We start from the raw sequence: 288,358 nt of genomic DNA, 5'->3' as shown, positions 1-288,358 counted from the left end.
AGTCGAAACAAGGCCCCGGGAGTAGACAACATTCCATTAGAACTACTGACGGCCTTGGGAGAGCCAGTCCTGACAAAACTCTACCATCTAGTGAGCAAGATGTATGAGACAGGCGAAATACCCTGAGACTTCAAGAAGAATATAATAATTCCAATCCCAAAGAAAGCAGGTGTTGACGATGTGAAAATTACCGAACTATCAGTTTAATAAGTCACAGCTGCAAAATACTAACACGAATTCCTTACAGACGAATGGAAAAACTGGTAGAAGCCGACCTCGGTGAAGATTAGTTTGGATTCCGTAAAAATATAGGAACAAGTGAGGCAATACTGACCTTAAGACTTATCTTAGAAGCTAGATTAAGGAAAGGCAAACCGACATTTCTAGCATTTGTAGACTTACAGAAAGCTTTTGACAATGTTGACTGGAATACTCTATTTCAAATTCTAAAGGTGGCACGGGTAAAATACAAGGAGAGAAAGGCTATTTACAATTTGTACAGAAACCAGTTGACAGTTATAACAGTCGAGAAGCATGAAAGGGAAGCAGTGGTTGGGAAGGGAGTGAGACAGGACTGTAGCCTCTCCCCGATGTTATTCAAACTGTATATTAAACAAGCAGTAAAGAAAACAAAAGAAAAATTCGGAGTAGGTATTAAAATCCATGGAGAAGAAATAAAAACTTTGAGGTTCGCCGATGACATTGTAATTCTGTCAGAAACAACAAAGGACTTGGAAGAGCAGTTGAACGGAATGGACAGTGTCTTGAAAGAAGGATATAAGATGAACATCAACAGAAGCAAAACGAGGGTAGTGGAATGTAGTCGAATTAAGTCAGGTGATGTTGAGGGAATTAGATTAGGAAATGAGACACTTAAAGTAGTAAAGGAGTTTTGCTATTTGGGGAGCAAAATAACTGATGATGGTCGAAGTAGAGAAGACATAAATGTAGACTGGCAATGGCAAGGAAAGCGTTTCTGAAGAAGAGAAATTTCTTAACATCGAGTATAGATTTAAGTGTCAGGAAGTCGTTTCTGAAAGTATTTATATGGAGTGTGGCCATGTACGGAAGTGAAACATGGACGATAAATAGTTTGGACAAGAAGAGAATAGAAGCTTTCGAAATGTGGTGCTACAGAAGAACGCTGAAAATTAGATGGGTAGATCACATAGCTAATGAGGAGGTATTGAATAGAATTGGGGAGAAGAGGAGTTTGTGGCACAACTTGACAAGAAGAGGGGACCGGTTGGTAGGACATGTCCTGAGGCATCAAGGGATCACGAATTTAGCATTGGAGGGCAGCGTGGAGGGAAAAATCGTAGAGGGAGACCAAGAGATGAATACACTAAGCAGATTCAGAAGCTTGAAGGCTGCAGTCAGTACTGGGAGATGAAGAAACTAGCACAGGATAGGGTAGCATGGAGAGCTGCATCAAACCAGTCTCAGGACTGAAGACTACAACAATAATATATGTTTCTGTGCGTAAGTCGAGTTATTATCATTCGAGCTTCCTAAGACGGACGCATATGAGGTGACGGCTCGACTCCCATTCTAACTTAATTATTAATCTATTTTTCACCACTGGTAATATTACTTAATTTATATGACACTTCAGAGGTAATATAATTAATAGACCTACTTGTATTTGCATGAAATTTTAATGAATTTCGCGTTCTTTGACTGCTTTCCATTTTTGATTAAATTTTTTACTGGAAGCTCTAACGCTAATAACTCGATCTACGCACAAATACACAAGTCACATTATAGACGCGTAAAACTTCTCTAGCGATTTGCTCGGAATTGCCAGAGTACTGCATCTTACTACTTGCTCATTATGTTGTTTCAATGGCCTACTAAAGGTCTACAAAGTTTGAAGTGAATCCGTTATCCCGACGTCGTGGCCCCCCTTTCTGAGTAGCATGATACTGAATTCACATTGGCCGGCCGTTGTGGCCGAGCGGTTCTAGGCGCTTCAGTCCGGAACCGCGATGCTGCTACGGTCGTGGGTTCGAATCCTGCTTCGGGCATGGATGTGTGTAATGTCCTTAGGTTAGTTAGGTTTAAGTAGTTCTAAGTCTAGGGGACTGATGACCTCAGATGTTAAGTCCCATAGTGCTCAGAGCCATTTGAACCATTTTTTTGAATTCACATTGAATCTCGGCCATCAAGTTTCTCCACTTGGGACGTTATCTGGCGCCAGTTTGTGTGTAGACCTCTTGTACCACAAATCTCCAAAAGACCACCACGCCACACCACGCGACGCGGAATCGCTGCTGTGTCGCGTTGCAAAGGTGAACCAATACACTATTAAACACGTGGTCGTTGTATTTTAATTCATCCCTATAAATATATATATATCATATAAACAAGTAATTACAAGATGAGCCAAATTTTGGTGCTTACAAAATCTGACATCGAATCAACACTGCATCTGTGATGTCCTGTCCTGTGTTGATGAACGATCATATCGGGCCTTGACGACTTAGTTTGCGCAATAGTCCCAAAATCCTCAGTCGTGGTAGTGGTACATAAAGTTACTTGCCCTATTTATAGTGGAATATAGAACTGAGGGTGAAATTTCGCCTGCTAAGCAGATTAAACTGAACGTACTTCTACAGAGTACACATTAAAAACGGGTACTCTAATAAGAAGGCCATTGTCACGAAAGTGGCTGCTGAAACTGTGTCGAGAAAACTCAGTATTCTAGAACACACCACCACGGGAACTGCTTAATCTTAAAATCATAAGAGCTGCAACTGTCAAACCTCATACAAAACCGGAGAAAGCAACGAAGAGATTTATGACTATGGAAGGACTGGCTGGCTCTGAGCACTATGGGACTCAACTGCTGAGGTCATTAGTCCCCTAGAACTTAGAACTAGTTAAACCTAACTAACCTAAGGACATCACAGACATCCATGCCCGAGGCAGGATTCGAACCTGCGACCGTAGCGGTCTTGCGGTTCCAGACTGCAGCGCCTTTAACCGCACGGCCACTTCGGCCGGCTATGGAAGGACTGTCGACCAATGAAAACATATAGTGATCGCCCTATTAAACAAATTCGCATTTCCTTAATGTAACCTAAATTAGAACGGGATGTTGCATTCTGAAGCATAGTCCTCCCACCCTCTCTTTCTTTCTCTTCTTGAATACAAATCTAGTTTTATTCATTGAGTCACGCTGGTCTGTCACTCACACGGCTTCGTTTAAAAATATTTTGTGGAGTATCATTGCAACACATCATTGACCCAGTCTCGAAGGTCAATGCAATTATTTACCTTGAGGAGAGACTTCTGCCGGTGGAAAGTGGTAAAGCCACTCATGTACTTTGGAGATCTCCAGGTGCGGTGGCTCAACTCACCTGAAAAAAATAAGATAATGTTAAAATTGATACTGGACGGAAAGGGAATGGAAGAACTGGGTTGATGGCGTGCAATACAGTTCATAGTAATATTTCCGACATCAAATATTACAAAATATTGTTTGCTCACAATCAAAACAAATCAAAATACGTAACCCAACATAATCACAGATTTATTTTAACAATAATAAACTCTATGACAAACTAATTTGGAAATAAATAACAGAGAGAGAGACTGTATACAAGTTCCTTCAGATATTCAATATCCAGCTGAAGCTACTCATATCCAATACAGTTAACAGTGCGTGGGGATGTTCACCTCCTACGTTTCACCCGCATTTCTTATGGAATTAAGGAACTGCAGGGCAGTCAAGGGGTACTCCAGTGTTCGTGAAACGAAGAACGTATGATTGCAGCCATGTTACATGACTCGTACATCATTCCTTTTAGACAAATTCGACAGTCGGCGTAGATACACCGTCAAGTACCGAAGTTTGGTTCACTATCTAGTCACGGGCAAGCGCAAACACGATAGGTCTTTTCTCCAATTCTGAGTTTCACGTGGCACCATGGTACTATGCTACACTGCCCGATAAAAAATTCAAACATCAAGTACCCATGTAACTTCATAGCCGTACACACTTCGTCGGGTGTGATTAGAGCTGCGATAAACAGAACGGCCCCAGAGTGCATTAGTGTTGTTCGTGTTTAATGTTATTAACAGGCATGGTAGGGTATATAAGCGACGTGGACAGAGTCAGATGTTGGATGGTCACTGTGAAGGACATGGAGGTGTCACGTATTCGTGTGAGACAGCTTTACCAGCACCTGACAGAGTTTGAAAGGGACCTCACTGTGGATTTCCCTTTAGGCGGCTGCTCGAATCGTGCAATATCCACAATTTTGGAGCATTCGGATGTGACAGTGGGTCGATGGTGGACTGCACGGGAGCGTGGGGGCAGGCATATTCGTCGTTGAGGTTCCGTGTAACCACGTCTGACAACCACAAGGGAGGGTCGCCGTATTGTTCAGAGAATCTTTTTAGAGTTATAATTCTCAGGATTTATAATTATAAAATATTTCAGGTGAAGGTGCAGCTTATAGCTAAGAGGAGGTGTGTTACAATAGATTTTTATTTATAACGGATTAGATGGTGAAATACTGTTGATGAAGGTGGATTTGATTGTAATTTGATTTATTTAATTTAACTGATATTGACTCAGGTGTACTCATCTCCCGTCGCTCTTATTATTGATTATTCTATCTGAATTATTTTAAGGTAACTTCAATTTAGATAAGTCGTAACATAGTAAACCACATCGTAACTCCTTCATATCTGCACCTGCCATTCGACGACAAATAATCCATTCTCTCGAACTTTCTATGTCATCCCGCTCCACTGGTCGAAGACTAACGACATTCGGGGGTGCACAAACTGCTGCATTTGGACTGGTGCCATCATCACCGAGCATTGTGTTCAGCGATGAATTGCAGTTCTGCACTACCCAGGAAGACCATCGTTAGCGAATATGGAGGTGATCTGAGTGAATCCCTAAGGGACCAAACTGCTGAGGTCATCGGTCCTGAGGCGATCTGGTTAAGGTTCCATTCTTCCCGTGTTGTGGAGAGACAAAGCGCTGTTACTCCTGGCAGCACGGTGTGGAGACCCATCGAGTATGACTTCAGGTACTGACTGTGGGAACTCTGGCTGCAAAACGGTACGTCACGGACATACTGCGCCCTCATGAGTTAGGTCTCATGCGACAGCATAGTGGTGCCGTTTTCCAATAGTTCAATGCTCTTACACACATGGAACGTGTCTCTATGAACTGTGTGCGTCATGTTGAGGTAGGATAGATGTGTCACCGAAACAACATGCTAGTACCCGTTCGTCAACTCCATCCCAGTGTCAGTATCCACGATATCCAGGACTAGGTACGTCAGTTGTACGCCAGCTTCCCACAGCAGAGGATATATGTGCCTTATGACAACCTTCCCTGTCGAATCACGGCATGTATGTAGGCCAGAGGGGGTGCAAAGTCGTGTTGGTAAGTGGGTTCGTATTACCAAGATCTTTGTAATTTTGACTCGATTTTGCGATCATCGAAATAAAATCACTAACCCTCTCGACCCGTGAAATTTCATTTCGTTTTCTCTTCTCTCTCTCAGTGCTTCACTTTTTTTGTCCATATACACTACTCCACTGCCATGACTTAGGTCAGTTGTGAAGGGACAGATGGCCGTCTGGTATTAATTCTACAAGCTCTGCAGCTGTCCACAGCAGCCAATGCGCACTTTTAAGGGAGTGGCCATTTTTTGTCCGGTAAATCGATCTACTGTCGCAGACATCTGACTTTTGTGCGCTTTTGTCAACATTTCTTCAGACGTATATCGTGACTTCACCTGTTTCGATTGTATGGTCCCATAGAATAGGAGTAGAGTAAATATGTGAGTGCAGAAGCAGAGGTTATACATCTTGGTTATCAGTATATGTTCCCATCTCAAATACAGTGTGCCGATACTGCAGAGCCATATATGAGATAACACTGAAGGCCTTCCATATTAGGTTCTTAAACGAGACACACATAATAGGCTACCAGCCAAAAGCTAATCCACTGACCAGTCGTCCAGGGAATCAAAGACTTTATTTCGCCAATTAACATACACCCTGGACTGGAGGAACGTTCTCTTCGTGGTGAACCCCCAGTTTTTACAGACTAACAGCAGATAGAAGCTACTTTCCAGGGAGAGCAACCACTGCTCAGAGATATTGCGAGTAGTAATACAAAGCACTTAACACTCAATAATTGTATAAATTATCATAAAAATTATAAAAATTAAAAATGTCAAGAGTGATGAGGTGTTTCCAAAAGCCACACAGCTGTATGAAGGTGCCTCATTCGGAACTACCGATATGACGTCAGCATAGACGCCTCTTCAGGTTTATAATGGTTATGTTCCCATAATATGTATGGACAGTTCGGAGTCCCAGCATTCGGGAAGTTACCCACGATAACAGTCAAACCACAATGTTGAGTTGTCGTAATATAGTTTTATAATGACAATAATAAAATAACAATAATAAACCACGTTAACAGCCATATCCTCTTTTTTCATTTTGTTAAGGTGTTTTATTATTTACATGGTTTCTCTGATCTTGAGTTTCGTCAAGACCAGCTGCTTAGCCAGTAAGCGGGCCTCATGGTGAAACAAAGCTACAGAGCGTTCACGAGTATATGAATAGAATGCACGGGAAGATACAGGTCACTATCGAGGCTGAGAAGAATGGCGCAATTCTATTCCTGGACGTGAAAGTGTACGGGATAACGGACGACACACTGGGACACAGAGATATCGGAAGCCTACACATACGGACAGGTATCTGCACGCTCAATGCAACCACCACCCGGTGCAGAAGAACTCATTTATCCGTTCTTTGGCTGTCCGTGCGCAGGCGCTAGGCGATGCTGAAAACATTACACAAGAGCTCAAAAGGCTGCGTATATAGTTACAGCCCAGTCGCTACACTCATAAATCTATCCCAACAACCATGGTAACAAAGAAAAAGAAGCGAAATTGGAATGACATCGACAAACAGGAGCCAGCAGCGTGCTTACCTTAAGTGAAAAACGTCAGTGACCGAATTGGTAAACTCCTTAGCCGGATCGGTGTCCAGCCCGTCTACCACTGCAGCGAAAAATGCAGGGTGTGCTAGGCTCCACAAAATGCAAGATGCGTTACACAACTGCAGGTGTTTACAAAGTGGAATGTCAGTGTGAAGAAGTATGCATCGGAGAGACCGGCAGGCCGATAGAAAAGCGCATACGAGAACTTGACCGCTACATTCGTCCGGGGCAGCACAGATAATCTGCAGTGGCCGAACGCCGCCGAGACTGCGACAAGGAAATCAAATTTAACGGAACCTGCGGACTGGCTAAGCGGATGGCATTGACGAAACACAAGAGCACAGAAGCCACAGAAGTAATAAAACGCCTTAACAACATGAACAGTGAAGATAGATACATGGTTGCCTCATCCTGACTGTCAGCCCTCAGAGTTCAACCAGGCCACACCGACAACACGTGACGCGAGCGCTACCGGCGAGAAAGTGGCGCCGCGCGGCTTGCGTCCAGTAGGCCGAAAATAAGAGTCCACGTCTCATTCGCCGAAGAGCACCAATCGTAGCAAACAATGGAAGAAACACTATGGTGGATTCCCACACTCACTACCGTAACAGTCGATTTTGATAAAGTACTGTTGATCCGTCATGGACAGTGGACATGCGCTAGTTATGTAATTGTCAATATCAATGAAATTCTCCAAAAGCTGTGTAACTAAGATTTTATTTCATTTTGTTTTGACGACGACAGCCAGTTTCGACATTCCACTATGCCATCTTCAGGATCCATATGCATCTCAGAAAATGAATGAGAATGCCGTACAACGCCATATATCCCTGTATTTCGTGAATTCAAACCGTTTCACAAAATTCTGCCCTATTTGGCATTATCGTTTATTTTGTGGATATGGGGCCTGAGATGGCATAGTGGAACGCCGAAACTGGTTATCGTCGACAAAGTAAAATAAAATAACATCTTAGTTACACGGCTGTTGGAGAATTTCATTGATATTGACAATTATTATAATAAAATTCCCTCTCCCTCCGCCTCAGGTGACCAATCATAACAAGGAAATATTAAGATTATGACGTAACGTCATGCTGAGTGAGCAGCAGTGTCAAAATCTAAGTGACTCTACACAGCTGAAATACATAAATAGACCCAGAAGAAAGCCACTGTAACCATGGCCGAAACATTGGTTTCTCCAGCATAGATTCTTACATTACGACACGGTACGTCGGATTGCCTATCATCTAGAGAGAAGAGAAATGGGTTGGAAATTCTAAAGCTTGAAAAACTTCGACCGAACTTTATATACATACAAACCTTATATACATATCCAAACAGAATTCTAGGGATGAGGGGGCGATGAAACAGCCCAATCAGTGTTGAGCAGGATCGGTAACCATAACACGTAAAAGTAATCACAAAACGATATTAACGTGCACTCAACAGTTTTAGTGCTTGGTTACATTATTTGTGTCAGTTAGGTCGACATTTAGAGAAACAAATGGCTCTGAGCACTATGGGACTTAACTTCTATGGTCATCAGTCCCCTATAACTTAGAACTACTTAAACCTAACTAACCTAAGGACATTACACAACACCCAGTCATCACGAGGCAGTGAAAATCCCTGACCCCGCCGGGAATCGAACCCGGGAATCCGGGCGAGGGAAGCGAGAACGCTACCGCACGATCACGAGCTGCGGACTTTAGAGAAACAGAAGCAACAGACTTTGTGGTGTATTCTGGAAATGTTTATTGAAACGAACAGAACCTTGTTGAAAACTCTACTAACTATATGTGCAAAAAATCGTTTCTCTATGAGTTGTATGCTATAAAAGATCATCCACTTTCCTTTACACCTACAGCTACTAGCATCTGTTCACTGAGTGTCACGGAAGGGCAAAGCGGCATGTGTCGGTTACTGGTTTTTGTAGCCTATATAATGCTTTTGACTCCGTCCACTCATGACAGAAATGAGTTCCGTACCTCCCACATTCAAACAGGCCGCTTTCTGACTCACAGTCCCTATGCGGAGGCGACATGGTCTCCGTCCCTCACACACGTGTGGGTCGTCTTGTACGTATTATAACATCCTGTCTGCACCACTAAAAATTCATTGCGTTAACCTCTGAAACTCGAATTCTTGTGTAATCAACGATACTTTGCGGCGCACGTGTCTTTCAGCGATTATCAACCCACATTCAAAGTGGTTAGCTTGCGTCGCACTACCATGTTCGCTAGACAGTTTGAAACGCACCTACGCTGACTTATGTGATAACATTCTGCGCCACTCTAGCAACAGGAGTAAATATGGATTTCAAGACACATCAGGGACAACTGCCCTAATCTAGTAGAACTACCCCTCCCATCCTCTTGTTGTTGGGGTAACCTAGCTGTCTCTTTTGATAGAGGCATCGTATGGGCAGTTACTAATAAGGAAATCAACAACTACAAAAACAATAGATTTTGCTTTGGTTTGCGCCGAGCAGCAAGACGGGCCCGGAATATGTTCCTCCCACACAGAGACTCTGAAAAGACTACGGCCGGCGGGACTGGCGGGACTGGCGGCGGTGTCGCCGAGTGGGGGTATCTCTCACAATAGGTGTTATTTCGTTTGCAATGTAGATGGAGGAAGGTGCTCGGAAACAAACACTGTGATTCTGGGAGACAGCCGCCAGTCGCCGCTCCGTCTTGCGCCACATCGAAGAACACTCACTTCCTCTGCGAGTACGAAAGCATTCGCCAGTGACAAACATTGGCAAGATGACCTGGGGGAGGGTGTGAACTTACCGCCGGCCGAAGTGGCCGTGCGGTTAAAGGCGCTGCAGTCTGGAACCACAAGACCGCTACGGTCGCAGGTTCGAATCCTGCCTCGGGCATGGATGTTTGTGATGTCCTTAGGTTAGTTAGGTTTAACTAGTTCTAAGTTCTAGGGGACTAATGACCTCAGCAGTTGAGTCCCATAGTGCTCAGAGGCATTTGAACCATTTTTTTGTGAACTTACCCAAATTAGACACCGCACACTAATTATGACCCTAGTAGTTAAAATTCATTGGTAGAATGTAGTTTTTTCGATAATTTTGAAAGACCTGCAGCGATTCCCAGTTAAGGCCAGCCCAATGCCAGGGTCACGCCCTCTGGGATTAGCTCTGTGGGCACGGCCAGGAGAGAGTAGGTTGGTATTTTGCTGGCGCACTTGTAACGCTGCAAAGTGTAGCTTGGTAGAGTAGTAAGTATAATAGGTTGAATAGTAGGCTTGCCCATAGAGTAGCTAGCTTTCCAACCTGTAGTTAATATTAATATTATGTAGTTAAAAGAATAGTAAATGCTGCTTGATAATCAGTCCATTGTATGTAACTAGGACCCACTAATGTTTTAGGTGGTGGGTTATTATAAAAATTATTGTTTTGATTAAAAAAAAAAAAAGATGACCTGGAGCCATGGCGCCCATTATCACCTACTTCCTCCATCATTGCAAAGACTCACACGGAAACGGCTTAGAATAGCCTGGCGTGGGGACGCAGCTCGTGGCTAGTCGAAGACGATCTCTCACATCAAAGACAGGGCGTTTCCTTGTGGGGAAGTCGAGACCGAGTCGATAAAAACAGGCAATTTTCGAAATACCGGCATGCCGCACCATGCTGACGCTGGAACATATGTTGAACAAACAAGTTATCTCTCTCTATCTCCCTCCCTTCTCCCCTCCTCTCTCTCTCTCTCTCTCTCTCTCTCTCTCTCTCTCTCTCTCTCTTTCTGTCTTGGGTGGAAAATTCCATTGGGGTGTTTTTAAGCCTTGCCCCATTCGCCAGTCTCGAAATTTCGTGAAGAAGAGACTCTAGCAGTTGATTCTCTGTCTGGTGAACGAATAGTTACTAGAATCTGACTGGCTAAGAGCAGCTTACAGGTTTTTTTTCCTAGGAGAGCCTAATGAAAGAATAGAGGAGTCTTTTCGAGAGTTCTCTGGTTTCAGTCACCTACAAAAACACTCTAGTTCAGTCTCCAAAAAGAATAATTGGGCTTCGGTCTCTGACAGGAGCACTATGGAAGTAGTCTGTGGGTGAGAGAAGACTTCCAACTATTGGCTGCTACATTCTGGCGAACGGATATGTTTGCTCACTCGTGCCAGACTTCAACAGAGGCGGACTTCGCCCCAGCATGAGGCTTGATGGACGAGACTCGCCTTCAAGTCCCTGAAGGTGTTTTTCGTTGGTGAGTCCTGCTTTTGGTCCCTTCAATAAATCTAGGAAATAGGATCGAAATCGTAGTTCATGATAGAAATGAGCTGAGGGATCTAATAGGACGCAGTATTGTTTGCAGAACTATTTCTACCTGCCGCGGTGGCCAAGGGGTTCTAGGCGCTTCAGCATGGAACCGCGCGAATGCTACGGTCGCAGGTTCGAATCCTTCCTCGGGCATGGATGTGTGTGATGTCTTTAGGTTAGTTAGGTTTCAGTAGTTCTAGGGGACTGATGACCTCCGATGTTAAGTCCCATAGTGCTCAGAGCCCTTTGAACCATTTTGAGAACTGTTTCTCATTTACTTTTAACTTCCGACTGAAGTTATCTCAGTGGATCATTCCCCACGCATTTCTTGGCGAAGATTCCCATTCATTGCCTACTCCAGTTAATCCGCTCCTTGCATGGTTCAGAGAACCAACATACAGCATGACCGGTGCTATTGTCTCTGTCTCAGCGAAGGAAGGTGGCTTGAGCAATGCCATTAGGAATGACGATTTTCTCTGCCCTCCCAGTTCCAGCCGGGTCACCCAGCGACATCTTTAATGTAATTTAACAATTTCCCTCTTGCTTCTCAGTGGCTTCTTATTACTGTTTTATTTCATATTTAAATTCCTTTGTGTGAATCTCACATGTGTGTGCTCATTAGATAAAAAAAATTGAACATCTTGAAATTATTCTGTCTTATCGTAGCTTAGACATTTTTTTACTTGAATGATTGTTCAAGACCGACATTCATGTGGTCCTTATGTTATTCGTTGCGAAACAGTCTCTTACATTATACATCTGAATTCATAGAGGACGCTCTGATTTCGAGGAAAGTCCAAGCGGAATCCGGTACCAAATTGGCTTCCGTAATTCAAGGCTGCACGACGGCTACTTTCAAGATAACTTCAGCATACTACTCGGATACCTGGCCTCAAGTAATATATATGGTGATCCATTGATAGTGACCGGGCCAAATATTTCACGAAATAAGCGTCAGACAAAAAAACTACAAAGACAGAAACTGGTCTAGCTCGAAGGGAGAAACGAGATGGCGCTATGGTTGGTCCGCTAGATGGCACTGCCATAGGTCAAACGGATATCAACTATGTTTTTTAAAATAGGAACCCCTATTTTTTATTACATATTCGTGTAGTACGTAAAGAAATATGATGTTTTAGTTGGACCACTTTTTTCGCTTTGTGATAGATGGTGCTCTAATAGTCACAAACGTGTAAGTACGTGGTATCACGTACCATTCCACCACTGATACATTACCCGTTTACCAATTGCGGAAAAGGACGATATCGTGTTGATGTATGGCAATTGTGATCAAAATTCCCAACGAGCGTGTGCTATGTATGCTACTCGGTATCCTAGACGACATCATTTAAGTGTCCGGACCGTTCAACGGATAGTTACGTTATTTAAGGAAACAGGAAATGTTCAGCCACATGTGAAACGTCAACCACGACCTGCAACAAATGATGATGCCCAAGTAGGTGTTTTAGCTGCTGTCACGGCTAATCCACACATCATTAGCAGACAAATTGCGCGAGAATCGGGAATCTCAAAAACGTCTGTGTCTAGATTGCTACATCTACATCGATTGCACCCGTACCATATTTCTATACACCAGGAATTGCATGGCGATGATTTTAAAAGCCGTGTACACTTCTGCTACTGAGCACAAGGGAAATTACGGGATGATGACAGATTTTTTGCACGCGTTCTATTTAGCGACGATGCGTCATTCACCAACAGCGGTAACGTAAACCGGCATAATGTGCACTGTTGGGCAAAGGAAAATCCACGATGGCTGCGACAAGTGGAATATCAGCAACCTTGGCGGGTTAATATACGGTGCGGCATTATGGGAGGAAGGATAATTGGCCCCCATTTTATCGATGGCAATCTAAATGGTGCAATGTATGCTGATTTCCTACTTAATGTTCTACCGATGTTACTACAAGTATGTTTAACTGCATGACAGAATGGCGATGTACTTCCAACATGATGGATGTCCGGCACATAGCTCGCGTGCGGTTGAAGTGGCGTTGAATAGCATATTTCATGACAGGTGGATTAGTCGTCGAAGCACCAAATGGTTCAAATGGCTCTGAGAACTATGGGACTCAACTGCTGAGGTCATTAGTCCCCTAGAACTTAGAACTAGTTAAACCTAACTAACCTAAGAACATCACAAACATCCATGCCCGAGGCAGGATTCGAACCTGCGACCGTAGCGGTCTTGCGGTTCCAGACTGCAGCGCCTTTAACCGCACGGCCACTTCGGCCGGCTCGAAGCACCATACCACGGCCCGCACGTTCATCGGATCTGACGTCCCCGGATTTCTTTCTGTGGGGAAAGTTGAAGGATATTTGCTATCGTGATCCATCGACAACACCTGACATCATACGCCAGTGCAATTTCAATGCATGTGCGAACATTACGGAAGGCGAACTACTCGCTGTTGAGAGGAATGTCGTTACACGTATTGCCAAATGCATTGAGGTTGACGGACAGCATATTGAGCATGATGTGGTATTTACAGGTAATCACGCTGTAACAGCATGTGTTCTCAGAAATGATAAGTTCACGAAGGTACATGTATCACATTGGAACAACCGAAATAAAATGTTCAAACGTACCTACGTTCTGTATTTTAATTTAAGAAACCTACCTGCTACCAACTGTTCGTCTAAAATGGTGAGCCACATGTTTGTGAGTAATGCAGCGCCATCTATCAGAAAGCGAAAAAAGTGGTCCAACTAAAACATTCATATTTCTTTACGTACTACACGAATATGTAATAAAAAATAGGGGTTCCTATTTTAAAAAACGCAGTTGATATCCGTTTGACCTATGGCAGCGCCATCTAGCGAGCCAACCATAGCGCCATCTGGTTTCCCCCTTCAAGCTAGACAAGTTTCGTTCTTTGTAGTTTTCTCGTTTGACGCTTATTTCGTGAGATATTTGGCCCGGTGTCGATCAATGGGACCACGCTGTATTTCATTTCTACTCCTATCCAATAAGTAACAGGGTACATATATCAAGCTCGTGGCCTCTTACACAACTGGCGTTTTAATCAGGCGAGGTGATGCCCGCTATCCACAGAGGATATCAGTTGATTCATTATTTCTAGATTTCCAGAAGGCTTTTCACACTGTTCATTGCAAAACGTTTCTAGGGAAATTACGGGCCGACCTAAACAAATTAAAAAATGGTTTCCACATAGCATTGGCATGGTGCGAAAAACGGTAACTGACTCAGAACAACAAGAAATGTGAGACCTTCCATGTAAGTACCAAACAGTTCGTGTTAAATTTCGGTTACACAATCAATTATACAAATTGAAAATTTAGCTATTACAGTTACCAACAAATTAAATGGAAAAATTACACAGAAAATAAAGTAGTAAGGCGCACCAGAGGCTGTGTTTTATTGCAAGAACATTTAGAGGATGCAAGAAAGAGACTTCACAAATTGCTTACACCAAGCTTGTCTAGGACTGACGAAAGACTTCGAAGTAGGGCATGTCGTGCTGTATTATCGCGAAAAATAGGGGAGAGAGTATCAAGCACATGAACAAGAGATTTGGGGTGGAGAATATTAAAAGCCTTTTTAATTTATGGATGTCCATCCTATTGCATGAACGAGGGACTTCAGCTGATGATATACATGAGGGAAAGTACCACCACAACTGTATCTTGAGGATGTCTGTGTTGTCTTACACGACTAGTTTCGGCAGCACATTACCGCCATCCTCAGACCCCACCACTGTCAAAAGAGAATTAGATTTCCTTCGCGCTTTGATTGTGGAGTCCTCGTTACTAGTACACGTAGGCTAACTTTCCTCAGGAGTCTCTACTCGACACTGTGTTTTCTGCTGTGCCCAATGTCCAAGCGTTTTTCGTTGCAGTGAGCTGTTTCCACGAAACTTCACTTACCTAGTTTGTCCTCTGAATGCCTAAGTAGTATCAAGAATAAAGAGACACAGGTGGTCCCCATTACATGTACATCTACGCTCCGCGAGCCACCTTACGGTGTGTGGGATAGGGTACTTTATGTACCAGTGGCAGTTCCCTATTTTCCTGTTCCAGTCTCATATGTGTCACGGGAAAAACGATTGCAATTAGTCCACAGTGTGGACTCGAATCTCTTCAATTTTGTCTTCATAGTACAGTATATTGGTTGACTCCTCTATGAATACATGCTCTCGGAACTTTAACAATAGACCAAATAAGTTGTTTTTATGAGCTCTCTGACAACCTCGTAAGTGTTTAATTGTAGAATAGTAGTGTAAAAGTGGATGTATGTAGTAACAGTGGCCGAACTAGGTGTCACATTAGTAAAAATAGAGCATAGCGTTTCAAATCTTCGTCAGAGCGTCCAGATCTAGGTTTGCGCTGGTTTCCCTTACTTGCTTGAGGTAAGTGCCGGTACAGTTCATTGCAAAAGGACAAGGCCTATTTCCTTCCGCATCCTTCTCCAGTCAGAGCTGTGCCTCGGCTCTAATGATCTCATTGTCGAGGGGTCGTTAAATTCAGATTTTTTTGTCACTACTGTGAAACCCCCAATACTAGAAATAGGTAAATAAAAAAGCTTTCTTTATGTTTATCATATCTGGGATGAGTGGAGTCCTAGCCAGTATCCACTGGCTCGACCGCACACTGAGGAAGCGTAGCATGTCAAGGCCCCGGCACTTCCTCCTACAGGCAGCCGCCGCCCGCCGTGAGCGGCCCGGGCGTCGCCCACGCGGCCGGAAACCGCCGCCCCCGCAACACGGCACAAGGCGGCTCACGCGACACTCCGTTCATTCAGAGACGTCTTTAGCAGCTGTACTAAGCGGCCGATAATCCTTCCTCCGTGTCCCAGCACTTACTACTTACATGCATTCCGAAACTTCCTCATACCCGCATGTCTTATTACGCAGCGCGCGACGTGTAACACGGAACACCCCTCTGCTTTCCTCATCGTCTGACGCCAACATTTCATCTCAGTCGTAATTTTTACCTTTTGACAAATAATGTTTTATTTATATTTTGTGCACACTCTGTGAATAGGGGAGGGCCGGTCAAAGTGGCCAAGCTGGGGTATTCCTATGCTTAAGCTGAGACGGAAATGCATAGATATACGTATCATCTGCAACTATTGATGTACGACATCGAATAGTTCAATTAGCTTCGGATCAAATTAAGTTTTTAAACAATTCAGGTTTCGCGAAGTGGCAAAGTCGCCACTTAATTGTAAACTCAAAAATAAGGGATAAAAATCTGTTTCAACAAGGACCTAAATATTTTCTGTTGTAAAAAATTGACTCGAATTAAACTATTTAGACTTTTCCACAACGTCTGCACAGACTTCCTGGGCCCAGAGGTAACGCAATAGGCACTAAATTCACTGCGCTTTTGGCCTTAAATCTAATTTTTTTTTATTCTCAGTATACCCATTTTATGTTTTCATCGATGTGGTCGTAAAGCTGTCTTCTAGAGTTGGGTTTCCTGTTCTTTGTAAATTATACCTTTCTACTCTTCGGCTGCTTTCCATTTTCCACTTTTTCATTTTCTGTTTCTTCTCTTTCTTTATTTGCCGCCTTTAGGTCACTGTTATAAAGCCTTCTTGTTAGTATCGCCCCAGAACCCTTCTTTCGATCACTGCTTTTACATTTTACCCTATTTTAACGTTTTCCGCTACACACAGTGGCCAGAAGCTATCACCGAGATGGTCACTTTGCCCGTACTGGCGCGATTACACAAAGCTTTATATCCTCTACTAGCACAACCGAAAGTACAAGTATGAAGATATCATACTTTCAACACATCAAACAGATTAGTCTTCTTGAGTTGACTGGACATTCCAGGTGGATAAAGTTAAAGCATTTCCCTCGCTGTGCCAGCACTTAATAGCCCCCAGGACCCCAATGGCCACTTTGCCCGCTATGGCCATCCTGTTCATTTGTAATTTTGCACTGAATATGGAATGGCGTCGATAGTCGTAACTGTAAAAGGAAAACTCAGTCGTTTTTGGGAAGAAAAAGGGGTGTCGATGGAAAAGGTGGAGGGAGCCAAAAGAGTTCGTCAACACATAGCAAGGTAGCAGTCGATAAAAATGTAAATTGTATGACGTTGTTGGTTGGCGTCTCACTCGGAGTGGGTTCAGCCCCCTCTAGATAAGGATGTCCTTCCTCAGCACAAATTGACCTTTTCCCGGCGGATATGTGAGATTTGTGTAGCGCGTGTATTTGTAGAGAGAAATGGTTACATGTATAATGTTTTCGTTCAATAGGCCCAAAAAATGAGATGATTCTCGTCGATGTGAAACATGTCAGAAAGTATAACGTAAAACGTTTGAATATAATACTTACTACCTTGAATATTTGTCAGTAGATTGTAAATCTAGGTGAATACAATACAAAAAACTTGAACAGCTAATATTTACAGAATTATTGCGCTATCGGAATGAAACACTGTTATGCACTATTATTAAATTTATCAAAAATGTTCAGATGTGTGTAAAATCTTATGGGACTTAACTGCTAAGGTTGTCAGTCCCTAACCTTACACACAACTTAACCTAAACTATCCTAAGGACAAACACACACACCCATGCCCGAGGGAGGACTCGAACCTCCGCCGGGAGTAGCCGCACAGTCCATGACTGCAGCACCCTAAACCGCTCGGCTAATCCCGCGCGAACAAAATACCTAATCTTGACTGTTGTAACAAAGTGCTGTCAAAACTCTAAATGTAACAGACATTTTTACTGCAGCTGGCCTAACAGGCTCTGTAAGACATTCACCTTTAGAGTAGAAGGAGTTGCCTATCAAAAAGTCTTTCAGACTCTGTCCAAGCCGTGCTTTATCTGAAACAAATTTTGTAACGGTTGCTGGCAATTTATTGAAAACGCGTGTTCCTGAATAATGGGCCCATTTTTGGACCAAGGGAAGTGATTTTAGTCTTTATGTAGATTGTCCTTTTTTCCTAGTATTGATACTATGTATTGAGCCCAAAGACTGTAAGACCTCTGTAATTCCTTGAGAAATAACTGAACGATTGAGCAAAGGTAAATTGTTTCAAATTGGGCAATTTCTTCAATGAAAGATATAGCACATTAGTGTGAATATAACTTTATTTTGACAGTACTATCCTACAAATTCAATGTGTTCTTTAAAATTACATTATTTTGATGAGTGACAGCTATACGTTCACCCATGTGTACTTGTCATGCTGGAATAACTATGTAAAGAAAGTAGGTCTTTCATGATTTTAATAGCTGATGCATTCGGAGTTACCCGCATTATCTTCGTGATCGTTAATGGGTAGAAGTGATTTTCTAATCATCCCATAGCAAATAACAATACTGCGCTGAAGAACGAAAAAGCTCTCTCAGGAAACTCTTCGAGTTCAAATTTAACTTGCTGAAATTTTGTATTTAAAGATTGCAGTTGCCTTGTTTACTAAAATATATGTCTGATTTGGACTGATGACCGTAATATTACCTACAACTAGTAACAACTGCTTTTTGTGACAAAAAAAGGTTCAAAATTCGCATTTTTCTGTATATTGATTATGGGGTCTTCCGGAAAAAAAGTAAATAATTTTGAGACCGACTGCCTAAGCAAACGATTAGCAACATGATCACGGTCGAAATTTAGTAAAGTAATAGCATGCAAGTTAGAGAGGGTGTTATAAGAGATTCAGGGTATCGAGATTTCTGACAAATTATTGTATGCAGACGGACACGTAGTTTTATTGCGCTTTTAATACTGCTAACTCTCGCACCAACACAGAGGCAAGTACGGGTCTTTCTAAACGACGTGCCTTTTATGACCATTCTAAATCTCTTGAAAATGCATCTTCGGCGATATAACACTTGTTAATATTGGTATCGTTTTGAAACAAGAGTGTGGAGGATTAAATATGCAACAAATTTACTGGCCCCTCTGCACACTACAAGCTACATTTAATAAAGACGGCAGGTGTGGCCGAGAGGTTCTAGGCGCTTCAGCTTGGAACCGTGCGACCGCTACGGTCGCAGGTTCGAATCCTGCCTCGGGCATGGATGTGTGTGATGTGCTTAGGTTAGTTAGGTTTAAGTAGTTCTAGGGGACTGATGACCTCAGATGTCAAGTCCCATAGTGCACAGAGCCATTTGAACCATTCTATAAAAAAAGTCCCACAATATTTTTCTCAGAGCATGTTTATTCATAAGAGTCAGACTTTACTGACACTGTTACTCATAAATTCTGTGTCGTGTTTTTCTATGTAGCTTCCACCATGATCTGCGGCCTTACATTGTGTAACAGCATGTATTTCCTGTTGGTGAAAGCGCTTGTTCAGTGCTCGCAGCCATGTTTTCATTGCGTGAGTTCACGAATTACGATCTCATCATCTTCAAAGTGTGTCTCACGCCGAGAATGATTAAGTATACACGGATGATGGCATTCGCCCAAGCCACTACGTCGAGAGTAGAGGCTGTGGCAGGTGAATGAGCTCCGGTTTTATATTTCCTGGCGCTTCAACTCTCTTTATCCACCGCTCAATAGTACTACTAGGAACTACATCGCTACCACATATTTCACACAAACCTTTATGTTCACCACGATTTCTTTTTCTGCAACCAAGAATTAGATTACAGAGCGTTGCTTGTAACGAGCGTCTTGAGTAGACGTCATTTTTATGGTTTCTACGACTCCGCAATTTATCGGAAGTGTTCGAAACTTCGCATACGTGCAGAAGAAATATGAAATTTGAAGTGCGTAAATGTACATTTCCCTATATATATTAACGGCTGGAGAACACATTTGGGGCTTTGTTAATTGAACGTCTGGCGTGTAATTTGCCTAAATGTTGCAAGAGTGTACTGATTAAGTTCGCAAAAATAAAGGGGTATTATGCCTCACGTGGCCCATGCGGTATATTTCTAGAGTCGCAGAATATTTTTGGCGTCAAAGTATCACATGCGTGTTATTAGTACCCCACAGGTTCACAAACTGTTGTAAGAACTTAGGTACTTTCATAAAATTCTTATTATATAATGTCTGCCGCACAAGCGATACTGTCTCTATTGAACGCAGATAATTCTGCACAAACTACCGAACTGATGTACGGTGTAACACAGAGTGAAAATGGTTATCTTCATTGTACTGTCAACGATTTAAGTCTTTGGAAAGCTTTGCTGCAACAAATAATTACTAAAAACGGCTTTAGATCAGGCAGGTCTCATGTTCATTCGTGACTGCACACAGAATAAAGTAGATTTGCACATCAGCCAACATATGCGACATTTTATCACGTTGGTTGTAATAACCAGTAAATTGCTATAACGAGCAATGTGTTTGATAAATCACATGTGACTTTCGACAGATTTTGTATTTATAATACCATTGGATGTATGACATTTTCTTATGTATTGCTACGTCTTTGTTTCGATATGCTTGCATTTTTTATTTGTTTTGCCCCTGTGATACGAATAAACTGACAGAAATCGGTTGTGTAATGTAGACAAAGTACATGTCTGTAAACTTACCATGAAGCTTCTCAAGTACCGTAAAGTTGCCAATAACTGCCCAAACAAAATATTAATTACGAAAATATATGACAAACCTTAAAATGCGAAGACGATATAGAACGTACTTTTAATCCTTCCCATCATGAACACAAGACAGTTATTACCGTGGACGGACTAGCAACCACATACTGTGAAGAAATCGTTATCCCCAGAACAACCGAGTAGACTGTGGGAAACTGGAAAACGAGAGAATCAAAACATTCGAGATGCCGTCTTACAAAAGAATGTTGAAAATTCAGAGGATTGACAACATAAAGAAAGGAGATCCTTCGCATAATTCGCGAGAGAAAGAAATATGTGATAAACACTAACAAGGATATAAGACAGGATGATAGAATCCCAGGAAATAACTTGTATAGTGGGCGGGAGTGTTGAACATTGGAACGCTTTTAGAGCTTCGCCTATAATAGAAATTTCATATATTTTCTTATTCAGTGTGAAATGACAGCATTCATTTTATGTGCGCTCATATCTTTTATCTCAAACTACAATTATTACTCAGAAAATGTGTTTTCCAGTTGTGAAAATGTGTGGTCTTGTACCTAGGAACAGGTCGTATTTCCTTCCCTTCCAGCCAACTGTAGTGTCAAGGTTATATAAATATTTCTAAAAAAAAAAAAACTGTAAACCCTGATTCGTCGTTGGTAATACTCTAGTTGTTTGGCAGTAGCGTTGTTAGCAATAAGTAGCTAGTAGGAGAAGTGGATAGTGGATGCAGTATTTAGTGTCCTGTAAATTTATGAATGCCCAATTGTAAAGTCTGCGGAGTGGTATTCTGATTTATGGTGTGCATTAAGATGGTGCTAATTGAAGGCTGCTTTACGCATTGTGCTTATTGCCTCTCGTTCCAAGAGGTCGAATAGTGTGAACTGTTTGCGTGCTTGTTACTGATCTCAATTCTATTGGTATTGGGCGATGTTAATTTCAAATTATATTTTTTTCTGAAGAAATTTTAATTTACTTATTGTGTTGTTCTAATGCTCAACGCATCAAGGACTATAATTGGGATGTCTATTTAAATTAAAATTGCTAAATTATTATGTTATTTATTGTAGAGGAAGATATGTATGTTTAACAATTATTGTTTGCCACAGTAAGCCCAGGCCTGCACAACCCCCATTTCGAACCTCACTCTACCCAAATCCTCTACAGCTTGAATTTTGAAGTACCAACTGAACTGGCGCAAATCTGGATTCCTAGGGATGTAAAGGTACACGGAGTAATCAGTAATTATTTAGGTAACGTTTGTAAGTAACGTATGATAGATAAATCGTGTAAGATCGTAAAAGACCGTACCCCTTCCTCTGCTTGTTGCTAATCTATTGGTCTTTTGTTTTTATAGACAATCTAATTACGCTCCGAAAGGGTATAACGCGTCAGTGGGATCAAATAATTTCTTAACCAAGACTGTTCTTATTCTGAAATAATTAGAAACTGATTAGTGTAGCACCATGCCACAACAGAATGGAATAATTTTTAACTAATGAAAGTATGTAATATCTCTTGACACTATAACAAAGTAATGTGCAGCAAATTAGCAACTAAGCGTGTGAAACGTTTACAAATATTAAAAATAACAATCTGAGTGGCTGTATACCCTTGATTTACGGAGCCGAACAACTACAGGAAAGCTGTACGTGACTTCGGAAAGGGTGGGTGGGAGCCGATTATATCCCTGAAGTTATTTGCAGTAAATAAGATTCCACCTATGTAAAACTGAACTTCATTAACGTCGCTATCAGTTTCGAAAGACTGTTCACGTTCAGCATTTAACGTAGCTAATGTTATTCTGCAAGCACGGTGTGTAGAATCTTGAAGACTACATATTTTGGTGCCATGTCCGAAATAAAATTAAATGCTGTTACCTTGTTCTTTGGTTAGAATTGCTCATGTTGAAATACCTGAAGCTAAAAGATTTATCGTCTGAAACTGCTAGCGTTGTGAATAAAGTAAATATATTCGTAGTTGGACTTCTTTAGTACGTTTCGAGAAGTAAAGTAAATTTCGGTCAGACGGCGTTACCAAGATGGACAGTCTGTCTAATAACTGGTGGGCGTGAGGGGTCTGCTGTATGTCCAATGTATGTGCACATGCCAATAACCTGTTTGCGCATGCTGTCAAAATATTGATTTACACTTGGACTGTCGCATCACAAGAACAACGTTTGCTGAAGCACAACGGGGCGGCAGCACAAACTGGAACCGATGCTGTTCATAGTATGGCAGCAAGGACCATCAAGAGTCATTTTCTGTAAACTATCGAGGAGCAAAGGTGGTGCTTGTCTGTTACGAGTCTCATTCCTGTGCCTTATCGAAACTGAGGTACAGAAATGGAAGAAGCGATGTCGTGTACAGTAGAGGTCTCAGTAATAGTCGCTATTGGATGTAGCGTCAACCAAAACACAGCTAAGCAGTGGAGTGTAATCCTGCAGCTACGCAACCGACTATTGAGTGTAACAACCACACTCTACTACAACGGCAATTCACTGGTGCTTCGTGAGGGAACTCCGATCAGTGCAAGCTACGGCCAAAATATTAGCTCCTCCGTTACTGCAACGTCTCACGTGGACTATTTACATTCTTCTTGCAAGACACAAGGTGCTCCTTAAGAGATTAGTTTGCTCCCGCCATCAGCACGATAATTACACCTGTCTTCCATTGAGTATGTGTAGAAGGTAAGGAGCTGACATATGGTTTGGTGTGCATTGACGGGAACAACCATTGATCACTTCTCTGACCGGCGGTCAGCACCGAGGACATACATCATCTGTTTGCTGGAAGCATGAGAATATATTCATGTGTGAATGTTCATATGATTGATTCAAAGTGTGTGACCTATTTAATTTATGTAGGTCATTTATGAGAGATCTTCACTCTGAAATGCTCATTTCTCATTCTCCATTCATTGATGTGTGCATTCCCGGCGGGGTCAGAGATTTTCTCTGCCTCGTGATGACTGGGTGTTGTGTGATGTCCTTAGGTTAGTTAGGTTTAAGTAGTTCTAAGTTCTAGGGGACTGATGACCATAGATGTTAAGTCCCATAGTGCTCAGATCCATTTGAACCATTTTTTGATGTGTGAAATAAATATGCCGGCTGCAGCGGCCGTGCGGCTCTAGGCGCTTCAGTCTGGTACCGCGTGACCGCTACGGTCGCAGGTTCGAATCCTGCCTCGGACATGGATGTGTGTGATGTCGTTAGGTTAGTTAGGTTTAAGTAGTTCTAAGTTCTAGGGGACTGATGACCTCAGCTGTTAAGTCCCATAGTGCTCAGAGCCATTTGAACCAATTTTTGAAATAAATGTGGTGGCATCAACCCTATTCCAATTCCATAACACATGACTTTTTTCCTTGAACGATACGTGTTGTTTCTTCCACTGCTTTCTTGAATAATTTTTAACAGTCTTGCTGTTTCTTATCAGTGTAACATTTGGTCCTTTCAGCGTAATATTACCCATTTGATAGATGTGAGGTAGCGATTGTTTTACTTTGTCACTATTATTCGTCCCAGGGGTGTCCAAACTTTCAGCTTACCTGGACCACACTGCTCATTTTTGGTCTACACGTAAATACTTAACACTAACAATAACCGCTAACGATGGAGGGGCTGCATATGAGAAAAAAAGATCAGGATGGACCAGTGAGAGAACAGCATCGTGTGGCGACAGTTTCGGATTAAACTTATTTAATTTACCACAAGTTTTACACTCCTGGAAATTGAAATAAGAACACTGTGAATTCATTGTCCCAGGAAGGGGAAACTTTATTGACACATTCCTGGGGTCAGATACATCACATGATCACACTGACAGAACCACAGGCACATAGACACAGGCAACAGAGCATGCACAATGTCGGCACTAGTACAGTGTATATCCACCTTTCGCAGCAATGCAGGCTGCTATTCTCCCATGGAGACGATCGTAGAGATGCTGGATGTAGTCCTGTGGAACGGCTTGCCATGCCATTTCCACCTGGCGCCTCAGTTGGACCAGCGTTCGTGCTGGACGTGCAGACCTCGTGAGACAACGCTTCATCCAGTCCCAAACATGCTCAATGGGGGACAGATCCGGAGATCTTGCTGGCCAGGGTAGTTGACTTACACCTTCTAGAGCACGTTGGGTGGCACGGGATACATGCGGACGTGCATTGTCCTGTTGGAACAGCAGGTTCCCTTGCCGGTCTAGGAATGGTAGAACGATGGGTTCGATGACGGTTTGGATGTACCGTGCACTATTCAGTGTCCCCTCGACGATCACCAGTGGTGTACGGCCAGTGTAGGAGATCGCTCCCGACACCATGATGCCGGGTGTTGGCCCTGTGTGCCTCGGTCGTATGCAGTCCTGATTGTGGCGCTCACCTGCACGGCGCCAAACACGCATACGACCATCATTGGCACCAAGGCAGAAGCGACTCTCATCGCTGAAGACGACACGTCTCCATTCGTCCCTCCATTCACGCCTGTCGCGACACCACTGGAGGCGGGCTGCACGATGTTGGGACGTGAGCGGAAGACGGCCTAACGGTGTGCGGGACCGTAGCCCAGCTTGATGGAGACGGTTGCGAATGGTCCTCGCCGATACCCCAGGAGCAACAGTGTCCCTAATTTGCTGGGAAGTGGCGGTGCGGTCCCCTACGGCACTGCGTAGGATCCTACGGTCTTGAGGTGCATCCGTGCGTCGGTGCGGTCCGGTCCCAGGTCGACGGGCACGTGCACCTTCCGCCGACCACTGGCGACAACATCGATGTACTGTGGAGACCTCACGCCCCACGTGTTGAGCAATTCGGCGGTACGTCCACCCGGCCTCCCGCATGCCCACTATACGCCCTCGCTCAAAGTCCGTCAACTGCACATACGGTTCACGTCCACGCTGTCGCGGCATGCTACCAGTGTTAAAGACTGCGATGGAGCTCCGTATGCCACGGCAAACTGGCTGACACTGACGGCGGCGGTGCACAAATGCTGCGCAGCTAGCGCCATTCGACGGCCAACACCGCGGTTCCTGGTGTGTCCGCTGTGCCGTGCGTGTGATCATTGCTTGTACAGCCCTCTCGCAGTGTCCGGAGCAAGTATGGTGGGTCTGACACACCGGTGTCAATGTGTTCTTTTTTCCATTTCCAGGAGTGTATATATAAAATTCTTGGTTTAGTCGCCTGTGGCCCTTAGGCCACGGGTTGGACAGCCCTTATTTATACCATTAAACCACCTTAACTGTACTTCAAGCAACACAGCAACAATATTCGAGGGGGAATGTCCTCGATTTCAGGTTACAGACGCTCAGCTAATACACTTAGTCCTCTTAAAATCCATCAACATAAACCATTATGGGTGCTTATCCAACATGACTTATAGTGTGTGAAGTGCTTCCAACTATTACTAAGTCTAGTTGGTTTTTTCACTGTACAAGTTTATTTAAACAATTTTCCATGCTGTCAGTAATAGAGACATGGTGACTTTGGACACAGTTTCACCTGCGACCTTGATATCTGGTGACCTTGACCTTGACTGTCTATTCCTTTTTTTCTTGCACCACAATCAGAAGCATACAGAGCGAACGAATGTTAACTGTTGTAAGAGGACGCGGCCTAATGTGTGGCACATAACACAAAAATGTGTACTCATGGTTTCTTGGTAAATGGCGCCATATTTACTTCAGTATTCAATATTCTTATTCGTACAAGTGACCAAATAATGTCCTCATATTTATGACAGTAAATTATTGATGACACATTAAATGCTCACGTCATGGAATGTAAGAATTACGTAGCGTATATTAATTGTATAGCCTTGTGGAATGAAATGGAATGTTCCACATGCCTGCATGCGTACTTGTCAGTTGATTATTTTTGCAGGAATAGTTAAGGATGCGGGCTGCATCTATCTCAAGACAGGGACGCATCGGTCTTTAGAATCACAAGTATTCAAACACAATTATATGTATCTCATGATACTGCTACTATCATCCTTAAGCTCGGCTTCGTTTATTAACTATATACTATGGAAGTTTAATTATTCACTTTTTTTTATAATACAACTGCATCTCTGATGTTGCTGTTCTTGTTGTGGTCTTCAGTCCTAAGATTGGTTTGATACAGCTCTCCATGAAAATCTATCCTGTGCAGGCTTCTTCATCTCCGAATAACTACTGCTACTACCATCCTTTTAATTCTGCCTACTGTATTCATCTCTTGGTCTCCCTCTACGATTTTTACCCCTCACACTTCCCTCTAATCGTAAAGCGATGATCCCTTGATGTCTCAGAATGTGTCCTGTCAACTGATCCCTTCTTCTAGTCAAGTTGTGCCACAAATTTCTTTGCTCCTCAGTTCTGTTCAGTACGTCCTCGTAAAATACGCGATCTACCCATATAATCTTCAGCATTCTTCTGTAATACTACATTTTAAAAGCTTCTATTCTCTTCTTGGCTCAACTGTAAATCGTCAACGTTTCACTTCTGTGCGTGGCTATACTCCATGCAAGTACTTTCAGAAAAGATTTCCTAACACTTAAATCTCTTCTTCAGAAACGCTTTTCTCGCCGTTGTCATTCTACATTTTGTGTCATCTCCACTTTCGTCATCACCAGTGTCTCGTTTCGTAATTCCCTCAGTATTATCTGATTTAATTCCACCTCATTCCATTTTCCTTGTCTTGCTTTTATTGATGTTCATCGTATATCCACCTTTGAAGACACTGTCCAATTTCAACTGCTCTTCTTAGTCCTTTACTGTCTCTGATAGAATTACGATGTCACAGGTAAATCTCAAAGGTTTCATTTCTTCTTCCTGGACTTTTATTCCTACTCTAAATTTTTCTTTCCTTTCCTTTACTGCTTGCTCAATGTACAGATTGAATAACATCAGGGATAGGTTACAATTCCGTTTCACTCCCTTCTTAACCACTGGCGTAACGAATTCGTGTTAGTATTTTGCACCCGTGACTTATTAAACCGATAGTTCGGTAAAACTCACACTTGTAAACATGGCTGGCTCTCCAGAGGCTATCAGTAGTTCTGACGGAAATTGGTCTTTTCCCGGGGCCTTCTTTCGACTTAGATGTTTCACAGCTCTTTCTTCTCGTAGAATCATATCTCCCATCTTATCTTCATCTACGTCCTCTTCCATTACCGCAATGTTGCCTAAAAGTTCATCTCCCTTGTATAAGACCTCTACGTGTTACCAAGAATTTCTACTAGGCCTTGTCTGTTTACCTATTTGGTCCTCAGGTGCCTTCGGTAGTCCTTTTCCCCATTCTAGGCCTTCGTTACCTGATGTCACATCTGAAACCCTCTCTGCATGCATACATTTCCACAATTCATGTAACGCGGTCTCCCAAATCTTCCTTACCAGAAGCCAAAACGACCACTAGCGCCAGAGCACAGAAGACCATCACGCCAAGAAACCATGGCTGTTTTATCGTATCAGTTTTATTTTTATTATTTCATTTTTGTAAAGTAAGGCTGAAGTGTGGAAAAGTGTCTTTTGCCATATATGAAGGGAATGTAAAGAACAGGTGATTAAAAAATACACCAGCACAAGTTTAATACACTGGCCGTTCATGAACTGGCGGACCTCGAGCGCTGCACTGCTGAAAAAACCTACAGACGGAATCAGACAAAAAAATGTGACAAGTGGAAATTAGTCGTGACACGAATCAGATGAAGTAAGAGTCAAATCAGTATTTGCTCTAGAATGTAGGAAACACAACAGAAACCCCATAATTGTTATGAACAGATCTCGCTATGATGACTGAGAGGAAGTCACTCTCTGTACGGGATTGCTTTGCTGTGTTCCATGTGAACTGTATGAAGATCTGTAACGGACGAAAGCCGTACAAAAGTGGTTGGAAATGATTATTGACAGACTAGGGGATCCAAAGGTAACCACCACAGGACGCACATAAGCACCAATCAGTACTCCAACACCGAAGTATGACACTGAAATTTATGAATATCAGTGGCGACTTAGAATTTCCCGAGAACCGCGATGTACAAAGAGCTGAAATCTCAGTGAGAGGAAAACGGCTACTTGTAGCCGATAAAGGCCTTTTCCAAATATGGTACAAATCATGAATACAATTTAAAAATGTAGTGGATAGTACCAGAATATAGCTATGAAACCATATATACAGTACGCTAAGGAAAATTTCAGATTTTCATTTTGTGCAAAATAGGGGAATCATGACAGTGAAATGTTCTTATCATTAAGAATAGTGTAATTGTATTACCTGTAAGGAGATTTTAGGAACAGGAGTGACCTTCAAGAAGCCTCACAAATTGTAACTAACTTACAGTTGAACTCGATATACATTAGCCAATACTGTCAAACTAATCACTGAAACTGTCATATAATCTTACTAAAATTTAAGATAATTTTTTTTTCTTTGAGCTGTTCATTTAGCAAATTGTCACTCATCGCTTTTACTCACTATTTCTTCTGATGTGTTCATCTTTGACCTTACCATAAAATATTTAAGACAAGGAGACTGTCGTGTACATCAGTGATAGTATGTTTACCTTGCTTCTGGTTCCTTGGAAGTGGAAAAGTTACTGTTGTTCAGATCGTCGCATTCTCTGAAGCCACTAAAAAAATATCCACCAGTTTGTCGTATGTACATTTCTTCACAGTTTTAGCGTGGATTAATACCTGATTGTAAAAGAGTCGTCAATTTCTGCATGCTGTAGATGAATCTACCAGCCAGGGTCTTCTTCATATCACAATCTATTCGAATGTTAAACTGTGTGAATCATCAAAACGGAGAGACTACTCACATTTGGAAAACTGTGTTAACTTCCCTATCTTTGCTCTCCTACTCCTATGTGGTTTTTCCCTGATCCTATTTCTGTACTTCAGTTTCGTACATATCTTATTAACGATTTCCGCCTTGTAATCGTTACCGTGTTTACGTCATTAAGGATCTGGAACTCACCTACAATCCTATACTCACATGATGAAAGCTATCTCGTAGCATTCTATAATGATTGGATCGATGATGGTTGGTTTCCAGTATAAATACGTCCAGGACTCTTCACAAGGAACAGGAAAATTCTCTACAACTTCTCACATGCTGTCGTTCCATACACATTAGAAACAGCGTAAAAAAATACTTCATTTTATAAAGGTTCATCTCTACAATCGCAAGAAATGATACAGATTTAATATTTCAGGACAATGAAAGGCAATAGCGAAACATTTAAAGTAAGAATGAAATGATCCTGACGTTCATACTCGACGGTAGTTCTCCATATGGAATTGTTACTGCCATTCAAGTTCGTCTTCTTTGCTTGTACCCGATTATTTTCGGGGTCACCATTGTTATAAGCGTTGAGGCAATGTTGCTGACAGCTGATGGCCGAAGCCACCAATCACCCCGGGGCGAAATTTGTGTGCTCCATCCGTCTGCATGTAGAATGAAACCCGTGTTTGAGTGCGGGAACATTTTCCGCGAGACGTGTATCTGGGGTTGAACGTAGATATCAGCTCGGTATTAACCTAGCTGACCTTGCGAATCCTACAAGACACCCAAATCCAGGGATCAGTTCAACATCCCTCGTTGTTAATCAAATGGTTCAAATGGCTTTAAGCACTATGGGACTTAACATCTGAGGTCATCAGTCCCCTAGACTTAGAACTACTTAAACCTAACTAACCTAAGGACATCACACACATCCATGCCCTAGGCAGGATTCGAACCTGCGACCGTAACAGCGGCGCGGTTCCGGACAGAAGTGCTTAGAACCGCTCGGCCACACCGGCCAACTCGTTGCTAATCCGTGAGGCGGATTTCATCCAGGGAGGGCTCACCTTTCTGAATTCTGGAAACAGTGCTTTAACGCACTTTGATATCCAGTGGGTCGAAATTGTTACTTCAGTTCGTAAATAATTAGACACTTCTGAACGTTTACCCTGTAGTCTAAGAACTATATGTTAATAATTATACCCGGTAAACATTTTTTTGTGCTTTATTTCTGGAACGGTTTAATTTTTGCACAGTGTTAGTGAGAAAATCTGCGACGTACAATGTTTATTCTTGAGCACTGAACCCCAGCGTTAAAAAGCGAGTCGTGATCCTTCTTGTATGTCAGTGCATCGCACATTTCATGGTGATATTCTAAGGGAAGACTAATATATTAAAGAACACACAGTTAGTCTTTCTGAGCTGTCAATTATTATTTTTGCTAATATACGAAACCAGTACCGATTATCCTGCCTTGATTAATCACGTTAGACATTATATCTGACAATGACATCAATTGTTTATTTGTTTCACTATTTTACTTTCAGTACTCATGGTTTTCTTTCTACTACTTATGTTAATCTTTATCTGTACTTTCTACGCACTCTCGTGTCATCCATCGTCGCTACATTCAATGCAGCCATGTGACTCACACTGAGCGTGCCTTCTACTGGGTGCACCTAACTACATCAGACACATCGATCTTGTCGACAGCACACGGGGGTTGACAGCAACGTAACATGCGCCTTTCACGTCATCGGCAGATAAGTGCAATGCACTTCTGGACAGTCACTTTTTTACAGTACTTTTTAATAATCAGCTAAGGGGCTTAGTTATGATAACTGTATTCGGTTTGTTCGTATTTCCTTTGCTACCCATCCACTTTGTTGTCTTCAAAGCGCCAAAATTGAAAACGCCATCGTCCATTTCTATGACTGGATTGTCAGTTTGTTTTTTTCATTTATATGTGTTTATTATACATTATTTGAATGCTATTAAAACTAAATTTCATGCATATTACCAACTTTCTTCAATAAGTTATTCCATTCGTTGGACGTTTATCTACACTAGGCACAAACAAAGAATTTCACCCTCTGCGCGGCTTTGGTTTAAAATGGCTCTGAGCACTATGGGACTTAACATATATGGTCATCAGTCCCCTAGAACTTCGAACTACTTAAGCCTAACTAACCTAAGGACATCACACAACACCCAGCCATCACGAGGCAGAGAAAATCCCTGACCCCGCCGGGAATCGAACCCGGGAACCCGGGCGTGGGAAGCGAGAACGCTACCGCACGACCACGAGATGCGGGCCGGCTTTGGTTTATTCTGATCCATTAATAAGTAATTTTTTCTCCGATTTACGAGTTCAAGAATCTTAAAAAGTCATTGTGTCCCTGATTCACATCCTAAACTACTGCATCATTGTTCCATGAGTAATGCTCGGCTATTTGCATTCTGCATTAAAAGTCATTGCCCGGAAGGCATAAATAAAAACCGGTAATGAAGACAAATTGCAAGATATTGGTTTCAGACGCATAGCAAATTTGGTTTTAGATCTCTATCTTTCCAAACCCGCCCCAGACCATTTGGGGTGTTTTGTTATGTTTCCCAAACTTGTGAGGTCACTGCCAAGTTTTCTACACGGATTATCTGTGACAGTAAGCCCGAAAATGTTGTGAAGGTGTAAGATATGCCCTCTCGCATACAATGTTTAGACCCATGAATAAAACAAGTAAAGCGATCTGACTGCAAAGTGTTTGTAGAAAAATACGTAGCTACTTATATTTTGGGCAAAGATTTACAATAAGGCATAGTAAAAGGAAGCTAAATTTACGTGAACCAAAATAAGTGTAACAAGCATCTCACCATGCGGGAAAAATGTGTAAAGCAACGTGGCTTACAGCCGCATGCGGTGCTGTGGGCTTGTGCACCACGTCTTTTATAATAGCTCACAAATACCAGATATCAGATGTCCATACATTCTGTACAATGAAGGACTGCAGCTCTGCGTGCTGCGTCCAAACCACCACCTATCTTTTCTACTAATTACGCAGAGTAAGATATTCACAGTAATGGATGCTAGTTTTGATATTTATGGCAGTAAGATGTTGCTGGCACGTAGTAAGATTTGCATCGAATGATCGTATGCTAACTGCTGAGTGCATCCGACATAAACTCGTGTAAACAGGATAATAACTGACAAGCAAAAATTAGTTCGCAAGAATATTTCAACGCAAATCCATGTAACTGACTCTCAAAAGCAATTAAAGCACAGCAGCCCGTGTAATATTAAAGCTCTGAAAAGCTGCCACGCACCATTACAATGCGTAAGAAAATTGAACAAGGTAAGATGTATACAAGTCGGAAAACGTTGACAGATATTCAATAATAGTGAGACGGATTAACTGTTCTGCCATTCGGATGCGTTAATAGCGAACAGATTCTCTATTGAGCCTCGAAACACCTCTTAAACCTCACAAGGACACAAGGACCGGACCTCCAAATGAGAGACCCGCGTCTAAATCTTCAAAGTTTCTATAGCTTCGGGTTGCGAATCAAGAAAGTAATTTCACATCAAACGTACACTCACTATGACTGATTAACAAAATCGTATTGCAAGTGTGTTCCTCCCGCCCATAGAAAAATTACAAAAATGATTCAAATGGCTCTGAGCACTATGCGACGTAACTTCTGAGGTCATCAGTCGCTAGACCTTAGGACTAATTAAACATAACTAACCTAAGGACATCACACACATCCATGCCCGAGGCAGGATTCGAACCTGCGACCGTAGCGGTCGCTCGGCTCCAGACTGTAACGCCTAGAACCGCACGGCCACTCTGGACGGCGAAAAATTACATATTAAGACCACACCGTACGGTAAACGGCAACTAGCGCCATCAAATTCTGAAATAAGTTTGAGTCCAAGCAGGCCAGAATACAAAGTGCTCATTGAAACTAGTGATCCAGCATTCACAGGAAGGCTGACAGTGACCTAGTCGATCGACTCAACTGGAACTCAAAGAATAGTTCCTGGACACATCAGCAACAGAACCTAACGTCAAGTATACTGTTAGCAATCAATAAATAGGTACAGAACGGCACCTTTGCAAAATACGCGAAATAATTGAATAAATATTGAAAGTTGCAAATGTAACAAACAACTTTCAAACTGTCCATCCAGTCACTATCATCAACTGAGCTGTGCTACGCTTTAACTGTTTCTACTATTTAATTGGTATTTTGAACTATTTCCTTTTTGATGCGTTTATTATAAGCACACAAGCCATAAATTAATCTCCTCCGGGAGAACTGTAGGTATTTTCTACGGGATTCAGATCGGGTGATTTAGCTAGCCAGTCGAGGAACTATAGGGTACCTGGGTGTTGGTCAAAGCAGAAAAGTATGCATGCAGCGCTCGGTCAGTGAGAGCGTCCAAATAATCATCTGATTCATGTCAACAATAACCTGAAAAAGTGGGCCCAAGCTGCTACGGACAACACATTTAATGCATTCGCAGTTGCGAATATGGACAACCATCAGCTGTAGAAAAGGAATGATGACAATGAAAATTTGCGCCGGACCGTGACTCGAACCCAGATTTCAACCTTATCGCGAGCGGTCGCCTTACTATTACGCTGTCCGTACACACTCAGGGTCAGACCCAAACTTCCACATCTCGTCAACCATGCATCTACAAACTGTACTCGAACATCCATGTATTCCCGTGCAGGTGAGACATTTTGCTCGAAAATCGTTTGCCTTCTGTCGGCGGATAAATGCGACATCGCAGTGCCTGTGTCAGTCTGAATTAAGATGCAGAGTTCCTTTGGGCATGCATACAAGGAGCCGGCCACTGAAGCCGAGCGGTTCTACGTGCTTCAGTCCGGTACCGCGCTGCTGCTACGGTCGCAGGTTCGAATCCTGCCTCGGGCATGGATGTGTGTGATGTCCTTAGGTTAGCTAGGTTTAAGTAGTTCTAGGGGACTGATGGTCACAGATGTTACGTCCCATAGTGGTCAGAGCCATTCGAACCAGCCATACAAGGAATTTTTCCAACCGAGATGGCACAGCGGTCAGCACAATGGACTCTCATTTTGGAACATGACGGTCAGATTCGCTTCCAGCCATCCTGATTTAGGTTTTCCGTGGTTTCCCCAAATCGCTTCAGGTAAATGCCGGGAAGGTTCTTGTGAAAGGGCACGGCCAACTTCGTTCCCCATCATTCCTCTATTCGATGGGACCGATGACCTCGCTGTTTGCCCCCTCCCCCCCTCGTATCAACCAAACAACCAATGGAACTTCGCATTTTAATTCAGAATAATACAGGCACTGCACTATCGCGTGTTACCAAAAGCGAGTGTAAGGGCTAGGCTAAGGTGAATATGATACTGTTCTTTAAAATATATTTATTTCCATAACTCCCATTAAAAGAAAATAATCTTAAGACATTCATTCAAGTTAAAATAAAACGCAGAATGAAATTTTCACCACGTCTCGGAGTGTGCGCTGATACGAAACTTGGCAGATTACCGAGGAGCGAACTCGGGACCTTTGCCTTTCTTGGGCAAGTGCTCTACCACCGACATACCTAAGCACAACTCATTACCCATGCTTACAATTTTACTTCCGCCAGTAGCTGACCTCCTACCTTCCAACCTTCACAGAAGCCCTGCTTGAAAGACTATCACTTCTGAAAGGAAGGATATTGTGCAGACGTGGTTTAGCCACAGCCTGGGGAATGGTGCCGGAGTGAAATTTTCACTCTGCAGCGGAGTGTGCCCTGATATGAAACCAACTCACTGGCAGATTAAAACTGTATGCTGGACCGAGACTTGAACTCAGGATATTAGCCTTCTCCAGGAAAGTGCTCTACCATTTTTTTTCTTTGCTTATCTTCATTTTGTTCGGTATTGTTAGTTGCGTTTGGCCTGTGTGCGGGCGTCACATGACATCCGTTCAAGCCCTCTGAGCGAAGACGCTGTGCTACTGTACCGGCGACTAGCTCAGCTACCCAAGCAAGGCTCACGAACCATCCTCACAGCTTTACTTTCGCCAGTGACTCATCTCTTACCTTCCACTTGCACTTGCACGTAAAACGCAAAGGTCACGATTTCGAGTCTCGGTCTGGCACACAACTTTAATATGCCAGGAATTTTTAAAAATAATATGATTTTAAAACAATCAAATGAATATACTTCAACTTCCTCAGCAAATTACAAAATGGAGCGACGATAATTTGTGAAAGATACGGTAATAAACAAATTCAGTAAAATAAAAAATAATAAATCTCTGATCATTCATGCATGGAAAAATATTGCTGTGACATTAATGACATTAAGCCGGAATAAGATAAAAAATAAATTAACCATTTTACTTTACGTAAACTAGCATCTACCTTTGTGAATATAATAAAATGTATTTTATCAAACTGATCTCCGATTAAATACAGCAACAGCAATATACTTAACAAAGCCACTTGTTCTTGGGTGCACAAATAAATAAAATGTGCAGCACGCAAAATGCGTTTTTCTTTTGAACATCTATAATTTATCTACAGCTGCTGCAAGAATGGCCAGCACAAGAAACTTGTTAAGAAAGCCAACTTGCCTTTGGCCAGTCGCACAAACGATTTCCTGAATCACGACCAGAGCGTTTACGGATCACAAATAAGTAGCTCAGTTTCAGCGCATGCAGCGAGGTACACCAGGGTTCGCAACCGCGAGCAGGCGACCATTAGCTCCCTGGATCAGCCTGTGGTAGGCGCGATGCTGAGCCCGCAAAAACAATCATATCCAAATAGGTCTCCATCAGGGAGGCTTCCGGCGATGGGCACTACAGATTTCCAGTTGGTTGGAAGAGAACTCGAGTTGTCATTCCAACAAAGTCAGACGGCAGGCAGCTTCGTTTAGGAAGCGCCACAGTCGCGATGTCCACAGTGGCGTCCAGTAGTGCCAGCGGAACAGAGGCGCGCGAGGGAGTTTTAGTGCAACGGAACAGTGGCGACATTTGTGTCCGCACATTCCGGCTTGTATTACTCCCTCCACACACTTCTGGTTAATAGCCTCCTTTAGTTTTCGTTATTCTAGACACCTTGCATCATGGTAGCTCTGGTAATCCATCGAGGACAGTGGGACAGCAGTTGGACATGTAGCACTTTAACAATGATAATTGAAACCAACAGCCGCAATTACAATTCAGTTATTCAAAACACGCTATCAGTGTCGACGCCAAAAAGCGTAACTTGCTTAATAAGTTGTTCTCTTTCCAACTGAAGACTTCATAGGTCTTTATCACTGCGGTTCATACGTTGATGGCAGATTACGCTTTTGGTCCGAAGATGACGCTTTTTGGCGACGTTAGATTACAATACAGCTCCTGGTTCAGTTATCCTTATTGTCTCCAGAATGTTACCGTCCACTCTCCGCGTTATTTACACCACTGGAGGCAAGTGGTTTTATATGTTACTGCGAGCGATAACGTTTTGCAAGGTACCCAATCCCAAATGCCAAATGCATGCAGTTTCCTCCTCAGTGTCCATTGGGAACTTGTTGCGATGAACCTTCGTTTACTGACAGCAACACTTCCTGTCGAGTTTGAACCCCTAATTAATGGAGAAATTTCATTCACGACGTGCTCATGGGCTTGTCCAAACATGGTTACTGTCATTCTGTCACGTCGACCAGTCTTATGCACTAAATCGATACGACCAAAACACGCCACTTCATTGCCTGATCGCCTGGTACCGCGCTCGAAACCTACCCCGAGTGCTCTATTTTAGTCCTATGATGCAGTTAAGATATAAAATCGTAATTACGTGCATGGAAAGTTTGTCAAACTCTGTAGAACTACTGTGTGTATGATTGAGATGTTTAAGGGCTCTTTCAGCTGCGGAGTTATCAGTACTGTAACTCTGTAACAAGAGCGTAATCAATAACGTAGGTCAAAGGGAGGGCTTGAGAATAAGGAGAACGGGCGGTGGCTGATGAGGCAAGAGAGAAATACGAGGGAATGCCTGCGAGATGCTGCGTGAGGACGTGGCTTCATTACTTAAAGGGGACGCGCGGTGGCGCCGCTGGCCTCCAGCTACACGGAGCTTCCAGGAGCAGCAGGCACGGTGTGCGTCAACGTATAGCGACAGACGAAGCTAACGGCTCGCTACCTGAGTATACTACCAAAAAGAATTATTTTCCAATTAAAAACTGCTTTTGAAAAAGTGGTTCCATATTACATTGACGGAAAAAGAAATCGCAACACCAAGATGAACTTACGGGACATAAACGAAAGTTGGTATGCGTATTTCTACATATGGAAAATGACACCTGTTCAGATTTCGAGGCGGTCGTATAAGAGTGGTTCTAGTAGCGCCACTATGAGAATCCAAATCAGGTTTGCTTTAAATACACGATGTAACGCTCGTGAGCTTTAGTTACCTTTAAGATTGGACGTGGTGAGTTGATGTTAGTGAAGATGGCCTTTAAGGTGACAAAGACGCCCTTATCAACACCTCACTGAGTTTGAAAGCGGTTGTATAATAGGTATACGAGAAGTTGGATGTTCCTTCTGCCATACTGCAAAAAGACTTGTCAGGAATGTAGCCATTGTACATGAGTGCTGGCAGCGGTGGTCACGAGAATGTACGGTCGCAAGAAGACCAGCTCTGGACGGTCACGTGGCGCTATCTAGAGGGAAGGCCATCGTGTTCCGCGTATGGCTCTGGCGCTTCGTACTGCATCTGCAGCAGCAATTTCAGCAGCAGTTAGGACCATAGCCACAAAACAAACTGTTACAAATTGGTTACTTCAAGGATAGCTCCGAGCCAGACGGCCTGTAGCGTGCACTGCATTTATTTCAAACCATCGCCATCCCCCCCCCCCCCCCCCCCAATGAACACCACGGACCTTGCCGTTGGTGGGGAGGCTTGGGTGCCTCAGGGATGTAGATGGCCATACCGTAGGTGCAAACACAACGGAGGGGTATCTGTTGAGAGGACAGACAAACGTGTGGTTCCTAAAGAGGTGCAGCAGCCTTTTCAGTAGTTGCAGGGGCAACAGTCTGGATGTTTGACTGATCTGACCTTGTAACACTAACCAAAACGGCCTTGCTGTGGTGCTACTGCGAACGGCTGAAAGCAAGGGCAAACTACAGCCGTAATTTTTCCCGAGGGCATGCAGCTTTACTGTACGGTTAAATGATGATGGCGTCCTCTTGGGTAAAATATTCCAGAGGTAAAATAGTCCCCCATTCGGATCTCCGGGCGGGGCCTACTCAAGAGAACGTCGTTATCAGGAGAAAGAAAACTGGGGTTCTACGGATCGGAGTGTGGAATGTCAGATCCCTTAATCGAGCAGGTAGGTTAGAAAGTTTAAAAAGGGAAATGGGTAGGTTAAAGTTAGATATAGTAGGAATTACTGAAGTTCGCTGGCAGGAGGAACAAAACTTTTGGTCAGACTACAAACAGCATAGTGAACGCATCATCGTGGCCAAGATAGACACGAAGCCCATGCCTACTACAGTAGTACAAGTTTATATGCCAACTAGCTATGCAGATGATGAAGAAATTGATGAAATGTTTGATGAAATGTATGATGAGATAAAAGAAATTATTCAGGTAGTGAAAGGAGACGAAAATTTAATTGTCATGGATGACTGGAATTCGAGAGTAGGAATAGGGAGAGAAGTAAGCATAGTAGGTGAATATGGATTGGGGGTAAGAAATGAAAGAGGAAGCCGTCTGGTAGAATTTTGCACAGAGCATAACTTAATTGTAGATAACACTTGGTTCAAGAATCATAAAAGAAGGTTGTATACATGGAAGAATCCTGGAGATACTAGAAGGTATCAGATAGATTATATAATGGTAAGACAGAGATTTAGGAACCAGGTTTTAAATTGTAAGACATTTCCAAAGGCAGATGTGGACTCTGACCACAATCTATTGGTTATGAACTGTAAAAACAGAAGAAATTGCAAATAGGTGGGAATTTAAGGAGATGGGACCTGGATAAACTGACTAAACCAGAGGTTATACAGAGTTTCAGGGAGATCATAAGGGAACAATTGACAGGAATGGGGGAAAGAAATACAGTAGAAGAAGAATGGGTAGCTCTGAGAGATGAAATAGTGAACGCAGCAGAGGATCAAGTAGGTAAAAATGCGACGGCTAGTCGAAATCCTCGGGTAACAGAAGGAATATTGAATTTAATTGATGAAAGGAGAAAATATAAAAATGCAGTAAATGAAGCAGGCAAAAAGGAATACAAACGTCTCAAAAATGAGATCGACAGGAAGTGCAAAATGGCTAAACATGGATGGCTAGAGGACAAATGTAAGGATGTAGAGGCTTATCTCACTAGGGACAAGATAGATACTGCCTACAGGAAAATTAAAGAGACCTTTGGAGAAAAGAGAACCACTTGTATGAATATCAAGAGCTCAGATGGAAACCCAGTTCTAAGCAAAGAAGGGAAAGCAGAAAGGTGGAAGGAGTATATACAGGATCTACACAAGGGCGATGTACTTGAAGACGATATTATGGAAATGGAAGAGGATGTAGATGAAGATGAAATGGGAGATACGATACGGCGTGAAGAGTTTGACAGAGCACTGAAACAACTGAGTCGAAACAAGGCCCCAGGAGTAGACAATATTCCATTAGACCTACTGACGGCCTTGGGAGAGGCAGTCCTGACAGAACTCTACCATATGGTGAGCAAGATGTATGAGACAGGCAAAATACGCTCAAACTTCAAGAAGAAAATAATAATTCCAGCAGGTGTTGACAGTTGTGAAAATTACCGAACTATCAGTTTAATAAGTCACAGCTGCAAAATACTAAAGCGAATTCTTTACGGACGAATGGAAAAACTGGTAGAAGCCGACCTCGAGGAAGATCAGTTTGGATTCCGTAGAAATGTTGGAACACGTGAGGCAATACTGTCCTTACGACTTATCTTAGAAGAGAGATTATGGAAAGGGGAACCTTCGTTTCTAGCGTTTGTAGACTTAGAGAAAACTTTTGGCATTGTTGACTGGAATACTCTCTTTCAAATTCTAAAGGGGGCAGGGGTAAAATACAAGGAGAGAAAGGCTATTTACAATTTGTACAGAAACCAGATGGCAGTTATAAGAGTCGAGGTACATGAAAGGGAAGCAGTGGATAGGAAGGGAGTGAGACAGGGTTGTAGCCTCTTCCCGATCTTATTCAATCTGTATATTGAGCGAGCAGTAAAGGAAACAAAAGAAAAATTCGTTGTAGGTATTAAAATCCATGGAGAAGAAATAAAAACTTTGAGGTTCGCCGATGACATTGTAATTCTGTCAGAGACAGCAAAGGACTTGGAAGAGCAGTTGAACGGAATGGACAGTGTCTTGAAGGGAGGATATAAGATGAACATCAACAAAATCAAAACGAGGATAATGGAATGTATTCGAATTAAGTCGGCTGATGCCGAGGGAATTAGATTATGAAATGAGACACTTAAACTAGTAAAGGAGCTTTGCTATTTGGGGAGCTAAATAACTGATGATGGTCGAAGTAGAGAGGATATAAAATGTAGATTGGCAATGGGGAGGAAAGCGTTTCTGAAGAAGAGAAATTTGTTAACATCGAGTGTAGATTTAAGTGTCAGGAAGTCGTTTCTGAAAGTATTTGTATGGAGTGTAGCCATGTATGGAAGTGAAACATGGACAATAAATAGTTTGGACAAGAAGAGAATAGAAGCTTTCGAAATGTGGTGCTACAGAAGAATGCTGAAGATTAGATGGGGAGATCACATAACTAATGAGGAGGTATTGAATAGAATTGGGGAGGAGTTTGTGGCACAACGTGACAAGAAGAAGGGACCGGTTGATAGGACATGTTCTGAGGCATCAGGGGATCACAAATTTAGCATTGGAGGGCAGCGTGGAGGGTAAAAATTGTAGAGGGAGACCAAGAGATGAATACACTAAGCAGATTCAAAAGGATGTAGGTTGCAGCAAGTACTGCGAGATGAAGAAGCTTGCACAGGATAGAGTAGCATGGAGATCTGCATCAAACCAGTCTCAGGACTTAAGAGCACAACAACAACAACAACATCGCCATTTGCGACTTCAGTAGTATCAACCGAGAGCTCATCGGAATGCAGAGTGGAGATCTGTCTTGTTTTCTGATGAAATCTGGTTCTGCCTCGGTGCCACTGACGGCTTTGTGTTGTTAGAGGACCTGCAACAGACCTGTCTGCGTGCTAGAAAAACTGGAACTAAATCTGGAGATATGATCAGGGGTGCGATTTCGTGAGACATCAGGAGCACCCTGACTGGAAATTTGGCGATTCGATCTGTTGTGCTACCATAAGCATTTGAGGGGGTGTTTTTCAGTGGGATAACGCTCGCCCACATGCCGCAATTGTAACCCAGGATGCTTCCTCGGCCTACTCGATAGCCAGATCTGTCTCCAGTCGAGGATATATGGGACATCATCGGACAACTCCGGCGCCATCCACAAACAGCATTAAGCGTCTCTGTATTGCCCGACCACAGGCATGGAACTCCATTCCACAAACTGATATCTATCATCTGTGGAACACAACGTATGCACGTCTGCATGCTTGTGTTCTAAATTCTGCCAGTTGCTATGGTTATTAATGTACCAGCATTTCACGTTTGCAACAGCTTATCTCGCGGTTGCATTAACCCGTGATGATACAATGTTAATCACTTAAATACTTTACGTAGACAAATGTACTTGTGACGTATCACTGCTCTGCATTAATTATTTTTTGGTGTTGAAATTTTTTCCGTCAGTGAACATAAAATCCAAATACAGCCTGAAGGGAACGCAGTGACCGTCTTGTTACAATATTCTACTATTCCATTAGAGAGATATGTGTCGAGCCAATTAGTGAGGGATAAGAAACGTAGTAATTCAACGACCATGTTAAAAAGTTCCTCCGAAACGAAAAAAATTTCACCGCAGATCTAAATGTTACTAAAGCCTTGTTCACAAACCGAAACTGAACGAAGCCAAAAGAGCGCAAAGAGAACCACGTTTAAAGCTTCCAGCGAATTCGAAAGAAAAATTATCTCTCCCGATAAGTCAAAAAAATCTTAAGACAATTTCGTCCAACATAAAGTCAGTAAACGGTTGAATGCGATCTATCCAGTCACTTAGTGACAGGGCTGGCAATGAAGAACGGTTAACAGAGAGAAAACCGATATTTTAAATTCTGTTTTCTACGATTCTTTCACAAGCTGGTTGATCGGATTACAATTGTTCATTTTTTTTTTTTTTTTTAGTTCGTTTCACTTTCTACCACTGACGGTTCGGGTCCCGCACCATTCTTACCTGAGGACCAGAAAAGTTAGTAGTGATTCTGACGAGCTCACAAGTGAGAACATTTGGCATCGGATTTCCAGTTCCGGGATGCGTCTTACAAGCAATGAAAACTTTTCAGAAGAACTTGGTTGGAACCGCGGAACTATTTTTAATTTGTTTCAGTCATAAGATTTCCAAGACAAAAATATAAAGGGCTAGTTCGTGTTAGGTCTTTCAATGTGCAAGCGTGGAAAGTTGCCATTCAGTCGGCCTTGAATACCAACATATCGAGGTAAGTGGGTGCAAGATAGAAAATAACGGTAATCACTCAACAAGGAAAAATTATCTGGGCCTGATGAGATATCCTTAAGATTGTACACAGATTTTGCCAAAAAATCTTACTCATTGCTCTTATAGATAAATTTATCGTATATCATTTGGTAGCAAGCCACTGGGAAGAGTACAGGTCTTTCCTTTTTCCAAGAAGGGTCGTCCAGCAGTTGATCGTAATTATAAGCTTTTATAGCAGTCAATCTGTTTTAGAGTTCTGAAAGACTTTTCAATGACGAATTGTTATTCTTCTGAAGATCGAAAACGCGTTTCACAAATAACAGTGTTGCCAAATCCAGTTAGCTCTAACCGCCCAATAAACCTGGAAGGCAGTACATACCGGTGCCCAGCTTGATGTCTTGACTTTCGGAAGGTGTTTGTTATGGATTCGCGTTATTACTTGTACAAAACACAGATGTACGGTATGTGAAACAAGCTTTGTGACTGAAGAGCTGCACTCGGAAGGGACTGTTACTGGACCAATAATGTTCGCAATATCTATAAATCAGCTACTGAAAAAGTCATAAACTCAATGAGCTGTTGTACATAGAGCAACCGGAACGCTAGAAAATTATAGTGAATTACAGGGAGGCCAGCAGAGAATCAACGCTTGGAGCAGGAATTTGCAGATCAATCACAACAAAACAAATGTAACATTTTGTGTGTAAATACGTTACTGTTTGTATACATGATTTCTGCCAAATCACTGGAAACAGCGACATCCTTTAAATACGTAGGATTGGACATGCAATGTCTTAAAGCGGAACCACAAAGAAAAATCTGTCGTAGAAAAAGGCAATAGGGCAGATTGAGGCAAAATGTAAATTCTCTAAAGCAGTTAAAATGACTTAAGTAGAATAATCCACCGAAGAAGAGTAGAGTATAGTAAGGAAGGAGAGGCAGGAGAGGACACATGGGAATTAAGACAGTAGAGGCCAAAAAGCTGTAGATTCTAAGTAAATAGTCGAGCTTCTGGATGAAACAAGAAAGCATAAGAATCTAAAGAAGAGTTACGAACGCAGATACGTCATTTAAGCGTAAAATTAACGGGAAGGGCAAAAAGGCTTATCGTAATTTCTGAGATAAATGTGTTAAGATATCGAGAAAGGAAATTCGACACTGTATACATTACGATTAAATAAAACTTGGGATGAGTTAAAAGTAAAGGTGTCAATGTATGAAGCGCAGATGAGAAACCTGTATTAAATTCAGAAGAAATTGCCAGCACATGACAAGAGTACATCAAAGTAACTGTCCAAAAGCGTGTTAGAAGAAGAGGAGCAGGCCAAAGTAGGAAAGGCAGGTGATCCAGAAACAAGTGCAGAATTTTAAAGGTCTCTGAATTATAGGAGCTCAAGCCATCAGCAGGAGTAGATGATGTATTTCGGAGTTTCTGAAATGTTTGGATGGTGTACGAACTACACTATTTAAATTACTGTGAAAAATCTATGAAGTGGCTAACTTAGATTTTTGGAAAATTATCATCATCACAATATGAAAATCATCAAATGGTTAGTTTTACAAGAAACGCACGTAAACGGAAGACCAGACTAACATACACATGCTTAGAAGTAGAATTTAGAGCCACACTTGAGGCACGTTGGTTTCAGGAAGAGAAAAGGTACTGGTAAATTTACATTGAGCTTGGTAGTATGTTTGTCTGAAGACAACTCTGGATCCTTTCTTTGTGGGCCTATAGAAAGCCTTTGACGATATTGCGTGGAATAAAACGTTCGCAGTCCTTAGAAGACTGGCGTAAACTACAGAAACGGAAGAATCTACAGAACCCATGTGGCAGGAATAAAATGGATGGTTAAGTGAGACAAGTTCGCGTTAAGAAGAATGTAAGGGAGGATTTCACGTGTTGTTCGGCATGTACGGGGCTAAGTAATGAAGTAAGTCGACTGTAATTAGATAGGAAAGTAATAAATACATCTGACTCGATATAGAAATAAAAATGAAATAAATACCACACATTTTGCTACATAAAAATGTTAGAAGCTGATCTCTCCACCTGTTCCACTAAAGAAGCTTGTTTATTACCTCGCCTTATAAGTAGTACACATTTTGCTACAAAAAAAAAAAGTTAGCAGCTGATTTCTCCACCTGTTCCATCACTGTGAAAGCTGATTTATTAGCTCACCTTAGTCCTCAGAGTTCCACCAACACGATAAAAATTATAATTTTAAAATTTTAGTCAACCTACATTATTGTAATACGCTACGAATACGAGAAGAAATTGGCAAAAAGTAAATAGTCAATTTTTAAAGAGGTGGTTCCACTTTGGAATATAATCTTAAAATTTTCCACGCAATTAATCTTTATTATCACAAAAACCAACGGACATAAAAAAAACTGACGAGAAGTAAACAATCAATTGTTTTAAGGATGTGGCTTCACTTTGGAACCCTTAGGATAAATAGTTTCCAGTCAACCATCATTTCATGTGATAAATCTGAAAGCAAACCGTATTTTCCTAGACACAATCGTACACCTCAAAACTCAGATGAACACATAACACCTAAGGCATAGTCTTAAATAACAAGCAAAAATGAGTCCAAAATTTAACAAATTTCATATCAAAACTATATACTGCCAGAGTAGTTTCATTTCGAAACCACTCATAGATACAGTAGTACAAACTTAAATTTATGTTACAATAAAATGAGATATACTTACTTTCACTGTCAGTGATATCCCCTATATGGCCACTATGAAAAAAAAGAAAAAAAGCTGCGTGTTACAATCGCCTAATCACGTTGCACCATCTCTGCAACGACTGTTGGCTTGAACGCTGTAACTGACTGCAACGCACCACATCCGTAGTACCTCAATATACCATTAGAAGCCTCTCACTACCAACAGCATTGGTGAACGCATGCTAAATGCACTGATTCTTCAAAAAGAAAAAAGTTAAGAAAATGCTGGTTTCGTGCAGAAATCAATGGTACTCAGAAGGTTAAGGGAGTACAATGGTCTCACTAGAGTTCTGTAGAAGATGTATAACTGCTACCAGGCGGTAATGACACCCTCCACCAATAACGTAACGACATGAGAACGAAATTGTATGCATCTGCCAGCAGGTGTATCTGTCGAAATAGTCTACAGAAAAGATTGTAACGAAAAAGGACTAGAGACGAGTGTAACACCTTGTCGGCGGCAGTTCTATTCAGAAACGATAGAAATTGTTGCTGTCAATGAATGCAGATCCATCTGAGTTTCAGAGCGAACATTGTAAAAGGAATCTCATGCAATTGATATTTCGCAAAAGGCTGTTGTTCACAAGGGCACCTGACAGTCCAAACAATACAAAATTGTACAGCCAATTTTATTGTTCGAGCAAACACAGCTTAGATTGTACACTACTGGCCATTAAAATTGATACACCAAGAAGAAATGCAGATGATAAACGAGTATTCATTGGACAAATATATTACATTAGAACTGACATGTGAATACATTTTCACGCAATTTGGGTGCATAGATCCTGAGAAATCAGTACATAGAACCTCTGGCCGTAATAACGGCCTTGATACGCCTGGGTATTGAGTCAAATAGAGCTTGGACGGTGAGTACAGGGTACAGCTGCCCATGTAGCTTCAACACGATAACACAGTTCATCAAGAGTAGTGACTGGCGTATTGTGACGAGCCAGTTGCTCGGCCACCATTGAGCAGACGCTTTCAATTGGTGAGAGATCTGGAGAATGTGCTGGCCAGGGCAGCAGTCGAACATTTTCTGTATCCAGAAAGGCCCGTACAGGACCTGCAACATGCGGTCGTGCATTATCCTTCTGAAATGTACGGTTTCGCAGGGATCAAATGAAGGGTAGAGCCGCGGGTCGTAACACATCTGAAATGTAACGTTCACTGTACAAAGTTCCGTCAATGCGAACAAGAGGTGACCGAGACGTGTAACCAATGGCACCCCATACCATTACGCCGGGTGATACGCCAGTATGGCGATGACGAATACACGCTTCCAATGTGCGTTCGCCGCGATGTCACCAAACACGGATGATACCATCATGATGCTGTAAACAGAAACTGGATTCATCCGATAAAATGACGTTTTGCCATTTGTGCACCCAGGTTCGTCGTTGAGTACACCATCGCAGGCGCTCCTGTCTGTGATGCAGCGTCAAGGGTAACCGCAGCCATGGTCTCCGAGCTGATAGTCCATGCTGCTGCAAATGTCGTCGAACTGTTCGTGCAGATGGTTGTTGTCTTGCAAACGTCCCCATCTGTTGACTCAGGGATCGAGACGTGGCTGCACGATCCGTTACAGCCATGCGGACAAGATGCCTGTCATTTCGACTGCTAGTGATACGAGGCCGTTGAGATCCAGCACGGCGTTCCGTATTACCCTCCTGAACCCACCAATTCCATATTCTGCTAACAGTCATTGGATCTCGACCAACGGGAGCAGCGATGTCGAGATACGATAAACCGCAATCGCGATAGGCTACAATCCGACATTTATCAAAGTCGGAAACGTAATGGAACGCATTTCTCCTCCTTACACAAGGCATCACAACAACGTTTCACCAGGCAACGCCGGTCAACTGCTGTTTGTGTATGAGAAATCGGTTGGAAACTTTCCTCATGTCATCGGAGCGTGCAATGTCAGATCACTTAATAGGATAAGTAGGTTAGAAAATTTAAAAAAGCAAATGGATAGGTTAAGACTGGAGACAGTGCGAATTAGTGAAGTTCAGTAGCACGAGGAACAGAACTTCTGGTCAGGTGGATAAAGGGTAATAACTACAAAATCAAATAGGGGTAATGCAATAGTAAGTTTAATAATGGATAGAAATATGGGAGCATGGGTAACCTACTACGAACAGCATAGTGAACGCATTATTTTAGCCAAGATAGACACTAAGCCCGCGCCTAACACGATAGCACAAGTTTATATGGCCATTAGCTCCGCAGATGACGAAACAATTGAAGAAATGTGTGATGAGATAAAACATATTATTCATACAGTGAAAGGAGACGAAAATTTAATAGTCATGGGGGACTGGAATTCGACAGTAGGAAAAGGAAGAGAAGGAAAAGTAGTAGGTGAATATGGAATGGTGGTAAGGAATAAAAGAGGAAACCGCCTGGTAGAATTTTGGACAGAGCATAACCTAATCATAGCTAACGCTTGGTTTAAGAATCATGAAAGAAGGTTGTATACGTGCAAGAGCCATGGAGGAGGAGGAGGACATTAGTGTTTAACGTCCCGTCGACAACGAGGTCATTAGAGACGGAGCGCAAGCTCGGGTGAGGGAAGGATTGGGAAGGAAATCGGCCGTGCCCTTTGAAACGTCCCCTCTTTAACAAATTATACACGACTGTGCTTAAACTGACACACAATATTTTTTTTAGCGCAACGCAGTCTGACTTTCAAAATTCCCTACAAAAGAATGGCACTGACTAACATTAAACTATACCTTTCACAAATCACTTACCTCACAAAAATCTTCGTTGCTCAAGCTACTGCACTACAACGAGCGCCACTACTGCCAGCTAAATAAAAGATTCAAACTACTGAAGGCACTAACTACTGATAGGGATAGTTAGCAAATGAAAGATATTAATAGAGAACAAACAATGTATTTACCTTGATATCATCATCATATATATATATATATATATATATATATAGCAGTTCACGACATCCAGTCTTACAAATTTCAAAACTCCGCCATTTCTCTCCCCACATCCACCACTGCTGGCGGCTCACCTCTAACTGCGCAACGCTACGCGCTGTTCACATCCAGCTGCCGCTGCCCAACACTACAATGGCGAGTATTACAACAATGCAAAGCAGCCACAGACTGCACACAGCACAGCCAGTGATTTTCATACAGAGGTGACGTTGCCAATAAGAAAACCTAAACAGCCTACTTACACCTCTCAAAGGAACCATCCCGGCATTTGCCTGAAGCGATTTAGGGAAATCACGGAAAACCTAAATCAGGATGGCCGGAGACGGGATTAAACCGTCGTCCTCCCGAATGCGAGTCCAGTGTGCTAACCACTGCGCCACCTCGCTACGTTTCATGTAGATTATACGAGTATAATGGTAAGGCAGAGATTTAGGAACCAGGTTTTAAATTTTAAGACATTTCCAGGGGCAGATGTGGACTCTGACCACGATTTATTGGTTATGAACTGAAGAAAATGTAAAAAGGCGGGAATGTAAGGACATGAGACCAGGATAAACTGAAAGAACCAGAGGTTGTAGAGAGTTTCAGAGAGAGATTGTCAAGAACGGCGGAAAGAAATACTTTATAAGAAGAATTGTAGGTCAAATAGTGAAAGCAGCATCAAGTAGGTAAAAAGACGAGGGCTGGTAGAAATCCTTGGGTAACAGAACAGAATTTGAATTTAACTAATGAAAGGACGTCTGAAAAATGAGATCGATAGGAAATGCAAAATGGCTAACCAGGAATGGCTAGAGGACAAATTTAAGGATGTAGAGGCATATATCACTAGGGGTAAGATAGATACTGCCTACAGGAAAATTAAAGAGATCCTTGGAGAAAAGAGAACCACTTGTATGAATATCAAGAGCTCAGATGAAAAACCAGTTCTAAGCAAAGAAGGGAAAGCAGAAAGGTGGAAGGAGTATATCATGGAAATGGAGGAGGACGTAGATGAAGATGAAATGGGAGATATGATACAACGTGAACAATTTAACAGAGCTCTGAAAGACCTAAGTCGAAACAAGGCCCAGGGAGTATACAACATTCCATTGATGTATATCTTGATATTTTCGCGGCGCAAATACTGATCGATAAAATTTCGGGCGTGCAGCCTCAAAAATTTGACTTCTTCTTCTAATATTTCGACTAAATACTGTCCAGCCATCTTCGGAGTGAACCGAGGTGGCTGACGCTCCAGCACTTGCTCCGTCCTTTTAAAGCCGTGGACCGCACCACTGCCCATGCGGCCACAGATACACAAGGCGCCAGAAACGTTAGTCAGCGGCAAGGACGTATGGCATATGAATGGAAATAGATCTATGGCAGTGCAGTCGATCCACACGGTGATATCAGTGTATCACTGCGAGCTGCACTGTCGCAACGTCTTTGTGATTTTATTACAGAAATTGCCGGATTCAAAGATTTGTCCAAACTGAAGCCGCTATCTCTATTAACTAAATTCGTCGCCAAGCGAATTTCAATTGCTTCCTTCACTACTGAGTCCCAGAAGGATGAAGTCTAGGCTAGAATTTCGACGTTATCGTTCACCATAGGGTGCCCAGAGTCAATACAGTGCTCAGCCACCGCAGATTTATTAGGTTGTAAGTCCCGGGTGTACCTCCTGGATAGTACATGCCGTCAGTCTATGTATCATCTTTAACGGAACCCAGGAGTGCTGCTGTATTTGGTGGATGGCGAAAAATCACTTTCACTTCATCCTTACTGAGGAACCGTCCTATTTTTGACGATAGGCTTCCCACGTCTGGCAGAAAAGCCATCGATTTAAAACCTTCCTTGTCTTCTTCTGATTTTCTTATACCTACAGTTGGTTTCATTTGTAGCGCCTTATGTACCTGCTGTTGTGAGTACCCGTTGGCTTCAAAAACTCTTCTCAGGTGTAAAAGCTCGTCCTCCAGACTGCTCTCGTCAGCAGTGGTGACATGTGCTCTGTGTACTAGAGTTCTGAGTACACTCACCGCCTGTAAAGGATGGTGGCAGCTATTTGCACGTAAATATAAATCCCTATGAGTCGGTTTTCGGTAAACCGCGTATCCCAAGGTGCCATAATCTTTACGCCGTACCAGCACATCCAAAAATGGAAGGCATCCATCTTTTTCGATTTCCATGGTGAACTGAATTTGTCTGTGGATGGAGTTCAGATGATCTAAAAATCTTTTTAACTTGTCTTCACCATGGGGCCACACTACAAACGTGTCGTCAACATACCTCCAAAACACTGTGGGCTTCAGGCTTGAAGATTCCAGCGCCTTCTCCACGAAGTTCTCCATAAAAAAGTTGACCACCAAAGGTGACAAAGGACTACCCATGGCGACACCGTCAGTCTGTTCATAAAATTCGTTATTGAATAAAAAATATGTCGACGTCAAAACATGTTCAAACAAAGCTAAAATCTCTTTATCGAAACTTTTCCCAATGAGAAACAGTGATTCCCAAAGAGGAACCTTTGTGAACAACGACACTGCATCGAAACTAACATATCAGAATTGGTCGGTTTGAGTGATTTCAGTTTGCCAATGAAGTCCACAGAGTTACGTGTATGATGAGCTCATTTTCCACCCAGAGGCCTTAATAACGATGCCAAGTGTTTGGCGCAGTCATAGGTTGGAGACCCGATGTTGCTCACTATCGGACGCAGAGGACCACCATTATTGTGGATCTTTGGAAGTCCATAAAGCCTTGGAGGCACCACGCCACTTGGTTTCAGTCTTCCCAAAACTTACGGTAGAAGTGGGGGGGGGGGGGGCGTTCAGAAGCAAAGCAGTCTTGCCAACCACTGATCTTCCGGTATGTGCTGTCACTCAGTATTTATGGATCAACATTCCATTCGAACTAATGATAGCCTTGGGGGAGCCACCCCTGACACAACTCTACCACCTGGTGAGCAAGATGTATGAGATAGGCGATATATCCTCAGACTTCAAGAAGAACATAATAAATCCAATCCCAATGAAAACAGGTGTGAAAATTACCGAACTATCAGTGTAATAAGTCACGGCTACAAAATGTTAAAGCGAATTCTTTACAGACGAATGGAAAACTGGCAGAAGCTGACCTCTGGGAAGATGAGTTTGGATTCCGTAGAAATGTTGTAAAACGTGAGGCAATACTGACTCTACGATTTATCTTACAAGATAGGTTAAGGAAAGCCAAACCTACGTTTCTAGCATTTGTAGACTTCAGAAAGTTTTTGAAATGTTGACTGGGACACTCTCTCTCAAATTCTGAAGATGGCAGGGATCAAATGCAGGGAGCGAAAGACTATTTACAATTTGTACAGAAACTAGATTGCAGTTGCAGGAATCGAGGGGCATAAAAAGAAGCTGTTGTTGGGAAGGAAGTGAGGCAGGGTTGTAGCCTAGACCCAATGTTTTTCAGTCTGTATATTGAGTAAGCAGTAAACGAAACGAAAGAAAATTTGGAGTAGGAATTAAAGTCCATGGAGAAGAAATAAAAACTTTCAGGTTTTCCGGTGACACTGTAATTCTGTTAGAGGCAGCAAAGGACTTGGAAGAGAAGTTGAACGGAATGGACGGTGCCTTGAAAGGAGGATACAAGATGAACATCAATCAAAGCAAAACGCGAGGATAGTGGAATGTAGTCGAATTAAATAAAGTGATGCTGAAGGAATTAGATTAGGAAATGAGGCACTTGAAGTAGTAGATGATATTTGCTATTTGGGGAGCAAAATAACTGATGATGGTCGAAACACATGATATAAAATGTAGACTGGCAATGGCAAGGAAAGTGTGTCTGAAGAAGAGTAATTTGTTAACATCGAGTATAGATTTAAGTGTCAGGAAGTCGTTTCTGAAAGTATTTGTATGGAGTATAGCCATGTATGGAAGTGAAACATGGACAATAAATAGTTTGGACAAGAAGAGAATAGAAGCTTTCGAAATGTGGTGATACAGAAGAATGCTGAAGATTAGATGGGGAGATCACATAGCGAATGAGGAGGTATTGAATAGAATTGGGGAGGAGTTTGTGGCACAACGTGACAAGAAGAAGGGACCGGTTGATAGGACACGTTCTGAGGCATCAGGGGATCGCAAATTTAGCATTGGAGGCCAGCGTGGAGGGCAAAAATTGTAGAGGGAGACCAAGAGATGAATACACTAAGCAGATTCAAAAGGATGTAGGTTGCAGCAAGTACTGCGAGATGAAGAAGCTTGCACAGGATAGAGTAGCATGGAGATCTGCATCAAACCAGTCTCAGGACTTAAGAGCACAACAACAACAACAACATCGCCATTTGCGACTTCAGTAGTATCAACCGAGAGCTCATCGGAATGCAGAGTGGAGATCTGTCTTGTTTTCTGATGAAATCTGGTTCTGCCTCGGTGCCACTGAAGGCTTTGTGTTGTTAGAGGACCTGCAACAGACCTGTCTGCGTGCTAGAAAAACTGGAACTAAATCTGGAGATATGATCAGGGGTGCGATTTCGTATGACATCAGGAGCACCCTGACTGCAAATTTGGCGATTCGATCTGTTGTGCTACCATAAGCATTTCAGGGGGTGTTTTTCAATGGGATAACGCTCGCCCACATGCCGCTATTGTAACCCAGGATGCTGCCTCGGCCTACTCGATAGCCAGATCTGTCTCCATTCGAGGATATATGGGACATCATCGGAGAACTCCGGCGCCATCCACAAACAGCATTAAGCGTCTCTGTATTGCCCGACCACAGGCATGGAACTCCATTCCACAAACTGATATCTATCATCTGTAGAACACAACGTATGCACGTCTGCATGCTTGTGTTCTAAATTCTGGCGGTTACAATGGTTATTAATGTACCAGCATTTCACGTTTGCAACAGCTTATCTCGCGGTTGCATTAACCCGTGATGATGCAATGTTAATCACTTAAATACGGAAGTCTTTTCTGAAAGTATTTGTGAAGAGTGTGGTCATATATGGAAGTGAAACATGGACGATAAATAGTTTAGACAAGAAGAGAATAGCAGCTTTCAAAATGTGGTGTTACGGAAGAATGCTGAAGATTAGATGGGTAGATAACGTAACTAATGAAGAGGTACTGAAGAGAATTGGGGAGAAGAGGAATTTGTGGGACAACTTGACTGGAAGACGGGATCTGTTGGTAGAACATATTCTGAGGCATCAACGGATCACCAATTTAGTATTGGAGGGCAGCGTGGAGAGTAAAAATCGCAGAGGGAGACCAAGAGATAAATACACTAAGCGGATTCAGAAGGATGTAGGTTGCAGTAGTTACTTGGAGATTAAGAACCTTGCACAGGATAGAGTAGAATGGAGAGCTGCATCAAACCAGTCTTTGAACTGAAGACCACAACAACAACAAGGGTCATACTAATACCTCTCAGTGACCTCTTCTATTGTCACAACAGCCCACTCTAAAGGATACCATATGAGATGAGCTCTCAATAGCCTGGTGCAAGAACCTATCACCAGATTATCACCTTGTTCTTCTTTGGAATATAAAAGGGTATAATATACTCTCCAAGCCGCAAGGCTCTGGTTTCTTCTTCTTTCCCGAAATAAACTTTCACCTTCCAGCTGTAGCATGATGCAATGTCACAAGTTGCCCATAATGTTATTCCCTATCTACCGGGTTTTGATAGCGGTAACCTCAATATGTGACCAACTGTGAATCCTCAGTCATGCACCATTCTAGAATGTAGACATCTTTCAGGATACTTTCAGACACATCAAAAACTTCTCTGACTGGTTACACTTTGTCACGTCCTTTATTTACGTCGGGTTGCTACATTGTGAAAGCGCAACAGACTTAGAATAGCACGAAAGCAGCTGCTATACATAATTTCAGTGAATTGTGGCAGCCACTCTCGACACTCCAAAGTTAGCCGATCTCTTTATTTCTTGACTTGTAGACAACAAATCAGAACACTAGGAAACTTTTCCATTTCGTGTACATTTGTGCCCACCCATTCGACCTTCCTTCTTGGTTCACATACGCACTTTATCAATGAGATGTACACGAAAGGACAACATAAAACAAGGCTCTTCAATATCACAGTTCCTAATAGAATACCTTGTAGGTCCCTGGTCTTCTTTCGGTACAATCTTTTTCCTCCGCCTACCAGAAATTCCAATCCGAGGGGTTGTAGCCCATACTTCATTTCTATTACCAGAAAGCAGTAAGTCATACTCACCAGCTTTTGCACTAAATTATTCTTCTCCTTCTTCGTAAAGGGCTTCATCATCATCACCATGATCATCATCATGTTATTCTTTCACCGACGTCTACGCCGTTATTATCATCACAGAAAAATTCACACGGTGGGTTTTCAGAATCAGAAGACTGATCCAGGAATTCCCTTATGTCCTCGTCCGTAGGCGTCTTCTTGGTAACGTTTTCAGTTTGTACAAATGAAAGCAGCGGAACAAAACATGTGCTTGTCACAACGAGGACTGTTGAACTCACACAGTGAAACGTCCCCATTTGGAAAATTATGAATTACCGTGCTGATAAACTTGTACTTTATTTGATACAAAGACAGCTGAGTAAAACTGAACGTACTCAGACAGTTCTCTCTTTACTTATTCTGATCATCAATAAACTGACACACAATATTTTTTGTCCTTTAGCGCAACGAAATCTGACATTCCATAATCCCTACAAAAGAATGGCCCTGACTGACGATAACCTATACCTTTCATGAATCACTTACCTCACAAAAATCTTCGTTACTCGAACTACAGCAATACAGCGAGCGCCAATAGTGCCAGCTAAATTAAAGATTCTAACTACTAAAGGCACTAACTGCTGATAGGCATAGTTAGCAAATGAAAAATTTTGATAAAGAACAAACATGATATTTACCTTAATAATGTTCAAAAGTCGTCATATACACAGGGTGAGTCACCTAACGTTACCGCTGGATGTATTTCGTAAACCACATCAAATACTGACGAATCGATTCCACAGACCGAACTTGAGGAGAGGGGCTAGTGCAACTGGTTAATACAAACCATAAAAAAATGCGCGGAAGTATGTTTTTTAACACAAACCCACGTTTTTTTAAATGGAACCCCGTTAGTTTTGTTAGCACATCTGAACATATAAACAAATACGTAATCAGTGCCGTTTGTTGCATTGTAAAATGTTAATTACATTCGGAGATATTGTAACCTAAAGTTGACGCTTGAGTACCACTCCTCCGCTGTTCGATCGTGTGTATCGGAGAGCACCGAATTACTTAGGGATCCAAAGGGAACGGTGATGGACTTTAGGTACAGAAGAGACTGGAACAGCTCATTACGTCCACATGCTAACACCTTTTTGTTGGTCTTTTTCACTGACGCACATGTACATTACCATGAGGGGTGAGGTACACGTACACACGTGGTTTCCGTTTTCAATTACGGAGTGGAATAGAGTGTGTCCCGACATGTCAGGCCAATAGATGTTCAATGTGGTGGCCATCATTTGCTGCACACAATTGCAATCTCTGGCGTAATGAATGTCGTACACGCCGCAGTACATCTGGTGTAATGTCGCCGCAGGCTGCCACAATACGTTGTTTCATATCCTCTGGGGTTGTAGGCACATCACGGTACACATTCTCCTTTAACGTACCCCACAGAAAGAAGTCCAGAGGTGTAAGATCAGGAGAACGGGCTGGCCTATACGTCCTACGAAACGCCCGTCGAACGTGTACATTTTACAATGCAACAAACGGCACTGATTACGTATTTGTTTATATGTTCAGATGTGCTAACAAAACTAACGGGGTTCCATTTTAAAAAAACGTGGGTTTGTGTTAAAAAACATACTTCCGTGCATTTTTTTATGGTTTGTATTAACCAATTACACTAGCCCCTTTCCTCACGTTAGGTCTGTGGAATCGATTCGTCAGTATTTGATGTGGTTTACGAAATATATCCAGCGGTAACGTTAGGTGACTCACCCTGTATATGTATCAATTCATGACATCCATCAAATTTCCTTTTTCTGCCGGACACACGTCCAGATGGTCCGCTTATAGTAACCTCTCAAAACGCTGGCATCTCTCTCTCCACATCCACCAGTGCTGGCGGCTCACCTCCAACTGCCCAACGCTACGTGCTGTTCACATCCCACTGCCCAACACTACACAAGCGAATATTCCAACAGTGAGTCCAGTCAGCCACAGACTGCACACAGCACAGTCAGTGACTTTCATACAGAGCGCTACGTGGCGTTACCAACAGAAAAACCTAAACAGCGTACTTACAACAGAACAAAAACTCGAGTCAACTATAGCAAATGACGTGAGAGACATACGTGTTTTGAAAAATTATTGCGTCCAACCTCACGTGGTTGTGAGGCTCGTACGGGAGGAAACATGCAGCAACGCTTTAACACAAAGCCGTAGTTCGATTTTTATAATTATTTTCCAAAATTATAAATAACAAGACAAATAAGGGAGAGTCCTAAAATTTGATTGAAATAAAATGTACAGTTACTAACAGAGAACATAATAAATAACAGACGGATCTCTAAGGCCAGATGGTAGTTAAAGGGTTACTGTGATCTGTCCTACTTGACTAATTTTCGGTCCAGTGTGATTAGAAACCGACGAGGCAAAACACGTTAACCCGCCCGCCGCCAACATTTATCGGAAGCGGCTCGTGGCCGTGACCTCGCCCGCCTACGAGCGGGCCTCCATCTTCCCTGCGTTCGCAAAATTCGTTAAGGGCCGGCTCCGGCGCCATAACTCAATATCGGCCCAAAACGACGCAGCGGGGGCAGCGAGAGAGAGAGAGAGAGAGAGAGAGATCGTGTTCGTCGGCTTATCTGCCGTCCGCAGGTGCCTCGTCTGCTCACGGCGCCGCTCCTCTAAATTTGTAATCGGCGGCTGCACCCGCAGCCAGATCGCGCCGGATACCGCCGGCTCCACTCCGTTAAGCGCCAGCGACCTAGAGCTGCTGAGGTTACGGCGCTGCTGGCCAAGAGGCGCACCAGCTCCACCAAGGCTACGCGTCTCTCTTCTAGTCTGAGCGACCTCTGTCACTTTAGTAGTAGCCAGTTCATTGTACCGGTAACAAATCAAGCAGCTCACCTCTGAATTGCTTCGATATTTTCCTTTAATCCGACCTGGTGCGGATCACAAACACTCGAGCAATACTCAAGAATAGGTCGCACTAGCGCCCTGCATGCGGTCTCTTTTACAGATGAGCCACACTTTTTCAAAATTCTCTTAATAAATCGAAGTCGACTATTCGCTTCCCCATCATAATCCTCACACGCTCATTGCACGCCATATCGCTTTGCGACGTTACACCCAGATATTTAAACGACGTGACTGCGTCAAGCAGGACACTAATAATGGTGCATTAGAACATTACGGGTTTAAGTTTTCTACTCATCCTGAATAACTTATATTTTTCCACAGTTGGAGCTACCTGCCGATCATCAACCAAGCAGAAATTTTATCTAAGTCATCTTGTATTCCTCTACAGTCACTCAAGAGGAACACCTCCCCGTACACAACAGCGTCATCACAAAGAGCCGCAGACTGCTGCTCACCCTGTCCGCCAGATCTTTTATGTATACTGAAAATAATAGAGGCCCTATCACACTTACCTTGAGTATTCCTGAGCATACCCTTGTCTCGAACACTTGCCGCCGAGGACAACGTACTGGGCTCTATTAAGAAGTCTGCGATCCGTTCCATTTCACATACTCGTACCTTCGTCAACAGTCTGCATTGGGGCACCGCGTCAAATGCTTTACGGGAATCTAGAAATATGGAATCTGGCTGTTGCCCCTTATCCATAGTTCGCAGAATATCATATGGGAAAATCGCGAGCTATTTTTGCACTCAGCCGGCCGCGGTGGCCGTGCGGTTCTGGCGCTGCAGTCCGGAACCGCGAGCCTGCTGCGGTCGCAGGTTCGAATCCTGCCTCGGGCATGGGTGTGTGTGATGTCCTTAGGTTAGTTAGGTTTAAGTAGTTCTAAGTTCTAGGGGACTTATGACCTAAGCTGTTGAGTCCCATAGTCCTCAGAGCCATTTGAAACATTTTTTTTACATTCAGATTGCTTTCTAAAAACGTACTGATCCATGGACGTAAGCTTTTCGCAGAGAACTGGTAGGCAGTGTGGTGCTTGATATGCAAACTACATCAGCAGCGGTGTTGCAGAAACGGTTGCTCTATGACAACGTCGGGAGATCTTTCAATTTCTGACTTTAGCCCATGAATGCGAGAATACTCTGTGACTCCCATTCACATAGGGAACGACGGACAATCATATTCGTAAATTACTCACTATGATCGAAGTGTCAGAAATATGTAGATAACCTAACTGCATCCTATAGGACACTTACTGGTACACTTCGATGTATATATCTTAGAATTAATACAGTACATCGTCCTATGTCGACAGCGTCTTTTACATCCCATCTGTCCACTAGTACACTGCTGATTAGACAAAAGGACTGACTGACACCACTTGTTTCAGATGGAGAGAGCCTTGTTGGGGGAGGACGACCAAAATTGTAACAGTGATCATGTACATTGCCACAGTCTGAGGAACTTTGCTCTAGGACTCTTTAAAATGGAAGACTGATCACTTGGAACTTGTCACTATGGAACACGAGACCTTCAGTCAGGCCGAGCGGTTCTAGGCGATGCAGACTGGAACCGCGCAACCGCTACGATCGCAGGTTCGAATCGTGCCTCGGGCATGGGCGTGTGTGATGTCCTTAGGTTAGTTAGGCTTAAGTAGTTCTAACAAGGGAACCTCCCAATCGCACCCCCCTCAGATTTACTTATAAGTTGGCACAGGGATAGGCCTTGAAAAACTGAACACAGATCAATCGAGAAAACAGGAAGAAGTTGTGTGGCACTATGAAAAAAATAAGCAAAATATACAAACTGAGTAGCCCATGTGCAAGGTAGGCAACATGAAGGAGAATATGAGCTTACGAGCGCCGTGGTCCCGTGGTTAGCGTGAACAGCTCCGGAACGAGAGGTCCTTGGTTCAAGTCTTCTCTCGAGTGAAAAGTTTAATTTTTTGTTTTCAGACAATTATCAAAGTTCAGGCACACACACATAATCAACTTCGCTCTCCAAAATTCCAGGACATGTTCAGATTTGCTTGTACACATGCAGGATTTGACGGTCTACACGCGGAAACATTTGAAAACGTAAAAAACAGAGGTTTTGACAGCACAGAGAAAACTGTGCGACTGTGGAACTGTTGCACTCATTTGTTGCAGTTTATGTGACAAACTCTTATGTTTTCATCACTTTTTTGGCGTGATTATCACATTCACAAGATAACCTAAATCGGGCAAGGTAGAAGAATCTTTTTACCCATTCGCCAGGTGTGCAAGTTAGGTGGGTCGACACCATATTCCTGTCATGTGACGCACATGCCGTCACCAGTGTCGTATAGAATATATCAGACGTGTTTTCCTGTGGAGGAACCGGTTGATCTATGAACTTGCGATCAAATGTTTTCGGTTCCCATTGGACAGGCACGTCCTTTCGCGTACTAATCGCACGGTTTTGCGGTGCGGTCGCAAAACACAGACACTAAACTTATTACAGTGAACAGAGACGTCAATGAATGAACGGACAGATCGTAACTTTGCGAAAATAAAATTTTCACTCGAGGGAAGATTCGAACCATGGACCTCTCGTTCCGCAGCTGCTCACTCTAACCACGGGACCACGGCACTTCTCAGCTCACAGTGTCCTTGATGTTGCCTATCTTGCAGATGGACTACTCAGTTTGTATATTTTACTTATTTTTTCATAGTTCCTCACAACTTCTTCCTGTTTTCTCGATTGATCTGTGTTCAGTTTTTCAACGCCTATCCACTGTGTCAATTTATAACTAAATCTGAGGACGGTGCGATGGGGTGGTTCCCTTGTAAGTTCTAGGGGACTGATGACCTCAGAAGTTAAGTCCCATAGTGCTCAGAGCCATTTGAACCATTTGAACCTTCAGTCAGCTTTTTGGAGATGTTCCTTAATGCTGCAGACTCGTCTTGTTTTCATATGCTGCGATGTCCACTACTTTTTTTTTTACCAACTCTCTTTTTACTTCTGCTGCCCCATGCATGTTATGAGCAGCACCTTCTGTGCATGGTCAACACCGGAACAGTGATCATGTACACGTTTGTAATATCAGGATGTAAGGTTCGTGTCTGATCAAAAACTGTGTAAGCTGTAAATAACTTCGGTTAAATGTTGCAATCTTACACAGAAATACATGCATTTACACAGTTTACAACGTGACAGTGTTAGGACAGTTGTCAAACGAACGCATGTCGTCCTCTGAAAGTGAAATAATCCTAAACACAACAATGGTAAATTGTAACTAGAAGTTTTCTTACAAAAATATTCTAACGACTATGTCATGATGTTGGCCAGTATTACGATAAATCATCCGATTCCAGATCAAAGTTCGGTACATTTAGGATGACAATCTAATCTTTGGAGGATGGTTAGGTTTGTGACAAGTTGAGCAAAAGATTATCCAAGCTCGCTCGAGTTTAAAGTGGACGCAAACTGGTGAACCGACAAGTTTGCGCCTCTGTACGTGGTATTTACCTTAGCAGCGATGAGCTGTCATCTGCCTGGCCCACTGAAATTCCTACAAAATCTAATTAAGCCTTTGCTGATCTTTTTCAGCAGAATTCCTGTGTTTTTCGTAATGGAAGAAAACATGTACTCATCCCTAGTCTTGCAATATGGCGATATGCACGAGCATGGCTGGAGCAGCATGCATATTGAAAAGCCCTCTCAATCCTCACAAGAACAATTAACTAACTGGATGGTTCGTTTCTCCACCGTTGGAGCTCAACGATGCTACAGCTAATATCTACCTAAAGGTCAGCCGCAGTGAACGCAGTGTTCGATCGAATTTCTCCTCTGAACAGTACAGAGCGTTATGCGCTCCGTTCTGCACTTGACGCCAGTTCAGAGAAGAGCCACCGAAAATTTCGCTCTCGTCCTTCTCGTAGCCAAACTCTCTCCCCACCTAGGTTCTTTTGTTCTCCACATAACGGCTTTCTTCGACCAATAGGAGCATTCCTCTTACTTTGTGGTAACTCTCTCTACCAATCGCAAGGGCCCTACCATTGAACAGCATCTAGATCCCAGCACTTTACTCTTTCCTAGTTCGTTTCTGCCAATCGGACGTTTCGTGCCCGCTCACATGTGTACCATTCGCTGTTCACATGTTGAATGGCGTCACTGGTTTTCCCTCTATCCATTTGTAATTCCGAAACGCAGTTTTCTAAAGCTTCTTTCTGTCCTACTTCTGGCGGCCCGTTATTCGCTCTGCAGTATGCATCACCTGTCCGGTCACTGATCCCCGCAGGACACCCTCCCCCCCCCTTTTAAGAGCTTTCCATAGTGTCTCCTGGGCTTGGCCTCTACATCTGCCAGCATTGGCTACCACACAAAACGTTTCCTCTCGCTGCTTGTTTCACCTTCTGCTCATTGACATGCATTATATAGCAGTGGTGTGTTAATACCGTCGATTGACTGTCATCCCTTTTGTATTACATACTTATAGGCAAATCTGCTCATTACCGCTGATGTTAAGTTAGGTGTCATAGCCGGCCGGAGTGGCCGAGAGGTTAAAGGCGCTACAGTCTGGAACCGCACGACCGCTACCGTCGCAGGTTCGAATCCTGCCTCGGGCATGGATGTGTGTGATGTCCTTAGGTTAGTTAGGTTTAAGTAGTTCTAAGTTCTAGGGGACTTATGACCACAGCAGTTGAGTCCCATGTGCTCAGAGCCATTTGAACCATTTTTTTTTAGGTGTCATATTCACCTTTCTGTTACGATGTATAAAACTTTTACGTAAAGAGCGAAAGTGACCTTCATTTATTCTGACACCTTACAAGGAGTTAGTCCTCTCGGCCTCTTCGAGACGGGACACCTGGATATTTGTTAGCTGTCGCAGTAACACAACAGTCATATATTGCGAATGATAGCCTGCTAGAAATGGTCTTCTTTCCTTTAAAGGTGACAAAATGTTACAGAAAGTAGGTCTATGAAAGCGAATTATGCAGCAAGTATGGCCAACGTCACCAGGCTGACGGCATTTGTCGTTCGATATATCTGAAGAGAGATGTGGTAAAATATTAGAGGATAACGTTATGAGTTTCTATTACAAGTAGTGTTTTTATAGCAAGTTAAAGTTCTAATGCAGATAGTTTATAGCGTTTTTCACCTTCTCTGGATGTTACAAAACAAAGATGGGGAATGGTCTTGAACGTAATACATGACTGTATAGTTGCTGATCTGTATTGGCATTGCATACATCTGAAGTGAATATAATACGCTCATGCAAGACAATTTATAATTTGAAGAAGAGGAATGCTTTCAATTTACATCGGTTTTGCACATAAAACTGAAAGAAATCGACTGCATCTATTCTCATGGAATGATGACCATGTCATTCTTATCACGACTGCGTGTTTGAAAATATATAGTACCACAAGTCTTCCATTATTTCATACCTCATAACCTCTGATCATAAAGTAACCATCACTTGACTATATCTTGTTGTGGAATCTAAAAATTTTAGCGGTTTTTCGGACATATGAGTATATTTGTGAAATAAGCTGTTCTGTGATGACGAAATTGCTTACGATGATGATAGACTAAGTATGGTCCTCTTCTTCAAGTATGGATGACAAAAACTTTACACACACACAGGTCCACAGAGACAAGTTATTGTGAGACAAATATGTTCAATATCGGCACACTTATGGTATTTGTTTTCATAACATATCAGGAGAGAGATGTGGCAACATCATAAAGGGCTCTCTACTACATGATTTTAAGAGAAGTACCTGTTACAAGGAATGGTATGGTAGCTTAAAGTGTTGGATGCAAACAGTTTGTATTTTTTTTTTTTACCGACTCCAGGTGTTAGCAAGGAAGAATGCTCTCAAAAATAAGAAAATGACTGCATGGATACCGTCTTTATTGATAGTTCAGTCGTCTCAAAAGAATGTGCACGGCAATTTATAATACCGATTTTGCTCATAAATCTAATAGAAAGTGGACTGCACCTGTCTTCTTGGAAAATTATTATTGTCGAAATTGTGTTTCTTTCAATAGATGGGCGCCAGCGGAAACAGTCTGTTACGGCAGAGGAAGTGCGGCCGCAACTGCAGATTTTGATAAACAACAAATCGTCTTTGCTCGGGAGAGCAGTCATTTGTGTTAGTTTGTTCTCTAGCCTACTGGAACGGCGGCCTATTGTGTGTATTTGTGTGTGTGCGTGTGTGTGTGTGTGTGTGTGTGTGTGTGTGTGTGTGTGTGTGTGTGTGTGTAGCTATTGTCTGCACGGATAGCACTGGCCGCTCAAGCCACGAGCTCCACCGGGGCGCAGAGCCTCCGAGCCTTCGGCTACTGCTGCAGGTGGTTGCAGCAGCTATTGCAGTCGGCAGCTGCTGCACTGTCACCGGCCCATTCTCCCAACCAGCGCATAATAGAAAAAGCGTCTGCAGAGTTCTCTGGAATTTCGTTATTGTTCCATTCACTGAACAAAGCATTCCAATTGTCTGGTGTGAAATTCTTTGTGTGCCATCGGTGACAGATTCTAAGAACAGACCAGAAAACTGCTTCTAACTCTTCGAAGGTTCTAGGAGGGGAACGATGGACGAGAGATGGTGGGAGGAGGGGGGTCGGGGTGGTTTTCATGGTCTTAGTGTAGAAGCATGCGTCGGGGACGACTCATCATTATGGTGGTGAGGAAAATTCTTTCGATAGCTGTGTGACTTAATTACAATGCGCTTTCGTTAATTTCCGATGTACAAGGCATTACGGTTCGTTGTTTACGACTGCAAGAGGGCAGGTTGTGGTTTTTCACGTTAATTTCGATGATTTTTCTTGCGAGAGCAATGGATCGTTTACCATTATCTGTGTGTGTGCTCCTATTTGTGTATATCTGAAACATGGAAGCTGTTTAGCTTCAAGCAGTGTTTGGGTGTTGGGTCATAAACTTTGTTTCCGAGAGTACTGAAGCATTTACCACGTGATCTGTGTGTGCTTTTGTACCATCAGGGCTCTCTGGTTTCGAGCGGTGCTTAGTTGTTATGGCGGTTTCCATTCAACTGCCATTCATTCCTTCCATGCCAAGTTCTCTGAGCGATGTATGAGTGCGTTGGTACATGTGAAACTATGAATATGTCCCATCCTCAGCAGCTATGCATATGTAGACTGACAGGAGGCAACTCCTCCTTCTGTCATAATTTTCCTGCCCCATCCTTTCAAAATGGTTCAAATGGCTCTGAGCACTATGGGACTTAACTTCTGAGGCCATCAGTCCCCTAGAACTTAGAACTACTTAAACCTAACTAACCTAAGAACATCACACAACACCCAGTCATCACCCATCCTTTCATACTAAGTGCCTTGAACGATATGAGTGCAAGAGGAGTGACAGAAATGGGCGCGAAAATTTTCGAGCTGAACCTCAGGCACTGTAATTACCTAACGAGGACACGTAGTAGTACTTGCACCAACCGCTCAGGCTTCTTCTTCAGCGGGGCGGCTATAGAACAGTTTCGAGTGGCATTGCTGCCTAAGTCACACACAGCTGTGGGAAAAGGGAGGGTAGTTCAGTAGAAAGTGGAAGAGGGTGGCGGCGGTGCGTGGAGGTAGCTGTAGGACAATCCAGCAATAGGGTAACACCACCAACAAATTTCCCACCAAAATAAAAAATAAATAAAGACTGTAAAAATGGTTCAAATGGCTCTGAGCACTATGGGACTTATTATCTATGGTCATCAGTCCCCTATAACTTAGAACTACTTAAACCTAACTAACCTAAGGACATCACACAACACCCAGTCATCACGAGGCAGAGAAAATCCCTAACCCCGCCGGGAATCGAACCCGGGAACCCGGGCGTGGGAAGCGAGAACGCTACCACACGACCACGAGCTGCGGACTAAAGACTGTAGCTTCCTTTCCAGCACTTCAGATTGAGTCTTTTTCCCGCCAATTCACCAGTGAGGAACTGGAGGGAAGTAGAGGGGTGGAGGCCAATAGCGCCCTCTGGTGGTGACGTTGTGAACTAGAGCACCAAAATTTGAAATTCCCCCAATTTTTGAATTTCTCGTCATTTTTTAAAATTCAGACCATTCTTCAATGTCCCCATTTTGAATTTAATTAATTTGCATAATCATTTTACTCAATTTTAAAATCAATTTAATCGCACCCCTCGGAGTGGAGGTTGGGGGGGACCATCCAAGAACACTCACCATCTTGGATAAATTCGACAACATAGCAGACTGTGGCAGCTTGAAGTTTGATACTCTAGCGATGGTCTTCCCTCTCGATAGTGTCCGGAGCCTTGTCTCCTTGCGACCGCACATTCCCGTGACCATCGTTGCCAGCAGTCATGTACAGTGGCTATATTTCTTCCACATCTTTCTGCAGTATCGCAGAAGAAACAACCAGTTTCTCATAACCCTATTACACTACCTCATTCAAACTGAGTGAAGTGTTGATAATGGCGTTTTTCTTGCCTCGAGGCACTCTTGGTAACATCAGCTCACCACGCCCAATCTCGAATGAATGTTCAAGACTATTACTACGCGTATTTAAAGCAAATCTGGTTTCCTCGTAGTGGTCTTACTAGCATCACACTTACGTGATTGGCTTGAACTTTCCATAGATATCACCTTTCAGGGGTAGAAACATGTTGATATTTTTAAAAATACCGTGGCTCCGATACATCGATATTTAAAATTATTTCATTTTCAGCTCACGGTATGATTAAACAGGTATTGATATACCGACGGAAAAAATGTCGACTTGAAAATATCGGCTGCGCATTGTTAATATATTGCCGATCCTAGAGGTACATATTTAAGTATTGATTGTTATTAGATACTCTGTACATCAACAAGCTAGGAGCATGACTATCCCCCTTAGAGAAATAATTGAAAGGAAAACGATGCGGCCGGCTGCTGTGACCGAGCGGTTCTAGGCGCTTCAGTCCGGAACCGCGCGGCTGCTACGGTCGCAGGTTCGAAGCCTGCCTCGGGCATGGTTGTGTGTGATGTCTCTAGGTTAGTTACGTTTACGTAGTTCTAAGTCTAGGGGACTGATGACCTCACAAGGGAACTACCCCATCACACCCCCCTCAGATTTAGTTATAAATTGACACAGTGCATAGGCCTTGAAAACCTGAACACACATCAATCGAGAAAACAGGAAGAAGTTGAGTGGAACTATGAAAAAATAAGCAAAATATACTAACTGAGTAGTCGATGCACAGGATAGGCAACATTAAGGACACTGTGAGCCGAGGAGTGCTGTCGTCCCGTGGTTAGAGTGAGCAGCTGCGGAACGAGAGGTCCTTGGATCGAATCTTCCCTCGAGTGAAAATTTTAGTTTCTTTATTTTCGCGAAGTTACGATCTGTCCGTTCATTCACTGACGTCTCTGTTCACTGTAATAAGTTTAGTGTCTGTGTTTTGCGACCGCACCGCAAAACCGTGCGATTAGTAGACGAAAGGACGTCCCTCTCCAATAGGAACCGAAAACATTTGATCGCAAGGTCATAGATCAACCGGTTCCTCCACAGGAAAACACGTCTGATATATTCTATACGACACTGGTGACGGCATGTGCGTCACATGACAGGAATATGTTGTCGACCCACCTAACTTGCACACCTGGCGAATGGGTAAAAAGATTCTTCTACCTTGCCCGATTTAGGTTTTCTTGTGGATGTGATAATCACTCCAAAAAAGTGATGAAAACATAATAGTTTGTCACATAAACTGCAGCAAATGAGTGCAACAGTTCCACAGTCGCACAGTTTTCCCTGTGCTCTGTCAAAACATATGTTTTTTTACATTTTAAAATGTTTCCGTGTGTAGACCGTCAAATCCAGCATATGTCCAAGCAAATCTGAACATGTCCTGGAATTTTGGAGTGCGAAGTTGATTGTGTGTGAGTGCCTGAATTTTGATAGTTGTCTGAAAACAAAAAATTAAACTTTTCATCCGAGAGAAGACTTGAACCAAGGACCTCTCGTTCCGGAGCTGTTCACGCTAACCACGGGACCACGGCACTTCTCAGCTCACAGTGTTCTTGATGTTGCCTATCTTGCAGATGGACTACTCAGTTTGTATATTTTGCTTATTTTTTTCATAGTTCCACACAACTTCTTCCTGTTTTCTCGATTGATCGGTGTTCAGTTCTTCAAGGCCTATCCCTGTGCCAATTTATAACTAAATCTGACGGGGGTGCGATGGGGAGGTTCCCTTGTCAAATGTTAAGTCCCATAGTGCTTAGAGCCATTTTTGAAAACGGTGCACGTTCACGCATGGCGATAATCACTTTGCTAGCCATGTTCACTGCATGCAGGTACCACGATGAAAGGTGTCCAGTGCGTCCGTCGTTCAGTTTCATCACATATCGGACTTTTCCGCAACATTTCTTTTCCACTTCCCCGTCTTTTTTTAATTTCTGCCAACGCCAGCGACCTAGCAATTGTAGTGACAAAAGCGCTTGGTAAACCTGAACGCTGCAGTTTCTGTTGGGAACGCATAGCGCCGACCGCGTCACCATTTCCACTCACACGTCTCCCCACCGCACAAACCTATCTTGTCATTTAGATTTCTGTTCATTTTCAGCAACTCTTTTTTTTTGAAGAGTGACAATGTGAAGAAAAACCACACTAGCTGCGTTAAAATGGTTTTTTTAATGCAACTTATGTGCTATACTGGAAGGTCTCAGATAGATTATATATTGGTAAGACAGAGATGCAGGAACCAGGTTTTAAGTTGTAAAACATTTCCAAGGGCAGATGTGGACTCTGACCACAATCTATTGGTTATGAACTGTAGATTAAAACTGAAGAAACTGCAAAAATTTGGGTATTTGAGGAGATGGGACCTGGATAAACTGGCTAAACCAGACGTTGTAGAGAGCTTCAGGGAGAGCATTAGGGAACGATTAACAAGAATGGGGGAAAGCGACACAATAGAAGAAGAATGGGTAGCTTTGAGAGATGAAATAGTGAAGGCAGCAGGGGATCAAGAAGGTAAAAAGACGAGGGCTAGTGGAAATCCTTGGGTAACAGAAGATATATTGAATTTAATTGATGAAAGTAGAAAATACAAAAATGCAGTAGATGAAGCAGGCAAAATGGAATACAAACGTCTCAAAAATGAGATCGACAGGAAGTGCAAAATGGCTAAACATGGATGGCTAGAGGACAAATATAAGGAAGTGGAGGCGCATATGACTAGGGGTGGAATAGATACCGTCTACAGGAAAATTAAAGAGACCTTTGGAGAAGAGAGAGCCATTTTCACTTGCATGAATATCAGGAGGTCAGATGGAAACCCAGTTCTAAGCAAAGAAGGGAAAGCAGAAAGGTGGAAGGAGTATATAGAGGGTCTCTACACGGGCGATGTACTTGAAGACAATATTATAGAAATAGAAGAGAATGTAGATGAAAATGAAATAGGAGATATGATATTGCGTGAAGAGTTTGAGAGAGCACTGAAAGACCTAAGTCGAAACAAGACCCGGGAGTAGACAACACTCCATTAGAACTGTTGACAGCCTTGGGAGAGCCAGGCCTAACAAAACTCTACCATCTGGTGACCAACATGTATGAGACAGGCGAAATACCCTCAGACTTCAAGAAAAATATAGTAATTCCAATCCCAAAGCAAGCAGGTGTTGACAGATGTGAAAATTACCGAACTATCAGTTTAATAAGCCACGGCTGCAAAATACTAACACGATTTCTTTACAGACGAATTGAAAAACTGGTAGAAGCCGACCTCGGGGAAGATCAGTTAGGGTTCCGTAGAAATGTTGGAACACGTGAGGCAATAATGACCCTGCGACTTATATTAGAAGATAGATTAAGGAAAGGCAAACCTACGTTTCTAGATTTTGTAGACTTAGCCAAAGCTTTTGACAATGTTGACTGGAATACTCTCTTTGAAAGGGGTAAAATACAGGGAGCTAAAGGATATTTACAATTTGTACAGAAACCAGGTGGTAGTTATAAGAGTCGAGGGACATGAAAGGGAAGCAGTGGTTGGGAAGGGAGTAAGACAGGGTTGTAGCCTCTCCCCGATGTTGTTCAATCTGTATATTGAGCAAGCAGTAAAGGAAACAAAAGAAAAATTCGAGTAAGTATTAAAATCCGTGGAGAAGAAATAAAAACTTTGTGGTTCGCCGATGACATTGTAATTCTGTCAGAGATAGCAAAGGACCTGGACGAGCAGCTGAACGGAATGGACAGTGTCTTGAAAAGAGGATATAAGATGAACGTCGACAAAAGCAAAACGAGGATAATGGAATGAAGTCGAATTAAATCGGATGATGCTGCGGGAATTAGATTAGGAAATGAGACGCTTAAATTAGTAAATGAGTTTTGCTATTTGGGGAGCAAAGTAATTGATGATGGTCGAAGTAGAGAGGAAATATAATGTAGACTGGCAATGGCAAGGAAAGCGTTTCTGAAGAAGAGAAATTTGTTAACATCGAGTATAGATTTAAGAGTCAGGAAGTTGTTCTGAAAGTATTTGTATGGAGTGTAGCCATGTATGGAAGTGAAAAGTGGCCGATAAGTGGTTTAGACAAGAAGAGAATATAAGCTTTCGAAATGTGGTGCTACAGAATAATGCTGAAGATCAGATGGGTTGATCACATAACTAATGAGGAGGTATTGAATAGAAATGGAGAGAAGAGGAATTTGTGGCACAACTTGACTAGAAGAAGGGATCGGTTGGTAGGACATGTTCTGAGGCATCAAGGGATCACAAATTTAGCATTGGAGGGCAGCGCGAAGGGTAAAAACAGTAGAGGGAGACCGAGAGATGAATACAGTAAGCAGATTCAGAAGGATGTAGGTTGCAGTAGGTACTGGGAGATGAAGAACCTTGCACAGGATAGAGTAGCATGGAGAGCTGCATCAAACCATTCTCTGGACTGAAGACCATAACAACAAGATGAGCATTTCTTCACATCGGGAATCTTGTTATTCCATTCTGACCGCTACCCCCCCCCCCCCCCCCCCACCCCCCCACCACAACCCTCCAGTGCAATCGAACTTCTTCTTTTGTGCCATATTTACTTGTTTCACACAAAGAGAAAGATTGGACTTTATGAAAGCTCCTTCGCACTGTGAAAGTAAAATTATATTCTACAGCAGTTTAAAAAGACTGACTTCAAATATTTACAGAAAATTGTAAAAAAAATCGTAAGATAGCAATATCGGCAGTCAATATTGCCCTCTTGATGTATATGTATATTAATGTATCGGAGGAAAAAAATATCGCCGATCTCTACCGTTATTTCTTAGTAAAATTCTGAGATATATAGTGCCTAGTAAGAGTCATGAGGCGCATTTTCTCTGGTGTTTCGGTAGATTTTTATATTTATGTTTTTACGTAGCCGGAATCAGCGGAAACAATTGTAGCTGCTTATCACGTCTTTCAAGCTTTACCTAGTGTCGATGGAAGGTGTCGGTTTGTTTGCCATTACGAACGTAGTTATTTTAAAATTGGAATCTTAAGTGTCTTTTCGATAGAGTGGTCCCAAATTACTCTTAATGCATATTCGTTTTGGAGGTAAGTATTAACATGAATGAAGAATAACCAGTACGTCAGGAGCGACAAGACCGTGCTGGTGAGAGTTGCTACCGGCAAGCAGGAGCGGTTCTCGGTCGCTGCTGGGGTCCTCCTTATTCGTAGTGTTTTAGTGTCTCTGTTAATACGTACCGACAGATCGAATATACACTAGTCTAATTTGAGACCGTTCTATAGACACGTAAAATTGTGCCTCCAAAATAGTTGTACTTTTAACAGAAAACAAACCGATGGTTTTGCAGGCCGCTGTGGCCGAGCGGTTCTAGGCCCTTCAGTCCGGAACCACGCTGCTGCTACGGTCGCAGGTTCGAATCCTGCCTGGGGCATGGATGTGTGTGATGTCCTTAGCTTTAAGCAGTTCTAAGTCTATGGGACTGATGACCTCAGACGTTAAGCCCCATTGTGCTTAGAGCCATTTGAACCACAAAAAAAAAAAAAAAAAAAAAAAAAAAAAAAAAGGTGATGGTTTCAATCGACACTGGTCGTCGTATGCAAGACGTGATGAACTGTATTTGCTTTGGCTCACATAGCTACTCATTGCAAAAACGAAACTGGAAATATCTGCCGAAATACTAGAGAAAAATATCTGCCAAACAACTAGAGAAAATGCGCGTGATGACTCTTAGGAGGGCCAACCTAAATACATACCTGCAGGGCCACGTCATGGAACTGGTATAAACTCATTAATGTCCATTTGCATTGCCGATAGAACTCCTTTTTTTAACAGATAATAGTGCAATACACCAGTACATGGTTATTAAACCAAGACAAAGATAGAATATCTACAGTTGTCTGAAGGGTTAGATCTTACTGTAGGTACATTACTACAGCTGTAAATGCATTCGTTCTGGAATCTACCAGACCTGTAAGGTGTAATGTTGGAAATGTAGAGTAGTGTAGGCTAATAATGAACTGTATGAGTGGTTATCTATGTAAGTGTTATCATCACAAGGAGTCTGACGACAAACATTGTTACACGAGAGCGTTCTTTATCTACTAGTTCAACACAAATCACCATTTCCTTCATAGCGTAACGATTACTTTTTATTTAATGTCGAAATAGTTGCAAATGTGTGCTTAAAAATAATCACACATTTAAATACATTACGACATTCCGTCAACTGCAACCAGATAATCTTTAGGAATGAAGTCTTTTACAAAGAGTACTGGAAAGTAACATAATAGTCATAATAATAATAATTATTATTATTATTATTATTTATTATTGTATTAATATTAGATTGATGTAAAATGTCATAGTGTTTCTGAAGAAGCAGTTAGGGACGGAATATGGCTATACAGCTTAATCTGTATCAAATCGTATGACATAAACATGCCTTTTGTAGTATGCATTCGTTCCTTGATCCACTTTGATTTTTCTGCGCTTTTAGTTTACAGCTTTTAACTTCCAGAGCTGGTCCATCCACGTAGTGTGCACCTTCCAATTTTTCTTAATGTCCTAATTTCTTAAACTGTAACTACTTCTTCACCAGATGTAGTACATTTTTAGCTAGATTGGAAATAAACTTGGGAATTGATGTTTACAGCGGATATAAGGAGAATTCCTTGCAAAGTACTGAAAAGAAATGATGTTTTAATGTTAATCAAACTTCATTACATAATAACGTACAATATTATATAACATTATAATGTGCTAATTTTAAAAAGCTAAAATAATCTAACATCTGTATTATGTACATATAGATCTGCTGTATATATTACAATAAATCTATCACAATGTTACAAGTATTGCCCTCTGGAACAAGTGAATTCTTTCTCTCTTTTCAAAAAATTATACTACTAAGAAACTCACTGCGAAAGGCCGACAATAGTGAATACGAAAAAGAATTAAATACTTTTTTCTAAAAACTTCCACGAGGCCTTTCGTAACTCTCGACAAAACTATATGGAAGAATTAGTTACGGCATTCTTTTACCTTTGACTAATCGGCAATTTAGTTATAGCTAACAGGAGAGCTATATTTTAAAATTTGATTTCTTCAAGTTATTTAATTAGAGTGATATTAGTGCCTTATAGGCAAATAGTTTAGTGTCTCTCTCTCTATGAACTGAACTATGAGAGAGTATACCGTTTTAATCGCAGCCTGTTCAAGCTAATGTCCTATGAATACTTATTTGTCAATAATCTCCAGTGTCTCTCGGAGTGTAATCCGAGAGCAGTACAATGTTGAAAGGCAGAACTGTGTCGGTAACAAAGGATGAAAGTGGACTGGACTTCCCGGACTACAGTACGTTTCCGTCTAGCCAGCGGCGATATTCGCGACGCTGGCGAGGAGAGAAAGTAGGAAGAGTGGCTAGTTAGCTGAGGGGGGCGCGGAGCTGACAGGTTGCCCTGAGACTGTGGCGGCTGCGGTGGCTGACTGCTGACTGCTGAGGAGTCAGCAGCCGTTGTGAAGCAGCGCGTCGGCCAGCCTCCAGACGCGCCACCAGCTGCCGCTGACAGCGCCGCCACGCGCATGCGCCCCCGGATTCCGCGCATGCGTGGAACGCCGCCACCAGCTGCGCGCCGTTTGCGCGTGCGCCTTCAGTTGCGACTGCGCGTCCAACATGTTGCTGGAGTCTGCCTGCAAGAACAACAAACAGGCCGGTGAACTATTTAGGTCTGCTCTGCTGCTCACAAGGGGACCGTACGAACTTCCCATCACGGATTTGATTCATACGGACAAGGTGCGCAGGGCGCGACTAGGACTTCAACAAATGCAAACAAGATGATGTAACTCTCAACTGTTTCCGAGAAAGTCGCGTTTGAGTATTTTAGGCGTGCTTATATACTTGGTATGATGGTAACTACTATTAAAGTTAATATGAAACTTCCTGGCAGATTAAAACTGTGTGCCGGACCAAGACTCGAACTCGGGACCTCTGCTTTTCGCGGGCAAAGGTCCCGAGTTGGAGTCTCGGTCCGGTACACAGTTTTCATCTGCCAGGAAGTTTCATATCAGCGCACACTCCGCTGTAGAGTGAAAATTCATTCTACTATTAAAGTTGTCCGCAGCCGAACGAGTAAGCAGTTAGTGTCATAATCGTCAGGTCTCTGGATCGAATCTAGTTCCCAGTATTCCTTTTCTTTTTTCAGTTCCACCTAAATCCAGCAATAGATAGGCATACTACACGACGATACTAAGAGATAATGGATAACCGTTCATGAATGTAATTCAAGTTTGTTTTGCAATGGACACAATGAAAAAAAAAACATTCACATGCAAAAATTCTGCTTTCATTACATGTGCTGTCGTAATAGTTATTGTTTTCCATGTTTCTACGATCATTATCATCCTGATTCGTGCAGTGTTCCACAAATACAGATACTAGAATATAAATAAAATGACTACATTGATTTGACTAAAAGTTCTTGTGTATCGGATTTATATCCAATCTCCTCACGACGCATTTCTAATAACAGATTTATTATGACTGTGTAAATCATCAGTATATAATGATTCATTTATTATTTTCGTAATATTTACCTTGAAAAAAAAGGATAATTTGTTTCCGTGAGGAGATTGCATATAAATCGGATACACAAGAACTTTTAGCCGAATCAGTGTAGTCATTTTATTTATATTCTAGTATCTGTATTTGTGAAGCACTGCACGAATCAGGATGATAGTGATTATAGAAACACGGAAAACAATAACTATTACGACAGCACATGTAATGCATGCAGAATTTTTGCATGTGAATTTTTTTTTTTTCATTGTGTCTATTGCAAAACAAACTTGGTTTACATTCATGCACGGTTCTCTATTATCACATAGTTTCGTCGTCTAGCATGACTCTCTATTGCTGGAATTAGGTGGAACTGAAAAAAGAAAAAGAATACCGGGAACTATATTTGATCCAGAGACCTGACGATTATGACACTAACTGCTTACTCGGTCGGCTGCGGAAAACTTTAATACTAGCTACCGTCACACCAAGTATATAAGCACGCCTAAAATATTCAAAAGCGATTTTCTCGGAAACAGTTGAGAGTTGAATTTTCGTGTTTAATATGATGAAATATGATCGAGTTTTAGTCGTGCCCTACACACTCTATTAACATGAATAAAATCGGTGAGGGAAAGTTTGTTCGGTCCCCTTGTCAGAGGTACAGCGGCCGCACATTCAGGAGCAACTATAAGAAAGGAAATTATGGATGCACCACAGAAGAAGGAAAACAAATGCCTGTTTAAATGAGCTCTCATTTGCTGACGATTAAATTAAACCCTTTATTGACTGCCAGTGAACAGATCATCATGAGGTATCAAAAATTTTCAAGCAGTCATCTTAACATAAATAATAAGATGTCAATATCAAAATTGAACCTGCGAGGTTCTATTATAGTCATAACCACTGACAAAAGAAGGTAGGGCGTCACAGCTGTGTTGTCACATGGAGTCAGTCACAAACCGTGAACAGTGAGACTCAATATTAACCACATCCATCAATAAAAGATCAAAGTGACACAACAACATTAATTATGACATAAAGATGTATTCCTTCCGTGATGACATACTCTCTAAAGGTAGGAAATTATTATCAGCAAATCAGAATTACGGTAATTATAGATTCACAAACCAAGTACAGCATTGATGATAATTTTAATTCCAATTCGATAAGCGAAGGCGAGCGAGAGACACCAAATAGTGGGGATGTCCAAGTACAGTACTTTTTGCTATTCGCAATTGTGATTAATTAAGAAATTATTATTTCTTGGTGAACAGTTAAGAAATTTATTATTTCGAGGTAAGGGAGACTTTGTGCCTCTCACCCCCTCCCCCTTTCTCTCTCTCTCTCTCTCTCTCTCTCTCTCTCTCTCTCTCTCTCTCTCTCTAACACACACACACACACACACACACACACACACACACACACACACACACACTTCTTCGAAACAATGTGTTGTTTACTAGTACTGGACAGTTACGACCGAGTGCACCAACTTCGTTAAGTTTTACTGTGGCTCAAGCCCGCTTTTCGCGAGATATCCACGGTTCTAACTGCAAGATTGCGGTGTTGAGATGGGGGCGATTTTCGACGTACTGAGATAGACTCAAGGCATCGTATGCCGTACCCTACACCCAAAAGAAAACGAGAAAGTTTGAGAGGTGGCATGAGCCCCCTCTCATATTTCTATCTTACGATTTTCGTCTCTAATTGCATGCGGTGAAAAGTTGCTATTCCTTCACACGCGGATTTCCCACGCAGCGACTCTCGTCACCCGTGTGGTCCGGTGACAGGCGGGCTCTCCTGTTGTGGAAAGGGTTAAGCCGACGGGTGTGAGGAAGTCGAGTGAATGCTTTGCAGACGCCGACATTGTCAAAAGACACGCCGGGAGGGGTCTGAAGTAGCGGCTCGGCTAGAGGTTCCGTTACTTCGCAGAATCTTAGCGAAAACACTTTCTGGCGGGCTACCAGCGAGGCGTGGGAATGACTTGTGTACCCAGGCAGTTGTGGCGGGAAAATTCCCGCGCTTTCTGCAAAATAGTAACGGTGATTGGCTGGCTCAGGGCATAGCTCCGTGACGTAGCAAAATCAGCGCAGAAATTGGCGCCAAGAATCTCCATTGGTGGAATGGTAGTGCTCCGGCAATGGAGTGGAATTTTCCGCCGGTTTTCGAGTTGCTGATTGGAACGTTTAACCACGGCCACTGTCCTGGGGGCGGGAATGTTGTGTGTTCGGCCTGTACGGGTGCTCTAGGTAGTCGGCTCTCGCCTTTCGGTCGAGGACGTCGAAGCAACCAGCCATCGCCTCCGGTACGCCAGATCGTGTTCTGGCAGTTAAGAAGACAGTTTGGTAATGTATGTCCGCAGCACCGGCAGATAGGGATTTTCCTAGGTGATAATCAGAGCTCAGCAGAGCGCGCCTGTTCGTCTTTTTCTAACTTTGTTGCGTCTTGAGTAGCAGCAATTAATGTTGGGTTAGCTGTGTGTCTCTCTTCAGATTTGAGTGGCAAGGAATTGGCTCCACATACCACTTCATCATAAACCTCACAATCTAGTTTAGGGACAACTTCACCTTCACAGCGTTTGTTTGAGTATTCAATTTGAGCCAATTTGATGTATTATAAATGTTTCATGTGTTTTAGTTTATTATTTTGTGTTTAGTCTTAATAAATCATATTGTTATTTTGGACAGAACGTTCATTCTGTTAATCGGTAGAGCAACCCATCATTTCTCACTACGTTAATGAAACCTTCCTTTATTTAACTTATTTATCAAATTAAATTATTGCAGGTGCCAAACTCTTTTCTACTCCACTTGCAGGGTTGATTACAGTCAGTTCGCGTATTTTTTTTTTTTTATCCTTGTGCAACAGCAAAAGTCGGAGTTAGAATAGGGGGGGGCTTAGAGCATCATTTACATATGTAGATTCTAGAATTTAGTGTTAAATACACTGCTAGCCCCGGCACCTCGCAAGTTTATTAACTTATGAATCAAACTTACTAGGTGTAGGATTAAATTTTGCCTCCACACGTGAACACATTGTTTGTTTTTCTCTAACGAGTGTACTACACGACACTTGTATTTTTGTATTTTTTTATATTTATGGTACGTGAAGTTTAAAACTCAAATCTACCTCTTCCAAAGTACTGTAGTTCGATGCAACCCTTGAAAATGGTCGAGAAAATCTTCTAAGTTTTCCTACCATGTTTAACATGCTAAAGTTAGCGAGACTTCTTTTCGACAACCGATGTGGCTCTTTGGTGGCGTTCTTGCTCACTACGAGGGTGGCCTGGCTTCCATTCCAGGTGGATTCGAGTTTTTAAACAAAGGTGAATGTTCTTCGAGCATTTTTGTGAAGTGTGAATTATAAAAAGATAAATAAAATTTGATTTGTAGTATTTTAACTTTACGATCTTCTTTAACAATCTTTTATAAAAGTTGGCTAGATAAGAATTTATGTTTTCAATGAAAACTGGATTTTTGTGCCGGCCGGAGAGTGGCTGAGCGGTTCTATGCGCTACAGTCTGGAGCCGCGCCACCGCTACGGTCGCAGGTTCGAATCCTGCATCGGGCATGGATGTGTGTGATGTCCTTAGGTTAGTTAGGTTTAAGTAGTTCTAAGATCTAGGGGAGTGATGACCTCAGACGTTAAGTCCCATAGTGCTCAGAGCCACTTGAAGCGTTTTTTGGATTTTTGTGTGCAATAAAGTTAGAAATGAGAAGTGCATTTTCATAAAAATAACATGTGTTAATTAGCAGATATTTTATGATTTTCTATTCAAATGACGCAGGCATTTGAATTTACAGTGAATATATCAGATCATTATCAGGTAGCATAAAATATCATGCCGACATCTTAATATAGATAATGCGACGTCAATAATAAAGTACAAAATATAACCTGTGAGGTTCTTTTGGATCATAGCCACTGACAAAGCAATGGAAGGCATCATGGTTGTGGTAGTCATATAAAGTCAACTAAAGCTCGGCATTGTCATCCAGTTTGGCTGTGGTTGCACAAAGAGGGCACCACTGCGTACAGACTGTTCAGGCATAGGGATTGAGAGCAAGTTCCATCATGAAAAAAGGCAATCACCAAAACAAGAAACTGTAAATTTCTCCTTTTGTACTGCAGCAGTCAGTTTTTCAAGAACTGATGCATTCGTGAAGCATATACATCTCGTACTCCGAAAAACTTTGTTTTATTCTTTTGCCTCCCACTTCGCGAGAAACAAACGACAGGCCTAGCAGTGCGGTATAAACACACTTCTGCTCGTTGAGGAAAGGGAAAGCATGTGACAATGACGTCACTCACCAGCGACTGTCTAACAATGACGTCACTCACTAGCGACTGTCTAGAAGACTTACGTGTATAGGCAACCGTACACAAATTCCTGTCACTGTTAACATTTTTGCGTCTTCAGTGCGTCTTCCATTGCAATACACGGAGTTAACAGCTGTGAAATGCAAAGTTGGTCGACGAATGTTTGCTGACCGGCGTATAATGCTGGTGCACCACATGTGGAAGCATCAGCAATGGTCAACGGCATGATGATACAGAAGGCAATACAAACCATTGCATTAAAGACACCTAGTGTGTACCCGCAAGACATTTCCTGTAATTGAAAAAGTGTCGTGGTGATCTCTCCACTCGCAAAAGGTTACTGATTAGTGGCCCATTCGGGAGGGGACTGCCAAGCGGGAGGTGCCGTGAGAAAAAGAGTGAATAACCAACGGAAGCATACCGAGTCGGGAAGTAGAATGTCAGAAGTCTGAACGTGGTAGGGACGCAACAAAATTTGAAAAGGGAAATGCTAAGGATCAACCTAGATATAGTGGGAGTCAGTGGAGTGAAATAGAAAGAAGACAAGGATTTCTGGTCAGATGAGTATAGGATAATATCAACATCCGCAGAAAATGTTACCTCGAGTAGGATTTGGTAAGAGTAGGAAGGTAAAGCACAGGGTGAGTTGCTGTGAACAGCTCAGTAATAAAGTTCTTCTCATCAGAATCGACAGCCAACCAACACCGACAACGGTACTTTAGGTATACATAGCTACGTCGCAAGCAGAAGATTAAAGAAAAATATATGATGATACTGAACAGATAATTCAGTACGTAAAGGTAAATGTAAATCTATTACTCTTGGGGGACTTGAACGTGATTGTAGAGGAAGGAGTAGAAGAAAGCGTTAAGGGAATATGGGCTTACTACTAGGAGTGAGAGAGGAGAAAGACTGAGTTCTGCGATAAATTTCAGCTAGTAACAACGAATATTCTGTTCAAGAATCACAAAAGGAGGTGGTATACCTGGAAAATTCCTGGAGATACAGGAAGATTTCAGTTAAATTACCTCATGGTCGGCTAGAGATTCCGACATCGGATACTGGGTAGTAAGGCGTACCCAGGAACAGATACAGACTCAGATCACAATTTAGTAGGCTGAGGTTTAAGAGATTAGTCAGGAAGAATCAGTACGCAAAGAAGTGGACATGGAAGTACTAAGGAAGAAAAGACACGCTTGAAGTCCTCGAAGGCTATAGATACTGCGTTAAGCTATAGCTCACCTGAAGAGGAACGAACAACCCTAAAATGGGTAATCATAGTTGTTGGAAAGATTATCATAGGTACAAAGAAGATAACTGCCAAGAAACCATACTCAGGAAAATTCAGGAATACAGAAATACAAGTTGATTAGGAATGAAATAAACAGGAAGTGCAGGGAAGCTAAGGAGAAATGGCTGCATGAAAAATGTGAAGAAATCGAGAAAGAAATGATTGTCGGATGGACTGACTCAGTACACGGAAAAGTCAAAACAACCTTCGGTGAAGTTAAAAGCAAGGATGCTAACATTAAGGGTGCAATGGCCATTCCACAGCGGAGACAGCGGATAGGTGGAAAGAGTATATTGAAGGCTTCTATGAGGGGGAAGGGGGAAGACATGTCCGATGACGTGACAAAGGAGACAGGGGATTCAGTATTAGAATCACAATTTTAGAGAGCTTGGGAAGATTTAGCAGCGAATAAGGCAGTAGGTACAGATAAATTCCATCAGAATTTCTAATATCATTAGCGGAAGAGGCAATAAAACGACTATTCACGTAGATTTTTAGAATGTATGAGTCTGGCGATGTACTATCTTCGTTTTGGAAAAACATCATACATTCAATCCCCAAGATTGCAAGAGCCGACAAGTGCGAGAATTATCGCACAATCTGCTTAACAGCTCATGCAACCAAGTTGCTCACATGCATGTTGGATGTCAAATAAAATTAAAGATGTAATAGATGAACATTAGTTTGGCCTTAGGGAAGGTAAAGGCACGAGAGTGGCAGTTCTGACGTTGCGTCTGAGGATGGAATCAAGAAAACGCGTTTGACAATTTCAAATTTTGCAATATATTCAACATTCTGAAGAAAATAGGGGTAAGCTATAAGGAAAGACGGGTAATTTACAACATGTTCAAGAGCCAGGAGGGCACAATAAGAGTAGAAGACCAACAACGAATTGCTCAGATTAAAAGGGTGTAAGACAGGAATGTAGTCTTTCGCTCCTGCTGTTCAATGTATGTATCGAAGAAGTAATGACGAAAATAAAAGAAAGTTTCAAGAACGCAATTAAAATTGAAGGTGGAAGGATACCAATGATAAGATTCGCTGACGACAATGCTATCCTCAGTGAAACTAAAGAAGAATTACATGATCTTCTCAATGGAATGAACAGTCTGATGAGTACAGAATATGGATTGAGAGTAAAGAGAAGACAGACGAAGCAATGAGAGGTAGCAGAAATGAGAACAGTGAGACATTTAACTTCAGAATTGATGGTCACGACGTAGATGAAGTTAAGAAATTCTGTTACGTAGGAAGTAAAATAACTAATGACGAACGGAGTAAGGATGACATCAAAAGCAGACTAGCACCGGCAAAAATGGCATTCCATGCCAAGAGAAGTCAACTAGTATCAAACATGGGCCTTAATTTGAGGAAAAAATTTCTGAGAATGTACGTTTGGAGTGAAACATGGACTGTGGGAAAACCAGAAGAGAATCGAAATATCTGAGCTGTGGTGCTACAGACGAATGATGAAAATTAGGTGGACTCATAAGGTAAGGAATGAGGAGGCCATGCACAGAATCGGAGAAGGAAAGGAATATGTGGAAAACACTGACAAGGAGGAGGGACAGGATGATAGGACATGTGTTAAGACATCAGGGAATAACTTCCGTGGTACTAGATGGAGCTGTACAGGGTAAAAACTGCAGGGGAAGACATACACTGGAATACATCCAGCAAATAATTGAGAAAGTAGGGTGCAAGTGCTACTCTGGGATGAAGAGGTTGGCTCAGGGGTGGAATTCGTGGTGGCCCGCATCAAACTAGTCAGGGGACGGATGACTGAAAAAAAAAAACAGTAGTATTATACTTCTACTGTGTATCACGTAAAGTAATGGTAGCGTGAAGCAGTTACAATGCATTTACAAACATGGTTTGTGGACACGCCAAATTTATGAATCATAAATCGCCGGTTCACTATCTATTCGCGCATTTTGCGACGTCCGCACGCGATTTAACAGTAACGGTCGTACTTCTTCAGAGTGGGACCAATATGCGTCGCAACTGCTATTCTGGGTCGTTTAATTTAAGTTCGAAATTACAGAAGCTGTCGCTCGTGACTCACCACGAACGACATCAATTCTCCAGAGCCGTTTCGACACCAAAAACTGTAGGTTCCAGCACCGTGACAACAGCCACGAGGATTGTAAAATTTTGGCTGTTGGTACAAGTGAAGCAGGAGGGAGTGGCAGCACTTGTGGACGGCGGCGTGCTCACGAATAGCCCTCGCCTGTAGGCAAAACTGAGCCAGCCGTGGCTCGTGTTTCTGGCGCCAGTGTTTTCGCAGCTGTGCGCCACGCCGCGCATAGACACACGCCTGTGGTAGCCGTCGGCACTTCTGGCGCCGAAGCGCAGAAAAGAGCGCCTTTCTGCGGTTACCGGTACCGACACCAGCCGCAGGCATTCCACTGAAGGCGCGCTTCCGCGTACCGTCACGACTGCTTACTGTTCTCTGTCGTCACGCGGATGTTGCTCTAGAGCCCATTCTACTGCGGGAATTCTCCTGTGGTCCCAGAACTATGCCACACCTTTCTCCCTTCGAATTTGTTCTCGTTCTTAGGAGGACGCTATACATGTTGTTACTGTGTTAGTTAAGCAGATATACACGACGGACGAAGTTCTGGAATTCGACGTCCTTGCAAGAAAAATTACGCATGATGGGCAAAACAAGGAGGATGTAAGAAGAAGCATAGCACAGGGGAAGAGAGCCTTCCTGACAAAGAGGAAGTGTACTTGTGTCAAACACAGGCCTTAATTTGGAGTACAGCAATCTATGGAAGGCCGGCTGGAGTGGCCGAGCGGTTCTAGGCGCTTCAGTCTGGAACCGCGCGACCGCTGCGGTCGCAGGTTCGATTCCTGCCTCGGGCATGGACGTGTGTGATGTCCTTAGGTTAGTTAGGTTTAAGTAGTTCTAAGTTCTAGGGGACTGATGACCTCAGATGTTAACTCACATAGTGCTCAGAGCCATTTGGACCATTTTTTTATGAATCTATGGAAGTGATTCATTGCCTGTGGGAAAGCCGAAAAACAAAATAATCGAAAGGTTTGAGATGGGGTGCTATAGAAGGATGTTGAAAATTAGGTGGAGCAATGGGATAAAAAAAATGTTCAAATGTGTGTGAAATCTTGCGGGACTTAACTGCTAAGGTCATCAGTCCCTAAGCATACACACTACTTAACCTAAATTATCCTAAGGACAAACACACACATCCATGCCCGAGGGAGGACTCGAACCTCCACCAGGACCAGCCGCACAATGGGATACGAAAGGTGGAGGTTCTCTGTAGAATCGGCAAGGGAAGGAATACCGGACAGCACAGACAAGAAGAAAGGACAGAATGATAGAGCATGTGTTAAGTATCAGGGTACTGGTCCATGGTACAAGGGATCTGTTGAGATTAAAAACTGTAGAAAGTCACAAGTTGAAATACATCCAAGAAATAGTTGAGGACGTTGAGTGCAAGTGCAGTTCGTGGTGGGCCGCATCAAACTGCTCAGAAAACTGAAGGCCCAAGGAAACCGATGCATTATGCACATCTCTTTGATTGTGGGTTCTCTGATTAAGTACAATTTAGAATTTTAGTACTTACAACCTTTATGAACAGCTTGAAATCTACAACCACAGAAACAAATGTTGTCATAATTATCTAAATGATAACAGAGAAACTATCTCTTTCAAACATTTTGGTTCTGTTACATGAACAAGTATACCATACAATCACTGTTCTCAAATTCATTTCGCCCTTTCTCTCACCTTCAGTATTTCTTTTTTGGGATAATCTTCATATTCTTCGCTGTATCTGCCTCATTACAGGCATCATAAGAGCACTCTCTACCTTTCTTCGCCCTGTGCCTTACTTAATATCCTGTTAACTTCGTCTACTTTTAATGTCATTCAGCATTCCAAACCTTTCTCTACTCTTCCCTCCAATCTTTCCTTCGATGATTCTTCGTTACAGGCGGTTTATTCGCCATAAATGTTTCAGTGAATATGTTTACACATTCTTATCGTTTCCACCAATTTCCTTCTCACTCGTAGTTTTCGAAAACTTCTTCATTCGTTATTCTGTCAATCCACTTCACTTTACGAGTTTTACTCCACAATAAATTTCAAAACTAATCGACAGTATTTGCTCTTTCTTTTTAACGGTCCATGATTTGCCCTCGTGTAATATTACAGTCCAGACAAAACATCTACGGCACTTCTCTCTTATTCGAAGGATCCTTTTTGCCGCTAAGACAGTCTTTCATGTTTTCTAATGTTCTTTTACGAGCTTATATTCTACTTCTCATTTCCTCGACCTAGATTCTTTTCTCTGTCATTAAACTTCCATAGTGATTCATAATACAGTTATAGGTTGACTGGATCAGGGAGAAGGAACCAAACAGCGAGGTCATCGGTCCCATCGGATAAGGGAGGGATGGGGAAGGAAGTGGGCCGTGCCCTTTCAGAGGAAACATCCCGGCATTTGCCTGAAGCGATTTTAGGGAAATCACGAGAAATCTAAATAAGGATGGCCGGACATGGGTTTGAACCGTCGTCCTCCCGAATGCGAGTCCAGTGCATCAACCACTGAGCCGCCTAGTTCGGTAATACAGTTATAGTTACCATCAGCATACGTAGGTCGAGTGTCGTGTCTACTGCCTCCACGGATCGAAGCCTGCGGTTGGGTGAGGTTGGGGCCATATTTTGTTCAAAAGAACCATCCTGTGATTCACGTTAAGTGATTTAAGTAAACCACACAAAAACTAAACCAGAGCGGCTAGATCACTTCTCTCCAGTGGCCTAGTGACCTAGATCAGTCAAAGTATCTGTACCGTCTAGATCACTTGAAATGTATTAATGTATTCCCAGACGCATAACTGTCTTGATGAGGTGGTGTTCACTATAGTGGAGGTGTCAATAGGGAGTGGGCAGAATCAAGGGACGCGAGGACTTTTATTTTTATTTTATTCATTAGTCTCAGCTACTTTGATGCTATCCCCTACATTACCCAAACTTTAACTAATATATCTCCGTATAACTACTAAACAACATCTTCTAAACACTTTTCTGTATAATCTAGTTTGTCTCAGACCCTATTATTTTATGCCTGTACTGCTCCTTCCAACCTCAGTTTCATTACTTCTGTGTGCTGCGCCATGTCCTATTTACTTGTCCCTTTTCCTTGTAAGGGTCTTCACAAGTACCTTCATTTCGAACTCTATCTGCCCACTTAGTCTTTAACATTCTTACATAGCTTCTTCTGTCCTTGCGCTGTGTGCGCAGTCGATAGCTCCAGAGTGAAACCACCAGAGGACGCCACCAACACTAAGCACACACACTTAATGCTAGGCGCCACTCAGTTGCGATCTGTCGCCAACCAGATGACGCTCGTAAACTGGAACCTATTTATGTTTCTGGCACGAGACCTTCAGATAGTTGGCCCCATACGCCGCTAGTCATGTTAGTTGCTACAAAGGGCGCTAAATACCTGGAACTACCTTCCTCTTCCTCAAAATGGAGCGCACACGACCATCATTCCACCGGTCGCGGATAAATGGAGACACACCGCACACAGTCTATATCTACGTCTATATAGATACTTCGCGAGTGGAGAGCACCATTTACCATTACTAGTCAGTTCCTTTCCTATTTACTAGTCAGTTCCTTTCCTATTCCACTAAACTGTCTATATGCCTCCGTGTGAGCCCTGATTTCTCGTATATTATCTTCGCCGTCCTCAAGCGCAATGTATGTAATTCGGTAGACAGTTTCGAATGTCGGTACTCGAAATTTTCTCAGTAGTGTTCCTCGAAAAGCACGTCTCCTTCCCTCCAGGGTTTCCCAATTGAGCTCCCCATGCATCTCCGTAAGACCTGCGTTGTTCGAACCTATCGGTAACAAATCTAGCAGCCCGCCTCTGAACTGCTTCGATGTACTCTTTCAATCCGGCCTGGTACGGATCGCAAACACTCGAATGGATCGAGAATAGGTCGCACCAGCGTTCTATATGCGATTCCCTTTACAAGTGAAACACACTTTTCTACAATTCTCCCAATAAACCGACGACTACCATTCACCTTCCCTACCACAGTCATCACATGCTCATTCCATGTCATATCGCTTTGTAGCTTTACGCCTAGATATCTAAACAACATTACTGTGTCAAGCAGTACACTACTAATGCTACATCCCAAATTTACAGGCTTGTTATTCTTACGCTTCCGCATTAACTTATATTTTACCACATTTAGAGCTAGCTGCCATTCATCACACCAACTATAAATTGTTCTAAGTCACCTTGTATCTTCTTACATTCACTCAACTTCGTCAAATTATCGTACATAACGGCACCATCAGCAAACACAGCGGATAGCTGCCCAACTCGTCCGCCAATCCATTTATGTTTGTAGACAACAACAGCGATCCTATCACACTTCACTGGGGCACTCCTGACGATATCCTTGTTTCTGATGAACACTCACCGTCGAGGATAACGATGCTTCATCTGCAAATAACCTAAGACGTTTCCACAGATTGTCTCCTAAATCGTTTATATAGATGAAGGAACAGCAAACGGCCTATAAAACTATCTTGGGGAACGTCAGAAATCACTTCTGTTTTACCCGATAATTTTCCGTCAATTACCACGAAGTGTGACCTCTCTGACACGGAATCACGAATCCAGTTACATAACAGACGATATTCCGTAAGCACGCAATTTCACTACAAGCCACTTGTATGGTACAGTGTCAAAAACCTTCTGGAAATCTAGAAATACGGCATCGATTTGAAATCCCTTGTCAATCGCACTCAACACTTCGTGTGTGTAAAGAGCTAGTTGTGTTTCACAAGAACGATGTTTTCTAAATCCGTGTTGACTGTGTGTCAATAGACCGTTCTCTTCGATGTAATTCGAAATGCTGGAACACAATATATGCTCAAAAGTCCTGCTGCCTATCTACGGTAATGATATGTGCCTGTAATTTAGTGGATTACTTCAAGTACCTTTGCCGCGCGGGATTAGTCTAGCGGTCTGGGGCGCTGCAGTCATGGCGGCTGGTCCTGGCGGAGGTTCGAGTCCTCCCTTGAGCATTGGCGTGTGTGTTTGTCCTTAGGATAATTTAGGTTACGCAGTGTGTAAGCTTAGGGACTAGTGACCTTAGCAGTCAAGTCCCATAAGATCTCACACACATTTGAACATTTTTTTTTCAAGTACCTTTCTTGAATATTGGTGTGACTTATGCAACTTTCCAATCTTTGGGTAACGATCTTTCGTCGAGCGAGCGGTTGTGTACCGTCATGTAGAAGAAGGTGTAAATAGATGAATGGCGAACACTAACATCACTTAACGAAGGTTGTTCAACACTTGCACCTACAAGAGCGCGGAGCGAACTGACCCTGGCCAGAACACATACAGTATATATACAGCTACAGAACATTGCAGTACAATGATTCTTAACATTTCTGGATACTTCTAGAATGTACTCGAACCGAATATAGAATTTAAAATTGTGCAGTACAGGTGAGTGCTTAACTCATGCAACAATTTAGTGTCGTAACCACTACACCACGGTGCTACTCAACTTCCACTGTGACAATATGATTGTTAAGTATTGAAGACAACCGGTTTCAGCAGCCTATGCTGTCATCTTCGGGTCTTAAAATCTTTTGATGTAAAGCATGTTCATTTTACCAACTGTGACATAATCCCGTGAATAAGCAGTGATCCAATACTGCAAAATGCTTTTTTATTCCAGTCTCTGATCACAAATGAATTCTTTAGACGATGACTGGTTTCAGTCTGTAACGACCATCTACAGATCTTTTTTACGCCATGTCCTAAAGTGATACAGCCATAATGTCATCGTCAAAACACATAAATATAATCAGCATAGCATCGTCACATAGATTTAAAATATGGTGTAGAATAGGCCACATGGTCTACATAGAGATTATTGCCAAATGGCTGTGTCACTTTAGGACATGGTGTAAAAACGATCTGAAGATGGTCATCGTCTAAAGAATTCATTTGTGATCAGAGACTGGAATAAAAAAGCATGTTCATTTTACGCTAACCTCAAGCACAAGACGTCAAGGGGATGAAAATAGCACATTATAAAAGGTTTTTCATCGCCAGATTTTATCTCCACCGAGTCGTTAATATGTTACGTTACTTTACCTAGCTCGTCCGTAGATTTTTTGCACAGCAGTGTAATGTGAGATGAATGCGAGGGTGGAGGGGGGGAGGGAGGAGGGGGAGGGGAGTTCCTTCCGCCTTCTTCATCCAAAGGACGCCGCCACTCCGACTTTAATGCTGTCACTCTTCGAGACGGCAAAGCCTAAAGCGGAGCCTTGTCGTGTGCTGATGATGACGGAGACGGCGAGCAGAAAGGCGCAGGCGGGATGACGTGGGGCAGAGTGCGGCGGGCCTGCATAAAACAGAAGCCCTGGGCGCCGCCTGATGGGGCCATTCGTCACGGATGGCGCGGCCACGCCCTCCGCGTAAAGCGAACTCCATTACGGCGAGTGGCTGGCCTGTCGCGGACGCTAATGATAATTTCTGCGCAGCGCTGAGCGGCGACCGGCCCGGTGCGGAATATCGGGGCTAGGCGTGCCCCTCCCGCGTGCCGCTCACCACGTCGCCACCCGAGCCATTTTGGGACTGGTTTCCCTATTTAAACCTTATCTTACTCTCATACGTCTAGGCCCGGAGTAATGCACAAATTTTAAGTAAAAAAAGAAAAAAAGACCTTATTGCCAATAGAAAATATACTGTTCAAAAGAATAAGCAAGCAATTTCACTACAAGTCACTTCTATGGTACAGTGTCATACTCTCAAAAGTCTAGGCCCGGAGTATTGCACAAATTTTAAGTAAAAAAAAAAAAAAAAAAAAAAAAGACCTTATTGCCAACAGAAAATACACCGTTCAAAAGAATAAGCACGCAATTTAACTACAAGCTACTTCTATGGTACAGTGTCGAAAACCTTCTGGAAATCTAGAAATACGGCATCAATTCGAAATCCCTTGTAAATAGCACTCAACAAAATGGTTCAAATGGCCCTGAGCACTATGGGACCTAACATCTATGGTCATCAGTCCCCTATAACTTAGAACTACTTAAACCTAACTAACCTAAGGACATCACACAACACCCAGACATCACGAGGCAGAGAAAACCCCTGACCCCGCCGGGAATCGAACCCGGGAATCCGGGCGTGGGAAGCGAGAACGCTACCGCACGACCACGAGCTGCGGACAGCACTCAACACTTCGCTGTTCCACGGGACTGGAAGAAGGCCCAGATCATAGCAATCTATAAAAAGGGTAAAAAATCGGATGCACATAATTACGGCCAATTTCACTGACATCGATTTGTTGTAGGACCATGGAAACATATTTTGTGTTCAGACATAACCAATTTTTTAGACTCTGAGAAGGAAATAGCTTACAATACGTTAGTTCGTCCAGTCTGAGAGTACTGTTCGTCTGTATGGGACCTTTCCCAGTTGAGTCTGATTCAAGAGAAGGTCCAAAGAAGAGCGGCAAGATTCGTGACTGGTACATTTAGCCATCGCGAGAGCGTTACAAATCCCACAGAAAGTGGGACACACTTCCAGATAGACGGCGTGCCAAGCGGAAGGGGCTGCTCACTAAATACCGAAATCCGATCTTCGCCGAGGATTTGAGCATATATTATTGCCACCAACTTTCAGCTCGTGCAATGATCTCCTTTCTAAGATAAGCTCGTGCTGAGGCGTTCAGACAGTCGTTTTTCCCTCACGCGATCCACGAGTGAAACAGACAGGGGGAAATATGACTTTGGCGCGAATTGTGCCCTCCGCCAGACACCGCTTGCTGGTTGGAGGAGTATATATGTAGAGTTAGAAAATCCGGTATGTTTATTTTGATACAGACGGTACCTGGTCTGACTGCATAGTTTGAGATCTTCGCTTTCAGTTTAGTCAACATTAAAATCATCCGCTATTTATTGACTGCGTTATGCGTTACAAAGTCAGATGGTCCCTCAGAATGAAGTAAGTGCCGACGTCCCAGTGTTTTGCCGAGCGAGGTGGTACAATGGTTAGCAAACTGGACTCGCATTCGAGAGGACGACGGTTCAATTCCGCGTCCGGCATCCTTATTTAGGTTTTCTGTGATTTCCCTAACTGCCTTCAGGCAAATGCCGGGATGGTTCCCTTGAAAGGGCACGACCAACTTCCTTCCCCATCCTACTCTAATCCGATAAGACCGATGACGTCGCTGTTCGGCCTCCACCTAACCCAACCCAGTGTTTTCCAGTGAGGTACACCGGTGGCAGTTGTCATTTGTGGACGTTGTATACAATCGAACGCTTGCAATGCGTTGCGGCGCCGTACGGTTACCGCCAGAGCATTGTAAGAAGATCTCAGAAGAGACGCTGGAGAAGCTGTGTCGGATCAGAGTGTAATTAAGAGGTTAGAGGTTATGAAAAAGGCACTTAGGACCGAGACTTCCTGTTCAAGTACCCCATTGAGAAACGACGTCTTGCAGCTCGCCCTCAGATCTGCAGTTCTCATAACAACTGCCAACTTCATTACTGGCGAAACGTGTTATTCACAGACGAGTCCAGATATTCTCTCGAATGTGACGGCCCTGTTCGTGAGGGAACCCATGACTAGCAGTACATGTCAAATGTTGTCCAGGAAATCGACAGATTTGGCCAAGATGTGGGGAGGCTTCAGTGTTGACAGTCATGGCCATCTTGTCGTTGTCAGTGGTCGCCTTATGGCCGGGCAGTACGTCCAACAGATCATGTTGCTCCATGTGGTAGCTGCCGCATTCGGTGGTGGCCTGAATTCCTTCCAATGCCAGGGCCCATGTGGCGGGCGTCAGCACGAGGGTCTTGCGAAGTCTGAATATTGAAGTGATGGAATGGCCGGCGGTAAATCCCGACCTAAACCCCATTGTGCCTATGGGATAAGCTTGACAGATGTGTTCGTGGTCGTCCTGTTCCACTACAGACTCTCCAAGAACTCTCATTGAGGAAAGAGGTAGACTTCCGTGGAACAATACAAAGCATGCAACTAGGTGTAAACGCTCACGGAGGGCACATATATTATTGAAGCCTTTAAAGTTGAATGGAAAACACCCACGACGACAAGATGAATGATTTTTTCCATCTTGTTTTCAAGGACTGTCGGACATATCAGCTTCTTTATGTAAATGATCGAGGATGACATGATCTTCTGTTGTGAACAAATGCTTAATATAATTTGGTAACATAACCTGTCCTTAATTATTGCTCCATGGAGAATGACAGACGTCCGAATTCATGTTCCCTAATTCTTTTGAGCAGTGTACGTAACTGACCATCGTCTTTCGTCTGCGTACATCAGTGATCACCAAAGCATTTCAAAAATGCCGTAACCGGTTTCGAAAAGCCAGTGGTTATAATCAGGCTTAAGGTACATGCAGCAAACAGTGACGTAACGTTCTCGTTGCGCTGTCAACACAGGTGTATTCGATAACACAACGGGAGACATTACGTCACTGTTACGCCACCGCTTGCAGCACGTGCTTTTTGGCCTGGTGATGACCAATGAATCATCCACTCTTCCAAACCGGTTACTACATACAATAACGGATGAAGTAAAAGATTTCACCTATATAGGAAGCGAGATTACACAGGCTTGCTGAAGCAAGAGTAATAAGTAGATTGGCTTTGCCTTGGAAATAATTCTTCCACAAAACATTGAAGAATTTCCTGGAAGTGCAGATCTGGAGCACAGTGTTTGTGGAACAGAGGAGTGGAACATCGAAAAGCCGGAGAAGAAGAAGCTTGAAACGATGGAAACATGAGGCTGCCGAAGTCATTGGAGGAAAGATTACAGTTAATACAGATGAAGGATGCGGAAAATGACCAGCAAATGGCTTGGCTGTGTGTTACTGTTTCTACACAACCACATATTTTATAAAAATAAGCATACTGTTAACTGGAAGTGTGTGACCTAATAATTTAACACGTCAACGATCGCTTAGATGTGTAGAAAATGAAATCACATTACCGATTTCGGCAAGTATTTTCCATTTTTATATGTGCTTAAACCACAAAAAACTTCATGTAAATAAACAAACATAGTTAGGTACTTCGAAAATCGTAGTGATTTACAAAAAGACTGGTATAGGCATGCGTATTCAAGTTAAGACACATTTAAACAGGCGGATAACGGCACTGCGGTCGGCACGCCTATATAAGACAAGTGTCCGGCGCACTTGTTAGATCGCATACTGCTGCTACAATGGCAGGTTATCAAGATTTAAATAAGTTTCAACTTAGTGTTGTAGTCGGCGCAATACCGATGGGACATAGCATCTCCTAGGTAGCGATGAAGTGGGGATTTTCCCGTTCGACCAGTTCACGATTGTGCTGTGATCAGGAATCTAGTAAAACATCAAATCTCCGACATTACTCCGGCCGGAAAAAGATCCTGCACGAACAGAACCAAAGACGACTGAAGAGAATCGTTCGACGTGACATAAGTGTATCCCTTCCCCAAATTATTGCAGGTTTCAACGCTCGGCCATCAACAAGTGTTAGCGTGCGAACCATTCAACGAAACATCATCGATATGGGCTTTCGCAGCCGAAGGCTGCACGATACAGAGCATTACGCCTCGCCTGGGCCCGACAACACAGAGATTGGACTATTAATTACGGAAAACATGTTGCCTGTACGGACGAGCCTCGATTTAGATTGTATCAAGGGGATGGACGTGTACGGGTAGGGAGACAACCTCATGGATCCATGGAACCTACATGTCTGCAGGAGACTGTTCAAGCTGGTGGAGGCTCTGTAATGGTGTGGGGCGTGTGCAGTTGGAGTGATATGGGACCCCTGATTGTCTAGATACTATTCTAACAGGCGACAAGTACGTAAGCATCCTGTCTTATCACCTGCACCCATTCTAGTCAATTGTGCATTCCGACTTGGGCAATTCCAGTAGGACAATGCTACACTCCACACGTTCAGAATTGCTACATAGTGGCTCCAGGAACACCCCTCTGAATTTAAAAACTTCCTCTGGAGGGAGAGGAGGGGACCAAACAGCGAGATTCAAAATGGTTCAAATGGCTCTAAGCACAATGGGACTTAACATCTGAGATCATTAGTCCCCTAGACTTAGAACTACTTAAACCTAACTAACCTAAGGACATCACACACATCCATGCCCGAGGCAGGATTCGAATCTAGAACCGCTCGGTCACAGTGGCCGGCAAACAGCGAGGTCATCGGTCCCATCGGGTTAGAGAAGGAAGTCGGCCGTACTCTTTCAAAGTAACCATCCTGGCGTTTACCTTCAGTGATTTAGGGAAATCAAAGAAAACATAAAGCAGGATGCCCGGACGCGGGTTTGAAATTTCGTCGCCAGATATGTGAAAAGCACACGGTAAAAGAGTCGGGCTGTACCGAAGATGTTGCAGTATTTCACAACCAAATCGCATGAACCGTAGCCTTCTTGTGATTGGCAATGGTGGGTGGTTGGCATTATCGTGCAGCAGGATGAATCCATACGACAGCGTTCCTGGGCATTTTGACTTTAGGGCACGTCGCAGTTTCTGCAAAGTGTCTTCACAGCTCTGCGCGCTGACTGTGGTTCCGCGCTCGAGGAGTGTGTGCTTTTCATATCACTGGCGACCTGAAGGAAGACGTGTGTCGATGTCGCTTTCAGTCGAATGAGGAAGTGTAAGCGTGGGTGAGGTTGCAGACCCGTCAGAGGCGTTATAAGAAACAGGGACTGATCGTCTCGTTTCCCAGTCGGATAAATATCTTACGGCGTGTGGTGATTGCTATTGAATGAAACTAATCAATGGTCTACTTGTGGACTGTGTTCGGTTTCTTTGATTGCCCATTTTACGAAGGTGGAAACTATGGACTTCCTTGATATGGTACTGCGTGTCTTGTTTAGCTTTACGTTTGACCTAATAATGAATCAATAGTCTCGAAGTGGGCGGCTAAATTTAATTGTGACAGCTGATTTTTGTTTGCACCAAAAATCATTTTCTGTTTTTATGTCCGAGGGGTACGAGATAAGGTAATGCACCACATTACCGTTAAAACAAGCCTGCATATTGCTAATTAAAATTCTCACATGATTCAACGGATAGGTATGGAGACAATGAGTGGGGCCGTTCGAACATTTTCCGTCTGTTGGCTTGCGGGCCTAATAAATATTTGTTGTATACTTGGCAACAATAATAAAAACAACTGAAACAGGGAATTCTCAATCTAGCGAAACTTTAAGAGCAATCTGCTCGTATTCAGCGAGGTGGCAGGAATGAAAATACGTCGACGGCCGAGGACTCCTGCCGTCGCGTTTTGCTATCCATTCCCCGCGGGGTCAGGCCAATCTAATATTGCTCTGCCGTGTTAACTGCGGCAGTGCGACTGTTCAATAACTGGATGCGGTCGCTTTTAATTTTTAACCGTCCAATTTACAGGTCGCGCTGACGAACTAACTGCAGCGACCCCATGCTTCTCATTAACAGTTGAGTTCGTTCTACCGCAATGCCGGGCTACGTGTAAACGTTCACTCCTATCGCAGTGTTCCGAGGGCCGACTCAAAATCCAAACGCTGCCCAGCTACGGAATTGTGAACAGAAATGAGTGACACACATTAGTCGTCCTGGCAAAGTTTTAATAAACCTTTCATTCCCTATGCACGTCAACTAGAGCTCGTACCGAGGTACGAATCCATCGCCACATTTTTCATTCATTTGACACTGGAAACATGCAAGTATAGCTTACCACGGCACAAGCAGTGACAACCCCAGACAGTTCGTGCTAGCTTACAATTCTTGTGTACAATGCGCGTGTAACATTCGGCTATTTGATGGCATTAGTCCGTGCTGTGGTATCGCGAGAACTTCGCTCTAACAGAGGAAAAATAACTGTCCATACTGATGTTACACACTCGTGACAAAACACGATTGCTCTGCAACACTCCACTCTATAGCTGCACTGGCTTCATCCCGACACCTCATGGAAAATATATGTTTGTCTCTGATCTGCAGGGCAGTGTGCTCGTGACCTGCATTGGAATAAGACGTAGCTTCAAATTTTTTGTTACTTGTTGCGTCTGAATACTGCAAGGTCGTTCGCTGTATTATGATGAAACAACACAGAGCAAAGTTTTATCCTAGAGGAATTCGACAGAAATCTCCCTAGTCAAAAAGATCTATAATCACACAAAACGAACGAGTGCAATGCTCGTTACCCTCACAGAATAATAAGTAACTGATCGTAACTGTGCATAACGATAACACCGTCACCGTGGCGTAGAACAGTTTATATTTATTATCAATGGGACGACTAACCATGGGAAAGACGTAGGACAGTTAAAGGATCTCAAAATTTAAATAAGGTCTGAGTGTAAAAGACATTAATTTCCTGTAATTGTTGGCTGTAGTTCACAAAAAGTCAACAGAGAGCGAAGTTTTCTAAAATCTCGATTGAATTTACACAAAATGACGCTAACGCTGTGGGCAGGTACCAAACTTTATGGAAGATTGCGCGGAGAAAACGCCACGAGATATCCTCGTTTCAACAGCTAACGAATTCAATGTTACTGAGAGAAAATCACAAATTAAAAGTCAAAAGGGCAACTCAGGCCAGCATCAGACAGCGGCGAGGGGCCGAAAAGCCGCCAATCTTAGTACTCTGTCTTCCGCTCCCTACTTTCAAAAAAAATAAAAAATAAGAAACATATGTTGAGGGGACGACTCTATGCTGTAGCCAATGTGACGGATCAGAATATTTCTTCAGAATATTGCTTACTTCATGGACAAATGAAGAACGCAGCAGAAACTTCACACTCTTGTAGCGCAAAACGCACAAAAATAGAATTAGTACCAACCAGGATCAGCGCCTCTTATTGGTTGGCTTCTTCGTGTGAAGTACAGTCGCTTGGGTGACATTTAATTGTTTGAAGCAAAAGCGAACGAATTTCTCATGCTGCCTGGGTGCTGCTGTAGTATCTCATCCTTTAGTGTTCGTACAGAAAGGGCAAACATTTATAAGGATGTCGGTGGCAGCACAGTGTCCTCTGCTCTCAGTGAGGACGGGCGCTGGCTCTACCCACAAGAACACAGAGCCGGGAGAAGCCCCTGCTGCCAGTCTTCCTGGGGCCTAATGATATTCACTGGCTGCCTTCTGCCAACAAACAGGAACCTGATATCACACCGTGAGCCCTCCTTCCTTATGAGTTAAACGCAGCGCTTTCCTTCCCGGTGTATCTGCCCAGTCCTCACATAAAATAACGACTATATAGTGGCAGAAAAATGAAAGAATATTGCTTAGCGTTACGTGACAGTAAATTCACAATCAACCAGATTAGAATATGTGCGCTACACTTAGGTCTAATTTTTTTTTAAGTCACTCGATTGCTGGAGTCCTTACTTCTGAAATGACAGTGACTTTCTCACAGGAGATGTTCAACATGCCTTTCGTGGACAGTGATACATACATCAATCCGCCGGCGTAGTTAATCTCAGATCCCTGGAGTATTGGGTATGGTTCCGCATCCTTTCGTAATAAGAGCACATGTTGTACTTGAGTTCCATACGCAAGAGCTTTCAGATGCCCCTGCAAATGAAAGTCCAGCCTCTTAGGTCCAGAGAACGTGGAGACTAGCCAAGTGGTCCATCTTTACCTATTCCTCACCTTATCTGTTATTTAGAAACCGACGGACATTAACACTAAAATGAGGAGGTGCTCCATCTTGGGTGAGGTACATGTGTTGTCGCTAAACTCACATCTCCTAAAAGATCACGTATAACATTCTCTACAAAATTATTATAACTTTGTCCTTTGAGCCTGGGTGGGGGAAAGTGAGGCCTACCAAACAATCACCAACTATGCCGGCCCAAACATTGACAGTGTTTGATGATGACTTGCTTCAACAGCTGCGTCAGGATTGAGGCTGCTCACATACGCCGATTGTGAACATTTACAATCTGATCTCGTCGAAACGACGCCTCATCTGTGAACAGCACCGTTGTACTAAAATTAGGGTTAACACTCTTTTGAATAGAGCATTCGCGGGAGAGTACCCGTGCAGGAGAATCAGCCGCTGATGGCGTCTACACGCGCTGTAAATGTTACGGATGCAGCTGGTCCTAGTGTAACACTCGCCAGACACTCATGCGGTCAACGTTCAGTGTTGTAGCTAAATGTATTGTACTGACTATGGTCGACGTCAACTGCATGAAGAATTACCGCCTCCCGTTGCTGTGTCTTCATCCTTCTAGGCCGCCCAAGGGCGCGAGTATCAGTCTCACATGCCCCATGTTCCCTAAGACGACGATCGATGGCTCCAGACATTTTCCTGTCGGTCACATTCGTCCTACAAATCTCTCCCGATACAAACGTTGAGCGCGAGCACCATTGCTGTGAGCTAATCCATATATGAAATGGGCATCTGCCGTCTCTTCATTTGTGTACACTGCCGTTGCACGAGCCAAGTCTGTGACTAACTATACATAGTAAGGCGGTGCTTCCAACCGTCGTATCGATCGCTGGAACAGTTAAAGTTACTAGTAAACAAGCAATGACGTAAGTCGCATAGCAACAGACACATGTAAAACGAAACATTAGCGGTGCACAACGTAACCAGACGCCATAAAGCGTGCATGTTTCGCATGATTCTAACGTTCGATTCTTGTGTGTTTCCTATAATTAATGAGTTGGAGAAGATGAGTATTAACATGGAAAGAGAGCGTTTCCAAACCTATGTTCATACAATATAATTTATTCGTCTATGTGTGGGGGAAGTATCCTGCAATTTTTGCCGTATACTTTTGTGACACCTATATGATGGATACGTCTCAGTTGTACTGTCATAGATGCACGGAAGAAGTGCAAAGTATGTATGTAGTGGGTGGACTATATGAGAAATGGAATGATGTCGAGAATTATAAAACGTCCGTCCCCGGTAGCTGAGTGGTCGCCGGCACGGTAGCTCAGCGTGTTCGGTTAGAGGGTTAGCTGCCCTCTGTAATAAAAAAAAAACTGAGTTAATGGGTCAACGACGAACTGAAAAGGGTGTCTTACGACGTCCGCTCCGAGCAGTTGCGACGAACAAAAGCGAACAAAATGAGATTTTTTTTTAAAAAAAAGTGGTCAGCGTGACAGAATGTCACTCTTAAGGGCCTCGGTTCGATTCCCGGCTGGGTCGGAGATTTTCTCCCCTCAGGGACTGGGTGTTGTGTTATCCTAATCATCATCATTTCATCCGCATCGATCCGCAAATCGCCGATGTGGCGAAAAATCGACAGACTTGCACCCAGCGAACGGTCTAACCCAGGGCCGGCCAGAAATTCTGCACGCGTGCGGTGCTCCTGCACATGTGCAACTTCCGGGTCACAGCGTGCACGCCGCAGCCGTCAGCGTTCATGTAGTGCTTGTTTCTACGCACAGATGTCGCTTTATCCACTTGCTGAGATACTCTGTACCGGCGAATTCTAGTGCTCTTTCCACAGCTTGCAAGCCAACCATGGGAAGGTATTTCGCGTATTAAACATTACTGTCACTGCTGATTGAGACGTCTACTTTTATGTTAACAATTTAACCCAGTAAGACAAGCAATACAGTTAACAACCGTGGGTTTTTATTAAGGCAGCTTGACTGACGGCACGTAAATACGTGTAATGTTTTTGAGCTAGTATTTAAGAAAGAGCAGCACTTCTGCACGTCTGCACACTGTGCAGCGTTTGGCCAGCCCTGGTCTAACCGAAGAAGCCCTAGTCACACGGCAATTATTTTAATAATAAAAATCTTTTTTATAACCTCAGAAAATTACATTTTATCCCCCAGGGGGTAATAACCCCAGATTGGGAATCACCTACTGACAGTGACTTAAGTAAGAATCGGATCATCAAAAAAATATCTAAGTAGAGTAATGAAATTTCGGGTATACATTTGTCTAGATAATATATTTAAGTGATCAACAGTGCAAGATCACAGGTTAGTTCAGCTTGAGATAAGCCAGCACATAATTTGAAATGCTGGTGCGTTAATAACATGTGTAGCCGCTAGAATCTTGAATGAAAGCATGCAAACAAGAATGCATTGTCTTGTACAGGAGCCGGATGTCAGTTTGTGGGATGCAGTTCACTGCCTGCTGCACTTGGTTAGTCAATACTCGGGTGGCTAATGCTGATGATGTCTCATATGTGATCGACTGGAGACAGTAGGTGGTGACCTACCAGGTCAAGGCAATCTGTAGAACTCTGCAGAGCATGTCGGGTTACAACAGCAGTATGTGGGCTGTATTCTGCTGCTAGGCAACCCCTGGAATGCTGTTCATAAATGGCAGCACAACAGGTCCAATCACCATACTTACGTACAAATTTGCAGTTAGGGTTCGCGGGATAACCACGCGAGTGCTCCTGCTCCCATACGAAATCACGCCCCAGACCGTAACCACAGGTGTAGGTCCAGTGTGCTAAGCACACAGACAGGATGGTTGCAGGCCCTCAGCTGGCTTCGTTCTAACCAACGCATGACTATCACCGGCACCGAAGCAGAAGCAGCTTCATCCAGAAAACGTAACAGACCTCCAACCTGCACTAGAATGAGCTCTCGCTTACCACCATTGTATTCGCAGATGGCGGTGGTTTGGGGTCAGTTGCATGCGCGCTACAGTCCATCTGGCTCGGAGCTCTCCTTGAAGTAACCGATATGCGCCGGCCGCTGTGACCGAGCTGTTCTAGGCGCTTTAGTCTGTAACCGCGCGACTTCTACGGTCGGAGGTTCAAATCCGGCCTCGGGCATGGATGTGTGTGACGTCCTTAGGTTAGTTAGGTTTACGTAGTTCTAAGTTCTAGGGAACTATTAACCTCAGATGTTAAGTCGCATAGTGCTCAGAGCCATTTGAACCATAACCGATCTGCAGCAGTTCGTTGAGTCACTGTGGTGCGAACTGCTGCTCAAATTGCTGCCGCAGATGCAGTACGATGCAACAGATACATACGCATTCGGGAGGACGACGGTTCAATCCCGCGTCCGGCCATCCTGTTTTAGGTTTTCCGTGATTTCCCTAAATCGCTCCAGGCAAATGCCGGGATGGTTCCTTTCAAAGGGCACGGCCGACTTCGTTCCCCGTCCTTCCCTAATCCGATGAGACCGATGACCTCGCTGTCTGGTCTCCTTCCCCAAAAAACAACAACAACAACAAAGATACATACGCCGAACTGCTGCTCAAATTGCTGCCGCAGATGCAGTACGATGCAACAGATACATACGCATTCGGGAGGACGACGGTTCAATCCCGCGTGCGGCCATCCTGATTTAGGTTTTCCGTGATTTCCCTTAATCGCTCCAGGCAAATGCCGGAATGGTTCCTTTCAAAGGGCACGGCCGACTTCGTTCCCCGTCCTTCCCTAATCCGATGAGACCGATGACCTCGCTGTCTGGTCTCCTTCCCCAAAAAACAACAACAACAACAAAGATACATACGCCGAACTGCTGCTCAAATTGCTGCCGCAGATGCAGTACGATGCAACAGATACATACGCCGAACACAATGGTCTTCGCCCTCGGCCGTGCCACGTTGCCGTCCAGAGAACGGTCTTCTTGCGACCGTACATTCCCGTGAATGTACAGTGTGTACATTCCTTCCAAGCCTTCCTGCAATATCGCAGAAGGATCATCCGACTTTTCATAATCCTATCAAGAGACCTCGTTCAAACTCTGTTAGGTGTTGATAATGGCGCCTTTGTCACCTTAAAACCATTCTTGACTAAAATCAACTCACAACGTCCAATTGCAAAGGCATTTAACGCTCTCGACTGTTACAGCGTATATTTAAAGCAAGTCTGATTTGCATCCTCAACGTTTCCCTACTACTCCCTCTCTTACGCGACTGGCTCGAAATCTAAATATAAGTCATCTTTCAGATGTAGGAACATGTCTACCAACTTTCGTTTATGTCGCACAACTCCTTCCTCCTGTAGTGAGTTCTTTCCTTTTATATACATACTAATACAAACTTAGTATATATATATATATATATATATGTATATAAGGCTCACCGGCCACTTGACCATCTTCTTCTTCTGTGCATAAGCCGGCCGAAGTGGCCGAGCGGTTCTAGGCGCTTCAGTCTGGAACCGCGCGACCGCTACGGTCGCAGGTTCGAATCCTGCCTCGGGCATGGATGTGTGTGATGTCCTTAGGTTAGTTAGGTTTAAGTAGTTCTAAGTTCTAGGGGACTGATGACCTCAGATTTTAAGTCCCATAGTGCTCAGAGCCATTTGAACCATTCTTCTGTGCTTAAACAGAGCCCGAACTCTTATGTGAATTGGCAACGCGCCGCGAGTAATGAGTATAATGGGCGGGGGCACTTCGAATGTAGTGCGGGACAATACGCTGAGAATGTGAGTTTCGCGGGAGGTGTGACACCGAGAAATCCCTGCAGTCGCGTTATCCCCTGTAGGGAAGCTCAGATGGATAGAACGTCTGCCATGTAAGCAGGAGACCCCGGGTTCGAGTCCCGGTCGGGGCACACATTTTCATCTGTCCCCGTTGACGTATGTCAACGCCTGTAAGCAGCTAAGGGTGTTCATTTCATTGTATATTCTTTCCTTTTCTTCTGTTTTGCGTCAGTGTAGAACATCAGAGGACCTATAAAGCTTCGTTGGAGAACCTCAGATGGCTGAAGCAGTGCGTTTCACACCTAATTTGCCAACTCAGTATGACGAGGCAACAGCACTTCACGCAGAAGGCAGGTTTGTGGCACGAAGTCCCATTTTTTTCCGCCTCTCAGTGCAGCGACAAGCGAGATGTCAGTCCGTCCTCGCTGCCGGTATTCAGCTCTGGCTGGAAGCCCGCGGGCGCCCGCCGGCGTCGCCCGGGCCCGCAGGTAATTGCAGCCGGCAGTGGACAAAGCGTGTATCGGACACACTTAGCGCCCAGCGCGGCTGTGTGGGCCGTCCGATCGATCCCCCGCTACTCCGCCGCGCCGCTGGCCGCTTCCGGCGCCGGCGACAGAAATAGCACGCCGCCGGCCCGGCCGCGTCAGCTGACCACCAGCGCCTCGGCACTGCACAAGGCGACTTCCACCACTTCTTCTCTCACTAATTAAGACAGTTAATAGTGAAATTTTAACTATCACCACCTCAAAAATTATGCAGCAGTCGTTATATTCTATGGTGATGTTGAAAGTTCTCTGCATAGGGTGTCTAGTGGCGACCGGTTTTCAAGTGCTAACGTGGTACAGCATCTGTAAATATCGCACTAAAATTATACTGTTTCTCGCCAAATGCGAGCCGGAAATAGCACTAAAATAACGCATTTCTCTTCGAAATCGCACTAAAATACGCCATTTCTCTTCGAATGCCTGCTGGCATCCAAACAAAAGAGACGAAAATATTTTTTGTAGCACACTCTCTGTGGTAACTAGAAACAAGTGTCAGATGCTGAAATGATGATCAGCCATACTGTGAGCAACTCAGAGAAGGGACGCAGCTGTGTGTTTTCGACGGTGCATGCCCTGATGTGACGTCATCCCTCCTGTCACTAGGAGTGCTACATTGCTCGCAGCACCAGGGCCGGCCACTGTGGCCGAGCGGTTCTAGGCGCTTCAGTCTGGAACCGCGCGACCGCTACGGTCGCAGGTTCGAATCCTGCCTCGGGCATGGATGTGTGTGATGTCCTTAGGTTAGTTAGGTTTAAGTAGTTCTAAGTTCTAGGGGACTGATGACCTCAGATTTTAAGTCCCATAGTGCTCAGAGCCATTTGAACCATTCTTCTGTGCTTAAACAGAGCCCGAACTCTTATGTGAATTGGCAACGCGCCGCGAGTAATGAGTATAATGGGCGGGGGCACTTCGAATGTAGTGCGGGACAATACGCTGAGAATGTGAGTTTCGCGGGAGGTGTGACACCGAGAAATCCCTGCAGTCGCGTTATCCCCTGTAGGGAAGCTCAGATGGATAGAACGTCTGCCATGTAAGCAGGAGACCCCGGGTTCGAGTCCCGGTCGGGGCACACATTTTCATCTGTCCCCGTTGACGTATGTCAACGCCTGTAAGCAGCTAAGGGTGTTCATTTCATTGTATATTCTTTCCTTTTCTTCTGTTTTGCGTCAGTGTAGAACATCAGAGGACCTATAAAGCTTCGTTGGAGAACCTCAGATGGCTGAAGCAGTGCGTTTCACACCTAATTTGCCAACTCAGTATGACGAGGCAACAGCACTTCACGCAGAAGGCAGGTTTGTGGCACGAAGTCCCATTTTTTTCCGCCTCTCAGTGCAGCGACAAGCGAGATGTCAGTCCGTCCTCGCTGCCGGTATTCAGCTCTGGCTGGAAGCCCGCGGGCGCCCGCCGGCGTCGCCCGGGCCCGCAGGTAATTGCAGCCGGCAGTGGACAAAGCGTGTATCGGACACACTTAGCGCCCAGCGCGGCTGTGTGGGCCGTCCGATCGATCCCCCGCTACTCCGCCGCGCCGCTGGCCGCTTCCGGCGCCGGCGACAGAAATAGCACGCCGCCGGCCCGGCCGCGTCAGCTGACCACCAGCGCCTCGGCACTGCACAAGGCGACTTCCACCACTTCTTCTCTCACTAATTAAGACAGTTAATAGTGAAATTTTAACTATCACCACCTCAAAAATTATGCAGCAGTCGTTATATTCTATGGTGATGTTGAAAGTTCTCTGCATAGGGTGTCTAGTGGCGACCGGTTTTCAAGTGCTAACGTGGTACAGCATCTGTAAATATCGCACTAAAATTATACTGTTTCTCGCCAAATGCGAGCCGGAAATAGCACTAAAATAACGCATTTCTCTTCGAAATCGCACTAAAATACGCCATTTCTCTTCGAATGCCTGCTGGCATCCAAACAAAAGAGACGAAAATATTTTTTGTAGCACACTCTCTGTGGTAACTAGAAACAAGTGTCAGATGCTGAAATGATGATCAGCCATACTGTGAGCAACTCAGAGAAGGGACGCAGCTGTGTGTTTTCGACGGTGCATGCCCTGATGTGACGTCATCCCTCCTGTCACTAGGAGTGCTACATTGCTCGCAGCACCAGGGCCGGCCACTGTGGCCGAGCGGTTCTAGGCGCTTCAATCAGGAACCGCGGTGCTGCTGCGGTCGCAGGTTCGAATCCTGCCTCGGGCGTGGATGTGTGTGATGTCAAATGGTTCTGAGCACTATGGGACTTAACTTCTGAGGTCATCAGTCCCCTAGAACTTACAACTAATTAAACCTAACTAACCTAAGGACATCACACACATCCATGCCCGAGGCAGGATTCGAACCTGCGACCGTAGTGGTCGTACGGTTCCAGACTGTGTGATGTCCTTAGGTTAGTTAGGTTCAAGTAGTTCTAAGTCTAGGGGACTGATGACCTCAGATGTTAAGTCCCACAGTGAAAAAAAAAAAAAGAAGAAGCAGCAACAGGCCAGTATTTTTCTTTGAAATTTCGTGTAGCGTAGTGTGATCAAGTTGTGAGGAAGGACCCTTCGGCCTAAGGCGCTGCAGTCATGGACTGTGGGAGTGGTCGTGGCGGACGTTCGAGTCCTCCCTCGGGCATGGGCGTGTGTGTTTGTCCTTAGGATGATTTAGGTTAAGTAGTGTGTAAGTTTATGAATTTATAACCTTAGCAGTTGTCACATAAGATTTCACACATATCTGAAAATTTTTTGAAGTACCCTTGCTTCCTATACAAATAGGTCAGACGTGTAAAGATAAGCATTGGGCTCAAAAAGATCTGGCTAAACAGGATGCCAAAAAGAAAAACCCACTATCCGATTCAAAGCTGGATCCACAAAAAACTTTTCCCTCCGTTTCACATCAAACTTGCCATTTTGAAAGAATACATTAAAGATGTAGCGAAAGATGTGAAAGACATGAAATTTATCCGCAGTTGGACAATGAATCACCTACTGTATAATGAAATGACGACAGTGAAAATTTGTACAGGAAAGGGACTCGAACCTAGATTTCCCATTTCACGTGAGCTGTCGCTTTAACCAGTATGGCTGTCCATGACTCATGGCCTCATGCAAATCTCAATATGTGTCTTCCGTATGTCATACCTATGCTTCTACATGCCATTTATGTTATTCCCATACGGGGCAGACATTTTATTTGTAAGTCGCAGTACCGGCACCGGCTGACAAATAAGAAATGGTAGTGCCCGTGATGTGAAGAAGTACTTGTATAATGCAACGAAACTGCAGTGCCCGTGCCGGCCGCTGTGACCGAGCGGTTCTAGGCGCTTCAGTCCGGAACCACGCTGCTGCTACGGTCGCAGGTTCGAATCCTGTCTCGAGCATGGATGTGTATGATGCCCTTAGGTTGGTTAGGTTTAGGTAGTTCTAGGTCTAGGGGACCGATGATCTCAGATGTGAAGTCCGATAGTGCTCAGAGGCATCTGAACAATTTTTTGCAGTGCCCGTGTCCTGAAGAAGTACTGTGCAATATTCCTTCAGACGTGCATGCATGTCCAGCCGATACTGGGCCTGCGGCTTATAAATAAAATGTCTCCCCTGTATGAGAACAACATTAATGGAGCATTCGAGAACAGATATGACGCATGGACGACGTCGTGGCCGTGAGTCGTGGTCAAACAGCTGAAGTGGATAAGGTGACCATTCGCGTCCGGGTTCGAGTCCCAGCCCAGCGTAAACTTTCATTATCAGAATTCTGTTAGACAGTTGGAGGTGATTCATATTCATAGCTGCGAATACATTTCATGTCTTTCATAGCAGCTGTAGTCGCCACAGTGCCTTTTCCTTCAGACATGCATGCATTGTACTTCTTCATGACACAGACACTGTTATTTCGAGTTCGTACCACAAGATGATGATACTTTCATGTATATGTCAAGTAAGCTACCGCGGCTATCAGACGTTAACATGAAAGAAGGGGGTTTTCACAAACTCTGACGTTCTCAAACTAAAGAAAGACGAAACGTTTTGAGACACAATGAATGAAATCTAATTATTATTTTGGATATCCTTCAACCAAGTTGTCAGGGAGGAACTGGGCGATTGGTTGCATCAGACCATCAAACAAAGGAAACGGAGGAACCAGGACCGATGAGATATCAGGATGACAGCTGATTACTGCTGGATACTGCAGAGGGACAGTCAGTGCAAAGAAAAAAACGCAACTGAGATTTGAAGAGGAAAGGAAGAGACATTAACGTTTAAGCCTTTGTATTAGCCCTGAGAACATAATATTTCATTACAATGTTAGGAGTGCATTATTTCACCTTCCTTTAATAATGTTTCTTTTAATGTATGTATTTTGTATGATATTTCTGAATTTTCATCATTACTTTCTAAACAAATCTTTACGTGATAGAGGGAAACCTTTAGCGCTTCTATACGTAGCTTATCAACGAACATTAGGCCGCGTGGAGTGGCTGCGCGGTTCGAGGCGCTATCTCACGGGGACGCTCCCGCCGAAGGTTCGAGTCCTCTCTCGGACACAGGTGTGTGTGTGTGTTGCTCTCAGCATAAGTTTAAGCAGTATGTAAGTCTAGGGACCGATGACCTCAGCTGTTTGGCCCCTTAGAAATACACACACATTTTAACATTAGACAAACTTCATAGTCAACTAAAATGGTTAAGAACAAAATTGTAAGTATAAATTTGTTTACCTGTGTTGTGTAAAATATATTACGGGTGGACGAATCTGGAACCGATCTAAGTGAAAATTAACGCACAGCCTAGAATAAGACCCATCAAAAACACTCACAAGGGTACTTTATCGAAGAATGTAAGGGATTATCGAAAGTTATTAAAGTAGTTTGGTTGTTCGAGGATCAGGGCACTCTAGAAGCAACTTTAAGACAGCCGTTACCAACAGAGGGCAGATTTAGGAAAAACAAGGAAACGTTAAAGGCTTTCGTAGGTTTTTAACGAATGTCGTCACTTTACTCGCAATTGGACCTTCAAACGACGCATTTATGTGGACATTTAGAAAAACTATTTAATTTGTAGAACACCATCATATAGGCACCTTTATTGGCATGGTTATGCAATACGATGCAAATTTGATAGACAAGAGATTTAATTTCTCAAATTATATTTTGGTTCTCTAATTGATCATTAAAAACTGGAACCGGATGCTTTTAAGAAAATACATGTTAAATATACTGAAATCATACGATCCTTTTTAATCACATGAACATTGTATTAACTGCATACAATATAACCCGTACAATTCCACAGTTAACAATAATGAAGCATCGCTCTATGACACAAATCAGTGTGTGGAAGTCAGTTCACTCATCGCCTTGGCTGTTGTTCTTTACAGGCTACTCCAAAGCTTCACAAAATGCTAGGTTTCTGCAGCAGAAAACGGAGTCTTTCCAAGTCGCTTATTGCATTAAACTTAACTGGAACCTTTACTGATGGATAAGCTAGTTTTTCCAAAGCAATTAACTTATCACGTTGGAGGCCCTGACGAAAAATGTGACTAGTCAGTCCTTTGGTCATTCTAGAAGCTTTAATACAACCCTTTCTTGTGTTATCAGAAACAGAATGTGAAAAACGCTACTCAGAGTCCTGTGTAAGAGAAGCTGTCTATTTCGGTGGACGATGTCCGCGATAGTGAAACTGTTAGGAGAAGACACAGCCCGATAAGAAAATACAGCTCAAAGGGTACTCTAGGGAACAAAGGAGAATGAACTGCTCTGACTACCCACTGTGTAGCTGTCCAAAAAGCCGGGCAACAGTTCAACATCCACCATCGATAAGAGCACCGTACAAAAGACGCTTTAAAAGTTCATCGTCAGATAAGGTGCCTGAAAACACCCGAGACAATTACAGTTCAGGGTCAATCGTGAGGTCACATCCTAATACAAGCCGAGATATTTTAGTAACGCCTTCTGAAGGCTAGTCTGAAGCAGTGAGTGCATGGCACTGTGAAAACTGAGACTGAAATATCAGAAATAAACTGGGTGTCAACGAACACGTCACTCGTCGATGCTGCAACAAACAGGAACAATTTCCCAAAAGAGATGGTTATACACTATTCAGTCAAAGGTGGCAATATTTTCGAAATAGGGTAATTAGTAAAATGATCCTGTTGTGATATGGTCTCATGTTAACGGAGAGTGAAGAAGAATTATCACTGTAATTAATCTACATAGAAACTACGTGCCATCACATCTCGATTTCGCAATTTATGAACAATAAAAATCATGCCGCACCAGAACTCTGAAAGAAGGGAAGACTGAAACCTCACGCATTACTGGCCCGACTACGGGCAACAATAATCCAGGTGAACAAGAATAAGGAAGGAAACAGACCGTAGCGTTATGAAGGCAATCGTCCTGGTATTGCTCTGCTACGATATTGGCATCGAACGTGTGGGAGTTAGCTTCGCTTCTCTGGACTAAGGGTCTGCTGTGTTACCCACATCGCCACATCGCACAACGAATAAGTATTACGCATGCACAGTGAAGTAAAGAACTAGGAAAGAAGGCAGTACACAGTTTAACATTCCGTTTGTGATCGAAGCGATTAGAAAGAGAGAACTAGCTTGGCCAAATAATGAACTACCAGTGTCGTCATAGATACCATCCAAGATTTCATTTAAAATGATGTAGAGCAAATAAGATTGACACAATCAGAAATGCTATGCTGTTATTGACCACAGTCCTCGGTAAAACAGGGTGCTTCAAAATGAATATACGGGTTTTAAGGCTTTGTAGGACATATTACATTCACCTTACAATTATAAATAATACACCATGAAAGAGAAACACAAACAGCTTTTCTTACAAATATTCAGTGTGAACACTATCAGAAATCGAGTCGATAGGCGAGTTGTTCCGAAACCTTGATCATTGTGTCAGGAGTAACTGTTACAATAACTCTGTTTCTTAAGTCGGACAGATCAGCTGGCATAGGAGGCACATACACACGATCGCGTCACGTCGCGTGTGAATGTGGAGGTCATCCTTAAAATGCTGTCAACCGGCCCCTTGCGCCCAATCCACACCGGTCGGATACAACGTCGCTTAACCAGTCCTGTACTGAGTTACGCCAGTGAGGCGGCGCACCATCTTGCTCCCAAATGAAGATGTGTTGTTCAGCTTCTTCCCACTGAGGCACGGGCCATAGCTGTAGCACATCAAAATAAGAAACATCAGTTACAGCTGATTCAACGGAAAAGAAAGGCTCATAACCCTTCCGCGGCGATATTTCTTGGGGCTAAGCATGGAAGACTCGCACTCGTTACACACGTTTTTCGGTCTCTCTCTTTGTCATTCCATACTCGTCGCACATCGCACAAGTATACAAACAAAACTGTTTGAGTTGCTCTTTCATATGGTGTATTATTTAGAGTTGTAAGTTGAACGTAATAAATGCTACAACGCCTTAAAACCTGTATGTTCATTTTGAAACACCCGGTACAATCCTAAAGAGAGTAAGGCAAATGATTTCTCCAAAAAGGAATCGACTGATTTCCTTTCCCTTCCTGCCTGCATCCTACCATGTGATTCCTTTGTAATGACGTAGTCGTCGGGGTGATGAACTCTAGTTTCCCCTGAACATGTAGCCCTATTAATTTCTTTTTTTACAACAGCTTATTTTTCTTGGATCAAGATCGAAATGTATGCAGAATTTTATTTTCGACTGCGCATCATCCTGTCTCTGCCGGAATCAAAAATGGATGTAGATTCATCGACCGTAAATCAGCTTGAGGGATACCTTTAGCAGTCAAATTTTTTTGCCTGCGGTAGAGATACTATGACATGCACCTTGAATTATGTTTTCGAGAACCGGCGAGCTTTAACGAAATAGTAAATAAAGTTTCGTACGGAAAGTCGTTTCTATATGTCTGTTTGTAAACAAAAGCATTATTTGTGCAGTAACGATTGTACTTACATAAATAAAAAATATCAGACCAAATCGCTTTAATGTTTTGTATGGTAATTCGTTTTGGTTATATGGCAACCATCAATATGCAAATTAGTGTTGGATGCGACTTCGTAGAAGCAACGACTCCACGTCTTTCAAATTGTTCTGATGATGGTTATTACAAAGTCGAAACCGGTCACTACTGAAGAAATTAAATCTACGCCAAAAAAATATTGTTATTTATTTTCCCCAAACGAATTGTGCCCTTTTGCGCAAAACGCTTCTTCAGTCTCGGATAATAAACGCCACTGTTGCGGCACGAATAACGTATGTTGTTATTAAAGGAAGATTTTTACAACTACTGCGGAAAATGGCCTTTTCAACAAACTTGTTAAATTTTTAAATATTCAACATTTTTCAGCTGCGGACCAGCACCCTCCAGACATCGAGATGGAGAAAATTAGCCAATCTTCCTTCCTTTAATTACCACTCTAATACTAAAAGCTGTTAACGGCAGTGTTACAACTGGAGAAATTTTAGCAGTAATTATTTTTGTGTTCAAAGTAATTACTAATACTTCGATTACGAATCCGATTAAGGTGCAATATGCAGTGATAATAGCTTATTGGCTACAGGTACTGCCAAAAAGTGAGACACCATACACTCTACCAGCTTATCAATATGGTCTCCGTCATTCTCTGTACTCGAGTGAGCTCCTTGGCGCAGCTTCATGAACCAAATGCACGAATCAAGAATAAGAGCAGTAAGGATGTATAACCAAGGACACCCCCTTGATTCCACATCTTCTACAACTACTTTAAGTTACTGATAAACACAAGCAGGTGATAATCTACCTACTATGTTCATGAGAACGCATACGGCTAGTACACTGTAGAAACTACGTTATCGACCTCAGTTCCGTCACTTCGAAATGGAGGCTACGGTAAGCTATAAAAGTCAAGGCGCTGTCGTGAGCAATAAAAGCCGCTACGACCTTCCTACACGAGGTGCGCTGTTCAGATATAGCCCATGTTAAGTAGCGGGGTCGCCCCCAGCCCCCACGGTACATCCCACGTGCCACTATTTCTGCCGTTCTGCGAACGGGAAGGAAGTCGCGGTCCTCAGCACGTCCGCTGTATGTAGGTCAAGGAGGCATGTCCCAGCGTTGATAACGTGCGGAGGACGCCACGCGAGGATAAATACGCAGAGCTCTATTTGAATCGACGTCTCGCAAAAGGCCGGCACCCACACACGGTAGGATGCTTTCTCATGTTCGTGTTAAGCGTTTCGGTGACGTCTTATTCATTAGAGACGGAGCATCACCACAGTTAGACAATGATGAGGAGAATAACAAGGGACCTGCCCGGATTTCGTCTGTTTTAGGAAAAACTTTGTGTTCTGCCTTACGGTAGGCCTTGTCACGGGGGAAGCCTCGTCAGAGAGGTCCACCGCATGAGCGTCTAGGGAAGTGATTCTCTAGGGAAGTGATTCCAATGGTGGTTTCCCGTCGCCTTTCACTGGTGATGATGAAGTGATAATGAGGACAACACAACACCCAGCCCCTGAGCGGAGAAAATCTCACACCCAGCCGGGAATCGAAACCGGGCCCCTTGGCGTGACATGCCGCCGCGCTGATGTCTTAGGAAACCTGTAGAAATATATACCGGCATGATTTGCACCCAATCCCTCCAGAATAATGTCCAATCGACAGCAATTAAATCAGAGATCTTACAAGGATAGTAGGGAAACTGACTGTGTCTTTTTCAAAATAAATGTCCTGGGGTACATCTTAATCGATACGAGGAGCTACCGAAAACCTAAATCAGACTGGCTGCTGTTGATGCTTCAGGTTTCCACGATCGTGGTCCAGGAAACTTTTGCGTTCCTAACGATTCCCCGAGGGCTACGCCGGACATTTTCAGAAGCGGTCCTGGTTCCTCTGAGTCTTTTCGGCTGACGCGACGGACGTCGGAGAGCGACGTGAATACTGTGAAAAGGGACGTAGTCGAAGTTAACGCGTGGTCTACAGAGATGTTCCCTGTCTCAGTGATAAAACTTTTCGATAGTCATCTGTCAAAAATAAAACTTACCTATCGACCCTGTAGAGTTACTGCCCATGTGTAACTAAGTTTTATGGTTCCTACGTTTCTTTCAAAGTCATTCCCGTGTTTATATATTTCGATGGATTCCATACAGCTGTGAATAATAATTCGTCATTGTGCATAAAATTTTGGTTTCCTGACTGTAATTCATATTCTGCTACTGCTAATTTTTCTGTTTTCCCCAGTCGGCAAAAATATTTATGTTCCATCAGCAGTGTATTCACGATTCTGTTGGTAGTTCCAGTGTAGACATTACCATACGAACATGGAATTTTATATATCCCGCTTGCTGACAGAGGAGAGAGTTCATCCTTTACGGATCGGAGTGCTTGCCATATTTGCTGGTCTAAAACGATCCTGAACTTATGTTTCTGAAATATCATTCCGAGATGACTATTGTAATAAAGGGGAGAGAAATTGTATTCTTCTATAGTTGCTTTTTATATTTGTCCTTCAGCCATCGTGGAATTCCACTTCTATTCCTGAGTAGCTAGTTTTCTGGAAAAAATGCTCGCACGTGTTCAGCGTGCAAATTGTTTTGCTCTGGAGACAAGACTTTTGGTGGCATCGCTCATTTCTTGTCGACGATGGTTGAAGTTGTTATGCAGATATCTGTTCGTATGAGTGAATAAAACATCCAAGGAGGATATTTCGTTGTACTTTACCATTTCCATGGTAAACTAGATTTTTGGATTTATGTTTCGTAGAAAAAAAACAGTAATTCTTCTAAAGCTTTTTTCCCGTATGACCAAACCACAAATGTATTACCCACAAACTAATACAATCGAGATGGTTTCTTATCTGTTTATGTTGAGCTGATCACTGTAATTCTTCTATGTAAAAAAAAAAAAAATACTATGGACGGAGGTCGATATGGGGGGAGGGAGGGAGGGAGGGCGGGGGGCTGTTGAAGGACCAGACTACAAAGGCCATCGGCCGAGGTAGATATGAATGCCTCTACTTTCTAATACTAGTCTTAAATACTGGGCCATCTCTCTCGTTTTCATGTGGTGTAGCCACGCTCGAACCACGTAGTGCAAAGACCATCACATCCACTGAGAATTATTTTCTTTACTTTCAGTCTACGATTATGAAATTTGTGATAATGTATGTTTCAAACACTGCTTTGTATGGGAGTGAATCTTGGACTGTGCATAAACCAGAAAAAAAGAAAATCTAAAAGTCTGACAAGTGATGATGTACATACAAGGTGTCGAAAACTATGTGGACGTAGGGGAAACGAGGAGGTTCTCTGCAGAATCGGCGGGAGAGGAAATATGGAAAGCATTTACATGGAGAAGGGGCAGAATGATAGGACGTGTGTTAAGACATCAAAACGATTTCCTTGCTTCTAGAGGGTTGTTATAGAGCGAGAAAAGAGGAAGAAAGAGATTCGAATATACGCACCAAATAATTGAGTGAGGAGTTGCCACAGGAGAGGAATTCGTGGCGGACCACAGAAGACCAGTCAGGAGGGTGAAGACCCAAAGAAGTCAGGCTATTTATGTCAGTCGTCCTCAGATATGAATAGTTCAAATGAAATGGATCTGAGCACTATGGGGCTCAACATCTGAGGTTATCAATCCCCTACAACTTAGAACTACCTAAACCTAACTAACCTAAGGACATCACACACATCCATGCCCGAGGCAGACTGAATGCCTAGAACCGCTCGGCCACCACGGACGGCTATGAATAGTGACTAATTGTTTTTGTTCTTTTTTTACCATTCTTGAGCCAAAATAGCATTGATGTAGGTCCTTATTGAAAATTCGGTACTCTGACAACAATATTTTGTCATCGTAGATAAGGTAAATATCTCAACCCGAAGGTGTGTTTGAATCCTACAGAACTTTACTACGCACAGTCCTATCGTGATTTTGCTTAGTCGCGCGTACATTGTGGCACGGGGTCCACGTGATAGCTGTTATTTACCTGGTAAGTCTGTGTTCCCTCGTGGCCGGTGGGGACAGGGCCTACTATCACTATCTGCAACTTCTGTGTCGGTTTTAGATGATACCTGCAAATACAATGAATGGCCAGTATACCGGTTCGATCTATCCGGCAACATGAGTAGCGGATATTACACGGGCCTACCTCCTACAGTAGCTCTCGCTCGTCTATTCATTTTAAATACCGATAGTATCCTCAGAATGGTAAAACGACCTTTCTTTTTTTTCACCTGAAGTTGCGGCTATATACCATGACATCGGTAATGTAGTCAATTAAAACCAAGTTTTACCAGCTGTCCGCGGTGTTTCCATTCATCACGTACCCAAAATGTGCTTCTTTCTGTAATTGCTTTTTCGATGAGAAGCCACAGGGCCAGAATCCCCTCCCAAATCCAAACTAGCTTTACTTCAGCGTATACAACACGTTCATTTCACCTCAGAATTATATTTATGATAATTCTTGATGCATGTGATATTAGACTTGAGGTTCGGAACTGTTCACATTTTTAGCTGTCGCCTTCTTCGGTGTGGGAACTATGATGCATTTCTGGGAGGTGGTTGGTATCTCTACTGTGCTGTAGTTGGGCCTGATTAGCCATGCAGTAACCAGCGACCTGCTGTTATACGATGTCAGTATGCTGAAAAGGCACGAATTTCCGTAATTTCTGAAGAATTTGACTGCGTCCCAAAGACAGACTGTTAGTCGTCTCGCAGAACACGCAAGTGAAATGAAGTTCCGCGCTGAGCGGTAATCGGAGCCGCGCGTCCCACGCCACTGGCGACCCGTAATTGTGGGTTGGTCTGTCCCTCCGTGCGCCCGGTGGATGTCGGGATTGGCGGAGCACTTGACCCGGCAGGGCTGCGTCTGCCGCCATGCCAACCTGTTGAGTGGCGGTTGCGGGTTCCGTCCGGGGAGGCTGCCAGGCCCCCCCACAGCGAGCCGCCCGTGAGAAACAAAGGAGCCGCGCCGGCAGACGAGTGCCGAGTGCAACTACAAGTGTGCGACGTATAAGAACGTACAGACCTCACAGAAAAGTGGCAAGCGTTTTCTCTCTCCCGTATCCTCTGACGTTGTCGGGAGCGATACGATTCCATTTGGTTTCAGCGACCTCCATTTTCCAAGGTTTGGACGCCGCCTCGATAAAGCGAAGAAATGACCCAGGAAAGTATATTAGAACCCTCACTGTTCATAAACTATGGTGGGTACTGTACTCCCGAATCATTTATTTTTTAAATATTTTTTGGAGAAAGTCACACTATGTTACCAGAGATTCCAGCTAATATTTGAGCAACTCCAGGTGCAAACTTGTTTGAACAGGCTGATTTTTCACTAGCAGCATTGCACCACGTATCCCAGTATAGTGTTACTGGATGTATTTCTTTAAAGGAGTTTTTTACTGCGATGTAAAACGGTTAGGTCTCTAACAACAACAACAACAATAATAATAATAATAATAATAATTGTATGCGTTTAAATTATAAATCATATAGGACCAAGAGGTAAAGCAATAAATTCCCTTCCTTTTGACGGTCAGATTTGCTGAAAGTAGTGGAAAAAATTTTTCGAAAGAGGAAGTTTCTAAGGGTACTTTACTGTGAAGATAGAAGTATTGCTAAGGGAGAGGCGAAAATGGACGCAATGAAACAGACGAACGGTGATAATGATTATGATGATGACGATGAGGAGGAGGAGGAGGAACTGATAGGGGATGATAAGTGATATTTAGGGGAAATAAAGATAACGGTTAAGTGTGAAACGTCTAACACATTGATATATTTGCTCCTCATATAAAGTGTTTTTATTCGAAAATTTTTTTGCAAACTGCAACGAAAATATTGATTTGACTATTCAGTAATACAAGAATTTCCACTACTGGAATAATGATTTTAATTATTTTGATAATTTGCGGAATACAGTTCTACAGTATGATGTACACATGTAGTACTTTTTAAGTATAGTATTGCAAGGTGAAGGAAACGGCAGAATAGATTAATATCAATTAGAGATTTTTTTAACATGGTGCAGTCATATATTTTGTGATGAAACCGCTATACAGTGTAAAAAGACTTGCAAAAATCTTCAAAAGATTTCATATTGGTGCGAATATTGGAAATACTCCCTGAATCTCCATAAATGTAAAACTGTGCTATTCACAACATGTAGAAACGTAATATAGTATCAATGAGTCACAACCGGAAACAGTCAACTAATATAAATGTCTGTGTGTAACAGTTTGAGGAACGAACACATAAACTCGATTAGAACTCAGGTCCATTCTTCCGTCTATTCTTTTGACACTGCGAAAATGCAGTCATTCTACAACAGAGGGCACTTAACGAGGTTGCTTGCTCGTGGTACCGATCGAAGAATATTGCTCAACTGTATGGGAAAAAAAATGGTTCAAATGGCTCTAAGCACTATGGGACTCAACTTCTGAGGTCATTAGTCCCCTAGAACTTAGAACTAGTTAAACCTAACTAACCTAAGGACATCACACACATCCATGCCCGAGGCAGGATTCGAACCTGCGACCGTAGCGGTCTCGCGGTTCCAGACTGCAGCGCCTAGAACCGCACGGCCACTTCGGCCGGCAACTGTATGGAAGCCATACCTAATGCGACTGGTAGTGCATATTTAAAATATATCAGGCAGCACGTATGTTTACATATTTGTTTGACCAGCTGGAAACGGGTAAACATTAATGCAAAACAAACTATAGGATAACGCCGATAGGAAACGATACCTGGCAACAGTTGAGGGTGTAGGTATCTACACAGCAAATAGCAGAAACTAAAACAAGTTGGTGGAAGAACAGAATGTGCTTCTTATGAAACACAATTCAAAGAAAACCACAATCTACTGCTCCAGTAAGCAGCCCAATTCCCACGTTGACCAGAATATCTTTCATCTTCAGCGTCAAGAGTTCTAAGCTATCAGGTTGGTGCATGAGATCGTAGCATTTTTGTTTTTCATGTTGGTGTTCCGGTGCTATGGGGTTATTTATCGATTGTCATTTTTTATTTCTAGTTCACTGTTGCTATTGTTTGAGTTTATATGTTGTCATTTGAGAACTGTGGACGCTAGAAAACGAAGTGCCAAGTGGAGAAATCGGAACATTTCCAACGCATTCGTCTGAGTTCAGCAGAGAGGCAGACAGAATCATTTGCACCGTGTATGACGATAATGCCATTGGACAGAGCACGACCAGAACATGGTTTTCCCGTTCTAAAGAGGATAGCTTCGGCATTAGTGACTCTCCAGTGTGGAAGACCTTAGCTGTCTGATGAAGATCATTTAAACGCATTAATCCACAAAAATCCACGTCGGTATAGTCGAGAACTGTCCAATGTGATTGATCATTCCACCATCATGCGGCAATTGCATGCAACAGGCAAGGTTAAAAAACCTGTGTATAGGTACCGCACTCCCTAAGCCAAAATCACAAAAATCAGCGGACCGCTCTATGTCCTTCTCTGCTTGCTCCTCATCAAGTGGGTCGCAAACAACACCGAACATTCCAACCGTGTACGGTTACTGGTGACGAGAAATTGTGTCTTTATGTTAATATTAGGAAAAGGAGGGAAGGTTGAGCCCACACAACATTGGCCGGCCGTGGTGGCCGAGCGGTTCTAGGCGCTACAGTCTGGAACCACGCTACCACTACGGTCGCAGGTTCGAATCCTGCCTCGGGCATGGATGTGTGTGATGTCCTTAGGTTCGTTAGGTTTAGGTAGTTCTAAGTTCTAGGGGACTGATGACCTTAGAAGTTAAGTCCCATAGCCCTCAGAGCCATTTTTGAACCAAACAACATTTGTTGTCAACAACTGAGACGTCTTGCAGACACAGTCCAAGAATAACGATCAAGAAGACTGCACGAAGTGATACTTCTCAACGATAACAGCCCCCCCCCCCTCCCCCCACCCCCACTCCATTTTTAACACTATACAAGAGTTGGGTTGGAAGGCATTCCGCACCCATCGTATTGACCTGATCTTGCGCTCTCAGATTTTCACCTTTCTCCCTCTCTAGTGAACAACTGTCAAGGAACTTCCTTTCCGGATGAAAGTGCTCTCGGAACATGGTTTGTCGAGTTCGTAGCCTCAAAACCACTTGATCTCTACAATCGCGGAAAAGAAATGTTACCCAAGCGTTGGGAGACTGTGGTAAATAGTGAAGGAGAATATGTTATTGGTGACTAAAGTCTCTGTTACGCGATTATTAAACTTACGGAACGCTGCGAACTAATGTACCAACCTAATATTCTGGGAGCAGCCAATGGCTGGAAATGAATGTTTTAGACATTACTATGTCTTGTAGGAACAACGCGTGTTACATGTCTTGGTTAACGGTTTTTTTATAATACGCAACGAGTCTGGTGGTGTAAGCTTGACTGATAATCGCCCTTGGTTTTCAACGATTATATTGTCTCGAGTCCCCTCAGTTAACATCATTGTATAACAGCTGGTACTAAAATTTGGGTTTAGTCATTTATGTTTCCAAAATTTATTTATGGCAATGGGTATTATCAATGTTACATGGAAAAAGTACTTGTTCCTCTGAGTAACCATACGATAAATGTAAATGTCGTGTGACTAGGGCCTCCCGTCCGGTAGACCGTTCACCGGGTGCAAGCCCTTCGACTTGACGCCACTTCAGTGACTCGGGCGTTGATGGGGATGAAACGACGATGATTAGGACAACACAACACCCAGTCCCTGAGCGGAGAAAATCTCCGACCCAGCCGGGAATCGAACAGGGGCCCTTAGGATTGACATTCTGTCGCGCTGACCACTTTTTCTTTTTTTTTTAATCTCATTTTGTTCGCTTTCGTTCGTTGCATCTGCTCGGGCCGGACGTCGTAAGATACCCATTTAAGTTCGTCGTTGATCGGTTAATTCAGTTTTTTTTTCATGGCAGCTAACCCTCTGACCGAACGCGCTGAGCTACCGTGCCGCCCACTCAGCTACCGGGGGCGGACGCAAGCTGTCAGTTTAGCAGCAGGAGAGACATCGTTTGCTGGAGAATGGAAGTTTTGGCGCGGACTGATGTTTGACGTAGAGCGGGGCGTGTGTCAGATGGAAACGGTAAATATGGTAGTCTCCTCGGTGCTATTCGAAATGAACAAAAGTTGTATGTGGCACCGGATATCACCCTCTGTCCCTCATAATATCGCCATACAACACAAATGACACAAATATTACTGAGACACTCATTACAGTACAACACAAATGACACAAATATTACACAGACGCTCATTACAATCGAACACAATCAGCGTGTCAATATAAGACACGACTCTCATACATCGCATGCTAAGGGACGGTTATGCTTGGAGGAAAAAAAAATCTTTCCTACTAGGCGGCTGTGTAAACCACTGGTGGTCTCCGAGCAAACAATGCTGTACGACTCTTTCTTTCAACGATGTGCCGTGAAATCATTACTGCTTCTACTCGCTGCAGTTTGTATAACTTCGTTTAGCGAAGGAAAGACTGAAATGCAGCAATTTGGCCTCTGCCATTCCGGACACTATAGAAAGAAATTAACTGAATGAACGAATAAATAAACACACAAAATAAATATAAAATGGTCTGAGCACTATGGGACTTAACTTCTGAGGTCATCGGTCCTCTAGAACTTAGAACTAGTTAAACCTAACTAACCTAAAGACATCACACACACCCTTGCCCGAGGCAGGATTCGAACCTGCGACCGTAGCGGTCGCACGGTTCCAGACTGTAGCGCCTAGAACCGCTCGGCCACTCCGGCCGGCAAGACAAATATAAGGACGGCATTTTTATAACATGTAAAAGTGTCAGTGCACATAAAACATTTAAAGTTAGAGATTGCTGATATCAGTGAGCGTTACAGTGTTGCTACATAACACATTAACGAAAGGTGCGTGACTCAGAGAGGATCACAGCATTCTTGGCCATCAGGTAAAACACGTGAAGCAGCCTCGCCAAGGAACTGGGGCGGATTACATCGCGCTCGGCGACGGCAGCCCTCCAAGTGTGACGATACTCCAGCTTCGCTCTCTAATACGCAGAAATGACTTCGCTGGTAGAAAATCCCACATTCTTCACATATACCGGAATCTCCCGTATTATTAAATCTGCACGTAGTGCAAGTACTATAAGAAACCAAGGACAAGTACTAAACGTACGTCTATACTCCACAAGCCACATTTTGGTGTGCGGCAGAGGGTACTTTGCATACCACCCTTTTCCTGTTGCAGTCCCGAATGGTTCGTGAGAAGACTGGTTAATGGTACGCCTTCGTTTCAGCACGAAACTCTTTAATTTTACCTTCAAGGTCTTTTCGTGAGATATACGTACGATGAAGTAATATATCGGTTGACTCTCCTAGGAACGTACGCTCTCGGTAGTTTGACAATAGGCCGGCCGGAGTGGCCGTGCGGTTCTAGGCGCTATAGTCTGGAGCCGAGCGACCGCTACGGTCGCAGGTTCGAATCCTGCCTCGGCCATGGATGTGTGTGATGTCCTTAGGTTAGTTAGGTTTAATTAGTTCTAAGTTCCAGGCGACGATTGACCTCAGAAGTTAAGTCGCATAGTGCTCAGAGCCATTTGAACTTTGACAGTAAAATACAGTGGCGCAGAATGCCTCTCTTGTATCGTTTGCCACTGGAGAGGACTGAGCACTTCCGTGACTCTTTCACACTTGCTAAATGAACTTGTAACGAAAGGCACTGATCTTCTTTGGATCTTCTGTACAGGGCGTCTCAGAAGGAATGGTCAACATTCCGGGATATGGTAGGAACGATCATTCTTAAATGCACTTGTTCAGTGGAAGAGATTTGCTTCATCGTAGCTACAATGAACAAGTGCTCATAGCTCTTAATGTATACATAGTAAAGCCCATATTTTTGTTTCGAATGATCGTTCCTGTAATATCCCTGAATACTGACCATTCCTCCTGAGACACTCTGTATACACTGTGAGTAATACGTGTTACAGATCCCTTATTGACAATCAGTATTTAGGCATTGGTAGAACGGCGGCTTTGTAAGCTACCTCCTCTTTTGGGTAGACTACAAATCCCAGGATTCTTCTAATGACTCTCAGTTTGACATCTGCCTTACCCGCGATTAGTTGTCTGTGCGCGTTCCACTTTTGGAAAAGGGATTGAAGTTCAGGGAGAAGATATACGAAGTTTAAGGTTTGCCAAAGGCATAGTTGTGCTGTCAAAATCATCAATATATTAGGAAGATAAAAGGTAGATAGTTTCTTGCAAAGACTTTATAGGTCGCTAGTAAATGAAGTAAGAGTGGCAAATGGATGTATCAGATTAGGAAGTGAGATGCTGGAAACAGGTAGATGAGTACGATGTTGGAGTTCCTGTGTTATTGAGAAGGACGATGCAATGTTCCTTCGAACATGCGTGTTCTCAACAACACAGACAGCGAAATATCTTATCTATCATCCTACACCAGGCAGATACGTTCAATTAAAATGTCCTCCCCTATACGGGAATTACATAATGTGTGTACTAGTAAAGGTTGTGACGCTGGAGCGACGACATATCAAAGTTTGGGTTTTATCACTAGTCTTGTGCCGTCTGCCAAAGCGGGTAAGGCGACCTCTTGAGTAAGGCGGGAAATCAGGGCTCGAATCCCGTTCTGACAAAAATTTTCATTGCCGTCATTCCCTCATACAACTTATGGTTGTTGGTATTCGAAACTGCGAATAGATTTCACAGTTTGATCCATCATATAGTATAACACACGTGTTTACGTGCAAGTGCTAAAGCACTTACAATGTAAAATTGAATGAAAAGTCCAATTGTCCGCGATACCTGTATTTATTGAAGTCGATTAGAGGCTCACACAACCGGCTTCGCAACTTTTAAGTTGCATCTTCTGGTGTATATAATGCTACGTCATGTGGTATAGCCGCGCGGGATTAGCCGAGCGGTCTAAGGCGCTGCAGTCATGGACTGTGCGGCTGGTCCCGGCGGAGGTTCGAGTCCTCCCTCTGGCATGGGTGTGTGTGTTTGTCCTTAGGATAAATTAAGTTAGGTAGTGTGTAAGCTTAGGGACTGATGACCTTAGCAGTTAAGTCCCATAAGACTATATATGTGTGTGTGTGTGTGTGTGTGTGTGTGTGTGTGTGTGTGTGTGTTTGTGTGTGTGTGTGTGTTAGTTCAAATAAATGATTCCGCAGATTAATTGTGTTTCTACAGGTTTTGTGCACAAAAAAGTTATCTTCGTTGTATTCGACATTCTGTTTGGTCTGTACAAGAGTCTACTCTCGCATATCATCGTGTTAAATACCCGGCATGGTATCCAGTATTATAAAGGCCCTGTCCACCTGCCCGTAGATATGTCACCCTGGAGGGCCAGTTAGCAGCTGCTGGATTGGGGGCAACTCGCATAGCACGCTGGGGAGGAGTGGAGCGAGTGCAGCTGGGTCGATGCGTGTTGCCGCTGTGTGTCCGCTGGCGTGACATTCGCGTCCGCCCCATATGCCGGAGCGCCTATCTGGCCCGCAACCCACACCCCACGGCAGGCGTGCTCACATTTCCGCCTGCTACCGACGTACAGTGAGTCCGATTCCGCCGTCCACAGGCTACGCACAATTATCACGCCACGCTTCTCCTCAGTCTCGTCGACTACATTTGTTCATCTCGGCACCATTAGGGGTCTTCCTTCACGCCTATATAGTTTTACGAAAGTCAGTTACTGCAGACACAGGAAGATTTGTGATGTGACAGTTTCCATCATTTCTTTCCTAGAGTGCAGATATCTATACCCCATATCTATGTCTACCTCTACAAACATATTCCACAAGCCACGCCGGCCGCTGTGGCCGAGCGGTTCTAGGTGCTTCAGTCCGGAGCCGTGCGGCTGCTACGGTCGTAGGTTCGAATCCTGCCACGGGCATGGATGTGTTTGTTGTCCTTCGGTTAGTTAGGTTTAAGTAGTTCTAAGTCTAGGGGACTGATGACCTCAGATGTTAAGTCCCATAGAGCTTAGAGCCATTTTTTCCTCAAGCCATCTTCCCGTAACTCTCGCAAACAGAGCGATGGAGAAACTGCTGTCTTTACCCCTCCGTTCGAGAACTGATTTCTCACGTCTCCATGGTCCTTATGCGTAATGTACGTTGGCAGCAGTAGGATCGTTCTGCAGTCAGCTTCAAATACGGATTCTCTAAATTTTCTCAGCAGTGTTCCAAGAAAATCCCTCCAGCGATTCCCCTTTGAATTTCCGAATGATCCCCGTACTACTTGCGTATGATCAACCCAACAGGTAACAAATCTAGCAGACCGCCTTTGAACTGATGTCTTCTTTTAATCCGACTTGGTGGGGGCCCCAGGCATTCGAGCAGTACTCAATTTGGGTTGTTTGGGGGAAGAGATCAAACAGCGAAGTCATCGGTCTCATCGAATTAGGGAAGGAAATCGGCCGTGCCTTTTCAAAGGAACCATCCCGGCATTTGCCTGGAGCGGTTTAGGGAAATCACGGAAAACCTAAATCAGGATGGCCGGACGCGGGATTGAACCGTCGTCCTGCCGAATGCGAGTCCAGTGTGCTAACCACTGCGCCACCTCGCTCGGTCGAGCGAGCAGTACTCAAGAATGGGTCGTAGTACAGGTGAACCACACATTCCTAAATCTCTCCCATAAACCGAAGTCGACCATTAGCCTTTCCCACTACAAATCTTACATACTCGTTCCAGATATTTAATGGACCTGGCTGTGTCAAGTAGCACAATAGTAACGCTGTATTCGAACATCACGAGATTATTTTCCTACTCCTACTTGTTAGCTTACATTGTTCTACATTTAGAGCTAGCTGCCATTCGTCACAGTAACTAGAAATTTAGTCTACGTCATCCTGTATCCTCCTAGAGTCACTCAACGGTGACACCTTCCCGAACAAGACAGCGTAATCAGCCAACAGCATCAGATTGCTGCTCACACTGTCCGTCAGATCAGTTACGTACACAGAGCGCTCCTGTCACACTTCCCTGGGCCACTCGCCTCTGATGAACACTCACTGTTCAGAACAATGTTATGGGCCTACATCTGCGTGCGCCATGCATTTAATAGCCCTCGCTAATCTTTCCACAGTTCCTGCAGGCTTTCTATTTCGCTGCTGTTTCTATCAACGAATGTAGAAAGCGTAGGTTTACAGAATGTCTAATTACACCATATCTGCTGCTGATTTTATGTTTCATCCTGGCCTTAACGTTAAATTCTTTACTTTTCGCCTTATCATTATCAGCAGGAGCTGCAACCTTTCGATATCAACTGACTGATACACACCCCCTCTCTGCTTTACATTCTTCAGCTATACGTACCCAAGCTATTGTTGCATATTCCCTAACGTCATCTATCTACCAGCCGTGTGGTATTGTCTTGGTCTTTTCTGTCTCCTCGAATCCAGCAAGGTCGCTATACAGGGTGTAAATTTTAAGTTGATAAATCAGAATAACTCGAAAAATAAGCTTCACACGAAGAAAAATGTGTAAAATCCAAAGTTGATTATTTTCGAGGGGGACATCTGCTACTGCTAAAATTAGCCTGCCACCCTAGCCCCCTAGCGGCAGGGTGGGAGGCAACTTTCAAATTTCAAATGGGAAACCACATTTTTTATTGCAGATTCAGATTCTACATTAAAAAACTACGTACATTTTGTCTTAACATTTGTTTTGATTCTTGGTAGTTCGCGCGGTAATTCAAGAAAATCCGTGTTCTCATTTTTGCGTGGAAAATGATTACGGATAAATAAAAGATACTTTTTTACTTCATAAATTTTTATTCGCTAAAGCTAAACCTCTCCCTCTCTCCCCATAGAGTGGGGTTTGAGAGAGAAGAATCAGTTTTACAAATGTTGACCTATTTGACCAATGTTATTTGGGTCAACATTTGTAAAACTAATTCCCCTCTCTCAAACCCCACCCTATGGAGAGACAGAGAGTTTTAGTTGTAGGGAATAAAAATTTACGAAATAAATAAGTATTTTTTATTTATCCGTAATCATTTTCCCCGCAAAAATGAGAACATGGATTTTCTTGAATTACAACGCGAACTACCAAGAATCAAAACAAATGTTTAAGACAAAATGTACGTAGTTTTTTATGTTGAATCTGATTCCGCAATAAAAAATGTGGGTTCCCAGTTGAAATTTTAAAGCTGCCTCCCACCCTACACCCAGGGGGGCTGGGGTGGCAGGCTAATTTTAGAACAGCAGATATCCCCCTCGAAAATAATCAACTTTGGATTCTACACATTTTTTCGCATGAAGTTTATTTTTCGAGTTTTTCTGGTTTGTCAACTTAAAATTTACATCCTCTCTGTCCCACTTACTTCCATCTACTTTTAATTCCTGTCGTAATTACGAATTCTGTTCCAGTTTGTTACCTGACGGATTTGTTAGTCTCCGTCTCTCTCCTAGCAGTTTCCAAGAGGCGTCTCTCGAGTCCTCGCTGGGCATCCTTCAATATCTGAATGTTTTCCGCAAATATGGCAATACTGGTGATACACATTGACTATAAAACTTCCTTTTCAAACCCATAGAAAGCTCACTTTTGTTTACCAAACGTATTCCAGTCTGTGTTTACTCTGTTTATTTCATTCGCAATCCATCAATTTGTGATCTTTAACCGCCAAAAATGAGGTTATTTCCTAGTTTTATGACTTCATTATACGTCTGTGAACAGTTTTCTTTTTGATGTGTTCCGTGCCTATTACTTCACGCTCATTGTAACTAATTTTCTCCAATAAGTTGTTTCTGTAGTTGTTGTCAATGGAATATGGCAAGGGATAAAAGCTAGCGGTACCTGAAGGAACGTCCAATCATTATGGAAACATCTCCCAGGCTGTGGCTAAGCCATGGAGGAAGAGGAGGAGGAGGAGGAGGAGATTAGTGTTTAACGTCCCATCGACAACGAGGTCATTAGAGACGGAGCGCAAGCTCGGGTGAGGGAAGGATGGGGAAGGAAATCGGCCGTGCCCTTTCAAAGAAACCATCCCGGCATTTGCCTGAAGCGATTTAGGGAAATCACGGAAAACCTAAATCAGGATGGCCGGAGACGGGATTGAACCGTCGTCCTGCCGAATGCGAGTCCAGTGTGCTAACCACTGCGCCACCTCGCTCGGTCGCTAAGCCATGTCTCCGCAATATCCATTCTTCCAGAAGTGCTAGTTCTGCAAGGTTCGCAGGAGAGCTTCTGTGAAGTTTGGGAAGTCGGAGACGAGGTACTGACGGAACTTAACCTGTGAGTCGTGCTTGGGTAGCTCAGATGGTAGAGCACTTTCCCGCGAAAGGCAAAGGTTCCGAGTTCGAGTCTCGGTCCAGCGCACAGTTTTAATCTGCCAGGACGTTTCAGATCAGCGCACACTCCACTGCAGAGTGAAAATCTCATTCTGAAAATGAATAACTGTCTTCCCGTGCTGACGTCAGTTAATAGCCAGCGAGGCGAGTAGCACAAGCCGCACCCAGAGGCGAGTTTCACATAAAGCGCGCCAAGCTTGTGTGCTGTTCTTGCGGCGGCGGCGGCGGCGGCGGCGGCGGCGGTGTTCGCCCTTGACGACATGTTCAGGGTTCGCTATTTGAGACTGACGCGACATGGATGCGTCACGTCCGGTCCCGGCCAAACACACGCAGCCAGCTGCAGACCATATACCTTTGAGGCAGTTTCCTGCCTTGGGAGATACTCCCCTACTGAGTACAGCGGAGAGAAAGCACTAAACTTATGACTACCCATTTTAGTCACCAAGGTCAGCACAGGGTAGAGGACGTCGAACAGAGCAAAATTTTCAGGTAACGAAAGGTCGCAAATGCATTGCCAAGGAGCATTAGGTAAACTTCTCGGTTTGACGAACCTTCCAATTACTTCTAGAATTTGCTGCAGTAGCGGCTTTCTAGGTATTTTCAACTGATTCATTATTGTCCTTTCGAAATTAGTTGCACTGCACATCATATCACACGTGAAGAACATAAAATTGCTTACGAACCCGTAGAGGAATCATCGTGTTAAGGCCGCATTTATGGCATGTTACTTTACATGACTGTGGCTGCTAATAATAAGAAAACCGTATTTTAAATTAATTTCTCGTGAGACATTTCTCATAAATAAAAGCAGCTGTGTATGATAGTCTAAAATAAAAATTATCAGTTTAGTTCATGTTTTAACGATAAGAACTTAAAGGTTATATTATGCATATAATACTTTGAGTAACTGTCCTCAAAAAATAAAGTGCGTTATTAATCGTTATTTCAGCGTAGCTCCTCAATCAGCCGATTTCATTCACGTAATGGTCCCGAAATCAATTTTAGACAACTTTTATATACTCGATATGTACATTTACTTAATAAATGATTCTCCTCTCAGTGTTCAACAATTAGCAGAACTGCAAGAACAGAAGAATTACACTACTGGCCATTAAAATTGCTACACCACGAAGATGACGTGCTACAGACGCGAAATTTAACCGACAGGAAGAAGAGACTCAGAGAGCCATAGACATGGGTTTCCAGGTGATGCCTTGTTTCTTGCCTTCCGCAAGGCGTTTGATACAGTTCCCCACAGTCGTTTAAGGACAAAGTAAGAGCATATGGACTATCACACCAATTGTGTGGTTGGAATGAAGAGTTCCTAGATAACAGAACGCAATGGAGAGAAGTCTTCCGAAGTAAGAGTGATTTCAGGTGTGCCGCAGGGGAGTGTCGTAGGACCGTTGCTATTCTCAATATATATACAAATGACCTTGTGGATAACATCGGAAGTTCACTGAGGCTTTTTGCGGATGATGCTGTAGTATATCGAGAGGTTGTAACAATGGAAAATTGTACTGAAATGCAGGAGGATCTGCAACGAATTGACGCATGGTACAGGAAATGACAATTGAATATCAATGTAGACAAGTGTAATGTGCTGCGAATACATAGAAAGAAAGATCCTTTATGATTTAGCTACAATACAGCGTGTCAGCAACTGTGATATGCAAATGATTAACTTTTCAGAGCATTCACACAAGGTTGGCGTCGGTGGCGACACCTACAACGTGCTGACATCAGGAAAGTTTCCAACCGATTTCTCATACACAAACAGCAGTTGCCTCGTGAAACCTTGTTGTGATGCCTCGTGTAAGGAGGAGAAATGCGTACCATCACGTTTCTGACTTTGATAAAGTTCGGATTGTAGCCTATCGCGATTGTGGCTTATCGTACCGCGACATCCTATGACTGTTAGCAGAATATGGAATCGGTGGGTTCAGGAGGGTAATACGGAACGCCGTACTAAATCCCAACGGCCTCGTATCACTAGCAGTCGAAATGACAGGTATCTTATCCGCCTGGCTGTAATGGATCGTGCAGCCACGACTCGATCCCTGAGTCAACAGATGGGGACGTTTGCAAGACAACCATCTGCACTAACAGTTCGACGACGTTTGCAAACAGCATGGACTATCAGCTCTGAGACCATGGCTGCGGTCACTCTTGACGCTGCATCACAGGCAGGAGCGCCTGCGATGGTGCAGTCAACAACGAATCTGTGTGCACGAGTGGCAAAACATCATTTTTTGGGATGAATCCAGGTTCTGTTTACAGCATCATGATGGTCGCATCCGTGTTTGGCGATATCGCGGTGAACGCACATTGGAAGCGTGTATTCGTCATCGCCATACTGGCGTATCACCCGTCGTGATGGTGTGGGGTGCCATTGCTTACACGTCTCGGTCACCTCTTGTTCGCATTGACGGCACTTTGAACAGTGGACGTTACATTTCAGATGTGTTACGACCCATGGCTCTACCCTTCATTCGAACCCTGCGAAAAAATGCCTCTGAGCACTGTGGGACTTAACTGCTGAGGTCATCAGTCCCCTAGAAATTAGAACTACTTAAACCTAACTAACCTAAGGACATCACACACATCCATGCCCGAGGCAGGATTCGAACCTGCGACCGTAGCGGTCGCGCGGTTCCAGACTGTAGCGCCTAGAACCGCTCGACCATCCCGGCCGGGGATCCCTGCGAAACCCTACATTTCAGCAGGATAATGTACGACCGCATGTTGCAGGTCCAGTACGGGGCTTTCTGGATACAAGAAATGTTCGACTGCTGTCCTGGCCAGCACATTCTCCAGATCTCTCACCAATTGAAAACGTCTGGTCAATGGTGGCCGAGCAACTGGCTCGTCGCAATACTCCAGGCACTACTCTTGATGAACTGTGGTAGCAGTTTTAATGGCCAATAGTGTATTTCTCCGCTTACAGAAGCGGCTGGTTCTTTGATACCTTTTTGGTAATTTTTGTGCATTAAAGAGGAGATTTCCTTACCCACTGAGCTGTAATCATGGAGACAGAGACAGCAAAATCAGGAGTGTAGATGGCAGTGCTTTTAACAACGCTTTCAGCAGACCTGCAAGAACAGGAGAACAATTTCTCCGCTTAGAGGAGCGTCTGGTTTCTCTGATACCTTTGATGCGATACCCACACTATCTAGAACTTCAGCAATAGTAGTGACAATGGAACCAAGTAGAGTTCTATTAGGGTAAAAGTAACGTCTTCGATTACTTTCGTAGCTTCAGGAGCTGTTTCAAAGTTTAAAAATCAAAAAACAATAACGTAACAATTGTAAAGACCTGGCTTTTGCTGTGGACCCAGTCGATGCCATTTATTTGTAGCTATCTGTATATCGGATGGTTGTGCCACATGAACAAACTGCAGGTTTTCCTGGTACGGGAAAATTATTTAATTTACAAAAGTTGAAGAAATAGGCCTCCCTTACGTGATTTATATAATTTGTGCCCGTCTACGTACGCTCGTGTACTGAAGCTTGTCTCGGAGATAAGCCGGTTCGACTCCCGGTGGTGGATAAAACTGTGGCTGGCAACATTTGGCTGGTAAAAGGAGGAAAGGTAACGGCGATATGCTTTTGATCACCAGTCTTCGCGCCAGTGTCCTGGATCAAAATTCCATGCCTCTCCGCAGCACCTCATGAAGTGAGGCCATGTGAAATCGATGATGATGATCCCGATGGGAGTGGCCCTCATGGTATTAGTCGAGAGGAGTAGCCCATGTGACGCTACCGGGTTCCATGCTCTCCATTCTCTTGCCACCAAACAACAAAGACATAACTCTACGCTAGACACACATCCATTACATTCACCTGCACTCTTACAAAAACGTGTAAGATACATCTCTCATACATCCGCAAACAAGGGGCCAGTGTGTGTGTGTGTGTGTGTGTGTGTGTGTGTGTGTGTGTGTGTGTGTAGGAAGAACATCCTTTCCAAAGGGCGACATCTCCCAGCCGACAATGTTACGCGAAATTTAATTTTAATTTGTTCATAATACAATAAGGCGTTACGTGTTCTATAAAACATTTTGGAACGTTGGTAGACGAATTGCAGCAACATATGGCTCAGTTTCCTTCTACAGCTGCCTAATAGAGAGAGGATGAGCTTTATAAGGAGCAACTTAAAGACATCCCCACAAGATCTAATGGACTGCCTCACAACGAATACTGTCTGCTCTAATGTGTAATTAAATAAGGTTAATATACGAGGGCGTGCTGAAAAGTAATGAATCCGATTTTTTTATGTGAAATACAGCGTTATCAAAATTCTACGTCTTCATTCTTCGTGTCTACATATTTGCTGCTCTCCCCCTCTAGAGGGCTTCGAATTGAACCGTGTAAAGTGGCTATCTGTGACTTAAGTGTACCGGCGCATGAGAAACAGCGTACTGTGATCGAGTTTCGAATTCGAAGAGTTCGTCCACACATCGAGCACCCTCTCCTCCAGCAACACAGTGCCAGATCACAGACGTGTGTAGCGACGTCTCCAACAATCCGACGTCTTGAGTTCACTGTCATCGTTCATCATCCATACAGTCCAGATTTCGCACCGTCAGATTCTCATCTGTTTCCAGAACTTAAAGAATACCTTCGAGGACTTGACTTTGACAGTGATAAAGCGCTTCAAGGAGATATGAGATCGTGGCTCTGTCAACAATCTACTGTAACGATATCAACAAATTGGTCTCCCGTTGGGAGAAATGTATTCGACGCAGGGTGACAATGTTGAGAAATAAATATGTAGGCGTGAAGAATAAATATGTAGAATGTTAATAAAGTTTTTTATATAAAATACTTTAAGAGTTTTTACGTAAAAAATTCGAAGACATTACTTTTCAGAAAGCTCTCGTAATATTCCGTCTTAATTACTGTCTTATTTTTCTTAAACCATAAATCTTCATACGTTCCGCCTTTAGCCATCATCAAATCACACTAAAAAGTCGTCGGTACAAGGTATCTCGCTAACTACCCATTTCAAACGGTTTCATGGGTTAATGACAAAATGAAACAATGATCAGATAATTTTGAAAATGGGGCAGCTACAACTAAAATTTTTTGTATACATAATTCACTGAGAGTTCATACAGTACAACAGGTGTTTCAAAATAGGGCTGAGAACTTTTCCTAGCCACGTCAACTGTTACTCTGCGGCATTCTGTAACGCCCTACACCATATGACATAACATTTATATACACCAGAAGATGCAACTTAAAAGTAGTGAATCCGGTTGTGTTGGTCACTAATCGACTTAAATAAATACGGCTACAGCGGACTATTGGACATTTCATTCTTTTTTATATTTTAATAGTTCTGACATCTGTATTTAAACAGCTGTTTTACTCCAGAATGAAATTTTCACTCTGAAGCGGAGTGTGCGCTGATACGAAACTTCCTGGCAGATTAAAACTGTGTGCCGGACCGAGACTCGAATACGGGAGCTTTGCTTTTCGCAGTTAAGTGCTCTACCGATTGCGCTACCTAAGTTTGGAAGGTAGGAGACGCGGTACGGGCGGAATTAAAAGCTGTGAGAGTGGGTCGTAAGTCGTGCTTGGATAGATGCCAGCACGGTAGCTCAGCGTGTTCGGCCAGAGGGCTGGTTGCCCTCTATAATAAAACTGAGTTAAGGAATGAAGTTCTAAGTTCTAGGGGACTGATGACCTCAGATGTTAAGTCCCATAGTGCTCAGAGCCATTTGAACCATTTTTTTGTAAATCAGTTATGTAAACAATGATCACAAATACAGTGAATAAGGTTGCGTCATTTTTCAGTACGTTCTAGTGTAGTGGTAGTAATTTTTTAGTGAGTTCGAAGAGAGAGAAAGAGAGAGAGAGAGTGAGAGAGTGAGTGAGTGAGTGACAGAGAGAGAAGAAGCGACTGTGGAGTTAGGGCTAGAGGAGGGCACAAAGAGGGGGCATGGGAGTGTCGAGTGGGGTAGGTATGGAGGGAGGGGGGGGAGAGAGAGAGAGGGAGAGGGAGAGAGAGAGAGAGAGAGAGAGAGAGAGAGAGAGGGGGGGGGGGTGGAGACTGATACAGGAGAGGATGGGGGAGGTTGCTGGGAAAGCCAAATGATGAGTGGAAATGAGGGACGAATGCCTTGGGGACGTCCTTCCGTTGTGGCTCCGTACAGTGCGCTCAAACACGGTGTGACTGCGGGCCAGAGCTAATAAGTGTGGCCATTTATTAACGATTCGTTAGCGGGCGCTGTGCAAACTGGAGTGTCCGCCGGCGGTGAGGCAGTGGCGAGCGTGGTGTGCAGCAGGCGGCCTGCTGGCGCGAAGTGGCGCCAATTAGAGTCTGCAAACTGGCGGCGCTGCTGGCTGCTGGCGCGGATATTGTCGTGAGAGCAGCCACTGGCGGCCGCTGGTCTCACAGCCTACTGCCAAAAACGCCGGCTCTCGTGGGATTCGGCAACGCTCAGAGAGCCGTGCAACGCAGCCTCTAATTTCAGGCATATACGGGTTTTCAGACTTCAGTCCTCATTTAGGAGGTTACTGATTTTATTAAGTTTTTAATTAATTGAAGAAAGCTACATTAGAGTATATAGTATAGAGGGAAGGAACAGGAGACGGAGCTCCTGGAGAGTACAGGCTTCGTAGCAGAAACGGGAGAGGAGAAAGATTTACTGAATTTTACAATAAATTTGAGGTGGTAACAGCAAATACACATTTAAAAAACCACAAGAGGAGGAGATATGGCTGGAAAAGGCCTGGAGACACGTGAAAATGCCACCTGGATTATATCACAGTGAGACAGAAATTCCAAAATCAGGTAGGTGTTTTAGGGCACATCAAAGCACAGATATAGACTCATTTCGCATTCCAGTGATGATGACAGGTAGACTGAAGTTTAAGAAAACAGTCAGAAAGAATCACTGTGCACAGGAATGGAATACTGAAGTACTGAGAAATGATTTGTCGCGTTTAAAGGTCTCTGAGACTGTAAAACTATAGCAGCGAATACAATAGGCAGATCAATTGAAGAGTAATTGACGTCCCAAAAAGGAAAGTGAAAGAAGTTGGTCAGACAAATATATGTGCAATGAAGGGAACTGCCAAGAAACCGTGGGTACCATAACATCATTGATCGGCGAAGAGGGGAAAAAAATGTGAGTGAGAAACAGGGAATATAGCAACGTAAGTCCCTTGTCAGTGAATTAAATATCAAATTCAACAAGCTAAAACGAAATGGGTCCAGGAAAAATGCGAAGAAATCGAAAAGGAAATGATTGGAGGTAGAACAGATTCAACCTAAACAAAATTCAGAATAACTTTCGGAAGAACTAAATGGTAAGTCGCCAAAAAGACAGTGTAATAGCAATCCCGCTATTAAATGCGAAGCAGACCACGTAGAGGGCGTTTTGCAAAAAGGGAGGTAAATAGTGTCGATTTGGAAGAAATAGCTGACTCAAAACCAAATTTTAATGGAGCCTTGGAAGACTCGCAAAGAAGCAAGGCAGAAGAACGCATAATTTCTAAAATAGTTTCTGGTAGTGGCAATCTAACAGCTGTTCAAGTTATTGTGTAGAATCAGTGAGACCACGGACACACTATCCAATAATCCCGATGGTAGTAAGGGGAGATAAATGTGCAATTATCGCAAAATTTGCTTAACAGTTAACGCTGGAAATAAATAGAGATGAATGAAAAAGAAATTGAGTATCTGTTAGACGGCGATGAGTTTGACTTTACGAAAGGGAAAGACCAAAGAAGCAGTTCTGGCTTTGCGCTAGACAATGTGGGCAAGACTTAAGAAATACGAAGAGACCTCCATAGAATTTATTCATCTAGAAAAGCTATTCGACAACGTAATTTGTTACGAGATGTTTGATATTCTCAGAGAAATAGGTACAAGCTGCAAGGACAAACGGGTAACTTACAATAGTACGAAAGTCAAAACGGAACATTAAGACCGAAATACAGACAGATATGCGCTCAGATTAAAAACGTCAGCGACGCAGTCTTTCTCCTTTAGCATTCAACCCATTCTTCGAAGAAGCAATAACAATAAAAGAAAGTTTCAGGAGTGGGGTTAAAATTCGGGCTGAAGGAATATAAACGATAAGATTTACCAACGACATTGCTATTCTCAGTGATTCGAGAGGACGACGGTTCAATCCCGCGTCCGGCCATCCTGATTTAGGTTTGCCGTGATTTCCCTAAATCACTCCAGGCAAATGCCGGGATGGTTCCTCTGAAAGGGCACGGCCGACTTCCTTCCCCATCCTTCCCTAATCCGATGAGACCGATGACCAAGCTGTCTGGTCTCCTTCCCCAAACAAACCAACCAACCTATTCTCAGTGAAAGTGAGGAAAAATTACACGACCCAATGAATGAAATGAATAATTTAACGACCACAGAATATGGATTGAGAATAAAGCAAAGAAAGATGAAACTAATGAAGAGTAAAGGAAACTAGCGATAAATTTCACATCAAAACTAGGGACCGCGTTGTTGACAAAGTGAAGGAATTGGGCTATCTTGGAAGTAAAATAACATCGAACGAACAAAGCGAAGAGGATATCCGAGTAACAAAGAGGTCATTTCTCGTTAAAAGAAGACTACCAGTAATAAACTTAGGCCTTAATTTGAGGAATAATTTTTTTGAGAATTTACGTCTGGAACATGGCAATGGATCCTGGACTGTGCCAAAATCTGAAAAGAAGGCAACTGAAACATTTGAGATGTGATATTAGAGGAAGGTACAGCAAATTAAGGGCTAACGACGTTAGAAATGAGAAAATTCTTCGGAAATCGGCGAAGAAAGTAATATGTGTTGAACATTGAGTTGGAGAAGAGACGATGAAAGGATATGTGTTAAGGCGTCCAGGGTACTATAGGAAGCCATAAATGGCGAAGCCTGTAAGGGAAGAGAGAGATTCTGATATGTCCAGCAAATAATTGACGACTTTGAGAGAGGAAGTCGAGAGTTAGAAAAAAAGAACTTGATGCGAATGTTGCACAAATAACACAGTCAATATTGTATTTGATGGTTGTCTGACTTCGTGTACGAAGACCGTGTTGCCTTCAGATGGCTGTTTCCGCAAGGAAATTTTCCTTGGCTCTTCACTAGTCGTCCACTTAGCTTTAGACATCTGGTGTAGGGCAGATACTAGGTAAGGCAGGTGCCAGAATGAGATTCATTCGCAGAATCCTCAGGGAGTGTAGTCCGTCCATGAAGGTGTATATTGCTCGACAGTCTGTAACCAGGACCAGCTATGAACGATACAGGAAGTAGTGAAGATCCAAAGAAGAGGAGCACATTTCTTCACAGGTTCGATTAATAAGCGCGGATGGTTCACCGAAATGCTCATACATTTTCAAAAGCAAACGCTACAACAGAGGCATTATGCACCAAGATGAGGTTTACTGTTAAAATTCATAAACCGATACGTTGCTTCCTAGTGCTTATAGATCCCGAAGGCAGAACTACACTCGAGCCCAGACAGAAGCTTAACAACAACAAAAAATGGCTCTGAGCACTATGGGACTTAACTTCTGATGTCATCAGTCCCCTAGAACTTAGAACTACTTACACCTAACTAACCTAAGGACACCACACACATCCATGCCCGAGGCAGGATTCGAAACTGCGACCGTAGCGGTCGCGCGGTTCCAAACTGTAGCGCCTAGAACCGCTCGGTCACTCCGGCCGGCGCTTAACAACAATCAGTCTCCTTGTCGACCATCCGCTACAGAAAATGGGGGAAGTGAGTGGTACACAAACTAACCTCCGCCACATACGCTAAGCTGGCTTGCGAAGTACGAATGTACAGGGTGTTCGGGATAGAGATATAGAAAAATGTTTGTTTACCTTACAGTAGCCATCAAGGTTTACAACTTCATTTGTTCAACACTGTACACAAATACGTAGTACAGTTCAGTATGGGCAACGTCGGTAGCTCGACAGTGACTGGAAACTGTACTCCACTTCTCGTCGCACATTCATAAGCATAGACAGGTGTTTTGGCCTCTACTGTAGGGTAGATCCGTTGTCTCAGACCTAACAGATCTCTAACCCTAAACAGGCACTGAAATCCAGGGGAGTCTGATCGGGAGACCGTGGAGGTCAGGCAATGGGAGCCCTCCTTCCGACCCAATGCTCAGGAATCGTGTCAAGGAGAAATGTAGTAACATCCCATGACAGTGTGTGTGGGGGTGGCGGGGGATCGTGATTCTGGGAAAAGACGTTGGAAGGCATCTGTCAAACTGCACAGGTCGCTAACACGTGGTGCGCCTTGTCTCTGGTGTGCAAGCGCCATGCAACTCAGGGCTGTTCATGAAGTGGTGAGGATCATATTTTGAGAAGTGTCTCTATCGGTTGTGTATTTACCCCGAAACACAAAATGTCGTGATATTTAGTTCTAGGATTTGTTTGCGTGTACATCTAGCCCCGACACCCTGTATATGGATGGCCAAAACAAAAATGGTGCGGAAAATATACCAGGCTCAAAATAGGCAACCTATTTTACGTCATCTGCCCTGGTGCGGATGACACAAGTTTGGTTGCTTATATTAAGCAGCGTGAAATATTCTTCTGGTTGTTTTATTGTGCCCATCGTGTAGACGTAGATTCCACTTCTGACGCGTTCACAGTAGACGAGACTTCAGAGACGGAGGAAATAAAAAGATTGTCATGTTGCTGTGACTGGAAGAGGAACAAGCGTGCAGCAACGGATACGCTTCAGGGCACTCAATTGTATTGGTGTGGCCGGTGTGCGGGCGACCACGCCCAGACGACTGAGAGCCGTGTGGTGGAGGAGTGGGGGGGGGGGGGGGGGGGGCGGAACCAGCACGGTAAGAGGCGACCGCCAGTGACCGCTGACTCCACTTTACGTAACGGGAGGCACTTACGCAAGGTTCCGCCGCATTCATTAGCTAATTGCGTCGTACCAACTTTGCCTTCCGGCTGCGGGTCATTGCTCTGTCCCACAATGGTGGTGGTCGCCCGCTGCCAATAACAAGCTTCCCCCAGGCGAATTCATGAGGTTTCCGCGTCGAGCGTGCGGCAAATGGGCGCTGTATCGATTACCACGTACTCAGGCTGCAAATAGCTCGCCAGTCGACTCATTAAAGCTACCAGCACCGGCATAAAGGCAGTGTGCAATGACGTACTAGCCTCAAGATGGAAGAGCTCTCATTTAACGTGCACGGCGAATGCAAAACAACCGTGAAATTACTGTTTTTGGTGCTTCCGCATGCAGATGAGAAGAAACTAAGGCCGTTACAACTAAATATACAAAATACAGCAAACATTTATGAACCACCAAATTTTCCTGATAATGTATTTCTAGAACTTAACTTCATTCAATTGTTGTATAGTTGACACCGATACCCACAGAATTTTCTCTGCCATTGTAGATGTAACCGCCTACTCTTTCACATGCATTATAGTCACCTCTGGGGCTAAGTGTAGTCTGCAGTAGTCTTTAAGCGTACCTTATTCTTCTTCCTTTAAAACAAGCAAAAGTCACTTGATGCGAGATTTGGATTGAGGGCGAATCTGGTTATAATCTGATCCTATATATAAAATTTGTCAAGCTATCCGAGCAGAGGTTCATCGAGAAGCAGACGGCTGTATTTCTAGCAGTATGTTATAATAAGGCGTAGATAATTTTGTAATGACTCGCAGTAGACGTAAATTTTAGGTATTGTACTCAAAAAATCGACGTGATTCCACCCCCCTGAAAGATGATTACACTTTCTCTCACATTAAGAACAGGTTGCTGTTTCATATACAGGGTGCCCCACAAAGGTGTTTACACTCTTTTACAGCTCATAACTGCCGACCGCGGTGGTTGAGCGGTTCTAGGCACTTCAGTCCGGAACTGCGCTACTGCTACGGTCGCAGGTTCGAATCCTGCCTCAGGCATGGATGTGTGTGGTGTGCTTAGGTTAGTTAGGTTTAAGTAGTTCTAAGTTCTACGGGACTGATGACCTCAGATGCTAAGTCCCATAGTGCTCAGAGCCATTTTGAAAAGATCATAACTACAATACTTTTTCTTCCTTTGTCAGGTGTCACGGCTTCAAAACTGGCTGAATGCAAACTAAACCTTCAGCAAAGAAAGTTCGTTCTGAAGTGCTATTACAAGACTCAGAACGTAAGTGAGGTGCAGAGATGGTTCAGAATGAAGTTTCAACGACATGCACCAAGAAAGCTTACAATTAGTCGTCTGTGTATTAAGAGTGATGGAGAAGGAACTGTCCAGAATGTCCACAAGAAGCATTCCAGAAGACCACGATCATCTACCGGCCCCACAAGTGAAAGAGAAGTCGTCGAAAAGTTTCGTCAGTCTCCTGGAAAGTTTGTGCAGCAAGTGGTTCGTGAGAAAGGAGTACCAAAAGTGAGGGTCCGTTCCATTTTGAAATTTGTCCAATGGAAAAGTTTTATTCCTAGATAACTTCACTCTCGGAGTGAGGAGGATAATAACCAGAGAATTGAATTTTGCGAGTGGTATCAAGCATGCTGCTCATAGACCGTTTGTAGTGATGAGACCACTTTTAAGTTGAATGCTTCAATTAATCGCCACAGTTGTACCTACTGGGCAGTGAGAATCCTCACGTGACAGTGGAACACCATGTGGACCTACCAGGAGTAGCAGTCCAGTGTGGTTTATCAGCATTTGGTTTGACTGGAGCTTTCTTTTCATAGCATACAGTGGATCGTGAAAATTACCATTGTACGCTGATTTGAAACTTCGTGTCAAATAAAAACTGATTTCCTGGTAGGAATTCTTGCTACGTGTATTTAAAAAATACCAGTATTGCATCAATCTGTAGGCATCCAGGGATACTGTCGTCTCCTGACAGTTCACCTATACAGGGTGTAAATTTTAAGTTGATAAATCAGAATAACTTGAAAAATAAGCTGCACACGAAAAAAAAAAGTGTAAAATCCAAAGTTGATTATTTTCGAGGGGGACATCTGCTACTGCTAAAATTAGCCTGCCACCCTAGGCCCCTAGCGGCAGGGTGGGAGGCAACATTAAAATTTCAAATGGGAACCCACATTTTTTATTGCAGATTCAGATTCTACATCAAAAAACTACGTACATTTTGTCTTAAACATTTGTTTTGATTCTTGGTAGTTCGCGCTGTAATTCAAGAAAATCCGTGTTCTCATTTTTGCGTGGAAAATGATTACGGATAAATAAAAAATACTTTTTTACTTCGTAAATTTTTATTCGCTAAAGCTAAACCTCTCCCTCTTTCCCCATAGAGTGGGGTTTGAGAGAGAAGAATCAGTTTTACAAATGTTGACCTATTTGACCAATGTTATTTGGGTCAACATTTGTAAAACTCTAATTCCTCTCTCTCAAACCCCACTCTATGGAGAGACAGGGAGTTTTAGTTGTAGGGAATAAAAATTTACGAAATAAATATTTTTTATTTATCCGTAATCATTTTCCACGCAAAAATGAGAACATGGATTTTCTTGAATTACAACGCGAACTACCAAGAATCAAAACAAATGTTTAAGACAAAATGTACGTAGTTTTTTATGTTGAATCTGATTCTGCAATAAAAAATGTGGGTTCCCATTTGAAATTTTAAAGCTGCCTCCCACCCCACACCCAGGGGGGCTGGGGTGGCGGGCTAATTTTAGAACAGCAGATATCCCCCTCGAAAATAATCAACTTTGGATTCTACACATTTTTTCGAATGAAGTTTATTTTTCGAGTTTTTCTGGTTTGTCAACTTGAAATTTAAATCCTCTCTGTCCCACTTACTTCTATCTAGTTTTAATTCCTGTCGTAATTACGAATTCTGTTCCAGTTTGTTACCTGACGGATTTGTTAGTCTCCGTCTCTCTCCTAGCAGTTTCCAAGAGGCGTCTCTCAAGTCCTCGCTGGGCATCCTTCAATATCTGAATGTTTTCCGCAAATATGGCAATACTGGTGATACACATTGACTATAAAACTTCGTTTTCAAACCCATAGAAAGCTCACTTTTGAAAACTTTTGTTTACTCTGTTTATTTCATTCGCAATCCATAAATTTGTGATCTTTAACTGCCAAAAATGAGATTATTTCCTAGTTTTATGACTTCATTATACGTCTGTGAACAGTTTTCTTTTTGATGTGTTCCGTTCCTATTACTTCACGCTCATTGTAACTAATTTTCTCCAATAAGTTGTTTCTGTAGTTGTTGTCAATGGAATATGGCAAGGGATAAAAGCTGAAGGAACGTCCAATCATTATGGAAACATCTCCCAGGCTGTGGCTAAGCCATGTCTCCGCAACATCCTTTCTTCCAGAAGTGCTAGTTCTGCAAGGTTCGCAGGAGAGCTTCTGTGAAGTTTGGGAAGTCGGAGACGAGGTACTGGCGGAAGTTAAGCTGTGAGTCGTGCTTGGGTAGCTCAGATGGTAGAGCACTTGCCCGCGAAAGGCAAAGGTCCCGAGTGCGAGTCTCAGTCCAGCACACAGTTTTAATCTGCTAGGAAGTTGAGTTTAAGTTAGATTAAGTAGTGTGTAAGCCTAGGGACCGATGACCTCAGCAGTTTGGTCCCATAGAACTTACCACAAATTTCCAGTTTTTCGGTAACGCTTCCACACTTGGCCCGAAAGCCTGTGACCATGGCCTTTTGGATGCCAGATAAATCGATCCGTTTCCGCCAAAGGACAACGACTGCACTGTTTACCGCGTCGCCCTTCTACTGCTGTGGCTCCCAACTGCTCTCTGTAAGTGGTTATCGAAAGTTGACGTCAAACAACCGGGGGTGGTCACTTCAGTGTCACTGGGTCGTGTACCATCGTCAGTAGAGCAACAGTAAATTTGAAATTTTCGCCCATATTTAGTATTTCCCAGACCAGGGTCCTCTATTTCTAACTGGTAAGTTTGTAAAATTCCTTCCATTCCACCGTTGTAGCTGCTACAGCAAGGGGCGTAAGATTTGGAATCGCACTGTTTACTTTCAGATAAACATCGTGCGTTTTTCCACTACCAAAATAACACCACTCTAAGAAACTCAGTAGAACGTAGTAGGAATTAAGTTTATTTGCAGCCTGTTACTTTCTACAGCGTGCATTCAGGTCTAAGTGTTCGAAGATGTGTCATCTACGTAGTAAATATGTGGTATCTATTCATTGATGACACATATGGTAAGCCATTTGTCGCAGAAGAAACGATATCTGCTACATAACATTGTGAGGTATTACTTGAGTGTACGAGTACAGGTGAGGTACTGAAATGATGTGAAGGAAGGAAAGTCACACTCTAAGAACCCGTCAGCACTGCGGTCGTTATAGACGTAGAACTCACTCGGGAGGTAACAGATCCTTCGCGGCCATGATGGAACTGCCAAGACATATTCCTGAAGTGACTTATGAAAGCCACGGAAAAAAAAGACCCAACTGTTGCCACTGCGCCAACGACGTTGTTCTGAAGTAACAAATTCCCAGCTTTGAAATTCAGTCACGTTTTTTCAGCTTCGAATATTGTTTCCAGTTAACAGATACTGCCACGTCCCTTGTGGAATAACGTCTCCTCCACACGCATTTGGTGTCGTTAACACGTCGGTAACGTCGGGCGTGCTGGGCGGATGACGGCAGCTTCACACCTGGGCAAATGACGCACCACAGCGCCGCCTAAAAGCATTCCACAGTTGCTGAGCGACAATGGCTCAAGTTCCACACAGCAGTGGTATTTCCTGTCAGTCCCACAGCAAACTCCCCGTCTTATGTATTCCCTCCTTGGTTGTTGGACGATAGACATCTTCGACACGTATCGCAATTTATTCCGAAGAATTTACGTTTCATTCTAGTGCAGAGTTATCAGAGTGCTGTTCTCTGCAGTCTTGCAATTACAATGGCAACTATTCTCCTCTAACGTAATCACTCTTGGCCGATTGCATGCTGTCCACCTTTTCCTGTTTTATACTAAAATTATCATATCTACATCAATGCCACGGTCTCTGTAACCCATTTTGCATATACTAGCCCTCCAGTTCCTAGTTAACTGTTCGTGACCGTAGATGTCCCAGTAACCCATCCATTCATCTCGTAAAGCGAGTGAGACGACCCTCTGATTAAGCTACACTGAACTCGCATCTTGGAGTACGGCAGTTCAGATACCCGTCCAAGTAGCCAGACTTAAGTTCCACGTGACGTCACTAACTTGCTCAATGCAAATCCCAAGATGGGTCCTTGGATGCCCACCTTTCCCTAATGTGCCCTTGTTGGTGGGACGTTAAACCCTAACTTTCCTTCTTACCTTCCTTCAGTTTCTTCACGTGTTTTCTACAGAGTACTTAATTTTTCATTTCGTACTTCTTCTGTTCAACTAATTTGTAACATTTGTCGGGAGCATCGCATTTCAAATGTTTCAAGTTTCTACAGTAGCTGAGGCAGAAATCCATGATAAACTTCCATAGAGTACAGTCTCCGGACGTATACTTTCAGGAGCATCTTTAGTTCGAGATCTGTTTTAGGGTTTCGTACCACAATCTGTAAAAACGGGACCCTTGTAGGATCACTTTGTTTTCTGTCGCGTGTCTACCCGACAATTAAAAACACTTTTTCTCAAGAAGGGATAGATACATTAAGTTGAAATTTGTGTCACATATTAAAGTCCAAGGTCCCTTGGCGATAAAAAAATAAAGCTTCTAATGCTTCAATGCAATCTAAAGATATTGCCATTTATGTTATAAATACTGATTCTCGCAATGTCACTCACCAAAACCCGTTGACCAAGAATCATAATATTGGAAAGAAGCAAGGTTACACAATACAAATGAAGGAAAAAAAATGAAAATTCTTAATTTGTAATATCACCACATAATATTTCCCCATTTTTTCCGTCTGTCTGTTCGTCATGTTGACATTTATGTATCATACTAGGGTTTGTGGTCCCTTGGCGGTATAAAGACATTGGGTAGCTCAAATGGTAGAGTACTTGCCCGCGGAAGGCAAAGGTCCCGAGTATTGAAGTGATCCTGAAGCCTCACGTCCACGACTACTCGAGGATTTGCTTCTGCACACAAGTGCAATCGCTGTCTTCCTCTACAGATTTTACCCTCTATAATTCCATCTACTACCACGCAATTTTTCCCCGATGTCATAACAACAGATGTCCTACCATCCTATTCTTTTGTCGCCTACTCTGCGGGGAACCTGCTCAATCCTTACCTCATCACCCCACCTAATTTTCAACATTCTTCTGTAGCACCACACCTCAAATGCTTCGGTTTTTTTCCGTTCCGGTTTTCTCACAGTCCATGTTTCAATACCATATTATGCTGTACTGCAAACCTACGTTCTCAGAAATTTCTTTCTCAAAATAAGACCTATGATACTAGCAGACATCTCTTGGCCTCGAATGACCTTTTTGCCAGTGCTAGTCTGCTTTTCACGTCCTCCTTGCTCCGACAGTAATGAGTTATTTAGCTAATTATGTAGTATAATTCCTTAACTTCATCTACTTCGTGATCCCCAATACCGATGTTAAGTCTCTCGCTTTTCTCATTTCTATTACTTCTCATTACTTTCGTCTTTCTTCGATTTAAATTCTACCCACATACACTGTACTCATCATACTGTTCGTTCATTCAACATATCCTGTAATTATTCCTCATTTTCACTGCGGATAGCAATGTCATCAACAAATCTTATCATTGATAAACTTTCACCTTGAATTTTAATTACACTCTTGAAACTTTCTTTTATTTCTGTCACAGCTTCTTCGATGTATCGATCAACAGTAGGAGAGAAAGACTGCATCCCTGTCTGACGCTTTTCTTAGTCCGAGCACTTCGTTCTTGATCTTCCAGTCTTATTGTTCCCTCCTGGTTCTTGTACATACTGTATATTTTCCGACTTTCTCTTTAGCTTACGCCTATTTTACTCAGAATTTCGAACATCGTCCACCATTCATACTGTCGAATGTTTTTTCCATGTTGACAAATCCGATCAAAGTGTCTCGATTTTTCTTCGGTCTTGCTTCCATTATTAACCGCTTTAACCGCAACGTCAGAGCTGTCTCTCTTGTGCATTTACCTTTCCTAAAGCCAAACTTATCCTCTAACAGATCTTCAATTTTATTTTACAAAAATTCTGTTTATTACACCTGTCAGCACCTTGTATGTATCAGCTGTTAAGTTGATTGCGCGATAATTCACGTACTTGTCGTCTCTTGCAATCTTCAGAATTTTGTGGATGACATTTTTTCGAAAGTCAGATGGTACATCGTCAGACTCATACATTCTACACACTAACGTGAATAATCGTTTTGTTGCCATTTCCCCAAATGATTTCCGAAATTCTGATGAAATGTTATCTACGCCTTGTGCCTTATTCGAGCATAAGTCTTCCAAAGCTCTTTTAAATTCTGATTGCAATACTGGATCCCCTTTCTTTTCTATATCGACTCCCGGCAGTGTATTTATCCTTTGTTCAAAAATGGTTCAAATGGCTCTGACCACTATGGGACTTAACATCTATGGTCATCAGTCCCCTAGAACTTAGAACTACTTAAACCTAACTAACCTAAGGACAGCACACAACACCCAGCCATCACGAGGCAGAGAAAATCCCTGACCCCGCCGGGAATCGAACCCGGGAACCCGGGCGTGGGAAGAGAGAACGCTACCGCACGACCACGATATTTATACTTTGTAACGAAGATGAACTGCGCTTACTCGGGGCCGTGAAGCCGTGAATGGATCTGAGCCGTGGCTGACCACAACAAAGCCCCACGCAGCTGTCAGCTTCGATGCAGTGTAACGAACAGTGGCGGCAGCAGCAGAGCGCGCTGTTTACGTACGGTAGGCGGGGCGGACGCAGCCGCCGCTAATCCGCAGCAACTGCCCCGCTGGTGCGGCATTTGCAGTCGCCGCTCACGCACCCAAAACGCAATTTCAGACCCTCTGCGGAATCGGGGAGCGAGGCTCAGCGACCTCTCTGGCAATGGCAGTGCGACCGCAACGCTTAATACCGCTTGCATCCAGAGCGCAGGGCAGCCACAGAAGAGGCAAGTGTCTCTCCAACCGTCCATTAGTATAATAGCTAACACATCCCATCAGTGGCCAAAAGCTGCATCCAGAAAACTAGAGGCCAACCAGAACTTAGGGAAATGCGGAGGTGACAGCGTGGAAAGAAGTGTATAAGAAACTGTAGATAAAAAAAAGGGGAGCAACAAACATTTAACTACGGCCACAGACAAGGCAGCCGAGTAAAGAATGAAACTTCACCCACACTCTAAAATGGTACGATTAAAGAACGATGGTAAAAGTAGAATGAAATTTTAACTCTGCAGCGGAGTGTGCGCCGATATGAAACTTCTGGCAGATTAAAACTGTATGTCGGACCGAGACTCGAACTCGGGGCACTTGCCTTTCGAGGGCAAGTGCTCTACCGACTGAGCTACCAAAGCGCAACTCACAGCCCGTCCTCACAGCCTTACTTCCTCCTGTACCTCGTCTCCTACGCCCCAAACTTCACAGAAGCTCTTCTGCAAGCCTTGCAAGACTAGCGGAGACATGGATTAGCCACGGACTGGGCGATGTTTCCAGAATACGATTCTGCAATGCCTGTGTTAAGTTCCCCAGACTGTGGCTAAGCCACGTCTCCGCAATATCCTTTCCTCCAGAAGTGCTAGTCTTGGAGGTTTCGCAGGAGAGCTCTGTGACATTTGGAAAGAACAAGCACTGAGGCGTCTACAGCCCTTGTGAAATACATGAAATGTAAAGATTGTAGACACTTGGTTGACGATATAAGGAACAATGTATCTTTCCGTGAGTCGTTCTCAGCTAGCCAAATAGTATGGCGACCGCTTGCGATAAGCGGGAAATACGGGTTCGAGTCAAAGTCTAGCAAAAAATTTCATTGTCATTCCATTATACAGCTGATGGCTCCTTATTCGCAACTGCGACTACATTTCAAGTTTTTCCAGAATCAGACTAAGAACAGCCGACCAGTTGCAAAGGATAAAGCAATCTTTACCTAGGTTTCAATAGACATAAATCTATCTTCTTCAGAAGATGCCTGGGGACAATGAACATCGTAATATATATTAAGGTATGAAACATGAGTCAAGAATAAAGTTTAACATATATTAGGAAAATATTGTATTACAAGATGTGAGAAAGATTCTTGGTACTTACAGTATTATAACAACATGAAGTGATATGTCCTTATCGTTTAGGCAAACATCTGCATAGTTACATTAATCATATAAAAAATATAGCCCTGACAACAGGGTTTGTCAAACAAATAAAATAGGTACATAGAAGTTGCAGAGCGCCTAAGCGACTGAGTAAAATCGGCCAGCGTAGTAGCACAGCGGCCAGGGCAGGTGGCGCTGGCCGCTGTGCTACTACGCTGGCCGATTTTACTCAGTCGCTTAGGCGCTCTGCAACTTCTATGTACCTATTTTATTTGTTTGACAAACCCTGTTGTCAGGGCTATATTTTTTATATGATTAATGTAACTATGCAGATGTTTGCCTAAACGATAAGGACATATCACTTCATGTTGTTATAATACTGTAAGTACCAAGAATCTTTCTCACATCTTGTAATACAATATTTTCCTAATATATGTTAAACTTTATTCTTGACTCATGTTTCATACCTTAATATATATTACGATGTTCATTGTCCCCAGGCATCTTCTGAAGAAGATAGATTTATATCTATTGAAACCTAGGTAAAGATTGCTTTATCCTTTGCAACTGGTCGGCTGTTCTTAGTCTGATTTACGTGGAACCATTGCTGTAGCGCAGCTATGTTTAAAGTACTGTTTTTCCAGAATGTTTGAGAAGGTTTCTTATCAGCGCACACTCCACAGCAGAGTGAAAATTTCATTGGTTTGGCTCTAAGCACAATGAGACTTAACATCTGAAGTCATCAGTCCCCCAGGCAACGGCCTTGCCGCAGTGGATACACCGGTTCCTGTGAGATCACCGAAGTTAAGCGTGGGCGTGGCCGGCAGTTGGATGGGTGACCATCCAGGCCGCCATGCGCTGTTACCATTTTTCGGGGTGCACTCAGCCTCGTGATGCCAATTGAGGAGCTACTCGAACGAATAGTTGCGGCTTCGGTCGAGAATACAATCATAACGACTGGGAGAGCGGTGTGCTGACCCCACGCCCCTCCTTTCCGCATCCTCCACTGAGGATGACACGGCGGTCGGATGGTCCCGCTAGCCCACTCGTGGCCTGAAGACGGAGTGCTTTCATCAGTCCCCTAGACTTAGAACTACTTAAACCTAACTAATCTAAGGACATCACACTCATCCACGGCAGAGGCAGGATTCGAACCTGCGACCGCAGCAGCAGGGCGGTTCCGGACTGAAGCGCCTAGAACTGCTCGGCCACAGTGGCCGGCTAAATTTAATTGGAGGAACATCCCCCAGACTCTAGCTAAGCCATGTCTCCTCAATATTCTTCCAGGAGTGCTAGTTTTGGGGGTTTCGCATGAGAGCTTCTCTGAAATTTGGAAAGTAGCAGACGGAGTACTGACGACAGTAAAGCTGCGAGGACAGGTCGTTAGTCGTGCATGAGTAGCTCACTTGGTAGAGCTCTTGCTCGCTAAATGCAAAGGTCCCCAGTTTGAGTATCGATCGGTCACACAGTTTTAATCAATCAGGAAACTTCATTGGAGAAAATACTTTGAGAAACTTCTGAATAAAGAAAACCCAAGAATCAACTCAGAATATGGAGACTCCAGCTAGAACATGACATTGGCTATATCACTGGAGGTAGTATCAGCACTAAGGTAAAACAAAACATGGAAGACAACTTGGTCAGATTAAATTTCCATAACCTTGGAAGTGTCTCAGTCAAGTAGGAGTTGACTTGATGAGGCAGGTCTACAAAAAAAGGGTGAAAATTCCATAGGAATGGAGAGACAGAACAGTTGTGCTAAAACCAGAGAAATATGTAAACCTTGTACAAGGTATGTACGAAAGGGTAAGAGGCAGTGTAGGCGTGGCAGAATGGATACAAATTTGCATCAGGGATCTGCATGCAGCCCATACATCTTTTTGTGCTCATCCTGTCAGAGGAATTCAAGATGAAGCCTCTTGGAGGGTGTCGTTTCAAGACGACATTGTTTTGTGCAGCACCAGCAGAGATGGTGTGGGGTGCAAACTGGAAGGATGGAAGTGTTCAATGCGGGGCAAAGGGATTAAAAGCAACAGAAGGAAACAGAGTATTCCTGGCTGAGAAACGAGGAAGGTGACACAGTCATTATGAATGGGAGAGCCAAGGAAAGGTTAGAGCGGTAATTGAGTAATCGTGTGTGTGTGTTTGTGTGTGTGTGTGTGTGTGTGTGTGTGTGTGTTTGTGCATTCCTAAAGGACCAAACTGCTTGAGGTCATCGGTCCCTAGATATACTAATTGAACTAGCTTAAACTAACGTATGCTAAGGACAGCACACACACACACACACACACACACACACACACACACACACACACACACATGGCCCGAGAGAGGCGGGAGTGGCCGCGCAATCCGTGACATGGTGCCTCTAACCCTAACCGCGCGGCCACAGCGCGCGCCAGGGTAGAGCGATTCATGTACCTCGGGTCACCTGTGGCAAGTAATGGCTGCATGTATACTGAGATAAACCACAGAGTGCAGTCTGAATGAATTGGAAAGAAGGCAGACGTAAGGCCATCATTACTATAAGCAGCAGAGATATGGGCAATAACTTATAACCGGTGTAATAGGCTATATATATATAGGTAAAATGATATTGTGCTGGATGCGTAGAATCAACAGTATGGACCGAATTCCAAGAGAATACATCCGAGCAACCATAAAGGTTATTTAAGTGCCCAAGGAAGTGCACGAGAGAAGACCCAACCCAGTGATATGATCACGAGAAGAGACCAATGCCATGCTGCAAGCACGGCGATGGAGATGGCAGGGGAAGGCTTCACAGAAAGGGGAAGGCCTAAAAAGAGGTGGCATTACTGTATTCGAGAGAACCAGAGGGAAAAACAGTTGACGGAGGACGATACGTAGGACAGGGAAGAAGAGGAAGAAACTTGCCAGTTCTGCGTAAGGCAGGAAAAGAAGAAGTCGAAATGTGTTTGTCCTTATCGTGTTTCATTAGTCAATGTGAGACACGACAACATGCACTTAGTGCTCTTTTATATTTCTTCATGCAATAAAACTTCATGATGAAATTTATGCTAGGATTAAGTTAATTGCAGGGCAAATATATACCGTTTTCTGAATGGGGCTTGCAAGGAAAGGTCAGGGCTTCCGATCCGATTGCGACGAGGTTTGGCATATTACGAAGGGGACACTTCCGTGAAAGAATTTAGGGCACTACCCAAAACCAAGGATCCAGTTCGCACCAGAAGGAAATCGTAACAACACCCCAAGGTAAGGAAAACTTCAATTTATGCACATGAGACGCGCAAAAAAAATTGCAAGAATTAGTGCTTTCAATCCGATGTACATATACCTGAGAAGGGAAACCTTTGCTAACTGGCATGATGTCTACAGCAGATAAAAGACTACATAAATTTCTCTCCTTCAGAATTCCCTATCTCAGGAAAGATCAGTTTCGTACAGCTACACATACCTTTTGCGTCTGCTTATTATTATTACTAACAGCATCAGTAGTAGTGGTAGCTTTATGGCTAGTATTAACGTCATTACTTCTTAGTCAGAAATGTTACTCCCACTGTCATTAGATACATTCAAATATTTTTTAAATTCTATTAATACCATTTTATTATTAATTATCATACTACAGTCATTGTAATTTCCTAAACAATAATGATGTAAAAAGTATAGAATGTGGAAAACCCCTATCCGATGTAAGATGTGGCCCTTATTTGATCCGGTTAAATAAAGAAATAAAACAAACACGCGTCGCAATTAAGCGCCAAAAGAAGTATCTTCATAAATGTAAATCATGTTTGCTTTCCATCGCATATTGGCTAGGAAATATATGCGAACAGGAAGGCGGTTTTCATATAGTGTGCTTGGCGCGGAGGATTCCTCTGCGCCCTCTGCTTCTATGATAAATACCATCTGACGCGCTGTGAAAGGTTAACACGACGGGTATAAACACAGACTCTACAAGACCCTTTTTCGTATTCATATACTCTAAGGAAGGACATACTTTTCGGAAAAATTCGGGCTCCGCTGAGCGTTAGGCATACGTCGTCCAACTTCGTAGAGACGAACACTGATCAGTTGTTTTATGTATTCCTTATTCATATTAACATTTTATTTAAAATAACAATATGCAACTTTCATGACAGCTTTCATTCTCTTATAAAAAGAACGCAAGAAGTGAGATTCAAACCTATCGCGTCGAAGGTTAAATGTGATCCGAATAGAGTCCCTATGTCAATTCCGGCCACCGCCAATCTATCAACACTTTCCCTCCTTAAGTATATTTCTTTGATTTCTCAGAGCTGTTTGGTGTTGATATAAAGTTACTTCGAGTGTTCTAACGTTTACGCCCGTTCGACAGTGTCTGCCCTGACCTTGTTAGACGCAAAGCCAACCAACATCATCAATAAATTTTACATTCAACCATACTGTGGCTGCTTATGGTGCTTCTATCGTTAAACTAGATCCTAAAGGTGCTTAAAATTACTAAAAAGCAACGTACCAATGTAAACTGGAAGCCGAAAGAGTCCGAGAGGAAGACGATCTGAAGGGGGAAGGTACAGGTCAAGTGGCGTACAGATCCTGAAAGAAAAGAATGAGAAGCAGGTTATTTACAATATTTGATCAACAGGTAACGCTGCTGTCATTTTACAGCGTCCGCCGAGCACTCTGCAGAAACAGATCTCCTGGGGGCGCGGAAACATGTGGTAAATGCAAAGTTACACAACGGTACTAAAACGAACTTTTAATATGTAGGGAGCCCTACATTTGAAAGACTTCCAGTGCTGATAGTATCGCATACGGAAGAAATGCGTTTGCTTTGAAAATCTATTAAGCTGTTCCGCTATTCAGAGAACGGCTGCGCCAAAGTGATGGAATTCTAGTCGTGTGAGCGAGCTGACTGTATCGGATCCTCCAGTGCTTCCAGTTGACTGGAGCCTTTCTTCGCTGGAACATAACGGCGCGGCGGGGGGTGCGCTGCTCGCGCACAGTCGCCAGTAGCGGAGAGTGCGGCAGGCGGAAGAGCTGTCTGTGGACGCCAGCCGTCTCGAAACTCTGAAAGGAGGAGCCCTTCCCCCTGGCGGATGCTGCAGCAGCGCTGAGTTATTCGATTCGCGTCCCACATTCCATCGGCGAAGCTCGCCTCACATCGGCACATAAAGCTGCACGTCTTGCGGGCCACAAAACATGGAAACTGGGCCACAGCTGACTGGAGACGTACCCAGTGTGTTACGGCCTATCGCGAATTTTCGTTTTATCAAATGATGCAAGGCGTCTAGAGCACTGACGGCCCTGTGGGGCGACTGAATCACGCTATGCCGAGTCTGTATTTCAGGTCATAGGTGGTCGTGACATTACTGTCATATATCGCTTTGCGACACTGGTTCTTTTTTGCTACCATTCCACGGTAATTTTATTTAGAGCATACTGGCCACATTTGCTACAAGAAAACCTAACTCCCTGAGAAGGTGCCTTCTAGTGTGGTCCCTCGGTTCTCTTTGGCGGCAGGAGGCGGTCAGTAAATTTCGATAGGAAGAGTGAAGATCCGTGAAGGGTTGGGCAGTTTTCACGGAAGTAAGGCTGTGGATTGCTTCATGGTTTTGTCAACAGAGGAGCACGTTGCCTAATCCTGGGCGGAAGGCGTTGTCCTGCCACTGCCATTCCCAAAGAATAATTGAGCTTGATATTTTAGACTATTCTGTTCGGACATCAAAGGACGAGGCAGCGTGACGGCACGGGGCCACTGTAGGAAGGTCCATTGCTTTCTCTTCAAAACGTGGTGTATCCATTCGAATTGAGTCTCTTCACCATCGTGCTTGGAATGAAGAAACCGAAGCCGGCCGCTGTGGCCGAGCGGTGCTAGGCGCTTCAGTCCGGAACCGCGCGGCTGCAGCGGTCTCAGTTTCGAATCCTGCCTCGGGCATGGATGTGTGTGATGTCCTTAGGTTAGTTAGATTTAAGTAGTTCCAAGTCTAGGGGACTGATGACCTCAGACGTTAAGTCACATAATGCTTAGAGCCATTTGAATCATGTTTGAAGAAACCGATGGACCAATGGGTCACTGCTCCGGCTCAGTACCAACCTCTTATTTGTAAAAGTGCGTTTGTACACCAACAGTGTTAAGTTTCTGTAGTGTTCCCCCGTTTATTCACGAAATAAGCAATATTCGCATCCGTCACAGTGGCAACAGCATTGGTTGGTTGGTTGCTTGGGGAAGGAGAGCAGATAGCGTGGTCATCGGCCTCATCGGATTAGGGAAGGATGGGGAAGGAAGTCGGCCGTGCCCCTTCAGAGGAACCATCCCGGCATTTGCCTGGCATGATTTAGGGAAATCACGGAAAACCTAAATCAGGATGGCCGGACGCGGGACAACAGCATTGATTTGTCCCCTCCATATAGATTTTTTTTTTAAAATAGAGAGTTGTGGAGGGAGATCTATGTTTGGTGGTCATTTGGTCCCCGCCCATAGTGGAGTCTCTCATCTTCCGGTCACACATCTCCTGGACGCCATTTGGTGCTGATGGAAGCATCATATACTGATTTTGGGGAAACGCAAGTGTCGCAATTGCGGTAGTGTGATTATTATTCGGAGCAGCCCGTTACTTGCCTACTTTGCCACGCAACTTGATTGCTTAATTTGATTATAATTTGAGGCACCTTCTTGTACCGTTAACTTTGATTTTGCAAGCTGCCCAAGAAGCAGATCTTGTTGCACTTTCTCCATAGATCATTCCAGACTTTTTGCAACCTCCCCACAATGTAGGCGTCATTTTGTACTGTGAGTTGAGTTTTAATTTTAATTGTGATTTATGGTACGTCATTAGAGCAAATAAATATCTTTCAGTCCAATTCCAAGATTCTTTACATTATCATCCAACTTTCCCGTTGTTAGGCTACCCACCAATATTAAACAAACTTGGTGCACACATAAGCTTGTTCTCATGATGCACAGTGGCCAAACTCAGCGATCAGCTATATTAAGAACTGAGAGAACGGAACGAGCAACACACTCGCCCATATTTTATGATTAAAGATTTCTCTTATAATGACCACTGTACTATCAGGAACCCAGATTCATGGTTCTGCGATATTATGGAGATGTTTCCCCTACCAGTACTTGGGCTCATTCATTCACGTTACCGTAGAGATGAACCAAGATGTTAATTGCATTCTCACTCAGTAAGTGTTGCCTTCTGTATTTTCGTACTGAGACACCTGTGGACACCCCCGACCTCCAATATGCTACGTTTACAGTGCTATATGCACCCGTTACTGCGTAGACGAACACTCAGGCACCTTATCACATATCAACTGATTTGCTGAATGACTCAGTCACCATTTCTTGGACTATTTGGAGCATCAAGTGAAACAGTAATCAACATCCACGGAGTCTGGTAGTTCTACAGAATCTAATAACCGATGAGTCACATCAGATCAGTATGACATACCCGAAGAAACTCATGCACCCCTTCAACCCCGAAATTAGGTCATTATGATGGTCACATGTGGTCTAACATCGTTCTACCAGCAACTGAGGCTAACAAATATTTTTGTCCAATGTGCTGCCACTGATAGCTTTTAGTCAATGTAACTAGCTTTGGGGGAGGTACCTCTACGAACCGTTTGAGATTCAGCCTTGTTTATAAGGAGATTACAACCTGTGTTATCGTGATTCATAAGATGGACGTTTTTGTGTTCTAGCTTGAAACAAACTAGGCAGGCCACTGTTACGAACGGCATAAAGTGAGAAAACCAGCATCGACGATACGCTGTTAGCCGAAAACGTGGTAAAGGACGAAGAGCAGGACTGGAAGTAACGTGAGCACACATCAGAACCAAGAACGCATCCAAAATATTCTTAAACAACAGCACACACAGAGTTCCAGTTCAGAGTGTCAGCCTAGAAAGTCAGACATGTTGTATTTGAGAATCAGAGGTTTTTACAGTATCAGCCGGTACAGCCACCAGACCGGATATTTGTTTCCAGTATCGGGCCATCACCTTGTGAATTGTTTGCTACGACCTCTGCAGTCGCGGCCGCCGCTTGCGGAACTGTTTGCAGCACAGGTACTACCGCTGCTCTCTCTATCTGACACAAGGATCCCCATCGCTTGTTGTTAGAGGTATCACTGTTCTCACATCAGTTGTTTTAAATCGCTTTAAGGACAGTTTCCTTACACCAACAGTTTCCTTACACCAAAACAAGAAGAAATGTTTAGTAAACGTCAGTTCTAAAATGTGTTCCTTAAGAGTTAAGAGCACTTATTGATCTTCGATACTATGAAAAAGATATCTTCTATTGCAAGCTTTTTGCTTTCCATGTTTTTGGAGGAAATAGTATGGACGAAAACAAGGAAATAATGACGAGTAAACATGGCCTCTAAAGTGCATACTTTAAAGACCTATGAGCACTTTCTCATCTTCACTACTGTGATTCACGTCTCTTCTATTGAATGAGTGTTCATAGCTCTTAAGATGTGCAGGAAATGTATTCGCTGTTGCGAATATAAACCACCATCGGCTGACGACAGTGAAAACCTGCGCCAGCAGTTCGCCTTAACCGCATCAGCTATCCATGCACGAACCACAGCCAGAGCCAAACTTCTATACATCGTCGTCCATGTACGTGTACTTGAGATATCGTCTTAAGAGACCAGGTTTACTGGGCTTTTTTCTGTTTTGGAGTAAGGAATCTGTCTTCAAGATCCGTAAAGGGAATTTTTTTACACCCTGTATAACTCGGCGTCGTTCAAAGTTTCAGTAACACCTCACGGGCTGTTCGTCGGGCAGTAATGACGTATTTCTGGACTTTTTCAGTCTTCATCATTGTATAACCAAAACATTAGGTAGACATTTTATCTGAGAACAAATAAATCTGTACCTGCACTTTTCTCGCCCCCCTAGAACCGAACTTCCAAGAGTAAAACAGCTAAATTATTTGCGACCTGTTTTAAGAAAATCTATTTTTTCATGCATCTCAATGTTTATGACATCATATCTCCTGAAATATGTGTCCTACACTGATAAAATGCCTCAGATACACTCAGTTGTATATGTGAACACACACTGTAGAATTAAAGTATCATGTCTAACGGGAAGTGTTACTACAAAAACAGTGAAAGTGTAGTAAGCGATAAACATTTTTTTTTTTTTTTGCGGTGCGGGGTGGTGGTATTGTATTAGTGCTAGCGACAGTTTCGAAAAGTTTTGAAATTATGTGTAAAGTTTCCTGGAAGCAGCTAAGTGCTCTCATCCTCAAACACTGGATTAAGATATTCTGGTCTATATGCCCGCCGTGAGTTGTTCTGTCTGTAGACATACACAAAGTTTGTTACTTTAATACATGACGTATTGCATCAGTTAAGATAAGATTCCACTTCCTAATGAGTAAATTATGACAGCATTTTAAGTTTTTAAATTCGGTCAGTTATGACATGAAATACTGTCGTACTTATAAACACCGAGCGAGGTGGCACATTAGTTAACACACTGGGTTCGCATTCGGGAGAACCACGGTTCAAACCCGCGTCCGGCCATCCTGATTTATGTTTTCCGTGATTTCCCTAAATGGCTTCAGGCAAATGCCGAAATAGTTCCTCTGAAACGGCACGGCCGACTTCCTTTCCTAATTCGATGGGACCGATGACCTCGATGTTTCGTCCCCTCCCCAAAATCAATCAACCAATCCTTAGAAGCTGCCAGACAGGCAACCTACAACTGTGACAGGATAATCAGTGTTCTTGTAGCAATTTACTAATACTGATAATATAAAGAAAAAACATACGTTAAGACTTACATTGATGCGTTTCCTAAGATCTGTTACCAGCTGTTACGTTGTCTGTATGTTCTCACATTGATTTTTTTTTTTAATTAACAGATGCACCACCTGCGAAATGAGGTACTAGCAAATGCTGTGTAGCCAAAGGCCAGTTAAAATATCTGTGGTCGTTAGAGAAGAATGGTTCGATTAGTTAAAATATATTACAAAATGTGCACGTTGAGTATTTCTTCCAACCCAGTTATCTACACTGCCTCCTCTTTTTTTTCTCCAAGCACATACGTAGTTCTCTGTGTAGAATATCATCACCTGGAATTTCAGCTTGTGCAGAACTGCAACTTTAAACAAACCGATACCTTAAAAACATCTAGAACTATGGCACTACGCAAGGAGAGGAGAGATGCAGTGTCAAATTAATGGGATGAGTGTTTTAAAAGTTGCGGAAGCCCCGTAAATCTCCGAATAGTCTACACAATCAGTGCAGTGCGAGTGCATTGTCATAAATCAAGACCTTTCTGTATCTCAGCAACCACACCATAGGTGAAATACTGTAGAATCCAGATAGCGAGCATACGTAGTGCTTCCAGATTGATGTGTTTCAACATGCACACCTCGCTTGGCCACCCAAAAGCTTTCAGTCACACGGAAATGTCTTTAAATCACTTCACTGTATTCTGGTCGATTGTAAGAATATTTCCAGCAGCCATCCAAAATTTTGTCAATGGCGAGTATTTGCATAGATGTACACAGCACACTGTAATGCGAGAAAACGATTTTCTTTTATGGCACGGTGCAGTGTAATACGCATCACTTCCGCGGACGTGTTGCACGGGTTTCATTTCTGCGCGTTACCATCCAGCGGCTCCTTCACTTTCACAGCCTGCCGTTTCAAGATAGCTTACTGCTTGCCTCTCCTCGGCCCACCTGAGGCTACGGACATCGATCTGAGGACACGAGTTCGCTTTCAGACTGGAGAGCGGCTCGCTCGAGTGACCGTCAGCATCGCTTTATGTGGTGAATCTATTACTGGCCAAGTGAAGTGATATGCCATGCTTCTCCAAAGTATGTGGTGACATTATTGGCGGTCAACTAATCTGAAAAGACTTAGCGTTCCGCTGTATTTCTTCGAATAATTTCCTGCCGTTATGTAGACAGGAGTGACGTCACCAGCAGTCGACCAGTGGTGTAAACGCCCGGAAGATGACCCCTACGTCGGTCTGAAACCGGTTGGCGGTATAATAATAACAAATGCGATTAAGACTGTTTGTGAATAATTGATTAATCAAACTAAACGCTGCTTCATCTCCACAATCATGTTGTCCAAAAATCAGTGGTTAGCGTGCCTGGCTGCTATGGTACGACGCCCGCTCGACTCCCGGTGCTGGCTTGCTGGGACGGCTGGGACGGAGAGCACTTAACATCCTGATGCCAAATGAAGACCTACTTGAGTCAGAAGTAGCGGCACAGGGTCAAGAAAAACGGTGGGGGATGGGGTGTGCTGTCCCGACGCCCATCCACACAGCATCCGATGACGCCATTGGTAGAAAATGACACGACGGTCGGTTAGTTCCAAGTAGTCAGAATGTGGAACTTTGGTTACTGGGATCAGAGAAAACTAAGACGCAGTCAGCTTTGACCAGTGACGTAGTGAACATACTATAAAGGAGATAAACAACATGGTGACTGTAACGTCATATCGTTGACGATATTTTGATACATAAACAACAAGGACAGTTTTTATGACGGGAATGTACAATAACGGGAAAAAATGGTTTGGAATACAGTTATTAATATCACATGCAAAGAGAGAAAGAAATGGAAAGAAATGGATTTGTGTACCGTCAAACCAAGTTCTACAATTCTGGGCGTCACAGGTCACAGTATAAGATATTATTTACCGTAAATAAATCTTGGGTACTATTGGAAAACACGTTTTAGCTGTATATCTGCGACATGCAGTTTCGAATATATGTTCTTTTCACTAGTATATCGTAAGAGGGTTCGTCGGAGAGAAACCGAATCGAGTATCGTAAACACAGCTTTGCAGCTTTAGTGGAGACCATGACGCACAGTACGAACTAAAAAATATATTCATTGCAAAGAAATCGACGCTAGTGTTGGAAAATACTCTTTAGCTGTATAGCTCAAGTGAAGAATGCGATACGCGGTTACTATGTATGCATTAGTAGTAAATCGAAAACGTTTTTATACCATAACAACTATTTATCGGAAAGAATACGCATTGTGTACCGTAAAGAAATGATCTACAGACGTAGCGGATACCTCGACACGCAGTACGAATAAAAAATGCACAGCTGGTATTAAAAGAATAATACTTCTAGGAACCAAAGAAAATATAACAACAAATATGACAGTAAAAAAGTACAATTCAAAACGTCGCGCAGCGGTCACTACAGATAGATTAGTGGTCAAAGCCGACGGTTAACATCACAAATTCCTACGTACTGCTGTCGTCAGTTACAAGTCTATGTTCGTTTCCTGGACGTTCGTATCATTTTAACTCTTCAGGAATGAACGAAATTTTTTTTCAGATGTGCTGTCAAAGATATATCTTGAATGAGGAGATAAAATGAAGCATGTTAACCGTGTGTGAATCCATATGTAAATGACGATTGGATAAAGTAGGAAGCTTCATGAGGTAGTTTGCGGATGACGCTCTTGTTTATGTTGGAAAACTAAAGCGAAATGCAGAAAGACGCTATGTTCCAAAGATTCGCAATTGATCCACATCATAAGCAAATGTGGATTCGCAATTGACCCACATCATAAACAAATGTAACGTGTTGCGTATAAATGTGCGCTATTGTCAGATTACACTGATACTGAACAGTCACGACAAATAGTAACATCGATGAGTACAGAGAGACAAAGTGGAGCGACGACACAAAAGCAATCGTAAGAAAGTCATATGCTAAACTGAGAGTAATTGAGAATCGTCAGCAATCAGAGGAAGGAGCTAGCTTATAGAATGCAAGTTCGACGTATATTTGAGTATATCTCCTATTTGTGGCCTTTATCAGATGAGAATGATAAAAGAAGTAGCGAGGATCCAAAGAGGGGCGTCGCGTTTCGCCGCGGGTTCGTTTACTAAGCGCGAAAATGTCTCGGAGGCACCCATTTCCGGTGGCAGGCGCTACGAGAGAGGCGTTGTTCGTCACGATATAGTTTACTGTTAACCTTTCGAGAGTGTACGTCCTTACAAGAACCAACCAAAATACTGCATTCTCCTACATTTGTCTCGCGAAAAGACCGTGAAGGTAAAAATGTATTCGATCTCACACGGAGACTTCCTACCAGTCGTGCTTACCGCGCACCATACGTAATTGGAACAGCAAAAGCAGGAAGTACGTGAAGCACCCGCTGCCACACGGCGTCACGTGGCTTGTGGAGCATAGTTATAGATGTAGTAACTCATCTCTGGCCATCTTAGGCAATAGTTAAAAGTGTTAACGCCAGTATTTCTTTCACGTCTTTTTTCGGAAGCAAAATCTGTGTGTAGCCGATAACTGTCAATGGAGTGGGCATCGGTCACGGTTCACTTGCGAGATGATTTTTGAGCGCTCACCAACCACATTGGAAAGCCCGTCCAGATGCATGTTTGAGATGGCGTTCACGTCTGGTGTGGGGACAGCTTAGGCAGCAGGGGCGCATCACATGAGCTCACTGTGGGTTTCTGGAGGATTGCAGCGTAACCGGACTGCCGCCACAGACTGCCCTCACCGCTCTGATCGATAGCCTCCGGCCGAGACCCCCAAGGGTCCTGCGGCACCGGCCGTACCCAAATAGCCACCTCTCTGCGCTCCACGAGCCAGCCTCATCACATTTACCTCACCCTCACCTTGCTTGACATCACGAGGGCTATCCTATTACATGCACGTCTCCAGACACCTTGGAGGAGAACAATACCTACGACTATAGTCGAATTACATACAGTTCAATGTTAATCATGGATGACACGAGACATGAAACATATTATATATGAAAGAAGTCTACTGGGGTACACTTCCATGTGGCACCCGAATATTGTAATGAAACTATTGTAAGCTAAATGAAACTATTATAGGCCTGTTATAAACGATGTATGTCTCTGATGGGCTCTATTATAAAGCACTACCGCAGAGCCAAAGATACTGCTTCTAGTCTGAGACTGTAGTGTTGAAGTAAGATAACACTTGGCGCACAGCGGTGGATAGCTGTCTGTGAGCAAAAGAGGATGGGGTTGGTAGTTTTTGGGGTGTGCTCTGTAAAGCCACCAGGTGTTAGATTATAATGCATGAATTACGAGTGCGTGCACTATTTGAAACCTTAATGTGGAAGCAGAAGTTGCCATCGCGTTAGTGTAGATGAGTTTGCTGATAATTAGCAATTGTTGAGTAACCCCACAATGTACATTAACAGATTTTATCTAGAAGCTAGTTAGATATTTACCTTTTGTAATGGTTTTAAGATTTGGTAACAGAGCTATACGTAATTTGATGAGTTGTCTTTATGCATTTTTAGTGAGCTTAGATAGTACTTATTGTATAATCTCATTGTTTGTGACTCAATTATTAAAAAAAGCATGTAATTTTTCTTGGTAATGTAATTTCAATTCTCAGGTCTTTTGGAAACTTCGAATACAATTTCACTATTGAAAAGGTAGTATTCGTAATTCGCCCAAATCAATACCCCCTTCTTGGCCTGGTCATATGTTTTTCAAAAGTCACTGAATTTTTCTTAAGTATTTTCATCCATCAGTCAAAAGAATTTCGTACACATTTCAAAGTAATACGACCAGCACTGTACACGGTTGGTTGGTTTGTGGAGGTTGAAGGGACCAGACCAAAAAAGCCATCGGTCCCAGCACTGCACACCGCTGAGCCTGTAGCTAGTATATTTTATTCTTCTTCATGAGAGACCAGAACATATCGCGATCCACCGTTGCTGCTTTAGAGGTAAGACAATGAGACAATGTTATTGATTTGTTATGTGCACAGGAACCAAAGTTACCATTTTTGAACAGAGTCAGAGGATTCAGTGCCTAGGGGCTGAATGTATTTTGCAGTGACTATTTCTTTATTGGTACTCGGAGTTGAATTGCGCTATATGATAATTCCAGTTTTGTATGCGCTCAAAGGTGATGATCAGTATTTGGGGATATGACAGGAATGATCATTAGAAACAAAAAAAACAGCAAACATGAGCTCTAAAATGCAAACCTTAAGAACTGTTAGCAATTCTTGATCTTCGATACTGTGTAACAAACCTCATCTACTGCAATCTCTTTGCTTTCCATATTTTGAAAAGTGGTACTATGGACCAAAACAAGAAAAAAATGTCGGGTAAACACATCCTCTAAAATGCATAACTTAACAGCTATGAGCACTTGTTCATCTTAGCTACTTTCAAATACAGTTCTAAAGAACAAGTGCTCATAACTTTTAAGGTACACATTTTAGAGCACCCGTTTACTGGAAATTTTTTCTTGTTTTTAGCCACACTACCACTTCCCAAAATGTGGAAAGCAAAGAGTTTGCATCAGAAGAGATTTGTTTCAAGTATCGGAGATCAAAAATTGCTCATAGCTCTTAAGGTACGCGTTTTAGATCACAAGTTTACTTGACGTTTTTGTTTCGAATGATCATTCCTGTCATATCTGTGAATATTTACCATCAGTTACATATAGGAACACTCTCAGTTGCAATTACTCACACCTGGTTACTTGTTAATCGTCAACGTCTTCCTCAAGGATCAGGCCTTTTGACTCATTCCCTCAGAACTGATCACGCCATCTCTGTAAGGGTCGTCCAACGTTCCTCTTGCCTGCTCGGTTGTACTGTGTCGCGGCTTTAGTTATCCTATCATCAGACATACTTTGGGCATGGTCTCTCCAGTTCAGTCGGTGTTTTTCAGTTATATTTGCAATACGTTCAACACTTTGTTCTTGTCTGATATCAATATTTCTTTTATGGGCCAACAATGAGTATTCCGCTATAACGCGGAGAAACTTCATCTCTGATGATTCGATTCGTCATAAATGATCGTATGTTAGGGTCCAACATTCGCTACCACACAGCACAAAATGGTACGCTATTACTTTGTAGGGTTCAATTAATGTTTCTTTCCGTACATTATTTTGTAACGTACGTTGTACAGTTCAAATGGTTCAAATGGCTGTGAGCACTATGGGACTTCACAACTGTGGTCATCAGCCCCTAGAACATAGAACTACTTAAACCTAACTAACCTAAGGACATCACACACATCCATGCCCGAGGCAGGATTCGAACCTGCGACCGTAGCGGTCATGCGGTTCCAGACTGAAGCGCCTAGAACCGCACGGCCACACCGGCCGGCTGTACAGTTCCACAGAAATGTCTTGCCAATTCTTGCTCAGACGTAGCAAATTTCAAATTGCACCCTAAATATTTAAACTCTCTTGCTTGTTCGAGTATTTGTTCACTAATAACAATTTTTGGTGTTATGGATTCCAGTCCTAGAAATCCATCACTTTTGTTTTATCTGTTGATATTCTCATTCCGCAGTTAGCGGCAATTTGACTCAATATGTGTACTGCAATTTGAAACTTTTCTTCAGATGCTCCCATTATAATCTGATAGTCAGCAAACAGCTTCAAATGGTTCAAATGGCTCTGAGCACTATGGGACTTAACATCTGTGGTCATCAGGCCCCTAGAACTTAGAACTACTTAAACTTAACTAACCCAAGGACATCACACACATCCATGCCCGAGGCAGGATTCGAACCTGCGACCGTCGCGGTCACGTGGTTCCAGACTGAAGCGCCTAGAACCGCACGGCCACACCGGCCGGCCAAACAGCTTCGTCATACAATTAAAATTATCAGTTTTTGCTGTATCATTTAATAAAATCAACCATTTACGAATTATATCGTCTATGAACACATAAAAAGTGGGGGGAGGGGGGGGGGCAGTGGGCAGCCTTGTCTGAGTCCTTGATTAATATCGACAGATTCTGTCCCATTCCTCACAGTACGGATCCATAATTTATTATTATTGTGCAGTGACTGAATTGTCGTAATCAGATTTGCTGATGTAACTTCCTGGCAGATTAAAACTGTGTGCCCGACCGAGACTCGAACTCGGGACCTTTGCCTTTCGCGGGCAAGTGCTCTGGAGATTTGCTGATTCCCACAGGATTTTCCGTCAGACGCCTTTTGGTAGCCGATAAAAAAAAGTAAGTTGGCAATCTAAATTACCTTCTTTTCTTAGTTGCTCGCGCCAAAGTGAAAAAGTAATCAGAATATGATTTACTTACTCTAAACCCATGTTGAACATCTAACATACGTGCATCGGCAGTAGCCATACTGGTACTAATCTCTTAGTTTCAATTTAGCATACAGTTTGTAGCAGGGATTTAGCATACTTATTCCTCGATAATTTGCCCATTGTGATTTATTGCCTTTCTTACAAATATGGCATAGCAAAGATTCATTCCATTCGTCGGGTATAAGCGTGTTCAGGCAGCAAACATTCATAAATTTAAAAGTCTGTGCTTTACTGGATCAGATGCATATTTCATCAGCTCCATGTTTATATTATCAGCGTCAGGTGACTTTTTGCTTCAATGACATTTTGTAGCTATTCCGCTGTTACCAGATATACAGAGTCTCTGATATTGATAACTATTTTCGATTACTTAATGACCATCATCTGATCTAAATATGAAATAAAGTAAAACATTAATAAATAATTGAGCCGTGCTGCGGCTCCCGCTGGTGCTGTTTGTAGGTTTATGCCTTCTGTTGGAGGCCAGACCATATCCTTTAGTTGGCATGGTTGCGGTTGTTTGCCTTTTTCTCGTCTTGGATGGCGCCACTCGTTTTGCAAGCGTTGCCTGTCCGCTAGTGGCAGCAGCGGCGGTTATCGGTATGTAGTAATTGTTGCCCTATCTTCGGGGCGACGTCGTTGTTTTTCCGCGTCGTGTGTGTGCGCCATTACGGTTGGGGATACTGGAGCAGCCAGGTCCGCGCAGTGCTGGAACACGCCGGGATCACTGGCGACACGCATGGACTGTTAGATGGAAGGTCTGTGGTCACGAGGGTGCATGACCTAGTCGTAAACCAGATCCCGCAGGCTTTAAGATGAGTGCATCTCAATTCAACCTCCACCATTGTGACATCTCGCGATTCTCCAGGAACTTGCGTTCGTGTTGCTGTTCATAGTGTCGCCGAGGTGAAGAGCAGCGAGTGGAGTGCGTGGGGAAAGCGGATCTGATTAGCTTTCCTCAACTTCTTATTACTATTTACTGCGTTCAACTTGTTACAATTTGTTAAGTTCAACCAGCGGTAATTTTCTGGCCTGGTGGCTGCTAACACCCCAGTTCAAAAAATGGTTCAAATGGCTCTGAGCACTATGGGACTCAACTTCTGAGGTTATCAGTTCCCTAGAACTTAGAACTACTTAAACCTAACTAACCTAAGGACATCACACACATCCATGCCCGAGGCAGGACTCGAAACTGCGACCGTATCGTTCGCGCGGCTTCAGACTGTAGTGCCTAGAACCGCTCGGCCACACCGGCCGGCTTGCACTTGGTTTATCGGACGTCAGGTAGCTTCAGCAAGATTATCATTACTCATTCGTTAGACTGCCACTAGTCTGAGTTACCATCTTGTGAAGTGAATGCAACTCTTGGCTGCCTTTCTCATCGCTCGAGAAAGTGTTTGATGCTGGACCTTCTCACAGGTCGATTCCTGGATCACCGTCTGGTTCTTGTGGTTTATTATTGTATTATTTATTACCATACCTTGTAATGCCTACATTAAAGGTTATGTATGTCTAGTTAATAGTTCTGGTCGCCACTGGAATAAATCTCTCAGTGTAAGGGTTGTGTTACAAGGTTTAGCATCATCAAAATTCACCCGTTTCTTGGTCAGTCGCTTGTTTCTTTTAATTAACCTTTGCATGTATTTGCTGTTTTACAGCAGGTTTCTAATTTTTTTTAATATAATTGCCGTTCCTGGCGTGTAAGGCCTTCAGCCGTGATTGTGGTCATTTGCTTTGAAGAAAGTTTGTTATCTGTATTTAGCAGTAAGTCTTAAAACCTTATTTATTGCCATTCATGGCGTCTGATACCTTCTGCTGTGTTTGTGGCCACTTACCTTTTAATATTTCAATACCTGTAAGTTGTAAATTGCAGCGAGTTCTTAAACATTCTTAATTTATCGCCGTTCTTGGCGTGTAAGGCCTTCAGCCATGATCACAGTGGCGTGTTTTTTAAAACATTATCTGTATTTTATGATGATTGCTAAATTGTAACGCACTGAAAACACTAGTATTTAGACAGTTGTTTATTCCTTCATTAATGACGTGCGGCATTTTTTAAAATTATTGTTGAGTCTGTTTTAAAAATAAGTGTGTGTAACTGTAAAAGGCAACCAATAGTAACTGATTACGGCCCCGTCCACAATCATAACCGAATCCTGCCTTCCCTTGACTACCCTGTCTCAATAACATAATAGTAAACAGTATAGACTGAAATTATTTAAAAATGAAATTGTTTAAAATAGTTATTGTAATAGCCTCAGTCAGAATTTTAAAAATTTTAATTTTAAATTATTATTTTTTTTATTTGATTTTACTTCTACTTTTGAAGATGACCACTAAGTAATCGAAACTCGTTAACAAGCCCAACTAACAAGTGCAACTTTTACAATAAATATTAAAGAAACACTGTTCAGCGGAATTTCAGGTGATAAACGTTACAATACAATAAGCTCGAATGTGCTGGATGTAAGTTGTGATGTAGCTTACTATTATGGAGAAAACAGGCTATTCTCTCAATACTTTTCTTCCACTCTTGAAAAAACCTCATTATTCACCACTAAAGCCTGCTGATAACAATTTTTTATTGTAGAACCAGTTTCAGTCAACATACCATCATCAGATATTATAAAATATTTACGACTGCGAGAAGGTTACATACAGATTTGCTATTGACGATGTAACTTACATTACTATTTGACGACAGGAACAAATCAAGTATTCTGTATTATTTGACGTCATTAATTTTATATCACCTTGTACGATATTGTGAATATTGTATTGTAACTGATGAATGTCTGTGGACTGAAACTAGCTGTATAATAAATAAATATTTTATCAGCAGCTCTTGTCGGTGATTCATGACGTTTTCAAATATTTACGATCTGTGGAGCACGCACTTCTTAAAATATATATCTTCCACTAGGCTGTGGGTATTTTTTCACTAATTTGTTAATGATTTTTTAAGCAACTACGGCTTCAGCTTCAGACATTTAGCGCTACGTCTCCATTCCTGAGCAGGAAAGTGATACGGAGCACACTAAGAAAAAAAGAGACCTCCTATAGTGAACTGGTAAATTACCCATTTCGCCGAAACCACAACAGAAAGAAAACGTTATGTGCAGGCGTTTTATCGCCTGTGAAATGCTTAACGGCAGTCGTAAAGAAAACCCTTTCCGCAAATTACGACCTCAGCACCGCGATACTCCGTCTCGAAGCACGTCGCCGTCCGTTTTCATTTTACTCAACCCTTCAGCTACAGCAGAACTGTCGGGCGTGACCCTGGTGAAGACTTGGCAAATTGTGTAAATAACCGTGACATGACACTCATTCCTCCAGATGCACTACCTGACTAAGATATTATTGCATTTGGCCTCGTGTGGCAATTAGCAGAAACAAATAGTGAAGTTACAGTAAACAAGTACAGTAGCGACTAAGGAAAACGCATCACATTATGATTTCAAGATAGTTGTCTTTATACTATCAAGTGTTTCATCGTGGCCTCCTGAAATATCACGATAAAAACTCGATATAAACCGAGCGAAGCACCCTTACTTCCAAGTGCAACAATATTGTGGTCGCCTAACACGCTATATTTTCTGAGATGTGCTACTACATATTACACACAGTGCCCTAAACCTTGAGGCGAAAGTACACAGTCGATAGAGGATGCTTAGTTGTTCAAATTGCCATAAGGAATTAATGTTGAGTCATGAATATTGAGATTTTTGTATGCATTAACAACTCGCAAATAAGATCCCCCGTTCCGGCCTCAAACTGGCTAATCGGGACCGATCAACCGCCCTGTCATCCTCAGCCAGTGGGTTCATTTGGATGCGTATGGAGGGACGTCTGGTCAGCAAACCGCTCTCCCAGTCACTGCGAGCTTTGCAGACCTCGGAGCTACTATACCTCAATCAAATAGCTCTTTATTTACCATCACAAGGCTAGGTGAATCCGGTCCAGTCCTCTTTCAAGGGAAAACGTCCGGCAATACCAGGAATTGAACACGAGTCATCCAGATCGCATTCATCTATGCTGACCAGTCAATATCACTAACTTATACCTGTAGCAACAAATTAAGCCAATACCAACTATTCAAAGTGTAATACAGAGATTACAAGTTGCACAAGGGCAGAAACGAATTCTGGTAACAGAATCATTTGCCCCTAATGCTTGATTATGTCAATTATGATTGCGGGGTGACAACTGCTCCAACAGTATTCTGAACAACGTATCCTTCGAAGTGCGCTGCACCTGGGTGAGCCGGCCGGAGTGGCCGTGCGGTTCTAGGCGCTACAGTCTGGAACCGAGCGACCGCTACGGTCGCAGGTTCGAATCCTGCCTCGGGCATGGATGTGTGTGATGTCCTTAGGTTAGTTAGGTTTAATTAGTTCTAAGTTCTAGGCGACTGATGACCTCAGAAGTTAAGTCGCATAGTGTTCAGAGCCATTTTTGAACATGGGTGAATGGCGTGCGCTTATTGATAAATATTTGCTCACCTTATCCAATACCACCTTATCAAATTTTAATGTGTGAAGAATTTTCTACTGGGAACCATGGCCAGCTATCTGTAGCGATCCAGCTTCTAGTAATTTTCTATCCACAGCGATAAATTTCGTCCAGTGATATGCCATTTGTTGTGAAACTTTCCCATGTATATTTGTTCGGCTTCCTAGTCACTAATTCCTGCTGCACCATACATGAAATGTATGGCATATATGCAGTAAAGAGAAACGCTTTACTTTTGACAGTCAGCCATCTCCATCAAAGCCTTTGCGGATGGTCATGTTTCTGTTATGAAACATAAGCAGTTTACGAACACAAGCATCATACGCATTGCTCGTAGAGCCTTAAATATTCATTCCGAATATTAGTTGTTCGTCCGAATAGAATCGGATTGGAATCCTCTCTACAATTTTCACCCTCATGTTTGGAACATGCGTAGCTGGTTATACTGAAGGTTAGCTAACAACTCGATTTCAAAAATCATATACTGTAAGAAGGTTTCCATTTCACATGTATAGTCGGCTGCAATAAACTTAAACTTGGACTATTCCTTTCTGAATAGAGGCAACCTTGCATTGTATATATTTATGACCCTAGAAGTTTTGAGCACTGCCCATCGCGAGACTGAATATCGACAGGTGACGTTGTGGCCATGCGACGCGGTAATGATATACATAAGCTGAACACGTGAGGCAATACTGACCCCTACGACTTACCTTAGAAAATAGATTAAGGAAGAGCAAACCTACGTTTCTAAAATTTGTAGATTTGGAGAAAGCTTTTGACAATATTGACTGGAATATTCTCTTTCAAATTCTGAAGGTGGCAGGCATAAAATACAGGGAGCGAAAAGCTATTTACAATTTATACAGAAATCAGATGGCAGTTATAAGGGTTGAGGGGCTTGAAAGGGAAGCAGTGGTTGGGAAGGGAGTGAGGCAGGGTTGTAGCCTATACCCAATGTTATTCAATCTGTATATTGAGCAAGCAGTGACGGAAACAAAAGAAAAATTCGGAATGGGAATTAAAATCCATGGAGAAGAAATAAAAACTTTGAGGTTAGCCGATGACATTGTAATTCTGTCAGAGACAGCAAAGGACCTGGAAGAGCAGCTGAACGGAATGGACAGTGGTTCAAAATGGTTCAAATGACTCTGAGCACTATGGGACTTAACATCTGAAGCAGTATTCGAACCTGCGACCGTAGCGGTCGCGCGGTTCCAGACTGAAGCGCCTAAAACCGCTCTGCCACACCGGCCGGCGGAATGGACAGTGTCTTGAAAGGAGGATATAAAATGAACATCAACAAAAGCAAAACGAGAATAATGGAATGTAGTCGAATTAAATTAGGTGACGCTGAGGGAATTAGATTAGGAAATGAGACGCTTAAAGTAGTAAATGAGTTTTGCTATTTGGGGAGCAAAATAACTGATGATGGTCGAAGTAGAGAGTATATAAAAAGTAGACTGGTAATGGAAAGAAAAGCGTTTCTGAAGAAGACAAATTTGTTAACATCGAGTATAGATTTAAGTGTCAGGAAGTCGTTTCTGAAAGTATTTGTATGGAGTGTAGCCATGTATGGAAGTGAAACGTGGACGATAAGTAGTTTAGACAAGAAGAGAATAGAAGTTTTCGGAATGTGGTGCTACAGAAGAATGCTCAATGTTAGATGGGTAGATCACTTAACTAATGAGGTGGTATTGAATAAAATTGGAGAGAAGAGAAATTTGTGGCACAACTTGCCTAGAAGAAGGGATCGGTTGGTAGGACTTATTCTGAGGCATCAAGGGATCACCAATGTAGTATTGGAGGGCAGTGTGGAGGGTAAAAATCATAGAGCATAGAGGGAGGCCAAGAGATGAATACACTAATCGGATTCAGAAGGATGTAGGCTGCAGTAGGTACTGGGGGATGAAGAAGCTTGAACAGGATAGAGTAGCATGGAGAGCTGCATAAAACCAGTCTCTGGACTGAAGACCACAACAACAACAAGCTGAGCAAAGACGAATGGTGAATAATTCCAAGGTAGATAGGAGCATCAAATGTAGAAATTCACTGACAAAAATTACTTTGGCAAAAAGCAGGTTGTTATGGTCCGGCACCTGGAAGAGCCATTGGGAAACGGCGAACCTGGTTGGCTGTTCGGATACCACTATCGTGAGCATCTACGGAAAGTGGTTGAGGGATGGTGAAACCACGAGTAGACGACAAACTACGTCACAGAACGTGGATGCTGGAAGCTTGCCTGCTCCTAAAGCAGGATATGCGGCGTTCAGATGAAGTACGCCTGCTGAGGGCACTTGAACACTATTGTAGACCACCTGGTTCCCTTCATGCCTGATGTCTTCGCCGACGGTGATGGCGTCATCCAGCAGGATACTTAACAATCATAAGCAACGACTCGCTTGACGAAACATTCATACCCAAAGACTGTAAAGTTGCACAAGTCACACCAATATTCAAGAAAGAGAATAGCAGTAATTCATTAAATTACAGTCCCATATCACTAACGTCGATGTGCAGAATGATTTTGGAACATATGCTGTGTTCGAACATTATGAATTACCTCTAGGAGAACGGTCTATTGACACACAGTCAACACAGATTTAGGAAACACCATTCTTGTGAAACAACTACCTATTTTCACACACAAAGTGCTGAGGGATTTCAGATTGATCCAGCATTTCTTGATTTCCAGAAAGCTTTTGACACGGTACCTCACAAACGGCTTTTAATCACATTGCTTTCAAATTACGTCCTTATGGATTATCGTCTCAGTTATGCGACTGGATTCGTGCTGTCCTGTCAAAGAGGTCACACTTTGTAGTAAACTGACGGAAAATCATCAAGTAAAACAGGAGCGATATCTGGCTTTCCTCAGGGTAGTGTTAGGAGACAATCTAAGCAGCCTTCTTAGGTCGTTTGCAGTTTTTTATGCTGTGGTTTATCGCCTATTAAAGTCATCAGAAGATCAAAACAAATTGCAGAACAATTTAGAAAATATATCTGTATGGTACAAAAATTGGCAATTGACCCCAAATAATGAAAAGTGTGAGGTCATCCGCATGAGTGCTAAAAGGAATCCTTGAAAACTCGGTTACACGATAAAATCAACCAAATATAAAGGCCTTCAATTCAAACAAATACCAAGGATTTACAATTACGAGCAACTTAAGTTGGAAAGAACGCAGAAAATGTTGTGGGGAAGACGAACCAAAGACTGCGTTTTATTGGCAGACCACTTACAAAATGTAACATATCTACTAAAGAGAGTGCCTATACTGCACTTGTCCGTCCTCTTTTGGAGTACTGCTGCGCAGTCTGGAATCCTTATCACATAGGATTGACGGAGTACATCGAGAAAGGTCAAATAAGATCAGAACGTGTTGTATTATCCCGAAATAGGGGGTGAGAGATGTCACTGACATGATACAGGATTTAGGGTGGACATTATTAAAACAAAGGCGTTTCTCGTTGCAGAGGAATTTTCTCACGAAATTTCAATCGGCAAATTTCTCCTCCGTAAGCGAAAATATTTTTTTGATGCCGATCTACATAGGGAGAAACGATCATCACAATAAAAGAAGGGAAATCAGAGCTCTCACGGAAAGATATAATGTTCGTTTCTTCCACACTGTTCGACTTGGAATAACAGAGAATTATTGTGAAGGTGGTTTTGCCAGGCACTTAAGGACAATTTGCAGAGTATCCATATAGATGTAGGTGTAGATCTGCACCCGATGGAACAAATTTGGGATGCTAGTAGCAGCCAGATCCACTATCACGTAATTTACAGGATTTGCGTGACCTGTAAGTAGTCAACTTGTACCATATACCTCCGCAAACCTACCATAGACTTAATGAACCAGTGACACACAGAACTGCAGCTGCGTCGCGTTCTAGGGATCAATCAAAACGCTATTAACCATCATCAGTTTGTTGTCGCTCAGGAGGTCGCAGAAAACAATGGTGAGATTGAACGCAGCATATAGTTACTGCAAGTATTTACTTTGCAGCGATCCAAACGTCCATAACACTGCACAAGGCACAACTGCATTTTTGTACCTCGTTTTGATACAAGGAAAAGACTTACTCCGATGCGCAACACACAAGAAAATAGGTGTAACAAAGGATTACTGTGAAGATAAGCCTGACTGGCGTTAACCCAGTCAATCACTTCTTCCAATCAAGATGTGCCATAAATTTCTTTTATGTAAATTGAAAGTGGAGGAGGTGGGGGAGAAAGGAAAAAGGGACTTTTGATAACAGCTGCATCAGAACTTATGCAGAATCAGTGGCGACAAGTGACAATGTGTGCCGGGCTGCTATTAGATCCCGCGATCTGCTGATTGCTAGGAAGTTGCGTTAACCGCTGCTTCACAAGGACGCAGTGTTTATTGAAATTGCGCAGACTGTCTCGCCACACCTCTCAGCCACATATCCACAACCCCTGTCCACGTCCTCCACGCTTGCTACCTTGATATTCCCGCAGGAGGTCGGACGTAATTGTACATCCGCACTGAAGGCGATTAATTCACTGCAGATCGAAGCGAACCAGCTATATGAATAGGTGGTGTCTGTTGTTCTTTCGGACATGCCTGAAATATAACAAATTTATTTTCTCCATGTCTGAGTTAGTTCCTCCTTGCTAGTTATTTGATCTATCCATCTATTTTTCAACACATAGTACCACACTTCAAAAACTTCTATTCTCTTCCTGTCTGAACAGCTTATCGTCAACGTTTAGCATCCGTATAAGGCAATAAATAGAAATACCTCCAAAAACAGTGAGAAGCTTAAGAATTGGTGCTAACGTTATAGACGAAGTTAAGCAGTTCTGCTCTCTTGGGAAGAAAATAACCCATGACAGACGAAGCGAGGAGGACATAAAAAGCAGAGCAGCAATTTCAAAGAGGGCCTTCATGGCCAATAGAAGTTTACTGGTATCAAAAATACGCCTTAATATGAGGAACAAATTTCAAAGACTGTACGTCTGGAGCAAAGAACTATTAGGTACTGCATTGCCTTGCAGAGTGAGAGATTCATTCCACTAAGAACACTTTTCCTTAATAAATTAATCTTTTACTCTGCAACTAAGTGAACAATGCTTCCAAACTTCCTGGTCGATGAAAATTGTTTTAACAGATCCGGACTCGAAGCCCGAACCTTAGCTTTTACTGATGTGGTCTCACAGACTGACTTGGCACAGTGTAACATTTATGGCATTATTACGAAGCGAACAATTCAAGTGCCACTGTATTTTAAGTTAGTCCTGCATTGCCAACGATTTAGTTAATGGATTCCATAGAAATATATCTCACAACCTATCCTCATAGCTTCAATTATGGTAGTATCTCCTTCATACTTGGCAAAATTCAGACGTCTTACTCCACACGTTGTTGGAATAGTAGTCCTGAAGCGAAAGACACAAACGAGTATTTGCTCATCCGCAGTCTAGAGGTTTCTATCAGGATGAAATTTACACTCCACACTGGTGTGTGTGCTCTTTTGAAGCTTTCTGATTGATTAAATATGTGTGGCGAACCAGGACATAAATCTGCTATGGATCCTGAGTTGTATCTCGATAGTTCAATGATTGAGAGCATCATTCGCAAAATCAGGATTCTGGGTTGGATTCCCACTCCAGAACACACTTTATATCAGCCAGGCAGTTTCAGGCGTTCTTATTTTCAAACTGACATTTAAGCAGTATCAGTACTGCATACCATTCTAGTACACAGTTCATATCAGCCAGGATGCTTCAAGCGATCTTATGTTCAAACTGACATTTAATCAGTATCGATACAATTGTGATTATGGTACACGTACGAAATCTGGTGTGGGTGAATGGATACTGCAAGAACTGGGTGTAGCTGGATGCTAAATTATCATGTAAATCACCACGAGATAAACTAGCTGACGCACTTTAAGCAACTTCATTTTTAATAATAGAACTCCCAGAGTGACTGTTGGATTAAGTCTCAGGCAATAGCTAACTACTTTCAAAATACAGGTAGCAAGATGATGGTGACATGACAATCTTAGGTATTAGAGTTCATGTGGACTGTGACAGCTGTTCCTCTGGCATATAACTCCCTAATGGGAGAGAAAAGGGAAGATATGACAGTGATAGTAAAAGTATATTCCATCATACACCGTAGGGCGGCTTATATACATATAGCTGTAGGTGAAATAACTTCCCATTTTGGATAGCCAGCAATTTCATCATAATACTCAAATAAATGTTCGAATCACAGTAGAATATTGAACCTTACATGTATCTTGGGCATAAATAAGAGGCGTGTACTTTGGTACCGTTGTTTTTGAACTCCTTACCGCTGAGAAAGATTGGAAACCAAATAGATAAAGCAGAAGTTGAAGTGAGAGGATGTTACGTTACTGTCCCATGTCGCTAAGCAATATTGGTTAATATTTTTTCCATTATTTTGTGGTTACTTAATTGTGAGTACCAGACGTATTTGCCAGCGAGGAAAGCTTTGCGTTTTTCTCACTGGAAAGGTGCACCCCAATATGGTGTCAGTTTCCTGTTCGTTGGAAGAAGGCAGTCTGTCAACCTCGTTAGGAGAGGCAAACCTAACCTGGGAGACAGGCAATTTTCGTAGATGAGGTGCAGTGGCCTGCTCCAAGTTTTTGTGGAAAGAGCTGACACCTTTGCTTGCTGAGAGCATAGAATGCCGGACCACAGCTGCCCCGCAGCATTGTCTGGGCAGATTGAGATTGTTGGTTGCTTCTGCTGCAAACATTTTCGTGTATCCAGTCGGATGTGTTGCCCGCACCACCATGGCTGCTGTCAGCCTCATGCTTGTTAACAAGCCGTTTGCACGCCAAGACTGGAAAGTTTCTGATATATTTCCCTGGTATTCCGTGAGATAAGCGATACTCTTGTCCATCACATTGGCAACAACATTGAGTCAAACTATCCGTGTAGAGTTTATATGGAAGCAGAGAATCGAGGACGAAGAGCTAAGATTTTTGGTTATTCATTTACTGGCCACCATTTGATGCTGATCGGTGCACGTTTAGTTGATTTTGGGGAAAAGTAAACATTGCAATCTGGGGTAACGTGATCCGTATTCTCAGCAGCTAGCTACTTTCTTGTTCTAGTAAGCTGAGTGGCCGATGTGAGTTTTAATTTGTAACTTTGTCTCATTAACTTTGAATTTTCGAGCAGCCCAGATAAGGACGTGTTGTTGTGTTGTCTCCAGGCAGTCTTCCATATAATCTGGTACCTTCCCACAGTGTTAGCGTCACTTTGCATAAATTCATACGAGAGTTTATAGAAGTTTACTTTCTGCTAACATCTTATGGATTCTGTGCATTAATTACAGCAAGAGAAATCTGTTATAAGCGTATGTAACTTAAATTTCAAGATTCTCCAGTTGCCCTACAACTTTACCATGGTTAGGCGACCCACTAATAACAAGCTTAACCTGTTGTACACCTAAGTTTGTTGTCCTCAGTGTGACAGTGTTATTGTTGGACACGGAGGCCAAATTCAACGATCAGTTACTTATTATTCAGTGACGATAGCGAGCACTGCACTCGCTTGTCGTACACAGCTATAGCTTTTTCTATTGTCTAGGGAGAGTTATGTCAATATCCCCTGGGGTTATAGTTTTGCCGTGTGTTTTTTCATGTTAATTTAGCTAAAGACTACGCAGTGTTATGACCTAATAAGCAACATTCTTGTAGCAATGTCATATCATAATGCTAGGCAAAGTCAGGCTGCCATTTTCAACTAAGGAGAGTATTGTTATAGCTAGAATTTTAAGAAACAGACGAACGGAAAGTTTATTTAATTTAAAAATGGGTATGAAGAATATATACTCACATGTCGAAATATCTGTCTACAAAAAAGGCTGGTCCCACACAGAATTTTCCATTAGGCATTGTAGTGCCACGAAGTAAGACCCACACAGTTTTGGTGCTACGAAAGAAGAGGCTCATTAGAGACTTAGATAAGCTGAATCCCTCCATCCCGCAAAAATTTGCCTCAATCAAAGGCGAAATGATACGGCTAATTAACTAGTGCACCACAATACAGACCTAATTCGTTGCATAGCATTTAACTATACTGGGGACCTCACACGATATTTCTAAATACTGGTTCGAAATTGTGCGACGAAAGTTATGATTTCAACATAATTTTTTATTTAGAGATGACTATTACATTTACCGTTCTATTTCCAGTCTGACGTAGATGGTCTGCATCTCAGTCGTTTACTACATCTATGGTTAGCATTGTACATTGTTACACACTGACTGGTTGATTAGTCTTGCAATAATAGAGATAGCGCATTACTGAAGTTCTTTCACCCACGAAATGAAACGCGGAAGTTGTAGTATGACGGCGACTAAGAACTTCTCTGTTCAAGTCATAATTCCCAACGCCTTCTACAAGTTTTGAATGTTGACAAGGGAATGTAGACCCCCTGCCCCCTTTCACGTTATATGAAATTGTATAAGAACACATATTTTACAAATGTTAAAATAAAACTGGTTCCTCTTTTCTTAAAAATGTGGCGGTCAACCGGTAAACATTTTAGTATCTCAAGAACGTGAAGCCCCACGAGAGAAACGCGGCTACGTAATACGGCCTCCCATCGGCAAAACCTCCACGTTCTGCTTTGATTGCGTGCCGGCCATTGCGTAACCTAACTACAGAGGCTTCCGCCGTTTCAGTTGATTAACAATCGATCAGTATCGGGACTCGTTTAAAAGAAGCCTCTCATAATGCACGACCGTGGCCGCTCCATTCAGGCAATAGGACAAATTGTGCGCGGGGAGGTTCAGATTCGTGGTCGCTGCACAGACAGCTTGAAATTAGGGTGTCGATTTTAAACAGTCGTGGGAATACGAAGTTGTTTCGCTATTTTCTCGGCACAATTTATTCACTGTTTGTGTATAGCTTTCTAAACGAGTTGACGATTCTACAGAAGGTTTCAAACGATTCATTCTATTTCACAAGACCAGCAAGTATCTTCTACATCAATGAAGATAGGAACTTGGAGTGAGTTTTAACATGGGCATTGAAACTAAGATTACCTGGATGCCAGTTCATGCCGGTTCATGTTGCTACAGGTAAGAGCCTGCCTGCTGCAGTTATACAGATCGTTCGTTCATTATCCAAAGTGCGCTGAATCGAGACAGCGATACCACAATTTTGTGATCTCTCTTTCAACAGGTGAAATTTAACTACAACTGTGCGGTGTGATTTCCGTCGGCAGTTCTACACTGAACCTCCTGCAGCGTAAGTGACATATGGATTTCGCATTGTATCTTTGGCCTTCAGGGTTGCCTGGTTCACGGTACGTGATTTTATTTTAGAGAGTTTATAAAAGACTTCGGCTATGTGCCTCCTTTTCCAAAACATTTTCCTGAACTACCTCCATTGCATAGCAACAGAAGTAACTCGAGATGTTCAAATGGCTCTAAGCACAATGGGACTTAACATCTGAGGTCATCAGTTCCCTAGGCTTCGAACTACTTAAACCTAACTAATCTAAAGACATCACACACATCCATGCCCGAGGCAGGATTCGAACCTTTGACCGTAGCAGCAGGGCATTGAATAACAGGATGGGTATACTAGGCTCAAGGAATGTGTTGGTGCAAAGTGTGGCGACTAACTGCGTACTGTTTATGAAATAATGTTTCTTAAAAGTCATCGTCTGATAACGATGTTATAGCGTCTTGAAAGCAATCATTCCAGAATAAATATTTAAAGAAATAGTGATCGTTTGTTGTCCCAGCCACGAACACCCTCCATTTACGACATTGTGGCACTGTTCAACAACAACCTATATTGTCAAGGTCTCTGCAAATCACAGTAATTTCTTCTACTGTGTATACTGTAATGTTGGAAACATATTAAACGTAATTTAGAAAGAAACGCACAGTTCGTAGTAATGACTGGATCGAGTAAAAAATATCTGCGAGAGCGAGGCGTCGTAACGACAGACGCATTTCCATTCACGTGTATAGTGTATTTATCGGCATGAAATATAAAGTGAGTTTGTAGTTGAAATCCATAAAATTTTAAACAGCAATGACATGTCCAGGCAACTGCGTTCATTTTCACTCTATTAAGTAGCAAGGCGGCGACAGTCTGGCTCACAGCCGTTCTGACCATCATTGTAACTGTCTACTTGATCAGGTTACGGTGCAGAAATCTCGTTCATCAAAGCGCTGTCACCAGTGCGGTTCAAATGGCTCTGAGCACTATGGGACTCAACTGCTGAGGTCATTAGTCCCCTAGAACTTAGAATTACTTAAACCTAACTAACCAAAGGACATCACAAACATCCATGCCCGAGGCAGGATTCGAACCTGCGACCGTAGCGGTCTTGCGGTTCCAGACTGCAGCGCCTTTAACCGCACGGCCACTTCGGCCGGCACCAGTGCGGTGTGCAAGAAAACAAACGAAATCACTACGAGTGTAGAATTGAATTATATTCCTGAAGACCGAAACAAATTCCCTTGGCAAGAACAAACGCGTAAAGAAGGAAACATGCGTGGCCTGGCGATAAGAGATTAGTTTTTTAAAACGTGACAAATGCAGCTGACGGAGATGTTTTATCTTTGCTAGGGAGGACGGTCAATTGGTGCTACTCCTAACAACATCATTTTTGCGCTGCTGGTTTTCTTTAATTATTACCTTACGCTGCTTCAATCTGTTCGTCCTATCTGCAGGATGGCCCAGGAAGAATCTTATGTCTTAGGGATATGACAGGAATGACCATTTAGAGCAGAAATGTCTATTAAAAATGGGCTCTCAAATACACGCTTTAAGAGCTATGAGCACTACTTCATATTCCATATCTCTCTACTGCAAGCTCTTTGCTTTCCACATTTTGAGAGGTGTTCGTTACAAGAGATGTGTTTCGTAGTTTTAAGATGAATAAGTGCTCATGGTAATTAAGGTATGCATTTTAAAGCCTTTTCGTTTCGAATGATCATTCCTGTCGTTGTCCTGAATACTGGCCATCCCTGCTGTGACACACTGTATACTTCTTTATCGAGTTAACTTGAATATCAACACAGTTTGGAAAGAGTCATCAAAATTTGCTCTTCTGTAAGAAATAAAACGTCACTCAGATCAAGACACCTCAACATCGGCATTCACTTATCTATTAGTACTGAGATTATTTACACTTGGTATAGATTGTTTTGTAGCTCTGTTTACAAAGACGTCGTTAGTCAGGATCTACTATTCGCCCCTCAGCCTAAAGCAACTGTTCCCACAACTGTATTCTACATCTCCATCCTGGACTCGCCTTCGGTAGGGCGACGGTTCAATCCCGGATCCGGCCATCCTGTTTTAGGTTTCCCGTGATTTCCCTAAATCGTTCCAGGCTAATGCTGGGATGATTCCTTTGAAAGGGCACTGACGACTTCCTTCCCCGTCCTTCCCTAATCCGATGAGATCGATGGCTTCCCTGTTTGGTCTCCTACCCCAACACCAACAACAACAACAACAACAACCCCTTCTGTATTACGCAAACCATTGTACCGTGTGTGCCAGAGGGAACAAGATGTACCAGAGTCATATCCTCCCCTTCCGTTTGCCAATAGACGAAAAGCTCCCCACCCGTATACGTTCGAATCGTATTTCCAAATGCGTGAGCATTGGTCTAGGTGGGTGTGTAAGAAATGGTAGTTTCTCCGTAGAACCGGAGAGGCAAGACACATGAGGAAATGATTAAGAAGGGGCAGGAACATAAGACTTGTCAAAACATCAAGGAATAATTTCCGTGGTACTTGAAGGAGCTCTGAGATGAAGAGGTTGTCACAAGAAAGGAATTCGCGTCAGGCTACATCAAACCACTGTCAAGGCCGATTACCCCCTCCTCTTCAACCTGCCCCCCCCCCCTTCCGCCTAAAAAAAACTGAAGGACGTAGTATGCTACCTGACATGTGCTGGAACTTGGGCTTTCAGATATTTGAGCTTGAAGATCTCAGGGGTTCGTAAAGTTTTCACTGCTGTGATTAAACACAACCATGACAATACGAGCAGTATTATGTCTGAAACTTCTCTAATTCTTCCGTTAATGAAACGTGATAAGTATCACAAACGGACGTACAACACTGAAGAATTAGTCGAACGAATTAGTCCTTCGTAGGGAGTCAGAATCCCTTAGGATGAATAACTGTGTGGTATCTACTATTTTTTGTGATCACTGCACCTTAAGTTTTTCCAGACAAGAGTGCAGTAAGTGATCGCCGACAGTTTAGTCACAGTCGCTGTAAGCTGACCTTTGTCAAATGTGCATGTGGTTCCATTCATATATTTTTTAGTCATATTTGCACTTCGGTGAGATATAAAAGAACAACGCACAGCACAGCAATTTCTTTTTTCGGAAATATTACATAGTAAGTACTGTAAGTTTCAACGCATACTTTACAAGAAAATGTTTAGGTTTTTGCCAAGTAACATCTCATTTACAAGTGTTGTGAATCTGCTGATCATGTCTCCTACATGCTATTGTGTCTTCAGTGACTTGGGCTTCTTTATTCATTAAATTTGTTAAACTTCAGTCATCGATTGTACACAAACACCGAGTTTCACCGGTAAATGACTTGTAGAAAATACATCTCCATATTTCAAAACCTTTTTTCTTCAGTTTTTGCCGTTAGTGTGCATGCACTTTTTTTTACAAGTGAGTGTATACCCATGAAAATAGTAACTGTTCTTTTTTTTCTTTCTTTTAAAAAGAGGGGGATAGGAAGCAACTGTAGCGCTATGGCACTACACCTGGGTAATCTTTATGTCCAGTACTCTCTTACTCCCTAAATAAATGTGTTGTTTAACGCCATACCTAGACTTCTGCATTTATTGAAAACTGATATCGACATTCTACTGACTTCTATTGCTGATCGAGTCGATGAAGGTGAATAGGGAGTGTAGTATCTCCCATGTAGCGTTTGAATCGGCTGGGAACATACATGTGAGAAGGACAACACGTGTTAGCAATTATGGCGATGTTGACACTGGGAACAAACAGTCTGCACCCATAAAGCCAGCGCTGCTGCTGTCTGAATAACAAACAGACGTGACCGCCACTGCCGGAATACGCCAACTGGTTTAGCGCTGGGGTCGCCAGCCTCAGGCGATTAATGTTACGTACAGCTTCGATCCAGCCTGACCATAGAGAAAGCTGCAGTAGGGCAACCACCTCGTCCATCCAAAAGTAAATGAAGGTAAAATATCTTAATAACTATAAAATAAACTCTACAAGAAACAGTGTATTTGTTAATATTTCCTCTTCCTTTCCTCGCCAGCCGCTGTGGCCGAATGGTTCTAGGCACTTCAGTCTCGAACCGCGCTGCTGCTACGGTCGCAGGTTCGAATCCTGCCTCAGGCATGGATGTGTGTGATGTCCTGATGTCCTTAGGTTAGTTAAGTTTAAGCAGTTTCAAGTCTAGGGGACTGATGACCTCCGATGTTGTCCCATAGTGCTTAGAGCCATTTGAACCATCTTCCTTTCCTCGTTCGAACAACACTTGAATATTGCTCGTCAGTCTGGGTTCCATAACAGACAGTACTGACAGAGAAAATAGAGAAGATTCAAAGAAAAGCACCGCGTTTCGCTACAGATTTATCGAGTAAGCACTAAACCGTCAGAGAGATGCTCAGACGCTACCAAAGCGGCGATCTGCACCACTGAATCGTTTACTGCCAAAGTTCTGAGAGCGTGCGTCCGCAGTAGAGTCAGCCAATGTATTACTTCCTCCTATGTACATTTCACGAAAAGACCATGAAGGTGAAATTAGAGAGAATTCGAGCCCGCACGGGGTTTTACCAGCAGTCGTTCTTCCCACGAACCATTTCCGACTGGAACAGGAAAAACACATCGTATATATGTAACACAGGAAATTTATTTCGATTGACATAAGTAGCGATGGTTTTGATCAACAACAACGTTGAATTTCATAACGCGCTGTACTTGATCTAGTACCATCACAAGAGTATTCAGTGCAAGCGCCAATTACCTCCGAATTCAATTACATTCCATTGTTAAATGTAACTATTCACATTACCATATTGGCATAGTGGTCTGGTAAATAATTTCCGAGAAAGTCTGCTATCCCTGTGAAGATAGTTTGGGTCCTTCTTCCGTCAGAGAGATGCCAACGGCTTTGCTGCAGAGGCAACACCGGTTCCCGTCAGTTCACCGAAGTTAGGCGCTGTCGGGCTTGTCTAGCACTTGGATGGGTCACCGTCCGGGCCTGCCGAGTGCTTTTTTGAGGACAATTGACGAGCTACCTGATTGAGGAATAGCGACACCACTCACAAAAACTGACGACGGGCGGGAGAGTCGTGTGCTGACCACATGCTCCACTGTATCCGCGTCCGATGACGCCTGAGGTTGACGATGACACGGCGGCCGGTCGGTGCCCGTTGGGCCCTCAAGGCCTGCCCGGACCGTACTTCTTTTCAGTCAGCGTGTTATGTTTTGAGATTTGACGAGCGGATGTTATATCCAGATGCTTCTTATCCTTATTTAATGCCCTTCAGCGGCAGTTGACGGATGAAGCTTGTCCTACATTTTACAAGAATGGAACGCAATTTTGCAGCCGAAACTGTTTTCATTCAAAAATATTTATAACCAGTTCCTGCATTAGAAAGTCGAAATGGAGTGGAATCAATACTGCAGAGAGTTATGTGTTATTAGGTCTTCCCCCTAAAGAGCCCAAATTGGGCTCTTAGCAACTGACGACAAGCTTCCGGAAAACTGCCTCGGAAGATCATGACTTTCATATATTTTCCGTAATCCTTAGGTGGATATCTTTCTGATTCTCCGTTTCTACCTCGTAAATATACTATATGCCCATGATGACAAACATATTCGTACCGCGGTGACAGTTCCTGATGCTCAATATCGTGGAGATTAAAAAACCGCTTCAGTTGTATTTAATCTTTTATTATTAGATCACAACCGGTTTCGTGGTAGTGAAAACTATATCCTCACGTGATGTATAAGTAAGTCACATGGGCTGAGCAGCGCGTGTCATGGAACCCAAAATTCGTTGTCAGATCAACCTAATAAGCCGCTAAGCGGAGGTACATCTGTGAATCAAAATTAGGTGGGCGTCGGGTTCTTTACAGCATGTGCGATGTGTCAAGTACATTCGATTTTGTATAGCAACAGCGAAAAGATAGAGCTTCTCGTCTGGGTGGATCGCTGATCTGATGGTCGGAAAAAACTTTCCGCGATTTGCAAGTGTTCGACATATCTCCAATGATATTCGTGTACCGTAATGGATCCATGTTTTCATACATGGAAAGTATTTTTTTTCTGATGCCGAGGTTATGCACCTCATAAGAACAGTTTTCAGTCTATTCGTCGCTATACCTTTTTGTCTCAAAACGTTTGCCCTTATGCACAGCAAAACTCTATTGCCAAGTGATAAATTTCCTCTTCGATAGATAGAAACCAACCTTAGAAACTCGCTGTTTTATCCAGGAGCTCTTAATTTAACTGATGAGTGCACTGCTCTTTTTTGGAAACCCTAGAAATCCGTCTCTCACATTTGAGTACTATTGTGGCTATCCTTTCGGTACGCCACCAATTGCGCTGAAATTTCAGAAGACTGTATTCTGAAACTTTTTAGCACTTTTCGTACACTCGCCTGCAGTGAATGATCTTCTACGACTGGTCCGTGTAAAAATAGATATGAGAAAAGTTTTAGCTGAGAATCAGATGACGAAGCTCGCAGCTTCCATCTACCTCCCCTACTTTGCAAACTCGATAACGTTCTCCTCCATACCAAGCTGATCATCACACCTAGGGTAAACGATATCGCGGAGAATTTCAGCCACAGTGTGGACGTTGTTTCCCGAATGAACCTTTCACTCGCCATCTTGTTACAACTTTATCCATACCTCAAATTAATAAAAACTCTTCCGTAGTGAAGGCACCAACCAATCTCCCTCTCTTCCAGATTATTCGCAGTATTTTTCGTCCCATTTCAGCACTCACACATTCAGTTCCGTAGACCTATACAAAGGCTCTGTTGCGAAATTTTCCCAATGTAAAAAAAAATGTAAAAATGTATTTGTACGACACTGTGAGAGTGACAGCTAAATAATTGACTCACATGTTATTTCTTTTTTCATTCTGGATGGATGTACCGCACACTTACAAGGAAACATCACCAACTTGACCTTATGTCTTAAGGAGAAAAAGGCACACTTGCAAGATATCAGTTCCTGCAATCGATCCCGCGAAAATTTGAAAAATGAATTTCACACTATGCAGTTATGACCTTCCGACTGTACAGCTTTTAAACCTCGTGTGCACCAGATGTTTGTTGCTCGCTCTGCCCGACTGCAGCCACTTAATTCACTAGAGTGAGGAACTGCACTGGACAGTAACAGTTTTGTGTTTGTAGTGTCGGTGAACCAACAAGAGATAGTGCGGATTGATTTGCAAATGTAATTCTTAACTTTTATACAACTTTCACACAAGGCAATCGAATGTGTATTGGGATTTCTTTGTGCTGTTATCTATAACTTTCATTTTCGTTGCAACAATTATACACAACTTCATGATTGAAGACATGCTAGATATAGATCAAAATAGTGGACTGACGTTTGATGCTTCTTTATGCGAGAATGACGATGGCTATAATAAGGCGGCTGTTCACTAGAGTCATATTCGCCAAACAGCTTCGTTGTCTCTGCGGAATAGGGTTGTGAAAAGGAGAAGTAAGTTATGATGAAGCCCGCTGCGAAGATGTAATATCGTCGGATACCACATTTCCTCTGTCATTAACAGAGGAATATATAAAACGAGATGTCGCCTTTTGGAAAAGTGGTAAGAAGGGAAATCTCCCTTTCAGGACCGTAAAGAAGAACTTTAAATTATTAAAATACCGAGTAGAGGAAATCACAGTTTCTGTACTGGCGATACTACAAGGTGGAACAAGATATTGTCAGTCACTGGATATATATCGCTTCCACGTATTGAAGGGTCTGTCGCATTTTTAACAACTCGACACCATTCTTCAAAAGCAGTCTCTTCATTACAGGCAGTTATGTGCACCAGGATTCGGCCGGTCTTCCTGTACACTTTGCATAGAAGCGGCTATACCAGATCCCTTTGAATATCCAGTGAAGTATTTACACTGATAAAGTGCTTTGTTCATATTGTCACAAAGCGAGGTTTTTAATTTGTGGCTCGCGCCAGACATCTCTTTGCTTTTAACATTTTTATGTAGCGATTCACAAATGCAGGATAAATAAATGATGTGAATTTGTAATTAAAGAAGTAGCGCAGCGCTACCTAACTAATAACATTGTCGTTGTACAATATTTTCTTGGGATTGTGAAGCTCACATTGTTTAAATGAAATACATCTGCAGACGATGCGTTGTTCTTTAACATGACTCGCATGATTAAATTGCAAATCCAGAATTATTAACTTCAATTCACTATAATTCTTCAATTGCTTAGGTTTATTCATTTTGAAATGTATATAACTGCTGCCTGATAGCAATACAAGTATATTTTTAAAATAATTTTGAACATATACGGGGTGATCCAGCTGCCCCTGACTATGGATTTTATCCAATCCGCACTGCCTTCAAATACCGTGCAACTGGCTTCCATATTCTCTCAATTGCTACATGCAAACTATTAGTGCTACAGAAAAAAATGAACAGGAGCTTTTGTGATAAATTTAATGTAGTTTTCGCTAGAGACAATGGTTTTCGGATTATTTTGAATACCACGAAAACCGTGGTCTCCAGTGAAAACGTATTCCAGTACAAAATTTAACTAAATTAAATTTCCTACAGAAATGTGCTGCTCATGTTCTGTAGGGTTAAGAGTTCACGCATCGCGAGTGAGAGAATATTAAAATCTCACGTGTCATTTTTGAAGGCATTGTGGGTTGCTTAAAACTCATAGGCAGAAGCAGATGACTCAACCTGCATAAGCCTGAAGTTGACATATTGCGGATTCATATTAGTTACCTCTTTTTCACTTAAAATAACGTGTTCACGGACAAGATTTCAAAACACGTTGGGCAGACATTATCTCCGCCCTGCCCTTCTCTTTCCTCGCCTTCAACATCCCGCAAGCAGGAGGTCCCGGGCTGCCACTCCGGCGTGCTATATAGTTCGCACAAAACGCCGAGGCCGCTATGTGCGCAGTCGGCTGGGGAATCGTGGGGAGAGCGGCAGTGGTGGGAGGTCGCTCATAGAGCTGTAGGGGAAATGTCGAGCCCTGGAGGGGAAGTGCCGTTCTAAACTGAAGCCTACAAAAAATGGCTCTGAGCACTATGGGACTTAACTTCTGAGGTCACCAGTCCCCTAGAACTTAGAACACTTAAACCTAACTAACCTAAGGACATCACACACATCCATGCCCGAGGCAGGATTCGAACCTGCGACCGTAGCGGTCGCGTGGTTCCAAACTGTAGCACCCAGAACCGCTCGGCCACCCCAGCCGGCCTGAAGTTTACACTCACATCTTTTGTAAATATTGCGTGTGGCCCCACCAAACGAACGTTCAAAAAGATCTGCTGTGACCTCAGCTATAGTTAGTAGCTAAAAAGCCGAAAATGCTGCGGTTTATTTTCACCTGGCTTGCTACACTTGTAACTTTCAGCGAGGCGAATTTTGAGTAAAACATACAAATTTCTATCGTTGTCATGTCAAAATTTGTTTCTACCAAAACACTGCGGAATTTACACTGTCTCACCTCATTAACATGTTGTGCAGACACAGTTGAGAGAAAATTCTGAAACAGCGGTGTAGTAAGTTTATTAAGAGAGGACGTGACGAAAAGTAAAATCAGTAGCTTATGAAAGAGCACATCCTCGGTACAAAAAAAATCCTGTAGTGTCTTCACATATGTCATCCAAAATCCCATTTCCATATCTGAAATCGTTTATGAAATATGACGAATTTTGTGGATATTTCACTCTAGCTTTATCGGTGGCGTGGCGCGTTCGTAAATGAGTGTCTACATCAGATCATTTTTCTCGAGATTGATGACAGATAAATACCTCTACCCAAGTCTAAAAAAAAAGTCAATTCGTCAGCTACATTTCATACGCAACAACATACTGTGTAGTATATACCAAACGCGAACTTATAACGACTTCTACTTTTAATTGCACACTTTTCCAAATTTCGCGCAGTGTTTTACTTTCGCGTAAATGTCACAATAACTCTGACCATTAACGAAATGACGGCCCACCTGACATTTAAAGCTATAATGAAAGCAAAAACGATTTTTTATAGCGAATAGTTTCGCTAAAATCGTTTGAGAAAGACGAGAGGGTGTGTGCCTCGATTCTATCATCACTTACCGGCCGAGAGGTGAAAAACACTTCCGAACAAACGAGTGAATTCGCCCAGCGCTTTGGACGAAACCTGGTCACTGCGCATCCGTTACAGCTTCCTGTGCGAGCTGTACACCACGCTCGGACATTAGGCGTGGGTAGTGTGGTGGAACGAGTGACAAATAGCCGGTGCGCGCGACGTTCAAAAACTGCTCTTTCAGGAGTTAAGAACTGCGTACTGTCAGAATTATTTGCCCAACTTCCGCGCGGGATCGATAGCTGGGGTTGATCTCTCGTATGTGTGTCTTTTTCTCCTTAAAATATGAGGTCCAATTGGTGATGTTTCCTAGTTATAATTGCTGTTAGTGCGTTATTACCGCTTTTCGGGACACATTGTTCTACTGCTGGCCTTAGGTTTCGCTTCACTATTAACTATAGTGCTAGTCTACATTTTACAATTTTGATGCAACTTGTGAATAACCGTGATTTCAATACAAACGATCATTTTTGAATCCACTTTTCATCAACGACATCCTTAATGAAATGAGCATTTCAGTGACTTTACTGGTCTCATACGGAAATGATTTTATGTATATCGAATGAAGCACCGATTGAAACTTGTACCGAGGCCTGGGTCTCCTGTTTAACAGGCAGGCGTGCTCTCCACGAAGCTACTTAGCACTGCAGTTCGCACAACTGCACGGATTACCATGGCATGCCTCCCTCCTCGATTCAAATTCCTTATTACACGTGAAAAGAATTGCCGCCGCGCGGAGTGGGCGTGTAGATTGAGGAGCCATGTCACGGATTGCGCGGCCCCTCCCGCCGGGGATTCGATTCCTCCCTCGGGCATGGGTGTGTGTGTCGTTCTTAGAATAAGTGAGTTTAAGTAGTGTGTAAGTCAAGGGACCGATGACCTTAGCAGTTTGGTCCCTTAGGATTTCACACACATTTGAACATTATTCAACAGAATTAATGGCTCCAAGCACTATGGGACTTAACATCTTAGGTCATCAGTCCCCTAGACTTAGAACTACTTAAACCTAACTAACCTAACGACATCACACACATCCATGCCCGAGGCAATATTCGAAACTGCGACCGTAGCAGCAGCGCGGTTTCAGACTGAAGCGCCTAGAACCGCTCGGTCACAGTGGCCGGCTGAACAGAATTACCGAGGCTCTCCATGTTCTGGAACAGCACCTCACCATCGAACGTAAAGGAGAGATCCATCTCGAAACCTAGGAGCAAGTACTTATACAAATGAAATGACACAATTTCAGATACTTTACTGGTCTCATACAGATATGATTTTATCTATACATAGACTGAAGTGGTGAGTGAAAAAATATACCAAGGCCAGGAATCGAACACAGGTCCCCTGCTTACTAGGCATGTACATTAGCCACTAAGCCATGTTGGCACAGCGGTTCACACAACTGCACGGATTACACTGGCACACTTACATCCGAGATCCAAATTCTCACTGCCGCCCCAGCCTCATACAGATATGATTCTTTTAGATAGACTGATCGAGAAGGGAGGCGTTCCAGGGTAATCAGTGCAGTTGTGTGAACCGCTGTGCTGTGGCTTAGTGCCTAGCGCACCTGCCTAGTAAGCAGGGCACCCGGGTTCGATTCCTGGTTTTGGTACAAATTTTCACTTGCCGCTTCAGTCTATACACATAAAGACATTCTGAAGGCTAGGGAAAGGACTGCTGTTTGATCGAAAATGGTTATATTTAAATAGGCAATTGGCATACAAAAGTTATGCCAAATAACGATCTTCGAAACGTTAGGCTGAATTTCAAACGGAAACATTGTCTGAAAATTTCCATCACCAACACAAGTTAGGCTATTTTCCTAGCTATTAACACGATGCCGTCCGGCGACACCACAGTGGTGTCGTGTGCATAGTATCGCTCAGTGGCCGGCGACACCACAGTGGTGTCGTGAGCATATATCGCGCAGTGGCCGGTGACAGCACTTTAGTATCTTTTGCATTCTGTTGGTGTTTTGTTTAGGTAACAAAAAGTTACACACGTCGAAAAGTTTTGTTTTATTTTTATAAGTACTTGTGCCCTTTCATCATGGCAGACGGCAGAGACAATAGGATTATTTACGATGAATACGCGGACGACGTCTGACGTTCCGGACGACTTCGCTGATTGGGAAGAAGACACTGGATATCAAAAACTGAAAGTGAAGCAGAATCTCGGAAGAGAGTGAAATACGTCCAAGAAGAATTCGGCGAACGCTACGGTTGCCTCCTGATTCGACTGAATCAGACCAAGAAGACAGTGCATAGTTGTCAGACTTTGATTTACCGAGGACCAATAATAAACTTGAAGGATCCCCAAGTCCAAACATATATCCCAAAGTTACACAGAGCGTCGAGGATATCGTAGAATTATGTATTGGGAACGATCTATTTGAATATATTAGCAATGGAACCAACAAGTACCACAGTCAAAATTGCTACAGAAGGAAACTGGATTTAAAAAAATGCCAAATTTTTCGACGTTACGGGACCCGAACTTAGAAAATCGTTTGGGCTTGCTATCTTTATGGGAACTGTAAAAAAAAAAAAAAAAAAAAAAAAAAAAAAAACAAGGATCGATGATTATTGGTCAACGAATCCGTTGATTGACACATCGATATTTCGCAAAACGATGTCCCACAACATTTTCAGACAAATGTTATGATTTTTACATTTTTCCGACAGTAACAACAAACCGGATAATGCCGACCGGCTTCTCAAAGTGCAATTCGTAATTGATCATTTTTCCAAAAAGTTTAAAGAAACGCTTAATCTAAGTCAAAACATCTCAATTCATGAAGGAATCGTACCGTGGAGTGGACGATTAAATTTTAAAGTTTACAATCCGTAGAAAATTACGAAATACGACATACTCATTCGGTTGCTGTGTGATTCGAGCACGGGATACATTTCCTCATTCAAGATACATTCCGGCGCTGGACAGCCCTTAGCAGAAACAGTGATGGAACTATTGACACCTTCTGATGGAAAGTGGCATCACCTCTACATGGATAATTATTATAACAGTGCAGAAAAGAAAATTCGAGTTTGTGGAACGATACAGCAAAATAGAGAATTTCCAGAAAATTAAGTCAATGTGTTTGAAGCTTGTCATCAACGGAAAGGTGACAAGCGGCTGGCGACAAGCCAAGTAATCCGAACTAAAGCTGCCGGCGCCAAGCGAATAAATTTGTACGAGACGTGCGGACGGCAAAGTGTTAATAACCGATCTTAAGACTGTTGCACTCATTTAAAGTCTCGTATTATTTCAGACATAACGCTTCGTCCTTTTCCTGTAGGTGAAACGTTTTGCTTTAATAAAATGTAATGTCCATTAGTGGGGGATTGGCTGCATCTGGAGTTGATGGAATGCCTATTTGAAGGCTCACATAGCTGGAGTGCTGTCTTTCCTATCGAGTGTTTTTGCGTGGCTACCGGTGAATGGCACAATGTTTCTTTACTATCTCCGTGGCTGGCGGCTGACCGTTCCCACTAAGTGCTGCTTCTGCCGTCACTGACACGGCTGGCGGAGAATGCTGTAAGTCTCGGTGAGAGGTCATCCTAAGACAAACAAGTGGTGCGAGGAAACCAGTGATTCGCGAAGTGCCTTCACCGGAGTGCCGTGTTCACACAGGAAGCAGAGCCGCGCCGGCTGACCGCGTGTTTCTCACGGCGTCCCGCTAGTCGCCGCCGGCGGTCGTGGCCGTGTGGTCGTGACTGGCGACTCCCAACAGTCACGACCACTCTGCGACCTGCACTGGACCAATCACGAGGCGCAACAGACCGGCCAACGGCTCTTGCGCATCCACTTCACTTCACACACACACACACACACACACACACACACAGACAGTTCCCACCTTTTTTCATTGTACGTCACTTACATGGTCTTCCGACTATCTCCGGAAACATATGATGCCCCATAATCTGACCTTTTTTTTAACGAGAATACTTTTTCATCAACAGGGGAACTTGACATAATACGATACTGTACACGAATGCGACGGCGTAAAGGACCTATACATCAAAAGTTGGGAAAATCGAGTTACTGATGACGCTACCGCACATTCCGCTAAGCCACAATAATCACAGTACGGGTAATTACGAGGTGTTTTTTTTTCAAGTAAGTACCGTTTTGAAATTATAAAAATACGTGCTAAGATATCTCAATAATTTTATTTCTACATGAAAGCCTGCACCTTAATCTACGCAGTGACGCTATTACAGTCTGATTCTTACCTTTTTACGTTGTGTACTGAGTGTTTAAGATGCCTCCGATAATCGTGAGTCCCGCGAACTGTGAAGTACGGGCTGTTATAAGATTTCTTAATGCTAAAGGGCTAAAAGCTATTGATATTCATCGTGAGATCTGTGCAGTTTACGGAGAAAACATTATGAGTGATGCAATGGTAAGAAAGTGGGTGAGAGCATTTAAAGATGAGCGCACAAATGTGCATGATGAACAACGGAGTGGGCGTCCTACGGACGTTAATGAAAGTTTGCTGCAGGAAGTGGACAATAAGGTGAGAGAAAACAGACGCTTTACGATTTCCTCCTTGTGGGATAACTTTCCTAATGTTTCTCGTAGAGTTTTGTATGGCATTGTGACCGAGCACTTTAATTACCGAAAATTGTGCGCACGTTGGATACCGAAAATGCTGACGGACGTGCACAAAACCAAACGTTTAGACATTGCATTGACTTTACTTGAGCGGTACCACAATGACGGTGATGATTTCTTAAGCCAAATTATTACGGGCGAGCCGGCCAGTGTGGCCGAGCGGTTCTAAGCGCTTCAGCCCGGAACCGCGCTGCTGCTACGGTCGCAGGTTCGATTCCTGCCTCGGGCATGGATGTGTGTATTGTCCTTAGGTTCGTTAGGTTTACGTAGTTCTAAGTCGAGGGGACTGATGACCTCAGATGTTAAGTCCCGTAGTGCTTAGAGCCATTTGAACCATCTTTGTTACGGGCGATGAAACATGCGTGGCCTACATCACACCACGATCAAAGCAACAGTCCATGGAATTTGAGCAAGGGCATCTTTTTGCTGCAAGACAATGCCCGTCCGCATGTGGCGAATCAGACAAAAGATCTCATCACATCTTTTCGATGGGAAACTAACTAGATCATCCTCCGTACAGCTCCGATCTTGCGACCAGTGACTACCATCTGTTCCTGCACTTGAAGAAACACCCGGGCGGTCAGCGTCTTCAAGACGACGGCGAAGTCAAAACAGTGGTGATGCAGTGGTTACTAAGTCAGGCGGCAGACTTCTATGAGGAGGGTATTCAAAAACTAGTACAACGTTATGACAAGTGCCTCAATATTGACAGAAATTATGTAGAAGAGTAGATTAAGGTACAGGCTTTCATGTAAAAATAAAATTATTGAGATATCTTAGCACGTCTTTTATTAATTTCAAAACGGTACTTACTTAAAAAACACGCCTCGTACATCTTGTACAACTGTCTCCATACACAGCACCAGTGTATCGATGAGCAATAACAGTATACATTAAAAAGTCACAGGATAGCGACTTCCACAAGTACATATGGCGATAGTGTCGCATGCACAAGTTGATTTTTGTGCTCAGGTGATTCAAGATTTCCGACGTGATTAACGCCGGACGAACGGGAATCAACAGACATTGAATGCGAAATGGTAGATGGAGCTAGACGCTTGGGATATTCCATTTCGGAAATAAATAATTCAGTATTCCGAAATCCACAATGTCAAAGAGTGTGCCCTGAATACCAAATTTTGGGCATTACCTCTCACCAAGGACAACGTACTGGCCAATGACCTTCACTTGATGACCGAGAGGAGCAGCGTTTGTTGTTGTCAGTTCTAACAGACAAGCAACACTGCGCAAAATAAACGCAGAAATCAGTGTGGGACGTATGGTGAACGTATCCGTTAGGATAGTGCGACGAAATTTGGTGTTAACGGGTTCTGGCAGCAGACGACCGACGCGAGTTAACAGCACGATATCGCCTACGGTACCTCTCCTGGGCTTGTGGCCATCGGTTGGGCTCTAGACGAGTAGAAAACCGTGGCGTGGTCAGATGAGTCCCGATTTCAGTTGATCGGATGGTAGGCTTCGAGTGTGGTGCAGACTCCACGAAGCTATTGACCCTTGTTGTTAACAAGGTACTGTGCAAGCTGCTGGTGGCTCCATAATGATGTGGATTGTGTTCATGTGCAATGGACTGGGTCCTCTCACCCAACAGAACAGATCACTGACTGGAAATGGTTACGTCCGACTACTTGGAGACCATCTGCAGCCATTCATGCAATTTTTATGAATGACAATGCACCTTGTCATCTGGCCAGAATTGTTCACCGTTGGTTTGAAGAACATTCTGGACAATCCGAGTGAATGATTTCGCCTCTAGCGAAAAGGTATTCCAGTACAAAATTTAACTACATTTAATTTCCTAAAAAAAAGGTCCTGTTATTTTTTCTGTGTAATCAATAGTTTTCCATTAGCAAGAAAGAGAATATGATAATCTGTGTGTGTTGTTTGAGGGCGTTGCCGGATGCGTAAAACACAAAGTTAGCTGCAACTGAATCATCCTGGATATTAAGACTGACCGGTGGCCGTCTGTCCCCACTCCTTACCCCGGCACTTTTAACTCTCTATGTATACACTCTTCCCCAGACTCTAGAAGTGTCAACTGTTGAACGCGGTCTTGGCGTGTAGTTGTTACAATGCAGGGTTCCATGGTAGGCTAGCTGGTAGCCCTCGTCCTTGTCATGGAGCCTTATCTCAGTTGATTCTTTATTAATGTCCTCCAGAAAGCCACTAGATCGGCATAACTTATTTTTATTCTCAAATTCGGGTGTACGTCCGGCGCTGAGGATGTGCTCCGTCACTGGTGATTTATATTTCTGTCCCAGAGAGGATTATTAAAAAACTAATTAAGATAAGGCGTCATGCCAACCTCTTTTAGAGGGACGAGGTCTTCGGCACTGAAGCAGTTAAGGCTTCGAGAGTTTGGGCAAGATTGAATACACCGAGAGTCCCTCAAGTGTATATATGGGAAGTCTGCGTAATCTCAATACTTCGCCAGAAGATGGTAAGAGTGACACTCGTAGAAACGTCGTGGAATTTCAACGCAGCCACCTGGATGGAAACACGAGACTATTTCGATAGTAGCACACGTCTGGGAAATTTCCCTTGAGTATAATGTCGAATGTTCTCAGAGACGCACTCAATCAGACTGGACCAATTCCCGACTGAAGCCCGCATCTCGTGGTCGTGCGGTAGCGTTCTCGCTTCCCACGCCCGGGATCCCGGGATTTTCTCTGCCTCGTGATAGCTGGGTGTTGTGCGCTGTCCTTAGGTTAGTTAGGTTTAAGTAGTTCTAAGTTCTAGGGGACTGATGACCATAGATGTTAAGTCCCATAGTGCTCCGAGCCATTTGAGCCAACTGAATAAACCGAGGAAGCAAACTCTCGACACCATTTCATTCATAAATCACAGGCAGAACTGAACAAGTCCAAGGAGGTGAAGGATATGTAACTAGTCGACATAAAAGTTTTCTGGGTATGGTACTGCGTGATACTGTATAAAACTAATTCTGGAGAAAACCAACGGCCACGCTGCAGCAGCCTCCTTCTGGGTCTACTGGTGCGTTCTAGCTATGCCATGTCCCTTACATTTTGTTATTAATGATCATTGCGCATCTCATTACGTCATAATTTTAGAAGGATAGTTCATTTCACTGGTCACTCAAGGAAGAAGTAGAGGGGACTTACTTTAATAGGTTATTGCGCTGGAGGGAGAGCGTAACCTCTGTTGTCTATTCGCTCTTGCATTATGTGCCATGATTGGTGGTCACCGGCGAACGAGAAGTTGGTTCCTGTTTACCAAGTGCTGGACTTCGGCCGCGCGGCGGCAGTTAGCGCTCCCGCCTCGTGTTGATAGTGCGGTCTGTTGGGCTCTGATTGCTGGCAGCCGAGATGCATCAAGCCTGAGTTCATCCTCTTTATTCATGTTCTTAGGGTGTTTAAGTAATTTGATGGCCTCTCTGATTTTGCGTTTCGTCATAACCGGCTACTTGGCCAACAAACAGGTTTCGCTGAATTTTCCGCAGTCTCGTTGATGTTCTGCCATTGCAGATTTGTTGTGTTGCCCTAGACGAATATAGCGCTCGTGTTCTCGAAAGCGCGTTGCTATTAGCCTGCCAGTCTCGCTGATGTGTGCCTCTCCACATTCGCATTCCAGCTTGTACACCCCTGCAGCGTGTAATGCATCCACCTTGTCCTTATTAGAGCCTAGCGCGTCTTGGATCCTGCGACCACTGTAGAACGTAGGCTGCACCCCAACACGACGAAGGTGTTTGCCTATTCGGCCAGTAACAGATAAGCAAGAAATAGGCTAACTGCAGCCAGCAGTGCGCTTACGCGATGTGAAAAATGTTACTACAGGGGCCAATGCCGTAGAGTACTCTGTCTAAAATCGAATTAGGATTCCATCCAGACCTGGTGATTTATTTGTTTTCAAATCTTTAAGTTGCTACTTTACGCCAGGTATACTTATTTCTATGTATTCCATACGGGGGTCTGTCCGATTGTCAAATGATCCTTATACTGGTATTAGACACGGAGTTGCTTGGTGCTAATTTGCAGTCTCACAAGCTGGAATAAGTCTACGTGTGAGACCTCGCTGTAACGTTTTGTCCTACTGCGCAATGCGTCCTTCTCGTGTGGACAACTTTATTTCACCTTACGCCTCATTGCCCCATCAACCTCACAACAATGGTCTTTTTGTAACGATGAAGTGATTGTACCACTCGTTCTGCTGTTGATATACCAAATGGTTGCTGGTGTTGCTGGATACATGGTTCTTTAAAAACATCAAGGCTGAATGCGTGTCCGACAAAATTATAATTGTACCTCGTCAGTGTTTTCAACTTATGTAAGTCCTTCTAGTGTAGTCTTTAAGTTCCGCTGTTAAATCCTGGATTCCCACAACTGAATACATGCGTAGACCTATTGCGATAGAACTGTTACGCCTTTATAGTTGTATATCAACAACGACACCTTGGGGAATGGCATCAGAAACCAAAGGAAAGAAAATTTTGGCCTTAATGAAAGAAACAACCGGTCCCGGTATCGGAGGTACTACAGCAACACCGCGGAATGATTTATGTTAACTGAGTAATAATATTTTGCCACAATTCCTTGTACCGCACGGCATTTGGCTTTTATGACACCGGTGACAATTATCCTTTGTGTTTCGTTAAACTAAACGAGATAAAAGACACTGCCCAAAAAACAGAACTAGCTCAGAGAGTGGACGCTGCGGTTGACGATATTTGGGTTGAATGCAAAGTATTGTGCGCAGCGAGCCGCTCTATGAAACGAAACTGGTGATTGACGACTACAATTTGTTGGCGATATGTCAGGCCGATGCGGGCAGATAGGATGTCCAGAAGCGGCGCTAGGTTCTCGACTGGACATTTATTACACCGCAGAGTCATATTTCTTCGTCGCGGGTGATTAAAACGTCAGATGCCCCGGATCCTCTCTCGCTTTCATCATAGCCACGTAACATCGCTCATGATTTCCAGCCAGAACACGACACATAATTTATTCTGGAACTCGTAGCTCTCCACAACGAACCTTTTGTGAACTGCACGTTATTCCGCTTGCCTGCTTCTTAAAAAAATATTAAACATGTTGCATTTTACATACGGTGAACGTAGCATTAATTCATGAAGGATGGACATTTATAGGTTAATGTCTACTAGACGTTGGAATTATTAGAGGTTGATCAAAAGATCGGAAAGCTTAGGATAGGCCTTAGTTATGGAACCATCCCGAGATTTGTCGCAAGAAAATGAAATGGAACGAAATAGTGTAATGATTAGTTGAGAAGACGAAGATAGATTTTGAAAGGCGTCTGATTTGGGGCTAACGCCTTTCATGCACTGTATTCGGGTGCAGTATCTCCAGTCGCCTAACTCTCTGCTAGCACTGTGTATCTCTGGTTTGAAACTGCAAGGTATAGCTTAGCGGGTCGAACGACCTTTGACAGGCTCCAGCCAGTGAGAATGCTGGGCGTGATATTTCAGTTCGGAAAGCCTCTTGCACTTAGTACAAAGGAATCTTCTGATACTGTTGTCGTTACGACTGATCATGCAGATTCTCCTCGTAGTATAGACGCTTTGCCTCCTAATCTGAAGACGGGCGCATTCAGCCGACTTTGTTCTGGATTATGGTGATATTGTCGGTGGCTTCGCACATCTGCGCTGCATTTACGTGGTTGTAAATTACGTGGCCTTTCATATCACCGAAGATTAGGTATCTTTCTCTTCAACTTCTTTAGAACACGAGGAGATCGGTATGCATCTCAGATTTAGTCATCCAAGATTTCAAGTTACTTACGTCAATGCTCTTCCACTCATAAGATAATGCTTCAGAAATTAATAATAGTAAGTCGTAATTTTCTTTTGTCTATCGCATCCAGTAATATCGTAAAACACATGGTCTGTTGAATTGGGTTTATCCACGAAGTATGTTATTCTGTGCCTACACAGTGGCCGTCAGACCGCACTTGAGTACAGCTGGAATTTTGTGAATCCTTGGACTTTGTTCAACGAATCTTTCAACGTTTTTCATACCTCCACAAATATTTACTCAATAACTACATCCTCGAAACGTATCCTGTTCGTTTTAATTGTATCTGAAGCTGAGTGAGGCAGCCTGAATAAAGTAATGCGCACAGTTATATGATGCAAGAATTTTCAGCTATAGAGGTAAGTTTTCGTCGCTGTGAAACTTCGAAACTACGTGCTAGTCTGCTATCAATTAAACGGGGTCAGGAGTTTTTCAGATTATCAGGTAGTGAAGGACACAGACGTAAAAACTTTTGACTCTCACAAATTGTTTTTACAAGCTACAATCTCTTTACGTACACAATCAGTAAAAATGTGAGCTCTACAGTGAAGATTCTAATTTCAGTTTTGTATTGCTGGTTAACCCTCCGTCCGAAGCGTTCTGCGAAAGTGCTTTCCACTCGAAACGACAGCCATCACCGTGAAACTGCCTCTACTTATATGTGGGTCACATGTAATAACAAGGGGTAGCATTTCAGGATATAAAAGTGGGGTCGTAATCTCATGTGAACTCCCAGGTCAAAGCTAAGTAAAAGATGGTAGGCTTTCAATCTGTTGAGAAGATTCTGAGAACTTATTTGCAATCGTTAAAAGAAAGCGTATTTTAGATTCCTACCCCGCGTCGTTAATCTGCAACTGGATGTGACAGTAGACATCGCAACGTAATGTCGTGGCAGATACAAAGTACAGCTGCCATTGTCCCGCAGGCTCAATCCAACACCGTGTGTAGGCATGGTATTGGTAGACGTGTTATGCTCTTGCCTTGCTCCGACTTTTTAATTCACTCACACAGCCAGTTACAGGGAGAGGTGCCATTTAACGTGGACTACGAATCACAATGCAACTGGACATTTTTCGTGTTAGCAAAGAATGCCAGAGGTGGATGAAATGATAAGTGACAAGTAGAAGTCCTAGGCCAGTCCAGTGATCGAACCCCAAATTATCAGATCTGTAGGATGGCACTGTATCACTGTACCACCGACCTAAACACCAGGTAGCCGATATGAAAGAGTAGCAGACATGTTTACAGAATTTAAAAGGCAACATTTGCAGTAAATACGAGATTGTTTCCGCAAAACCCTGCTGGGCAGACTTAAAAGAAAGTGCAAAATTTCAGTTGCTTCCAACGTAGATGGTGGGTAGAGACTATGAGAACAGGATTAGTCGTGTACTGAGGTGCAAAACATTTGAGCGACGCTCGGTTGGGTGCAGGGGACAATGTTTAGCGCGACCACTGCTGTTTATCTTGAGTCATAGGCTTGTCGGCGCTACTTATGAGCAGCGGAATATAATGCTCTAATTTCACTCAACAGATGTTAGGGCGATGCTTCATAGCAGACGCCAGTGGCTGCTTACCGCGGGAACATGATGGCAAGTGACAGGTAAAATGGCTAGCGCTAAGATGGACCTGTGTACGTTTCCCGAGGTAACAGCCACACTTGACGAGTTACAAGAAAACAAAGATGTTCTTAGTGATCCTGACGTCTCTGATCAGGATACTGAACACATTCCCAATGACTCAGATGACTTGGTAATATCTAATTTGTAAATATGTTGTACTCAGTACGCTTCACGTACATAATGGAAAGTGCATGTACATTACATTACGTTCCTGAACTGCATGAAATATGAGGTCATTATTGAATGACTGCTGTCGAAGGCTTAATGGCGGGTACATGCATATCTGTTCATTTATACCCCGTGATCCACAGGCAGCAACGCTAGCCATTAGACCAGGAACTGCGGACGACAGGAGTTCCATGGTGAGTGTCTTCAACAAGCGGCGAAACCGAGGCGAAACCATGTCCAGACGTCGTGGGGCGGGAAGCTATCCGTCATTACAGATGTCGGACGTTGTAGGTTGGGCAGACTGATAAAAAAGGACGCTTGGTAAACTGTGACTGAACTAACATCAGACTTTAATGCTGGGCGGAGTATAAGTGTGTCTGGACACCCACAGTGCACCGAACACCACCAACTATGGGCCTCCGCAGCCGACCATCCGTGCATGAGACAAAGCTAACGCAACGACATCGGCAACTACGACTAAAATGGGCACATGACCATCTGCACTGGACGTTGGCGCAGTGGCAGGGCGTTGCATTATCTGATGAATCCCGATACCATCTTCATCATGCCGATGGGAGAACGCAAATCCGTCGTCAGCTCCTCGACACCTCTACTGCGGGACGAAGATAAGTTGGTGGGGGCTCCATTATGCACTGGAGAATATTCACGTGGGCATCCATGGGTCCAGTGGAGCTCTTGCAAGTCACCATGACGGCCAAGAAGAATCGTACACTGCTTGCACACTAGGTACACCCCTTCATGACCATCACGTCTCCCGAGAGCAGTGGCATTTTTCAGCAAGAAAAAAAATGGTTCAAATGGCTCTGAGCACTATGGGACTTAACATCTGTGGTCATCAGTTCCCTAGAACTTAGAACTACTTAAGCCTAACTAACCTAAGGACATCACACACATCCATGCCCAAGGCAGGATTCGAACCTGCGACCGTAGCAGTCGCGCGGTTCTGGACTGAGCGCCTAGAACCGCGAGACCACCACGGCCGGCTTTCAGCAAGATAATACGCCATGTCATAGGGTCAGAAGTGTGATGGAGTGGTTCGAGGAACACAGTGACGAGTTCCAGTTGATGTGCTGCCTCCCCCCCCCCCCCCCCAAATTCGCCAGATCTGAACCAGATCGAAAACATGTGGGATGTGATTGTACGTGGTGTCAAGCTCATCGCTCCCTTTCTCGGAAATTATGGGAATTAGATGATTTGTGTGCGCGCAGATGTGGTGCCAGCTCCCTCGAGCGACCTACCAAGGCTTCACTGCTTGAACGCCATTAGGCGTCGCCCCTGTTACCCGCACCAAAGGTGGATATACCGGATATTAGGTAGGTGGTCATAATATTGTGGCTGATCAGTGTACGTATCTCGTTCTGGAAAAATTGCAGATAAAAATGATGTAAGACCTAACTGCCATTGTGCTCTTAAATGTTTCGAGAAAGTAAACATTCAAAATATTCTCGGAAATTTGTGACTTTGATGTTCAGAATGCATCTGGCTGTCAACCTAAGGAATGTATGCATGTAGAAGATGACTTTAGAATACCCTTGGTCTTTATTCATCAAGGAGACATTATGGCTGCCATATTGCTCCATGAAACGTAGTTCGCGAAACCCACGTCTTACACTCTGATTAAAATACGTTTACCAAACTCCGTGAAATGAAGAATATTTCTATCGCTCTGTCCCTCTTAGATTTCAACCCTCCTGTTCATCATAGATTTTTCTTGTCACTAAAGCCAACACGTCTGGACACTGGACACTTCTGTGATGAGGGTCATGACTCATTAAATACTTTCAAGCAACGAGCTATACAGTTAAGTCTTCTAGTAACTCTATGAAATTGTTCTCGTATGATTATCTGTCACTGTTTTTTGTTAGTGTATGTGATCTGGGTAACATAATGGTACCACCACTACCGTAATGTATTTATTTTTGTACATTTCATGTGTTTGTAGTCTGTTTCTTCTTCTTTCTAACGTCTGTACGGAAGAATTTAGACGTTAAAACCATCCAGAACAAAGTGAGTGTGAGAATAAAATTATTAATATTTGTCGATCAAATGCAAACTTAATTTTCAGTATCTCGAAACTCACATTTTTACACTTATCTTTTGTTCCTCTAAGCAACTCTTCAAATGTCCTCACCCCATAAACGAATGATGAAGAACAAATATTCACTAAGTTTGGTACGAGATACTGTCTGAAACGCTCGGGCAGGAGTTTCCGGAGTTATATCTAGACGTAAATGATGTAAATATACATGTACACAGATGAATAAACACCCAGGATTGACAAGTGCTCATTTCGCACTGATTCGGAAATAGCTAAACTATATCGCCAACCGCACTTCAAAGATTTGTGGTTGTCAGACTTTCGGACTGCTTTTCTTTTTTTTCCAACGAACTAGGACCCATTTCTTTCTCCTGCCCTTGTTCAATCGAGTTAATGTTTCATCTGCAATGACCATGTCACCGACACCGCTTAAACACTGCAAAAAATGTTCAGGAAAACACAAAAAAATTGGCTGTGTTGACTACAACAGTCTCAAGTCATCAGCCGCAGGCAACGCTTGAAATCCCCCAAAAAAGAAAGAAAGAAAATAATTTTAGACGTAATGACTACAGCAGTCAACAATGATCTGCTGTTTACAAATTAATTACTTTGCTACTTTTGTAGTCTAGTTTCCAGTGTCACGTCATACGCCTGAACTCGGCTGATTATTCTAATTCAGTAGAACAACTACACAGAACTGCAATTACCTTGTACTAGATTAATACAAACTGCAAAACGATTTAGAAAAAATATCTGAATGGTGCGAAAGGTGGCAGTTGACCCTAAATAACGAAAAGTGTGAGATCATTCACATGAAAAGGAACTCATTAAACTTCGGTTACCCGATAAAACAATCTAATCTAAAAGCCGTAAATTCAACTAAATACCTAGGTATTACAATTACGAACAACCTAAATTGGAAAGTACACATAGAAAATGTTGTGGGGAGGGCTAACCAAATGCTGTGTTTTATTGACAGGACACTTAGAAAATGTAACAGACCTGCTAAGGAGACTGCCTACACTACGCTTGTCCGTCCTCTTTTAGAATACTGCTGCGCCGTATTAGATCCTTACCATGTAGGACTGACGGAGTACATCGAAAAAGTTCCAAGAAAGGCAGCACGTTTTGTATTATCGCCAAATATGGGAGAGGGTGTCACAGAAATGATACAGGATTTGGGCTGGAAATCAATAAAAGAAAGGCGTTTTTCGCCGCGACGGAATCTTCTCACGAAATTCCAATCACCATCTTTCTCCTCCGAATGCGAAAATATTTTGTTGACACCGCCCTACATAGGGCTGAACGATCACCACGATAAAATAAGGGAAATGAGAGCTCGTACGGAAATATATAGGTGTTCATTCTTTCCGCGCGCTATACGATGTTGGAATAATAGAGAACTGTGAAGGTGGTTCGATGGACCCTCTGCCAGGCCCTTAAATGTGATATGCAGAGTATCCATGTAGATGCAGATGTAGATGAAAATTAGTAGAATAGCAGAGAAGAATGAAGATGACTAGAACTTCTTTTTCTCTTGAGCTTCTCACTGCTCAGTGTCCTCAGTTCTTCACCCACACCACCCTAAGGTAAAGCGGCTATCGCAGAGAAGCTGTCCCCACAACTAGCGGCTGAAGGATACGTTCGCGCAGGAGAAAAAAGCCTGTGCAGACGCGGCAAGCGTCCGTCCGTCCATCCATCAGGCGAGTACCGGCAGAGACTATCTTGAAGCGTAGTTTTTCGCAGCGAGCCCTTTGAGGCGGTGTGCCCGCGCAGGCGACGGGCCTGATTGATGGTGCCGCTCGCAGCTCATTAGCGCGGCCCGAGCTGGACGGAGAAAGCGGCCGCTGGTGCCTAGGCACCCAGCGAGAGGCTGCCGCGCCCCTCCGGTTATGCAACCCCACACTCGCACTCCGGCTACTCCGCAGACCAGCTGTATCCCGGTCAGCAGTATCTCCACCTGCGTGTAGAGCCTTTCCGTTAGTTTATTTTTGACCGCTTCGTTTATTCTTAAATAATCTTCCCATGTTAGTTACGTCTTGAATGGCTCATTTCCCTAATGTCACTAATCGTCCAATTATTCCAACTCTTCACTCCAAATTTTAGTAAGCAATATGCCTGCTCCGATTCAAACTCTGAGACCATCTTTTTGTCGGTCTTCCAGCTGAAACATCCCCTTAGAAAAATTATGAATTACTGTGCTGGTAAACCTCTACGTTATTTGATTTTCAAACAGCTGAGCAAAACTGAACATACTCAGACATTTCTCTCTTTACTTATTATGATCAACACTAAACTGACACACAAAATTTTTTTAGCGCAACGCAATCTGACTTTCAATAATCCCTACAAAAGAATGGCCCTGACTAACAATAACCTATACCTTACATGAATCACTTACCTCACAAAAATCTTCGTTACTCTAACTGCTGCAATACAACGAGCGCCAATACTACCAGCTAAATAAAAGATTCTAACTACTGAAGGCATTAACTACTGACAGACATAGTTAGCAAATGAAAGATTTTGATGGAGAACAAACAATGTATTTACCTTAATAGTGTTCAAAAGTCATTATATATATATAAGAGCGCATTTGGACTAAACTACATGGCCAGTTCCTTTTGCTGCCTTCCTTGCTGCCCAAACTTCCCTCATTCGCTCGCTGTGTTTCTGTTTCCGGTCCTCTCCCCATGCTTCTTGTCGGCTTTGTGTCTTCGGCTTCATCTTGATTGCCTTTTTGGTTGCCCATATTTCTTTCATCTTCCGGCTGTGATCTTGCTTGCGTTCTTCGGTCCATTTTACGCCTGTTCGTTTGTCACATTGTGTCTCATATAGTTTACTTTTCTTAATGATGTTTCTGAATATTATTCTGTCGTTTATTGTGTCTGCTGTTATGTTGAGTTGGTTCAGCTCGTTTTTTACCTCTGCCACCCGTTTGTTGTTTCTAGTGGTTACCCAGTCAAAGATCTGTTTGGTCAGCCTGTGTGATGGCATTCTGTATAGATGTCCATAGAATTGTAGTCTGCGTTTTCTAATCTTTTCTGTGATTGTCTCCGTATGTTTGTATAGTTCCTCTGTAGGTTTCTTGATCCATATTCCATTGTTGTTAGTTGCGCCACATAATTTCCTAAGTATTTTCCGTTCCACTTTTTCTAGTTGTCTGATACGTGTATGCCCTAGGATTAGTGTGGTCTCTGCTGCATGTAGTGCCTCGGGGAGCACGACCGTGTCGTTGTGGCGTAATTTGGCTTTTTGTGAGATAGACTTCTTGTTGTAATGATTCCACACTACTTTGTATGCCTTGTCCAGTTTAGTTTTTCTTTCTTCGTTTGAGTGGATATATATATATATATATATATATATATATATATATATATATATATATATATATAAGTTCATGACATCCAGTCTTACTAATTTCCGTCTTCTGACGAACACACGTCCAGATCGTCCGTTCTCAAAACTCTGCCATCTCTCTCCCCATATCCATCACTGCTTGCGGCTCACCTCAAACTGCGCACCGCTATGCGGTGTTCACATCCAACTGCCCAACACTACAATAGCGAATATTCCAACAATGCCAACCAGACACAGATTGCACATAGCACAGTCAGTGATTTTCATACAGAGCGCTACGTAGCGTTACCAACATAAAAACCTAAACAGCCTACTTACACAGCTTTTCTTTCTCTTGGTAGCTTTTACTGTACAGTGACTGGAACTCTGTCTTCATCCATACGTTTAAGATGTTGACTCCATTCCTCCCTGTATTCTCTACAGCGTCGTTTAAGTATTTCTCTGTCTCGTATATTCTCAGTTCTTGAACAACCTTGAACAACCTTTGAAATATGTTAGAAATCTCATTTCAGCCGATTGTATGCTGCCCCCCACCCCTCCCCCCCTTTTGTAATAGTTTAATTTTGTCTCTTTCGTCTTCTTGTTCTTTAAGATTTTCTTTACGCTTCTACACTTGCGCCGAAATTTATTGATTGTATTCTGTACATTATCGTTATTCAGATTGATAACTCAGCCTGAACTGTGTACTTGTTCCAGTGGCCCGTCTTCAGTAACAACTTTATAATAATGGCCCTGAGCACTATGGGACTTAAGTTCTAAGGTCATCAGTCCCCTAGAAGTTAGAACCACTTAAACCCAACTAACCTAAGGACATCACACACATCCATGCCCGTGGCAGGATTCGAACCTGCGACCGTAGCGGTCACGCGGTTCCAGACTGTAGCGCCAAGAACCGCTCGGCCACCCCGCCCGGCAACAATTTTATATCGGACTCTGAGTTTTCCCCTGTGAGGCATAGCTTTAGCTTTACTGGCAGATATTTTCAGCAATTAAGAAATGCATGTGACAATTGGAGAGTTTAATGTCTTTATAAAATTTACCCAAAAATATTCAATGATCGCTTGAGAGCAACAGCTTTCTCCTGGAAGAAGAACAAAGTAGATTTACAAAGGGATGCTCCCCGAACGATAATATTTTCATCATTTAAAGAATTTTAGAAAAATGCGAAGTCAAACTATACACACATTGCTTTTATTGACTTCGACAAAGCGTTCCACCCAATGATTATAGACGCAGTATGGATAATAATGGAAGGGACATCCCACGGTTCTTACGCAGACAATCAAAAATTTGTATGAAGATTCCACAATAATCGAAAACACAGGGAGCTATACATATCTGGCGAACTTCGTGGCAGGCCACATCAAACCAGGCAGAAGAATGATGACAACCAAGAAACACAAAAAAATTCCCGTTGAAGATCGCTCAGCATTTCCGTGACACTTTCATACTGATTGAACAGATCTTTAGCAGCACACCAGGCCTCTGAACCGCTACACTGACTGCTCTGAATACGAGCTCGCGGGGACCACAAACAATCGAACAATGTTCACGAACGGGTCACATGAGCGTTCGGGACCTCTTTTATGAATGCACTGCCATTTCCTCGTACTCTGTAGTCTGTCACCAGTCGTCCCTACAACCAACATTGTATGCTCTTTACATTTAATGTCGTCCCCTAACCGCTTAAAAAAAAAATTTTTTTATAGTAACGAGTTTTCAATTATTACGTAAGTTTGTTTTCCGTAATAGGACAATAGCGCACAAATAGAGTACAAGACACTGCCAGTGACGTATTCTCGCAGTTATTAACGCACTGGGGTCACATGAGACGGATTTATGAATAATGAAGTAGTCTGAATACATGATCTTATTTACAGTTGTTATTTTTTCACGGCAACTTCAAGTTTATTAAAACTTGAAGTCTGTGGTCAATGCCAATGTTTGCAATTGTGCAGATGACGATTGAAACATACTGGGAAAAAAATTCAAATATCATACGAATTTAAGAATTCTTAGCTGCGCCAAGAAGTGAAGTGTCCTACCAGCCTGTCGTTTCCTCTGGTAAAGGTTCATTATTTTCTTCACTTCTGATACAGAGATTTTTTTCTTTGATGCATCACTTATAAGGTGGGCATGTCATTTTTATGAGTTATATATTTTTTATAAGTTAACGATATGCACGTCAAAGAGAGAGAAAGTTACGTTACTGTTAAACAATCCTTGGTCTTGTGGCAGAGTCTTTGACTCTGCGCAATCTTATACGTTCTCAGTTGGTATGTTGAAGGTGATGGTCGTATTCAGTAGTGCTGTGTTGTCTTATGGTTGTACCCATTAGATGAACAAAGATTTATTGTAAAGGACAGCAAGGAAGAATATGATGTAAGCATTGGAAAGCGAAAAGAATATAAATTTTCAACAATGTTATTATTTTCTGAAGAGAAGGAGTTTGAGGTAAGACTGCAGCACTGCGCAGCTAATTTTTTAGAATAATTATCTGCCATTTAACTTGCTCAGAGCTGAGAGAAAGACCATGATCATCTCTCTTACCTGAGTCATGCATTAAGATATCAACCAATTTAACTGTCTGATTTTTATGGAAATTCTCTGTTATCATTGTACCCTTCTCAAATCATTCTTCACTTTATTAAGCATAGTATTGGCCAGACTAATGTTATGTGTGAAGATCATTCGAAATCACACTCTGTCTTTTTGAATATATACTTTATGCTAAATTCGTTGTCTTGGAGTATCATTTCACACGCACAGTTACTCTCCCCATTCCACTGTTTAAGAAAGGTTTATCACTACGCATTACCACACTGCACCGTGAGGTATGCAACAATTTGAATATTCACTTATAAATAGAAATCTAGCTTACACGCTGCCCGCTTCCTGTTTGCTGTTGCGCTTTGGAGAAACCTGTAACGATATTGTCAAGATGCGAAGTAAGTGGAAATTTTGATTACGGGCCAGATAATTGTTTTACTTCAGTTGTGCATTTATTATAGAGACAAGTTGTATTCAGACCAGTTATAGTTCAAATTTAATTAGGTTCTGTTTAGTTAAAGCATACGAGTTTAAGTTGGATATCAGTTTGTGGATACATAGTTTTGGTAGTACGTAGATTTTTAGAAAGTTGATGGTTAAGTTTGGCTTAAATTTTATACAGAGAATATAGTGGGAGAGGGGGTGGCGGGCTTATACACTGAACTTTTAACATCCCCTTACACTACTACACTGCGGATGGTACCAGTCTTTTCTCTTGTGGTTTTCCGAATGTCCGACATCATTCCCGTGATATCTTGCGCTTCATACGTACTGAACCAGCGGCTTCTAACACTACAGAGGCTGACAAGACATCAATTAAACGACTCGCACTGCCAAGGAACTATTTGTAATGACATACTATTACGGAACTGTTCTTAAGCAGTGCGCAATGTTTTTTGTGACAAGTTTCATCAAAATCGACGAGCAGTTTGCTGCAGGCTTGTTTTTGTGGCCCATCGGAAAATTTTTATACACAAAGTTTGACACATATTAAATTTCTGTGCTTCCCAAATATCTTCGGTTGGTTGTCTTAGAAGTAAGACCCATTGAAACGACTTCGCTCGTTGCTTCCACTGCTCAAAACTATCATGGATGTCGTTTCCGATGAGACAGCAGAGAAAAAAGATTGACGGCCATTGCTGAAACTTGTCATGGCGTAGGGACACAGTTCAAGGTTGAAGAAACAATTGCTCACTAATATGTACCAACAAATACGTAGGTTTCTTTGTAATATTAGCAGTCTCTTATCCTTTTCTGACAGATTACGTGTGTCAGTTTCTAATAGCAGAAGAGCACTATCGTTGAAGAAAGTTTTGTTCCCTGCACCAGTTCCTTTCTGACATCTTCCTTGTTTCTGCTATCTTCAAAGTTCCCTAAATAGTAAAATTCTTTCCTTTATTTACCACCTTCCCCAATTTCAGAATTTAGCAAGTCATGTTCGAATTTTCACAATTAATTCCTTACACCTTTCATCTGGCCATCGATTCTATTACACTGCTTATCTACATGTTACTCGAGACACAAGGATTACACCGTCCAGGAATCATAGTTTCTGTATCTCATTATTTTATTCTCTGGTACATGTCAAATATTATTGGTAATATACCCGAGAATTCACAATTAATTTCTGAGATTGTGAATCATCCCGTACACCCCATTATCTATGATTATTTTCCTTTAAAGACAAAGATGTCACGACATGCAAAAGAAATACCTTTGCTAGTAAAAGCCAACTTTGTGCAAGTACGTCATGAACGTGCGTGTAGGAGATGGGCAGTAATTCTCTTAGAAAACGTTAGTTCGCATTGTGATATGAGAGAGAGAGCACGCTGGTACTAATTACACTAACTCTAATTTCAGGTTTTCGAGAGGAAAAACACAAGAGTCGTGCCTGAGCTGCCACTATACAAAACTACATTCAGCTGGCTACGCTACATGCCACAAGCGCACAGGGGCTTACTGAGCTTAACGGACTGTTGAATATGTGCCTCACGGTTGGTTCACCCTAAATCACACTTGACAATCAGATACGGCAATTAATCGAGCTCAGCACTTGCGGACGATCGAAAGCAGTTACATCCCGTGGAATCACGCGTTCGAAATTTATTGTGCAATTTCCCAGTCACTGCCACAAACTTTCGTTTTTATTGTATAAAACAAATATGTGTGTGTGTCAACGAGGTACTAGCAATGGTTTGGCGGTTATGTATCTCTGCGCTTACGAAATACAGGTTGATCAGAACCAGTCGGAAAAGCTTGTATGGGTGTTGCAGAGTAGGATGTACTGAGAAATAATTAAGAGAAATCCTGACACGTTGCACTGTTTCCGAGTTCATTAGCATTAAATTTAGCCAATCAGCTGTTGCGCATGCAAATTCAAGCGATCCGCCAGATGCTCAACCTTTGGCTTCGGTTCCGTCCTTACTACCGTCCGATAGCCAATTTTTCTATCGCGATTTTGTTCATTTTTGGGAAACCAAACTAAGAACACGTTTGGCGACACGGTCTCTGCAGGGCCGCTTGAAACTGCGCGCGCAACGTTCAGATTGGCTAACTACATTGCCAATTAACTCAGAAACGGCGCAACGTGCCGATTTTTTTTCTTAACAACAATTTCTGAGCTCAATCTACCCTGTAACACCATTACAAGCTTTTCAGTATGTTTCTGACAACTCTGTACATTAGTTGAAGTACAATAAACTGACGTAAAATTGTTTAAATCATCGTATCTTCTCATCGGTTAGGTGTACGGTGCTTACACTCGATTTCTATAATGAGAACCATCGTAGAAAAAGCTAATCACATCGTTTAATTTTGAAGGATATGATTAAAATTCGTGGTTATGGAGTATCAATGAAAATATTTCCCGACGACGATGCTGTCTCTCATAAAAATGACGAACAACAACAGAATCTGTCGAGAGGTTTGAACATGGACGAGCACAGAATATGGATTGAGGATAAATCAAAGAAAGACAAAAATAATGAGGAATTGGAGAAATGAAGTTAGCTGTAAACTTAACATCAAAATATGGGATCTCGCTGTACAAGTAAAGGAACTCTGTGGCCTTGCAAGCAAAAATAACACACGACGATCGAAGGAGCCGGTGCAAGCAGAGAGGGTAGTCCTGACTAAAGGAAATCTACGAGGGCGTGCTGACAAGTAATGCCTCCGAATTTTTACGTCAAAACTCTTAAAGCTTTTTAAATAAAACAAACGTTATTGACAGTCTACATCTTTATTCTTATGTCTGCATATTTATTTCTCAACATGGTCACTCTGGCGCAGAACACGTTTCTCCCAATGAGAGACCAGGTTGTTGATACGGACACTGTAGAACGTTTGACCAGCTAGGTAGTTTGTCACCTGCTGCGGTGTTTTAACTTCCTCCCCAAACCCCCGCCCCCCACACCCCAAAAAACCGGCTTAACAACAGTGCCATCTATACAAAAACATATGTATGGCATACTAAGATTGACATAAGTGTCTCAAGTACCGTAGGAGAATAACTTTTGGTTGCACTCTATTTTAGCGGTAAAGCGGGCGGGCGTATGCATGGAAAAGGATCAGGCGGGCCATAAGCTGTCTAGAGGCCCGCCTACTCCCGTAAGTGTCGAGAATAAAACTACGAAAAATTAAAGAAAAATATTTTTACAACTCGTTGCACAGAACCAATCAAGTTTTGTAATTCTCACTGAACTGGTGCCTTGCGCGGCTCACTCTCCCCGCATCCCGTTAGATGCACTACAGTGATGTGTAGACGGAGCCACAAACTCACCTCTGCTTGCACTGCTTCGTCGCTATCGAAGGTGTTTTTAAGTTTTGGAAAGAAATGAAATCGGATGGGGTCAAGTTAAGACTCTATGGAGGATGATCGACGACAATGAACCAAGGCGTCTGATTGTTACAAATGTCGCAACGCTCGTGTGTGGTCTGGCATTATCACGCTGAAGGAGAGGGTGCTCCATGTGTGGACGAACTCTTCGAATTCGTGCTTTCAGTTTCCTGAGCTGTTTCTCACCCACCGACATAGGTACGTTACACGCCGCCATTTTACACGCTACAATTCGGAGCCTTCTAGTGGCAGAGTGCTGCATCTTGCGTCAGCGAAGTGGGAAAGTCGACCGAGCAATATGCGTAACATGTAATACCTCAACGGGTCGGCCCGGTTGCCCGTGCGGTCTAACGCACGGCTTTCCGGAAGGAGCGCCTGGTCCCCGGCACGAATCCGCCCGGCGGATTTGTGTCGAGGTCCGGTGAACCGGCCAGTCTGTAGAAGGTTTGTAGGCGGTTTTCCATCTACCTTGGCGAATGCGGGCTGGTTCCCCTTATTCCGCCTCAGTTACACTATGTCGACGATTGCTGCGCAAACAAGTTCTCTGCGTACGAGTACACCACCATTACTCTACCACGCAATTATAGGGGTTACACTCGTCTGATGTGAGACGTTCCCTGGGGGGCCACGGGGGGCCGAACCGCACAATAACCCTGGGTTCGGTGTGGGATGGCGGAGGGGTGGACTGCGGTAGTCGTGGTGGGATTGTGGACCACTGCGGCTGCGGCGAGGACGGAGCCTCTACGTCGTTTCTAAGTCCCCGTTTAACATACAATACAATACCTCAACAGACATTAAGAACATAATAAAAAATTCGGAGGCATCAGTTTTCAGTATATCCTCGTATTAAAATAGAACATTGGTTTCAATATGAGGAAGAAATTTTAGTGAGTACCTCTGGGGCACGGAATTGTGTGGAAGTGTGTAGTGGAATGTAAAGGACTGAGGAGAAAATCGGAAAAGAAGTGAACCGAAGCGTCTGAGATGTGGTGGCAAATGGATTGCTGAAAATTAAGTAGACGCAGAAGAAATGTGATGTTTCTCCGCAGAATAGATGAGGAAAGGAATATGTGGAAAACAATCCTAGAAGAAAGACACGATGACAGTACAATTATTGCGACGTCAAGGAATAACTTCTATTGTACTAAGCAGTGCCGTAGAGGGCAAAAACTGTACAGGAGGACATTCCAATACATCTAAAAAATAACTGAGGACACAGAGTGTAAGTGCCACTCCTCGATGAAAAAGTTGGCCCAGGACAGGAAGTAGCGTCAGGCTACACACGGAGGTCAGAAGACTGATGACCCGAGTTAAACAAAAAAGTTGACTGTTGTATGACTCGCTAATCTGATGTTAAATAAAAAAAAAAAAAAAACACTAAGCAAATTCATGATTGCTCCATTTGAGCGATTTGTAAAAGTGCCGTATCACATAGAACTGAAGTTCTTTTTCTTTTCGTTTCTTTCCAGCAGCCTTACAAAGCGCCCGACAGAGTAATCCAAGGCCGTTCTTCCCCTTATCGCAATTACCACAGAGTACTTCGCTACACAATTTATGTGATTATACGAAAATATCGCCATCGATATTTCTTACGTAGTAAGATAAGGAACTGCAAATTTTCTACCACATCTGCCACGATTGCTAACAGGAAGACTTACAAGAGTCTCGACTTTCTCCCGCGGCAGCAGTACCTAAACACTACGGCACAGAGGGCGGCCTTGGCGACATCTTGCGAACGCGAGGCGTCGCTTGCAGGGCTTCTTCCGCAGCAGCATTCATTACTTGCAGAACACAGTTCTGAGAAACTTCGCTTCGTCGTGCACCTACATTTTTCCCATATTTTACTGAAAAAATGAACGTTAATTTCTGCAACAGAGTTACGTATGTTCCGTGGTATTGGCAGAGAGCTTTAGTAAGCACATTACTTTTAACGAAAAAGTCTATTTCAGCCAAACGCTCACACAATTTTTTGATGGCTAGTCGTTAGCAATAGTCCTCTAGTAGAAGTCTCATTGAAAAGTTGAACCCTAACATGCTTGGATGGACCACCGGCCAAGACGTATCCATGGGCTATTAATAGTGAGTACTCAACGAAACCGGTACATTTATATCTACATCTGTACTCCGCAAGCCTCCATGTGGTGTGTGGCGGAGGGTATTACGTGTACCACCCTTCCCTGTTTGATCGCAAATGGTGCGCTTATGAGTTAGAACCTGCCTAATTTTATCTTGCTGATCTTTTCGCGAGATGTACGTAGGAAGAAGCGATGTATTGGTTGACTCTTCTATAAACGTACACTCAGAATTTTAATATTAAATTACACCGTGCTCATAGAGTCTCTCTTGCAGAATCTGCTATTGGAAATGACTGAGCATCTCTGAAACGCTTTCGCGCCTACTAATTGAACCTGTAACGAAATGCACTGCTCTTCTTTGCATCTTCTTCACTTCCTCAAGCAATCGTATCTCGTACGTACCGCACACCTACTAGCAATCTTCAGATATTGGTCGCATGGTGGTTGATAATCTATTTTCCTTATAAGAATTATTCCAGTGAATCTCAGTCTGACGTCTGCTTGACTTGCAGTTAGTTTTACGTGACCGTTCCACTTAACTAGCTCCGTATGAACGCTTCTAGACATTTTAGGGATATGACTGCTTCCATTGACTGTTATACAGGGTGTAAATTTTAACTTGACAAACCAGCATAACTCAAAAAATAAGCTTCACACGAAAAAATGTGTAGAATCAAAAGTAGATTATTTTCGAGGGGACATCTGCTGGTGCTAAAATTAGCCCGCCACCCCAGCCCGCTGGGGGTGGGGCGAGAGGAGACTTTAAATTTTCAAATGGGAACCCCCATTTTTTATTGCAGAATCAGATTCTACATAAAAAACTACGTACATTTTGAAACTTCCTGGCAGATTAAAACTGTGTGCCCGACCGAGACTCGAACTCGGGACCTTTGCCTTTCGCGGGCAAGTGCTCTACCAACTGAGCTACAGAAGGACGACTCACGCCCGGTACTCACAGCTTTACTTGTGCCAGTACCTCGCCTCCGACCTTCCAAACTTTACAGAAGCTCTCCTGCGGACCTTGCCCGCGAAAGGCAAAGGTCCCGAGTTCGAGTCTCGATCGGGCACACAGTTTTAATCTGCCAGGAAGTTTCATATCAGCGCACACTCCGCTGCAGAGTGAAAAATCTCATTCTGGAAACATCCCCCAGTCTGTGGCTAAGCCATGTCTCCGCAATATCCTTTCTTTCAGGAGTGCTAGTTCTGCAAGGTCCGCAGGAGAGCTTCTGTAAAGTTTGGAAGGTAGGAGACGAGGTACTGGCAGAAGTACAGCTGTGAGTACCGGGCGTGAGTCGTGCTTCGGTAGCTCAGTTGGTAGAGCACTTGCCCGCGAAAGGCAAAGGTCCCGAGTTCGAGTCTCGGTCGGGCACACAGTTTTAATCTGCCAGGAAGTTTCATATCAGCGTACACTCCGCTGCAGAGTGAAAATCTCATTCTGGATACGTACATTTTGTCTTAAACATTTGCTTTGATTCTTGGTAGTTGGCGCTGGAATTCGAGAAAATCCGTGTTCTCATTTTTGCGTGGAAAACGGTTGCGGATAAATAAACACTTATTTACTTCGTAAATTTTGATAAGCTAAAACTAAAACTCTCCCTCTCTCCGCATCGGGAGTTTTTTCAACTTATTCTGGTTTGTCAACTCAAAATTTAGACCCTTATAGTCGTGCAATCATACAGTATTGGATTTTTCTGCACATCTATGCCCGAAACGTTACATTTGTTATTGTTCACGGTCCGCTGTCAGTGCCTGCACCAAGCGTCGATACTCTGCAGGTCTTCCTGCATTTCGCTTTTAATTTCTAGTGTTAAGTCTTCTCTGTACGCAACCGTATTCCCGGCGAAAAGCTTTGTGGAGCTTCCGATGCTATCCACGAGGTCATTTAACACTCCCTTTTGATACGCACGAAGTATGTGTGAAAAGTAATGGTCATATAACATTCTCTTGGAATACGTCTGAAGTTACATTTACACTACTGGCCATTAAAATTGCTACACCACGAAAATGACGTGCTACAGACACGAAATTTAACCGACAGGAAGAAGATGCTATGATATGCAAATGATTAGCTTTTCAGAGCATTCACACAAGGTTGGCGCCGGTGGTGACACCTACAACGTGCTGACATGAGGAAAGTTTCCAACCGATTTCTCATACACAAATAGCAGTTGACTGGCGTTGCCTCGTGAAACGTTGTTGTGATACCTCGTGTAAGGAGGATAAATGTGTACCATCACTTTTCCGACTTTGACAAAGGTCGGATTGTAGCCTATCGCGATTGCGGTTTATAGTATCGCGACATTACTGCTCGCGTTGGTCGAGATCCAATGAGTGTTAGCAGAATATGGAATCGGTGGGTTCAGGAGGGTAATACAGAACGCCGTGCTGGATCCCAACGGCCTCGTATCACTAGCAGTCGAGATGACAGGCATCTTATCCGCATGGCTGTAACGGATCGTGCAGCCACGTCTCGATCCCTGAGTCAACAGATGGGGGCGCTTGCAAGACAACAACAATCTGCACAAACAGTTCGACGACGTTTGCAGCAGCATGGACTATCAGCTCGGAGACCATGGCTGCGGTTACCCTTGACGCTGTATCACAAACAGGGACGCCTGCGATGGTGTACGAACTTGGGTGCACGAATGGCAAAACGTTATTTTTTTCGATGAATCTAGGTTCTGTTTACAGCATCATGATGGTCGCATCCGTGTTTGGCGACATCGCGGTGAACGCACACGTTGGAAGCGTGTATTCGTCATCGCCATACTGGCGTATCACCCGGCGTGATGGTATGGGGTGCCATTGGTTACACGTCTCGGTCACCTCTCGTTCGCAATGACGGCACTTTGAACAGTGGACGTTACATTTCAGATGTGTTACGACCCGTGGCTCTACCCTTCATTCGATCCCTGCAAAGTCCTACATTTCAGCAGGATAATGCACGACCGCATGTTGCAGGTCCTGTACGGGCCTTTCTGGATACAGAAAATGTTCGACTGCTGCCCTGGCCAGGACATTCTCCAGATCTCTCACCAATTGAAAACGTCTGGTCAATGGTGGCCGAGCAACTGGCTCGTCACAATACGCTAGTCACTACTCTTGATGAACAATGGTATCGTGTTGAAGCTGAGTACGCGCCATCCAAGCTCTGTTTGACTCAATACCCAGGCGTATCAAGACCGTTATTACGGCCAGAGGTGGTTGTTCTGGGTACTTATTTCTCAGTATCTATGCACCCAAATTGCGTGATAATGTAATCACATGTCAGTTGTAGTATAATATATTTTTCCAATGAATACCCTTTTATCATCTGCATTTCTTCTTAGTGCAGCAATTTTAAGGGCCAGTAGTGTACTTCAATTTCTAAAATCTGGATCTCATCGTCTTCACGTCCTTCTTCTTCCATTGTTCCTGTTTGCATATGTAACCCGATTTTATGATCACAGAAATAACTTCCCAAGCCCTCTCAACCAGTTAAGTTTCATTTCGTTTTTCATTCCGTTCTGGGTGCTCCATTTTTTTTTTTTTTTTTTTTTTTTTTTTTTTTTGTCAGGCTGTGTAGTTTCAGGTGAAATCGCGGGAACTCAACAGTGGTCCAGTGGTCTCTGACCTTTGAGGTCGCGCACCTGCCAGTGTGGGCGCGGACGCAGGCGAAGTGAAGGACGTAGCGGCAGCAGCCCATAAATCAGCCGCTATCAGCGCTGGCTGGCGGCCTCCCCTCTACACAACACACACCCTGCCTGGTGGCCATGCGGACCGACGCCCACGTTGCGCAGCGGCGCACTTGCGTAACCGTGCTAGGAGTGTGTACCGGCGTCCCATTACGCCAACACTCCGGAGCCGGCCTGCCGCGTTACAGTGCCGGCTGCTTATCGTGTAACCAAGATTTATGGCCCAACGTCAGGAGGCTGCGCGGAAATCTAGCCGTGACCCACCGAAGAGTGAGTCTGTAATCGTGGTCACTGGTCAGGCTAACATCACCTACACTGATGGAAAAAAAAAATCGTAACATCAAGAAGAGGTTGTGCGACTTGAACGAAAGTCGGTAGGATCGTTTCCACGTCTGAAAGATGATGGCTATTCAAATTTAGCATCAGTCATATAAGAGTGACGCTAGTACCGGCGCTATTAAAATGCAAATCAGGTTTGTAGTAAAAACTGTAATATTTCTGGCTTATTCAGCCATCATATTAGGCTCCAGGACGATATTCCCAGGGCAGTGGAGATGCAAGAAGCATAGAGATGACGCAATGTGGGATTAGGTACCGTTGACAGATGTTAGATTCGGTACCATTCCCGTGAGAAAGACCACCTGCATCATACTGCTGCTCTGTGATTGGCTGCTGTGTTCGGCGGTAGGGCGCCAAAACGTTAAACTTTAGTTGCTATTATTAATTAAACCTGTCATCCAAATTACCTCATTTTTTAAAATAAACATCTCTCAACAGCCAGCTATCAATCAGTCATTTCAAAATTATTAAAATCAAAGTATTACTAAAACAAGAGACTGACGATATTACTGCCAATGCACTTCGGTGGCGTTCGGGTCACGCCTTGCTGGCTTGGCGCGCGAATGTCTCGGGCAGTCCGGCTCTCCAGTTCTGACCGTTCCAGTAGACAGATATGTTGTGTGTTATAGCAGTATTTGTTTCATGCAATTTTATTTATTACAGTTCCGACCGTCGCTAGGTACAGACATGTTGTCTGTAATAGTAGTATTTGATTCATGTAATTTTATTCTTCAGTTCTAACGGTTCCAGTAGACAGACATGTTGTCTGTGGCAGGATGTATTGCATGTTGTTTCAGCCAGATGTAATGATTGGAAAGATATGTTCAATACGTTGTGATGAAGAATAGTTTCTCGTGTCTATATCAATAAAAACGCGAGTGGCATCCCAAATGAGTTATAGTTTATTCGTAGCAGCAGTTCCTTGCGAAGTTAATTTCAGCCTCAAGAAAAAGACTCCACAACCTGCGTGCTGTTTTCTGCGCTGGGGAAATCATCATCACGAAGACAGCAGGTTGGTGAAGTGTACAAGAACTTATGTATTCCACACAGGGCAGTGGAAACAACTAGGCACCTCACGTGTACTGCATGCACAGTACAAATGTGCTCAGCGACACGTCATCTGCAGTAATGCAGAGGAGGTAAAGAAGGATGAAAGTATTAACACGATCTCACTTTTATTCCTTTTTCTTGCCGTAAAACACACTATAAAGGACTTGAGCGTTAGTTACCTTTGACGTTGAACTTCGTGAGTTGATGTTAGTCAAGAATGTCTTTAGGGCGACAAAGATGCCATTATCAACACTTCACTGACTGAACTAGGTCGTGGAATAGGGCTATTAGAAAATAGATGTTCCTCCTGCGATATTTCAGAAACTCTTGGTAGGAATGTAACCACTGTACACGACTGCTGGCAGCGATGGTCATGTGATTGGAAGCAACAAGACCGAGGTCCGAACGGCCATGCTTCACTACCGAGAGGGAAGACTACAGTGTTCGGCGCATGGCTCTGGAGCATCGTACTGCATCCGCAGCAGTAGTTTGAGCTGTAGTTGGCACCGCAGTGGCTGTGACAAATCTGTTACCTCAAGGACAGCTCCGAGCCAAACGCCGTGTAGCGCGCATTCCACTGCCGCCGAAACCATCCCCCGTTGCGACTTCAGTGGATTCAAGCGAGAGCTGATTGCAGAGCAGAGTGGAGGTCGTTTGAGTTTTGTGATGAAGACTTGTACTGTCTCGGGGCCTGTGATGCTTAGGACGCCAGATGAGGGCCTGTAATCAACCTGTCTGCGTGCTAGACACACTGGACCTACACCTTGAGTTACGGTCTGACGTGCGATATCGTATGACAGCAGGAGCACTCGCGTTGTTATCCCTCGCACTCTGACTGAAAATTTGTACGTCAACCTAATGATTCGACCTGTTGTGCTGCCATTCATAAACAGCATCTCAAGGGCTGTTTTCTAATAGGATAACGTTCGCCTACATACCGCTTTTATAACAGAGCTTGCACTACCAGAGTGTCGACAGGTCATCTAAGCCTGCTCGATTACCCTATCTGTCTCCACTCGACGACATATCGGACACCATCGGAACACACCTCCAGCGTCATCCTCAACAAACATTAGTCGTCTCTGTATTGACCAACCAAGTGCATTAGGTATGGAACTCCGTACCGAAAACTATCCGGCACCCGTAAAACACACTGGGTGTACGTTTGCATGGTTTGGTACAACATTCTGGCCGTTACAGCTGTTATTAATGTACCATCATTTCACATTTGCAGTGACTCATCTCGCGCTTGTATTAACCTGTGATCTTGCAATGTTAGTCCCTTCAATATGTTACCTAGACAAATTTACTCCAGAAATTGCATTACTTCACATTAATTATTTCGTGGTGTTGCGATATTTTTTGCCTTCAGTATATATCAACCGCGACTATTCCCCAACTCGTTTCGTAACTATTACGTTGTAATCTCTCCGTCGTTGTTGAAAATAGCACCTCCGAGGCACTCAGCCTCATATTATTTTACTAAGTGAAAGATAAATTAAATAATAATTAATCGAAATCCTCAGCTGGCAACAGGTGTTGTTGATATGCATCGATGGGGACAGCTGAAAATGTGTGCCCCGACCGGGACTCGAACCCCGGATCTCCTGCTTGCGTAGCAGACTTTCTATCTATCTTTTTTTTTTTTGTTGATATCATTTTTCTTCTATATTCCAATGTTCAAATGTGTGTGAAATCTTATGGGACTTAACTGCTAAAGTTATCAGTCACTAAGCTTACACACTACTTAACCTAAATTATCCTAAGGACAAACACACACACACACACACCCATGCCCGAGGGAGGACTCGAACCTCCGCCGGGACCAGCCGCACAGTCCATGACTGCAGCGCCTTCGATGTTCTATATTGTTCGTTGAATTTGTTCGTGGCGGACGTCCGATGACACTCGTTTAGGTTGCTTGTTGATCCGTTTATTCAGTTCTTTTTTATTACAGAGCGTAGTTAAACCCTCTGACCGAACACGCTGAGCTACCGTGCCGGCTATCCATCTGAGCCACCGAGTGCACAGAGGATAGCGCGACTGCATGGACTTATCCCTTGCACGCTTCCCGTAAGATCCAAATTCCCAACTGTCCACTATCTTCACTCATTGCCCCTTCACTCATTACTCGCGCCAACTAAGGTGACGATTCCCGTGAGATTTCGGAAAGTGTGCGCATTCGCACAGAAGAAGGTCAATGGCCGGGTAGCTGTTAACTATATGAAGATAGCAACTGTTCCGAAATAACAGATACCAATGATGACCATGCAGCTTCTCTAGAAAGAAATGATAATTAATCGAAACCCTCAGCTGCCAACACATTTTCAGCTGTCCCCATTGAGGTATATCAACGCCTGTTGGCAGCTGAGGGTTTCGATTAATTATCATTTCTTTCTAGAGAAGCTGCATGGTCATCATTGGTATCTGTTCTTTCGGAACAGTTACTATCTTCATATGGATAAATTAAATTTCTTCACTTAACTCAGTCATTTATAATTTCATCCTCGCCACGCTGTGCATATGACGTTGACTTGTCTACTACACAACATGCATCCGGTGCTGACACAAGAGTGGTATAAGTCAACTCGTCTACTGCGCAACGTCCATCCAACGTTGAGTTAGACGCGGCAAAAGTGCACCCGACACAACTTCGTCTCCTAGAGTCAACTGATGACACAGTCACGTCAAAATCTGTAGATTTAAGAGACCATCACAAGTGTAGTGGAAACAAGGAAATCGTGCACCAAGTGTCTCTGCAGTCACAGCCAGCGAAACTGCCCGCGGCGTCACACTGTTGTTTTTTCTTTCAATTAACGTACCGCACTACAGGGCACTACAGCAGCGTCGCATCAGATACCAAAACTCTACTTGAACAGATACCTTCGCTGCTTAGCAACAACGCAGACATGAGTTTACATGTGATTACCCCCATCTTCTGTGGCCCTGTTTAACGTTGATACGAGTCGATAAAGACAGCAGGACTCTAATTGGTAATGTTTTCTTTGATGAAGCTCAAATCATTAAAGTAGCCATATACCCAGCAACGATAGCTCACTCTACTCATGATACATGACTCGGAGAAATACGATAGTGCCTTACAGTATAGATTACTACCCCAGGATGCACTTTATTGGTGTTGGTTGTGTAATTGCAGACTTTTATATGTGTAATACGTGGTCCAGAGAACACCTTTTATTTGCAGGATATTTACATTTCGGTTGAGTGTTGTGCGTGCCGCTCTCAAGCAGGTTTTCTTGTTTTTTTTTCCTAATTATTGTGTGTGCTGCGGGACGCATCGATTATTTGTGCGAGTCTTTCCATTCACAGAACCATTTACTTATTTATTACGTAGTGCAATTTCTTTTCTGACCGACTGAAACCGCTACGGCGTGAAAACCGACGCACCCGTTTTGTTCCGTGTCCGTTCCCCCGTAATGCATTCGCCTGATTGCAGAAGGCGGCTACGTCAGTCACTGCTCACTAAATGGCGTCGCCGTTATTGTCCTCATTTCCTCCAGCCGCGAAGACAATTAACCGCCCAGTAATGGCTTTGTCCCAGGGAGGACGCCAGTAAATGAAACCACCAAACTGTCAGAAAAGCACCTGTCCTCATTCGGAGACAACATTTCTCGCAAATTTAGCCGGCTATTCCTGTCGGTGATTAAACGAGGAAAAGAGACATAGCCCCTACATCGAAAGCTAACATGGTGCATAATAACGGCAAAAATGTAATGGAAAATGAACCTTCACACGAGTTACAGAATGCTTACACAACAAAAGAAAGATAATGACTATGATAAGAATGAAACCACACGTCACACAAAGTAAGAATTTAATGCTGAATGATAAGCTTAAAAATTGTATTTTTTTAGCCTTCTTAATTGCAGTCGGTTTTCATAAATAAACTTTCGCATGCTGTGATTTATCTTTTTTGCCTGTATTACATTTCTTTCCCCTCAAATTACTTGCGCCCATCTTGTAATCGAGAACCACTACTCATGTTTTACGTAGTATATACTCAAAAATCAGGGTAGCACTAATAAATCACTCTTATCTTAGGTCGCCAAGATATTTCTTTCATTTATCAGTCCTTATGACCATTTCACTGTCATCTTTGTCCGTGGTACACAATACAAAATAAGATGGGGAACAATCTTCTGTACAATGGTGCAATGATCTTTTATCTATTAGTAAATAAAAATCCTTCAACGAAATAAAAGGAGTTATGGAGGTGAAACCAAGTCAGTCTGTTTTCAAATTTAATTTTTTTGTGTGTCAAATAGCGCCCCCTCCTTCGCTCGTACAGACTGCGTGGTCTGCAGAGACATTTTTCCGTGCAATTTTATGTTGTTCACAAATCTTAACCTTTCCTTAAACTTTTCACGCTAATGAAGGCCACAGAAGCATCGTCTTTTCCTTTAAGTGCTTCTGATCAAAAAGCCTTAGTGGAAGCAGAAGTCTGAAGTCTTTGTAATCCTGCCTTTTGAAATCATGTGGCAATATTTCCACAAAATCTTTCATCGCCTAACACATACTTCTTTAGAACTTGTAGGGAAGCAGCCTACTCACGCTGTATAAAATTCACATCAGTCTTTCCATTGTGTGCCAGCCTAGCTCTGACGTCGTAAATGTTGCGCAATACTTTAAAAATCAAGTAAATAACCTGAAACGTTTCTAGCATGTCAGGAGTAACACTAAATCAATATGGGTTGAATATCAGTTCATTAACTTTAACCATTTTCGAAATTTGGCCGTTTTTTCTGTAAAAATCATTAGCGCAACAGAAAAGAGCTAGAAACTTAAAAATTTATTTTTGAATTCCTTTTTCAAAATTATTTAGTAGAAACAGGCTTCTGGATCTCACAAATTAATATTTTAGTTGAAACTCATGATTTTCTGGTTTTTGTCTTAAAAATTAAGGAAGCAAGATAGATTAAGTAGGCGAATAAATAAGGCTAGGATGTTTAAATTTAAGTAGTAGGGAGATCCGCTATAGTAATAAAGATGTGAGAAGTTTCAATTGAATAACTATAATACTATAGCGATAGTGTATCTCCAAAGGGGAAGTTCAGAACTCGTCTATGGCGTGTAGTGTAATTAAATTAATTCTCTCGCCCAAAATAATTGACTCAGCCACGTGCTGTTGCACATTTAAACTGAGAGCTTCATCGGCCATCAGCAAAGGGAGCGATGATTTATTCAATAACTTAAAGTGGTGCATTACTAGCCCAGCAGCTAGTCGGGAGAGCAGATTTGATCAGGCGTTCCCTTAGCCGTCCGCACCGCGGCTGTATACACTCCTGGAAATGGAAAAAAGAACACATCGAGACCGGTGTGTCAGACCCACCATACTTGCTCCGGACACTGCGAGAGGGCTGTACAAGCAATGATCACACGCACGGCACAGCGTACACACCAGGAACCGCGGTGTTGGCCGTCGAATGGCGCTAGCTGCGCAGCATTTGTGCACCGCCGCCGTCAGTGTCAGCCAGTTTGCCGTGGCATACGGAGCTCCATCGCAGTCTTTAACACCGGTAGCATGCCGCGACAGCGTGGACGTGAACCGTATGTGCAGTTGACCGACTTTGAGCGAGGGCATATAGTGGGCTTGCGGGAGGCCAGGTGGACGTACCGCCGAATTGCTCAACACGTGGGGCGTGAGGTCTCCACAGTACATCGATGTTGTCGCCAGTGGTCGGCGGAAGGTGCACGTGCCCGTCGACCTGGGACCGGACCGCAGCGACGCACGGATGCACGCCAAGACCGTAGGATCCTACGCAGTGCCGTAGGGGACCGCACCGCCACTTCCCAGCAAATTAGGGACACTGTTGCTCCTGGGGTATCGGCGAGGACCATTCGCAACCGTCTCCATGAAGCTGGGCTACGGTCCCGCACACCGTTAGGCCGTCTTCCGCTCACGCCCCAACATCGTGCAGCCCGCCTCCAGTGGTGTCGCGACAGGCGTGAATGGAGGGACGAATGGAGACGTGTCGTCTTCAGCGATGAGAGTCGCTTCTGCCTTGGTGCCAATGATGGTCGTATGCGTGTTTGGCGCCGTACAGGTGAGCGCCACAATCAGGACTGCATACGACCGAGGCACACAGGGCCAACACCCGGCATCATGGTGTGGGGAGCAATCTCCTACACTGGCCGTACACCACTGGTGATCGTCGAGGGGACACTGAATAGTGCACGGTACATCCAAACCGTCATCGAACCCATCGTTCTACCATTCCTAGACCGGCAAGGGAACTTGCTGTTCCAACAGGACAATGCACGTCCGCATGTATCCCGTGCCACCCAACGTGCTCTAGAAAGTGTAAGTCAACTACCCTGGCCAGCAAGATCTCCGGATCTGTCCCCCATTGAGCATGTTTGGGACTGGATGAAGCGTCGTCTCACGCGGTCTGCACGTCCAGCACGAACGCTGGTCCAGCTGAGGCGCCAGGTGGAAATGGCATGGCAAGCCGTTCCACAGGACTACATCCAGCATCTCTACGATCGTCTCCATGGGAGAATAGCAGCCTGCATTGCTGCGAAAGGTGGATATACACTGTACTAGTGCCGACATTGTGCATGCTGTGTTGCCTGTGTCTATGTGCCTGTGGTTCTGTCAGTGTGATCATGTGATGTATCTGACCCCAGGAATGTGTCAATAAAGTTTCCCCTTCCTGGGACAATGAAGTCACGGTGTTCTTATTTCAATTTCCAGGAGTGTATATAAGATCGCTGCACGAGGAAGAAACGCCCCAGTTCTATCCAGACTCTGAATAGCTCACCATCTGTGCCGGGAGTCGCGTCGCGTCGGTATCATTGCTATAAACAGCCTCGGATGCCGTATTAAGTTACTCGGGATACGCGTAACCATGAAATCTGGGATCACTTTCATGATCTATCTTCAGTTTGCGTATGTCGTATTTTCACGTGCCGCCGCGGGACAAACATTCTACCATTATTTAGCGTGGCGTTTGATGAACATTATGATCAAATTATGGCGAGCATTCACTTAAACACTTAATTTGAACAGTTATAGTTGCATCAGCGCATTAGACTCTGAACTACTCTGTTAGTTAGATTGTGTGGATTCTTTTTTTTTGTCTGTGACTTTCAGAATATAGTGAACAATTTTAGAGAATCGTTTTTGATTATGAATCCCAGACAATCTCTCAATTCCTCAGAGCTATAAGCTTTAGCTATAAGTGTATTTCTCAGATGAAGTGGGCACTAGGAATTCTAATTACAGGCTTCACGTTTTGCTAATCACTTTCTGGTTGCCGATATTGTAGTTAGAGAGCATAAATAATAGAAACATTTTAAATAACAATTATTCCACCCGCCGCCCCACATATGGTTAATCGGCCGGGAAATGCATCTTTTCTACATTACAAATCAAACATTTTATAATAAAAATAAAACCACCCGCCGCCCCACAAACTCAAATTACCAAGATTTAGTTTCAAAACTACTTTCGTAATGAAACATTCCATAAAAACTTTCAGCCCCTATTTTAGCCCTTAGCGGCTAAATTTCCAAAAACACTGAAACACGTATTTCTTTTTCTAATCGAGAAGTGAAATACCAATTTTCATAGATGTAACTTTAAAAAATGGTTCCATAGTACTTTAATAATTTGTTTTCAAAATAAACTTTCACCCAGTATTTTACTCTTTTAGTGGTTGAATTCCAAACGTTCTGAAACACGTATTTTTTTTTAAATTTCTGGTCGAGTTTTCGTAGTTCTAGCTTAAAAATTGCCTTAATATCGACATATTTAAAAAAAACTTCTCAGCCCTTTTTTCACTACCGCAGGGGTTGACTTTCGAAAAATCTCTTCTTAAACGAAGCGTACAGTATAAGATTAACACCCTCCCCAATTTTCAAGTTTCATCCTTACCGGCTTAGGGTGCGCGACGATAGTCAGTCAGTCAGTCAGGACATTTTTATATAAGACATTGGATAAGTAGTAAAAATTCGGTACGGTCATTGTCCACTGCTCTTTGGTTTACAGTCAAACTTAATGTGGAGTAAATGGTTCAAACGGCTCTGAGCACTATGGGACTCAGCTGCTGCGGTCATCAGTCCCCTATAACTTAGAACTACTTAAACCTAACTAACCTAAAGACATCACACACATCCAAGCCCGAGGCGGGATTCGAACCTGCGACCATAGCGGTCGCGCGGTTCCAGACTGTAGCGCCTATAACCGCTCGGCCACTCCTGCCGGCTAATGTGGAGTAATTTCATCTTGTATTCTAATTATGCAAATAATTGTTCCTTCTGAGCTTTAGTGGGCCATTTACTTCATGACAGAATATTATTTTGAGGCAGCTGTCGAAATACCTAAGTCCTTAAACACATGTCTGCAAGATGATAGATAATGAATTCCATGTATTACACTTACAGCTTGTTTTTAAGCAATGAAAATCTTAAGCTGGATATGGCATGTTTGAAGGCTCTTGTGGACTCTCCTCCTCAGCGAACTGTGGCCATTTCTAGGCTAGAGGTTATGTCACACGACATTAGCGTGATTTGTCCTGGGAGAGGAGGGGGAGGAGAGGGTATCTGCTCGATGTGCATACACACTGAGGTGACAAAAGTCATGCGATACCTCATAATATCCTGTCAGACCTCCTTTTGCCCGGCTTAGTGCAGAAACTCGATGTGGCATGGATTCAAAGAGTAGTTGAAACTTCCCTGCAGAAATATTGAGCCGTGCTGCCTCCGTAGTCATTCATAACTGCGAAAGCGTTACCGGTGCAGCATACTGTGCACGACCTGACCTCTCGATTACGTCCCATAAATGTTCGATGCGATTCATGTCGGGCGATCTTGACGGCCAAATCTTTCGCTCGAACTGTCCAGAATGTTCTCGAGACCATTTGCGAACTGTTGTGGTCCGGTGACATGGCCCATTGTCATCCATAAAAATTCCATGGTTATTTGCGATTGTGAAGTCCATGAATAGAGCAGATGGTCCCCAAGTAGCCGAACATAACCATTTCCACACAATGATCAGTTCAGTTTGACCAGGGGACCCAGTCCATTCCACGTAAACACAGCCCTCTCCAATAGAGAGATAGCACCAAGTTGCACAATGCCTTGTTGACGACCTGGGTCCATGGCTTCGTGGGCTCTGCGCCACACTCGATCCGTACCATCAGCTCTTACCAATTGAAATAGGGGCTCGTCTGACCGGGGTACGCTTTTCCGGTCGTCTAGGGGTCAACCAATATGGTGTAATTAACCACGTTACTATGGGTTATTCCTTATTATTGGGAATGGAAATACTTATTGCTTATGAAATCAACGTGAGAAGAATAGGGTCGCCACCGACTCAAACCATACAACAAATCAAAGATTTGGTCGAGTCGGAAAATAAATTAATTTGATCACAGACCAAAAACTCACAAAAATGCATACGTCGTGAGGTCGCTCACAGCGGATACGATGTAATTAATAGTATTGCCCGTGCGCTGTTCACGACAATCAAACATTTAAAATAAAATAGAAAATGCATGAACACTGCATAAGATCAGCTCCCAGCAACACACCTGAAAATATGACTTAATCTAAAGCATTTGTTATAAAATACAAGAGGAGACTAATCACTGGACCTGTGCATAAGGAAACGCATTGGATGTGCTAATGGGAAAGCTACGAGGTGAGTGGCTTAGGCGCAAAAACGTAATTTCGGAACACAAGAGAAAATTGTAGATAAAATCATTTATTCCTAAACTAAGGATGTGAGGCATGTACACGATTCCTGATAACACGTGGTTTGTGGAGGCACAATTTCTAGGTATAGTTCCAAATTCCAACAATATCATATCATACAATCATGTTAACATTTTCTAAAACAAACATGCGATCGGACAGTTAGTGATGCCGGTAGCCCAACAACTATAATGTTCTACTATGTGGTTGGCTCCCCACGGACGAAAGACACGGAAAGTAAGGAAAATTTACGAGAAGGCAAGGCTCTAAATATTTAGAAAGGTGAAAGCTTATACAGGCACAGCTGAAGGCAAACAGACATTCATACAGACGCGAGTGCTCACTTCTTATCGACACCTTTGTGTGGCGCTCTTCCGGCGGATCCAAGTCTGCTACAGAAATTTGCTAAAAGAAAAATCTGCCAAAGTTTTGCATTCCTTGCTGTGACAAGGCAAAGCAATCTTCCAGATTTGAAAAGCGAGACCAAAGGCTAACAGCTCTCTCCTCGCCATGTAACAACGCGCCACGCGGTCAGTCTAACTCACCCTTCTTCGACTGGAGCACAGCTATGGACGCTTCCCGTACCGGCGGCAGACTACCTCCCGCTTCTCCAGCCTCTTCCACGCTCCGCGTGGACCGGAAAACCCCAACATGCCATTTTGGCCACCAACCTAACGCAGGTGGATTTCTCACAAGTAGCGGAAACCTCTTTGCCGACTTGACCACTACGAGAGTTGGCTATTCTGTGCAACTGCTGCTGAATCTGTACGACTATCGCAGACTTTCTGCAGCAGACTACGCCACCGTCTAGCAACGTGACACACAACCACATTCATTCAATCACACTACTATGAGAGTAAAGAGAATAGAGAAACAAGGAAAAGAAAGAGAAATGGTAATGAAAATGGACTACCGGACTAATGAAAGGTGGCTACAGGACCCTTTCAATGGTCACGAGACCAGGAGAGGCTCTGCAGGCAAAATCGTGCTGTTAACAAAGGCACCCACGTCGGTCGTCTGCTGCCATTGTTCATTAACGCCTAACTGCGCCACACTGTCCTAACGGATACCTTCGTCGTACGTCTCACATTGACTTCTGCGGTTGCTTCACGCAGTGTTGCTTGTCTGTTACAACTGACAGCTCTACGCAAACTGCGGTGCTCTCGGTCGTTAAGTGAAGGCCGTCGGCCACTGCGTTCTCCGTGGTGAAAGGTAATGCCTGAAATTTGGTATTCTAGGCAAATTTTTGGGCAACGGCCTTGCCGCAGTGGATACACCGGTTCCCGTGAGATCACCGAAGTTATGCGCTGTTGGGCGTGGCCGGCACTTGGATGAGTGACCAACCAGCCACAATGCGCTGTTGCCATTTTTCGAGGTGCACTCAGCCTTGTGATACCAATTGACGAGCTACTCGACCGAATAGTAGCGGCTCCGGTCAAAGAAAATCATCATAACGACCGGGAGAGCGGTGTGCTGACCACACGCCCCTCCTATCCGCATCCTCAACTGAGGATGACACGGCGGTCGGATGGTGTCGATGGGCTACTTGTGGCCTGAAGACGGAGTGCTAGGCACACTTTTGACACTGTGGATCTCGGCATATTAAATTCCCAGACAATTTCCGAATTGGTATGTCCCATGCGTCTAGCTCCAACCGCCACTCCGTGCTCAGGGCCTGTTAATTCCCGTCGTGCGGTCTCAGTCACATCGGAAATCTTACCATATAAATCACATGAGTGCACGTGACAGCTCCGGCAATGCGCTGCCCTTTTACACCTTGTCTACGCGATACTACCGCCATCTGTACGTGTGAATATCGCTGTCACGTGACTTTTGTCACCTCAGTGTACTCGCTGACTAATTTCAGTTGTAAAAGTGGTCGTAACTGACCACTCCACGCTGTCAACAACCCGGAAGATTTTAATGAAACCTAGAAGATGTCAGAAATAAAAAGGTCCCACGTTAGGATAGAGAGACCGCTAGGACTGCGCTTGTGAAATGAAGATGCTAGATAGCAGCGGGCACTCTCCGCAGAGAAAATAGCGGGCGGTGGCTGTGTGTGTCCAGCGACAGTATCTGCCGTCATCTGAGACGGAGGACGCGGCCCGACCGCCTCGAGTCCGCCGCCGAGGCTGGAGAGGCAAAAAGCGCGCCGGAGCAAGGCTAATGGACCCCCATCTCGCCTTGACCGCCACAGCCCGGCAGGCCACGCACGTGCGTCACGCGTGACGTGACGTGACGTGACTCGCTGTGACGCAACACGTGCGTGGCGCGGCCGCCGGCCTGTTTCGGACCGCCCGTGGGCGCACGGCGTCTGAGGCCGCTGGCCGTTGCCCCGGGAACGGCTTCGCACCGGTCCACGCCGGTGCTGCTAACAGCGGTGACTACCGTAACTGCGCTCTCAACGCGTGTGGGGCCGCAGCCTACAGTATTCTGAATCCACCACAACACCAGCAAGGCTTTACATATATATACATACTCGCCTGCCACAATATTGTGCGTGGCGGAGGGTATCTTGTACCACTACTATAGTTTGAATAACATTACGTGTTGGTTGAAAGTTCACGCGCTGGAGTTGATTTCCTCGACCTGGACGGCTCACTAACCACCAAACGCTGCTGGATCCTCTCGCAGAGTTGGACTACATAGTCGTGGAAATTAGTATAAAGGCAAGAGGTTATTTGTGGAAAAAAAGATGTTTATTTATGTATTTGGTTTTGCACGCATTTTCCCGTGTAGTTTACAGTAAAGCAAGCCAAAATACATCCTCATTTTACCATTATCACTGGTACTTGAGAAATTTAAAGAAACGAAGACAATCTTAGGGTAGAAACTGATATAAAGGCACTTGAGAATTGTTGTCAGAATAATCTACGTACCTGTTCCATATAAAAAAATACAGTGGATCAAATGGTTCAAATGGCTCTGAGCACTATGGGACTTAACTGCTGAGGTCATCAGTCCCCTAGAACTTAGAACTACTTAAACCTAACTAACCTAAGGACATCACACACATCCATGCCCGAGGCAGGATTCGAACCTATGACGGTAGCAGCAGCGCGGTTCCGGACTGAAGAGCCTAGAACTTCTCGGCCACTCCGGCCGGCAGTATTTAGTCGATCAAAAAAATGTTCAAATGTGTGTGAAATCTTATGGGACTTAACTGCTAAGGTCATCAGTCCCTAAGCTTACACACTACTTAACCTAAATTATCCTAAGGACAAACACACACACCAATGCCCGAGGGAGGACTCGAACCTACTGCGGGACTTAGTCGATCATCTTTTTTTTTTTTTTTTTTTTTGTCATCAGTCTACTGACTGGTTTGATGCAGCCCGCCACGAATTCCTTTCCTGTGCTAACCTCCTCATCTATTGTTCTTAATAACTGCGAAAATCCTCTTACACATTGGTTATATAGGGACAGCGATCTCTTCTTCCAAGAGTGAGGTCCAAAGCATTCAAACTGCCCTTTTCAGTTCGGTCACACTCCCAAACTGTCGTCCATTGCGATAACCACGTCGTGCTAGGATCCCCCATATATTGCCGACGGGATTTAAATCTGGGATTTTCGATGGCCATCAAAGAATTGGAATTCCTTTATCCTGAAACTACGACTTTGTCTTGGTAGACCTGCGAATCCCAGTGTTATCATGTTGGAATAGGGAATTATCATCGCCAAATTCCTCATACACACGAACTCAAAATGGTTCAAATGGCTCTAAGCACTATGGGACTTAACATCTGAGGTCATCAGTCCCCTACACCTAGAACGAATTAAACCTAACTAACCAAAGGACATCACACACGTCCATGCCCGAGGCAGGATTCGAACCTGCGACCGTAGCAGCAGCGTGGTTCCTGACTGAAGAGCCTAGAGCCGCTCGGTCACAGCGGCCGGCTACACACGAGCTAATTAAGTTACTAGCATCCCTGTACAATAATTGCAGCCATGCCATGATGGATGTTCCTGTAGCACAAAATGACGCTTGTTTTCCTTTGTTGTAAACAGTACGGGAGAAATGTGGGCAATACCAAAGACAAAACAAAATGCTGCCCAGAGCTTAACGCTCACACCACGAAAGTTTCTACTCATCCGAACGGACATTACGCAGGTTATACTGAAGACCATCTGGTCCACCCAATTTAAACTTCTCCTCATCACTGAAAATTACTTTGTTCCATTCTACGGTCCTTGACATATTTTCTTCCGCAAACTTCAGTCGAGACCCCTTATGCGCATTGTTTAAAGATGGCTTATGGAGCCGTTTCTTGAATGTCAGGTTCACGTCTTGAGCCAGGATTCGTTTCATGCGTCTGGAAGAGACTGATAGCTGCATCTCAGCCACGATTTGAATGAAACGTAAGCTGTTAACATTTGCTTTATGCAGAATAAAACGCGTTCTGATACTGACAATTTTAGTGTCCTGTCAAATTTGCCATTCTGTGCACCCACTCTGACGAAATTATCAATTACACAACAGGAAAGCCTTGATTTCTTAGGAATTTGGCGATTAGACGGGCCCATTTTTCGTACGCCGTAATACTTGCTTGTTCTTCCACCAATAGAAGCTTTCCAAGCGTCATTACCACAATAACTGCGGTCCGACGTTAGCAGACCAACCTCCAAACAGTAGCTGTAGCGAACTTTTGACATTCATCACTGTGCGCGTCATCTAGCGGACACGCCTTTGCATCAACTTCTGCCTCTTGCTACACAAAAGACCCCCTTTTCTCAATTTTTAAGTACTCGATCTAATTCTGATGGTGGAATAAGAATGTATTTTGAAACTTCTTGGCAGATTAAAACTGTGTGCCGGACCGAGACTCGAACTCGGGACCTTTGCCTTTCGCTGGCAAGTGTCCTACCATCTGAGTTACCCAAGCACGACTCCCAAACGGTTCTCACAGCTCCATTTCCGCCAGTACCATCGTCTGCTACCTTCCAAACTTCACAAAAGCTCTCCTGCGAAACTTGCAGAACTAGCACTTCTGGAAGACATGGCTTTGTCACAGCCTGGGGGTAATTCCAGACTACATTTTGGAGAATGTATTTTGTTTTCCTTTGTTTTAAACAGTACGGAAAAAATTTGTGCAATACCAAAGACGAAAACAAACATCTTTTTCCACGAAGAAGGACGTACCTTTATACTAATTTCGAACACTGTATTACGTAAGCTTCGAACGCGAGGCTGAACTTTTTGAAGGCAGCGAATCATCTTTGCAACTGATTCTGGAAAGTCGTCAGTATAAAAATGTAACACGGACGTAATGGTGAAGGTACATTTCTAGCGTGCAGAAGGTGGGAGGTTCGAATCTCGTCACATGCTTTTAAATTTTTTCTATCAAATTGACTTTTTTACTTTTATTCAATAAATTGGTTCAAATGCAATTTTAGGGATCCGTACATCTATCGGTAAAAACGGAACGCTTGTAGGAGCAATTTGTTGTCCGTCTGTCTGTGTTTATTTATGTCACATGGAAAAATAATTCTTTTGTCATTTGTTATCCGACTTCAAACTAAAATTAAAACATTCTTGAAAGTCTTGGAATTACCAGGATCGATAACAGGCAGCAATCATCGATTTTCTCCATTCGCGGGATGGATGAACTGTCTTTGTAAATAATTTTGTATGGGACGCTCACAGCGCGAGTCGTGCTAGCTCCTGGCCATCTTTTTATTTCTAATATTTTGCCACGTTACTTTCATCATCGTACTGACTTTTTTATTTGCTCTTATTTATTCTATTTGCCATTCTTTTTTTCGTTTGGTATCTGCATGTATCTCTTATAAACTGTAATCACAACCCTTCACCGGTTGACAACGCGGCAGCTCGTGTAGCCAGTGTGAGGTTAATTCAGAGAACCAATGAAAGCGACAAATTACAGTTTGCTTATGGCACTGAAACTTTTCCGCCTTCAGTATGCTCGTAGAGGTTAGCTTTAATCACCATCAACAAAGCGAGAGTGAGTAATAGTTCTGCCACCGATTGCTGATCGCCGATTTCTCAAATATCTGAGGGAATAATTCTACTATTTAGGCAACTCGGGAGTCCTCTCGCACCTACTGTAAAAATGTTCTTTCGATTAGCAAAATATTTCTTGGGAGCTATTCAATCTGTTCACTTTGACTAGACTGGCTGATCTGCGGGAAATGTTTTATGAAAACCGACGTGACCAGTACTTGCGATCGGGAATCACGCTCAGCACTTTGCTGTTGGCTCTGGAAAAATATTTGTTAATCTAAATCGGGGAAAGTTAATATATTTCCGACGAGAATTATATCCGCCTGATATTTTCTCTCTGCCAGATATTTGGTAATCCGCAACATAAATACCAATCACCGAAGACCATCGCTACGGAAGCAGAATTAATTATTTCGTAATCGGCTTTGGCATAAAACCGTTAATAATTTATACTCGTTTACTGGCGAAAGGCTTTGTAATTTATTCCCAAATATCAGTAAATGAAAAGTTATGAGAAAAGTAGAATCGAAGTTAGTTACTGAATTCCGCCATGTCCCTTTTAAATTCTAGCGTTACATAATTTCCCCCTTTCAGTACATTATTTCTTTTCATTATCATGGGCAAATCATAGAGACGTGTCTTGTCACGAACGTGTGAAAACACACCGTTTTTAGCGCAGCTTTTGTTTAGTGGGTTTACATCAGACAATATATAGGGTGTCCCAGGAAGAACGGTCAGTATTCAGGGATGTGACAGGAACCATCATTCGAAGCAAAAAGGTCAAGTAAACATGGGCTGTAAAATGCATATCTTGAAAGTTATGAGCACTTCTTCAGCCTAGAGACCGTGAAACAAGTCTCTCCTACTGCAAGTTCTTCGCTTTCCACATTTGGAGAGGTGATAGTATAGACCATACCAAGAAATAAATGTCTAGGAATCATTGCTCTAATGAGCATGATAATTGTTCATCTGTGCTATTGTGAAATACTCCTCTTCTGCTGAGAAAGTGCTCATAGGTCTTAAGAAATGCGTTTTGGAGCACATGTTTACTAGGCAATTTTATCTTGTTTCGTTCCATGTAACATCCTCCCGGGATATGAAAACCAAAGAGCTTGAAATAGAAAGTTTTGCTTTACAGCATCGAGGATGAAGTGCTGATACTTCTTAAGATATGCATTTTAGAGCCCATGATCATAGTAATCATGGTATCTAAAATGTGTATCTATATAGTATTGTTTTGCTTCGAATGATCGTTCCTGTCATGTCCCTGAATACCGACCATTCCTGTATACAGGCTGATTCAGCTGTTCCTAACTATGGATTTTATGCAAGCCACAACACCTTTAAATTCCATTAGCTGGAGTTCCATATTCTCTTCCTCAGCGTGCGCAAACTATTACTCCTACAGGAAAAAAATAAACTGAACTTTGTAATACTTCTGGCTTTCAGCCATAATACCCGGCTAGAAGGAGCTCTCTTTAGAGCAGTTGAGAAGACAGCAGTTAGGAGATGACGTAATGTGGTGTGAGGTACCGATGACACATGGTTTCTTCGGTACGGGTATCGTGAGAAAGACCGCCTAAATTGTGGTCCTTCTCCGCGATGGGCTGCTGCGTTCGGAAGTTGCGCTCCAAAATGGTAATATTGTATTATTAAGACTAGGTTAACTGAACTGCCTATTTGCTTGACTTTCAAATTAAAGTATCTCTCAATATCGCACTACCATTGTTCCATAATTATTAATAACCAGCAGAATAATAAACAACTGAGAACGGAAAGGCAGATGAAGCACTTCGGTGATCTTATCGCGCTTAACTTGGATGGCGGCCGAAGTGCTTCGGCTGTAGGATCAGAGCTCGTTCGGCAGTCTCGGAGTACGGATATGTTGTCCGCCACGGTATCAATTAAGACTTAACATGCAATGCCTACTTGAGAACAGTGTGGTTGTAATTATAGAAATACGCAGTTAATTATTTTGTTGAAGAATGGAAAATTTATTTGTGAGTCTATAAAGGAACGTAATTGTGCAGTTTCTCGCGTTCAGTCAAAAAAAAAAAAAAAAAAGCGAGTGGCATCCCGTATAAACAAACTGATTGGAAATTTAATTATTTATAAGACAACAGTGTCTCGCTAAGAGTTTCTTACCGCCTCAAGATACGTGCTGTTTTCTGCGCAGGGAACAACAACTGCAGAAGACTGCAGGTTGGTGAACATTTATTCGAACTTATGCATTCCTCTCAGGGCGGTGGAGGCAAATAGGCACTTCGCATGTACTGCAGTGTTCATACAAATGAGATCAGTGACACGCCATCAGTGGTGACACAAAGGAGGTATGAAGAAGAGAAACATTTTTGAGGAAAGTGATTTATCATACGCACCTACATATCACTTCTCTCTCCCTCTGTCTCTTTTTCAACTTTCCTTAACCTTTTAATAGTAAATTTAACGTACCTAAATTTTGTACTGGGATACGTTTTCGCTAGAGGCCGTAGTTTTCGAATTACCCAAGAAATACTCACAAAAATGATCTTTAAATGCCTTTGTCTTGAATAACTTGGAAACGGTGGCCTCGAGCGATAACGTATCCCAGTCATAAAATTAACTATATTAAATTTCCTGCAAAAAAGGTCATGTTCATTTCTTTCTGTTGGACTAATAGTTTGCGTGTAGTGAGCGAGAGAATATAAAAGTCGTGGTTTTTGAAGAAGTTACGGGTTGCATAAAATCCATAGGTAAGGACAGCTAAATCACGCTATATGTGATCTCCGTTGGTTGCAGTTGGTGTGAAGTTGAGGTATTTACACCGCCAGATCTTGGTCTCTTTTCCTTACTAGTCCATGTCTTTAAACCCAAGTAGATCTGCGTCTGACAGGAGCCATAATGAAGTTGAATTTACGAACATTTGTATTTATAAACTGAAGAAAGGCGAAGTTTTATACGATGAGTCCCATGACCGAACGTATCGCACAGATATTCCTGTATTTCCACGTCTTGAAACATGTACATTAAAATCTTTATCCTTATGAGAGCTTATTTTCAGCAGAGAGTAATGCCATTTCTATGGGTCAAGAACTATAACAATTTATGGTTTCTGCAGATGGAGATCATAAGGCAGCGTGCCCACAGGATCTGCACGTACAGCTTAACCGCGTTTTCGGACTGTGAGCAAGGTAGAATCGTTGGAATAAGCGACAAATACCGACATATCGCCTAAACAACTGGCTGTAGAGCAATGACTGCAGAACCAATGGTGATTAGATGCACTCAGGACAACAATACATCAAGATGAGAAGGGACGAGTCCTTCCAGAAGAGAAGATCGGAGGATTACTAGACTGGCTCCTACGAACACAGATGACGAGAACAATCGATATTCAGAGAGAGCTTACGGGCAGGTTGTCACTATGAAGCGTTGGGAACAAATTACTAGGAACTAGTCGTTTACCAATGACACTATGCCGCCGACATCAGAGACTTGCCCGGTAAAATGCCAGGTCATCTGCAGCCTTGGGCGATATTCTTTGGTGCTCAACGTGTCGTCTCTCTTCAGACCGACCCCACCGTGTACGTGGATTACCTGGCGAAAGATCACAGTTTGCAGCGATTCTTGAGATTCATACTTTCTTACCCCTAGAATCGTGCTACAGAGAGCTATTTCACATGGCAACATGACTTATTTAGTAATTATTGAACGGAGGTTGAATGATCGCCGGAAGAAATGGTAATGCTCCATTAAATTTCGGGAGCGCAGCCGCATAGTTTCCGCTTCTTCTTTTAATATTTCAGTCATATATCGTTCAGTCATCTTCAGGGATACTGCAGTCGCATAATTACCGCATCTCCTTTTAAGATTCCGGCTGTATATTGTTCAGCCATCTTCAAGGATCTCTGAAGATGGCTGAGCGTTATACAGCCGAAATATTAGAAGAAGAAGCAGAATTTATGTGACTGCAAACCAGAAATCTAATGTAACAGAAGATGCACAAAAAATGATAATGCTTGTTGTCACATCCTTCACGGCCAGGCTACCAAATGGCATATTCCAAGAGGATAATACATGTTCATGCGACAAATGTAGTTCACACCACAAACGTATTACTTCTTGACTAGCCTGTTAGGCACCCTGTTTCGTCAACCACAGATATGATGTAAAGACGTATATTTCCATACCGGCCTCAAGACAGTAAACGTGAACTGATACAGTATATCAGGCACTCCAAGAAATTTCTCAAGACGACATTCGGAGACAGTGTTATTCCTTACCACAATGAATACAGAGCGTGTTCGTGCTCCTTTGGGACAAAAATGGTTCAAATGGCTCTAAGCACTATGGGACTTAACACCTGAGGTCATCAGTCCCCTAGAACTTAGAACTACTTAAACCTAACTAACCTAAGGTCATCACACACACCCATGCCCAAGGAAGGATTCGAACCTGCGACCGCAGCAGCCGCGTGGTTCCGGAATGAAGCGCCTAAAACCGTCAGCCACCGCGGTCGGCTCCTTTGGGACAAAAATCATGCTGGTTTTGGAGATGTGCATCAGTTGTAAGTGGAATGAAAGTTTAACAATTTAGTACCCGTTATGTAATAAATAAGCACACAGATGTGGTGTTTTACAGGGCAATTTTCTCATACTGTGCCCTAGGCCCCTCTGACAGTAGACATCACGTTGAGCGCCCATAGTAAGTTCTGATAAAGTGGCTCTGAAGTGTACACTATATGGGCAGAAGTACCCGAACACACGTATGTAACGGTAAACTCAGCACTGCATCTCACGATGTCCAGACCCACTAGTATAAAAGGATCTGGAAAGTATTGTGTTGTCAGTAAAGAAGTGGTAACAGCAGAATGTGTGAGTAAGGAGGGTTCGGGGCCTTGGAACGTGGACTATCCATTGGATGCCACCTCAGTAAGAGATACATCAGGGACATTTCAGCCATTCCAAAGCTGCCCAAGTCGACTGTTGGTGGTGTGATTCTGAAGCGAAAACCGAAGGAAAACAGCAACTAAACACAGACCAGGCAAACCTCGTGTAGTAACGGACAGGAACCGCCGAGCATTGATGAACAGGTAGCTCACTGGAACTAACGAGAAATCACTGTGCGACGAGAGCTAAAAGCAATGGGAAGCAATGGGAAGCAATGATAGAGCTGCTGCTCAAAAGCCACACGTACGTGTAATCAGCACTAAGCAGCGCCTGAAGTCGTGTAGAAAACGACGTCATTGGACAGTGGATGAACAAAAACGAGTACTTTGGAGTGAGGATCACGCTATATCCTGTGGAAATTCAATGGAAGGGTTTGGGGAATTTCTGGAGAACATTACCTGGAACCATGAATGGATATAGTGTATTACAGAGGAGGTGGTGTTACGATACAGGGGTATTTTCCTGAAAAGGTTATGGTCTCATAAACGTTAACTATGAAGTATGTGAACACATTTTACTGCACTGTATAGTGCGTACAGTAGATGGAAACATCGGAGATAATGACTATCAGCATGATAATGCATCCTATCATACAGCAGCATCTGTGAGACAATGCTTTGTGGAGGATAACATTCCTGAAGTTGAGGGTCTGCCTTGAGTCTCGACCTGGGATGAGTTGCAACATCGCGTTTGATCTAGACGGTAGCTTCCATCATCACTGCCTTCTCTGGTTTCGGCTCTTGAGAAAGAATGAGCTACCATTTCTCCACAGATATTCAGAACCTCACTTATAATATCACTAGCATAGTTCAAGCCATCTTAAACGCGAAGTATGGAAATACCTGATATTAATGCCCACTAATAGGTGTCGGAATACTTTTGATCAAATGGTCTCATTGTAGGTTGTAAATACGTTATAAAAACACTCATTACGCCAAAACCAAATGGCTTTAATCATTATTAACTCCCTTTATTGAACTCTGTATCAATTATCAAACACAGTCTGGATCACAATTTTTTTCCGTCTGGTCGCAGATCACCTTCAGGTTTGCTGACGTAAAGCGCAGTCGGTCACCAGCTCACAAACCTCACTTCGCAGATTGAAACCGGTGGTCAGTAAATGAAGCTTGTGATCCAGACGGTGTTTGTTTATTCATTACAACTAAAGGATCACGATTCCTTCGACATGGCGCGAATTGTGATGAAGTCTGCATGTTCCTAGATAAGCTGACGCTCGGCGCCGGCAGAAACAACCTTTTGAAACGCCTCGCGGAAACACTGCGCTTTCCCCTGGTGAAAGCCGGCGACCGCGTATCAGTGGATGGCGGTTCACACCGCTTGTAGGCTATCTCCCACAGCGGGGCGACTCTTACGGAAGGCATAATACGGGCAGGATACAAAGGACTCGTGTCGCAACACTCCCTCTTCCGCGGGCTCATTCACGCCGCTTGCTGAGTGCACGCCATTTGGCACGCGCAGCCCAGCGAAACACCGCATTCTGGAGGCCTGCTGGCAGAACGCGGCTTAACGTCTCAGTTGAGATAGCCATTCTACGCTGCGCTGCGGCTAATAACCCCGTCTCTCCCTGCAAACATTTATTATCTAGGAATAGTGCTGAAGAGTTGTTGTTTGTGTTGGTGCGACGGAATGTTAAGGCGAATTCCACGATATTCTAACGCTGCAATAGTTTTTTAAATAACCAACAGCGTACTCGAGAAGTTAGCAGTATCCGCAAAGGTACTGATGAATAAGTTTACAATTTCATGAGACACATCAGAATTTACTTTACAACTGTGTTCCGTACTTCGACTCAAACCCGGACTATGTTTTCACGGACGCTGCTTGTACTGAACGAGCTATCGATGACGGAAGGAATTCCAGAGTTCACACCTTTATTTCTGACACACACACACACACACACACACACATACACACACACACACACACACACACACACACACACACACACACACAGAATAAAGGCAAGTCTGGCGATCCACATCCAACTAGGTTTCTTTCAGAGTATGCTGCCACAATTGCCCCATACTTGACAATCATATACAGTCGCTTGCTCGACGAAAGATCCGTACCAAAACATTGGAAAGTTGCAGATGTCACAGCAGTACTCAAGGAAGGAAACAGGCGTAATCCGGTTAGCCGGCCGGAGTGGCCGTGCGGTTCTAGGCGCTACAGTCTCGAACCGAGCGACTGCTACGGTCACAGGTTCGAATCCTACCTCCGGCATGGATGTGTGTGATGTCCTTAGGTTAGTTAGGTTTAATTAGCTCCAAGTTCTAGGCGACTGATGACCTCAGAAGTTAAGTTGCATAGTGCTCAGAGCCATTTGAACCATAATCTGGTTAATCGCAGTTTCATATCACTAACGTCGATTGGCAGTAGGGTTTTAGAACAATTACTGTGTTTGAATATTACGAATTATCTCGAAGGTAACGGTCTACTGACACATAGTCAGCACGAATTCACAAAATACCACTCTTGTGAAACACAACTAGCTCTTTATTCGGACTAAGTAATGAGTACTACTGACAGAGGATCTCACGTACTGCCTGCACTACGCTTGTTCCTCTGCTAGAGTACTGCTGTGCCGTTTGGGATCCTTACTAGGACGCAGGAAACCGAGGACGTCCAAACAGGGCAGCTCATTTTTTACTGTCACGAAATAGAGGAGAGAGTGTCACGAATACATTAAGCGACTTGGGTTGGCAATCATTAAAATAAAGGCCTTTGTCATTGAGGCGAGATCTTTTCACCAAGTGCCAGTCATAAACTTTCTCTTTTGAATGTGAAAACATTTTGCTGACTCCCACCTACAGATGGAGGAACGACTATCGCGATAAAATAACAGAAATCGGAGCCTTCACGAAAAGTTTTAGGTGTTCATTTTTCCCAAGGACTTTTCGAGATGGGAACGGTAGAGGAACAAATGGCTCAAATGACTCTGAGCACTATGCGACTTAACTTCTGAGGTCATCAGTCGCCTAGAACTTAGAACTAATTAAACCTAACAAACCTAAGGACATCACACACATCCATGCCCGAGGCAGGATTCGAACCTGCGACCGTAGCGGTCGCTCGGCTCCAGACTGCAGCGCCTAGAACCGCACGGCCACAACGGCCGGCGGTAGATGAACAGTCTGAAGTTAGTTCGAAGAATCCTGCGCCAGGCACTTAATTTTGAATTGTATAGTACTTATGTAGATGTAAACGTTAATTAAATAAACCTCACAGCAACTCTCCTACACGCGATGGACATCGATTAAGTTTTAATTATCACCTCTAATAAAGGAAATTACGTAATTTTGTTTTTATTTGTAGTTAAGTATCTTCAACCTGGTACACACGAAATCGCCGTCCCACAGAACCGTCGCACGCTAATAGATAAGAGGAAACAAAACCAACTTGGCGTGCTGCATTATCGAGCGGCAGTTCATTTCAACTTTTGAACGGGAACAGCGGTGCGATAATCCCTGCTGAACTGGTGGAAGTGTGCGGTAACAAAGCAGCGTCATATGACACCGAATACTGATAAATGTCGAATGGTATTGTCGATTGGGAAACTTCGAGGAGTTCGTTCAGTCGTCTGTCGGAAAGGATGCTATTGCCCGGCACACAGCGTCTCCCTCCTTGCAGATAAGTGAGAGTTGTGTATTTCTCGCATGTAGACGAGTGTAATGGATGCGCGTATAGCGTAATGTTACGTTTGTGTTGGATGTTGTTGGTGATGATGACGACGACGACGAACAAAAGTAGATGGTGAAATCTGGTACTGTAATACACCCTACTACTTACGAATAGCATGAAGGAGGTGGCCGAGCTTAACCTCCCCATCCGACGGATGGATCACTATAAACAGTCTCTCTTGCCCTCACTTCATGAGACTTTGGAGCTAAGACTGGTGATCAGAAACTTCACACGTCACCACCTCTCCTTCCCTCACCGGCCAAATACTGACAGTAAAAACATCTATCAGCAGGATGCGAACAAGCTTACCACCGAATTGAGGAGAACCGCACAGGCGTGCGTTAGAGACCTCGGTTAGGAAGCAGGATAAAAAATGTGTAACTGTCATTGAATTTTTGTATCAGTATTTCAAACACACGTGATTCTAGTTCATTCAAGGTATAGTCCGTATTTATTGATAAGATCGGTTATTTGTCAGGAAGTGAGTCAGAGACAGCTGCAACCTCGTAAGAAGTGCGCTACGGCTCATGAAACAGCGTGTCACGTGACTGGAATGATGTCGGAAGTGTAAGAAGCCGTCAGTGAGATAGTTAAACGCTGGCTAGGCAAGAAGCACTGTGTTATTGCATTCGATAGGAAACACGTCATACATGCTTCGTAGTTATTTCAAATATACGTCCCCCTGACTTCGTTCCTTTTTATCCTATTTTCTACAAAACTGTCAATTATTTTCCTTTGCTTTAATAATATGAATGACTGAAATTATATTTAATTAAGATGAACTTAGTCACGAAATCCCAAAACACGATATTAAAGTGCTAAGCTGTAACTCACAGTCAATTACGACCCATAAACGTTATGGACTCATACCACGGGCATAAGTAATTGACTCTAGTAGTTTCAGCGAACATTATACATGGTGGTCATAAACAGTCTGAAAAGCTTATAAAGGTGTTGCAGGGCAAGTTGTACTGTGAAATAACGGCAGGGAAAAAAGTCGAAACGTTGTGCCGTTTTCCATTTCATTACCACTGCGACGTTGCGAGCGCACATTTAAGCAATTGCAAGCAGTAAAATGAGGAAATGCACAGACAGCTGTGGGCCGGTGAGCTACTTCTTGTTGAAATGCTCATTCCGAATTAAAATGTGCCTCTTTCGGAAGTGAGAAATTTAAGCTACGTCAGCAGAAGCTACATTTGTTCTTATTGAGGAAATCAAACTAAGAACACGTTTGGCGACACCGCCTCTGGAAAGCTGCTTGAAATTGCTCGCACAATGACCTGATTGTCTAATTCCAGTGCTAATTAAATCGGAAATGGCATAAGTATCGATTTCTTTCTTAACAACTACCTATCCTGCAACACCCTCACAAGCTTTTCACACTATTTCTGATCACCCTGGATATAACTACAATAAATTATAGAGGAAATCGAACATGAGAAATGAAATTGCAGAAAGCAGCTTAGACAGGAAGAAATATTTCAAAATTAACGAGATGTTTCATAACGCCAGCCACTTTCGAACTGTTTTCCCATTTGTATGCCAATGATTAGAATTATTGTATAGATTGTATATTGTATAGATTCTCACTCGCGTTTAGTACACGCTGCCAAGTCTGAGGTGTGCAATGCTTTGCACTTTCATGATTAAATGTGTGATAAATGCAGATAGTTGTTTACATAAAGTTCATAATTTCGTCACCACCACCGACACGTGCCAAACAAGTGTTACACATGCGAGAGCAGTAGAAAGGCCAGCTGCACAACGCTGCTGTTATGCGGCTTGCATAACCGGCCAGAGCGAGTTGTGCTTAGAGTGGCGCGTACCTTGCGTTACACAGAGAAGACCCACCAGCACTTGAATGTTCAACATCAAGCTGAAACAGTATCTAGAAGCCTACTGGATACGTCTCGATGAGTCATTCAACGCTGCACACTCTCTGTCTAGTTCATCCACATACCTATGCGCATTATCATAATCTGTCGCAGAGACTGCACAAATGGACCATACGAAAACTGTAAGTACAGGGCTATTACAAATGATTGAAGCGATTTCATAAATTCACTGTAGCTCCATTCATTGACATATGGTCACGACACACTACAGATACGTAGAAAAACTCATAAAGTTTTGTTCGGCTAAAGTCGCACTTCAGGTTTCTGCTGCCAGAGCGCTCGAAAGTGCAGTGAGACAAAATGGCGACAGGAGCCGAGAAAGCGTATGTCGTGCTTGAAATGCACTCACATCAGTCAGTCATAACAGTGCAAAGACACTTCAGGACGAAGTTCAACAAAGATCCACCAACTGCTAACTCCATTCGGCGATGGTATGCGCAGTTTATATCTTCTGGATGCCTCTGTAAGGGGAAATCAACGGGTCGGACTGCAGTGAGCGAAGAAACGGTCGAACGCGTGCGGGCAAGTTTCAAGCGTAGCCCGCAGAAGTCGACGAATAAAGCAAGAAGGGAAATAAACGTACCACAGCCGACGGTTTGGAAAATCTTACGGAAAAGGCTAAAGCAGAAGCCTTACCGTTTACAATTGCTACAAGCCCTGACACCCGATGACCAAGTCAAACGCTTTGAATTTTCGGCGCGGTTGCAACAGCTCATGGAAGAGGATGCGTTCAGTGCGAAACTTGTTTTCAGTGATGAAGCAACATTTTTTATTAATGGTGAAATGAACAGACACAATGTGCGAATCTGGGCGGTAGAGAATCCTCACGCATTCGTGCAGGAAATTCGCAATTCACCAAAAGTTAATGTGTTTTGTGCAATCTCACGGTTTAAAGTTTACGGCCCCTTTTTCTTCTGCGAAAAAAACGTTACAGGACACGTGTATCTGGACATGCTGGAAAATTGGCTCAAGCCACAACTGGAGACCGACAGCGCCGACTTAATCTTTCAACAGGATGGTGCTCCACCGCACTTCCATAATGATGTTCGGCATTTCTTAAACAGGAGATCGGAAAACCGATGGATCGGTCGTGGTGGAGATCGTGATCAGCAATTCATCTCATGGCCTCCACGCTCTCCCGACTTAACCCCATGCGATTTCTTTCTGTGGGGTTATGTGAAAGATTCAGTGTTTAAACCTCCTCTACCAAGAAACGTGCCAGAACTGCGAGCTCGCATCAACGATGCTTTCGAACTCATTGATGGGGACATGCTGCGCCGAGTGTGGGAAGAACTTGATTATCGGCTTGATGTCTGCCGAATCACTAAAGGGGCACATATCGAACATTTGTGAATGCCTAAAAAAACTTTTTGAGTTTTTGTATGTGTGTGCAAAGCATTGTGAAAATATCTCAAATAATAAAGTTATTGCAGAGCTGTGAAATCGCTTCAATCATTTGTAATAACCCTGTATAAGTTCATCGAAATTTCGCCCCTGACTACCTGTAAAAATCGATAACTAACTAAAACTTGCGCGTTTTTTTATATATTGCAGTCAACAAAACAAAGCAGAACTTCACACATCGAAAGTATTACGTAAAAATGGCATAGTACAAAGAAAAATCATGTATAAAAATGGGAATCATTTCCCGAAACGCGTCGTGTAAAATATGAACAATGGAAACTCGTGACTGGTAGCATTAATGTTATTTATAACCAAACCAATCGTTTTCACAGTCGCAGGCTTTCAGAAAACCATTTACAATGGATAAAATCACTATCAGAGTATTTAATTTTTAGATTTTGGAATGTTGCAAACTACTTACTTGGGCGCAATGACTATTTTTCTACGTGTTTCCTTTCTCGTACAACTCATTCATAAACAAAAGTGTTTTATTTTTTCAAGGCGATGCCCCGCAGGTGGTAGAAATTGAAAGAGAATCTGTTTCTCTTGTTGGTGAAACATTTAGCCTACTCGCTACCAAATTCAGTGGAAAGGATCATGATAAAATTAATATAAAATTATTGAAGCAAGCTATATAATATTTAGTGACGCCATAGTAACAGTAATCAATCTCGTATTGGCTGATGACCGTTTCGATCGAAACTCGTAGAGAAAAATGTTCACCATTAGCCCTTGGTGGAACGTAAATGTGACTTAGCAGCTGTTTCATCTGTATAAGAACTAAAACGTATGTCTACAAAACAACCAATGAAAATGCGTAGTCGATAAAATCAAAACGTGTCTGGTGTAATACTGTTAAATTGCAACGCGTATAAGGAAGAAAAAGGAAACTACTAACTGTTGTATAACCACTTACGCGGAATATGGCCATACAAACGAAAATAATAATTTTCGAAATTTCTGAGCATAATAGTAAGTAAAGATACTGCTGACAAATGTTCAAAAACTTGCGCTAAACGGACAGCGAATAGAGGAGGTGGGAACGGAAAAGAATGCAGGCTGGTCTGATCTAAAAAAATGGTTCAAATGACTCTGAGCACTATGGGACTTAACATCTGAGGTCATCAGTCCCCTAGAACTTAGAACTACTTAAACCTAACTAACCTAAGGACATCACACACATCCATGCCCGAGGCAGAAATCGAACCTGCGACCGTAGCGGTCGCGCGGTTCCAGACTGTAGCGCCTAGAACCGCTCGGCCACTGCGGTCGGCCTGGTCTGATCTTTTCCTAAGAAGGGAAACTGGTGTTTTGTTTCTTCTGGTAGTTTATCGTACAAGCTCTGTTTCGACGCGCGGTTTGTGCAACGACTCGCTGCAATGTGAAAGATACCGCCAAAGAGGATCGGCACTACGAGTATTAGCATTAAGATTGATTCACACAGGGCGCCAACGGAACAGAAGAGAGCAGAACGGTATCGCCAAATGGAGACGCAAGCCAGTACCGAACCGAAGGTTATGAGATACCAACGGAGATACAAAAAGTCAGAATAACGATTAAGGAACTAGGACTGATAGAGTTCATTAATGGCGAAAGAAAATTTTGGAACGAATGTTCATGACAAAGATTGTATGGAAAATACTGCTGAAAAGGGTAATAATAGCAATAATGACATCAAAACATTTCAAAACGAAGACATTAATTTACCCAAGAAAATATGTACATACACTATTTGATCAGTAGTATACAGACACCCCTATGTACACTGAGGTGACAAAAGTCCTGGAAAATCTCTTAATAATCGTGTCGTACCTCCTTTTTCCCGAGGTACTACAGCAACTCGACATGCCATGGACTCATGTCGTTGGAAGTACCCTGAAGAAACTGTGAAACTAAACTCCGTCCGAACAGGCCTTGAAGGCCAAACAGTACCGACCGACCGCCGTATCAATCTCAGTCCACAGGCGTCATTAGGTGTGGATATGGAGGGACATGTGGTCGGCACACCATTCTCCCGGCAGTAGCCAGTTTTCGTGACTGAAGCCGCTCTCCCCACCAAGTAGATTCTCAATTGGCTTCATAAGGGCTGAGTGCACCCCGCTTGCCAACAGCGCTCGCCATAACAGACGGTCACCCATCCACGCGTTAGCCAAGCGCGATAGCGCTTAACATCGGTGATCTGACTGGAATTGGTGTTACCATTGCAGCAAGACCGTTGGATGCTGCCTCTATATCCGCCCATAACTGCGAAAGTGTTGCTGGTGCAGACTTTTTTTTCGCGAATTGACTCCTCGGTTATGTGCCGTAAATGTTCGATGGGATTCATGTCGGGCAATCTGGATGGTCAAATCATTCGCTTGAATTGTCCAGAATGTTCTTCCAACCAATCGCGGACGGTTTTGGCCCAGTGGCATAGTACATTCTCATTCATAAAAAAATTCATTTTTGTTTGGTCTCCAAGTAGCCGAAATAACTATTTACAGTCAATGACAGGTACAGTTGGACCAAAGAGCTCAAGCCATTCCATTATGGAGCCACCACAAGCTTGCACAGCGCCGTATTGACAATGTGGGTCCGTGGTTTCGTGCCGTCTGCGCCACATTCGAACCCAGCAATCAGGTCTTACCAACTGAAACCGGGACTCATCTGACCAGGCCAAAGTTTTCCGAGCAAGTTTTTCCAGAGGGTATCGTCACGAGCTCAGGAGAGACGGTGTAAGCGATGTCGTGCTGTTAGCCAAGGCACTCGCGTCGGTCATCTGTTGCCATACCCCATTAACGCCAAATTTCGCCACGCTGTCTCAATAGATGCATTCGTCGTACGTCCCACACTGATTTCTACAGTTATTTCACGCAGTGTTGCTTTTCTGTTAGCACTAACAACTCTACGCAAACACCGCTGCTGTTGGACATTAAGTGAAAGCCGTCGACCACTGCGTTGTCCGTGGTCAGAGGTGATGCCTGAAATTTGGAATTCTCTGCACACTGTTGACACTGTGGATTTCTGAGTACTGAATTCCCTAACGAAGTCCGAAACTGAAAGCCCCAACCACTATTCCGTGTCCAAAGTATGTTAGTTGCCCTCGTGCGGCCATTATCACGTCGGAAACATAATCACATGGATCACCGGAGAACAAATGACAGCTCCACCAGTTCACTGGCCATTAGTATATGTGCTTATTGCTATCCTATGACTCTTGTCACCCCATTGTAGTACAGAATTGATCACTACCTGATACTCGTGGCAGACCGGTCATTATAATAGGCGGTGAGCATTTTATTGTGAGTAGCGGAGCACTAACAACAGAATAGGTCGATCAGGAGAGCCCAGCAGCTTCGGACGAGGGCTAGTCATTGGATGTCACCTGAGTAATATCAGGGACATGTCAACCCTTCTAACGCTGTTTAAGTCAACTGTTGCTGACGTTTTGGTGAAGCTGAAACGCGGAAGAACAACCATAGCTAAATCAAGACCAGATAGACCTCGTGTACTGACGAACAGGAAGCATCGAGCATTGAAGGGGATGGCTGTAAAAAAAATCGCACGAAATCAGAGGAAAAAAATCACTCGTGAGATTCCAAGTGCTACCTGGAGTCCAGCTAACACAATGACTGTGCATAGTGAGTTAAAAAGAATGGCGTACAGCCATACATCAGCTCCTCATAAGCCACACATATCTGTAACCAATGCCAAGTGACGCTCGAGGTGGTGTAAAGTGCGCCATCGCTGGACAGTGGGTAAATGAAGACGAGTAATTTGATCATTCCATATCCTGTGGCAAACTGATGGAAGGGTTTGGGTTTGGCGAATACCTAGAGAATATTACCTTTCATCACGTGTAGTGCGAACAGTGAAGTATGTAGGAGGCCGTGTTATGGTATGGTCGGTGTTTCGTGGTTGGGGTGCGGGCCCCTTACTGCGCTTAAGAAACGCTAAATACTGATGTATCTGAACACATTTTACAACATTGCCTGCTGTGTGCAGTAGATGTACAGATCGGAGACATGATCGTTTCAGCTTGGCATTGCACCCTGACATAAATCAACATCCGTGTGGACAATAACGTTACTGAAATTGATTAGCCTCCACAGAGCCCCGACCTGAACGCAATGGGACACCTTTAGGATAAGTTAGAACGCCGTCTTCGCTGTGGACTCCATCGTCCAACATCAATATCTTCTCTGCTTTCGGCTTTTGAGTAATAATAGATTTACATACTTCCACTGATATTCAAACATCTCATTGAAAGTGTCCCTAGCAGAGTTCAAGCCGTAATAAGGTGAAGAGTGGATAGAGCCCCTATTCCTGTCCACTAATAATTGTCCGGATACTTTTGATCAGGTAAAGTACCTACAAAAAATGTTTCAAATGGCTCTAAGCACTATGGAACTTAACATCTGAGGTCATCAGTCCCCTAGACTTAGAACTACATAAACCTAACCTAGGGACATCACACATCCATGCCCGAGGCAGGATTCGAACCTGTGACTGTAGCAGCAGCGCGGTTCCGGACTGAAGAGCGTAGAACTGTTCCGCCACAGCGACCGGCATAGTACCTACAAACTTTTGAAGTAATACTTACAAAGGAATACGCAGTGCGTTTCTTTACCTTATGCACAGTGATTTGTAAGAATCAAATGGCGCATAAAACTATTTTTTCTTCTTCCGTATAACTTACTTTTTCACTGTCAAAATTTTGTTTTTGTTGAATATCGTTCCGTGAGCTTATGTTTTTATTTATGCAGGGTGAAAGCTATTTATTTATCGACGTGTTGCAACAGCTAAATCATTTAAACTTCTTGGCAGATAAAAACTGTGTGCCGGACCGAGACTCGAACTCGGGACCTTTACCTTTCGCGGGCAAGTGCTCTACCATCTGAGCTACCCAAGTACGACTCACACCCCGTCCTCTCAGCTTTATTTCCGCCAGTACCTTGTCTCCTACTTTCCAAACTTCACAGAAGCTCTCCTGCGAGCACTTGCCCGCGAAAGGCAAAGGTTCCGAGTTCGAGTCTCGGTCCGGCACACAGTTTTAATCTGCCAGGAAGTTTCATATCAGCGCACACTCCGCTGCAGCTAAATCATTTCTCACCTCCAGATATTTATCATTTGTTAATCGTTCTGTAGTTACGTTCCGTGAGGTCTGGCGTGAGTCGACGTTTACGAAGGAACTCTTTGCTGCATCGTATTAAAACACGACTCTTCTGCGCACTTTAACTGTATCGTTACGCGTGACAAGCATCACTGCAGCCGACCAGCTGCAAACCGTTTCCTACCGAAGAATCCTTTCGCTGCATCGAGAGGCAAAAACAGGCGGTCGGTGCTCCTGCGCAAACTCGCGGGGAAACTGCATGCGGAAATGTTCTGCGCAGCGGGAGGAACGAATCCGGGCGCGTGTCGACTCAAACTGGTTCTGCTTTACAAGTGACCTACACTAATTCGAACGTATCTGGTACGCACTTGAATTTCCAACCTCGTTTCCTTTAACCCCGTTCAAAAGACTGCTTCGGTCTTGCAGAAGGCCCACGCGAAATATCCTCAGAGAGAAAAGACGCCTGCGAAGATGGGCACTAAATTGCTGTGTTCTCCGAAAAAAATTTAATATCGCAGAAGAACGGAAGGTATGCTTTCAGGAGACGGAAGCGCGTGCAGAGAGGTACGCAGTGGAATGCTGCCTCTTTGTGTCATGGTGCCTTCACGGAGCTAATTAAGCCTGTCAATCCACTACAATATTTCGTATAGATACGGGAAAAAAATTTCACAGAGAAAAAAATCTAATTTATTTACTTCAAATAACAATGTAACTGCGTCTAGTTTTCGAAGTGATAATCTCTTCAAATGTTAAAGTCATCAGATCCGTTACAACATCACGAGTATCTAATGAGTAGTATAATACATCATTCCCAAATCACAAACTGGAGAGAAGATACAGACAGATCTGTATCAATCACCGTACATTCAAATATCATTGCAAGTGTTACACATAATGTACAAGTATGGAAGCATATATTTATCATAATCCGTCAACGTTCTACTCAGAAATAGTTGAATAACAACTTAAAAGAAGCAACATCTTAATGCCTTTGGTGTTGTAAATAACAATAACTTTCTGTCGTCTGTTGTAGCTGAATTTTCGTTTCGCAGTAGCCATAGTAGTCTTGGAAAAATTGAGATAGTGAAATGAGTGGACAGCTCAATAACAAAGTCCTTCAGTAACCACACCAGAAGATGTCGAAAACTTAAGCGTCTTTAGCTTCGAAATTCACAAATGACAAGCTAGCCAAGAGTAAAATCCAGAGGAGAAGACTGGAACACGATGGTCTAAATAGGGAACGGAAGGCCACAGAATGAGAATGAAAGAAATATGTGCACAAAAGAAGGCACATGCGCACTACTGAGTACTTTGCGTAGTCCTAATGGACTTATCGGTGAATAATAACTAAAAATTCTTGCAGAGTGTTTTCAATAGTGTTTTTACTTCTCCAGTGTACGAGCTGAAGTCACAGCTAAAGTTGTTACGCTTGGACCTTCTACATATATTTTTTCTGTAATTCTTTGGCATTCCACCACAATTTCACAAGTTTCTATTAAGAACGCAATATAGCTCCAACAGATACGGCGTTCCTTGCGCCATGGCTTTGCAGTGAAAGTCCTCGAACAGGGCTACTGAAAAGATAACACATAGGGTTTACTATTAAGTTTTCCACAGATTTCCATTATCTTCTTCACCTACATATTTCACCTAGCATTCTTAAATGCTCTATAGACAAAAATTAGTTTTATTGGCAATAAATATTTACTTTTGAGATATGTAGTGTTTCAGCTTACCTCAACAAATACAATATTTACAAGTACAGAACTATGATTTATCATTTATTTCTCCTATGCTTTAAGTTGTTTCCTTTATAGCCACTACTGGAATCAAACTTATTTGATAAGTTTCCAGTCAACAGTGATAACCTTGTAATATTCTGTTAAGAAAGAAGAGAAAAGTTATCCCTATCTGCAAGATAAAGGACGTTGGAGTAGCGACCGAGGAAAAATATCTGCCAATATTAACAGTGTAATATCCTAATACTCTGTTAACCTATTCATGTCCAATAGTCCAGCGATCATTGGCGCAATTAATACTTTTGCCCTAGCCGCGCAAGTGAGAGTGTTATTAGAAACAGATCAAAAACTTCGTTCCCATAACAATAATCTGTCAAAGTAAGACTACAATCACGGAAGCAATTGCATTTGTCGGAATAACAAAGAAAACAAACTAAATCAAGGATGACAAATGTGTCACCGTAGTCTTTCAAAAATTTTGGCTACAAATAATATGCCAGCGATCAAAACATTGTAAAACATTGTCCATCGTCATTAATACTTCATAGCTGAGAAAATCTGTCTTCAGTTAAGGATTTGACATAGTTTGAATCAAGAAGATTAACTGAAAAAAAAAGAAAAAATCCATTTCCTATTGTCAATAATAAGTCCATTCGCCGAACCCCAAAGGAGACGTTTTATTACAGTGACAATGCGTATCCACTAAATTGTTAGTTAACAAAAATAAAATCATAGTATTACACACCACATCTTCCACAATGGCTGAGCAAAATGTGTCTCTCCTAGAGAAACTATTTACATTTTTAGGAGCAGTTACAGATGTATTAATGAAGTGTGGACAAACATGTGTACGAATTATACTACCTGATTAGAAAAAAAAAACTTTTTGTTGTAACAAGACACTGTAAAGCTTAAGCTACAGTGTTCGGTAAAAATGTAACACTTTCTCATTAAACAATGCCAGCTGTGGTATATCTATTATAACACAAATTTATTATGCACTATCAACCATCGCTCTGTCTGGCAGAAATACGTAGGATTATTTTGTAACTTGTCTGTCCCTAAGTTGAGGGCAGCAAATAAATAAAGGAACAAATAAATAAATGCGGTAAAAGAAGACAATGAGAAGCGATTTTTTCGAAACGGCAGCAGCTTGCATTCTTCACTAGCAATGTCAGAGAAAAATGTTCATTCAATCTGTGATATGAATCAACGTTGATGCTCAAATTATGTCCCTGATGCTATGTCTATGGTGTCAAACAGTGAAAAGCCATATATTACACTATTACAGGAAAATAAGAAAATAGTGTTTCACAAGACAGAAGTATGGTCATGGGTAACGCAAAACAAAACTGTTACTTGGCTCCGGTTACTATGCATACTTCATTGTGTAATTTACTAAATGAAATGATAGGCACATTGTCAGAGGTACAACAATGTTGTTTGTTACTGCTGCAGATGTGTAGTGCAAGAACTGGTAAGACATACATTGGAGAGTAAGAGCAGGAAGCAAAGAGAGAGGTAGTAAGAGTTGTCAGCTACGTGAGGAGTTGTTGGCTTTCGCGTACTCACCTGCGCGTGCGGAGCGAGCGCTGAGCGGCCGGGGAGCGGAGCTGCTGTGCGCCGTCAGCTGTCGGCGGCCCGCTGACAACTGCCGCGCGCCTTGCCGCAGAGCCTCCGCGGCGGCCGCGGTTGCAGCGGCTGCCGTGCGCTGCCGGCGGCGCTCGCGTCGCTGACCCAGTTCGCGGTCTCTGGCGCATCGATTGCGCGGCGCGGGGTGCTGTGGAGGCGAGGTCCGTGGCCAGCGCCAGAGCCAGCTCAGCTGGCCGGCGCTATTGATCCTGACCTTTCGTTCCACACAGCCGGCTCCGGCTCTCGGGCCGTTTCCTTGGTGCAGCGCCTGGAGACGGGAAGGGAGCTGCACTCGAGGCTGCGCGCACGCGTTGGATCGGCCCCCGCACCACGCAGAGTGGCATCGCAGACACGTGGGAAGCACGTGACACGTTCACTCTCTTTTCCTGTTCTCATCCTCTGGCCTTTCTACGACTCTTTAACCCGGAAGTGACAGCAGTCTTTCACGGCCAGAGACATTAAGCAAAATTTTTAAAAACTGTGCTGACATAAGGCGCTCAAACATTTCTTGCCAAAACACGTCCAAAATCATTCACCTGCTTTCCTCTGTTTGGAACTACATCTTCTTCATCTTCTATTCCTTGTCATCGGCGCAGGGTCGGCGTGTTACTAGCGGTTGTGGCAGGTTAGTGCCTCACCCTGTTACCCCCTAGTAGGATACATGTCTACCTCAATTGCCTGCGTGTAGTGTGATTCATGAGAAAGTGAGTGAAAGTTTTTCGAACTGTTCGCGTATCGTATAAATGAGGCGGAACTTGGGTACCTTCCCAGTATTAACCTAGTCGGACGTGGAAAACCGCCTAAAACACAAGTCCAGGCTGGCCAGTATACCAACCTTCGTCGTTAATCTGCCGGACGGATTCGATCCAGGCCGGCGCCGTTCCCCGTCGCGGAAACGGCGTTTCAATAAGCACGACTATCCAGGCGGGTTTCTCCTTGAAAATGTACAGGATGGTAGGAAAACGTCTGGGACCTTGTAAGGGCGTTGCAGGGTAGGTTGTGCTGAGAAATAGTTCTCAAGAAAAATATTCGATTCATTGTGCCGTTTCCATGTTATCAAGTTACTTAGTATGAAAGACAATTAGAAAATTTGCGCTTATGTAACTTAATGATTGAAGTAGGTGATGTATGTTGAATCCCCTTGTGTGAAGCATCTGAAATAAAGTTTGTTTGTGAAAATGTTTATATAAAAGTAAGAAATACGTGATGACCTTTGAATGATGCTCAGAATTATGAGACGCTCATGCGTTAATGAGGTAACGGGGACACTGAGTGAAATTCCATGAGACAAATATTCTCAAGTTTTCAACACTGAAATTGAAATTCTCAGTCGATACGCCATGTGGTGTACAGGATCTCGGGCATCGTTAAAAATGCGTCAAATTTTTCTCTAAAGTATTTCAGTTCTTACTTTTAGACAAATCATTTCACAAAACTTTTGTCTTTTTTAATTTTTTTCCAAGTTTTGTTCAGAAAGCATGAAACATAATGTATCAACTATCAATCGGTTTTCTATTGTTATTAAGGGTACATTGATTAAAAGGTTTCTATGTTGTGATATGATATTCTTCGATACCTCATTCACATAGCTACCAACAACTATACATGAAATACTTCAATTTTCTCTCAAATCACTGATTAAGTTCTTCTTAATCACCCTGGTTACCTTCAAGCAATTAAACGTCTTTTTTGCAAAACTAGCCCTCACGCTGGTCAACTTAATACCTGGTCTGTCGCACTCTTCTTTTGGCTTGAAAATTCGGTAAAAATTCTCCTCAAATCATAATTAAGCAGCGTAATTACTTTCAAGTAGTTGAAAGTTTGATACCCACTTCAGCCACGAAAATTGGGACAAATGTCAATTCTGTAATTTCTATGGAGTCTTTTTCTTTCTCTGCTCGAATATTTGACCAAAATGGCTCAAAATTTAATCGGTCAGTTAAACACTATTACTGTAAATTGACAAAAAAAACCTTCTTCTAAAACATAACGCGCAGTGCCCTATCTGGGATGGCAGGGAGGTGGGCCAGATCTGTATTTAGTGGTCACGGTGGAGCGACGTCCGTGGCTGGTGCACCGGTCAGCCTCACTTTGGTCTTTAGACTGTGTCCAACGCTCTTTGACGCAAATTCTGGACCGATGCTGCTCAGAGAATAGTGTAATGCAACAAGGTTTACACGATTCGCAGAGATATGGAGCATCCGAGTTCCTTTCCGTAGGTTACCATCATGACTCTGTCATCCAGATCGTCATCTGAACATAAAATTAAATATTGCCAAATCCTGACAAGGCGTACCTCTGCTAGAGCACATAAACACGGAAAAGAAGAAAAAAGGTCTTTAAATTGACTGAACAACTAGTCACTTCACTACGTTGTCCCCTACTTCTGCTTACATCAAGCGTTGCACTGGTTGCATGTTTACTTAAGTTAACAGTTATTATGTGAGTACAAGGGCCTTTAAGCGAAGGAATGTCATTTGGTGACAATCTGTCGCCGTGCGCACAGACTGTCCGCTGCTTTTGCACTGTGTGGCCGCGACTTGCCAGTTTTAATATGTGCTTGCCTTCGCCTCGAGTAAGGTAACAGTGGCGGTGGCTCCTTCGGGACACCTCCGCTTGAGCTGCTAACCACAGCTAGGTGTAGGGGAACAGCGCAAAGGACAAATTTGGGTGATGTAACAAGAAAGCTACCAGCGGCTCGTCAGAAAAGCAGCAGCTCATTCTCTCTGATCGTCGCTGAGCCCATCTCGTCACTGCTATCCTTCCAGCAGTGCCCATTCCCTCATTTCCTATTAGGCTCTAGCTTGCTTACTCACTCTGTGGGTGACTGACTATTCAAGAGCAATTTCTCTTTGTTAAATAAAGAAACAAACTCCATCTCTATCTCTTCTTTTATTACAAACTACCGGTTTCAATCTGCGCTGCAGATCATTTTCAGGTATAGTTGGAACAAGAAAAAGAGGCAACAGCAATAAAAAGTACAAAAGTGTGACATTACAAACGTTACCATCAGAAGCTGCACAATTAACAGCAAAATATCATGAGAACCCTGGCGCCGCAAAATGCAGTTTGTCAATTAATCTGGAATACAATGGTCTTGGTTGGGATAAACATGTTGTATAGTCGCATGACATGTGCATATGTCATAGGCCAAAAAATTTTGTACTGTCACGTGGCGTGAACATCTGTCATAGCCTAGTATACCAAAACACCGTCCAAGTGATTCCTCCATCATAAAATAAACTAAAATAAATACTGAAACCAAGGGTTAAAAGACATTATCATGGAACATTTCTGTATGTATGATATGCCGCACAATAAAAGGTAAAAACATCTACAGAACAGTCTGACAGTGAAGTGTGCATTTTACATTTTCGTTCCAATTTGTAGGCTTTAAAAGACAGTACAAAATTAGCAAACATATCTCTTACCGTCTCTTCTTTATGTATCTCTTTTACAGTTTCTCTCTCTCTCTCTCTCTCTCTCTCTCTCTCTCTCTCTCTCTCTCTGGGGATCAGTTAACAGTAATCGTATCAAAACTGATCCCGAAGAAGTATTTCAGCGGTTCAACTTCCCGAAAAAAAAAGAAGAGACTAAAGAATAGTTCAACTGTACCCAAAGCGGCCCCACAAGATGTAAGATCGTACTTCATAGATGAGGGCTTGTGAGCAGCCATAGTTGTGACTGTGGAGCACCTGAGCAGACTCTAGAAAAATATTATAAACGTGACCCCTATAGGAAAATACGGTGTATCAACTGAAGACATTACAGAAGCCACACCTCACGTTATGAAGTGGACGTTGATGTTTAGCCAACAACTACACTGTCCAATTAATGCGATAACCTGTCAAAAGCCTGAATAACTACTCTGCAGCGCGAATCACTGCCTGACGTGCAGAAAGAGAGTCAATGAGATTCTGGAAGGTACCGACAGTGATGTGGGGCCATACCGATTCCAGGCCCGAGGCCAGCTGGGCTAAGTTTCTCGCTTCAGGATCCATGGCGCTAACAATCCGATCGCAGTGGTCCCACAGATTCTCAATTGGGCTTAAATCCGGGAAGTCTGGTGGCCAGGGTAGTACGGTAAACTCATCCTGGTACTTATCTAACCCAGCACGTACGCTGGTAGAAGCCACCGTGTCGAGGAAAAACAAACTGGATTTAGGATTGAGCATCGTCCCCAAGAATAGGTGCATACTTGTGTTGATCCACTGCACCTTCCAGATGCAGAGATCAGGAAATGCCACAAAAACGTTATCCACACTCAAATATTTCCTCCTCCCGCCTGGACCCTTGCAGAATATTTACTTTCAGAAATTTCACTCCAGTCGAGCATAAAACGTGAGTTATGTGAAACGGCCACCTGTCCTACTCAGTTGGCATCCACTTGCGGTATTGGCGCGCTAGTTCCATCCCTTCGTCACCGACGAATAGCAGTCAGCATGGACGCAAGAACCAGGCGCCTGTTGCGGAGGCCCATACACAGCAATGACCGCTGAACGGTCGTTTAGGTGACACTGTTGGTAGCCCCTCGGTTCATCTGGGTGGTTAGTTACGCAAAAGTTGCTCGTCTGTTCGCCCGTACACATATCTGCGGCCGTCGTTCACCACTGTCATTCCGCACAGCGTAGTTGCCATGCCGTCGGTTTTGGATAGCGCCGTTTTGCCATGAATGTATACTTTACTGATGGCGCCAAGCGAACACTTTACGACGTTAGCCGTTTCGGAAATTCTTCCCCCTTGGTCCGAAAGCCAACGCTCATGTAATGCTCCATTACAACGATTGTACTGTTTATCACATCCCTCAGATACAATTTATATATCCTCCACAACTACTTCTGGCACTTTCCGTCTATGAGTGGTTATTCCGCGTCTACATCGAACGTAGACAGTGGCCACGTTAAAGTGACTGGGCTCTGTAGTTCCACATGTTATTCATATGCTACATACAGGGTGTTTCAAAAATGACCGGTATATTTGAAACGGCAATAAAAACTAAACGAGCAGCGATAGAAATACACCGTTTGTTGCAATATGCTTGGGACAACAGTACATTTTCAGGCGGACAAACTTTCGAAATTACAGTAGTTACAATTTTCAACAACAGATGGCGCTGCAAGTGATGTGAAAGATATAGAAGACAACGCAGTCTGTGGGTGCGCCATTCTGTACGTCGTCTTTCTGCTGTAAGCGTGTGCTGTTCACAACGTGCAAGTGTGCTGTGGACACACATGGTTTATTCCTTAGAACAGAGGATTTTTCTGGTGTTGGAATTCCACCGCCTAGAACACAGTGTTGTTGCAACAAGAAGAAGTTTTCAACGGAGGTTTAATGTAACCAAAGGACCGAAAAGCGATGCAATAAAGCATCTGTTTGAAAAATTTCAACGGACTGGGAACGTGACGGATGAACGTGCTGGAAAGGTAGGGCGACCGCGTACGGCAACCACAGAGGGCAACGCGCAGCTAGTGCAGCAGGTGATCCAACAGCGGCCTCGGGTTTCCGTTCGCCGTGTTGCAGCTGCGGTCCAAATGACGCCAACGTCCACGTATTGTCTCATGCGTCAGAGTTTACACCTCTATCCATACAAAATTCAAACGCGGCAACCCCTCAGCGCCGCTACCATTGCTGCACGAGAGACATTCGCTAACGATATAGTGCACAGGATTGATGACGGCGATATGCATGTGGGCAGCATTTGGTTTACTGACGAAGCTTATTTTTACCTGGACGGCTTCGTCAATAAACAGAACTGGCGCATATGGGGAACCGAAAAGCCCCATGTTGCAGTCCCATCGTCCCTGCATCCTCAAAAAGTACTGGTCTGGGCCGCCATTTCTTCCAAAGGAATCATTGGCCCATTTTTCAGATCCGAAACGATTACTGCATCTCGCTATCTGGACATTCTTCGTGAATTTGTGGCGGTACAAACTGCCTTAGACGACACTGCGAACACCTCGTGGTTTATGCAAGATGGTGCCCGGCCACATCGTACGGCCGACGTCTTTAATTTCCTGAATGAATATTTCGATGATCGTGTGATTGCTTTGGGCTATCCGAAATATACAGGAAGCGGCGTGGATTGGCCTCCCTATTCGCCAGACATGAACCCCTGTGACTTCTTTCTGTGGAGACACGTGAAAGACCAGGTCTACCGCCAGAATCCAGAAACAATTGAACAGGTGAAGCAGTACATCTCATCTGCATGTGAAGCCATTCCGCCAGACACGTTGTCAAAGGTTTCGGGTAATTTCATTCAGAGACTACGCCATATTATTGCTACGCATGGTGGATATGTGGAAAATATCGTACTATAGAGTTTCCCAGACCGCAGCGCCATCTGTTGTTGACAATTGTAGCTACTGTAATTTCGAAAGTTTGTCTTCCTGAAAATGTACTGTTGTCCCAAGCATATTGCAACAAACGGTGTATTTCCATCGCTGCTCGTTTAGTTTGTATTGCCGTTTCAAATACACCGGTCATTTTTGAAACACCCTGTATCTTAATTCTGGAGGCATGTTAATGTGATCCTACGTCCTCCATGTCCTCTTAAATGTGTTTCACATGAGCCTTCTTGTTTATTATTGTCTTATATCTGTGTATGTCCTGCTACCAAGTCCCAAATTGTAAAATAAAATCAGAGGGAGAGTGTATTGAAATATCCTACATATTGATCAGTATCTGGCTGAGGAAGACCTCTCAATGAGTGACTGAAATGTTCATTTCATAATTTTCATGAAGTGAGCCACTGTTTTGTATGGCGTGAGGCACCGCTAATCGATAAGCTAGATTATTCTGTTGACATAATTAGTGGCAACCCACAGCTGTGAAAGAGTCTCCCTGCGGCAGACCTTGTCAAAACACTACAACTCAGTGCATCTCGCCTCTCTGAACTGGGTATCAAACTGCTCCGAGTAACAGCTACGTAGTGGTCACTTCTCTGGCTCCGTCTTTAGCCGGCAATGTTTACCACAGTATGGAGGCAGATACTGAGGCATTTGCGAACTCCAAAGGGGAGCGCAGCCGGCACAGCGGATAATACCCAAGGGAGCGGCGCGCCTTAGCTGGAAGGGCGACTCAAGGAATCGATGCCGCTGGAGGCACAACTGGGGATTTTGGACACGTTCCTTCACTTGTGCATAGTCCAAAGAATGGAAAGAGATCACAGAGAACGATAAAGAAAAGAGGAACTTTGTAAGAGTTTGCATCGGTACTCACACAGAAAATTGTTTGAAATACCTGTGAGGATACTCGCGACATGTGGTTATTGTGGAACACAGAAATAAAAAATTACGAGAGGTGACCATAAAGTTTTAATTTTCGCCCCAAATAAATAAACTTAAGTAATTAATATTTTGTTTGCTTGCAGGTACACATACAGGGTGAACATTAATAAAATCAGCAACTTGCAGGGACGGATTCCTGCCTGGAAACTGAGGGAATAAGATCCTGTGAACATGTGTCCAGAAATGGACGGTGTGCTTGCAACGACAAAAAAATCGTCCCGAACACTGTACAGAGCTGCATCGCATCCAGCTCGCAAAGGGGTTGAAAATGGCCTCCTTGGGATTGAAGATGATGGCGGTAGTAGCGGTTTTCATGCAGGATACACATAATCGTACTTTGACTTACACTATGTTGGCGGTCCACTGGCCTGGAGCTTGTGCTGGGGTTCGTCTTAGTATCCTGTAGAACCTGGTCCTCCAAATCTGGTTTACGCACAGTCCGCCGCCACCCTGCACGCTCGTCTGTGTGAAAGGATCCGTGATCACACAAACTCCCGTAAAGATAATGAAATGTTGTATGATGCGGTTGATGCCTGTGAGGGTACTTATTTCGATATAGTCGTGCTACCTCTTGATCATCTACATCTGCTTCAATGTACACAAACATCGTCTCGGCTTGTTTCCGACATGAAAACCGGACCATTCTACTGCTTATAGTATGCTGCGTCAATCACGCAGCTAGCAATACACAAGGAAGCACGTTGTCAGATAAACAGTCATTCGTCAGTGCCATTTACCGTTGCAACACTGCATTTCCGGACACCTGTTCATAGGACCTTCCTCTCTCCATTTCCAGTCAGGAATCCGTCGGTTTTATTAATGTCCACCCTGTACATCTAATCCTCGTAGACAGTCAAATCCCCGCACAGTAGTACCGCAGCATACTCCTAGAGGCAGCCCACTGACAAACTCCACCACAGTTGGGTGATTTATTTTCTGAAATTTGAAGGAGAACGAAGTTGCACCAACCCATGCTGATTTGCTGGAGATGTGTGGCAACAACGTACTACTGTATGGCAAAGAGCTTAGCTGGCTCAGACGCTTCAAATCTGTTCAAATAATTCTGAATGAGGAATAACGAGGTGTCAGACCATCCCTCTGTGAAAAAAACAGAAATCGCAAGCTGCTCAAAATCGTCCTATCACAACCGGGGCGATGGTGGAAAAAATGAAATTCAGTCAAGGATCAATTTTTAACATCTTACACGACGTTTTGAACATGACAAAAGGTCACCGCCCGTTGTGTTTAGTGACTTCTCAGACGCATGAAAAAGGCCCGGTGTGCCGAGGCAACAGCGGCATTGTAGCTGTGTTAGGGCAATCCAGGTGACTTCTTTTCCCGCCCAATCATCTTGGACGAGTGTTGTATGTGTCGCTGCCGGAAGAGGCGAACACCCAACCATTTCTTTGGGTTGCCGTTGTGTGATGCCAACAGATTACGCTTGGCCTTGGAACTGCACGGTTGGCAGAACGTCCAGACCGCTGTTTACATAGACTTGGTGTCTGCGCTGAGCAACAGTGTCATGTACCTACCTCACTTTGAAGTGTAGCGCAGCATCCAATGAAAGTTACTTGGCCTATCGTAATACACTCCTGGAAATGGAAAAAAGAACACATTGACACCGGTGTGTCAGACCCACCATACTTGCTCCGGACACTGCGAGAGGGCTGTACAAGCAATGATCACACGCACGGCACAGCGGACACACCAGGAACCGCGGTGTTGGCCGTCGAATGGCGCTAGCTGCGCAGCATTTGTGCACCGCCGCCGTCAGTGTCAGCCAGTTTGCCGTGGCATACGGAGCTCCATCGCAGTCTTTAACACTGGTAGCATGCCGCGACAGCGTGGACGTGAACCGTATGTGCAGTTGACGGACTTTGAGCGAGGGCGTATAGTGGGCATGCGGGAGGCCGAGTGGACGTACCGCCGAATTGCTCAACACGTGGGGCGTGAGGTCTCCACAGTACATCGATGTTGTCGCCAGTGGTCGGCGGAAGGTGCACGTGCCCGTCGACCTGGGACCGGACCGCAGCGACGCACGGATGCACGCCAAGACCCTAGGATCCTACGCAGTGCCGTAGGGGACCGCACCGTCGCTTCCCAGCAAATTAGGGACACTGTTGCTCCTGGGGTATCAGCGAGGACCATTCGCAACCGTCTTCATGAAGCTGGGCTACGGTCCCGCACACCGTTAGGCCGTCTTCCGCTCACGCCCCAACATCGTGCAGCCCGCCTCCAGTGGTGTCGCGACAGGCGTGAATGGAGGGACGAATGGAGACGTGTCGTCTTCAGCGATGAGAGTCGCTTCTGCCTTGGTGCCAATGATGGTCGTATGCGTGTTTTGCGCCGTGCAGGTGAGCGCCACAATCAGGACTGCATACGACCGAGGCACACAGGGCCAACACCCGGCATCATGGTGTGGGGAGCGATCTCCTACACTGGCCGTACACCACTGGTGATCGTCGAGGGGACACTGAATAGTGCACGGTACATCCAAACCGTCATCGAACCCATCGTTCTACCATTCCTAGACCGGCAAGGGAACTTGCTGTTCCAACAGGACAATGCACGTCCGCATGTATCCCGTGCCACCCAACGTGCTCTAGAAGGTGTAAGTCAACTACCCTGGCCAGCAAGATCTCCGGATCTGTCCCCCATTGAGCATGTTTGGGACTGGATGAAGCGTCGTCTCACGCGGTCTGCACGTCCAGCACGAACGCTGGTCCAACTGAGGCGCCAGGTGGAAATGGCATGGCAAGCCGTTCTACAGAACTACATCCAGCATCTCTACGATCGTCTCCATGGGAGAATAGCAGCCTGCGTTGCTGCGAAAGGTGGATATACACTATACTAGTGCCGACATTGTGCATCCTCTGTTGCCTGTGTCTATGTGCCTGTGGTTCTGTCAGTGTGATCATGTGATGTATCTGACCCCAGGAATGTGTCAATAAAGTTTCCCCTTCCTGGGACAATGAATTCACGGTGTTCTTATTTCAATTTCCAGGAGTGTAATACGTAACTTACTTTCCGAAGTCCGCTCATAGTAATCGTATGATGCGGAAGTTGCGTTACTTTTACTGCAGCGAGATTTGACCCTAATTTTGCATCACGAATTCATTTTTCTGTAAGTTTTCCTGTAACTCACATCACTCATAGCCCTGTTGCTGTGAGCCAAATCTAAAACTTTCGTCATGTGAGTAGTCTAACTATAGACCATCTGGGATCTGACTTGATAATCTACTACTGCTGAAGTAGTCTAACTCTTAGCGGAATGTTTTGAGCCACAGCTGTTGCACTCGAGACACCACTTTTCGCAAGTTCTTTCCAGGCTTGCCAACATCGCCAGCACTAGCAGCGTCTCCGGCGAAACGCTTCCTCCGCGCGTTGCCTAAGACAGTTTCTCCTCAGACCAGAGAGAGAGAGAGAGAGAGAGAGAGAGAGAGAGAGAGATATGCATAAGATATCTAGATAGCAGATCTGGGCGTTGCGTAAGAACCTTCCTTTCGTGTTTCTACGTAGCATATGGCCAAGTAGTCTTAAAGAGTGTGGCGCAGTTGATAGTCGTTATAAATGTTAAAAAAATGCGATACAATACATTCAGACACAACACTCTGAAAGTACGGGTCAACGTGAGACTTTCTACTTCAGTGCATGCTTACAACGGTCACCATAGCCAAGAACTAATGCTGTTCTATCTGTTTTGCAACACAAAAACATTTGTCCGCAGCTCATAGTCGTGCGGTAGCGTTCTCGCTTCCCGCGCCCGGGTTCCCGGGTTCGATTCCCGGCGGGGTCAGGGATTTTCTCTGCCTCGTGATGACTGGGTGTTGTGTGATGTCCTTAGGTTAGTTACGTTTAAGTAGTTCTAAGTTCTAGGGGACTGATGACCATAGATGTTAAGTCCCATAGTGCTCAGAGCCACAAAAACATTTACTGAGTACATTTTAAAGAAATTTCCCATATTCTTCCACGAGATACTAATGATGAGAAGTATGAGAAAGGGGTCCTGTAAATATACCTGTCGATCCAAAACATTGAAATATCTGTTCAGTTGCGTGAAACGCTACACGGCAGTCATTGTGTGTGGCACTGATTCGACAATTCCTAGTTTGGTTTCCAGAGGTATGTGTCAACAGATATCTTCCAAAGGCCATGTGATTCCCATACATTATAGGTTGCTGGTCTATAGCACGGAGCTGACGCTAAACAGCATCCCAACTGTCTTTCATTTGGTTCAAGTCAAACGAATTTGGCGGCCAAGAGGTCAGCATCAATTATTATCCTCCTCAGACCAATGTAGCACGAGCCACGGTCAGCTACCTTGCTGGAATGTGCCATCGCCGTCTGGAAAGAAACCAGGCACGAATAGATGCATATTATTTACAATAATATTCACGTCGGTTTGTAATAATGTTCACGTCGTCCACAGTTGTCATGTTGCCATAGATTACCACCACTGATCCCATGGAGACCCAGGAGAATGTCCTCCATATCATAATACGAGGGTCCTTTGAAAAGTCCGTGCAAAGTTCAAGAGATGGCACCACCGGCGCGTATCAAGGTCATGCTTAGTTAGTAGCATCTTTGGAAAGAACACACACCAAGTTTCGGCCATATTAGTCTATTTCTTTGTGTTTGGCATTGGTGTGAATCAAGGAAGTAGAGTGATTGTCAAAAAATGGGCGAAGAAGAATTTCGTATGGTGATTAAACATCACTTTATGAAAAGCAAATGGCCTCAGGAACCTAAAGAGAAGCTTGATACATATTTCAGTGACTCTGTACCTCCGATTAGAACAGTTTATAAGTGGCTTCAAAATTTTCGGAGTGGCCGTATGGGCACAAGTGATGCTGAACGTTCTGGACGCCCTGTGGAAGTAACGACTCCAGAAATCATTGATAAAATCCATGATATGGTGACAGATGACAGAAGAGTTAAGGTGGGTGAGATTGCTAGTGCTGTGGGCATCTCGAATGAACGGCTACATAATATTTTGAATAAATATTTGGACATGAGAAAGCTATCCGCAAGATGGGTTCCGCGATTGCGCACTTGACCAAAAATGGAATAGTGTGAAGTGTTGGAAGGATGGTTTACAGCTGTTCAGGAAGAATCCGCAGAACTTTAAGCATCGTTTCGTCACTGTGGATGAAACATGGATACATTACTATACTCCTGAGACCAAACAAGAATCTAAACAATGGGTTACCAAGGGAGAATTTGCACCAAAAAGGCGAAGACCAGTCCTTCGGCCGGAAAGATTATAGCGACTGTATTTTGGGATTCACAAGGGATAAACCTCGTCGACTATCTGAAAAAGGGAAAACTATTATAGGTGCATTTTATTCATCATTATTGGACCGTTTGAAAACCAAGCTGCAAGAAAAACGCAGGCGATTGCATCGCAAAAAGTCCTTTTCCATCACGACAATGCACTGTCACACACTTCAGCAGTTGTGGTCGCAAAATTAATGGGAATAGGATTCCAACTCGTTTCACATCCCCCTAGTCTCCAGACTTAGCTGCCTTGGACTACTATTTGCTACCCAATTTGAAGAAATGGCTGGCGGGACGAAGATTTTATTCAAACGAGAAGGTGATTGCAGCAACTAACAGCTATTTTGCAGACTTGGAGAATTCCTTTTATTCGGAGGAATCAACGAATTAGTACAGTGTTGGAAGAAGTGTATAAGTCTAAAAGGAGACTATATCGAAAAATAAAAAATGTTTACCCCTAACACGTAAGCAGTTTTTATTTTTGCACAGACTTTTCAAACGCCCCTCGTACTGTGCCCACAGGCTTGCGTCATTCGCACAGTGCATGTTTCAAACAACCGTTCGTTTGGATGACAATGCATCCCCCCATGACCACCCACCTTGTTGCAACAAGAAAGATGATTCATCCGACCAGGCAACACGTTTCCATTGATCCACGGCCCAGTCTCGATGATCCCAAGTCCGCTGCAATCTTAATAGAGTGTGTCGCTGTTTCGGCATGGGAACACGTAGTGGTCGTCTGCTGCGGAGCCCCATGTTCAACAATCTGCACTGAAAGGTGTGCTCTGCAGCACTTGTGTCTGCACTGACATCTTACTCTGCCGTCAGGTCTGTAACAGATCGCCGACTGTTCTGCTTTACACTGTGGGCAAGTCTCAGACCTCTACGTTCTGTGATCGACGTCCAGCACTTTGTCACCTGCTCCTGGTTCCATTCTCCTTCAATCAGTTTTCATACATGCTCATGACAGTAGCATGTGAACAGCCGACCAGCTACGCCGTCTCCGAAATGATCGTTACCAGGCGACATAACAACCTGCTCTTTGTGAAAGTCACTTGTGCTGCTGCGGTTTGCAAAAAAATGGTTCAAATGGCTCTGGGCACTATGGGACTTAACTTCTAAGGTCATCAGTCCCCGAGAACTTAGAACTACTTAAACCTAACTAACCTAAGGACAACACACACATCCATGCCCGAGGCAGGATTCGAGCCTGCGACCGTAGCGGTCGCGAGGTTCTGCGGTTTGCAGTTCGAAGACTGGTTGGAGGCTGCTCTCCGCGCTACCCTAACCTGTGCAAGTTTCCTCATCTCTGAATAACTGTTCGCAGCTTGTAGTCCAGTCGCTGGCGTGTGCTGCTTCTACATCACGGGGTCCCGGGTTCGATTCCCAACCGGATCGAGGATTTTCTCCGCCATAGGAATGAGTGCTTGTGTTGTTCTCTTCGTTTCATCATTATTCTGGAAAGTGGCGAGACTCGACTGTGTAAAGATTAGGAATTTGTTCGGGTGCTGATAACTGCTCTGTTGAGCGTAGCACAATCCATATATCATCATCATCCGAATAACTACTGCGACTCCAGTAGTTACTGGAAGATTTCCCCCTTTCCCGTCCGTATCTTCGCCAAAGTGATTGCCCCATTAGTCCCTGCTCTGCTAACATACCGTTCTCATCACGTCATGTGCGTGCAGTGCCACCAAGCGGCAGTCAGCCTCGTGGCGAGCAGCGATCGTAATGTTGTGGCTCATCAGTAGACAGGTTGTTTCATAATTCTTATTTCAGACGCTTAGGGGTTGCAGAGAGGACTTGATAAATAAAGTTTTGACAAGAAGTCAATGCCGAGAAATGTTACGCTTGGATGTAAGGCAAATTTGAAGATCGGATGAGTTTCAAATCTCCCGTTTCACGGTACTGTACCCAGTGGCAGAAATATACAAAATATCTGTCGAGATCGTTTTCCGCATCCTCAGTCCATGACATACCGTTTTCATCTGGCTACAACGACTGCGAGCATCTACTAGAGCTGACTTTGGTGCTACACCGCTGTGCTACACTCTCGACTTTGAAGAGGACGTCCTTTGTCACGTAGAAGATAATCCAACGACGAGTACTCAAAACATGTCCATGCCTCGGGCGTACCTCTCGGCAGCGGTTGACGTGTATAATCAGCAGATACACCTTTACCATCAATAGAAGGTGCTACATACTCACGGGGTTTCTTCATCACTGTGTCGATACGTCGGGATTTCCGCGTCGCGTTCTTCTCGTGAATAAAGCTAACTTCAGCAAATAGGCTGTTTTGAACTGTCTTAACTACCACGCTTGAAATGACGATAATCTTCACTCTACAGATTCAACGATGCTTCAGTATCATTGTATGGATTCATATTATTGATGGTCATCTTCTTGGGCGAAATGTAACAACCCGGATGTTAAGGCAGGGGTCAGAGCTATAACAAGGGTGTAGCCACTGTCGTTGCCGAAGTCAACGACCTGCTATCAACACCCATCTCGTTCGCGCTGCCCTCAATGGCTCTGAACACTATGGGACTTAACATCTGTGGTCATCAGTCCCCTAGAACTTAGAACTACTTAAACTTAACTAATCTAAGGACATCACACACATCCATGCCCGAGGCAGGATTCGAACCTGCGACCGTGGCGGTCACGCGGTTCCAGACTGAAGCGCCTAGAACCGCACGGCCACACCGGCCGGCTGCGCTGCCCCTCTACTGCTGCGTGGCAACTGCCGACTCTAGGACACTGCCCTTTTCGGGGAACCTATGCGCGTCCCAGGAAACGCTACTTATGCCGTGTGGTCGACTCCAGACAGATGTGTTTAGTCCCCCCCTACCGAGACAGCCTGTCATCAATGGGGCTGGCTGGAGAATACTATGGCGCTCAGCGTGTGCTAGTCGTCGCTTTACTTACAATGAGCTGACATGGAATAGCGATATGCACATAGACAAATGACAGAAGTATCGTGCACACAAAGTATAAAAGGGCAGTGCAATGACGAAGCTGTCACTTCTACTCAGGCGATCCAGGTGAAACTGGTTTCCGACGTGATTATGGTCGCACGACGGGCACTAACAGACTCTGTGTGCGAAATGGTAATTGTAGCCAAACGCATGGGACATTCCATTTCGTATATCTTTAAGGAATTCAATATTCCGAGATTCACAGTGTCAAAGTGCTAAGACTACCAAATTTCAGGCCTTATCTATCACCACGGACAACGCAGTGACTGCCGGCCTTAACGACTGACAGTAGCGGAATTTTCTTAGAGTTGTCAGTGCTAACAGACAAGCAACACTACGTAAAATAACAGCAGAAATCAGTGGTGGACGTACGAAGAAAGTGTCCGTTAGCACAGTGCGGCGAACTTGGTGTTAATGGGCTATGGCAGCAGGCGAGTGACACGAGTGCCTCTGCTATCAGCGTGACATCGCCTTCATCGCCTCTCCTGACCTCATGATCATATCGGTTGGATCCTAGATTACTAGAAGACTGTCGCCTGATCAGATGAGCTACGATTTCAGCTGGCAAGAGTTGGTGGTAGGATTCGAGTGTGGCTCAGACTCCACGAAGTCATTGACCCATGTTGTCAACAAGGCATTGTGCAAGCTAGTAGTGGCTCCATGATGCTATGGGCTGTGTTTACATGGAATGGACAGGATCCTCTGTTCCAACAGAACCAATCGTTGACAGGAAATGATTATGTTCGGCTATCTGGATACCATTTGCAGCCAAACAAAGATGGAATTTTTATGGATGATAATGCACCAAGTCACGGGGACACAACTGTTTGCGGTTGCTTTGAAGAATGTTCTGGACACCACTTAGCCACCGAGATCTTCAGATATGACTCCCATCGAACATTTATGGGACATAGTCGAGAGGCCAGTTCTAGCACAAATTCCTGCACAGGCAAAATTTTCACAATTATGCGCGGCAATAGAGGCAGCATGGCTCAATATTTCTGCAGGGGACTTTCAATGACTTGTTGAGTCCGTGCTATGTCACTCTGCGGCACTACACCTGGCAAAGGAGATCCAACACGTTGTTGGGAGGTACTACTTTACTTTTGTTACCTCAGTGCATGACGCAGACACCACCGTCCTCACTGAGCAGCGAGCTACTGACCACAGCGTGACCATCCATTCCCCTGGCAGACGCCACTGGCACTGCCTCAAGGTCCGCGACACGAAGAGAGATCCAGCCGGTACCGCGCCGTGGGCGTCTGACGCCGCCTTCCACCGCCCTGCCGCGCAGAGTGGCGGCGCGGTTAGAGGCGCCATGTCACGAATTGCGCGGCCCCTCCTGCCGGAGGTTCGAGTCCACTCTCGGGCATGGCTGTGTGTGTTATCCTTAGCGTAAGTTAGTTGGCTTCCATAGTATGCAAGTCTAGGGACCGATGACCTCAGCAGTTTGGTCACACACATCTGAACATTCTTTTTCCACCGCCCTCCTGGCTATGGTTCCGTGTTCATCACCAACGCAGTTCCGCTCGCAGGTCTTCCTGGTCCCAGCTTCTGGTCACCGTATCTGCTCCACTGGCCAGGCAGCGTGGTTCCAAAGTTGCATGCTATTGCTCAGTTTTTCGGAGAGCGGTTGGTTCGCCATGTTCATGCCAACATACTCGGGTCCGAGAGTCAACGCCGGCGCCAACCGTATGCCTGCTGCGGACACATTGCGCTACATTGACTTATTTTTGGAAATACAGAGTTTTAGCAACATATAAGCTACCTTCATCGTCTGCATTTCGACCCAACTCCAACAGAGAGCCGGTCACCCACAGCTTACTATCGACACCTATTACAGTTCTTTTGTATCATCTGACTGGTCCTAGATACTTGACACTCTTGCAAGAAGCGCTGGTTTAGTTATTGGAAGATTTGTCATTGTCACTCCGTCATAAAATACGATTTAAACCGAAGATGCACCTTTGCATTATGCATCTGGCGCCCACGAAGATCTCAACCAAAGATACGTTGAAAGGTGGATAGGACGAGGTGGAGCAACTCCTTGTCTTCCGTGGCCGCCAGAATTAACTCTTCTTGACTTATTCTTATGGGGCAATATGAACAGTCTTGTTTAAGAGACTGATGTACAGTCTGAAGAAGATTTCCTTGCACGTGTTCTGACGGTAGCAGAAACGAAATTTCCGTGTGGCATTTTTGGCTGGAAGCTCCTTACACACATACACACACAGCTAGTTCCGAGCGGAGATCATCGCCGACCAGGTCAGGAATCCAACCCAAGACTCGGTCATCAAGAGACAGCAACACTAACCAGGAGAACAATTGATGCTGACGACGGTAGTAATTATTCAGCAAACACTAAGATTGGTGGACCGTGTGCATAGAAGTATACGTCGTAGATACATCTCATGGAGGGCACAGCAGAGTCTCAAAGAGGAGAAGCTTTTGTTGAGCACTCAGGTCAGATCTCATTCTCCCGCCATGTGTACCGTGAAGAGGGAAATTTGGGAGTGATCCAATATTCTAATTTATTTGCATTCAAACGGTACATTTCCTTATCAAAAGTTTAACTACTTAGTCCCCTCCTCGACCTCTACAAGAATAGAAATTGTGAAACACCTTTTCTAGAAACAAATACTTGTTGAGATCTGAGCCATTACGCTTGTGTCGCTTTTGTGATAACGAAGTTATTCTTTTGTCACAGGTTAAGTGAACACCAACTGCCAGTGCCAGTTGGGGAGACCAGAATTCTCCTGAAGAGAATCCTAGAAGAGAGGTCGAAACTTCGAGTATTGTAGGTATGTGGAGTGTAACATAAGTGACCTAATGACCTACAAGGTTTTACGTTCAATTGCAACTTGTAACGCGACCAGGGGATATCCTGTTGCCTGTCGTAGACGCCCGAGTCGATCTCTTGCATAAAGGGAAAGGGGGCTTTTGACCAGCCTGCAGAGGTTGGATCCGTCCGTAACACTTGTAAATGGGTTGTGGCCGGAGAGTGTAAGTCCGGCTAAAAGCCGTATGATTGCCTTTCATGACTGATGTTCTCGAAACGTGTCGGCAGCAAATTTGTAAAACCTTGGAAGGACGTGTCATTCCCAAGTGGGGTGTGAGAGGAAAATGCCGATGAAGGTGCCTATATTCTGCTCCTGAAAATGATCGACCGAAAGACCTGGAATTAAATTTTGGAGCTGGCGGGTGTAGAGAGTCCTGCGTGGTGGCGGCGATATTTTAAGAGAAGCCTGTACGAATTCGGGAGCCTGTAACCTCATTGATCGTGTGGTCAGTGTTCTGACAATTGGGAAATCTTTCTGAGAGGCCGCAAGAGCATTCAGTGTGTGGGCGTGGAGTACACCTGAGTCTATCGGTTTCCTAGATGAGAGTGACATTTTATAGAGCATGCACGTGGTCGGCAGGAAGAAGTCGCACAGCGAAGCGTGGAGCTGTTAGCTAGCTTAAGGTTGTGTTGAATGAACAATGCGGGATTGGCGGCACCTAACGTGCGCTATGTAATGCAGAATCGATCGCTGTATGTCGCGAGAGGCGAGCCTGTCAGTGTAAAAGAAGGCGGGAAGTATTGTGTCGTCAGTATAGAAGCAGTAACAGCAGATCTGATCGGTTAGGAGAGCTCAGGGACTTCGAACGTCAACTGGTCATTGGATGTTACCTGAGTTGCAAATACTTTAGGAACAGTTCAACCCTTCTAAAGCTGCCCAAGTCGACCGTTAGAGATATGATTTTGTAGGAACAGTCACTGCTAAACAAAGATCAGACATACGTGATGTGTTGAAGGATAGAGAGCGTCGAGCATTGCGGAGGGCAACTGTAAAAACATCGCTTGGAATCAATGGAAGAAATCGCCCGTGAGTGCTAGCAGCAGTAGTAAAAAAAAAGCGAAGTGTAATGGTCGAACAGCTCATCATAAGCCAGACGTTTCTGTGGACAACGTTAAGCGTCGCTTGACGTGGTGTAAAGATACGGGCCATCGGTGGCTGGAAACGAGTGATTTGGAATGATGAATCACGCTATACCCTGCGCTATTATAATGGAAGGGCTTGGATTTGGCGAATACTTGGAGAACGTTACAGGCCGTAATGTGCGCCGCCAACAGTGAATTACGGAGGAGTAGCACTAAGATACGGGTGTGTTTTTCATTACTGAGTTATTGCCTCCTTATTACACTTAAGAACACGCTAAATGCGGAAGACAGTGGACATATTTTACAGCGTCGTGTACTGCGTTCAGCGGAGGAACAGCTGTGAGACGATAAGTGTTTGTATCAGTATGATGCTGAACCACGCCATAAAGCGGTATCAGTGAGACAGTGGCTTGCTGACAATAACATTCCTAAAACGGACTGGCCTGCTCAGAGTCCCGACCTGAATGAAACACCTTTCGGATGAGTTGGACTATCTACTGCGCTGCGTGTCCCAGCGTTCGACATCACTTCCTTCTCTGATTTGGACTCTTAAGGAAGAATGGACAGTCATTCGACACTGACGTTCAGACACCTCATTGAAAGTGCCATCAGAGAAAGGTAGACAAACAGCGTATGTTAATATCCACTAGTAGGTGTCCAGCACTGACAAGAAGCCTCACCGGAACATCTATTAAGACATCAGGGAATATCTTCTACGGTATTAAAGGGAGCTGCAGAGGGTAAAAACTGTAGAGGAATTCAGAGATTGGAATACATCCAGCAGATAATTGAGGACGTACGTTGCAAGTGCTACTCTGAGAGGAATAGGTTTGCACAGGAGAGGATTTCGTGGCGGCCCGCATCAAACCAGTTTGATGACTAAAAAAAGATACTTCCCATCAGATAGTATAGGGTAAAGAATGCAAAATGGTCTCATGGAAACACGAAATTTGTGTATTTTCCCTTTCCTTGCTAAAAAGTATTATCCTAGTTTTCGCGATTATCGGCAAGAGTTGCTAGAAACCAGTGAAGGCGTTTTACTGGCCGTTTGCAGTGTACATTTTCTATTCTAGTGGCCGGAATTGAGGGCGTTTATTAGCGGTACGTGAGTACTGACAACTGAGGCACTGACATGGCAATTTTTGGACGTCAAAACATGTTTTCAAATTTTTTTACTTAAAAGGTAGTAATACTTGTCGCCAGTGGCATACAAGTAGCAGAACGTCAGAACTGAGAGCGACTACGTTCTTACATACGACGCAAGATTGCACCTCTAGTAACATCAGGTGAACTGGCGTGGATATGGCAGTAAGTCAACAAGCTACAGAGTTATCTGCTTTTACCCTGTGAGTAAGCAGTCATTACTGTATTATTGATTCGGTAGCAATGTTAGTAGTAGTTTCAACGGAGAAATACCACAGCCAACTGATTTCAAATAATTGTTGACTTAGGTTTCGACACCTCTAAGGATGTCTTCATCAGAATGGAATTTTAACAACCGTAAAGTCAGATTGTGAACAGGCAGTACCAAAAATCACGAGCAGACATGCTCAAATCAAAAATTAAAATTAAAAATGTTCCAGCGTTTCGTACGTATATCTTGAACTAAACCCTGCTAGTCCTGCCACCTGCCGTCTGTGAGTGGTTGTTGACGTTGACGTCATTCGAGAAATATTTTCATTTCTCTGACAAGGATTTTCTTCGCTGATCACTTGCAATCTTCTACCACGCCTCCCATAGTATTTATGTTGCTCTAAGAGGTCTGACCAGTCAGTCTGCAAGCCTCACCGGAACCAGGAGCATCTCTGAAAATGTGCAGCGCAGCTCTGTACGAAACATTAGAAACGGAAAACTACAACCGTGCGACTCAGAAGATACACCAGAAAATGTGACATCTGATCTTGCAAGCCTTCACTGTGTAGTAAAAAGACGATTTTAGCACACAGCGGCACTTTTTTCCGAGTATATATGTGCTGAGGTTATAAAAAGCATAAAGTTGCTCACCTTTCTGATCATAGATAGCACAGTGATACAGACTGCTGTGGAAGCGGGTGTGCAGTGTGACAAGAACTGTGGTAAAGGTTTGAATGGCCTGCTGTAGTCACACCTTGGGCAACCGTTCACCCAGTATTCAGTTTGCGTTTGAAAGGTTGCTTCATAGTTTCTGATAATGCAGCCTTATTCGCTGTCTCTGTCACATTCGTACAAATTATCCAAATTATTAAGTACCAGCGAGAGTTAATTTCTTATTTCTCGTTTATTTCGTTTCATGTCAACTACTCACCACGTCAGGATAATGATTTATATCTCTTTTCCTTCATTCTTCTCTAAAATTCCTTCATTTTTTCAGAATGGGCTCTTTTCTCCTCGTCTCAACGTTTGACTCTGGTTGTTTTCCTGCTTTTTTATCTTCCTGAAAACCTTCAAATTTCTTGACTTCTTGTCTGAATAGGTGTCTTTTGAAGAGGGTCTCTTGCTCTATTTTGATTTCTACAAAGTCCATTTTAGTCTTCCCTTCCCACCCATTTTCTTTGTCTGTTTTACTGTTCTGAGGGAAAATGGTGTATATCTTCTTCGTTAATCTGTCTTCATTCATTCTCTCTAGATATTCAAAGAATATAACACATCTTTTCGTGATCTCATTTCTTATTTTAGGTCAGAGTGAATGTATTTGCCTATTTGGTCTCCAAATACAATTGCCATTATTGTTCTGGGTTGGAGCTAAAATTTTTTTCGCAAAATTCTCTTTTTCCAAGTTTTCTAACGCTATTTTGCAACTAGATAGAAGTTACGTTTTCATCTCATAGAGGACTTTTGGTTTTATGACTGTGTTACAATGAATAATTTAACGTCCTTAGTAAAACATTTTTATTTCACATATATATTGTAAGCTAAAAGCTCTATTGTGTTCTGAAATTACTTTCCTGAATATTATTAAAAAGAGCACGTAAGTTTCTAGGAACCCTTGTGTAGTATCCTCGGAACCACAAGGTTTCGCGTAACACAATTTAAGAAACGCCTGCCTAGAATGAAAAGGGACGCAAAAGGAAAGGGTTTTCAGGATATATATGAGACACGAAACACCGGACTCGTGAAACATTGAACACGAAAATACGGCATTCCGATTTACCTGATGCTTCCGAAAGGACAACAGTGTGTGGAAGAGACACCTCCCAAGTGACGTCACTCCAATCGCGACAAGGAAACTCCCCTTGATATTGGCATCTATGCTTTGCAACAACCAAATATGTGATCTAGGCTGTTGATTTTTTTTTTTTTTTAATATGACAAAATTGTAGAAGACATTACGTTCTTGATTTTTTTCTGACGAATTAATTTCAAAGATTATATCCTCAAGATGAAGATAAGGCTCTTTAAAACTGTGGCTTAGTGTAGGGCCTGTCACTATCTATGATCTGTTTGACACGTGGAGTAGTGTACCATTGCTGCTAGACAAAAAGAGTAGCTTGAGGAGTGTTTTCCACTGCCTTTGACACCGGATTCACAGTGTAGTGTTGGAGGGTGTTTGTACAGGCACGTAGGCTGCAGAGCGGTGTCGGTGGCAGCACAACCTCACCTCAGTGCAGCCGGTTTAACGCCCACGCTCCCCACGCGATGGAGGAAGCGGCGCGGCGTAATCCGCTCAGACAGGTTGCGGGCAAACTGAATAGCAGAGCCACGAACGCCCACGCGTTGCCGCTTCCGGTGACGCCAGAGCTGGTGGCCACGTGCTCTTCCTGCCGCCCACTTGCGTTACTATGGCAACAAAATCCGGGTGCGCGCTACCACGTATATGCGTACTGTGTATAATATTCACCTTATTTCTTTTCGATGAAGGCAGATGGCGTCAAATATTGCGTATCTGCCTTCGTGTAACTGTGTAATGTTAAAGGTCGACAGAGAATGGACGTCAGTGAAAATAACGGGACGGAAAGCGACGTCACCGTCTAATGGTGGTGTGTTCACGTTAGAAGGAAAGTCAACATAGCGCCAGTAATGATGAAATGGAATCTATGAGATACCATCGGTAATATAAAAACTCAGATTATAGAATCGGAATAAAGAAACTAGCAGTGATACAGATTACTAATCGCCAAAGCAAAACTGGTAAAGGATGATACTGACGAAGTTTGTATGGTACGCCGCGAAGAAGTGAAAGAGTAGGAAAAGTGTCGACAACACACTTCAAAACATCGACTTTTGTTTCCTCAAGAAAACCTATGGACTGCATACAAACACGTTAAAAATGTTTAGAACGTAGTGCATTAGCTTTTTTAACTTATCAGTCGTGTGTTTCCTCCATCAGAACATCAAAGAGAAAGCTGAAAGGTGGAAGGAGTACATAGAGAGTCTAGACAACGGAGGTGTACTTGAAGGCAATATTTTAGACATAGAGGAGGACGTAGATGAGAATGAGATGGGAGGTATAATACTGCGAGTAAAATTTCACAGAGCACATAAAGACCAAAGTCGAAACGACGCCCTTGGAGTACACCACATTTCGTTAGAGCTACTGATACCCTTGGGAGACCCACATGACAAAACGTCTCCATGTGTTGAGGAGGACGTATGAGACAGGAGAAATACCCTCAGATATCAAGAAGAATATAATAATTCCAATTCCAAAGAAAGCCGGTACTGACAGATGTAAAAATTACTGAACTATCATTTTAATAAGTCACGGTTTAAAGTACGAAAACGAATTATTTACAGAAGAATGGAAAAACAACTGGTACAGCCGACCTTGGGGCAGATTGGTTTGAACTCCGGAGAACTGTAGGAACACGTGAGGTAATATTGACCGTACGACTTACCTTAGTGAGTAAGTTAAGGAACGCAAACCTATGTTTATAGCATTTGTAGAAAGCTTTCGACAATGTTTACTGGGGGACTCTCTTTGAAATTCTGAAGCTAGCAGGAGTAAAGTACGGTAAACGAAAGGCTACTTACAACTTTTAGAGAAACTAGACGCAAGTTCTAAGAGCCTAGGGGTATGAGAAGGAAGTAGTGGTTAAGAAGGGAGTGAGATAGGGTTGTAGCATATCCCCGATGTTATTCAATCTATACAATGAGCAAGCAGTAAAGAAAACCAATGAATAATGTGAAGCAGGCATTATAGTGTAGGGAGAAAAAAATAAAAATTTTCAGGTTTTGCAATAGCAATGTAATTCTGTCAGAGGCAGCAAAGGACTTGGAACAGCATTTTAACGGAACCCACAGTGTCTTGAAAGGAGGATATAAGATGAACACCAACAGAAGCAGAACAGGGATAATGGTATGCAGTCGAATTAAATCACTCGACGCTGAGGTAGTTAGATTAGGAAGCGACACACTTAAATCAGTAAAGGAGTTTTGCTGTTTAGGCAGCAAAATAACTAGTGATAGTCGAAGTAGAAAGGATATAAAATGTACACTGGGGATGGCAAGCAAAGGGTTCCTGAAGAAGAGAAATTTTTCAACATCGAGTACATATTTAAGCGTCAGGAAGTCTTTTCTGAAAATAGTTGTCTGGAGTGTGTCCATGTATGGAAGTGAAACATGGATGAAAAACAGTTTGGACAAGAAGAGAAAAGAAGCGTTTGAAAAGTAATGCTACAGAAGGCTGCTGTAGATTAGATGTGTAGATAACGTAGCAGAAAAAAATTTTGATCTTAAGGCATTGATGGCCAGGAGTCCCCGCCAGGGGAAGTTCGGCTGCCGACATTTAAGTCTTTTCAGACGACGCCAAACTGGGCGACTTACGTGTCGATGGTGAAAGCATGATGAGGATAACACAACGGTCAGTCCCAAAGCTGAGAGAATCCTCTATGCGATCGAGAAATTAACCCGGATTTGCTGCCTCGTGTCAGACGCATTGACCACTCAAATGAGGGGGCGGACGTATCGTAACCAATGAACAGAATTGGGGAGAAAATAAATTTGTGGCACAATGTGACTAGAAGAAGGTATCGATTGATAGGATACATTCTGAGACATCAAGGGATCTCCCATTTTGTACTGGAGGAAAGTGTGTGTGTGTGTGTGGGGGGGGGGGGGGGGGGGGGTAAAAAATCATAGACGAAGACCAAGAGATGAACACAATAAGTAGATTTAAAAGGATGATAGTTGCAGTAGTTATTGGGAGATGAAGAGGCCTGCATGGTTACAGTAGCATGGATTGCTTCAGTCTTTGGACTGAAGACAACAACAACCAGCTGACTGCTTCACTTTTGAGAAAGGTTATTGAACGGAATTTTTCATCAATTTATTCTGTCATTTACGTTCAGCGTCGCTTGAGGCAAGGCAGAAAGAAATGTGTTGAAAAATAAGATACAAAGACAAGACACAAAAGTACGAAATCCACTAACATAACAGAAACGAGTATAGCAAGAGGGAAACTTAAAATGTTAGCAGACAATGCTACTTCTTCTCCTACCAAAATCGACGTCAGATCTTTCTTCCAGAAATCTTGACGCTGATGTCTCGTCCCGTTCTGTTCGTTGACGGTCCGTGTGAATATTGCCATTTGAAATGTGTCCTGGAATATTTCGACGCTTCGTTACACTGCCAAGTGTGAATCGTCCTTAAAACGGGAAATGGCAATTGTGGAGATGCATCTGTTATGACCATTACCAGCGTTCAGTCCTATTTTCAGAAAGGCATTTAATTGAAGTTTGGCGCCCACCTTTAATTACTGTGGGAAACAACAACTAAATTTCAATTTCACGATGTCGCTTAATTTCGAGAGTAATGTTTAAGAGAGGAAACAAACCATTGTGAAATACAATATATATATTTATCACTTTCATTAGTTCTTCAATGCAGTTCTTTCTATCTTTCCTCTAAAGTCAAACACTAAACTTCCAAAATAGTTTGGTTAAAGTACACTACTGGCCATTAAAAATGCAACACCAAGAAGAAATGCAGATGATAAACGGGTATTCATTGGACAAATATATTACACTAGAACTGACATGTGATTACATTTTCACGCAATTTGGGTGCATAGATCCCGAGAAATCAGTACCCAGAACAACCACCTCTGGCTGTAATAACGGCCTTGATACGCCTGCGCATTGAGTCAAACAGAGCTTGGATGGCGTGTACAGGTACAGCTGCCCATGCAGCTTCAATACGTTACCACAGTTCATCAAGAATAGTGACTGGCGTATTGTGACGAGCCAGTTGCTCGGCCAACATTGACCAGACGTTTTCAGTTGGTGAGAGATCTGGACAATGTGCTGGCCAACGCAGCAGTCGAACATTTTCTGTATCCAGAAAGGCCCGTAAAGGACTTGCAACATGCGGTCGTGCATTATCCTGCTGAAATGTAGGGTTTCGCAGGGATCGAATGAAGGGTACAGCCACGGGTCGTAACACATCTGAAATGTAAAGTCCACTGTTCAAAGTGCCGTCAATGCGAACAAGAAGAGGTGACCGGGACGTGTAACCAATGGCACCCCATACCATCACGCTGGGTGATACGCCACTATGGCTATGACGAATACACGCTTCCAATGTGCGTTCACCGCGATGTCGCCAAACACGGATGTGACCATCATGATGCTGTAAACAGAACCTGGATTCATCTGAAAAAATGACGTTTTGCCGTTCGTGCACCCAGGTTCGTCGTTGAGTACACCATCGCAGGCGCTCCGGTCTGTGATACAGCGTCAAAGGTAACCGCAGCCATGGTCTCCGAGCTGATAGTCCATGCTGCTGCAAACGTCGTCTAACTGTTCGTGCAGATGGTTGTTGTCTTGCAAACGTCTCCATCAGATGACTCAGGGATCGAGTCACGATCCGTTACAGCCATGCGGATAAGATGCCTGTCATCTCGACTGCTTGTGATACGAGGCCGCTGGATCCAGCACGGTGTTCCGTATTATCCTCCTGCATCCACCGATTCCATATTCTGCTAACAGTCGTTGGATCTCGACCAACGCGAGAGAAATGTTGCGATACGATAAACCGCAATCGCGAGAGGCTACAATCCGACATTTATCAAAGTCGGATACGTGATGGTACGCATTTCGCCTCCTTACACGAGGCATCACAACAACGTTTCACCCGGCAACGCCAGTCAATTGCTGTTTGTGTATGAGAAATCGGTTGGAAACTTTCCTAATGTCAGCACGTTGTAAATGTCACCACCGGCGCCAACCTTGTGTGAATGCTCTGAAAAGCTAATCATTTGCGTATCACAGCATCTGCTTCCTGTCGGTTAAATTTCACGTCTGTAGCACGTCATCTTCGTGGTGTAGCAATTTTAATGGCCAGTAGTGTATTTTCATCTTCGTCTGCTCCACAATTTCTTCTCGTTTCCTCCTTCTTCCCAGTTGTAACCTAGCTCTAAATCTTACATCTCATTAACCTCTCCTTTCACATGATAAAAGTTTTCCATCGAATTTACCTCATCTATTCTTTGTAGCACTTCTTAATTTCATGCTTCATCTGCTTATTCGATTTTTATTATACTGAAACACAGCAGGCGATTTTGCATGCCTTTTTCATTTAATTTGAGTATGTCAGTATTTGGAGGGTGATAACAGAGATCAGTGCAGCAGCAATGTATTTATTAACATATACCGCATCACAGTGACCGATTTACTTCCATTTAACATAGTACTCGACATATTTACTGGACGATATCGGCGTCCTTGGAAAGGCACAGCGTGCTGGATTTCGGGCAGATTGAGGAGGCAGTGAATGTAAAGAAAAAAGAGAAATTCTTGCTGTCAGCCCAGGTTGGACTGCCAGGTGTCCGTTTCGATGGAAACTGGGACGCGGGGCTAGCCGAGGGAGGTAGTAGACCATTGTGTGTTTCACAACTAGGCCCTCGACAGTTGCTGAATTGAGGATGAAAGGCGACTCTAGCAGCAGGAGAACGGCGCTTTTCCTCATGTTCTGCAGAGAGCCTTTTCAAGGTGAGCATCTTACAGTATTCGAAAACAGTGGGCTAGACTCTTGAGTAGCTTTCTAATAATTTCAGAAGATGTCTGATGCGAGGCTACTTGATGGGCACGCGAAAATGCACCATTGGTATATTTGACAGTGACGTCACGGAAATGGAGCTCAAGCGGTAGTTTTTTACATGTGGATGGCTGTTGTGTAATACGATTGGCATCTTGGCGGGATTTTGTGTGCTTGAAGAAATCGCATTATTGGATGGCCGTGTATGAATGTTCCACTATTGGCGAGCGCACACAATTTGGCAGAAAGAAAGAGCAGGGTATAAGAGTCTGTAAAAAGGTTAAAGAAACGGTGCTTAATTGCGAAGCAGACTGCATTGTAGTTCATGGCCAGACACGCTAGTGAACACATCTTTAGAGAGAGAGAGAGAGAGAGAGAGAGAGAGAGAGAGAGAGAGAGTCCGGTGACGTGGAGTTGAGTGCATCTTGAGCATATCGGCCACATACGTTAGAGATGGAGAGCAATGCGTCTTAGCAGAAGAGCGGGATCTAGAGTTGTCGCGATAATGGCGCGGCGCTCAGCTTGTACCACAGAACCATTCACATGGTGGTGGCATTCTGTGCAGCTGTCGATGAAAAATTACGGTGAGCATAATTAGCAGCCCTTGTGTGATATGGCATTTTCTTGTTCCTCACGTGTGGAAATTAGTAAGATCAACTTTCTCATATCCAGCATTGCTGTGGTGAATGTACGAGTTGTTCAGCTACTATCTTGTCAAAAGTCATTTTTAATTTGGAGCTAAGTAGATTCAAACATAAGATTTAGGGGGCATTTTCTTGTTGGTTGACGTAATGCTGCAAATCAACATATTCATTAGTTATAGGTTACACAAGGCATTTCACATTCGATTCATGAGCTCTGTGAAGAATTATGTTTTTATTGAATAAATTACTGTGTTAATTGGGCGATGGTTTCTGTTAAACACCTACCATTCATATTAAATAATTTATCTGTCTGAACCTAGACTTTAGGATCTACAACTAGGACCTTCAACAATTTGCATTATCCATTAGAGATGCGCACGATAATCACTAGCTTAGAACCTAAAGGTGTGTCCAGCTGATAATTAGTTTTATGGGTCAGGTTAACATTAAAAATGCAGGGAATTTCACACTATCACTGTAGCACCATATACGAAATAGTGTTTCAAATTCAGTATCAAGTGAACATCTATGTGTAGAGTATTCATATGTCAATTAGAAACTATATAAATGCTACTTTTTTATATTACATAAAATATGTGTAATTCATGCCAGTCTTGTCCCTCGATAATGAACGTGGGTTCAATGTCAATCGTAACGTGAACGCAATGCGGTTTTAAGCGTTTGGGTATTATATCTCTTAGCGGTCTGGTAAAAATAAACAGTAATGCCTGTCAAAATGTGCTATTATGCATCAGAACAATACACTTCTGAAGGCGATTTTGGTTAACATGGACGCTAGTGACTCATATGGCAGTTTTAGCTGTTTTTCTTGATATTCTTATTATTATCGAAGAATAATTTCCTGATCTGTAGCTGGTAAATCGTTTGATAGGAAATAGAAGTCCCACAGCTACACTACTCAGACCTCATCCTTTGCGACTAGTTTCAGGTGTAAGGTCGTTCTCAAACATTCCCGTATTAAAGTAACACATAAAGTGTGAGTCGTCATACAAACACGATGTTTGATCAATCACAACAGCATTTTACTGCTTTTAATTTACGTTACCCTCAAGAGAAGATTAGTTCTCACAAATCACAAAACTTAGTTTATGTTACAATTAGCTACATAATCTGCAAGGAGAAAGATAGACTTGTCACACGAATATACCAGGCGTATTAATTTCAGGGGTTATTTAACTGCCAAGAAGGCATAACAATATTATAAATCACACAGCCTAAATAAAAGCATAATCAATAGTTATTTACACAGAACTTATATCAACAACATTTATTTACTGCGACTGTAAAAATTGTAGACTGCATCTTATATCGACATACATCGAGTGTAAGATAGAATACTGTGTAAAGCGAATCGGTCAACAGATTCAAAGTTGTAACATTCTGACATATAATGCACTATGCCGTCTGACACATGATGTTAAACGTGGATGTAAGATGCATTCTACTATTTTTACAATTAAGTAAAATAGATGTTCTTGAGGTAAGCTTCTTTTCTGAATAATAAATGCAGACTATATTTTTCTTTATGTTATATGGTTTATAATTAATATCACTTCTTGGCTGTTTCACTGCCTTCAAATACTTCGTACTGTTTTATTTCTGTGGTGAAGCATACTTGTTTGCCTGCAGGGTATGTACATATTTATAATCTAAATTACATTTTAGACTTTGTAGGGATTGATCCTCTATTGTGTATTACATAAAATAAGGGCAGTTTAATGCAGTTACAGTACGCTTACCGAAATCTATATCACTGTGCACACTTTTTACGCATTATTTTTGAACAAAAGCGGTGAGAATGGAGCTATGACCCCAAAATTATTCGCGAAGAGCGATATATAAACAAAATAAATATAAATACACAAGTGTGACTGTGGAACTACAATTCTCACTCTACAAAAAAAAAGTGTTTGCTGTACCCAGTGATGTAATCGTTTTCCTGACGCAGAAAAGACCATGATTTCCTGCAGTAGTTCCTGTCAGTGCCTGCAGCGTGAATAATTCCGAGGACTATAGATTTCACAGAAATAAGTGAGCCCTTTAAAGGCAAGTAACAAGCCCAGGTTCTTTCAGTGGACTGCTGGCACTCCTGATTCTTGCCAGCGATGATCCAAACATCAGCAGCGGCCAACTAAATGATTAAACATCAATATGTGTGCAGGTAGGGTGTAGGGGCGTGACAGGGGACGGGGGAGGTGGGATGCATACTGTCTGGAGCCCATAAGACGCTACAATGAATGAGCCGCTGGTTTCGTATTCTGTTCGAAAATAATGAGTGATAGTGCAGAGGGTACAAAGTGCTAAAATCCCGTTAGCCCAAGTAATGGGTTCACCCCATTGTTTTGTATAGCTATACTGGGACAGAGTCACTTGAGGATCGAAATTCTCCACAAACCAAACCGAATAAACAAAACTCGAGAGCACTGACTACCGTGACCAGAATTCTCCGTGCCGCAGCTCTGTTCCCCTGTCACTGGAACCACCTCAAACTTTTTCGGTCTCCTCGACGCCATTTTCGGTTACCTGTAAGAAAGAAATATTTGTTTTAGAACACGTTTGAAAGTAGGGCGCAAAAATTTGTCATTCCATGAAAGATATATATAGGTATAAAATAAAAGAAAGATCGTGACAATGATATTAGGATGAAGAACAAGAACTGAAATATTTAAATTAAGAACTAATGCAAAAGTATACAAACATATAGAATACTGTGTGAATGGTGCACTCAAGCTATTAGAGGATGTCCCTTTATTCGTTTGTGACCACTTGTAAATGGCTTAAATGCCAAAAAGGGCAGTGAAGAAATTTTGGTGCAACTGATTCTGAGATCTAATGAAAATTAAAATAGAAACGTAAGACTAAGTTCTTATGGACATGACAAAGAAATGTGTTAGCAGAATGACCAGAAAAATTCTACAGTATCTGGAAAAATAATATACCGGTGTCAACAAGCAATAAATTGGAGATAACAAAATACAGAAAAAAAATCAAGAAGTAGGAATATTTCCAAGCGAATCGCTACTATGAAGGCAGGAGAAATGTGGACAGCAAAAAAGAGGAAAGGGAGAAGCAGTATTGGCGGAAGGCTAAAGCTAATTTAGCGGTTCAAAAGAGGTTCCTAATTGGCCTGTAACGAAAGAAGAAGAGGAAGAAGAAGAAAACTTAAATAATTTAAAATGAAAGTGTCTAACCTACTAAAAACTAACAATGAAGTCGCAGACCCGGTTACCAAGTTCTTGTATTTTGGACACTTAACTGGATTAGTATGCAGAAGAGTAAAAATCACCTGGATTACTTTTTGTGAAGTAACTAGGATTTCCAAACTTAGTTTCCAATGTGTCCGAAACGTAATGCTGACAATCAAGGTATATTAACATATAACGCAAAGGAACACATTTTTAAGGTGAAAACTATTCAGAAACAGAGGATTATTCAGCGAGATATGGATAGATGCATCTTGAGAATTATTGGGAGAGGCAGGAAAACAAACAAGTGAATCACAAAGCAGACTGAAATGGTAGATTTAATTATGTACGTAGTGAAAATAAAATGAAATTGGGTAATCGGACGGTAAATGGACCGAGGAAGCTTATTAATCGGAGACAGAGGACTTGATAGAGGCAGTTGCATAGCAAGACGAGTAGATAGCCCAGAATATACAGGAGTAGCATGGATGCTTCTAGCTAAGTCTATAATCCATGGAATAGTGCAGTAAACAGTGGATGTTAGACGGCTGAAAATGGTGGTGGTGGTGGTGGTGGTGGTGGTGGTGGTGGTGGTAGTGGTGTTGCTGCTGTTGTTGATGATGATGATCGTGATGATCATGATGACGATGTTCTTAATGAAATAATCAGCGTTATAAAACGTAGGTGTATAGCCAGATAGCCAGTTGATTACTAACTTTAAGCAGAGAAAGTATTTACAAAATACAAAATATCAAATAATTAAAATGAACAATTCGATATGCGCAAAAGATACACACTATCTGTTAGAACAACTTTTAATAATTTTCCGAGGTGATTCCTCGCACCACAACAAGAAAAAGTCAGACAAGCAAATGTGCAAAATACCTTTTAATAGTTCTTAATAGCAATTATGTTCAATGCGTTTTGTGGCGACATCTAACAACTGAAGTTTGGAAGCAATAATTAAAATTCCATAGTTAATATTTACGAAAAACATTCGTAGGCAGATGAAAATCCCCATGATACAATTCAGCAGACACCAGCAACAATTTAAAAGATTGATGTGTGCACTGAAACTGTATGTGGTAGGTACATATTT

The 288,358-nt window shown here is 43.4% G+C and overlaps 1 protein-coding gene across 1 annotated transcript; it reads right to left on the bottom strand.

Moving 5' to 3' along the window:
* Window positions 1-73,038: 73,038 nt before the first annotated feature.
* Window positions 73,039-255,390, bottom strand: LOC126455986 (uncharacterized). Its single transcript, XM_050091743.1, has 4 exons — window positions 255,223-255,390; window positions 254,935-255,142; window positions 151,338-151,417; window positions 73,039-74,048 (listed from the first exon to the last, which is right to left on the bottom strand). Exons 1-4 carry the CDS (start codon window positions 255,388-255,390, stop codon window positions 73,863-73,865), a joined length of 642 nt encoding a protein of 213 aa, XP_049947700.1. The 3' UTR covers window positions 73,039-73,862.
* Window positions 255,391-288,358: the final 32,968 nt, after the last annotated feature.

Source organism: Schistocerca serialis, chromosome 2, assembly GCF_023864345.2.
Source record: "Schistocerca serialis cubense isolate TAMUIC-IGC-003099 chromosome 2, iqSchSeri2.2, whole genome shotgun sequence".
NCBI lineage: Eukaryota > Metazoa > Arthropoda > Insecta > Orthoptera > Acrididae > Schistocerca > Schistocerca serialis.
Note: the sequence above shows the minus strand (reverse complement) of the source record. Positions and strands in the feature narration are given on the sequence as shown.

What these genes read in the sequence shown, in the direction of transcription:
- LOC126455986 (XM_050091743.1), bottom strand. Translation starts at nt 255,390, where the DNA reads ATGAGAACAGGAAAAGAGAGTGAACGTGTCACGTGCTTCCCACGTGTC. An exon ending in CCCGAGAGCCGGAGCCGGCT is followed by an intron (nt 255,143 to 255,222) that starts GTGTGGAACGAA and finishes TCGCCTCCACAG; the next exon opens with CACCCCGCGCCGCGCAATCG. An exon ending in TCGGCTTCCAGTTTACATTG is followed by an intron (nt 74,049 to 151,337) that starts GTACGTTGCTTT and finishes TTGTTCTTGCAG; the next exon opens with GCAGACTCCAGCAACATGTT.